This window comes from Rhipicephalus sanguineus, chromosome 5 (genome assembly GCF_013339695.2).
Source record: "Rhipicephalus sanguineus isolate Rsan-2018 chromosome 5, BIME_Rsan_1.4, whole genome shotgun sequence".
Lineage (NCBI taxonomy): Eukaryota > Metazoa > Arthropoda > Arachnida > Ixodida > Ixodidae > Rhipicephalus > Rhipicephalus sanguineus.
Genome location: NC_051180.1, coordinates 81,168,963 through 81,380,036, shown reverse-complemented (window position 1 = coordinate 81,380,036; position 211,074 = coordinate 81,168,963). Strand labels below are relative to the sequence as shown.

At 45.1% G+C, this 211,074-nt stretch overlaps 5 protein-coding genes across 7 annotated transcripts; 1 reads left to right on the top strand and 4 right to left on the bottom strand.

Moving 5' to 3' along the window:
- Nucleotides 1-15,596: 15,596 nt before the first annotated feature.
- On the bottom strand, nt 15,597-49,552 carry LOC119393851 (ras-related protein Rab-11A). Its single transcript, XM_037661031.2, has 5 exons — nt 49,268-49,552; nt 45,666-45,861; nt 42,714-42,907; nt 27,005-27,085; nt 15,597-17,072 (listed from the first exon to the last, which is right to left on the bottom strand). The coding sequence occupies exons 1-5, from the start codon at nt 49,305-49,307 to the stop codon at nt 16,930-16,932; spliced, it is 654 nt and encodes a 217-aa protein (XP_037516959.1). The 5' UTR covers nt 49,308-49,552; the 3' UTR covers nt 15,597-16,929.
- Nucleotides 49,553-49,724: 172 nt separating this feature from the next.
- LOC119393845 (centrosomal protein of 152 kDa) lies at nt 49,725-92,200 on the bottom strand. Its single transcript, XM_037661025.2, has 21 exons — nt 91,974-92,200; nt 90,559-90,665; nt 88,790-88,869; nt 88,287-88,353; nt 87,545-87,806; nt 85,888-86,025; nt 84,284-84,423; nt 82,946-83,146; nt 82,187-82,334; nt 81,479-81,570; nt 81,296-81,372; nt 78,226-78,406; nt 72,871-72,972; nt 71,522-71,652; nt 70,224-70,352; nt 69,322-69,500; nt 59,221-59,381; nt 56,208-56,276; nt 54,781-55,038; nt 53,758-53,824; nt 49,725-52,009 (listed from the first exon to the last, which is right to left on the bottom strand). Coding segments are annotated over exons 1-21 (2,955 nt in total). The 5' UTR covers nt 91,975-92,200; the 3' UTR covers nt 49,725-51,644.
- A 2,505-nt stretch (nt 92,201-94,705) lies between these two features.
- LOC119393846 (hypoxia up-regulated protein 1) lies at nt 94,706-159,784 on the bottom strand. Of its 2 annotated transcripts, XM_049416394.1 has the most exons (22): nt 159,627-159,784; nt 159,265-159,361; nt 158,695-158,759; nt 158,234-158,265; nt 158,045-158,123; nt 156,814-157,045; nt 155,208-155,336; nt 153,835-154,012; nt 152,225-152,411; nt 151,634-151,768; nt 150,655-150,873; nt 142,814-142,998; nt 132,097-132,238; nt 126,046-126,135; nt 123,696-123,818; nt 122,922-123,008; nt 120,347-120,498; nt 117,567-117,777; nt 116,460-116,672; nt 112,199-112,379; nt 97,179-97,262; nt 94,706-96,243 (listed from the first exon to the last, which is right to left on the bottom strand). In XM_049416394.1, the coding sequence occupies exons 2-22, from the start codon at nt 159,338-159,340 to the stop codon at nt 96,164-96,166; spliced, it is 2,880 nt and encodes a 959-aa protein (XP_049272351.1). In that variant the 5' UTR covers nt 159,341-159,361; nt 159,627-159,784; the 3' UTR covers nt 94,706-96,163. The 2 variants fall into 2 exon arrangements, with proteins under 2 accessions (XP_049272351.1, XP_037516954.1); XM_037661026.2 differs by lacking the exon at nt 126,046-126,135 and having other exon boundaries at nt 159,627-159,783.
- On the top strand, nt 106,146-107,330 carry LOC125758747 (uncharacterized). Its single transcript, XM_049416395.1, has one exon. It carries the CDS (start codon nt 106,257-106,259, stop codon nt 107,298-107,300), a length of 1,044 nt encoding a protein of 347 aa, XP_049272352.1. The 5' UTR covers nt 106,146-106,256; the 3' UTR covers nt 107,301-107,330.
- A 7,006-nt stretch (nt 159,785-166,790) lies between the features above and the next one.
- On the bottom strand, nt 166,791-193,267 carry LOC119393848 (kinesin-like protein KIF20B). 2 transcript variants are annotated; one of them, XM_037661028.2, is made up of 10 exons: nt 193,138-193,267; nt 191,079-191,230; nt 189,418-189,624; nt 183,336-183,557; nt 180,400-180,933; nt 179,063-179,433; nt 176,972-177,140; nt 175,701-175,825; nt 169,471-169,762; nt 166,791-166,906 (listed from the first exon to the last, which is right to left on the bottom strand). In XM_037661028.2, exons 1-10 carry the CDS (start codon nt 193,253-193,255, stop codon nt 166,817-166,819), a joined length of 2,280 nt encoding a protein of 759 aa, XP_037516956.1. In that variant the 5' UTR covers nt 193,256-193,267; the 3' UTR covers nt 166,791-166,816. The 2 variants fall into 2 exon arrangements, with proteins under 2 accessions (XP_037516956.1, XP_037516957.1); XM_037661029.2 differs by having other exon boundaries at nt 166,791-166,900.
- Nucleotides 193,268-211,074: the final 17,807 nt, after the last annotated feature.

Here is a 211,074-nt window from a genome sequence, read left to right as displayed (position 1 = left end):
TGATATCCACCTGCTCATTGCTATGTCTACCTACAACTACTACAAGCATGTACTTAGCCTTTCAGCCTGCGAAGCAGCTCTGGAATTACGTGTACCTTATACAAATCTACCATTAGATTTTTAAATGTTTGAAATGCATTGTCATCATACTGCACTGTTGTGCAGCAGAATTCCCTCTCACTGCAAAAAACAAAAAAATGGGCCTCTGGAGTCTTACAAATGCCCATCTGCACATTGAGCTGGGTTAAATATTCCAACTTGGGCCTTAACTGCTCAAAGTTACTGTATGAATTCTGAAGTCTTAGAGGACATTTGATCTCTAACAAAAGTTCCTTTCTTTGACAACAACAACATAAAAATAAAACTCGTGCATCAGGCGAACACCCAATGAATGGAAATTGCTCATACAGGATGAGCCCTGTCTGCTCAACTTTCACTTGATGCCCGAGAGCCTCTTGGTACCTTACGTACATCAGGCGAGCACTATTCTCCTTTGAAATGCCCATCCGCATTGCTGCTGTGGCTACATTGCGGGGCCTAAGAATTTGGGCCATGAAAGGCTCAATGTCAACAGGGCCTTTCATTTTCAAAAGTGCTCTAGCCTTATTCATGCACAAATGTGCGATACTGGCAGTAACTAAGCCTTTGCGGTATTTGTGCCAGAATGGAGAATCTGCCTGCTTACGTGTGAGTGCTTCTATTTTGTTTCTGGAACTCTCTGCACTGTATGCACTGCATATAAACACGAGCACATCTTCTGGTGCTTGGGTTTCAAGATCTCTGATCTTCTTCCTGAGCAGCTCCAGGAGTGGTGGAGGAACGCTTGAACTGCAGTTTTTTGCTGGAAAATCAAAGTAGGTTCTGTCAAAGCTCAATAGAACTTTCACTGTGGCTGAAGGCCACAAATGAACAGGCGATAAGCCCGATAAAAATTACATGGCAAACAGCACCGCACAACCACATGACAGAGGCACAACTGACGACAATAGAGGCAAAACAGTCATCATGTGCCCAATTACATTTACAAGATGAATGCAGGCCATGAAAAAATTCTTACGTTACCTGCACTTCCACCAAGCATCGCGCTGCTGTAGAGACAAAGCATTATTCAACCTGAATTTTATATTTTGCACAGTATTCCATTTACATTACGACAACATTCTTCCAGTGTGCAGATGCGAACTATTTTATGATAACAGCTCAAAAAGCACTTTGCCACTTGCTCTATGCATGACATTTTCAATTTCTTTTTATTACTCGGTCAAGCCAATTAATTCAGATGCGAAATGTTTAAGCAAGAGTACTATTTTTGTCCAGTCAAAAAGTGAATGACATTTTAGAGTGAATTAAATTAAGGGCACACAGGTAACTCAAATCTGAATAACCAATGGTTCAAATGCAATTTGATAAGCCTCATGAGAGCACAGAGTTTTGCCTATGATTTCTTAAGCATTAGCTAAAGGGACCAAATTTTTTCATTTCTATGGACACTCAAGCGAAAGCTTGTCAAAATCGTTGCCATGGTGTTCCATACAAGGTCTAAGTGTGACAAGCATGTAACAGCGTGTCGTCTTTAAAAGGACCGACAATCAATTTTTATGGTGCCCATTTTCTTTAGTGCAATGGAAAGCTTACCGGTGAGAGTGACTCATCACAGAACGGTAACATGGAAAATGCCGTGAAACATTTGTAATCAGAATTTTTTAATCTGCGGCGAATATGAAGTCGTTAACACAAGTGACAACCCATGCTGCAAACAGTGAGCTTGAGAGCGGTTCGCGTTGGAGCATGGTGGTTTGCTGCGCATGCGCCGAGGCTGGACATGTTCCACCGGTTACCACGAAGGCAGCGCTGCTTCTCACCATGCAACTCCTTTTACCTCGTAAGCAGTGCAAAATAGAGCAGGGATAGATAATAATATACACACTCTCATTTTCAGGACTTATTGTGGCGCGCATGACAGCATGAGACTACGTGACTACGTACAGCAAAAAGTGATCGACTCCATAATCCAGCTTCAAGGCTCTTCCGCTAGGCTGTGCAACATACCGGTTTTCGTTACTTTTAAACACGATTTAAAAATATAAATCCTACTGACAACGCGAAAAGAATGCTGGAATCTGTAACTATATTTTACTGTCTTTTCATTTTTACCAGGATCTAATCACACGTTGTGACCAGTTGTCGGTCCCTTTAAAGGGACTGACAACCAATCTCTGTGGTACCTGTTTTCTTTAGCGCAACTGAAAGCTCATCAGTCAGACTGTGTAATCATTAAATGGTGCCGCGGAAAACGCTGTGAAGCAGTCAGAATCAACTTTTTTTGGTCTGTGGCAACTATGAAGTCGCAAACACAACACATGCCGCAAACAGTGTGGGGTGAGCACGAGAATGGTTCGTGTTTGCGCAGAGGCTTGCTGCGTGTGCGTGCACTCTGCGCCACGGCTCTGCATGTTCCAATGTTCCACGAGTTGCCATGAAGGCAGAGCCACTTCTTAGAATTGAACTCCTTTTTACCTCATAATGAGTACAGAATAGAGGGGAGATGAATAATAATAATAATTTTGAGCATTAATTACGGTGCACATTAAAGCATGAAACTACGTACAGCAAAGTGAACAACTCCACAATCAAGCTTCAAGGCTCTTCCACCAGGCTGTGCAACATACCTGCTTTGTTGACTTTTAAACCTGATTTAAAAACATAAACCTACTGAGATTGCAGAAAGAATGCTTGACTCTGTCACTAGAATTCACGGTCTTTTCATTTCCACCAAGATCTGATCACATGTTCTGACCAGTTGTCTGTCCCTTTAAGCATACACACAGCGAGGGAAGGGGGGCATCATCGAGATGTTTGTTGATAAAGCTTGCGCCTCTTGTCGTCAGTCAGGCTGTTCAAATGGCAGCACATGCAAATTACCCAATCTTGCAGGTAATCTGCTGGTCGTTGCTTCGTGTGGTAGTCTGCGCTGACATCACAGATCTCCATATGGCAATGTTGCTGCTGCACATCCCGTCATCTTAAAGAAGCTTGAAGTGACCCAGCACATTTGCACACTTTTCCTTGCAATGCCCATCATGCTAGCATTGTCAAAGTCTGCGTTCACAGTCGTCAAGTGGGATGCATTCCCCAGTGTGTGCATACATCATGCTTGCTAATTTAACAAGTACAGGAACTGCAACTATGGCATAAAAGGGTGAATAAAACTGTAAATCTTTTTATAGTTGTTAAGTGGTTGGTATTGTGTACAGAGCTTTTTATTTGGATAAAACTGATTTTTTTAGGCGAAACCTTTAAGTGTCTCACCAACTGCTGGTCTTGAAAAACGCGTGCAGTACAAGAACCCACATGACCTTCATAAAGGGCAGATAAAAAAAAAGCCGGCAGATCCCACGCATTGTGGGAATCGATGTAATGCGAAGCAGCCAGCAAAGAGCTGCATACATCGTCTTGTATGTCATTGAGGAAAATGCGTGTCATGGTTTTCATGTTAACTCCTATTATTTATGTTCGTCACACAGTAACGTCGCGCAATACCAACTTCGGGGTCGATCAAGCTAGAGAAACGGCCGCCAGCGCCCCATGAGCGTGGCACGCAAGTCATGCTGTACATGACATACGTGTCATGACTTTCATGTTAACTCGTGTTATTTATGTTCCTCACACGGTCACGTCGCAAGATACCAATTTTGGTGTATATCAAGCTAGCGAAATGGCCGCCAGCACCCCATGAGCGTGGCACGTAAGTCATGCTGTACATGACATGCGTGTCATGATTTTCATGTTAACTCGACTTTTTATGTTCGTCACACAGTCACGTCGCGCAAAACCAATTCCCGGGTAGATCAAGCTAGCGAAGCTGCCGCCAGCGCCCCATGAGCGTGGCACGTAAGTCATGCTGTGCATAACATGCGAGTCATGATTGTCATGTTAACTCGTGTTTTTATGTTCGTCACACAGTCACGTCACAAGATACCAATTTCGGGGTAGATCAAGCTAGCGAAGCCGCCGCCAGCGCCCCATGAGCGTGGCACGTAAGTCATGCTGTGCATAACATGCGAGTCATGATTGTCATGTTAACTCGCGTTTTTATGTTCGTCACACAGTCACGTCGCGCAATACCAATTTCGTGGTAGATCAAGCTAGCGAAACGGCCGCCAGCGCTCCATGAGCGTGGCACGGAAGTCATGCTGTACATGACATGCGTGTCATGATTTTCATGTTAACTCGAGTTTTTATGTTCGTCACACAGTCACGTAGCGCAATACCAATTTCGGGGTAGATCAAGCTAGCGAAACTGCCGCCAGCGCTCCATGAGCGTGGCACGTAAGTCATGCTGTACATGACATGCGTGTCATGATTTTCATGTTAACTTGTGTTATTTATGTTCACTACACAGTCACGTCACAAGATACCAATTTTTGTGTATATCAAGCTAGCGAAACTGCCGCCAGCGCTCCATGAGCGTGGCACGTAAGTCATGCTGTACATGACATGCGTGTCATGATTTTCATGTTAACTCAAGTTTTTATGTTCGTCATACAGTCACGTCGCGCAATACCAATTTTGGGGTAGATCAAGCTAGCGAAACTGCCGCCAGCGCTCCATGAGCGTGCCACGTAAGTCATGCTGTACATGACATGCGTGTCATGATTTTCATGTTATCTCGTGTTATTTATGTTCGTTACACGGTCACGTCGCAAGATACCAATTTTGGTGTATATAAAGCTAGCGAAACGGCAGCCAGCGCACCATGAGCGTGGCACGTAAGTCATGCTGTGCATGACATGCGTGTCATGATTTTCATGTTAACTCGTGTTATTTATGTTCGTCACACAGTCACGTCGCAAGATACCAATTTTTGGTGTATATCAAACTAGCGAAACGGCCGCCAGCGCACCATGAGCGTAGCATGTAAATCATGCTGTACATGACATGCGTGTCATGATTTTCATGTTATGACTTGTCATTTATGTTCGTCATACAGTCATGTTACGCCATACCAATTTTGGTGCACATTCGATGAACCAAGCGACCAGGAGAGCACGAAGTCGTAGGCGGCTAGATAGATAGATAGATACGCTCAAAGTCGCAGAAGTTCGCTAAGAAATGCTTCGCATTTAAAAATCAAGGTTAGAGTTGAAATCCAACCCAGGTATTTACATTTGGCACCGCTCTCCAAGACAATCACGCATCACTACGAAGTCTGTGCCACGTACTTGGGTATAGTACTAGTAGTTCAGCACCTGCCATGTGCCTAAGCTTGACGTTCGGTAACTTGTTACAGTGCTTAAAAAGATACATTTCATAGAGATATTAGCAATACTCACCACTCTTAGCAGCTGATGGAATTGAAGAATGGTCTGTCCCTTGCTTGCACTTCCTGGCACTGCATGCATCGAGTAAAAAAGTAATTTTAGAAACGAAAAGTTTCAGAAGTCACTATAATGAGCTCTTGAGTAAAAAGAAGCTTGCACATACAACATCTAATGCATTGCAAAGCACCAATCTCACGTGCGCTGCTTATGAAGTGCACAGATCATACAGTGTGTACGCTGCTAGCCAGATACATTCTGACACGATTTGCATGCCTGTGTGTGAACATGCTGGTTACTTTTGCATTCTAAGGGACACGTTTTGCGGTGCAGAGCGGTGAATCAGTCGCTGTGTACCATCCAACAGGAACATGTTGTGCATTTGCATTCTACAGTGCGAGTCAAATACGCCTGAAGTCCTTTCATCAGTTTCCAAGTGATGCAAAACTGGTCGTTAAGTGGCCAAAAAACATTTCAAGCCAAAATTTGGTTGTCAAAAACAAGTTTTAACATTGCAGATATTCACGTGGGGGCAGACTAACATTCTGCATGCAGTCTTTATGTTCACTGTAAAGAAAAGTTTGTTTTCTTCAAATGTGTAACACCATTCCTTATTCGTTTTCAATGCCCATGTTATGCAAACAAAAATTCCAGCCCATCTGTTTCGGAGCTATGACGTGAATTATGCCTGCCATTTCATTCCTTACCATGCAAATGCTGCGCATCCCTCTAGAGTTTGAAGGTGAGCGTGCGCTCACCTTTGCTTTGCATGGATGGCGGAGGCTAACACAGCAACACTATGGGGGTGCGGTGGGAGGTGGAAACAGCCGCATTGCAAAGGCCATAAAAAGGAACGACCATGCATCTCTTTAGTCCAGCCATTTTTAGCATTCCTTCCAAGCCAACTACAAATATGACACTGCAATGTGTCCGTGTGGTACTGTAACAAACTTGTGTGCCACACACGCACACACACACACGCACAAAATATTTGCCACCACCTGTCTGTCTTAGTTGGCCACACTCAGAATTCAGCATGCGGCCTAGCAGCTTGAGGAGGTCAGCAATCACCGTAGTGAGCTCCTTCTACAGCACTGAAATCAGAAAGCAATGGCAGCGGTTTACAAAGAAACTATGCAACACGTGCTTCACAGAGACAAGCACATGTGCATCCTTGACTTGTCCTGTATTCTCATTGTGAGCTGCTACCAATATATACGTTTCAACTTGTCAAGCTTGTCGTAATGTTACTAATTAGCAACCACTGTAACGTGTATAAAGCGACTACTTGGCAACTACAACATCTCCAGTAAATAATTTTTTCTGCTAAAAATTGGCAGAAGCATTTCGTATTTATGAAAGTGTTATTGCTGTACAACACTTTCATAGAAAAAAGATATTTAGTAAGAGAAATGAGTCAGCAGCTCTGATCCTATGATTGGTGTTTTCGCCATGTATCAAAGCAAGACCAAGTGGTCAAAGCAAAAGTATGAGTACTTAAGTAATTGTAATGAGGTTTCTGAAAAATCCTGAAGACAGTATCAATACGATTAGTTCAATGGGTCTTCCAAATATTAGACAAATCGCTTGGTCATTGGAATTGCATTATAAGCAACACCCAAAAATCTTCACAAACTCTAAGCTGGAAGTGTAGGTAAGCAATAAATAAGTCAGTACCTGTAGATTGCAAGGGCAGATCTCGGTGCACTGTTACGCAGAACTTCTGCCATGCTTTGAAGTTCTACTGCGGGGATACAAGGTGCAGGAGGTGGTGGTTTGATATGGCAGAACTTGCTCAGTGGTGATGGTGCATACATGTCCTGCACCACCTTTTTCTTCACATTCCATGCACACTGCACATCTGTGCAGCTAAGCACCGGCAGAGACCCAATGCCAGCCCTAGAAGAATGAGGTAAAAAATAATATGCAGTGACTTCCTTATGTGACCAGGCCATCATAACATAACCAAAGTGATGTGGAACAATAGGTGCAGCATCTCTATACGCAAACGAGTTGAAACACCTGCACATGGAAAGACATTCTCACCATTGCCAAGTCATGCACTATCACCACCAATTTATATATCACTTTGACATGCATAGAAAGATGAATTAAACAAAAATATTTCCCAATAATAAAGGAACACACAAACATCCTTTAAATTTAGAATGTCTACACGACAAGATAATTAAATAGCTGACAAAGTTTTGTCGGAGAAAAACTATGCATGCGCATACTTGTGAATGAAAAAACAAAATCAGCTACACACAAGCTAAAACAATGCTTTATTACATCAGACTTGCAAGCATGTAAGCTAGTCATCAGTATATATAAACAGTACTGCCTGCTCTCGTCATGCGATCAGTGAGTGCGAAGTGTGGCGTGCATCTGCAGCAGTGTACCTCGCCAAGTGTGAGAAGAGAAAAAGACTGGCCCTTTTGTAGCCTTCATGTATGCCATCATCTTCTGGGCCTCTGAAAAATTGCTTCGGTAACTGAAACACGAATTTCGGGCGGTTATTAAAAATGACAAGCGGTTATTAGAAAAGAAAAATAAAACTGAAAAAAAAGTAAGCTCATCGGAATTCCATAAGGCTTCAAAGAATTCGTCCCCCGACAGGGTGTTAGCTCAGGAAAAAAAAAAGAATGCGGTGCGTGTGCAGTGGCTTGCACGTGCACTGTGGATGTCGTAAAGATAAGATATGCTTGCTCCATTAGGCCGAACAGTGGGCTTGGGCCTCGCCCTTCAATTAATGCATGATCGACTTTCTTGACTTGTGGGCTAATGTGGGATAACCGTGACTTACACTCAGCGACAAGTGCGGGTAAGCAACAAAATTTGATGGCCCCGCAATTCCACTCACGCTCGTGGATAAGCTCAGACACACATACACGCACTAATTAATGAGGGTTTCCGCATTACAAAAAACTGGGAGCAAGATTTCTACCTTCATTCCCTTACCAGTTAGTGGTCATGGTTCCTTTCCGCTCTCATCTTGGAGCTGCACTGAATTTGTTACATGAAACCTTAAACCGTGCAATTTACCATCGCTGACTCTTCTTTTTTTAGTTTTGAACACTGCAAAACTCCCTGCGCTGCTAGGCAATCAGCATTTGGTAAAATATGCCCACTGCCGAAGGATGACTGCGCGTCTGACAGCGCAGCAGCACTTACCTGTAGCAGTGGATAAGAACGGCTGACACGTGCTTGCACTTCTCTGAAAGGCCTGCAGCACAGGAGCACTGGCCATCGGCGACTTCAGGCTCCGTAAAAACACTTCGCAGCCGCACCACTATTTCGTGTGGGTCCAAATTTACGCCGGACGTCTGGACGCACAGCGCAACAACATCCATTTCATTGTCGACTTTGTCCTTCGCGCCAACCAAAATAAGGTGCTCAGCGCCAAGGACTCGCTCACCTTCGACAAAACATCGCGAAGTAACGTCGCAATCCAAGAAACGCAGTATTTCTCCCAGCGACAATCGGCGCGCTGACCTCTTTGCAACATCCATCTCTGCCAGTGTTGCCTAACTTCGCAGCGCCCCCTGGATTTCGTTTTAGGTGCGAATACGTGATCAGTAAGAACAGGGTACGGAAAGTGCATTTTAGCCGGGTCCAGCATGCCATCGAAGCATCTGCAAGTCGAAAAGAAGTGAAATGAAACGTTTCTATACTCGCGAACTTTTCTTGGCAACGAAGGAAAGGCTACAGAGGCGGAAATACTGCACATATACTTCCGCGAAATAGTCCGGTTCGGCACGCGTTTCGAACTTATAGTTTTGGTTTTTGAACCTTCCGCATCTCCTGTGACGGCCGTTTGATTATTCGAGCGGCCGTCACCGTCTTAGACAGCCAATTCCTACTGAAATTCGTCACAAACTCCTTCGGCGAGTTGTCGGAAAAGCTGGAGGGTGACGAGAGCTCACCTGAAGATGAAGATGCCATTTTGACTGTGAGGTGCACGTAAAAGGTGCGACGTTTTCACACACACAAAAACGCGAAATGAAACTGCACAAAGTAAAACAAATATAAATATCTCCTTGGTGCGCGCTGACCCTCTTTTCAAACAGCGTCCTGTAGAACATAAAGTAATGTTGTTGTTTTTATTCTCACGCAGAAAACACGAAAGCAATTGTAGGACTATATTCTTCAGCGGTAGCACACGCGTAGTTCGGCTCTGTAGCCTTCCTTTCATTGCCGAGAAAAGTTGTCCGCGAGTATAACGTCACTGTACTTCTACAGGAAGTGCCGCAGTCTTGGGGGCCACGGACACAGGCGTGCGCAGGGTAATTAGGGCGGGCGGGGGGGGGGGGGGGGGTGCAAGTTAGGGGAAGGTACAAGTTCTACGGCACCCCCCCCCCTCGTTGTTCGAGTCCGAAAGAGAATGAGCACCGCAATGGATGCAAAAATGAAAATGAAGCGATGACGTGCTTCCCACAAAGGCCTGCCATTGGTCTCCGGCTTTCCGGATTAAAAGTAGGAAGTAAACAATTATTTGAATGTAACATATCAGGGGTCCTTGGTCGCCATTATCGTCAAAAACATACGTTTCCATAACCCTGTGCATTAAAAAATGACCCCCCACCCGTGTGCACGCCTATGGCCATGGATATACGTAACGCCGAGAGCAAGTTGATGACGAAATCACAACTTTTGAATATTAGAGTTTCATTCCTTTTCTCAAGTCCCGGGTCATTGTCTTAACATTCAGCAGGCAACTTTCTGCACGAAATGCTAATTCTAATCTTAATCTGTAGGTACGGTATATAACAGACTTCACACATACCGCGGTAAAGAATTTAAATAGTCCTACATTTTATTACACTTGACTTCGAATGACGTAGCGCATGTGCGGTGCCGAGCCGCTTGAAAAGCATCTCCTACAGTGATAGCCACAGGCGTGCGCACCGGGGAAAGGGAGAAGGAGGCATTCCTCCTAATCATCTAAAAGGGGAGCGCCAATTCTGCTCCGTACCTTCACTGAGTCGGGCCTTTCACGTCACTTTTTAGATGCGAAGCAGCTCTTTGACTAGCCTGTGTAACGCTGTCCCTCCGTGCGTCCGTACGAACGAGCCGCAACGCGCTCCCCTCGCCGCAGGTGTTGGAGCGGTGCCAAGTAGGTCACGCCGCAGCTGCGCGTTGACGTCACGCTCCCCTCGCAGTGCGCGCTGACGTCACTCTCTCCCTCGCCTGCCGCCTCGACCGTTCGCCCGCAACAGCTGCCGTACCGCCGCTCGCTACACCGCCGACTCGTCGGTTCACGCACAAAAAATTAACACCATCTTCCCAAAGGGAACCCTGATGGGATGCGAAGCAGCAGCGTTGCGCACGGGTGGCGTCACGGGTTGAACGGCGCTAACGCGCCAGCTCCGGTCCAGCGCCCGTGTCCACTCTGAAGAAATGACAAGACCTACGCCAGCCATCGCTTCAAACGCATCTTCCAGCGCTCACCGCAGCGCCCGCGTTAGCGCCGTTCAACCCGTGACGCCACCCGTGAGCAACGCTGCTGCTTCGCATCCCATCAGGGTTCCCTTTGGGAAGATGGTGTTAATTTTTAATGCGCAGGAATGTGGCTACGTACCGAGGACCTCTGATGTTCCAATAACGAACTGTTCGCTTCTCGCCTTTACCCCGGAAAGCCGGGTACCAATGGCGAGCTGTTGTGAGAAGCACATCATCGCTTCATTTTCAGTTTTGCATTCATTGCGGATCTTGTTTTCATTCGACTCGAGGAGCGGGGGTGGGAGGGGGGGGAAGCGGCTGAGAAACTTGCCCCCCCCCCCCCTAATGAAGTACCCTGCGCACGCCTACGGTAACAGCCCAATAACCTGAGAATGCTCGCCTGCTTCAAATGCAAACGTAAGTTAAACATGAGTTACTTTACCGAATACGATCGCACCGTGCGGCGATACAGCAACCTTAGCGAGTCACGCAAACCTAGAGAAAATTATCGCCCGAAAATAACAGCACTGCTGCAGTGCTAAAGCCCCTGTATTTTTCAAAGGTAGCGCGAACCATTGTACAGAAAGGAAAGGGAGAATCTCGGCCCCGCCTTCTACGTCTCTCCTCACTTCTTGCATTACTGTGAAAAGCATCCATGCTTTTTTATGCCGTCCTCAAAAAGAAGAAAATGTGAAAAAACAGAAACTTGAAAACAATGTCAAATATAGAAAAGAGCTTTTGCAACATTTATACTGAAGATCATTTTCCTACAGGCAGCGCAAAAAAAGAAAAAAATAGTTAAAGAAGCGAGCTTTTTCAAAAAAGTATTTTCAAAAAATAAAATAAAAAAACTCCGGTCTCAATTTTGACAATTTTTATCGAAGAGCGCTTATGTCAGTGAACACACGGTTTTAATATCATATGTCCTCATTTGCTTTGTTTACGAGATATAACTGGCCAAAATGTCCCTTGCTGTGTATGCTCACTTCAGTGCGACTGGTGGTTTTTATTAGCTTGCATTGCGCGTAAATCTCAGTTTTAATTATTCTGCTGCAGCAAAACCTTGCTCTGGTGGCTTTTCGTCAAGAAAAATGTGTTCTCAGATTTTATTTGCTTCTAGCGTGTGCGAAAGTGGGCTGCTGCCGCCCTCTAAAGGGTGATTCCACGAGAGATCGAACATGCCTGTCCGGTCAATATTCTTGTTTTGCCTGGGTTTTTTATATGTTATGTGGGCACATTCAAAGTGCACGGAACCGAAAATTTGATTTCCAATAAACACTCCCAGCGTGCCAAAAAAATTTGAAGGTGGCGGCGCGGACCTCCTGTTTTTGTTCACTGCAATGTTTTCGGATTTCACGGCCGAATTTAGCGCGAACTATAAATTATGTGTCGAAATTTTTTTGTTGGTTTTAATACGCATTACTGTGAATTACATCCATGCTTTTTTTATGCCGTCCTCAAAAAGAAGAAAATGTGAAAAAATGGCAAACACGGTCGAAATCAAAAAAGGGTCGTAAGTTTGATGCGCCTTGGCGCCTTTGCTATTTCACACAGAAACTTCAAAACAGTGTCAAGTATTTCAAGGAGCCTTTGCAACATTTATGCGGAAGATCGTTTTCCTACAGCCAGCGCAAAATAAGAAGAAAATAGTTAAAGAAGCGATTTTTTTTTTCAAAAAAGTACATTTTCAAAAAATAAAAACCTCAGGCCTCAATTTTGACATTTTTTTGTCGAAGAGCGCTTATGTGAGTGAAAACACCGTGTTAATATGTATGTCCTCATTTGCTTTGTTCACGAGATTTAACGGGCCAAAATTACCCTTGCTGTTTGTGCTCACTTCAGTGCGATTGATAGTTGTCATCAGTTTGCATTGCACGTAAATCTAGTTTTAATTATTTTCCTGCAGTAAAACTTTGCTCAAGTGTCTTGTCGTCAAGAAAAATGTATTCTCCAACTTTAATTGTGTCTAGCGTGTGCGGGGGTGGGCTGCTGCCGCTCTCTAAAGGCCTAACGCGTACGCTGTTTGCAGCTTTCAACCTCAACTTACCCCGCCAGTATTCGCTAATCAGAAGCACGCGAGACACCGCGAACACATGGTTTATGTCACTTTGTCAAAACTCTCCTTGCACACAGAATAAAGCACGAAGCGAAGGCCAACTTAATCTAACTAAATGCCACAATCAGCAGGCGCGCTGTTATGCAGTTGTTATCTCACTGCCTGCTTGCTTCCCTTCCATTACGTTCATTGTACGCTCTAACCATCTTCCCCATTCGACGCACACTATGCCTAAACAACACTTGTAAAAAGTTAGCTCAATGATTTCCGAGCAGTTGATTTCACTTCCCGCTATCACGTGTTTTCGGCGTCGCAGATATTCCTGTATCATCTCGACCTTTACTTCAGCGTTTCAACAGCCAGAAAACGTGCGGTGCGGCATGATTAAGCCATGAGTGGCCGAAGCTGCCCAATTTATGATGTTTTGTTGCCACTTTACTAAAGTGCTTTCCCACGTCGCGGACAGCAGAGGCCATTGGTGGCGTCAGACGGATATTACCCTTAGTTTTGCCAATGAGTGCGGCCTAGCGCTTAGACACCATTAATCATAAAATGTTGAACCGTGAGCAGTTCTGGAAAGGCATTCATGACAGCTGCGCAGATGTGAGATAATTTGTGCGGCGCCGTTCAGTATAAACGTTTCGACTTGCTATAGGTCTAGCTGTTACACTACACGCGATGCGCGCGGCCCATGGCTACGTCCGATTGTTCTGCGCCGATTATTTACGCGTTCACAAAAAGAAGATTGCTGAGGAAAGCGTTTTCGTTGCGCAATTTTTAGATGTGAAGCATCTTATAGCGGAGTTCAATCCGGTGGTGGTGTGCGGCGTGACCACCCTTACTGCGCATGCGCAAACCTTCTCCACTACCCCTCTCCCTTTCCCCCTCTCATTTCCCTGTCCCATCCCCTCTCCCCTTTCCCCCTCACCACTCCACCTCTGAAACGCAGGCTCTACATGCCGAAACACTGCTTCGCATCGCCTCATGGTCCCCTTTCGCGGGAGATGGTGTGATTTTTTTTCTTTGCTCTTTTTGTTGTTGCCTACCTCCAGAAGCTACTGTCATAGGCTGAGGATATTCGCGACACCTGCGAAGTCTGCTTGCATTGCTTTACGCTCATCAAGGAAAACCTGTCTACATCTTAACCGCGATGAGGTAGACCAGGCATTTCTTCAGGAAGAAGAAGCGATTGATATCTTGAACAGGCGCGCCCATCTTTCCTCTGATGACTGTAGGCGAGGTTGTAGGCTGCAAACTCTTTACACGTTAGCCATTTAGAGGGCGGCAGCAGCCCACTTTTGCACACGCTAGACAAGATCTGAGAACACATTTTTCATGACAAAAAGCCACCAGAGCAACGTTTTGCTGCAGCAGAATAATTAAAACTGTGATTTATGCACAATGCAAGCTAACAACAACCATCAGTCGCACTGAAGTGAGCACACACAGCAAGGGTCATTTTGGCCAGTTATATCTCGTAAACAAAGCAAATGAGGACATACGACATTAAAACTGTGTGTGCACTGACATAAGTGCTCTTCGATAAAAAATTGTCGTCAAAATTGAGACCGGAGTTCTTTCATTTGTTGAAAATGTACTTTTTGAAAAAACTCTCTCCTTTTATTTTTTTTGCACTGCCCATAGGAAAATGATGTTCCGTATAAATGTTGCAAAGGCTCTTTTCTATAGTTGATATTGTTTTCAAGCTTCTGTTTTAAATAGCAAAGGCGCCAAGGCGCCTCAGACTTAGGACCCTTTTTTGATTTCGGCCGTGTTTGCAATTTTTTCACATTTTCTTCTTTTTGAGGACTGCATAAAAAGGCATGGATGTAATTCACAGTAATGCGTATTAAAACCAGCAAAAAAAAAAATTAGACACATCATTTATAGTTCGCGCTAAATTCGGCCGTGAAATCCGAAAACATTGCAGTGCACAAAAACAGGAGGCCCGCGCCGCCACCTTCAAATATTTTTTTGGCGCGCTGGGAGCGTTTCGTGGAAATAAATTTTCAGTTCCGTGCACATTGAATGTGCCCACATAACATATAAAAAAACCCAGGTAAAACAAAAATTGCGACCGGACAGGCATGTTCGATCTCTCGTGGAATCGCCCCTATGCGCTTTCTTCCTCCTCTTCGGGTCATGACTATTCATCTACGGTCCTACCCAGCAGCGGCTGCAGGTAGTTGCTGCCACAGTTGGCGCCAGCATCAGTCACGGTGGGAGAGGTCACGTGCTCTCTGGACCCTAATTTTGCAGACGCCAGCTGGGAGCGCTTTTACCGGTTTAACCATGACACGATTTCGAGTTGAAGCAATATGGAAATTAGGATTGCAAGCTCTGTCCTGAAAAACGATTGCCGAGGTGTGAAAGCACGGCAAACATCTGCTCAGCAAGGCGATATGCAACTACAGCGTTATGCAGTCTCTCGCACTTGCACTCATCTTGGCTACTACATGTAGCGCTGTCATGTATTAACCGAAGATACTCCCCATAAAGCCACTTATCACAAATTAATAAAATTCTATCATAAAACAGTGTAACCACTTGATGTACGATTATGCCAAACAGCTACCCTTGCGGCACAGTTTAGGGCGAGTTCTCATTCTGGCCATCAATCAAATGTGCAAAAAGCAAGCTAGTGAACCCACAGTACTGAAAGCTCATCACTAAGCCATAGATATAAGCAACAAAAGCGTGCAGCCGCGTGGCCCAAGGCTATCACGAGACTCCCAAATACCACAGCATAACAATGCCACAGAAAAAGAAAGCAGCAGCGCTATAAGCGAAGACATTGGGGACTTTATTGGTAATTATATATATATACACGGGATGACAGGGCCTCTACGCGCACCAGCGCTCACTGCCACGCCACTTCTTGTGGGGCGACATGCGCAAAACAGGGACTGTCGGCGGGGGCAGCCAGTGCTGGTGCACCGCAGATGCATAGCAGACTCCTCTCTCTCGCACGCGCTCGTATGGCATCCAAGAAATCGTCCACGCAATCAACGACGTCATCCATTGTACAATCATTGAAATACAAATTGATCATTTCCACAAAAACTTTTTCTCGCTCTCAATCTGTCGCAGCAACGGCTGAATACAGAACACCTATGACAACCGAGTGAAAATTACAAAAAAAAATGGAGGGGGGGGGGAGGGAAGAGGAGGGGACTACCCAAGCGAGGAGCCTCCAGCAAATTCTTGGTGTAGGTATGCACCAAATGGAGAGATTGCTTGGACCAAGCCGCAGTTAGGGACCAGTGACAGCAGGACGCCTTCACAACAAAACACCCGGCATTTTTAAATCACTTCGAGGCTAAATTACAGGAAGGAGAGCAGCTTAAAGTGCCGCCCTACATCCACAAACATGTTAGGGTTAAATTTTGTGCCCCACGCTCATATCCCTCCTCAAAGGCAACAAAACATGGAAATCTGAATGCAAGCCACTGAAATCTAGCCAGTACACGTGTAGTGTAATAGCACAACTTTATCGCGACAGAAGCGCAGCTGCGTTAAATAAACAAGTGTCCTCTTTATTCTTACAGCATACAGCAGCATCAGGAATGGCATAAAAAAAAAAAGCCAAGGTTGGTCTTCCAAAGAAAGAAGTTAGCTTGTACCTTTCACTAGACGATCTGACAGTTCCCTTCAGGCAGTAACCGAAGGGCCACACTGAGCAGGTGACTCAAATGCACCAGTACGCTCGGCCCGCTGTAGCACAGTTCACGAGCAATGCTGCTTCAGTTCAACGCTGAGGATGTCTAAACAAGAGCAACACTGGTGCTAAACATAGCAATGCTACAAAAATGAGCCATTCCTTGATAAAAAAAAAAAGGAAGTAAAGGGAAGGGCAATAGCTGGGGGTCATCTGAACAAGGAAGAAAAAAAAAAGTCGAGAAATAGGGCACTGTTAAAAAAAGTAAGAGGGCAGAGGGCAACGTAGGGGCAGTTTTTTTTTTTTTTTTTCGTTTTGGAAAGAACAAAAGTGGAAAAAGAAAAAGGCCACAGTGCAGGAGTGCTCTTGTGCCCTCCTCGTTTCTTTTTTTCTCTTGTCCCTCCTACTTTACAGGGGCCCTGCACAGCCAAGTGTTGTATCCAGCAACCAGCATGCTACTGCTGGCAGGCACACGACTTCTTGCGGTTGTCCGTTGGGTCCGTGGGGGCAATCGTGATGGGGATGTTGTCTCGAGACGGAGACGGATCATTGTCCCCTTCACTCCGTATCTGCTTTTGTGACACGATGTGGTAGATGTCTGCACAAGAAATGGAGTAGTGGTGAATGCCTTGAGAACTAAGACAATCTTCGCCAAAGGACTAGCACACATCAAAAGCCTAAAGGCCTGTGGAAGTACGAACAGACCTTCCGTGGTCATGGCATTTGAAAACGACATGCCACAAGTAAATTATGGCTTCACATCAGCATCCCTTCACAATCACAAAGGAAAGCATCGCCATAGCCAACCATGGCAAAGCATGAGTCTTCAAAACAATGGGTAGAACAACACAATTTACTGCTCTTAGAATACTGTTAGAGCAACCAAGAGTAGCACCAAAGCAGCAATGAACAAGAGTTGACTGGACAAGACTGGACACATTTTGGTGGTCATATTTTAAACGTCGTTGCCTGGCTTGAACCTAACTAGTAAATACACCTTCACGTACAACCTTTCAAAATTTTTGCAATTAAACATGAATTATTCTCAGCAGGGTGTCTACCAATTTTCCCAATTCCCTGACTTTTGAAGGTTTTCCATGATGATTCTAAGCGAATTCCATGACTGGTAAGTCTGCGTCGAAAACTCTGCACACTGGAAACAAACCCTTGAGTGGTTGAAAACAAGAAAAAAAAGATGGAGCACTCTTGTAAACTGCAAGCCATGCCACTTTATCACATTCCCTTGGCTGAAAGCATCCTTTACAGTAGATAAAATATTTTTAAAAAAACACATTAACTGTGCATCTACACACAGAAAAGCTGGTTTATTTGCATAGGCAACGGTTTTATAGTTTCAGAGATTCAATCTCTTGCTGCACTTTAGAGACCTGAAGCTGTGTGTCTTCGATCGGCTTTTGCTTCTTATGATTCAAGCTCTTTCACAAGAGCCAGTTACCTTTCAATATCAGGTAAGTCTAACGATCCCTTCTATTTCCTCTCCAAGTCTTCTTTCCATCTGATGCTGGTACTTCAAACCATGTCTATCATGTCTGTTAGTCAACTTCAGCAACACCACCTTGTGTGGACTCATCGTACACTAACGTTTATGCTACAAGCAGGGTGCCTGAACGGAATGACAACGAAAAACGAAAAAAAAAAAAAAACGATATTTTTGACCGGAATGAAAATGTAACCGAAACTTTATCTATTATTTCGTTCCAGAGTGAAACCAAAATTTTTTCAATCGTTTTTCAGTTCACAAGAAAACTTGGCTATCCGGAACAACTGAGCTCACGCACCGCGAGCAGTTATGCATATAACAGGGTATTAGTAGCGCGTACCTAAGGCAGGAATTCCAAAGCAAAGATATGTTAATATTGATATCTGGGGTTTAACGTCCCAAAACCACGATATGATTATGAGAGACGCCGTAGTGGAGGGCTCCGGTAATGTCGACCACCTGGGGTTCTTTAACGTTCACCTAAATTCAAGTACACAGGCCTCAGACATTTTCGCCTCCATCGAAAAATGCAGCCGCCGCGGCCGGGATTCGATCCCGCGACCTTGTGCGAAAACGAAAACAGTGGCAACCAGAGACGTTTATATTAATGCAAGTGGACTTTCGCATGCCTGTCACGCAGGCCAAAGTGGAGAGGGCATTGTTGGCGCTGAAGTTTGTTACAGCGAAAGCTGTTATGAGATCACAACAGCCGACTTTGGCACCATAGTTGTCCGCTGCCGCCGGTGTCCGTGACCACGCGTGATATAAGAAAAAATTAAATGAGAAATAAATTTCTAGGATCGGATGGGATTTTAACCCGCACCCTCTGTGCAGCAGTCTGGTCTTCCACCAGAGTGCCACGCTGGTGCTTGTAACTCCTTCACAAAAACACCCTACAGAGGCATCATGTCGGGCAAGGGGTCGCGTTAAAATATGTAATATAGCGTGGCAGAAGAGGAAAATAACATGCAGTCATCAGACAATGCTAATAGCGCAAAGAGTGTGCTTTATTGCTTCCCACCAGTGTCACAGAGTTGCCCCACCAGAACTGGAATGACTCCGGAATCATTCCACATTTTCGCGACCCCGGAATGGAATGGGAACAAAGCTTGGAGGAATGGAATGAGAATAGAATTAAGTGCCTTTTGCACGTAATGGAATGGGAATAGAATTAAGTCTTTTTCTGAAAATAGAGCATGCTTTCGTCTATGTCCTGTTTTTCAAACTTCAAACATTAGCAAGTCAGAACCTCGAAATTAACAACAAAGCAGTGTTTTTAAAATGGCTTGGCTAATTACAAGCACGGTACATTTATAAGCAATGCACCTACCACAAACCGAGGCATAATTTAGTATACAAACAAATGCATTATCCCAGCAGATACAGAAGGGAGAAAAGAAATTATTTCTGAGCGTTGGTTCCCATTGATACCCCCACACGAAAGTGGCGAATACTCTATGTACAGAGTGATCTTTATCTCACGGGCAGTTTAGTACCTGACACACGTAAATAACCTCTGCGACAAGGAAGACATTTCATACCTGCGCACAGGTGAACACAATGTTCTCACCCCATCCATGCTTGCGAGGCGCTCTTGACAAGCGTGAGTGCTGACGAGCAGTGCAGCCCGGTGTTCCGTATTCGATGCAAAGGCACAAGGTGCCCGGGCGATGCACTGTTTCAACTAATACCAGCAGATCTAGAGGGCTTTCTTCCCCATTAACCAAATCTTAGTTTTCTCCATATTCCTGACCGCTCCAGATGCATGGCAAACCTGCTTAGTCTTTAGCATTAGCATATTTAAGCTTAAAGAATATTAAAACATCACCATTCGTTCAAACACACTGACCATGCAAATACTATAGGTAGCGGGAAAACTGCCCCTATGGGAATTAGTAGGGTGGTTGTACTGCACGAGATAAGTCACCAAGCTACTATCCCTCGGCCTTGGTAATGTGCTTTGCGTACTTTTGCAGTTCTTAATGCATCTGATGACATAAGCTTTATGGGGCATTCATTCTTAACTCGTTAAAACTAACAAGATGCCTTTCCTACGTTGAAGAATTGCAGGAATGGAATAGAGCTGCCCAGCCTATTCCCAGAGTCCGAACTGGCTAAGTTCTTTTCATTCCGAGGAATTGAAAGGAATGGAATTGCAGCAAGTTCTAATTCCCCGGAATGGAATTGGTATGGAATGGAGGCACCCATTCCGCAACACTGCTTCCCACCCACTGCAAAGTGCCCAGCCACAATACTTCATCATCATCAGCCACACCACAAAGTGCACATAATGCCTTACAGATGTGTAGCGGGTACCACGATTCTTCGAAGAATGACGAAAAATGGCATAGTGGGAACTTCGCTACTTCAGAAAAATTGCAATGATTTATGGCGCAGTATTCCGCACAGGCCTGGCTATCTTTTTATCAGAACAGCGGTCTCGCACATCAGAGAGTACACTCAATGACGTGCTGCTTCAGGGATCTCGCTCACTCCCTTGACACAAAGCATTGAGCCCATTAAAAAAATTTGTATTTGTCTTTTGAGAAAATAAATACCAGAAATTAATACTGGTTTGTGCTAGTTGGTAGGAATTCGTGGTACAGTTACTTCTACTCCTCTGAAGAACGTGTTTTACCGTTGTCCCACTTTCTTAAGACGAGGGCAAGTAACTATATCACAAATCCAATGTTTTATATGATTACCTTTACTTCTAATTTCTTCATACAAAAAAAAAAAAAGTTACGAACCGTTACAGAACAAATTTTTTTTGATCCGGAACAGAAACGGAACGATACTTTTTGCGGTGGAACGAAACTAAAACCGAAACGAAAAACATTTCGTTCCGACACCTTGGCTACAAGCAACTCTTCCTTAATATTTTCCGGAAGACATTCGTTGCTTACTTTACATTCCCATTCCACAGAAGAATTTCCATGTGAAAGGCAAAGTGCCATCTTCACAAACAGCATTAGTGCATTATGAGAACTTTACCAGAGTTACACCCACAGTGCCTCTAAGCGCTCTCTCATGCAATCAAACTTTCCCAAACATGCTTTTGCAGTGCTGGTCAAGCACACTTGCATATATGACCGAGCTCTGTGTAGTTTAGATTAACTTGTTAGGCAAGTTTGTGCATCTTCACAAAAAGGAAAACCCTGCACAACCTGACAATCACAAACCAGACACACACAAGCGCAGTGTGTGTGTCTGGTCTGTGTGTGTGTTTTTTCCATGTGGCAGCACAGAGGAATGCGTCAGGCTGCAACAGAAGAGGGGGCAGCACCACTGGCGTATCAGGAGGCAACAGTTTCCTCGATTCCGTGGAGGAATCACGGAGGCCGGCATATTCGCTTCGTTTACATACTCTTCAATGGACGCAACGCTCAAAAATAATCACAGATTTAATAATATGATCTCAAGAAACCGAAATGAGACATTTAGCTGCAGTTACGCCATGCTACCCTTGAAACCTGAGCTACCAGCAATAAGTGTATAGCTGAGGACGTTTGCGGTTTCACTGCCACTGAACAAGCTTGACATGGCCTGGCGAGCCTCTGCTGATGGTACTTCTAGCCTAACCAGCATGCTTTCAAGCCGAGCAGAGATTGTGACCAAGACCAACATGCACAAATTTATCGGCGTGAGTAATGTCGTGCTTGGGATTTGAGATATGCTGCGTTATCTGCAGAAGCAACAGTTATGCACTGCCTCTTCTCGTTTTTTACGCTTCTACTTGGGTGTTCACTGTGGTTGCTGCCAAAGGAGTGACTTTTCAAGCTCTGATCAAAGGTGAACATTATTTCCGTGAAGGCCGCACAGACTGCTGTCAGTTTCCATGACCTGGCCAGGTTTTTCAGAAATTCCCATAAATATTCCCTGACTTTTCCAGACTTGTCCAAGTTCACCCCCCCCCCCCCCCCCGACTTTTCCAGATTTTCCAGGTTGGTAGACGCCCTACTCAGTTAGCTAAACTGATGGGACCAACAGATTGACTTATACAGTGCAAAATTAGAGCAAAAACTTGCCCGACCTTTGTCTCAAGAGTAGAACGTGATAGCACAATCGAACTGCGTGCACATCGCCTTCTCAATCTCTAGCCTGGCTTCACTTCGTGGACACCTCAACCTAACCACAAGAAAAGGAATGTCTGTGTGTGTAACATTGGCACAACTATTCTAGAGTATATACTGTGAGTTCGGTACGCACAGCTTCACATTTTTATGCCGGTGCCGATAATGATGATTAATTATGCCTGAGTGCCTTGTAATGGGTGGGCAGCTTTAAACTACCCAATCCTTGTGCAATTCATATGTCTTGATACCTGGTGCGATTCTAAGATACAGCCACGTGTTATTACATGCGTTAAGGAGACTCCTTCCACTACTACATGACATTCGTATAGGGTTTTTTCCGAAGCTGTTTCAAGCACTGGCATTGCTCTGTGGTAATGTTTGCCCCGCAGAAGGCCCGAGTTTGATTCTTACTCAAACTGAAGATTTTGATTATCATTTATTTATTTGCATCTATCTCGAATTTTTGGTCACGGTCAACACCAATTTTTCGCTTACAACAAACGCCGCTAACACCAACACTGGAATTTTAGCTAAACGAGCTCTTTAATGTTATCGCGTTAATATGACTGCTTCATACAGCAACATTTCGGACTCCAAAAATTCGGACTTCATAAACGCACAGTCAAGGTTCCCATAGAACTAATGCATTGTCGCGATCAATTTTTCGGATGAATTTACGCCCTAAAGTTCAATTTTTCCGACTAAATCACTCGTTTCGAGCCATGCCGCTCGATTTTGGAAGCTGCCATGTTGGTTTTTCCGCTGGCTTGGTCAAGTTTGGCTTCCAGGGGCCTGTTCCGTAGCCTCCAAGACTGACAGGGCGTACAATCTCAAGTTTCGGAGGCCATGCCCGCTCTTCCATTGCTGACAAAACACTTTAGGGGATGCTTTTTCTTTTTCAATCAGCCTTATCGCCATCGTTACTGTGCAGGTACAGTAAAAGCTCGTTAATTTGACTCTCGTTAATTCGGAAAATCGGTTAATTCGGACACGTCATCTGGTCCCTGTAAATATATGCATCACTCTATGAGACTGGGCGCTCGTTATTTCGGACAGATTTGACCACAAATCGGATAATTCGGCGACTTTCGGGCCGCTGGCGAGGCTCGAAAACGAAAAAAGAACCATTCGGAACAAAGTGAAGCTCAAACGCAGCATCGCCATGGACATCAATTATCGGCTTGGCTTGACTTGAAACTGGCTGAATGCCTTTTCTTCGCGTGTGGGTTTGGCGCGGTGTTATTTTTGTTGCTTTGTTCCCGTTGGTGTGCTGCATCGTTGAACGCCGTTTTATCAAGGAACGATTTCAGTACGGCTCCTTTAGCTTGATCGTTGCTGGTGCTTTTGTGCTGACTTCTCAAGTGAACGCACTCTCTGCCGATGGCAACGCCGGCGAAGCGGCCCAAGTACGAGGCCAAGGACTTCACCACCAAAGTAGAAATTTTGCGTGCCCTGAAAAATGGGCTCTCCCGACAAGAAGTTGCTCCTGTGCCATGACGTCAGCAAACAATACGACGTGAGTCTCCTGAGCGCAGTTAGCATTCTTCGTGTATGTGTGGCAGAACACGCCTGCGCACGCCATTGCCAACTGTTTCAAGCACAGTGGCTTTGTTGTACCCGACTCCAGCGATGCCACAGTGACTGAAGTGTCGCCGAACGACTGTGCCGATGACGGGTAGGATATCGGAAGTGTTATGCCTGATGCAGTGACACTCGACGATTATATCGGCATTGATGGCGTTGCTACTGCCGGCTCTCTGACTGATGAGCAAATCGTCAAGGAAGTGATGCATGGCGACTAATCCGAGAACGAAGAGCCTGAAGAGGAGCAGCCACACTATGAGCCACACAGGCCCCCTCGTACTGTGAAGGAAGCCGCGGAGGCCCTTGTCGTCCTTAAAGAATTTTGTTTTGGCACTGCAGACAGCATGCGAGCTGCTGAGCACCTTGAAGGGCTCAGAAAAATTGTGTCAGCGCGAATTTCTGCTCGAAAACAGAGACGCGTCCGCGATTACCTTGTAAAGTACAGGTATGTTGAAAAAACTCTTGCATTTAATGTGTTCATTTCGACCATTCGATAATTCGGACATTCGGTTAATTCGGACATTTTTTCCGGTCCCTAGAAATCCGAATTAACGAGCTTGTACTGTAGTATTCTTTTTAACTTTTTTAGCGTTTGTTTTCTTGGCTGTCATTACACACGTTCACGTGTTGGTGACATGTCAAGTGCGTTTTTAAGATGTTGTGCACGTCAGATTTTCTCTGCTGTTGCAGTTGCTCAGTGTTCACGGTGCTTGGCTGCTGAACTGAAGCACGAAGGTTCGATCGCGGCCGTGGCAGTCGCATTTCGATGGAGACTAAATGCTGGAGGCCCGTGTACTGTGCGTGCAGGTTAAAGAACCCCTGCCTTCCACTGCCGCGTTGTTAAATCCAACAAACCTACCAACCTAGACGTTGTGCGCATCTTTTTGTGTTCGGCTTCGAATTTTGTGTGCTTGGTGCCATGGGGCCATTTCCTGTGCCGCCCGCAACGGTCGACAGCAGCGTTTACCAACATGCCGATGACGTCACTGTAGCCCAAATACAACCAAATCTGCTTGTCCCCAAACGCAGCATGAAGCAGGGCATTATTGGAAATGTTTTTAGGCTGCTCTAATCCAAATAAACTTAATTTTCATGTCCCAAGACCTTTTTCGGACTGTTCGATTTTTCGGACTATTTTTGCAGTCCTCGCGATGTATGGAAAATCGGTCGGCGACTGTACACCATTATAACGTCCCACCCATACATGAAGAAACCAGTTCATATGCTAAAGAAATGAGCCGGTCAATCACAATATTGTACAATGAACTTCGACAGTATAGAAAATCTACTGAGGTTAACCGGAGTTCGAACTAGCATGGGTCTCTGATTAGCGGTATGGTGCACAATACAGTGGAATCCTACTAAGTAGCACCCGTTGCATTCCGTGCTATGGTTTCCAATCTGCAAATAGTTTTCAGCCAGTGCCAGAATAGCTCCCATTGGATCCAATGCACTGGGAACCCCAATGTTACGTCGCAACTGTGCACCACCAACTAGGCTGGCTAAGGGTACAGCCATGCTAGCACCAAAAATGCACACATCATGCCGCGTGCAGCACGAGGCGCAAGTCAAACGCAGCAGACATTGGAAGTTTCACGGCATGACCTGTGAAATGGGTCGAGACCCATTTCTGAGGCAAATGACGCGTGCCACGAGGCAAACGACCAATCAGGAGCGACGAGGGTGGCATCATGAAGCAATGGTGAAAAGAGAGCCACCGCTGCGCGCCAAGTTTTCAATCTAGACATCCCGCAGTACAACAAAAGCGTGCAGAAAACAGTGATCACTCTCGATGTTGCTCGCGCATTCCAGGAACACACGAGATATCGTCACGCTGCCCTGCTTGCCAGGGTGGCCTTGGCAGGAAGACACTGACATGCGCGTTTTTCGCCACTAGTATGGCCATATCCTTAAAGGGGTCGTGAAACGTGTTCCGAAAAATTTTAACTACGTGTGTACACGGAATCCTGGCCGTCCATTCAATACTATACCTCGACTCGTTTCATTGCCTGGGTTCATTTAATAACTAGTATCACAATTACAATTTCCCAGCTCACGTTCCCCTCAACTGTACAGCTGACGTCATTTTAAGTCAGCCAATGAAAAGTCTCTGTCGTCGACAAAACATGGCGACGCAGTGATGTTTGCTGAGCCATAGTTGGCCGAGATTCGTAGCATCATACCGCTTCGATTGTGATGCCAGCAGCTTGTGAAAGCGAACGTTGTTACTGCTTTGATAAGTTGTACGGCACTGTCTGACGATGCACACGGTTGGCATAGCGAGGACTAAGCCACCCAAAACATGCCATAACACACAACCTAACGCAACCAGAAAAACAAAACTGGGATGCTGCACCGTGCAAGTGAAGGCAAGAATACACATGTGACGGAGCCCGGATGTACTTGAAAGCGGAAGCAAGCAGATCAAGTGTTGTACTTGCACAGTATACAACTAAGAGCGCTAAAGTTGCTGTGTTTTGTTCCTTTTCTAGGTTTCTATAAATGTGTCATTTTAGAGCGAAAGAAAGCTAACTTCCCTTAGCGTGACGTCACACATTAGTACCTATGGCGGCCCATAGTGCCGCATAGTCGTTTAGGAGCCCAAGAAAACTGCAATTTCAAACAGGAGTCGTTAATTATAGACTGAACATAGCGCCAAAATATTTCGGAATCGGCATGTCTAATCCTTGTTGAAGCAGAGAAAATTACACCCGGGCAGCTTCATTTTCTTTTCACAACCCCTTTAAAACTCCCAGGTCTACCTGCGCAGAAATACCCGATAAAGTGGACAGGACGACGACCACCATTGTAGTTCAATTGGTAGAGCATCGGACACATCATCCAAAGGCTGCAGGTTCAGTCCCTGCTGACAGCAAGTTGTCTTTTCGTCAGCTTTAATTTTTTCACATTTATATAATTACTACAGTACAGTTAAAAAAACTACAAATAACATCCCCTATGTCTTCTTTGGCTTCATTTCTGTTCGTTTTCATTAAGGTTGTGTAAAAACAATCTCTCAGCATGTGTTCTCCAATGAGACTGCGCACAAGCAGTACTTGGCAAAGCTTCACATACAGTAGCCAGCCTTACAGTGGGTAATAGAAAATGAAACTTTGGCGTTTGAGTTGAGTTTGAGCAAGAGACAGTCCAATTTGTTTTCCCCCTATAACCATTGTGTGGTTTGAATTTTAAGTATTCTTTCCCTGTTCAAAGTGTGCCACATTGCTGGGATCAACTAAGCAGAACCATTTACCTGGGCATTTGAACTAGGTCACAATACAAATGATTACATAGTGCAGGCACTGCTGAAGCAACACAGAGGACCAGCATAAACAACAGCTTCACATGAAAAATAAGCAGTTTTCTCACCTGTTAATATTTGATGGAACGCTGCTTCTACATTCGTGGAGTCTAACGCCGATGTTTCAATAAACGAGAGCTTGTTTTTCTCTGCATAGAAGGCAAGAAAAAGACCAGGGTAAGCTAAAAACAATAAAACAGTTGATGGAAATAAGAGGACCTGTTTAGTTTTTCACGCAGATTTCAAATTACAATAATTTTTCTTGTACGTCAATTAGTTCAGCAGGCAGACAGAGCTTCCTACTCTATTGTTTCCAAAGACAGGGAAAGAAAGCAGAAAGTGATTATTGGACAGCTAGATACTACAGTTAAACCTGCCTATAACGAACCTCCATACAACCAATTCCTCAATAATATGAAGTTTTCCTATTCCGTGCCGTTACTCCATAGAAGCACATGTATTTGCAACCTCTATGTAACAAGGTAGCACTGGGAGACACCCTTGATACAGTCGATCTCGGTTATATTGAACTCGGATATATCGAATTATTGGCTATATCGAACAGTTGAGAAATCCCCTTGAATTTCCCATGCAAAAGTATGGGGCTGGTGCGCACGTATATCGAACTCCCGCACAGCGAAACATCCGCTATATCGAACGCTGCCCCGCGCCGAAGCCCAGAAAGTGCATTTTCCCTAACAACTATTGATCATTTTTCGGCCGCGTTCTTATAAGTTCCGATCCCTCGTCGCGCGCAGGTGACGAAATTGTGTTGCTCTAGTTCGTTACGCAGCGCTTGTCAGTTCACCGGTATATTTGACGCGCGGTACGCAGGTTTTAACGCATGGGCTAGTGTTTTTCAAAGAGGCTGATTGCCGAGGCTACCAAAATGAGAATTCGAAGTGACTTCGCAGTCTTGTTGTAATGTTTGCATTCCCTTCCTTGTCTCTTCGCGCACGATGGCATGCGGGCCCGCAAAGCATGGCCTTTGAGATCCGCAACCTCATGACATATTTTTAGTGTTTTCGGTTTTAAAACGCCGATCTCAGAGGCTACGCTTTTTTTCGCATTTCTCGTCAAAGTATTGGCTGCCTTCTGCAAAGCGACAAGTGCCATCGGTATCACCAACATGTCAACGGTGGAGAAATGTTTTTCGTGCAGCGTGTACTTCACGCTTTGTTCTTGATAAATAGTCATTCGAGAGTCGAACTAAACATTGTCCTGCTCGTAGCGATAAGCATGATGACCGGTGCTTGAAACGACGTCACGTAAAGCACCGTCGTGCACTGTTTCCTTACGGGCCTTGGTGCCAGGTGACTACTTCGGGCGCGTCATGACCGCCGACTACGGCGTACGGTGCGTCAGTGAATTTTGCGACTAGCATTTCCGGGCGCCGTATCGGACAGGAGCACAGCGAGTGACTTCATCGGTGCAGATAACGACGTAGCTGTTTCTGACTGCATCGATGCCGAGATCATAGATGACGTTGCCGGTGCTGCGAAAATGGACCCATGCGATTGAAGAAGCCAGCCGCCGCTGCCACCGCTAAACCCTTTATGGTGCTACAGAGCTCGCATCAGCGTTCAGCGTCGATCACCGCTGTTGTGGCGGAAGGTGCTGAATTTACTCATTTGGAAAGCTTATATAATATTGACGATGACTTGATGAATTCACGGCGCGCAAGAAGCAAGACAAGGTGACGGACTTTATTCATGCAAAATAAAGTGCGCTAACTTACAAAAGAAGTTCTCGCCTTGTTCTTTAGCATATGTGAGCGAATCATCATGTTCGCCCTTTTTACGATTTCAGAAAACTGTGTCGAGGCCTGCAGTGCTTTAATTAAAGCCTTAAATAAGCATATTTCGCATTTCAAATTATCGATATATCGAACTATTTCGCGATCCCATTCGAGTTCGATATATCCGGGATCAACTGTATAATGAATTTTTTGCCGCCGACAACCTAGGGATTCTGCCCCGAATTTTGTCATTTGGCACAAGCAGGAGCCGTATGCATCTTCTGCGGTTGCCCTACCGACGAAAGTGCGAAGCGGCAGCGGCGTGCATGGCACGCTCGAAGCCCCGGCGACTGCGAGGGCTCGGTTGTGTGTGAAGGTGACCACACGAGGCAGGCAAGCGAGGCCTGCGCTCGAACTGGCTTTCTTGCCGGCGTGGGCACGTGCGCAGGCATGCCCCTACCCTCTCCCATCCTTCAAACCTCATCAGCTGCTCGTGGGTGCCCCCACACTTACCGCGCCGGCTTTCTTAAAAAAAAAAAGGAAGAAAGAAAATCGGCTTTTGCATTGGCAGCGCCACTCTTCAGTTGTTGCAGTAGTCTCTGAACTGCGCTTTGTTAACATGACACCAGGTGATGCCCCTAAAAAAATCCTAGCTCCATGTTGTTACGCTTCACATTCACGCCGCATATGGAGTTCGCTCTTCGTTTTCGAGCCGTGCGCGTGTGGTTTCACTATGCGCGCATGGAGCAGCCCCTGACAACATGCAGCTTTTGCCATTTTTTTTAAATGCCAACAACTGTGTTGTCACTACCGAAGAGATGTCAGCTTAGGCGCTGGTGAAAACCGTCCACAACCACGGTGACGATGGATCTTCGGAGGTCAACTCGTCACTGTCGTCACGCGCTTTGCCATCTTGCGCCGCGAGCTCGCGAGACTGTGGCCCCTGAAATTGGCTCCCGCAACACGATAGCACATTGCCGGAGCCAATCTCAGAGGCCACGGCCAGACAATGACAGAGCAGCGTTGTATTGATGTCCGATGAATGTTCAGTATTGCCATCCTTCACAAACAAGCAATAGAGCAAAATAACGCACTTTTGTGCTGCTAAATAAATGTTTTGGGTGAGCTTTGCCTTCATTTCTACTTGTGTTTAATTTGTGCGTTTCTTTTCCGATTTTACTCGCTGAAGCTGGATATAACGAAAACCTCTTTGTAACGAATTTTTTTCAGGAATTTATCAATTTCGTTCTATCCAGGTTTAACTGTACATGCATTATGTGCAATACTGAAAACAGCTCTTAAATCAAATGCTACATTCTACAGATTATAATCATGGGTACAGTGAAGAAAAAACAAAACCTATATATATATATATATATATGCAGGAAATGCACTACACGATACTCTAAAGATTGTGCTTTATGTAAAAAGTGACCAAAAAACACTGATAACGGTTAATACATACCTACATTAGAATAACAGAGCTGAGCTAGTTAAGTATTCATTCTAAAAAGACAGGGCGTGCAAACATGGACACAAGAAAGAAGTCACTGAAGAGACGCACAACAGCAGAAAAGAAAGAAGGCACGAAAACTTATCCGCACATGCCCATGCAACAGGCGAACCGATCAATCTGGCACGCGTGGGGGTCTACGTGGAAGATAACTGTTAAGGCACTTGATTTCATCTTTATGCAAGTTAATCGATGGTTGGCTCACGCATGCGCTTCCACTATTCTTGATATGCCATGCCTCACTCATCAGGCGAATTTCTTTATTCCTATGCAATACAAAACTGCACATTCACCAAATTTGGGCGTGCACTTACACTCAACAATGTAAAGATAGATTAGAAGGTGAGCCACCGGTTAGCACTCTCTTATGTTCCAATAATCTCTGGTTAGTGCAGCGGTCCGTCTATCCTATGTAGAAGCAGCCGCAGCTGAAAAAGACCTCATACACCACACTTGTAAGGCAATTAGTGAATTTGTAGGCGTGTGTTACAAAACAAATATCGGTTCACTTGTCTTACTCGCTCATTCTTCCTCTGCACAGCGGCACAAATCTTACCTAGCTTACTGACTGTCATGAAAACAACATTAACACCATATCTACTTCCTACTTTCTTTAGCCTGTGAGATAAGCAATGAATGCACAGTATACCTACGACACTTTTCTTCCTATTGCTATCTGCAACCATGCTTGGACTTAACATAATGGACTTCTTTACACGTTTAGCGAAGGTGCCCACTGCATCACGAGGATAACCTACATCTAAAAGACGCGTAACCTTTGTGTTAAAGCTATCACTCATTTTGTGCTCACACGACTTGGTGAGGGCAGACTTAAAGGGGTCGTGAAGCACCCCTTGGGCTTGCTGAAAAAAACACATCCTGCGGAAAGCTGACACGGCTATGAAATGCTCTGCAAAATATTACAGTCATGCGCGCCGCATAAAGGCCACAAGCGGAGCGCGAAGTTACCGTTTCCTCAGGCGCCCTCTTTTCAAACAGAGGCCGGTTCTCACTCTCGTCGCGGATCTGCCAGTCTACGTTGCAAGAGATATAGCATGCTTATTGGCCAATAGCTGGATGAGATGCGCTTCTTGCCACAGGGTGCCGTCACTTGCCCGCGCCGCACTCCTCAGTCTGCTAAATTTACACGGTAGCCGCACTCGCGCATGCGAATCACAGCGGGAGAGCGATCGCGTTTCATGACGCGCGCTGACGTAACTTCTTACCCCCGTGCCATCCCTCCCTGTCTAGCTTCCAGTGCGCTCGTCGGCACAAGAAAAGAGACAAAGCGCTGAGAGCGTTCGCCAAACCCCCGTAACTCTGCTCGTTCTTGACGGATTCGAGAAGTTTTTGCGGCAATCGATTCGGGAGGCAGTAAACTCCGATACCGAGGTCATTAGATCATTACTTGGAAAAGTGGTTCATGACCCCTTTGAGGCAAGACAAGGCTATACCGTTTTTTACAACCTTCGAGTGCGGAGCCACAGCGAGTAGGCAAGCCACGTGCACGCAGTAATTGACGGACAAAGAAATTCAGGAGCTCTTGATGAACTCTGATTCCAAAGAAAGTGACACCGATGAAGAAGCTCATCTAAATGATTTGTCGAGCGAAGACAATGACAAAGAGCCCCTGCCTCCTCGGAATCTGAGCGAATGAATTAAGTGCGACGAGCGGGATTAGCCTCAAGAGCATGCTTTCGACCCATCTTCTGCAGGAATTTGCAATGGCACCTCAGCGGCGTCCAGTGAGCTCGAGGTTTTCCAAAGCTTGTTTACACCGGACATTGTTGACACAATTGTAGGGCAAACCAACATTTTTCAGCGCCACAGTGTGTGCTGTGCTGACTTCGACGGCCAGATCCCGCATATGCCAATGGAAAAATGCGACTTCATGCTACTTATATGTATTTCTTGCTGTAGTAATGCTGATGGCTCTTTCGAGAAAGGCACCATTGTCGAATATTCCCCCTCTTAAGGCCACCTGCATTCTCGAAGTTGAAGAGTCTCAACCGCCTCCTCCTCATTTTGAGGTTTCATTTCTCTGACAATAAAGAACAGATTCGTGACGACAGGCAACACAAGGTGTGCTCACTCAGTTTGACGCTTTGTAAAAGCTTTCAAGGGGCCCTGTCTCTCTTCCAGGATCTCTGCATTGATGAAAGCAAAGCCTGCTGCTTTTCAAAGGGCGATTGGCATTCAAGCAATGTAGTGCATATAAACCAAGCAGGTTTGGCCTGAAATTATTTGTACTTTACGCCTATCGATTAACTTTGAAAGCTCTGCCAGTACTATTTTGTCCGTTATGTTTCCGGCTTTTATGCTTTGACATTTCTCAATGAGGTTTTTCGTCTCGTGGGAGCATAGGTCGGCAAAAAATGTGGAGCTCACTCAGACTCACTCATGAAATATACTTTAGCCCTTCAGACTCAGACTCTCCAAACTTTTCCTCAACGTGACTCACTTGGACTCAGACTCACTCAAGTTTTTCTCAACCGGACTCACTCGGACTCACCAAAATATTACTCACTCGGACTCAGGCTCACGGCTCAATCAGAGTGAGTGAGTTGACTCACGAGTCCGTTAGCATATATAATTAGCTTTATCAACCATAGTGTCAATGCTCTTTAACACCAATATCTCGTACCTTTATATACGAGTCACCAGTGGTTCCGATCCAGTAAGGACATTTTTATTGAAAGAGACGAGTCACACAAGAAATTTTTATGAAGAACTTCCCATGAAAGAGTTCACACGTGGAGGTCAAGGTACCTCCCTCCCTCTTTAGTTAAAGGGACCGAAAACTTGATTTTTCTCGACCCAGTTTTTTACGGAGCGACAGGAAGCTCACCCTTCGTAGCATTTGTAGCTGCAGTGGTTTATCCGAAAAGCACATAGTTATTTTATAAGCAGTATTTTTCGACCTGAAAGGATCCAAACACACATGGAGGCTTGCTCCAGCAACGCTGAGAATTGATAGCGATGCCGCTAGCCCTTGTGAAAGCTGTCGTTCTGCTTTCGCAGGAGTTACTGTAACTACCGTATTTACTCGATTCTACCGCGCCCTCGATTGTAACGCGCACCCGTTTTCCGCGACAAAAAAAAAAAAAGTAATACATCGATTGTAACGCGCACCCACTTTTCGTGAGAAAAGAGAACAAAAAAGTCCGTAGGAGTCAAACTTCACACATTCAGAAGAACAAGTATTTGGCTTTTAAAGAACTAAAGTTTCAAAAAAGTAAAACACAAAGTCAAAAAGCGGGCCTTGCAGCTTAAACTGTCACCACTACGGCGGCGATATGAGTCGCGTAATGGATCAGTCCTCGTCGCTGTCGGACAACTCCTTGTCGCCGTCAACGCTCTTCGATTTCGGGAAACCGGCCCTGCTTTGGTCCACTGAAACCTTTTCGTGAAGCTTTGCTGTAAAAAAAATCTGCTTCTGTTTGCGTCAATCTCGCACGCACGTTTCGGGAACTCCGAACAACCGCGATGCGGCCCGATTTCCGTACGTCTCTGCACATGTAATAACTATTCTTTTAAATGCGGCATCGTGGTGCACTCGTCGAGTATTTGGAGTCGGCACTTCTATGCCGTCGATGCGAACGCAGAACAGGATGACAATCTCCTCAGCGCACGTACGAACTGAAACAATAGTAATGGGGTAATGGCAGAAATGGCGGCAGTGGCCAAGGAGGCGGCCATTTTGAAATGCCGATGGCGATACGATGACCGAGTTTTTTTTTTTCGGTACTCGATTCTACCGCGCATGCGATTTTTGGACTCGTTTTACCGGAAAAAATGTGCGCGTTAGATTCGAGTAAATACGGTATGCTCAACCACCTTTATTTTGAGCTTTCCAACCATTTTTGAAAATAGCAAGCTGTTACAATGAGATGTGTGCGCCTGCGCCCAAGGTTGCCTGCGCCTGTGTCATGGATGGCTTGTCCCGGCGTCGTTACTCTCTATACACGAGCCAAGCCAAGTAATCGAAAACGTAACTGTGCATATGCACGGCCGCACCGAGTAGCAGCGCGCGTCATTTCTGAGACGAAGTGTAGGTAGCAAAACTATGTCGCTCCAAAATCTTAGCGACCTGGAAACTGCGTGCACGGTTGCATGAGCACGCTGAAAGGTTGCCCAAGACGCGCTGACGAGCATGGGATCATTACGTCACGCGAAGGCAGCGCCACTTTAAAGGGACACTAAAGAGAAACAATGAATCGGTTTAGATCGATAAATTGTGCTCTGAGAACTCTCATGCCGTTAATATCGCCATCATAGGTTTATTAGTAGAGGAGAAAATCAAGTCCAAAGTTTCATTTTTAAATTTCGCGCCGAAATCTCCCCGCAGTGACGTCATTGATTCCAAAGTGTATTTATCGTATTTTGGCGCCATTGGCTCGACAAAATTACCCCAAACTTTGTATGTTAAGTCTATGGCCCCCTCAGAGGACAATGTACTTCATTTTTACCGAATACGAACTACGTAGTCCCTAGTAGGCGCCTTCAAAACATGTGACGTCACGGCAAATAGTGCGGAAACTTCAAGGTGGCGTCGCCACCCACATTTTGTTTTTCGCTATTTTCTCGCTTACGAAAGCTCTGCTTGCCGTAACAATGGTACCGTTATAATCGTAATAAGATAATCTACCATCGAAGATCAACTTCCGGTTTCTCTTTAGTGTCCCTTTAATGCATACTCTAAAGCCAGGCCTATATGTACATTATTATTGAGTAATACCTATTAATATAAAGAAACGAACAATATTTCAATACTAACAAAAGAATCATCGACCGCGTACAGCAATCAATGGTCATGTGGCCGTCTTCATCGGATCATTCATGTTTTTGCCGCCAGAGGCGCCACAGTCATTTTTCGCGACTTTCAATTAAGAAATAAAAATATAAATCCATCTCTCACGAAAAAAACAGGGTTGGTTTGAGTCAGTGCAACGAACAATCTTTACATCAGTGGCATCAACTCATTTCATATTCTGGGCAGTCGTCGGTCCCTTTAATGACAAATTGCGCTGACACACACTGCTTGAATGATTAGCAGCTGACTGACATGTAAGGGTGCATTCACAATGGTGACTAACAGAGGTTGGGTGACCAAGTTGGTCACAAATGGTCGCTTTCGTCGAAAAGTGAGTTTCCCAGCTCCATGACTGGAGTCTCAAAGCTGCTGAACTGATCAGTAGCACAGAAGCATGACATCTGAATGCTTGTGGCAATGCACTGAAGATTACTTTACATGGTCAAGGTTTTGCAAGGAAGGAAACAGACGCAAAGAGAAGCAATCGCAGGTTCGATGAAAAGCATGTCGCGTTCATCAGTGTAAACATCTGTCGCCGTGAGTAGCACCTTGGTTGCCAGTCATGGACTTCTGTCTGTCACTGGTGTCAATTCTCGCTTATGGTCACCGTGGCAGCTAATGTGGCCACTAGGCCAACAATCATAGCATCAACAGCCTTGCCATCAGAAACAAAGGGTGCAATGTTCCAAGCATTTTGCAATTCTGAGCAGAGAGTTTTGAAATTTCCTATCAGCATCCGTGGCACTTTTTTTTTTTACCTAACTATTGCTGCGTGTGAAATTTGTGCTCCAGTTTCCAAATCGTGGTACGCTTCCTCACTGACACTGGGGCACGGAGGAAGAAACATTTGGGAGGTGCAACTCCACTACTTGAGGCGACCAGATAACGTCACACTGCCCGAGAGCCACTTCATGCTGGCGGCGTCTAGCGGCACGCAAGGGAGATGCCGCCGTTTCAGTTTCCAAGGGATCCGGCCAGGTGCGTTGCTCCCGCTCCACCACAGTCACGGAACATGGACGCGAGGCGCATTCGGCCATGGTCGTTTCTTGCTCAACCTTTTCCCTGCAAGACCTGTGCCCGCATTTGCAGGGTTCAACAAAATACCTGCGTCCCATCTTAGACTAGCAAATGCCGAAGAAGAGCAGCAGCGTTATTACAGCCACAGCCGCTACATAAAAAGAAAGGTTACCAAGAAGGCAATCCACAAAGAATATTTGCGTGGCCGCTGAAGCAAACGCCGCTGTCGTCTGCTCACAAAGCTGCTAAAGAGAACGTGCGCTGGCGTGCTCGCTCGGCCAGTAGCGCTTCTTTTTCTGGCAGTTGCGGCTGCACGCCACAAGGCGCCGCCAATTAAAGTGTCTCCGTCGGCGCATGTTATTTCTGTATTTTTTGTGACGTTATCTGGACGGCCGCCGACACCCGTTCTAACGAGTTTCGCCTCCTAAATATTTCTTCTTCCGTGGACTGGGGCAAGATGGTGAGCGTCACTGTGCAGCCTAAAAAGCAGGATGAACAGCCACAACATTCCACCAATCAGATGACATGCTCAAGGCATGTGTGCTATGCGACAAATAGGAGGGCCCACTGATATCTCTTTGTAACCACCCATTCTTTCAAGCCCGACGATGGCCGAATGGGCCCAATCTGGCGGGAATTTGGAGGAACCAAATCTTTCAAGTGAGACCAAGATGTCCGCACTACCACAAATGAAACAAAAGGCACACATTTAGAAGATCTGCCGACCACAGTCAACTTAGTCTCAGATTCAGATCAATGTGTCACATTTTATGTGCTCTGTATACTTGAGTTACAAGATTACAATTGGAGATTGTAGTTTACAAAGCATACTTTGCTTTTGTGCGTTCATGAGGGGGTCTGCTCATCCTTGAAGCCCATAAACAACTTTTTACTGGCTACAGAATGCTTCACGGTGGTAAATCGGGATTGGATCACAATAGTGTTCAATGACATTCTTATTCCACTCCCTCCCTTGAAGCTGGTAAACATGACAATGATCTGGCTCTTAAAATCAGTCTTGCAAAATAAAATAATCTTACAGTTAAGCTGAAGCACTCTGAAAGGACTAGAGATACCATACAAACACCTTGAAGAAATATACAGAAGTGCACAAAATTCCACCCAAACAAGTCAAATATTGGCAAGCGGAGAGACTCAAGTCACTCCATCCTACCACTTAGTCTAAGACATAATCCAAAAGGTGGCACTACAGCCAAAATAAACAATACAATTACATAATTACACGTCTGCTTGCAAGTAAAGCTTCACCTCAAGCACTGACTCACTCCAAGGCCACTGATAACAACACAGGTGCAGTCGAAATCGGCAAGCAAATGATAGTCTTCTCCTAGAAAGCTCCATCCTCTGTGGTTACCAAACAAGCATAATTCATATTCCGTAAGGGGTTCTTCAGCAAAGTGGTTGACATGCAAGCAAGTAGCAAAAATGACCATAGGAAAAACACCTACAAATGGCACCTTCAAGCAAGGCAGATGTTAGGTTTTGTACAAGCTCAACACATCTAAAAGAACACTATGCCAGTCCTACAGAGAGATGCTCAAACTATACTACGAGTGTTGAAATTACAATCTCCTTGACTTTTCTCACAACACATGCAACATTTGACAGAGCTTACTTGCCACAAATGAACATAGCAAGACTTTTACCTGGGAGTTATAACATCGCGAAATTTCCTTTTCACACGAAAACACTGCGGACCATTAAATGACACTTCTCAGTGCCACTTAATGCAAACTTGCTAGGGTTGCCAGGTTTGGCTTATTTGCACCAATTTGGCTACTTGTTTTAGGCCAGTGGTGGCAGAGAAATCTTGGCTATTTTTTGGCTAGTTTCTTGTTGCCTCGATTTGAACGAAGTTATCAATATCTTGTGATCTAGTCGCTGGCGTTCCGAGTATGCGATGTCAAAACATGGCAACCAAGGAGTGCTTCCAGCTCCCAGAATTTAATGTGGCGCTTGCATTACACAAAAGGAGAACTTTTGGATACATGACTAAGACTCAGGGGAAAACAGTTGCACGAGGCCTGATTTTGCAGACTGCCTATTGCTGAACGCCACCTCTATGTGTAATTGGAGGTGAACACGACAATCAAAAGCGCTCCGCATGCATGACGCATACATGACGCATACATGACTCATCGACATTAGAAATCACATATGCGACAAACTGTGTGTTAATTATTAGAATTAGGCAGGAACTGCGACTCGGGAATATTGACTGCTCTGTCTTCGTCATTACGCGAGAAAATATTGTGAAAGTGACTACAATTCATGCTTCAATCCCAGGAACTAATTTCGAGAACACTCATGCAGTGCTCATTTTTTATTGTTGCCACAAGGCTGGTTTTTCTAGTGCTTTTAAGAAAAGTCACGCAGTGCACGTGAAGAGTCATTTCTGCAGCAGTGCAAGAAACTGTCATCCTGAACGAAGCAATTGCTAAAGTCTACAATTTATGCTTTAATCTCGGCGATTACGATTTTAAATGGTTCTAGCTGTATTCACATTTCCACCAAAAGGCTCTTGCATTTAGTAATTTATATGAAAATGTCGCAGTTGTTTTCCTATAAGCATCGCTACTTTTGGCTACTTTTACTGCCCTTGGCTACTTTTTGGCTAGTTTTCCAAATTTCATGGCTATTTTTTAACTTTTTGAACTGGCAACCCTGCTTCCCACTTTATAAAGAGCAGTCATACAGTTAAACCTGGATATTACGAAATTGACAAAATCACGAAAAAATTCGTTACAAACAGGTTTTCATTACACGATTTAAATACTGCGCTACAGATACTGGGACAAAAGAAGTTAGGGAGGACACGCGTTACTAAGTGGACACGACAAGAGCAAAACCAACTAGCCCAATACCTCACTTTGCTTTTCATTACATGCAGTTCTGCGCTAAAATTCGGAAATGAAATGCAAAAGTTAAACAAAAGGGGAACTGAAGGCAGAGTTCACCCAAAACGTTTATTGAGCGGCAATAAACTGCATTATTTTGCAATACTGAACGTTCATAGGACATCAGTACAATACTGCTCCGTCGTCTAGCCGTGGCCTCCGAGATTAGCTCCGGCAACGCGCCGAGGCGTTGCCAGAGCTAATCTCTGAGGCCACGGTCTAGTGAACCTGAGGCATGGCACAAGACTGCAAAGTGCGTGAGAAGTCGTCTGAAGATTCGTAGTCACCGTGGTGTTGGACAGTTTCCACCAGCGCCTAATCTGACATCTCCTCGGTAGTGACCCCCCCCCCCCCGACGCAGTTGTCCGGAAAAAAAAAACTCTCAAAGCTGCAAGTTGTCAGGGGCTGCTCCATGCTCCATGTGCATGCAGCGAAACCTCGCACTTGCACACTTTTTTTTTTCAGTCAAAAACGAAGAGCAAACACAGATACCACGCAATATTTGGACAAGCGCTCTCCATATGCAGTGCAAACTGGAGGTGCAACGACACGGAGCAAGATTTTTTTTAGTGGCGTCACCTGGTGTCACGCTAACAAAGTGCAGTTCAGAGACTTCTGCAACAACCGAAGAGTGCCATGTTATGACTGGCAGTAGGTGGCGACGCTGCGCTGACCATGAGAATGGACAAGCGATGCGTTCTCACACTGCTAGAACACCTGCATCCATCCTAGGACCAACAATGGGAAGAATACCGTATAAACGCGTGTAAGGGCCGCACTTTTTTTTCAAGAAATGAGGGCCAATTTTCAGGGTGCGGCCCATACACGCGACATTTTTTTTTTTTTTTTTAAGTAAAAACGCACCAGTTAGCGAACGAAAAGCGTTTATTGCAGTATACGACATTTCTTGCGACATACGTGCTCAATCGTCGTCACTCGGCGAGTCCTCAGACTTGGGAGTCCGAGATGAGATGGTGTGCTGCGAAGCGCCGTCACCCCACATGCAGTCATCTTCCGTGCCATCCAAGCTGTTAGATATCCCGGCGACTTTAAAACTTCGGGACACAATGTCCGTCGACACCGAGCTCCACGCAGATGGGATCCACCCAAGTACAGTCGCCAAGGCTAGTCCCTTCACACGCAGCATGTCCGTTGTGAGTGCAAGACCATCATTCCGCACTTCAGTCACATAGCGGAGCAAGTCTTCTTCCAAATCGGGAAACTTGCACTGCTCTCCTCGGAAAGCGCGCTTAGTGCTATTGGTGTTTCGCAAGGCTTCTTTTTGAGCACACCAACGTCGAACACACTTCTCGTCAACGTCGAATTTTCTGCCGGCGGCACGTTTCCCATGCTCGAGAGCATACTCGATCACCTTCAACTTATAGCCAGCAGTGTAGCTATTCAGGTACTTGCCCATCTTGCCAAAACGTGAACGGCGAGTAGAAAACAAGCTAGCACGAAGGTCATCAAACAGTGCAGAAAACTACAGCAGACGGCTGGCTGAACTGCAAAAACCGAACGCGAATGACGCGAACGCCATGCCAAAGTTGGTGATGCTAATGCCGATATGGATAGCGCCGATAGCGCGTTTGTATAGAGATGTGAGAAGCTAAAGATAAAATCCTGCTTTAACCTTTAGTTGGCCGGTCTATGAATACTAATAAAAAGTTAAAATTTTTAGCCCACTTCACGAACATCTTAACACGAATAAAATCCAAAAATATATATCTATATACTCTGGTGAAGATGATGATCGTTGCGTTTCCTTGCGCCATCTATCGACTACGCCTAGAAGCTTACGCGCGCGCGCATTTTGAATACGTATTGGTTGAGGAAAGTGTGGGTGCGGCTCTTACGCGGATATTTTTTTTTTTTAGAATATGCACTTCAAAAAAACGGGGTGCGGCCCTTACACGGGTGCGGCCCTTACACGCGTTTATACGGTATCTGCCTAACATAGGGACATCCATGTTGGGGACGTTTCCACAATGGGCCACCTGGACTTGGATTGGTGTGCTGCCGGGACGACCTGACCTGTATGTTTTGACAGGAGTCGCTGCAGACCCTTTTCTGCCCTTGGGGAAGAGTCCGAGGAACAAGCCCAAAGAACTTGTTGCCCCTCTAACCCCACAGGTGTGCCGTCGACCACCGGACCCTTGCTGTTTCAAGAGTGCAACGACCACACAGCGACAGTGAAATGGACTGTGCCATGGTGGGTGGTTTCATGTGTGTGATTGGTGGTCATGAAGAAGGAGGAGCCAGCCTGAGGGGTTAAAATGACGGTGCTAAGTGAAAAATGGGGCTATGAGCCCTCGGTAATAGGCTCATCCAGTTCGCTCGTCACGGAACTCTTACCTTGTAACTATTCAATTGTTGTACAGAAGTGCCAGTAAACATGCTTGTTATTGTTTTCCCAACTTGCTAGCATCAGTTCCTCAACCCGGGGACTCGACTACGCTACCAAACGGAGTCCGGGTACGAGGCTGCCCTATCGTAGCAACAACCTGGTTGCCGAGGAGGGACGGATCTAAATACAGGTCGCAACACTGGTTGCAGCGGTGGGATGGATCCAAATACCCAGTCGCAAAAGCCACTGCAAATGCAAAAGCCGTTTTTTTAAAGAAAGCCGGCACAGTTAGCGTGGTGGCATCTGCATGCAGCTGGATGAGGCCTCGCACACACCCCCATGCAAAAACGAGCGCTTGCTCTAGGCTCGCAGCTTCCGGGGCTCCGAGAGCACCATGCGCGATGCTGCCGCTTTGCGCTTCGGCGGGGCAACTGCGGAAGATGTGTGCGGCCCCTGCTGGTGTCAAAATGACAACATTCGGGGCGAAATCTCTAGTCTGTCGGGAACGAAAATTCGTTATATCAAGGGTGTTTCCCGCTGCCACTTTATTACATAGAGGTCGCAAATACATGTGCCTCTATGGAGCAACGACGGGGAATCAAAAAACTTTGAAATATTGAGGAATTCATTGTATGGAGGTTCATTATAGGCAGGTTTAACTAATACACACGCACATGCTTGCACAAACACAATGTGAGAACGGCAGACGGCAGGTTTTCTGTTATTGTGGAGACCGACAACCTGTCACACCACCTTCCATGGTCATTGTTCAGGCTTTTTTACTCGAGTTTGCGTGTGCAAGGCCCATATCCTAATGTGCACACAGCAGGAAGCATGGACATGATGCACGTAAATCACTGTTCATCCACTCACTAAATTCCAATAAATACTGTGCCTTTCACTAACAGCTCATTAACAGTCAGTTTGCAAGCAAATAAACATAACCTTTCCTTGCATACCTGAACCAGAAACAATTCTGTTTCTGGCTACGAGTGAAAAACAGAGCTAAAAAGACTGGACAAGAAAGGACACAAGCGCTTTTTTTCACTCGTAATCATGAACCAACCAGCCCAAATGCGCACCCTACTACTGTTTCTGGCTATTTTGAGCATCGTTACATTTATGGTTGCTGTTCACTACAGCTTATCTGATTTGTTACTGTGGCTAATGAATTCCTCGCTCGAACATTGCAGAACCCGACATGCCCATTTCTCTTTAACTGGATCTTAATGTATGCGTTGCTTAAGTCCTAAGCAGAAAGGAAGATAAGGACCATAGATGATCCTACTGATGGGTTTTACATGAATCTCCTACATTTCAATCTGTTGAAATCAATCCAAGCGCTAATGAGTCTTTATGCAGCTTCAGAGTAATTTCTGGCTTAGTGACCGACTCAGGCTGCCAGATGCGATAGTACTGCAATGCACTGACCAGCAAAGGCCTTCGCTTCGTCAGTAGGTACAGCCCGAAGGTGTCTGAGGTCGTTCTTGTTGCCCACAAGCATGATGACTATGTTCTGGTCAGCGTGGTCCTTCAGCTCCTTGAGCCAGCGCTCCACATTCTCGTAGGTCAGATGCTTCGCGATGTCGTACACCAACAGTGCACCCACGGCTCCCCTGTAGTACCTGCACAGCACACATCCAACCATGAAGCAATGCAACAGGCATTCATATGCGCTGGAGTACTCAGCTGCATTGAAATAGCTGACTTCCAAGACCGCACCAAAAGTAGATCGGGTAACAAGAAAACTCGTATGAAAAGGCACATAGGTGATGCAAGTGCAGAAGAAACAAACGACCCATTTCGCATGTAGCGCTGCCGTGACATCTGGCAACAACGGTGCACCTCTTGCCCACGCAGTAATAGACCTCCATGTAACAATGACAATACATTCAACAAGCGCTGCACGACAAAAGCAGAGATATGCACCTCCGAGATCCGCACTGTGAAGCAATTAAGCACCGTCCCTCATTATCATGTTATAAGTAGGGGTGTGTGAATATTCAAAATTTCTAATACGGATGAAATATTTTCCTCTTTTAAAGCGTATTGGATTCGAAAAATGACCATTCGAATTTTCCAAACATTCAGCTACAGCCGAACATACGGTTGAACAGGCCAATAGTAGGACAAATTCAAATATTCGAACAAGAAACGACTTACTAATGCTACACAGAGACATCCCCGATACATACCCGTTAGGTTACGCTGTACTTCGCAGTTACTGCATGCTACCATCAAGTGCATATTTATGCCGCATTCACGACAATAGGTGATGTTTTACTGCAATACAGTAGACTTGCAGCAAATGGAAAAGCTCATAAACAGAATTTCTGCTTAAACAGAGCAAGTGCCTCCGATATGATAGGTTTCGTACTTGTATTCCACAGCTGTATTCACCTCTCAGTAAATGGAACTGCTGTTAAATGGAACATTTTCCTGGTCCTTTGGGGTTCCATTTAAGAAGAGTCTACTGCAATTGAGAAATATGCTGGCGTGCGCATGACCTTCGCAAGCTGTTTCAGCCTGTCTGGCACCCCCAGACAACAGGTCATTGGGAGACACCTTTGTCATGCTGTGGACGTAAGCTAGCGTGATGATAATTGTGATGATGACATATTTGCAGGGCAGGTATGATGTTTTCAAATGTGGCAGCACATGTCATGTACTATGTTTGCACACATTTCCCATTTATGAAACCTGTCTGTGATGCCTCAAACTTTATGAAGCAATAGCACTTATTTTTGCTTTAAATGTTTTCCTTCAGAGTCCCTTTGACTTCAATGTATCACGCAAAAAAGAAAAAAAAAAACTGTTGTGAACTTTTTCTTTCTTCAAGACTTAAAAGAAAAAAACACTGCATCAAAACCTCTGCTATATGATGCTGCCGACACCTAATGGGCTTTATGGGTGCTGCCTTGAAAAAAATGTCAGTGCAATGCACATTCTTGCTTGCTCAAATTACTGCTCTTGCATGCTCCGCTGCAACAATATGTGAGCCACGCAAAGTAAACAACAAGACTTATCAGCAAAAACAGCTTTGCTTCTCACTTTATGCCAACATTATCTTGCCTATGACTGCTGCACTGCCATAAAAGAGTAAATTACCCCCTGCCGCTGCTGCGATGAACATTATGGAGTGCAGCCCTCGAGGTCAGAATTACCACCACCTCACCCCAAAGAGATTGGCACAAATGGGCCCGGAGTACCAAATCTCATTATGAAATAAAAATCTGCTTAAAGAAGGGTGAAGCAAAAAGGAAATATATGCATACTTTACCAACATCATGGTGACACAAAGTGAGAAAAAAATAGGAGACAAGCAGATGAGTCTTTGATACTTTTATTGGACAAGTATGATTTAGTCTGTAGTCCCAATGATTGCTGGTTTTTATTATTCGCCATAAGGATATTGGCACACTGTTCCGCCAGTCTGTACATGAATGTTCTTTTTTTCTTCTATACACGTGGTTATTGCAAAAAACTTCCAGCTGTGAGGTGGCACTTGTGTTGAGTTTTCCCTTCTTTGTACTTTTAAGTCCACGGTGTTAGATATACACTCAAACCTCATTATAACAAAGTCGCATCTGCCACGAAAATAACTTCGTTATATCCGAAAATTCGTTATAAACGTTTATTTGTAACACTGTAGCTATTACAAGACTATTCTTCATTTACTTCGTTATAACCGATAATTCGTTATATCCGTGTTCGTTATAACGAGGTTTGAGTGTATACTTCTTAGGTGGGGACACTTCTCTGCTTGGTTGCAAGGTGCACCCGACCGCAACAGATGTCTACTGGCAGGAACTGAAGACAAAATGCTTTATGTATTGTTGCTATAGCAACAGACATTTTCGGCTGTTACACCACTGACCACGTACACACGTCTCTTTTCGCATTTTCCGGACGTTTTTTCCACTCGCAAAAAACGTGGCATGCGTTTCCAGCTTTAGTAGCTAGCGTACCGTAGCCGCATTCATTGACTAGGAAATTCACGTTTCCTGTGAAGTGCTGGTTGCTACGACAATGCATTTTTGCCTTGAGGTTGCGTCATCTTGCTGATCGCTGCGATTACTGGACAGAAGGGTACGCGGTGTTGCTTTATCTGGTCATTCGAATCTCGCAAGTGTCCTCACCTAACAAGTAGATCTTACACTATATTTAAGTCCTTGCTCTGTTGGTTAAGTATGCATACTGTATCAACTCCCCCAATCACCAAGAGTTCTCCGGTGAGAGGAGAAAAATAACAGCTCACAGGCGACAGGAAGCTTGTGGTTCACTCTTTAGCAGCAGATGATTGCAACTGCTACCAGCCTGAACAGAACAGGTACACAAGAACATATAAATCGAAGCAGTTTTAGGTGCAAGCAAAAGGCTCACGCGCTAGTGATGGCACGGTAGCGTTCCTGGCCTGCTGTGTCCCAGATCTGAGCTTTGACCGTCTTGTTGTCCACCTGGATCGAGCGCGTGGCAAACTCCACCCCGATGGTGCTCTTGCTCTCCAAGTTGAACTCATTCCTCGTGAACCTTGAAAGAAGGTTACTCTTGCCAACACCAGAATCCCCTATCAGGACCACTGCAAGGGAGGATTAGACAGTCAATGCACAGTGCCTACACTCACATCAGCGAAGTAAAACAGCAATAAAGAGAAAAAGACATGATCCGCATAAAATGAGACAATTTATGTGGAAGTAATGTCACAGAAAACATGTGTGCACTGAAAGCTCGAAAAGTACCATGTTTATTATGGAAACACTTAAGTAAAACTAATTACAAACGTACACAAACGTCTGACATATAACAGGATTAAGATAGATCTGAACAAAAATGGCTTGTTATTGTTTCAATTTTAGTAAGTCTGCAATGACTCTCTGCAGTGGGTCTGCAATACCCTCTGCAATGATCAATTTGGGTAAGCTGCTCCATTCCTCACTGGCTAAAGAATGAAATGATTTCTCAAATGCTGTGGTTCTACCAAAATGCGACTGTTTGCTCATAGGCGAAGTGAACAGCGGGGCGGGAGGTAGTAGAAAGGAACCTTGCAAGTTAGTAAAGCAGTAATACAATTTATGAAAGCAGAGTTGAGACAGCTTGAGTATGATGTCTAGACATTGCAGTTCACGCAACTTAATACTATTAATGCTGGAATGGTAGTTAGACATTATGAATCAAGCAGCATGATTTCGCATGGATTCCTGCAGCTTAATTACTGGAATTGCTGTTAACATGTTTTAAGCCAACATGGAATGGCACTTTAAACGCAAATTTCTTTGTAATGCCTAAGTAGAAGGGAGAGGGATTTGCACTGCTCGAGGAACGGTGAATGCCGACGTTGGTATTCTGGAAAATGACACATGAATATATTTTCCGGAAATGACACTTTCGCAAATGTCCCTGCCTCATGCCATCCTTCACATTGGTGTGAAACAACGGTGTGTGCAATAAAATGGCTGGTCACATTGTCTCTTAACGTTTCACTACGCATGCAAATTCCGTTTTCTTGTTCTAGCAAAAGATTTTAATATATCAATATGCATGTAACAAGCCCAATCACAAATATTACATTCGATATATGCAACTGTTGCTGCAGTGTTCACCCAAAAAAGAAAACTGTTAGCAGCTACACTGGCAGCTTTACAGCATTTTCGCACAGTCATTACCACAGGATACCAAACCCAAGCTTACACGTCATGCAACGAGAGCTGGAGTTTCAAGGTGAAGTACAAATCTTGATAAAAGCAAGGCCTCATTTCATCCTACGCCACATCGCTGTTCCAATACTCCGATTGTTGGTACGCAGTTGGCACTCTTCAGAACAAATATGAGACCACTCGCAGCATCACATCACCGCTCTACATCCAACCATGCAGATACTGCCAAGCACCGGCAGCAGTCGAAATAAGGAGCAAACAGTTAAATGCAACAAAAACATGAGCAAGGTTCTTTAGGTTAAAAGCAATGATGTCAATGATTGAAGGACTCGTTGACAAAATCCAGTTTCGAATGCAGCCACTTTTTCTGCAGCTTTAGTGCAAGAGCACACGAAAAACAATCCTCTCCATTAACTTTAATATATGCCTCAACTGTACATGGGCCTTTGATCAGAATTTTACAAACTAACAGTTACAGCTATTTCACAGTTTTAGATGTTCCAAGAGTGTGCTTTTTTTTTTTTGATAAGATAGGATTGTCGTGAAAGTATAAAAGTCCAGTGTTGCTGCTGTTAGCAGGTGGTGGTCCCCATATGTTGCATTCGTTTTTTCAGTCATCGCTCAGATTTCAGGACAGCATCTCAGAAGAACAAAACGGCATGTTCTTTGTTTTCTTGGTGAGAAAGCCTTGGCTTTTGCTATGGACTGCATAGAATTTTCTACACGAGCAATACATTTTTAGTGGTTGACAGATCCTGAGAATGTGGGAGCTATTGGAGCTACAAGCACCGACTGACAGATGTCAACTTGGGCATGTCATCTGCACTGTGCAAGAGCGAACAAGGTTTACAGGCAACATCAACAGCTGTTGCTCTTCAGAGCTTTTCACAGGCGCAGAAGTTACGCAATCTGCCAACGAGTACTGCTAGAGTACAAAAGCAGCTACGTCATCCTTTAGAGAGGCGTTCTGTGCGCTATTTGACACATCGCCTATGAATTACATATAAGGTTCAAATGAAAGGTTTCCAATTTGATAGGATTGTGTGAACTTTATTCAAATGCCAAGCATTTCAACAAAAGGGCACGATGCTGAAATGCCATCGTGCATCAGTTATGAAGTTTACGTTATCGCAGGTGATTAAATTATGATACCACACCAGCGATGTATGTGCTGAATCGTATCTCCCTATTTTACAGGGCGATTTTCGGGTCAGCCGGTCAGTATCGGCCTGTACTGTGCCACGAACACCGGCTGATAAAACGGTAATGTGACAGGAGCGAATGCTGGAGTTGAGGTGACGTAGGACGCGTTATCAAGAGCGATACAGCTGGAATTCCGGCACTACTTTTGTGGGAGTAAACCTCAGCTCTCGAACCGCATCGTAAGCTCGACAGTAGAGTAGGCAATGTATGAAAAGACATATCTGACGGCCGAACTGACACGTCTCACATCGGTTGCGCCTAGTACGCGGATACTGCATATGAACCTCACAATGCGCGGTGGGCGGCAACGCCAGCAGATCTTCCTTCCGATACGAACCCTGCCATCGCGACTTACTACCGTCTGGACGCGGAGCGAAACCGACAAACGATGTTTTCCTCCAGTCGTGTCCTTGAATGAGCACAGCGAATGATGCGGTTTCCCGGTCGACAGCACTGGGCCAATATTTCACGGGCGCGGTAGATCAAGTTCAGCACAAGAAAAAGGGGAGCTGCCAACGGCCACGCACACGCAGCTACCGTATGTACAGTCATCTTCCGCACAGGATGACATAAACTGGCAGAATCGCGACACGCACCCACTCAACGTCAAAGCGAGCTGACTGAACTAGGCTTATGGACAAGTAGGCGTTGCACATCGCCGCTACACGGAGAATCGGAGCGTTTATGACGATCGTTGCTGTAAGGGACGCGAAACGAACGTTGCAACTGTGCTTCTGTTTAAGAGGCAGTTGCCACTGTAGCCGAAAAAAGCCGTGACACAGTCAAACAGTGCCTACTACAAACGTCACTGTCTACTGTCCGCCCCACTCATAACACAGAGAAACCGCGGAGCTAAATTAAGTTCTCCGAAACGGGAAAGCCGAGAGGTGAAGTCAGGGACGACTGGTCAATTAACCAACACAACAAAGCTCTCGGTAAGTTGAGGAAATAAAAGTTGGGCCGCGAAATTAAGCCTATGGAAGCCTCACCCAGTTGAAAACGGACTCGGGGGCAGATCCGGCAAACAGGGACAGGTACGAAAGTAGCAATTAGAAAGCGTGGCAGAAGGACACAAGTAACGCGCTGCTGCTAACTAGCAGCGGTAAGCAGAGCAGAAAATTGGCTTACCTTTGAAAAGATAATCGTATTCATCATCTTTATTGGCCATCCTAAGCCGCCGACTCCTGTGCCCCACTGGCGACGAGTGAACAATGAGGCTGAAATCAGCTGCAATAAATATCTCGCGACGACGAGGGGCTTCTCAAATCATAAAATACACTCTGGACGAACGCACAGCGCTTCGCTGCCGGCCGATTATCACAGATATAATACCCTACAACAACACCCAAAACACCAAGATGGCTACGCGTTCGACGCCCCCAGATTCTGCGCACTCTCCGAACGGAACGGATGTACACGACCGGAAGTTGATTTCAAAGTGCCCGTATGTAAATAGTGGCACGTGAGTTTCCGTCACCCAGCTGATGCCGGCCTCCCGTCGATAGCCTACCGAACGAAAGCGTCTATATTTTGTTGCAATCCGAGCTTCCGTTTCAGTCGGGCGGGGAAGAGAAATGACGCTTGGCAAGGTTCGTAACAATAGTTTATTCAAATGCATCGAGATGCCGCAAACACACGCAGGTAAATTGAAAATGAATCCGCGAAGTCAATTCACTTTTGTTTTCCTTAGCTGTCAACACGAAAGTAAGCTATTTCAAGATTCCCACGGAACGCGGTAATAAAAGATCGTCATTAAGAAAAAGTATTAATAAAGCGCTGCATTCCGCAGCCTAAACGTGTGAAATTTGGCACATAGGATGATCCAAGCAGTGTATGTTGAGAAAAAAAGCTGTTTTAATGCTGCAACTTTCCGGATTTCTAGTAATAATAAAAATTGCTGGAATTTTACGTTCCAAAACCACGATATGATTATGAGGACCGCCGTTGTGGAAGGCTCCGCAAAATTTTGACCATCTGGTGTTTTTTAATGTGTACCTAAATGGGGATCTTCGATTTTCGAACTTTACACGGGGCCTCAACCATCTTCGCCTCCATCGAAATGCGGCCGCCGAGGCCGGGATTCGATCATAGTCACTAGACCACCGTGGCGGGTATTCTGGATTTATAAATTAGCAAAACAGTGTATGTATTCAAGCATGAAATCCCACAATAATGCATTATATCCTGTGAAAGCATGAAAAAAAAAAACATTCAGGTCTACTGACCTAGTCCCATTTTAAAAATTAAAACATTTTCATAATGCTGTTTTATTCACCTGCATTCCCACAGGTAAAATTGCATTAAAAGCCTAAAGAAAAACAGGAAAGGTTGTAAAGTAAAAATTAAAACTCCCAACAGATTAAACAACAAAACCGAAACCATTCAAAGTACAGATAGTGGAAGAAGGTATGTACAGCATATGGTTTAGACATAAAGCACTAGAATAACAGGATTTCCCTTGGCACCAAAGTGGTAAATGCATTCAATACTGAGCTTAAAATACGCATGATAAATAAGAAAACGTGAGAATATGTCTTACACATAAAGTGCACAAGTATAGCTAGTTCAATTCACCACCGAGATACCATAAAATAAGAAAATTTGTAAGTACAATGTGAAAACAGGGCCATGTATATGGCCTTGTCAACATCCCTGCATGTGCTAGGAGCCCCCATGAGTATGTTTTATAAAATATATGCAAGGATACGACACAGGAGTAAGAATGAGTGAATGTTACTGATGAGGATGACGTGAACTACACAAAATGAGTAAATGGCACATCACCAGGTTTGCACACAATTTGCAACACAGTTTCCATAATACGGTAATACAGTCATAAAATGGGAGTGCTCGATGTTCCATGCCAAACAGTAAATGACGGAGGTGTTTTAACGTCGGTGTATTTACAACCACAAGTGCAATGCAACTGGAACCTAACTACCACACAGTGCAGCATACAACGGGAAATAGGAACAGCTTCAATGAAACATTTCAGGCTTACTTTTTTTTCATAAACAGTCACGAAAATACAGTCTGCCTGTATACACAGTGCTTGGCAACCAACACAGAAACCATGGGACAAGGGTAAAATTATGCAGTGGCTGTACAAACTTTTTACACATGCTAGCCACACACAACAAACAACCTGCTCAAAAGGCAGTACCAACGCATTTGTACTTTCCCGACTTACATCAGATTTCATGGCACTTGTTTACAGGGTACTATCGCCTCCGTTGGCACCATGGTAAGCACTCATCATTCCGAATGAAATGGAACTGCACACATTGTCGTAACTGCATATTTCTAGCATTTCTTGTATGGAAATCGCACAAAATTCCACATCTGCAACCTGCGCAAGCTGCAATTAGGCAGATTTTCGGGTACCTACGCCTTTGGATTTAAATGTACACGAAAAAGAGAGAAATGAAGTCGGGATTCTGTGCTTCCCACACATGCACGCACTTCACACATTTGCAGGAATTCGAGCTGGCACTCTCACGCTGAACTATGACGTTTTGATGGGAGAAGGCGGTGGCAGAAACACACTTCCGTCCGAAACACCAGAAAGGTCCAAGTCCACCGGCTTGGAGTGCGACTTCGCCGCAGAGTCCTTCACACTCCTGGAGGCGAGACGAGAGGGAAACATCGAGCGCGCGTGCTCAGACTTCCCGGTGAAAAGTCTCTCTGGAGGCGTAGTTCGTGGTTGTGGTTGCAGCCGTTGCAACGGAGGTGTGGCCGCTGGTCTTGGTGGAATGTTCTCGTCACTCTGCAGCTGTTGCGTGAGGAGGTACTGATGGTAGCCGTGAAGAAGCTGACGCATCTCGGAACTCTTCGCTTTTTCCGCTTGCTCTGTGTAAGTGCAGATGTCCTCTGTAAGCAGAGGACACAAGGCGTTGGACGTTACAGTGTATGTATTTTCCCACTAGCTAGAATTATTTGTTGACTTGGATTTTACCATGTTGAAGGGACACTAAAGGCAAATAACAATTTATGTCAGAGTGAAAGCTCAATGTATGACAACTTGTAAAACGGCAATATTATCAACAGCAGTGCCATACTTACTGAGAAATTAAGCTAAATGTATCACATGATGAGCGCCACGAGTGGGCCATTTTCGAAGTGATCCCGATGGCGCACGAGAGTCTGCCTATAATAAATCACTAGTAATCAAACATCAAACCAGCAGCAATAAAAAACGAACCTTCCGTGCATCAAAAGACGTAATAAAATGCTGTTTGTTCGTTTTCGTTTGATTCATGGAAAAAAGAAGAACCTCTGTGGCATTGCCATGGGGAACGGCGCGCATGGTTCAAAGGTTCATACTTCAGATATCAGCGCACCAACAAAACGAGCACACTAAAGGGGAGGAAACGACCCCTTTAGTGTGCTCAATTTGTTGGTGCGCTGATATCTGAAGTATGAACCGATACCAACTCGCCCAAGTTGCCATTTTACTCCAGTTCAAAGGTTCCGTTTTTCGCCGGACTGCGCTTCGCCCGGCGCCCTGCTTCGCTCACGCGGTCGTGTCTCAGTGGTAGTTTCGGGATCGCGTACTGCCGCGTATGTTTTGCGCGCTCGTGAAAGTCGCTCTGACAGAAAGTTCGACGAAATGCCGCATGCATGTGATATCGCCGGATGCCCGAATGGTGCACAACGCCAGTGCTGCAGCAAGGAAACCGATGTGTCTTTTCACTGGGTGCCGCGGAATGAACTCTTACGCTCAAAGTCTCGTTGTCAAGTTCTCCGTCCACATCCATTGCGGCGATTGCGGCAAGCTTTGATGGCTTCGATGGCCGTTGTCGCTGCTGTGGGTCCCGCTACTTTCGTTCTGCTGCTACTAGTGTCAGCGGCCGCGCAGTAAAGGCGGACAACATTGGGCACGGCAGCAGTGACGTATGAAAGTCCGATTTCAGGCGGGTGATATGAAGTGCGCTAACGCGATGTGGACCACTAAAACGTGATTTTATTTCAAAATAAGCACTTCCTTAGCATAAAAGTAGCACTACGAGGTTTCTGGACCGCTATTTCAACTAATCAACGTCGACTTAATATTTGCCTTTAGTGTCCCTTTAAGCAATGCAGCAGCTATGAGAAGCGTCATAGTGAGAGTGCTCCAAATGAGTTCTGACCACCTGGGATTTCATACGTACCCAGTGATTTTTGCCATTATGTTAGCATTAACACCATGACACGGAAATCCAGAAACTGAACCTACAGCCTGATGTTGGATGACACCACGCCGTCTTAAATAGTACTGTGACTATTTCTACTACTAATCTACTATCAACCGCTTCAAGTGGCTAAATAGAAATGAAAGGGCAGACATTGCAAGAGAAGTGTTGTGTACATTTTTCTCTTGTGTCCGTGTTTGCACGTCCATTAACATCAATGCAAGAACTAGTCAATTAAAACCTGTTTAACTGTCTAAACATGAAAAAAAAAAAAGAAAACAAGAAAACATATTTTAAAAAAACTTCTAATGAAAAGAAGAAAAAAAAACCTTCACTTTTGGTAAACCCACTTAGACCTTGTCATTGAGCCAGAAAAAGAAATAAATTATAGAGAGCAAAAAGTGGAGGGTAGAGAAAGAAAGTACAGTGAAAAATTCTTGAACTCACTGTAAACCTTGTCCAGGCACTCTATAAACCAGGCACTCCATTTATCCATCATTTCCACCATGCTCTTCTGTAACACAGAAAAGTGACATTACCGATACTGAGCAGAAATTTCAGCTATGTATAATATAATGCTTCATTCATTCAAAGTACAGTTTAGACACACACAGACGAAAAAAAAGGACTAACTGAAACATTATTTTTCTGTGAAAACGGAAATGACGCGAAGGTGTAACACCACAGGAAAGAGCAATGTTTTCAGTCTTTCCCTCATCTTTCAAACTATAATTAGCAGGAACTTCCCAACCAACCTCAGATGTCGAGAAAAGAGGTTCACTCGCGCAGCATTCAATTTTGACGTTTCTTTTGTTGTTGAAAGATGGTGCTGCATGTGAAAGCATTTATACGTCGCTCTTTTGTCACGTGTCAAATGCACTATGCCTTTGTTCACTGAACAAGAATACTCTGTAGGCAAAACAGCACTTGCTTGAGCAATGAAGTCACGGAACCTGGCATAGTGTTGTTACCACACGCTTTGTTGTGAGTCAGCTTGCAAAAACAGCAAAGAAAACTTTCCATAGAGTCTCAATAATTCGGTACTATTTAATCGGCGGACGTTCTCTGCTCTGGGATCGTTGCTACTAGCTCAGCAGGTCACTTAGGGTGATAATTATTCATAACTGCCAATAAAATGTCCTTCACGTTTCTTGACATTACCGAATGAAATCTGGGGAAAAGATACAATATACGAGAGACAATATAGCAACTGTTATGCGCAGTATCCACAGAAGAGCACTGTCAACAACTGGAACACACCAAACGCACGATCTGGCCGTGCAGTGATGAAACCTAAACATCTTCCTTGTCCTGCCATGATGCTATCGTGCCGTCTGTGCATGCTGTTGCAAACTAACAGATTTTTCTCCTCAATTACTTTTTGCTTTGTGCATTTTGTTCACAACTTTAGGCACTTCAACAAGCCACCATCGTTTCCAAGGCCTGAATGAAGGAGCAGGCAGACAGTACCTGATTGCTACTCGTGAGGCCATCGTGCGGATGGATGTGGAGCTGCTGCAGCTGCGTGGTGAGCGTCGCCAGTTTGTCGGCATGCTGCTTCTCCTGAGCAAGCAGTTGCTCCTTGCCCTCGCGCTTCACCTCCTGAACCTTCTTATGGAACTTCACCAGCTTCTGCTTCAGCTGTGACTCCCTCTCTGCCGATGCAGCCAGCGCTTGTTGCAGCTCGCAGTCTTTTTCTTCAACCAGTGTTTGCAGCTTAGACACCGTCTGTTTGAAAACCAGGAGGTTCCATGGATGGTAAACTTTACTGCACAGCTGCAGCGAAGAAAAGACTGGCACAAGTGACCAACGACCAGAGCGGCAAAACTGTGACAAGTGGCACACTTGTTCCCGGGAACACTGATTACGAGAGTGGCTGGGCAGTCACGTTATCAGTGCAGAGGAATATGTGTGTCAATTTTGCCATTACGCTAATCAGTCACTTGTGCCAGTCATTTTCCATAGCAGATATGCATAGTATCACGAAAACATCTTGAGGTGTCTCTGCCTCATAAATTAGAACTGTAAACAAAAATAAGATACCCTACATTTGAAAATGGAATCAACATGCATAAGACAGGGTCAATTGGAGATCATCAGTAGAGGCCTTTGTCCTGCAAAGGATATTTAAAATAGGCTGATGGTCATGACTTACAATTATGAGTAAGCTGTCGAATCTTTTTTAAAGCAATGTTTTTGTCTCGAATAGAAAAAATGAACACAGTCCAGAAACTGAGTTTAAAAAAATAATCTGTTTTAGTGCAAGGTTGTTGACTACCTGGTTGACACTTGGTGCCTGCTGCTAATGATAACGAGTGACGTGATCACAGGATCACAAGGCAATGGCTAATCAGGGCCGCAACTCGCACAATAGAGGCATTGTCAATACTGACTCAATTTACTGTTGAGGTGAATTGAGCGAGTTTGGCACTTGCTGTCGTACAAAACTCATTTGAGAAAAAAGGTCATGATGCAGTAATAACAACTAAGAGAAAGGAATAAGATGTAATTTAAGAATAGCATCTTTCTCACTTTGAAATGTGGTTGTTCGGTAACATTATTCAGGTGAACTAACTTGCGAAACCCAAGTGCCATTTGCCTCGCCGACATTTTCCTGCCTTATTACGATCTGCCAAGCAATGGATGGCTAAACTAATGCACGCTTCTACAAGAGACAGCATTGTGTCGAGTATCAATTCTTCAACAAGACCGCCCATCAATGAGTTGGCCAATTATCAACACCAGCAGTGTTGCCTAGGCGTGGAAGTACATACATTTATTCATTTTTCAACATGTATTAGCATGGAATGCATTAAGTAAGATATTGCGTGTTACTATTGTGGCATTTTACTGCGAGTTGTAGGAACATAAGCTGTGCATATGACGCACGGGCGTACCTCTTTCCAGTGGTGAATCTCTCTCTGTTGAACCAAGGCTTCCTTTTGCTCCTGGACATCTTTTTCAGCCTGGAAATTAGCACACAGTGACGGGTTAGAAAAGACATACAGTACCATCCACATGTGGCTAAGTTTCAATTAACCCGTCTCAGAGTTCTTAACATAAAACGATCAGCAGAGTTACTCTCGGAAACAAATAGTTATGACTCAATGACAGATGTCACAGACGGAACCAAAACTTCCCAAGAGGCCCTTCCTTGCAAAGCTTTGTGATTTCCTGATGCAGCAACAAGTCACGTGACATCGGATGACCCTGGGCGTTACGGCACAGTTTCAATGTTGATAAGTGATGAATCTATCACGAGGCTGTAGCATGCATTGCTTCTTTCTTGCCGTATTGTACCAATTGCATATAGTATTTAAAAAATCATGAAACATAGTGGCCTTAGTCACCACACACAAGTAGCATACATGCGTCACGCCACACCATAAGAACATGTCTTTCTGCTCAGCAATCTTGTAAGCTGTGAAACACTGTATCTGAATATGGTAAATCAGTTTTGTGGAAGCCTGCAAGGCAGACAGCAAGGTATAGTATTCATGTAATGCAAATTCTCGGCCAATTCATGTGAATCTACCAGAAACATCTTGTTTGCTCTTTCATTCACCTCAGCAACTGTTACAAGTACCGTATTTTCCGGTGTATAAGTCGCACCTTTGTATAAGACGCACCCCCTACTTTTTACGACTTTCGAAAGAAAAAATGATATATAAGACGCACCTTTGTATAAGACGCATCTATTTTTAACTCAGTCGACATGATAAAACACAATAACCCACGCAGAGTACATTGATTGCGAAATGCGTAGTCACGTACGGCACTGAATGTCTGTAAGCAGCAGTTTTATTAAGGCGCAGAAAACCACTATTTATTCTACTGGATTTGAAGCCACATCCTCCGGCGCACTGTCAAAAGTTCTTCTGCCTCGGTTGGCAGCATCGCTGGGTTGCCGTCGTCAGCCTCTGAGTAACTTTTACGCAGCATTGTAAGCACCTTGAAGCACATCCTTGGCACTGCCTGTACTATGGTGGCTACCATACCTTTAGGGCATTACCAGACTTGGCGAGAACACATAAACAACGAACGCGCCGCATGGTTATCACACGATCGTCGGATACCACCTACACACGCATACAAAACGTAAATGGCGACCGGAAGCCGGAAGCTGCGACTACTGCTAGACTGCAGCGACGTCTCACACGAAAACTGATGATGATGATAATGAAGTGGTACTTTCGCTTTTGTAACTGATATTGTGGGCGCTACAACGTTACAATAGACCGTTGTGGTGCTCTTTTTTATTTATTGCCTCAGTTCTGTGGGTTTAATTTTTCATTTAAGAACAAACAATTCAAACAGTACAATGGGGCACGCGACAGTGGTGGCTTTTATTGCGGCCGTAATCTCCGTGGTCGCCGCGCTGCTTGAACAGCAAGTCGCTGACATCTAAGATCGCAGCCGCTTCATTGTTACAACAAAATTAGATATATTTTTACGAATGCTCTCGAGCTCTGTTTATCGTACTCATAAATTAAATATAAACAAATTAGTCTCGCAGAATCACATGACTTTTTGCGTATATAAGACGCACCGTTGTATAAGACGCACCAGCGAAAATCTAGGAAAAAAGGTGCGTCTTATACACCGGAAAATACGGTAGGCTAGTGCGAATAGTAAACTTTAGGTTCGAAGCGAATTCGAAGCGAATAGTGATTTGGTCGAATAATTTCGAATCGAATTTTAAGGCTATATATCACATATTAGAAAAGAAAAATTAGCATATTTGTCGTGACCCAACTAACCTGCACAATATTTTTTTTTAATTGAAACAAGGCATGTGCAAATGTCATTCTTCTTGGTTCAAAGGAAGTGGAAGCAACTTTGAATAGTAGCAGGATTTCACTTTCGGTAGAATGCTAGTGATAACCTGTAGAATACGTTACGTTTTAAAATTTACTATACTTAAGGGCATATAAGCCGGTATAACAAGCTTTTAAACTTCAAAAATGATGAATCGATGTTTATGTTCATTTAACCTTGAAGTAAGGCTTCGCGCCAAAGCGGATTTCTCCTGGAAAGGTGTATCCACGGCATAGCACCCCTCCACCGCAGTGAAACCACCTTTACAGGGGAGTTACATGCGGACTAATATACACCTATTAGTTCATTTCGAATACTTTGAAATTTCCAAAAAATTAAATTCAAATCGAAGCGAATTTGAATACTGTAATATTCGTTCCAATATTGGAAGTGCTCGCATATTCGCACAATCCTAGTTAAAAACATTAGATGGCCAGAACAGCAAGCCTATGGGTCCACCACACCATAGAAAGGTTAATTAACATGTTAAACAGTGTAGTATTTACTAGGAGTTTGGAATGGCTGATGCGACAGTTGAGAACACAACACAATGTCCAAACACGTGCAGCAAACGACTGCCTAATGCTGATGATGACGCTTGTAGTCAGCTTCTGTCGTCTTCACTACAAACTGCGCAAACATGCTTGCTTCCACTTGAGGAGCATATGAAACAGAGGGGCAAAAATAATGCCATGGCTGAACATGGTTAAACTAAGCTTGTCGAGCGATAGCAGCGACTACCACAGAAAGCATTCCGTGGCAGTGTCCCTGCGTCAGCACCCCTGCGCGGCAAGCAGTGCCACGCTGTCCACATTTTTCTTTGTATTGCCGGAACGAGAGTCATGTGACAGGAGTTGAGGTCCCGAGCTGCGCGCGCCCGTCGGTTCGCAGCTTTGGCCAACTGATGGAGAGGACAACAAACTGACACTGCGCATGTCCATTGCTATGGCAACACACTTGCAAGTAGGAAGAGGAGGAAATCGACCTTGTTTGAGCTTCAAGGTCAAAAGCACATGCAAGATTGTTTTCTGGTTTTGCAGCAGGAGCGGTAGAGATATTGCTCTAAAAAATGAAGCGTTACAACAATCGTACCTTTTGAGAATGGCGCTGCTCACACTCCCGGGCAAGCCGCTCCGTCAGTTCTGCCAGGGCAGCCTGTTTTTCGGTGTCAAAGCCCTTCCGCCACTTCTGTTTCTCCTGCTCAAGCTGCTGCTTGAAGTCCTTCATCATCTCTTCCTCCCACACTGGCCGAGCTAGAAAAACGCAGCAAGCAGGTAGTGGAATACACGTTGCTTGGGTTATCATATTGGCTGATGGTTAATAAAACCAGCTCGTGGAGATATTGTGCAAAGAGCAGAGCCATTACGTCATAAACGTATGTCTTCCATGTCATGTACATTCTCAAAACACTTCAGGACATGCAACTCAGCAAAGTCTACCTGTCTTGTTTGTGTGAAAGAAATAAATACAGTAGAACCCCGCTGATAGGTTTTGGAAGGGACCGTAGGAAATAAACGTAAGAGACGGGAAACGTAAGAGCCGAAAAACAGGAAAAACGGCAAAATATTTAGTGGTACAGAATTTTATTTCAATTCTTACGAGCAGCACGAAAATTGGCGCGCTCAGCCGCGATCTAGTCGATGGATAGAAACGCGGAGCTTAGGACGGCCTTATCCACAGAAATGTAATCAACGTATGTGATTTTTTTAACACCAACAGCTGTAGGCATGAAAGAACTAAGCACACGCAATCACGACCGGCGCGGCGAGTCCGACCGCGAACCGCACGCACGACCATGCGAGCTCCAACCAGCTCGAACTCCTCCCGTTCTCCGACAAATAACGATGATGACGAGTCTCCGCCAACGCGATGGCAGAAGTGAATGGCAATATCGAAGGCCTTGCTTTCGCAAGCAATTACGTCATACACGCCATGTTTGTGCAATGCAAATCTCAAAGGCTATGCTTTTGTCAGTAGTAAATGCCAATCTCGAAGGCCTTGCTTTCGCGAGCAGTTACGTCATAGACGCCATCTTTGCAATTTGAATCTCGAAGGCCATGCTTTTGTTTGCATCAATTGAAAGATTCTGTTGCTTGCGCCTCTCATGCGGCTAATATTACGGTCAAAACGAGGCCAAGCTGCGTGAAAATGCACCATGGCCGCTCTCTTTGGTAGTCACTCGGTCGGCTCCGGGCGCACTTCGCGACGTATCATACGGGAACGGTCCGACAGTTACGACGTAACAGCGGGGTTCCCAATACATTGTATCCTATGGGAGCTATGCCGGGACCGGCGGAAAACGACGTAACAGCCGGGAAAACACAGCAGTGAGGAACGTAACAGCGGGGTTCTACTGTACTGTGGTCTCAAGATCGGTATGTGTGCCTCCACCAATAATAGGAGCAAAAATAAACTGCTAGTCGTCGTAATTCTAGCAGAGCAAGACATACTGCAAGATTGATAGCTCAATAACCTTTGCCTTCAGATGCAAGTGCCTTGTTAAATATCAATTATCTTTCTATTAATGTTACAGAACACAGTTAACTCCTGTTAATTCAATTTCCGGACAACCCCTTCTTTCCCGCTACTCCTCGCGCTAATCCTCGCATCCCGGCTCGCGGGAAAGGGAACTCGCCCTGCGAGGGAATCAACCCTCGCGGTGGGGAGGGACACGGGAGGTGAACAAAAACTGCCGACCAGGCAGGGAGACGGCCTCTCGTGCCCTGCTGACCTACGAAGGAACATCTCACCGCCCCGAGACCCGCGAGCCGATCATCGACCGAAGGTGTAAGCCATACCCTTTGTTTTTCTACGAGAGCGGACTATCCCTCTACGCGACATTTACGCGTTATTGCTAACGTAGCAATAAAGTGTTGTTTGTTGTTCTAGCCTGTTGCCTTATTCGCCCGAACCCGTCGTAGCTGCGATGACGCGCGCTACGGGAAGGGGACGTTGACACGGTACGACTATTTGCGGCTGGGACCGGAGCTAGGCTTCTGCACCAGCCGTACATAGAGCGGACCCCCTCATCTGGCGCCCAACGTTAACGAATTTGGCAACGCGGCTAGTTTTGTGGACGCGAGCGACTACCGACGCTCCGTCAACGTAGGACAACGGGCATGTCTGAATTCCAGGATTTGTTCATGTTGTCTGATGTCGCGTCGCAGAATGTCGATCCTATGGCTAACGCGGGGGCATTGTTTGGGCTTTCCGACAGCGTAAATTTTGGTTGTGTCACGCGGGACAACCAAGGTGTTGCAGCGACCGCGTTAGGAGAGATTAGGCCTACGACGGAGAGCGCCACGCCGGGCACCCCGTCACCTCGCGACGCGAACAGCGAGATGCCGCCACATGTTGCTTCGGCACAAGCCGCAGATGTGGTCGCGTCTTCGGGCAATAGTGTGCCCTCGAGCGAGGTACTCTTGCAGAATGCGCTGTCAGTTATGCAGAGCTTAGCCAGCGCATTGCAAAACACAGCGCAGCCTCCTTCGCAAAGTGCGGGACCACGTGTCAAGGTAGACATGCCTACCTACAGTGGCTACCACGACTGCAGGAGCGCGAATGAGTATCTCGACCGACTGCTCTACTATCAGCAAGCAATGGGGCTTCCCGACGCCGAACTTCTCGCGCGTGTGGTCCCGGTGTCGCTGACAGAGCAAGCGGCTCGATGGTTCCGACTGACCGGACATCGCGCCAGCACGGTAGAAGAGTTCCGCGAGAGCTTCCGCGACGAATTCCTTCCGGCGAATTACGAGTGGCGTTTGAGGAGGGAGTTGGAGCTACGCACCCAGCATCCGGACGAATCCTTGCTGGAGTACGTACGGGCGATGGACGAACTTTATCGCCTCGCCAACCCTCTCGCCACCAACGCGGAGAAAGTCGAGCGCGTTACACGGCAAGCGCACCCGACTTTTGCGGCGCACTTTAGGGGATGCAAGTTCGCAGACCTAGAAGAGCTCGCCGCCGAAGCGAAGCGCATACAAGGGGACATCCTCGCGGCGCGAGCGTACCGCCCGCCTCCACCCGCAGCGCAGTCACTCGAGCCTCGCTGCGCGTGGAACGGTGGCGCGGTCGGTTCAGAGGCGTTTAGGGGTAACGCGTCAGCATCGTTCGCTGATGAGCACGTACCGCGCGGTTGGGAACTGTCAGACCGCGCTTTGGACCCCTACGCTTACGCGCTTCGTACGGCCCGTGCTGCGCCTGCACGTGACGTTCCGCGGCAGGAGCACGTGGTCGAGACGAGCCCAGACGAGCGGCGCAACGCGGAGCGAGGCCCGCCGGATCGTGGCGACGAGCGCCCGGCACGGAGTGGTTTCCGCGGTCCTTGCTACCGGTGCGGCGCACCGGGGCACATCGCCCGCGAATGCGGCCGCACGCCGGTTCAGGAGCGAACACGCGGTTCGGGAAACGGACGACGCCGCCGGTGAACCACGTCGGGCACCGCGCGGCGATCAGTAGTCCTACCGATGCGCTCGGATCACTAGCACCTACAGTCTGTCGCGCAGGTGATGCCGTAGACTCGCCCGCACCGTTAATCGAGTTAACAATAGCTCGAAAGAAGTTTGTAGCACTTTTGGATACTGGGGCAAGCGCTTCTTTATTTGGGGACGAGGTGTTGCACCATCTCTGCGAGAACAATATCCGCTTGAGACAAAGCAACACCACCTTCCGCCTTGCTTCAGGCACAGCGCAATCGAGCGGTGCGGCTAGACTTGTGATCCGCTGGGAAAGACGCGTGAGGCGACAACGCTTTGTCCATCTTCCCGGGTTGTCAATGCCTCTAATCCTGGGTCGAGACTTTCTCGCCAAGTCAGGGATTGTCATTGACATTGCAAGAGGAGATTACCGAGAGCGCGACGGAGACGCGCTAAAGCTTTTCTCGAAAGCACCCGCATTGACAACGGCATGCCAATCGCAGGGAGCAGCGCGAGTGAGAGAGGAGGAAAGCGCGCGGAGTAAGCGAGTAACCCCGCCAGAGCAATGTGCCGTGGTACAGGGAAGGTCAGTGCACCCGCTTTTGGCAGAAGCACACAGCATGCCAGAAAGGGAAAAGGTGCAGCTGTCGTCGCTGTTGTACGAGTACGACGCGATTTTCACTGACCGCCCGGGCCGCACTACGCTGGTCAAGCACACAATCGACACGGGTGACGCACGACCTTGGAAATGCAATCCCCGACCGATTAGCTTGGCTAAGCGGAAAGCACTTGACGCCGCCTTGGACGAACTCATCGACACAGGCGTGGTCGAAAGGTCAAACAGCCCATGGGGTTTCCCGGTGGTTCTAGTTCCAAAGAAGGATGATACATATCGCCTTTGTGTAAACTACCGCAGGCTGAATGAGGTTACGAAGAAGGACGCATACCCTCTTCCATCCATTTCATCGTTAGTATCCAACCTAGGCGGGGCGAAGTACTTTACGACGCTCGACGCTAGTCGCGGATATTTTCAGGTCGAAATGGACGAGCGGGACAGAGAGAAGTCAGCTTTCACATGCCACAGGGGACTTTTTCAATTCAGGAGAATGTCTTTTGGCTTGGTGGGGGCTCCCGCTACTTATCAGAGGCTAATGGACCAAGTTCTGGGAGATGCAAAGTGGCAGCACGCCCTCGCATATCTAGACGACATAGTGGTTTACTCGAAAACATTCGATGAGCACTTGCGCCACTTAAGAGACGTTCTAGAAAGGCTGAGGTCTGCGGGCATCACTCTGAACCCGAACAAAGCTCAGATAGCGGCGACCCGAATAACATTGTTGGGATTCACGCTTGACGAGGGTCGCATTTTGCCGAATAAGGGTAAGCTTGAAGCGATAGTCAGCTATCCGTCGCCGAAAGACATCGGCGAGCTGAGGCGCTTTCTGGGGATGGCGAACTTCTATCGCCAATTCATTCCAGACTGCGCGACAGTGCAGGCGCCTTTGACAAAGCTCTTGAGGAAAGGCGAGCGTTGGGCTTGGGGTCAAGAGCAGGAGGCCGCACTGCGTCGCCTCACTAAGTTGCTGGCTAACACGGCTGAACTGCAGCTACCCGATTTGAACAGGGAGTTTGTGATTCAAACAGACGCAAGCGACCTGGGCTTAGGAGCAATTTTGCTTCAGGAGCATGGAGGTGCCCTCCGACCGATTGCGTTCGCGAGCCGTTCGTTAACGCCGGCGGAGAGGAACTACTCGGTAACAGAGAAAGAGTGTCTCGCGATAGTTTTCGCTCTCCGTAAGTTTGACTATTACATCGACGGAGTGGCGTTTGTTATTGAGACGGACCACATGGCGCTCACGTGGTTGAGGCGCTTGAACGAACCAAGCGGCCGCCTGGCTCGTTGGGCATTGCTTCTGCAGCGTTACGACTTCCCCGTACGCTACCGCAAGGGCAAGAACAATGCCGCGGCCGACGCACTATCGCGTGCTCCAGTCCGTCACGAGACTGACCCGGAACGGACTGTGAGCGAGACACTCGAAGTAGCGCTAACGGAAACAGTAGAACAAACGTCAGTTCAAGGCACGAGCGTGAACCACGTAGAGGCTGTTGTTAGCGCGGGGATTGTTTTCAGCAGAAGGGAGCTGTTAGAAGCTCAGCAGAAAGATCCGTTTTGTCGAAAGGTGTTCGACGGGCTCCGGGAGCCGGGTGTCGAGGCCACCGCGCACACGGGGGCAGTCGGTGCGGAGCGCTCGGCAACAGCTGGTAATGCTGTGAGCGCGCTGGATTCGTATCTGCTGGATTCTGACGGCGTCCTGCTGAGGTACATCCCATCCGACGATGACACAAGTGAGTCATTCAAGGTCGTGATACCGCGCAAGTTGAGAGGAGCACTGCTTCGCTACTTTCATGACTCGTGCATTGCTGGGCATGTGAGCGGCCCTAAGACTTATGCTAAGTTGTGTCGCCTCGCTACCTGGCCAGGCATGAAGCGGGATGTGATTCGTTACGCCCGTTCATGCCACGTGTGCCAAAGCGTCAAGCCCCGAGGCGGACGACCGCCCGGCCTCATGCAGCCGATCAACAGCCAGACTCCCTGGCAAATCGCGGCATGTGACGTAATGGGACCGTACCCCACAACTCCTAGCAGAAACAAATTCTTGCTGGTGGTCACGGATCACTTCACTAAATGGGTAGAACTTTTCCCTCTTAGAAAGCTGACGGCTCGTGTGATCTTGGATAAGTTGATGGAGGTTTTCACCAGGTTTGGTCTCCCTGAGCAGTTGATAACAGACAACGCGTCTTATTTTACTGCGAAGGTGTTTGTTGACACGTGCGCCGCGCTTGGCATTAAGCACAAGAAAACAACCACCTACCATGCTCAGTCGAACCCCACGGAACGAGTTAATCGCAACATCAAGCACATGCTTGTCGCGTTCTCTGAAAGGCACAAGGACTGGGATACCTACCTTCCAGAGATCGGGTTTGCGTTGCGATCGACTGTGAACCGCTCGACTGGGTATGCGCCTTCTTTTCTAAACCTGGGAAGAGAACTGCCGAATCCGATGGAGACTGTACTCGCGGATCGCAGTGGAGTGCCAGTGGCGTCATCAGCACGAGCTGAATACGCAGCGCAGTTGCGCGAGAAGCTAGCGAAAGTTTTACGTAAAGCACGCAGTAATCTCGGCACTGCTAGGGCACAACAGAAGGCGCAGTACGACCGCTCGCATCGGAACGTACACTACGAAGTGGGCGATCTGGTGCTGCGACGCCATCATGTTCTTAGCGACGCCAGCAAACAATTTGCAGCCTCGCTGGCACCGAAATGGTCCGGGCCGTACCGAGTGCGAGAGAAGGTTTCCTCGCTTGTTTATCGGCTCGCGAACATGAAAGGCAAACCGAGCGGCGGACCAGTGCACGTATGCGACTTGAAACGCTACGTGTCACGGGAGGAGCATGGGGACGACTATCAGTCCCCCTCCGAGCCGCAGGCGGCGGCTCAGAACGCTCGACACCGAGTGAAAAGCCCTGAGCCGCGGTACTTCTTGCGAAACAGGCGGAGACAACTCTGCATGTTGGATAAGCAAAAGGGAAATAGGTGCCGCCGGGACGGCTCGGAGAGGAGACCGCCTCCTCACGGCGAGCCCACACTCACATTCAGTCGTCGCAGCCCCACCACCACCGGCAAACATCGCCATGGACGCCTGACTGGAGGTCAACTGGTACATCCCACTGCCACTTCCACGCTACCCCATCGCCTCACCGCCCGGCCTCCACACAAGAGGACCGAAGACCAATGCCAACTCAACTGGGAGAGCCAGCTGCCTGGGGGCCGCAGCCACCAGGACGTGCCAGGGTTGTGTGGACACCCCGATGGCCTATGCTCCCTCAAGGCCACGGCGCAGCACGCCAAAAACCCCGAGCCCCGCCAGACCGGAGGAGCCCGAACCATGCTGGAGAGGCCGCCTGGAATGAAACGCTTCGCTGACTCGCTCCTCTCAATCACCACCAACGACCAGAGAGGCGGGGCCCAAGGAGGCGCGGTCCGGACCACGGGGCGGGAGGAGCAGGCCAGACCTACCGCAGCAGTGACGGCGGAGGCGACGACTGGGGAAGCCATGACGCAAGTGGACACGGCAGCGAAGACTGCAACGCGGCCGGTGGTGGCTACTTCGGAGGCAGCGGCGACGCCAGTGGGGGCACCGGCGACACCCACGGCAGAGGGCCGACCGCAGGAGGGCACGGACCTGGACCGATCCATCCTAGCCTTTCTCGATGAGGAATAACAAAATATTACCTCATGGTGCAGTCTCTGTCGTCCGAGGGCTTTCTTAAGGGGAGGAGGATGTGGGAGAGCACGCGCGCCCATTTCCTTTCCTTAAGGCAGGCGCGATCGGGAACTGACAGCGGGAGCGAAGGAACCACTAGGAGAGGAGCACAGTCGCCCTTTCCGGACAACCCCTTCTTTCCCGCTACTCCTCGCGCTAATCCTCGCATCCCGGCTCGCGGGAAAGGGAACTCGCCCTGCGAGGGAATCAACCCTCGCGGTGGGGAGGGACACGGGAGGTGAACAAAAACTGCCGACCAGGCAGGGAGACGGCCTCTCGTGCCCTGCTGACCTACGAAGGAACATCTCACCGCCCCGAGACCCGCGAGCCGATCATCGACCGAAGGTGTAAGCCATACCCTTTGTTTTTCTACGAGAGCGGACTATCCCTCTACGCGACATTTACGCGTTATTGCTAACGTAGCAATAAAGTGTTGTTTGTTGTTCTAGCCTGTTGCCTTATTCGCCCGAACCCGTCGTAGCTGCGATGACGCGCGCTACGGGAAGGGGACGTTGACACGGTACGACTATTTGCGGCTGGGACCGGAGCTAGGCTTCTGCACCAGCCGTGCGTAGAGCGGACCCCCTCAATATATACACCCATGACTAAGTTCAAGAGTGCCAGAGTATAACTGCACAGTTAAACAATCACTTTTTCGTACATTCATACTTGACGATCCATGAATGATGAAATTTGTAAAACTCTGCAGTAGTAACAATGAAGGGGAAGGGGGAGAGCATGCATTAAAAACAATTGTCCCAGTACACCAATTTCGTGTGATACATACACATTTTGTTAACTGTAGTTTACCATAAGACATAATGCGTAAGTGGAAATTCGGAACAGCACAGAACAGCAAAAAACGCACTTTTTTTTAGAATGACAGAAAGTAGACATATGATTCACCACTGAAAAAACTTGGGTGTGCAGACATGGACACAGAGTCACAGTTCTTTCTGCGTGCTCTTTACATCACATTGACATTACTGCTATCGATTTTTACTAGGGGTGTGCGAATATTCGAAATTTCGAATATTTTTCGAATAGTGTTTGCTATTCGATTCGATTCGCACTGAAATTTTACTATTCGAACTATTCGAACTTCCCAAAGACAAATGCAGTCAACGTCCGGTTGAAAGTGACCCCTTCAGATTTTCAATATGCTTCACCTCATTACACTCTCGTATTGCGGCAAAGCTGCCTTTCAAGCTCCGTTACGGTCGAACTTAGCCAAGAGACAGCGAACGTCTGATTGGAAGTGGTCCCTAGATTTTCAATATGCTTCACCTCCTCACACCCCCGTATCGCGGCAAAGCTGCCTTTCAAGGTCCGTTACGGTCGAACTTAGCCAAGAGACAGTCAACGTCCGTTTAGAAGTGGTTCCTAGATTTTCAATATGCTTCACCTCATCACACCCCCGTATTGCGGCAAAGCTGTCTTTCAAGCTCCGCCACGGTCGCAAATGTATTAACTCAAGAAAACGCTGGTTCCAATATGGAGATGAAAGATGTGGCAGAGTTGGGGGCTCAATTAATGCTGTTTTGGACCTGAAATTTGGGCAGGATGTCCAAAAAATCGGACACCGAAGCTTTTTAGCATCCAAAATTTCAGATGTTCTTATATATTGACGTCTACGAGGCAGATTTGGAACTCCGGACTTGAAGGGAGCACACCCTTGTCCGCCGCATCAGTTGGGCTTCCACAGAAGTTGAAAGAGGAGGAGAGGCTGAGGAAATGGCATCTTTGCCTATCATGTGTAAAGTGTTGTCGGCAACACTTTGGTTGCGCAAAATCCTGTACATAAATACAATTCGGCCTCTACATTGCCTCATTGTTGATAAGAAAACTATGAAACACCACCCCACCAGCGCTTCATCAACCTAGCGAAAAGAAACACTTTCATGCTGCTATCTCACAAGAACATACTTAGGGATTCTCTGCAACTTTTTCTGTAATTTCACTTCGAATTATTCGAAAAATGTTTGAGAAATATTCGAAAATTATTCGAAATTATTCGATTCGATTCGCACTCAATCTTTATTATTCGAATTCACTTCGCACTCAGAATTTTGCTATTCGCACAGCTCTAATTTTTACTTTTAGGGAACTTGCCTGCATAAACTTGCTCAAGGCAGGTACCCATGCTACATTCTTTTACCATAATGTGCCTCCCAACTAAATATTCGGAGACCAATGACCGGGACATTTCCAAGGTCAGATGTTTCATTAAACACAATGAGACATTGATAAGTTTGTAAAATAAGCCCCTGTTCGTAAACATTGCGGACAATTTGTCAGTGTTGGTGGTAATGCATACTAATTATAAACATCCAATTTTAAATACTCCATGGAAGCCAACAGTACAGCAATTAACTTAGACATGGTGAAAAGTGTCCACCAACTTTTGGTTCAGGTCAAGTTCCTCGGATAAAACTCTGAGATCGGGGAATCACCTTTCTGCAGGACTTCTTTGAACTCCTTGTGAAGCCTCTCTTCAATGTCCTGCTTAATAATTTCCTCTCTGCTAGTCAGCTCTTGGATCTGGGACTCAAGAAAACGTTTTTCTTCACAACTCCTTATGTAGAGCTCTTTCACGTCATTGATGGTCTGCTGCAAGGTGCTGTAATTGGAGCTGGAAATGGAAAAAAAAAGAGAGTTGTAATTAATGACCCCCATAGCTGCAAGCATAAGTGCGGATGCCAATAGTGCCGCAACTTTTTTTTCTTTTTTCTTTTCAAGTTGGTCATGCTCACGGAAAGAAAGTGATGAAGCACACATGCGTGCGTTCAACCAATGCAATACACGGCATTAGTTGTAGAGCTGTCCTAAAATGAATTTTAATCTTTTTATTGATGCCGTGGTCTTAAAAGCTTTCCTTATAACTCTACATAGTATCTGCAACATTGCTTGGCTGTTGTACAGTCCCTGATACTTTCGGAAAGCCTAGGAACCGTACAGGTTAAATTTTTTTTCACAACTATCAATGTCCAGAGAACCAATTTCGGGTAACTTAAATTATCACAAGAACCGAACAACAAAAGGATAATATCTTCCTTTAGCATCACCTATAATGATATAATGTAGTCCTTTAACATTGCCTTTAAGCAAAATAAAGTTCCTTTAGCATTGCCTTAAAGGCTCATACCTTCCTTTAACATTGCCTTTAAGCACATCTGATATTGGGTATCTAAACCTGTAAAGAGATAAAATATCCTTGAACAGGGAGTGTCGCTGGAGCCAATGTTTTAAAAAGTGGACTTGCAGCTCAAGGATTTTTCATCTCTTCAAACTCTGATCTTCCCCTGAATTGCTCTCTTGTTTGGATTTAAACCCGTGAAGAGAAGACAAAACTTACTTCAACTCCTGTATTCTTGCCTCGTATTCTCGGATGACCTGCTCCTTTTCACGTTCCGACAAGGACAGCAGCTCTTCCCTCAGCCTCTTCATCGCACCATGATGCATTTCCAGGATCGAGTTCTTGCACCTGAAGATCAACGTCGAAACATGCAGTATAGCAGTACAGCAGTGCTGCAGCCATTCAACAGCTGCGAATGATCCTTACAAGCAGGCCCAACTAAACTTGTCCACGAGAAAGTTCTCAGAATCTCTGCCTCACTCTGGTGCACAGAGTTTCACTCGATGAGAACAGAATAAAACGTTCGTGTGCTGACAAACAAGGCATGCTCGGTAGTGCAGACTGATATATCACACTGCTGGTGCAGACAGGAGCAGAATATACTTATTGATGTTGTGAAGCAAATTGCTTTATCTTTTCTTTTGTGCTCGGTAAACATTTAAATGTGAACATATTCGACAGAGATCTGTCTGGCTGGGTGAAAAATTTATGCGAAAAATAATAAACTCTCCAGCCACTTTGCTAAAGTTAAACTTTAGAAGCTCTAAAACTGACCCGACGTTTCGGGACCGATTCGGTCCCTTCCTCAGGGGTGACTGTTCGGCCGGCTCCGAAGCTAGCGAGTTTCTTTGGTGGTGTCCCCCTCTCCATTGTCCTTCTTCCCGCCGTTCTTGTTGCCGCGGTGTTTCTTCCACTGGTGCCATAGACCGTGCACGTACACACTCGGCAAGGTTCCAGTTGAGCGGTTGACATTTCCCGGTGTTGTTTGGATATGCCAGGATTCCAAGAGCTGCCTTTTTGTGTGGTTGCCTTCTGTGTCAATGACCCGGGCGTCGTCAAAATTGATCGACACGGAAGGCAACCACACAAAAAGGCAGCTCTTGGAATCCTGGCATATCCAAACAACACCGGGAAATGTCAACCGCTCAACTGGAACCTTGCCGAGTGTGTACGTGCACGGTCTATGGAACCAGTGGAAGAAACACTGCGGCAACAAGAACGGCGGGAAGAAGGACAATGGAGAGGGGGACACCACCAAAGAAACTCGCTAGCTTCGGAGCCGGCCGAACAGTCACCCCTGAGGAAGGGACCGAATCGGTCCCGAAACGTCGGGTCAGTTTTAGAGCTTCTAAAGTTTAACTTTAGCAAAGTGGCTGGAGAGTTTATTATTTTTCGGTAAACATTTTCTTTCAAGGGCACCTCTTGAACAAAATGGTGGGATTCAGGACTGTGAAAGTGTAGCGAAACAAGTTTTACAACAGCTGAGCTGTAAAAAGAGCTAGTGCAAGCTTGCTTACGTTTCAATTGCCTGAGCCTTGTCTTCGGCACAGGACCTTAGGAAAGACTCTCTTTCAAGCAGGAGCTGACGTTCTTGCTGTTTCAGCTGCTCACAGGCAGCCTCAGCCTGACACAGCTTGGCCTCCAAGGTCTGCATGGAAGGAACCGAGTCCATCAACGAACTTCAGGCAACAGTTTCAACAACAAACTTCGTTGGTATACTCCTGAGTAGGTGATCTTAAATAGGTGTCAAAGCCATCGCTCTAGGGCAGACTGTCAATTTATGACTCTAATTCGTGGATGACAAAGCCTCATTAATCTATACTAATTAGCTTAAGGCAATGCATGCCTGCTGTTTCGTGGCAACCAAAATCAATTTGTGCAGCATTCTGTTGTCTTTATGACCCTCTTCTTGCCTCTGGTTACTGAGACGTTCACCCCAAACTAGGTATGTGCGAATATTTGAGCACTTCGGATATTCGAACGAATATTACAGTATTCGAATTCGCTTCGAAACGAATTTAAATTCTTCTAAATTTCAAAGTATTCAAAGTGCACGAATAGACATACATAAACCGCATGTAACCCCCCCTGTAAAGGTGGTTTCACTGCAGTGGAGGGGTGCTATACCGTGAGTACACCTATCCTGGGGAAAGCCGCACTGCCACGAAGCCCCACTTCAAGGTCAAATGAACATATTACCCTCGTATCAATTCATCATTTTTTTTTTAAGTTTAAAAGCTTTTATACTGGCTCATACGCTCCAAGTATAGTAAATTTTAAAACATAACATATTTTACAGGTTCTCACTAGCATTCTACCGAAAGTCAAATCTTGCAACTATTCAAAGTTGCTTCCACTTCCCTTTGAACCAAAAAGAATGACATTTTCACATGCCTTGTTTCTATTTTAAAAAATATTGTGCAGGTTAGTGGGCTCATGACAAATATGCTCATTTTTCATTACAATATTTTATATATACTATTCGAATTCGATTAGAAATTATTCGACCAAATCACTATTTGCACCGAACCTAAAATGCACTATTTGCACATGCCTACTTGAAACACAACAGCCTAAAAGTACTACGATTTAATCTATGGTTGTTTCACAGGAAGCATACCCCTAGTTTCACGCCATCACTGTTTTCAATTCTTCACAGTGAATTATGAACGGCCCCCATCCACCTCTTGGACGCGGTATTACTGGCCATTTGAAGAAACCATGTTCTTACATTTTTTTTAAGAGGCATGGGAATGGTTGGTTACATCTGTGCAGAAAGACCTGACTAACCTTTGATTGTGGGTATATGCACACTATATGCATTCCAACTTAGTATGTACACTTGAAATTAAACCAACATCCTTACCTGGACCTTCCTTGTCAGTTCGTCCTTCATGTCTTGAAACTGGGACTCTGTTTCCGAACCATCTCTGCCCTGAAGCTTTTCCTGTAACCTCGCTACTTCATTCTGAAGAAAGAAAAGAATGAAAGGGGTTATAGAATACAATTTACAAACAATGAGCACCTTAGCACACTTTTACATTGATTAATTTAACCAATTCTTGGTTATGCTGTACTGGAATGGGACAGCGTGTCGTGTGGCGCCAAAAACGAGGCTCTTTTCATGATGACAACCAGCAGAGCCAGAGCACACTGTACTACTGTGTCGCCACCTGTTGCCACACGTTGAAGTAATTTATGGAAAGCGGAGATGCAAAACCTCCGAGATCAGTATAGTTGTAGCTGCTGTGATGGTCGTGCGTGTACATGGGAAACTCGTCAATTGCTCCCTTCTGTTTCTCATGATGCGTTAGTGAATTTTGCGTGTGCACGGCAGACTTGGTGTTTGTGGAAGCCTGATGCAATATAGTTCCTGCAGACCAGTTGGGATTAGAGCACTGCACGGGCTCGGGCCTACCCGAAAACCCGAGCCCGGCCCGGCCCGTGGGCCGGGCCGGGCCGGGTAAAGTAGTTCTCACGGCGGGCCCGGGCCGGGCTCGGGCCTGAAGCTCCGGGCTTAGGGCCGGGCCCGGGTTTGTGGTGGCGGGCTCGGGTCGGGCCGGGCTTGGACTTTCCTGGGTTCATAAATGGACGCTATAGTGAAGTACTGAATCGGTTTAGACTGATAAAGTGAACTCTAAGAACTCGAATGTCATTCATTTCACCATCATAAGTTTATTATCAGACAAGAAAATCAAGGTCAAAATTCCATTTTTTAAATTTCGCGTCGAAATCTCCGAGCCTGACGTCACGGATTTCAAACTGTATTTGTCGTATTTGGGGACATTGGCTCAATAAAATTTCCTTAAACTTGGTATGTTAAGTCTGTGGCCCCCTCAAAGGTCAGTGTACTTCATTTCTGTGATTAGGAACTACGTAGGCCCCATTAGACGCCGTCAGAATCTAAGGTGTCACGGTGTCTGCTGCGCGAATTTAAAGGGGCCGTCGCCACCCGCATTTACCTTTTTGCACATTTTCTCACTTACCAAGAGTCTTGTCCCGGCGAGCGTGGTGTTTTAGGAATCGCAAAAGAGTAATTTACTGATAACAGAGAAATTGTTTTTCTTTCTAGTGTCTCGTCAAGTCTGTTCCACATACGTTGCGCATACATACAGATGTTTCACATTTTGTCCCGAAAAAAAAAACGCTTTTTTATGTGGGGCAAGCTTTATGGAGAAATTTTATTAGAGTCAGGGGCGTAGCCAGAAATTTGTTTCGGGGGGGGGGGGGGGGGGGGGGGGGGGGGGGGGGGCGTGGTCCGACCATGATTTATGTACGTTCGTGTGTGCGTTTGTATGTGTGCGTGTATTATACACATGCAAAAATGAAAAAAAATCTCGGGGGGCGTTTGAACCCCCCCATCCTCCCCCCACCTTCTGGCTACGCCCCTGTTTAGAGACAAGTACTGATCTTCTTTCGCTCCTTGCATATGGGGCTACTTGAATTATCTGGAATGGCCGAACTAAAGGTAGATATACCAGACGCTTATATAGTTAACATGTCGTTATTCAGTGCTTTATTTATATTCATCACCATCTTATATCCCAAATGTTATCCTGTAATGGCAGTAATAAATGTATTATAAAAAATATATACCTGTAACTTATCGCAAGAGCGATCACAGAGCTCCAAAGCGGGGAAGCGTTTTTTGAAATTTCCAGGCTTCCACTAAAACGAAAGGAGTGCACGGAGTCTCGTTACATAAAATTCCTATACAGACACATTCTTTTTCCGTGGCTTCGTAACGGCCCCCAGTGGTCATGTGGCGCGAGATGGACGCGCGCAGCCAACTTGGTGTGCCCAATTTTTTAACATTTTCACTTTCGCCTTTTTTCGTTATATCAGGGGTCGAAACCCACCTCTACTAGCAGGCCGCATTCACAAAAATTTACTCCCGCAAGAGCCAGCACAGTAACGCAGCTAAAAGCGCGCGTGGAGGGAGGGGGGGGGGGGGGGAAGGGGGATAGGTCATACCAAATGTCAGCTAACGTTGCCATTTAAAAGAACAGCTTTCCCATATATCACATGTGTGTTGTTTCTGAAGGGTATTTCGCGGCAGGATTCCAACAACATATCGATACCTATCTTCAACATGACTGATATCTGGACGCCGATTTTTGAAATATAGAGTTTTGTTTCACGGTTAGGTATCAACACATGGTGGCCGCAGGGGATGCCTCACGACAAAAAAGCTTTAGACCTGTCATGCCTGTGTAGCTTAAGAACATAGTTATAAAGAAAATGAAAAAAAAATGGGACGAAGACAGTCCTGTGCGGCCCGCGGGCCTTTAGGGAGAGGCGTACAGGCCGCGCGTTTGGGTCCCCTGCGCTATACAGGTATAGTGTGAGAGCTACATGACACTGCCGCAACACCGTTGGAATGTGCAGGAATAGCATAGGTTCAAACAGCATAAGGCGTCAGGCAAAATATATTCATTTGACGAAATATTAGGCTTGAAAAAAGGCAATTACGAATTCCGTGCCGGGTGATGTCCCTTTACCTCGAACCATAGGCATCCAATGAGTAAGCGCCGGGAAGCTTATTCGCGCCTTTATTACCAAACTGTAACGAACACCAAAAGCAGATCGAAATCGCTTCGTCCACCTCCTGCCAGTCCTACCCACGTAGTGCAGTGGTCACCTTTTACCAGTACAACATCGTTAGGAAGGCACAGAGCATTATTATACGAAAAAAAAGAGCGTGGTGCAAGCCGTGCATAACATACACTGCTGAAAACTGCAAGCAGAAGCCCTCAAAGAGGAGTTTTATAGGTGATACTGAATAGTGCCACGACGTTCGGGAACGATAGAAATGAAGGGATAAGCTGCACAGCTACGTTCATTCTGTAGAGGTCCACAAAGACATCCTAAATTTGCTCCAGTGGTGGATGTTAAGAACAACGACTGCCGACACCTTCACAATTCGTAAGGCAGATGTGCACCCCTGCGGCTAGCGTATGCAGTGCGAGAAACTTTAGCGCGGCAGGATATGTGATGCAACGGTGGATGGCGTGCTTAAAGCCGGAATCTCTAGATACTTGAAAAGAATGCTACAACAAATACTTTTTTCGTCCTTTCGGCTGCCTATACGTATTTCTAAAAGTACACGTGGTGCGCACGGTTCGTTATAATTTTTATCTAGGTTAGTGTATTTACAACAAGGTAATAAACTTGGCTTTCTTCCTCTATCTTGCTGCGGCAAGGTGTTAAAATGTTGAAGACACGTGTTACATATCCAGAAGCCGGGTGCACGATTGCCTTTGTCGTTAGAGCATGTTTTAAGTTTCACTAAAGAGCGCAATAAAAACAAATTGAAGAGAACGTTTTGTTCTCTGTCTCCTCTGTTTTTATTGTACTTCCTATCGAAACTAAACCCATGCTGCAAATCACTTTCCTTGCTGCAATATCTGCTACAAAACGCTCTTGATGATCCCCATTGCATTAGCAAAAAAAAGTTATAGTATACCATAACTATAGTACTAGACCAGTGATAGTAGGCCAAACGTTCATTGTAACCAGTATGTCCACTCAACTGTTTCCACCGTGAACCCCTTTTTACACGAAATTACCGTTGGTTAAAGTAGAATTGTTAGCGAAATATTCGCCAACAAAGCGTAGATATTTGCTACTTAAAACAGTTTGCTGTAGATTCTGTGTTCTGGACCTATATTATTGGCTCGGGCCTCTGTCGGGCCTGATATGCCGTCGGGCCGGGCCGGGCCGGGTAGGCGAAACTTTTTGTCGGGTTCGGGCCGGGCCCGGGTCGCGTATTGAATCACCGGGCCGGGCTCGGGCGGGTAAACTCGAACGAGTTCCGGGCCCGGGCCGGGCCCGGGCCGGAAATCACGGCCCGTGCAGTGCTCTAGTTGGGATTCCGCGCTTCTTCACATAGGATACATCCAACATCCCGAATACATTGCGGAGCATTTATCTGTATTCCTGCACTTTGGTCCCCCTTTGAGCGAAATGTCTAAAGAAATGAAGCAGCATTCGCCATTGAGCTTTATATTTTTGTACATCGAGAACCTTGTGAACATTCTCCTGGTTAATGCAGGCGATGGGTGGTCGTGGAGCTCACCTGATGCTAGCTGTTAATGTTATGCTTTTGGACCTCTTCGTGTGTTTTGTTGCACAGCTTCAAATTAGTGTGATAGCTAGACAGGCGTCCATATACATGGAATAAACAGCGAAGTGCTTTTTTATGTCCCCTTCCATCAGAACAGTGAGCATGCAGACTATCCGGAACATTGTTCTGCGACAGTAACTGTGCCAGCTCAGACGACGCAGAAGCAGCTTTATTTATTGCAATAATGCATCCAAATGTGTTATAGTGTTTCAATCGTGCAAATAACTTTAGTTTCAATTGTGTTATGTGACCATTTTACTCAATAACTGCAGATAGTTTTGCACCGCACATTTAAATTTCGTGCGCCAGGCACACTGTTCAATCGTGCACCCTTCTGGTGGCATCATCGCAAGAGTGACCACTGCTCACCAACAGGTTTGCTGCGAAGACGACACACTGCCCCACTCTAGTACACCATATCTTGGTGCCAGGTAAAGTGGTTTTAGGCATGGTGGAAGCGAAACCTTCGAATAGCATAGATAAACCTACGAGTCTTTAATGTGCCCAGGTGGCCTTTCATTAAAGAACTCTTCGTGGTAACTGCATTGCAGGCTGAACACTTTCAAGAAGTCTCACGCTCTGTTATTTAAGCAAGTTCATGGGTTCCAGTTCGACATGCGTTTTAGAATTTTTATATTTTCGTTTAAAGGCGTACACATAATATTATCATTTAAAGGCCTACAGGCCATCACATTAAGAAGCATGCGGTTATGCTGTATACCAGCATTTAGAAATAAAACAATCAAAAAGAGCCCTTTCCAAGCAGCCATTTACTTAATGTTCCGGTTTCACCTGGTCGCACCCGCTGCTAGAGGTTATGGGGCTCGGCTGCTGACCGCAAAGTCGCGGGATCAAATCCCGGCCACGACGGCCAGATTTTGATAGAAGCGATAATGCTAGAGGCCTGTGTACTTAGATTTAGGTGCAAGTTCAAGACGACGCAGAACTCCATGTGGTAGAAATTTCCAGAGGCCTCTATTATGGCGTCTCTTATAATCATATCGTAGTTTTGAGACATAAAACACCAACAATTATTGTTATTATATTACACCTGGTCACCTGTTAACAACAAATAAAAACAAACAAAGAACATACCTCTGCCATTTCCAGCTTTCTCCTGAGTGCGTCAAGCTCTTTGTCAGCGAGCGAGAGCCCGTCCCTTGCCCTTAGGACCTCAGAGCGAAGGTGGCCAACCTCACGGCAGCACAGGCGCACCTTCCACATAGGATCCTCAGAGGATGGCTTACTGAGCGACCGAGCCGCTAGGTTGTCGTCACTGCAAAAAAATGCGCAAAGAAATTATACAATACCAGTGAGTGATCAATCAACCTGGAGCAACATACGGGCAGTGGGTTGCAGTGTTGTGTGAAGCGTTAGGTCAACCTCAACCACACTTACGGTCATTTCACTTCCCTTCGTCTACCTGTCGTGCTGATACGTTGTAAATGACAACTAAATTGGTGGCAGAATCCTTTGACAATAAAGAGCACATCCCAATGCGATGTTTAGTTGTCAACAACGAAACATCAGGGTGTTGACATCTTCTGAAGACAGCGACCACTTCAAGAAAACTACACAGCTGTTTTCACCCACGTGGACAATGTTTATGGCTCGCCTCCAAGACACAAGATGTTTGAGAAGATTGTGCACGCACACAAACGTTTTCTTTTTTCTCTTTTAATAGCAGAGCTGTTTATGCCAGCCGTTGGTTGCAATCCATCCCCAGAAAATTATCATCGTAATGAACCAGCATGCACTATGTTCATCATCTTCTTCCTGTTCATCCTCTTCTTCATCTTCTGCTTCGTTCACAGAACATGTACACCGATTTGTCCAGTGCACGATTCTGATAACTGTGATGGGTGAGAGAACATGTACAGAGAGAGCGAAAGAAGGGGAGAAAGAGATAGATAGAGGGAAATCTTTGGCGAAAAAATTTCTTGACGAGGCGGGATTTGAACCCGCATACCCACGATCCAAAGGCCAGCATCATAACCACTGGGCTATCCAGGCATGCTAGCAGAGCATAACAGAGTGTTGCATAGTATAGTATAGCAAGCGGGTTGGAAAGGGAAGTGAGGCTGAGGAGGAGGGAAAGAAGGAGTGGATAGAGTAAAGCACATAGCAGAAAGAAAGAGAGAAAGATAAGGAAGAAAGACAGAAAGAGAAAGAAATAGAGACAGATAGAAAGAAATAGGAAGCAAGAAATATATATAGAGAAGAAAGGGAACAGAGAAAGAATGAGAGAAAGTCAGAGAATCAAAGAAAGAGAGAGAAAAAGAAATTTAATTTTATTTCCCTCTTTTTTTTTTTTTCTACGCAGAGTTTGCAAACACTGGGTGGACCCATAGCCACAGGCTACTGTGTGTCCAAAAAGTAACATTTTATAATGGCACTTCGGAAAAGTGCAACTAAGTAAAGTTATATAATGTCGAATATCGAACAAAGAATCAGTAAACAAACAATATAGAACTTGAAATAACCACATAAAAGAATAAAAAAAAAGTGTTACAACACAGGAAAGAACAAAAGGAAAGAAAACCCTATGTACATACTAAAAAAAATGACTAAGCTTGCACTAAGTCGCACAAGGCTTGAAACAATGAAGCTGGACGATTCTGAAATCTAATCCGGTTGCTTCTAGGTTGTTGCCAGGCTTTAGCTAGGGGACACTAGGCTGTTTCTAGGTTGCTTCCCAGCGCAGCGAGGTTTGAGTTAAACCACAGACAGTCATAGACACAACATGGATGTCCGAACTCCAGAGACTGAAACTCACACTGAAACCGAGTGTTCTCACCTCCCATAGATCTATGGGCACGTCATCGTTAGCATAGGGCTTCCATCGCTTCGGGGCCTTCTCGCAGCCACCGTTGCCTTCACCATTCCCTGGTATTCTCTCGTACGTAATGCCGAAGCACTCAGTACAGATGCTCCAGCGAAGCTGACATGTGCGGCCAGATGGCATTTATCACTGGGTTAATCCCGACGGTTTATTAAAGCTTTTCTCCATTGCTGGTCTAGAAATCTTAATTGGTATTCGCCGGCCATCTGTTGCCTTCCTCATTTTTAAAGGGCCAGCAGTGAGTTGTGGGATTTACCCAATTTCTGTGGCATATACCCACTCGTGACGATGATAGTTTTTAGTGCACATTTGTGCAATACACACCAAAGCTTTTATGGCCTGCCTGAACAGCTTCGCTGTTAAAATGAGAATCAGTCGTCAGACTAAACATGACGTTACGTTCACAGATAAATTAATTGTTTTAAGTAGTGTTCTTCTAGTGCTTTAGTAAAATTAGAAGACATTTTTATTTCAAAAGGAATAGCATTCCAGATCTTAATACCAATGAACTATAAAAGACATTCACCACATACGTTGTTAGTCCGTGGAATATTCCAATTACCAAAGTTTAGTTGTCTAGTAAAACGACAAGGTGTGCAAAACAGATGGCACATTAAAAGGGTGGTCGTAATTGACAACAGTGTATACATGTTTGGCTAGTTTTAATTTCTGGAGCAGGTCAAAGGGCAAAATAAGTAACTGCGAAACCAAAGGTTTGCTGGGGTCATTACACTTAGAATAAGTAATGATTCCCACAGCACATTTTTAAGTCGTCTAAACGGGTCCAGGCAAGTTCAGTACGTGCCGCCCCAAGACTCAATACAAAATGAGAGGTCACAATAAAGGGAGAGAGAGAGAGAAAGAAAGAAAGGGAAGAAAGACAAAAGAGATATAAAAAGTGAAGATAGACAAAAAGAGAAATAGAAAGAAAAAGAGACAAAAAAGAGATAGAAAAAAACAGAGAGAAACAGAAAGAAAGAGAGGAAGAAAAAAGGAGAAAAATAAACAAAAACAAGGAAGACCGCCCAGTTCCGCTGTCCTTTTAGGCTTGGCATCACTTGTGCGAAGCTGTCAATTTTTTTCTCTCTCTCTTTTTCACTTGAGGTCTATTTCTGTGACAAGTTTACACACATTACATCAGCCAATGACAGCTGCAAATAGAGGTGTCTGTACAACTAAAGACACAACACATGCCCTTAAGTGCAATTCAGGTATTTCTTTTCAGATTAAAAAAAAAATAATAAGATGACAAATGACATTAGGAAGGGCTCTAATGTTTCGAGTACATCAAACACTGGACCAAAGTTCATTTTTTTTCCTCACCTCTTTGACAGTTCAGGATTGCAGAGCGCCATGTTTGCCTTGGGTACAAGAAGCTGGTAGAGGTCGTCGACTCCCTCCTGAAATAGTTACGGAAAAGTTTCGATGTCCAACAACCTCAAATGTACGTATTGGAAGATGCAGCGGCAAAGGTATTGGCAGGCACGATGAAGACTGATGACCAACCTCTAGTCGTTTTAATCTCTGTCTCTCCTTGCCCCTTTCTTCTTGGAGGACCTGGAACTGCTCAAGGAGCTGTCTCGATTCGTGGGGTGTCCCTTGATACAAGAAAATTGACGATTACGTATATACAAGGCAAACGGAAAACATGTAGCTAATTTTGGATGATCGGATTCAAAGAGAGTAAAGATTTTATTGCAATCAGCCAAGTTACTGCATTTACTCAATTCCAACATGCACTTGATTGCTCATGGTCAGCAATGAAAGATGCAACATCTTTGATCATAATGTGCATTCCAGTTATAAATGCAATGCTGTTACTTTTCAACTTTTCATAGTAAGAGAGAGATAAATGGCAATTACTTCAAACCTTGAAACACAAAACTTACAGTATCTTTGCTACAGTTGACGAAGCACTGCTGTCCATTACTGCTGCAGGCTTACACATTGCTGTTAATTGTCCAAAGCATCTAATTTTAAGCGGCGCCTGTGGCGTTTGAGATATCAGATTCCTAAACGCATTGAGCAATATGGCTTGAATACGGCTATATTACTACATTTTTAACGAAAGTACGAAATGAGTACAAGGCTACCGCAGCTCTTGTTATGCTCAGGGGGATCTCGACCATTAATCCACTTTTGAACTGCTGAAAAGAAGCTAATCCAGCCAAGCCTCTGGAAGCACAAAAGCCCTCCTATTGCCATCACACTCACGGTTTTCCAAGAACTCTTGGCACTGCTTCTGGCTGCTGCTCAGCGACTGCGTGAGCTGGTTGATGGTGTCAGCTTTCTCCAAAAGCCTCGCTTCAAACTGCCTCTCGCGCTCCTCGAAACGAGCCTTGCACATCCGTAGTTCATCACCCTGAAGCCATGAGCAATGCAAGGATTTGTAACCAAGGCAAAGAAAGCGGAACGTCACACGAGAGCTTTAGAATTGTGCTGTGGTGCTGATGGAAATATGTAAGGAAGATGATAAGTGAACACATTTGGTTGCTGACACTACTACAAGCGGATGCGAGGTACAACTTCAGAAAGCAACGGCTGTAATGAAGAGCAACAACAATGTGACTTCACTGGCTGTAAGCACATACAGTTAAACCTCGATGAGATGAACTTCAATACAAAGCATGTCACTGCCTGTTTCGGGACATCACAGAGTTCACTCTCTGTGATATCCAAGTCAAAATAAGCTATTTTAGACTCTCTGAAGAACATAATAAATACCCAGCAAAAGTGACGAAATGAGAAAATGTGAGGGCCAGCAAAAGGGTTTAATGGATAAGGACAAGCGTTATTAAGAGAGTTCTGGGAAAAAGCCAAATTCTTGGTAGTGGGGTTGAAATAAGCTGGTGTTAATGATGATAAATAAAGCACTGCAGCCAAAGTCGCAAGTAAATGCAGAATATGAACCTAAAAGCGTTCATCACAGTCTACAAGAAGGCGTCAAAAAAGAGATAGGGAAAGAAAGCTCACTTTTGCGGCCAAGCTTCGGCTCAGTTCGTCAATTTTCTCGTTCAAGTTGTACACTTCGTCCTGGTGTTTCTGCTTCCGTGTTTGCAACAAGTTATCATAGTCTCTCTTCAGGTGCACGAGGGCATCTGAGCTGCTCAACTCTGAAACCTGCTCTTGCAGCATTTTGATGGTGGCCTCCGCCACTTTCATCTTCTCAATGTGCTGCAAATGAATGCATCGACAAAAAGCTGCTTTAAACATCAACAGCAAAAATTAAAATGAAAACATTTCCTTAACACTACAAGCACATCTCAAAAGTTTAACACAAATGTCAGTACTTCTGATTATTATATCGTTCCAATGACAGCTGAAATGAATGGCTTGCTTTGACATGCCTTAATTTGTTTTCAGCACTTTCACTCTCACATTAAACTGATTCATTCATTCATTCAACTAAGACTTTTGGTTAGTTCTGACTATCCAAGATTCCTTAATGTGTGCCTAGTTCTAACTATGCATGTGTATTTTCATCTAAATTCCATCAAAAAGTAACCGTCATGGTCAGGAATGATCCCGTGCCACAACTGTACTGCAACTGTCAAAGTGCTAACATTAATCCAAGCATAAAGTTGATAATATTGCAAGACTATGTAAAATGTGCGTTTACAGAACCACATTGGCAAATAAGTAATCATTGGTCCAATCTCTCATTTCACTGTTGTGCCTTTTTAATCCTCACGTCCATATTGAGAAATACAAGTGTAAATGAGGCATTAGCACGAATCACCTGACCCTATATAAGTGACCTAATTTTGAGTACCAAGATTATATACTACACTTTCAGCACCAAAATTCACACATGCTGAGTGGTGATTATTTTAAGCCATTTCAACAGTGCCAGTGTGAAAACAGTTCTCTGTGTGAAAGCCGGCACACAGGGTGCACTGATGAGAAATATTGCCAACACATTGAGAAAGCAGAGGACAAACTCGGAACAATTTGTGACAAACGTAGTGGCTGCAAATTTGAAAATTTGCACGATGCTCTCAAGCCAGTTCAGATACACGCATAATGTAGATAAGCTGCATGATGTCTTGGTTGCCTACTGTTGTCATCAAATACAGTCAAATACTTTTAAATTTCTGTACTGTCATCTAACCATCAGTGTTGCTGCATCTAGGCAACTAACACAATGGTTTTTCCAGTAATGCCAACAGTGACAAGCTACTATACATAATGACCCCCTTTTTTTTTCCGGAAAGCACCGACTAAGTGAGAACTCATTGACAGGTCTTCTGTTGATGTTCTACTGTGCCAAAGCAAAAGATCAGTTCTCCAAACTTCACAACTGAAACTAACCTCCTCTCTGCACTTAGTTTCAATTTCCAGCTGGTTCTGGAGTGTGGAAAGCTTGACAGACAGCTCGGCATTCTCGGTGGTCTTGTTTGCTAAGGCCTGGTTTGCTTGGTTCCAGTTCTCCATGTACATCTTTGCACTGGCTGTACAAAGAGCAGCAGAAAAATGAGGCACGTGACAAAATATTTTCCAATAACACTGCAGTCAATACAACACTGCTCCCAACTCCATCAGATATGAATGCAGAAGCGGCACAACAGGAAACAGCAAAAAAAAAAGTAGCAGTGAAAAGTAAGCGAGTAGGCAAGCTGAAAATTCCTAAAATAGCGTACTTTGAAAAACGTAATTATACTGCGTTGAGAAAGACTGAACCTGCCAAAACACTTGAATTAACCAAGTTAACCTAAAGCAGTGGTCAAAATGGGAGGCTTCAAAGTTATCTAGAAACGTAACAGTCTTGGGGATAATAGACCCTTTTAAATTACATGGTAATATGCCACAACAAAACAAGTAATGTCTACCATTCTCCCATTAAGAAAATACACACAGAATTACATGACTGCTACGCAGTGGTGTCACAGCTATGTTTCAGTTTCGAAAAGTTGTACAACTGAGCTAACCAGGAGGCTTACATATTTCAAGCATGAGAGCAAATTATTCAATAAATTTAGCCCGGGTGCAATGCCTTAGTGAAACAAAGTCGATAAACACGCCTTTTTTTGGGCAAGCTGACGTGAGTTACATAAGCCAGCCTCAATAAAACGGAAATAGGTACAAAGCTGACAACACATTGCACTTAAAAAGAAAATGTTTGGAAGAGTGTACCGTGTTGTCATCTATCTTGCGCTGAAGCCAGCACGTAAAGGTAAACTAGCTGGTATTCACAAAATTTACTTTGCTATACAACTATGGAGTGCATCAAGATATGATAAAGCGTAGCTTTAAAAGGAAAATGCATTTAGTATTCTGCCATTGATTACTGTACAGATATGACAAAGGCGTCCAGACAAATCTTATGTATGAAAGTAAGTCCAACTGATTACATCAGTCACCTACTTTCAATAAGGATGAAGAAATGTACTACATTTACTTGGTTGTAACGCAAGCACAATTGTAACGCGAAGCATGACTTTTCATTGCATCCAAGAAGAAAAATATAGAAGTTCACTATTCTATTGTAACGCGAGGGTCGACTTCAGGTAGCAAAAATCTGGAAAAAAAATCTCTCGTTACATTCGAGTAAACATGGTACGAGTTCTGTTAGATTTATTACTAATTCGGTGTTTTACAGTGGAGTGCGCTGTGCACAGGCTCTCCTCCTTCTGCTAGCCAATTTACCAAATTGGTTGTTGTACTTGGTAAAACACACCCTGTAAACTCGTGTAAGGGCGACACTTCTTTTTAATTGATCTTGACAAGGTTCGGGCCCTTTCATGGGCCTATACAATAAATGCTCAGACACTCATGCAAGTGAGCTGCAAAGACAGGACCACTTAAAGGTGTTCCTGTGCATTTCACCTTCACATCCTGCATGTACTGTTATTGATGCACACTCACAATCACTAAAATTTCTTGAATGTAAGGGAAACACATAAGTTGCCACAGACCTTGCAAGGTAGTCACCTTGTCCTGCAATGATGTGATCTCCGCTCTAGACGACTCTCGCACATTTTCCAGCTCAAACTTGAGTCGTTCGACTTCTCTCGTTCGTGCCTTGTACATCACTTCGAGCTGAACATAGTCATCTGGTAAAGACAGTACATTGTCAGCTTTCGCCGTTCCTTATGCCTGGAATGAGCACATGGTTCTGTCGAGAAAACTACCACGTAACACGAACGGAGAGTAAAGTCAAGTACTCTATCAGTAAGAACAATAATTAAGAATAGTTGGTTCTTGTTAATACATGTATGTCACATTAACACTTTTAACCCTCTGAGCGTCAAAGACAAAGAGTTGTACGTCATCCGCTAACAGCCACAGGATGGTCAAAGACGTACATGTATGTCATTGCCTGTATGTTTAAAGCGCACCTTTTTCAATAATTCCTCTTGCTCAGCATGTGCTGCCACACAGCGAGAATACGTGGAATTTTTTTCTTGCGCCGACGTCTCTCCATTTTTTTTCATGCTTTACTACAGCAGTGTGCCGGCTAGCTTCGGTTTCGTTGTTCAGCCAGTTCCTGCTTGTTGGGCTCGCAAAACTGATGGCTTTCCGGTTTAGAATCTTTCAAAAGGTGACCGATTTGTAACTCCCTCGTTTATTGGACCCTGATACCCGATTACGCCTGTTTCCGTGCAGGCGCTGACTGACACAAACGATGCCGCTGTGGTTGCATTTCCTGTTTCGGGGACTCACAAGAACCACTTCCATCTCGTTGGCGATAAGACGAATGATTATTATAGGTTTCGGACTTGTTTTTGCTTTTCGGATGTGCTCACAACTACATTCAGTGCGGTCACCCGCACAGTTTGCTTGTGCTATGGAAGTGCGCGCTGGTTTCTCTGGCGCAAGTGAGTCTAGTGGCGATTCCTCCGAATCGCCGCTCTGATTCAGTAAATGTCAGCCCGTCGTACAAGGAGTTACTTACGAATTAAGACTCAGATATTGATGAGTGAGCGACATCTCAAAAGTGTGCGCGGCGAGACGATGCTGACTAGATCAAAAGTGGCTTTTCTCCCCCCGTGTTTCCACCTAACGCCACTTCATGCACTTATTTTTGTACATCTGTAAACTACGCAGACATTTATTTCAACACATGGTTTTTTAACAGCCGTATAGTTTTTTTTTTTTTTTTAGAATTTATCTTGCTGTTACTAATAAACCATGTGTATGTAACAACACAAATAATTTTTTTGTCACTTTGCGATCACCCAAAAAAGTTTTAGACAATTTTTTTTCTTAAACAGATTCGTCTGAAGAATTTAATTCAGCACTAAAAAAAATACACCCTCAAAGTGTTAAAAACTATAGGAACGTGTAGAACAGGCAAAAAAATAAATGCTAGACCTCGGCTGTTGATTTTCACTTCATGAATGAAACTGCGGTTCATGGCAGGGTGCAAACCTTCTGGAAGTGAGCACGATCAATGGCTTGAATGCCTCTGCTAAAAAATTCGGTGGTTGTTTAGCAGAACATGTGAGAGAAATGAGTTAGCGTTATTTTAATTACCTCTATTTACCTAGAACTGCCTTGACACACAACACTAGCCAACGTTAGCCAACAAAAGCCAGCAGTTAGCCACATTAAGACCTGGACTGTGCTCACCTGACTGATTTGTCAAGGCAGTCCCGTGGGAATGAGTAGGCTGCTGACCGTTCAGGGGTGCAGAAGGATTTTGGTGCATGCCGTTGCTTCCTCCATTCAAGCCGTCACCCATGCCGTAGCCCTGCAGCATAGGACTCCCAAGATCCAGGCCATTGGTGTAGTTGTCGGAATACGTGTTGAACTCGGGGACGTGAGTTCCAGGCACGTTCTGGTGGGCGGCCACGCCATAGTGTGGCGTGGAAAAAGGCTTCCTCGCGTAGTTCTGGGGGAAAGTTCATTGCAAGCAGCTGCATTGGCTATGATAAACAGCATAATGGCACAGAATGAAGGAAGTAGCGCATTAGACAAGTTCAAATATGATACACTGCTGAACCACAGAAATTATGTATTTGACCACGAAATCTTCTGCTAGTGTCTGTAGTGCCTGGCATAATTTGTTGTCATGAGCTTAAGGCGTGATTAGGCAGTTACCATTTCTTTCATAACTTTATTTTCCCTCACATACAGTAGACTCTCAGTAAACAGAAATCTCTTAAATGGAATTGCTGCTTAATTAGAACAACTACCTCTAATATGATTTGTTTCGTAGTTGAATTCTGCTCCTCCGTTTATTTCTCTGTAAATTGTACTCCTGTTAAACAGAACATACTTTCCCGACCCCTTCGGGTTCCGTTTAATGAGGGTGTACTGCAATTAATTGGCAAATGATATACTATTAAATATGCCGAAGTCAAGAACTTACCTGCCCGTCCTGATTTGGAGTAGAAGTTGTTGCACCATAACCAATAACTCCAGGGGGTTTGAAGTACCTGAAAATACAGGACACTGGTAAACAAACAGAAGCTAGTACTTTCAATCTACATGTGTACTAATGAGATCACGAGAAACATTACAACAAGGGGCACGAACAAGCCGTAGCTGCACAAGGTGCACTGAGAAAACCATAGTGAGCATTACAAAAACAATGCCGTGAAGTGTGCCCACTAAGACCACAACACATAACAAAGCAGACTATGTACATGATTTATATCAATGAATAAATGTGCCCCCTGGGGATGCAAGAGCACAAGCAAAGCCAAAACTGAATACAACACTGTCCAATGCATGTGCAATCTCGAGTTCTTCACTTGGCTCAAAAAAAGAATAGTAACATTTCCATCAACTTTCTATCACATCAAACAAATGTAAATCTTGTTTCTCTGTCGTTGGTAATGTTGGTTGGGAAGAAAAGCCAAGACAACTCACTGGTCAGCAGAAAGGTCTTCATCATCGTCATCTGACAGTCCCTCCAGGTCATCAAAGCCATTTGCAACTGCTTGTTGCAGCTATAACGAGAATGAAATTCAGTTATCAGTAAGGGTGCGCAAATATTCTCCTTATTCAAATCACATTCGATTCGAAAAATGCATATTCTGATTTCCCTGGATATGCAGCCACGGTCAAACCGGCAGTTAAAGAGGCAATGATTTGCACAAATTCAAATATTCAAACAAGCAACAAATGACAAGTGCTATGCATCGTTATTTTTACAGTAAAACATCGCTAATGTACCCATTTCACACCTACAACAGTGAAAATGCAACTGTAATGAATTTCTGACCGAGGCTCTGAAAAGGCTAATGTATTCACTATCGTAGCAGATCATTCTATGCCTGATGGTCAGCGCATATCGCTATCACAATTTGTCGCATAAAGATTAACTGCACCCTTGGATTCTGTGCAAGCGTTACAGTGTGCCCTGCTACCTCAATGCTAAGTGAGAGAATCTTTCCCACTTACGGATGTGTTCTAACAATGTGTGGAGAGTGAGTGCTTACTTCAGAACATCTCGAGCAGTTAGGTTTTCAACGTGATAATTTGTAATGAGTGCATTACCAGAAGTCTCTTCAGCATGCTGCTACCTAGTGAAATGCAGTTTCATTAATTTATTTTAAAAGAGTAAGAAAAGCTATTGTTACTTGATGTTTTGCTACCTCTTAATGACAAACATATATTTGATATTCGAAGGCAGTTGTCTCATTCATATTCGATGCATAACTGAAAACTTCAAATTCACACACTCCTAGTTATCAGTGTTGTACTGTTTGCTAACAGTGCCTGCCGCATCGGTAGTGAACTGCTACACAATTTCTTGAAAGTTTAGCAACACCAGAACAGCACCTTTATATTTTATATGTATTCATATAAGAAATTCTTGTGCTAGTCAAGAAAGTTGACACAGAGAACGCCTTAATGTCTACTGAGCATCAATTTTATCAATTTTCACGTACCAGATAATTCCTGTTATCTTTTCTTTTAGCCAGGCAGCTTATGTAACATCACAGTAAGGCGAATAGAGCATGTACAAATGCTGCAATGTCTACTACATTGGAGCGGTGCTGAAAAGCAGCAATAAACCAGTTTGTAGTGCTAAAGAAATCTTACAAAACTGTGCTCTTTCTGTCATGTGGCTTTTTTGCCGCTACAAAAAAAAATGCCAGAGTTGAATGTATTCTTTTGTACATAAACTGCTTTGGTGGAGGAACAGCTCTCAAACAGATTGGTATTTAGTTCATCTCAAAGAGCGTAGCTTATACCGACTATGCTTATACTGAGTATACGCTGCTAAAATATATGATCGGAAGTTGGTGACAATGCCGAATATCTTTAATTTTTTCTTATTTTCTGGCATGCTAAACCTACTCACACAGCAACAGTCTCTCTTTTGCTATTCCAGCCCAATTTACAAGAATTTCCTAATAAATCTTTGTGATTTAACTGTGTAAACAGTGTTCACAGGAATAAAATGTAGCCACAACATTGGCACCTTTAGTGCTAATCTTGCATCTGAACAGGTGTGTAATGTGATAGTTTTGCAAGATGCTGTGCATCTTGGACAGCGGTACAAGTCTTTTGCGATTTATAACCCTTTACTCTTTTTCTAATGGTGTATTAACTAAGCGCTGCACATTTATGATACAGCAGCTGCGCCATACATATTCTGTTCCTTACGCTACCAAAATAAATAGACAGACCTCTTCTGCTTTTCTCCTAACTTCTGCAGAAGCCTCGTCTTCTTCATCGTGGTCGATGTCGAACTTCAGTTCATCAGCGGCACCAAGCAAGCTCATGCCCGGCTCCACTAAAAGTGAACATCAAACAACAGGTAAGTACTCATGCGTGAAAATGTAGTTTCGACAAATGGCAAGGTTTACCACGTTGGCAAGTAAAAGGAGCGGATGCATTGATAACAGTGACGGTTCCAATATTATGATAAGAGGCTCATATGTACTCATTTTAGCTGGGCAATATATGGCATTGTATTGTTGCAACAGACCTGATGACTAGTACAAGAAAGTAGGTCTTGGTGTGCAGTTTTAGTGCAATACAATGCCAGTGCTTTGTGAAGGTGATTTTATTTCTTTTTTTTTTTTTTGAAGTCATGGAACACAACTGTCAGAAAGTATACACAAGTCATAATTACAGGATGATCATTGTTTTTTGTTTAAAGGGAGAGGGTACTACAGTGCAAAGATTTATGTCCAAACTGCAACACATTTTGAATTATCTGCTTATATTTTAACAATGCAGAAAAGCATAATATGAAAACGGGATACCACGCTAAACTAACCTACTTCCACGTAAAATTTGCCAGCCGAGTTTTTTTTTTTTACATTTGGATGAAGAAGTTTTGGTTTGTCTTTTTAATAATTATGTTCCTAGACCGCGGCAGGAACAGTTTGTGAAGCATCGATAAATTACTTGCATAGGTGCCTCGTTTTCAAAAGCGAGTTTCTGATTACAAATTAGATATCTTCACTAATGTATTTCTTCGACGCACAGTCACCAAGTAAAACCTACCGACCTTTACGTGAAAACGCATGCGAAGCACGAGTATCATAGCACGGGGTAAGCTGTTGCTTACGGTCACTCGGCATCGTTACAAATTTCACCGTTGTGCAGCTGATCATGTTTCACATAGGCGCTGCTGAAAAACGCATTCAGCTGTCGATGCCAGGCATCTAAAGGCGCAGCCCTCCATTTCTGAATATGATCGCTGTATGCCCGCCTGCAACAGCAGTTGTTTTCTCTGCACAACAGCTGATTCGGATAACTCGCCCCATATGTTCGCGGGGTTTGTTTTAACGCGAGGATCCCCGACTCTGCAGAAAAGAAAAGAGTTACGGACGCGACGAACGTTACCGAAAATTTCTCACAACGTAGTGAAATTAAGGTACGAAGGGTTCATTCACGTCTTGCAGTGATGCCAACGCTAGGTATGCGCTAGCATGTTTGGGATGAATTCCCCTAGATCGCTGCATCTAGCAGACTCCTCGTCGATGTATCACGCAAGAAGTATCGTCGACGGTCAGGCAACGCTCAAGAAGCACGCTTGAAACGCGAAAAGATGTGCGACAAAATCGGTTACAATTAGGCAATGCGCGCTTACTTGAAGCAGCCGGTCAGCCCGATGGCGGGCACACACCGTTCGCAGAGCCTAGAGAGCAGGCTTGCAGTCTCGAGGAACTCGTGCCATCTGTGGAGAGCACAAACGGGGACAACCGGGCAAGATGAAAAACGTAACAGCGTCGAGGAGCTGGCTGCGCGGTAGCCGGATCAACTTAGTAAACAAAAATGTGAACCAGCCTGCCGCTCGTACAAAACAAAACAGACGCCGAGATGCGGTGAAGCCGCGAAGTCACCAGCACTTCTGCGAAAGTTGCGTAAACATGATTGTACTGTATTTTTCTTTTGAATTTTATTTCTTATGCTTATCAACGTTATTGTTCATTCAGTTACCAAATATATCTGATTTTAATTGTTTTTGTTAAAACGCGAAATCAGCAGCTAGCAAAATTCTGCCTCCGAGCACGGTCTCATTCATAGAGTTTCATACAATATGGTCTCATTGACAAGGTATCGAATTAAAAATGTCGCTGAATGTAAAGTTTTAACAACTTCTTGTTATACTTCACGGCTCAAATTTCTCATTATTTTTACTATTATTGTCATGCTCATGGTGATCTCGGGCGCCACGGCATGACGCATAAAATAGCAGACGAATGCATGGACACTTCTCCTTTGCTAGATGAACTTTTCGAATTGTCTCGTGGGTGTTGCACACACATGTGTGCACGAGGAAAACACGTTCAAAGCGGCACGCAGCGTCCCTTTATTCCCACCTCGCAGTGTTACATTCGCATAAAATACGCAGTGCAGTGGCCCTGCAACACTTTTTCAGCATGCTCAGAAAGGAAGCCGCTCAGAAAACGCTGCCAAACGGTAGTCGAGGCTCCCGAGAACACGCGAGCAAAACATTATATCGCAGCACGCGGCCTGGGATTTACAATCAATTGTCAAAGTCAGCTAAAAATAGCTTCTTCCCTCGACAAATGACGCTATTTACTCAAAACCACTGTGTCATTGATTGGCACGTTGATTGGTCATTGACTCAATTTTCCACGTCATTGGCTGATTTGAACATGGCGCGCTCGGTAGTTACTGCGGCCGCCGCGGGAGGCTGCGCGCGATCGCAGTGAAATAGTGTGCCTCGATGTGTGCGACAAAACGCGCATCAAGGCACCCTAGCACTGAAAGTACGCCGCGCGTTCGAAGAAAAAAAAAAGTGTTTAGGGTCACGAGGCGTGCGTGACGTACCTTCTTTCCCCGTGCCATCCCTTCCTGCTTAGCTTCCAGCGCTTTCGTCGGGGCGAGAAAAGAGAGAAAGAAATTACAGCGTGCGACAAAACTCCGCTCGTACTGGACGGATTGTAAAAAATTTTGCGGCGGTCGATTCGTGAGGCAATAAACTCCTATAGTGAAGCCATTCCATGGCTACTTGGAGAAGTGTTGCAGGGCCCCTTTAGGTAAAGCGATGCGTCGAGTTTCAGCAGTAAGCCTCACTTATTTCAGATTTTAGGGGCGAAGCTCCTCTTAGTCTAACCTTGTCATGTCTCCGTTGTCCGGCGTAACCACCTTTGCAAACTGCCCACTACTTCGTCTTTGCAGACATCCCACTACGACCCATCACCGATCCATCACTTCACCGATCATAAAGCCGTTATAATGAAGGGGGAACGGAGGCCACGTCTAGCTACCACTTACGATTAATAAGATTTCTTGTATAAATATATACAGCGTTTGTCACGTCTTTGATGATGTACTGGGCTATCGCTTTGATTACTGCTGGGCGAAACCACTGAAGATTTCACGGTGTAACCACGATTGCTTCAGGAGCTTCGCCCAAGCTCATCATCATTCACCCGTGGATATGCTGTGAACTTTTTTAGTTATGCAAACACGTATGAATAACACACATATATATCACACGGAAAGAGGAGCTGGCTGGCAATATCCTCATGGAAGGGGCACCATGCACACCCGTTAAAAAAAATAAGAATGTCGGGGGGGGAAAAGAGGGGGGGGGGTGCAGGATGAAGAGAAGAGGAAGGCACATGATGCGACATCCACGCATTTAAACCTCCTTGGTGACATCACACACAGTCGGCATAGTAGCTAATCTAGCAGCGAAAGCAGGTTAACCATTACTGGTTGAATTTTCGTCCTCTGCACAACAGTGCATACCCTGTCCCTGCCCGATTTGTTTCTAAATCGCCAAGTCCTAAGCCTCCGTGTTTCCTAATATCGGTACAGATGCGCCCATGGTTGCACCATTTGCGATCACCAATTCTGTATGTATATTTCAGTGGCATAGCCAATGATTTTTAAAGAATGCCTAATCCATAAAACCCACTCAGTTAACCTTTCATTCATATGATCAACACCAATAGATGACCATATCCAAATAAACAAGCATGTTAAACAAGCCTTGCAATTTTGTTTCGATCTTACCCCTATTCCTACATTCACCGCAGCCCTCCAAGAGCACAAATGTGAATAAAGACTTGTCATCAACAACAACAACAACCAAATACTCTTCTGTCCTTCGTTTCCCTTTCATGTTGCCTATCTAAAGAAAAATACTGTCTTAGTTACCAAAGCACTGTACTAGAATTTCACTATATATACTATTCCACCAACTGATGCACAAGTCTTAGGCTCCTCAAATTATTTTGTCATCCTTCACATTTCGGAACCACACTTTCTGAAACAGACCTTTTTAGAAAGGCCTTCAGTTCACACCACACACAGCATGAATACATAAAAAAATGTCACGGATACGACGAGACCACAAGCCTTTATTTGCAAACAGGACATTTGTTTTTCGATATGTACATGGTGTAGAGAACCAACATACAAGAAAATACACTGCAGCCAGCATTCTGCATCTGGTCAGGGAAAAGGGGGAGGGGGGAGGGTCATTCACTCAGTCTTGCCCACGGTCTCTCTCACTTGACTTCACACACTGCTGTGGCCACCGCACTTTTCGTGCACGAATGGAATTTTCCAAGACACGCTTTGTACTTGCACATGTGAAAGGAATTCATTCCTAGGACTGCACTCTTCTTCAATATCTCACACAAGAGGCGATGTGCAATGAAATGTGCAATAAAAAAAAAAAAACAAAGGACTTCCACATATCACAAACTGAGGCTGCCTAATCAAATACCTGCCTGAAACCAGAGATAATAAATAAAAAAAAAGTTGTAGTAGTAGTTACCAGCCCGTACACAAAGTGCAAGATTTAAAGGCTCGGAAAATATTTTTTTCGCCTCTAAACACTGAGAAGGCAACCAAACAACACCTAAAAAAATGTGCACATAAAGACACAGTTTCGTCTACGCCCCTATACAATGTCCAGCAAGCACACCCAACATAACAAGTGGTCCAATACACCATAGCTTAAATGAGCATGAAAAATGAACTTTTCTGTGGCAATATTCACGCCACCATATTGAGTACTAGTCCGTTGGTCTTTTGCAAATTGCGACTGTATCAGTAGGGCCCAATTTAAAAGTTTGTGCCTATAAAATATCAATGATTACACTAGCTCACCGGCTGCTGCTGGTTAAGATAACCAGAAAACACCTTTACCAGGTTCTGCAAATTACGCTTCAATGTGTGCTAGTCCACCAGCTTCATTTCCATTGTCAATCATCTATTCGAACAGTAGCCTACACACAGAAGCATCAAAAACATTTTTCACAACTCTGTCCACCAATTCCACTCTAATACAGAACTGGGACAACACTACAAAACACAGCACAGCTCATCATTTTACAAGCTAGATGCAGTGTCGTGGGAGCTCCCGGCAAATCGATTTCTGCACAAAGCGCTAACGAAAGTGTGATAAATATCAATTTGCTGGTGGCTGCTATCACTAACACCACAAATGAAGAGGAAAAAAAAAAAAGTGAAATTTTCACATTCTTAACGCTCCTATCTCATTGTCTAATGTGATGTTTCCAAGCGCTCTGAACAATATGCCTCTGAAGAAGCTAGCGCACAGACTGTTTCATGGAAACATTCTCCTGCTGCTGCACTTTTCAATGAGCACACGGCTAACCTTACACCCCGTTGTCATTAAATAACTCCGGCTATATATGTACAAAACAACTTCCACAAGGGAGGAGAAAAAAAAAGGAACCCTCTCAAACAGTTTTGTCTAGGCTGCCAACGAGCTGTAGACAGTGAGGTGAGTGACGAGTCCATTAAATTAGAGTGCGGTGTTGTGATCCATCAAAGTTCAGTGTGTTGGCCGTCTTCAGGTTGTTCAGGTGTTGGCTCAACAGGTTCCAAGGGAATGGCACCTTCGGCTTCTGCATTATTCGAAAGAGAGAGGGAATTTCAATGCACATACAAGTACGGTCAGCTTCAAAAGTTTATGGACCATCAGGCACAAGGAAAAGCTCAATATTCCCGCTGCTTTGGCAGGCAGCCTTAATTATGGATTGCTTCTAAAACACACCAATGACATGTACTTTGCAGTTCGATTGGATAAAGTCACAAATTGCTGGAAAATTCAAAGTTTTGCGCCTAGTGGTCTCTAAACTTTTGATGCCGATTGTACAACCTGATCAGTAACAGAAATGCCATAAAGACTTGTGGGTGTGACCACAGAGAAATACAGCAGATTGGAGTGGGTTTCATATCCTTCACTGGAAAAACTAGATCAAATAGACCTATCTTGTGGGATGACCGCATTAAGTCAAACTTAAGGGACCCCTGACAACGAAAGTTTTGTTCGCAACTTTTTTTACTGTAATTTGCATCTTTGGCTGGTAATCCCAAAATTGAATCGTAAATGCTCTAAATCATCGTATAATTAATGCTAGCATTGTTAATTAAGAACAAATTTGTGTCAGTTCAAAATGCCCACCTAAATAGTACCATAAGAAACTAGCGCCCCACAGCAGGGCAGCATCCAAGATCACGTGCACTCAAGCTTTGGTGTTGTTGAAAGCGCATTTCTCAAATCGGGGCCCCGTGCGTGGTAAAGAATGAAACAATGAAACGATGCAGGTGCTTCGTTATGTTACTTTGAACTTTGGTATGTTACGCCTCCATTGAAATGTGGCCACTGTGGCCAGAAATATAACTCTCATCCTCGTGCTTAGCCATTACTGCGGATCTGTGCCCGGGTGAAAAAAAGCTGAAATCTATTCCACTTTTAAAATGACTGGCGCGTTCCACTAGCTCAAGCGCATCCATAAACATTAATGTGGCCGATCTTCAACCATTCTGGAGGTCTCACCTGTTGCTGGCTGTTCCACTGGCACTGGTCCCTCGGCCATCTCCACGTCGGCCACAACCTCCTCCTCAGCCTCTTTCGCAGGTTCTAAACGAGGCAAAAATAAGATAACCTGATGAACAATGTGGAAGCTACGCAGCAGTTATGTCACAGGAACAATACACTAAGTACTAAGCCTCAAAAGTGTGCACCACATATCACAGATTTAAACATGTCATGAACAGCGATGTTTACAACAGAGGTCATGATATTAGTAGTTTTCTGTTCTTTTCAAAATTTTGTCAGTGCAAGCTGTTAAAGGGGTAGTGGCACCTTTTTTCAGAGGCGAGTTTAATCTGCCATACAAATCTCCTGTATACAGAGACAGCTCTGAGCAAATGTGAAGCTCAGCAAATGCTGATAAGATATTTTAATTTGATATTAAAGTCAATTTTTCCATGGCGCACCTACTGACATCAACACTAGCTTGACATCAGGCTACAGTACAAATTCTGGTGACTTCACGCAGCAGTCTGGCTAGTTGCGATGACGTTAGGTACCAAAACTTCCAAGATGGCCGCTTGTGCATCATCAAAACTTCCAAAATGGCCGCTTGTGCGTCAGCAACGGAGCCACCGGTGTGGAGCTGCTGTGGAAACGTCACTATATATTGTGCGAGCACGTGACGAGAAGTTGTTTATTGTGTAGTCCTCTTTACAACATGTTTCAACTGCTCCTCACAAACGAACTTCCTTCTGCTTTCGCTGCCCAACAGTATGTGCACTGCCATCTCTATGAGGCACAGCAAAGCACCGAGGCAAAGCCAGTTTGTCTAAGGCATTGTGAGAAAAGGTAAAGTGCCACCAAGGAGCCAAGCTCGTCGATGGTACTTCACCAGAAACATGTGCACAAGCTGGACTCGCCTATCGCACCAAAGTAATTACATAATTACCATCAACATTAAGTATATACGTCCAAATGCAAATTAAAGATGCCTCCTAATAAACTTGCACAGCTGGGGCATCACTGCTTCTGAAAAAGGCTTGCTGAACCATAGATACACTGAGTAATTTCATAACTTGTGTATTACACACAGAAAAATACTTTAGGCGTTGACGCTCTGCCTCATGGTGCAACCGCATTGTGTTTGGTGCTTCTGCTCAGAAGCTGCCAGGGGCGCTACGACAAGGGGTCCCACCAGTCCCACAAAGTCTCAGTGTATCGTTCGGTGCCATGTTGCGCATTAGCGTATATTTAAGTACGTTTAATCACTGAAGTGCTGCATTTGCGGTCGGCGCCCAGATGTTTCAATTTCCCCAACGTTATATTCAGCATTCACTTTAGAAGAATGCTGCTTTCGCATCTCACGAAGCTCACATTCGCAGGGCAATTTACAACAGCTTTTTTCCCACATGTCTTTTTCTTACAATGTGAGTGAAACCATGGTGTAAGATATACAGTTAAACCTGGATATAAAGAAATTGACAAATTCCAGAAAAGTAATTGCTACAAACAGGTTTTCGTTATATGCAGTGTTAGCACGAAAATTCGGAAAAGAAACACACAAATTAAACAAAAGGGGAACTGAAGGCTCAGCTCGCCCAAAACATTTATTTAGCGGCAAAAAACTTATTTTGCTCTATTACTTGTTCGTGAGGGATGGCAATACTGAACGTTTATAGGACATCAACGCAATGCTGCTCTGTCAGCGTCCAGCTGTGGCCTCCTAGATTGGCTCCGGCAACGTGCTGTCGTGTTGCCGGAGCCAATCTCCGAGGACACGGTCTAGCAAACGGTGCAGCGCAAGACGGCAAAGCGTGTGACGAGTCGACCTCCGAAGATACGTCTTTGTCACCGTGGTCTGTGACATATTCTACCAGCGCTTAATCTGACATCTCATCGGTAGTGACAACACAGTTGTCCGCATAAAAAAAAAATTGCAAAGCTGTACGTCGTCAGGGGCTGCTCCATGTGCGTGCAGTGAAACCACGCACGTGCACACGGCGTCGAAAATCAAGAGCGAATGACACTGATACCACGGAATATTTAGGAAAGCGCTCTCCATATGCAGCATGGCTCCACATACGCGGCGCGAACTCGAATCGTCACTCGTGTAACAACAAGGAGCAAAAATTTCTTATTTAGTGGCTTCATCTGATGTCACGCTGACGAAGTACAATTCAAAGACTTCGGTAACCACCAAAGGTGGCACTGCCAACGCAAAAGCCGTGTTTTTTAAAAGAAAGTCAAGCGGTTACAGTGGTGGCACCCGTGAGCGGCTGAATGTAGCTGGATGAGGTTTGAAGGGAGGGGGAAAGGGCACGCCCACGCATGCACCCGCGGGGGCAAGAATGCAAGAACGATGGCTCGAGGGGTGTAGGCCCACCCCATGCCCACCCGCACGCACTAATGAGCGCTCATTCTCACCTTGCAGTTGCCGGGGTTTCGAGCGCGCCATGCGTGACGATGCCGCTTAGCGCTCCGTCGTTGGCGGGGCAACCACATAAGATCTATGCGGCTCCTGCTCATGCCAAAATGACAAAATTCGGGGCAAAATCCCTAGGTTGTCAGCGGTGAAAATTCGTTCTATCAAGGGTGTCTCCCGCTACCACTTCGTTGCACAGAGGTCGCAAATAGATGTGCTTCTATGGAGTAACGGCGGGGAATAGAAAAACTTCGTAATACAGTGAAACCTCGGTGATACGATCACAGTTCATACGAATTTCGGGGTGATACGAATTTTTCGTTGGTCCCGGCCAAGGCCCATTAGCCTGCAATGTAATGGAGTACGGTTGTTGCGAACCGATTTTCACCCAGCGGCGTTTGATACGAACGTACGCTACCACCAGGTACAAAGAGGTGCTGTCCGCGCTGTAGCGGAAGTCGCGCCAAGCACGTGCTAGCGCGGGAACGCAAGGGCATGCGCGCCGTACCGCCAAATAGTCAGAATCATGGTGTAAGAATAACACTTTTCTTACGGTCAGAATAAACCTTCAGAGATGCGTCACGGCCTCCGAGATTGTGTGCGCGAATCTTTGAGGCTCTTATATGCCTCCGTGATGTGCCTTCGCGTTTAGATTACAGAGGACATTAGCGCCATGCTTCTTTTTCTAGCACATCGACGTGGGCTGCTGTAGTTTTACTGTGTTTACACGTGCCTGCCTCGTGCATCAGACATCCCATGAAAGGTGGACGAGGACCGAAAGAAGGCGAGGACGGTCTTGGCGAAGGAGTCAGGCCTCACAACATCAACATGAGGGACCGTTGAGGTCGCACTTGTGCGGGCACGGCCGTAAATCTCCCAAGAAACATCCCCAACGCTTCCGCAACAACGAAATCATAACGCAGGACCATGGTGCTGCAATTTTGTGGTCTTGATCCATTGCGTCAAAGCGCTTCTTTTGTTACTTTCGCTGCAGTACTTCGGTGTCATGCAAAAAAAAGCATACTAAAATTTCGAAGGGGCTACTGCTGTCGTGGGTCACAATACACCTGGTTCATTAATTAAGTACGCGCGTACGGGCCGTATATTTACGAGTGCTGGTATGATTGCCGACAGCTAAGAACTTAACTGACACTCATTCAGGGTTCTTCCCGACGTTGCTGCGGCCCTGAAAAACAATATCTGAAAATGTACGCCAGCTTTCTTTTGTGGAATGCTAATTTTCCATGCTTTCTGGTGATACGAATTCCGGATGATACGAATATTTTTGGTGGTCCCGTGAGATTCATATCACCGAGGTTTCACTGTATCGAGGAATTCGTAGTATAGAGGTTTGTTAAAGGCAGGTTTAACTGTATACTCTAGGTGGGGACACTTCTTGGCTTATATGCAAGGCGCGTTCGACCAGATAAGAAAAGAACGGCACATGTCCGTTGGTCTGGTGAAAGCAGCAGGTATCTATCAGCGGGACGATGCACTTAAAGACAGAAAATTCTTCCTGCACCAATGTTTCAACATCTGACGTTGTTGGAAGTGCAGCGTTCGCCACGCGTCATGTTTTTCGTCTGAAAAAAACGCAGCATGCGTTTCCAGCTCTAGCTGCTAGCGTGTCAAGGCTGCGTTCGCGGTTTTGGAAATTCACATTTTCCGCGTAGCGCTGGTTGACACAGCAATGGCATTTTGTCTTGAAATCGCGTCGTCCCGCCATTAGGTAGCCGCCAGGAAGTATTTTTCTTACACCGTGGTATCCACTGCCATCATTAGACTGACGGGTGTGCAGCGTTGTTACTTTATCTGGTTGATCGCATCTTACAAGTGTCGTCACCTAAAGAGCATATATCTTGCACTGTGAGCGCGACAAAACACGGACAACAGCTCGAAACGCCACTGACAGACACTTCAGTAACACCGCTTCATTAGCCAGGGAGAAAAAAAAAAAGAAAAATGTGCCTCGGCATCGTCCTGCTCGGTCCTTCTCGGCCCCCAGGGTGCTTCGATGCTCCTCCTATCTTGCAACGAGCGGCGAGGGAGGAGGAGTATCGAGGCACCCTACTATAGTCGGATACAGCTTTAGAAGTCTGCAGCATTTCCACCTCAAAGGTGGATGCACACATCTTCATCATCACCATCATCAGCCTGACTACACCCACTGCAAGGCAAAGGCCTCTCCCATGTTCTGCCAATCAACAAAGTCCTGTGCTTGCTGCTGCCACAATATAGTATACCTGCAAACTTCTTAATCTCATCTACCCGGCTAATTTTCTGTCTCCCCCTCACGCGTTTGCCATCTCTTGGAATCCAGTCAGTTACCCTTAATGACCACCGGTTATCCTGCCGACGTGCTACGTGCCCGGCCCATATCCATTTCTTCTTCTTGATTTCAACTATGATGTCCTTAACCCCCATTTGTTCCCTGACCCACTCTGCTCTCTTCCTGTCTCTTATGGTTACACCTATCATTTTCCTTTCCATTGCTCGCTGCGCCATCCTCAGTTTCAGTTGAACCCTCTTTGTAAGCCTCCAGGTTTCTGCTCCGTAGGTAAGTACAGGTAAGATGCAGCTGTTATATACCTTCCTCTTGAGGGATAGTGGTAGACTACCATTCACGATTTGAGAGTGCTTGCCGAAAGTGCTCCATCCCATCCTCATTCTCCTAGTTACTTCGGTCTCGTGGTTCGGCTCCGTGGTTACTACCTGTCCTACCCCAATGGGCGAGTGCTCCAGAGTGAAGTCATGAATTGGACGGCTGGTAACCCCACCTTCAGAGAACACTGCAGAGTGTATGAGTGGCATGGGTCGGCAAACTTGAACTCATGAGACGACCCACTCAGACTCTGATCGAGCCGTGAGTCTGAGTGAGTCCGGGTGAGTAATATTTTGGTTAGTCTGAGCCCGAGTGAGTTCGGTTGAGACAAATATTTTTGCTGACCTAAGGTGATAACTACTCAACTTCAGCATTGCTATCAGCCTATGACGGCTCACATTGATGCTCACTTCTACTCACAGATACTTCAACGCACTAGCATTCATACGCCAGCTCAATATTTATTGATCAGAGGTGTGCCTTGACACCCCCCGTAACATTTTTTCAAAGGAAGTTCTTGATAAAAATATCTCGTGTGAGTCATATCTTTCAATAAAAAATGTCCTTACTGGATTGCAATTGCTGATAACTCGTATGTGAAGGTACGAAATCAAAATGCATATTGTAGAGCACAGATTATGCGAGATATTGGTGTTTAAGTGCTTTGACATCCTGATAGAAAAAGCTAATTATATGCTGACGAACTCATGAGTTGACTCACACCGACTCACTGAGGCTCAGATCAAGCGACGAGTATGAGTCTGAGTGTGACTGAGTAATATTTAGGTGAGTTTGAGTCCCAGTAAGCCTTAAGGGCAAAATATATTGCAAGAGTAAGTCCTAGTGAGCTCCAAATTTTTTGCCGACCTATGATGAGCGGGACTATTTCTTTAGTCGCTGAGGCGATCGGCTGCCACGCTTCGGTCGTCTGGGCGGGGCCTCTCCGGACTTCTTAAGGGGGGACGTGGGTCCTAAAATTTTTTCTTTATTTTTGAGTCGATATGAACCAAACTTCACTGTCTTGACCAGTTTTTTATGCCGATTTCAAATATTTAATTAGTTTTTTAATAGCTGCACTAGTTCAAAAAATCTCGAGGTTCGAAAAAATAATTAGTGCCTGCTTCTTACGGGGTTTTTAGGCAATTTCGACCTACTAAAACCAATATGTAAGTGCAACGGCCCAATGCCCAGATCATGCTGTAGGGGGTGATGCTATTTTTATTCCCTTGAGAGCACTGTGAAGGTCAGAAAACAGATGAACATTCACTGGTGGTTATTTTTTCTGATTCACTCTCATTAGTATCTTTAATTAAAATTTGTAAAATGGTGCTAGAGTAATGCAAATAGCATCACCCCCCAGATCGTTTCAATACGAGTAAAATGATACCAAATTTGTGATTTTTACTCAGCAACAACATGGAAAAAAACCCCGTAAGGCTGAGTGCGTTGAGCAAAAATATCAAACTGAGAAAAACGCATTTGAAGTTTCAGACAACTGTAACTTTTGTGGAAGTGCAGCCACAGCACTAGTGGTTATACCATTTGATAGGTTTCTTCTTCACGAGAACAGCCATACCAAATATGTGACCATGACCTGCCAATGTACTGGCAAAATCTTATAAAGCCACATAGTGTACCCAGTACCAGAGTGATAAACTCCACCTTTAGCAATTCATAGGCCTGTACCAATTCCTTGCAAGCTAAAGAAATACAAAATTTGTCTATGAATGTGGCTTTGCAACAGGCAAATAAAATAGACAGAGAGATTAAGTCTAAAAAGCATGTGGGTTATTTATTAAACCAAAAATCAGTTATTATTGTCCAGCAATAGCACTTGGCTCAACAGCAGGCAAGGGCTGTACTCGGGGTCCCCTGCTGGTTTGTGTAATTTTGAAAGTCTGTGCTTGGTGTCACTACTGTATAAGTGCTCCTTTTGCAACTTCCAATGTCAGTTTTTAACCTTCTCAAGGCTGTGGAGCACAAATCAATTTCCCAAAGTATAACACGGCGTCTCTGCAATTTCGGTGTTGCTCTGTCAGGTCGTGGTTGAAGCGACTACCGTTGCACCCTTGTCGACAGTATTTGTGACCCTAATTTAATTCATTTCACTTCAAATTACATTATCTTTAGCACCACTATCACCAGCTACCTTCTACGAGAAACGCTTCTCGCGCGAGTCGCACCTATGATAATGAAGCACAGGCTTTGAAAGCAGCCTATTCGCAACTTTCACGGCCTATAGGTGGCGCGACTGTACATCCAACATGGCGGTCGTTGAGATTATCGGCCCGCTGCAGACGATTTAGGAACGTACATGTTTGGCGAAGAGTTCAGTTCTTTGCGCTTCGGCTGCACTCCGATTTATGTTTTAGTGAAAGCAGGGTTGCGGTGACATATTATAATAAGTAAACGAATGTCGGGTATGTGATGGGAACCTCATTAGGAAGATAAGTATGCACACAATTGTAAATAAAGCAAACATACTAGTCGCGTTGCTTGCGGCGCTTAATCGCACGTTGCAACCCCCGCTGTGTTGTTAGCACGATATGGTAGTAGGAGATTCAGTAAAGATGTCTCAGTAATATCAGAGACATTCTCGGAGACATGCTTTATCTCATTTCTGCTTGCATTGCATTCTGCCGCGTAGCTAGCTCAGCTCCCTTCAAAGCACGAAGTAATGTAAGTAAACGAAAAAAAAAAGATGTGTTGCCCTTCGAGACCGAAGCACAAGAACCACTTGAGGGATGTGCGATTATCGGAAATACAATTTTATTGCTCTTTCTTGGTAAAAAAGAGAAAAAATAAACAGCGGAATGCCACAATAGGTCGACAAGCAGCGAATGAAATCAGCGCAAGACGAAATTTTCACGTTTAAGATGTGACGTTCCTGTTATCATCCTACGCTTTCGGTGTTTATGAGAAGTGCAATAAGTAACATCGTACGGGACAGGGACGAAAAAACAGCGCCATCAGCAAGTAATACCGAACAAAAAGAGCTGGAGATGTGAAGGTCACGGAGGCACTTCACAGCCACTTCAGACGTGGAATGGTGCGATGGACGCTTTGAAAGCGGACTTTTGATTATATTCTAGAGGCGTAACGCATTCCTTATCAGTTCTGGTACTGTCTGCACAGCGACTGTGTCGAGCGGAGGAACGAAGCGCGAGAAAGGCGATATGATGTAGTAGACATATACTCAAACACAAAATGGGATTCTACATACATTCGTGGGCCTTGGTTATTTGCTTGCGAAGTTTAACCCGCTTAACCACTCACGGGTTTTCGAGGCGCTAATCTGAAGGGGAGGCTTTTGCTCTGCCTCCCGCTGTACGCTGTGAGCACCGAGGCCCGCAGTAAAATCAGTTGCCTTTTTCTTTTATTTTCCGTTCACATTGAGGAACCAAAAGTGTCACGTATCGAGACCGTGCACACCGTCGCAAAACGACCCCAAACGAGACAAAACAAGTGGCAACATTCGCTGACTCAAGCGGGTCCAACATTTCAATAATCTCAACAGAGCTTCCGGCGGCCACCACTCGGCGGCGCTACGGTACCTGGAAGTGTACCAGTACCTTCCACCTGAGTGCAGGAGCAGCGTACAAAGAGATAAGTTTTTTTTTCTTCTATTTTTTTCTTTTTTTCATTTTATTTGTTCTCTATATTGCTCGTTGTGTTGTTGGGGTTGTAGAGATAACCGATGTAAGAACTATTATTTTGCGGTTTAGTGCATCTTTGGTAACACGCGAGTACCGTGCGCCACGGGCAACGATGCGGTAACGTTGACCACGTGGTGAACGGGGTAGGCGGCAGTTTTAAACCCGTAGTAGGGTGTTTGGGTGCGCCTGTTTAATTATATTAACGGTGTTAGACTGAACTTTGTGTGTTCTGTTCGATGGTCGGGCGGGCGATGGTTAAGCGGACTGAAAAAACCACGGGCGCCAGTGACCTCGTGCAGTGCGGGGAATGCACGCGCTGGTGCTACCTAGATGAGACGGCCTTCACAAGTCTAGCCGACGCTGAGGAGGCGAGCTTCGTGTGCAAGCTGTGCGAGAAAGTGAAGGCGGCCGTGCAGCGCATGGAATCTTGCATTGAGGAGCTAAAGGGGGAGCTGAAGGTGGAGCGAGTAAAGAGAATTGAGCTCCAAGCGCAGCTCGGAGAGGCACGTGAGCGTGGGGAGGCTACCGCCAGCCTAGTAGAACAAATGGAGGCCGATCTAAGGAAGGAACGGGAAAGGCGGGCCGAGCTCGAAGAGCGAGTAAAGGTGCTTATGGCGCTTGACTCCGGTCCCGAGCAGTGGGAGGCGAAAGGCAAGGGAATCACGGAATTCCAGGCAGAAACAGGCAAGAAAGGGGACCTAGGGGCTGCAGTGGCACATGTAGGAACAGGCGACAGCAGGAGAAAAAGCTACAGCGATGTGGCGCGACAGGCTTCCGGCGGGGCAAAGCAAGGAGCACCGGCAGCGGGCTCGTTATCGCGAGTCGGGGACACTCAGCGAACAGGGGATCAGCGGGGGAGAACAGGATCACAGCAATCGCAAGCCGGAAGCGAACGACTGGACCGTAGAAGGGTCCTAGTGGTGGGGGACTCCAATGTAGCCAGAGTCAAGCAGGGAGCCCTTACGACAGTGAAGGCAGACAGGAGGGTAAAAGTGGAGGCCCAGTCAGGAAAGTGCATGACGGATGCACTGGCCAAAGCACAGGAAGTGGTAGGGGACAGCATGGAGGGTGAAAACCTCGTCATCATCCATGCTGGTCTCAACGATGTCCTGAAGGGAAAGAGCCAGAACCTTCAGAGACAGTTAGAGGATGGGGTGCGTAAGCTTCGAGAAGCTTCTGAGGGTGTGCATGTGACAATATGCACCATCCCAGAAGTCTGGGGGCAATCTGGCGGTATGGAAAGGAGGGTGATAGAGGCTAACTGTGTCATCAGAGCTATGAGCCGGCAGCTCAGCTACAGCGTAATGGAGGTAAACAAAGACGTGTACGAACCCGGCCTCCGCCCTTTTGCACAAGATGGCATTCATTACAGTGGTGCCACGGGCAGGAGGGTAGGTAATAGGATGGGTCGCCAAGCCACAGCTTTTTTAGGGGGACCCAGTGCCCTGAGGCCACCAGTGTAGACAGATACGATTTCAAAGTGGCACCAATATCCAAGACACGTAGAGTCCGAGGGAGAAGAAATCGACGTAGGCAGGGCCGAGCAAATTCAGATGTAGGTTATATTAACATGCAGGGTGGCAGGAATAGGTTGAAGTGGGGAGAGATAGAAGAACAACTAAGGGAGGAGAAGCTGATGGTATTGGGTTTGTAGAAACACATCTTAGGGACATGGAACAACCACCTAGCAATCCGGACTACGCATGGGAATATTGCAATAGAACAGAAGGCAGCAGAAAGGGGGGTGGTATCGGGGCATTTATTCATAAAAGTACAGACTGGCAAAGGGTCAAGCAGGAGTGCAGGGAACATTTATGGCTAAAAGGGAAAGTGGCAGGGCAGATGACACTCCTGGGTTTTGTATACTTGTGGACAGGAGCAAAAGCCAGAGAGGAAAACCAAGAAATGGTGCAGTGCATAGAAAAGGACATTGATGAACTAGGAGAAGAGTGCGAGATAATTATATTAGGAGATATGAATGCGCACATAGAAGATATGGATGGATATACTGACTCAACCGGCAGAATGCTGCTGGATATGTGTGAAAGGCATGATTTAATCATTTGCAACAGTACCAAGAAGTGCGAAGGGCAGATAACATGGGAGGTGGGAAGGCTGCAGTCGACGATAGATTACGCACTGATGTCACATAGGATGTATGATAGGCTAAGGGTGATGAACATAGATGAATATGGTTCCAGAAGCTTGGGTAGTGATCACAAACGTATCAAGCTGAGTTTTGGAAGAGAAATGAAAATAGGAAGGAGGCAATATGAGCAACCACAGGGTAATATTTATTCAGAAAGGCAAATAGAAATAGCAACTAAAGAGATTGAGAAAGTAATCACCGAGGATACTAAAACAGTGTGGACGTACACAAATCTAACTAGACTGTTTGAGTTGGAGCTTGCTAAGGTACGAGCCAAATCAACCGGGAAAAGGAGACACAAACCCAAGAGCTGGTGGGATGAGGAAGTTAAGAGAGCCATAGTAAGACGTCAGGAAGCCTCCAGAGAACACAGGCATGCTAAACAGAGGGGTGAACCGGAAGATGATGTCGAAAGAAAATGGGGCAACTTTTTGAGCTGCAGAAGGGAAGCTTCCAATCTGATCAATGAAAAGATTAGAAGAAAGGGGGCCCAATGGATGGCGGAAGTAAACAAAAAGGATAGAAAGGCAGCTGCAAAGTTTTGGAACCATCTCAATTCTCTGAGTAATAAGACAAGCATGGAACAGAGGTTTATAACTACAGTTCAAGGGGTTAGGCTAGAAGGGGATGAGGCAATGGAATTTATAAGAACAATGATGACAGAAAAATTTAAACAAGGAAGCGATGCATGCACCCTAACGGATGAGGATAGACCAATTAGCGCAGTGGCTCCACTGGGACAACGAGAGTGGGAAAGGGCAGAGAAGAGGGTTCCTAATAGCACATCAACAGGCCCTGACGGCATCCCAATTATGCTAATAAAGAAATTAGGTCCAAACTCTAAGCAAACATTAAGAGAAGCAACGAGCAAAGCAATAATGGATGGTGAAGCCCCCCATGGGTGGAAACTAAGCCGGATGAGCATGATCTATAAAGGAAAGGGGGACAAGGCTGATATAAACAACTACCGTCCTATAACAGTGACATCAGTAGTTTACAGGCTGGTGATGCAGATCGTAAAGGAAAGACTACAGACATGGGTGGAGAATGAGGGGGTGCTGGGGGAACTACAAAATGGGTTCCGTAAACGAAGGAGGTTGGAGGATAATCTGTTCTCATTGACGCAGTGTATTGAAATAGCGGAAAAAGAACACAGGCCCCTGGGGCTGGCATTTCTAGATATCAAGGGAGCTTACGATAGTGTGATTCAGGAAGACTTGTGGAGAATACTGGACACACTTGATGTGGAAGATGGAATAACTAATCTTTTAAAGGACATCTATAAAAGTAACAGGGTAGTTATAAAATGAGAACAACAGGTATCCGAACCTATAGAGATACAACGCGGGCTTCGACAGGGGTGTCCCTTGTCACCTCTGTTATTTATGCTGTATCTACAAGGATTAGAAGCTAAATTAGAGGGGAGTGGACTCGGCTTCAGCCTCTCTTTTGCCAAGCAAGGAAAACACGTTGAACAGTCATTACCGGCATTGATGTATGCAGATGATATAGTATTAATGGCCGACAACAAGGAAGATCTGCAGGGATTGATAGACATCTGCGGTAATGAAGGAGATAGGTTAAATTTGAAGTTCAGTAGGGAAAAATCGGCAATCATGATTCTTAATGATAATGAAGGCAGTGAGCATAAGATACAGGAAGTCACGCTGGAGATAGTGGATAAATACAAATATCTGGGCGTATGGATAAACAACGGGGATGAGTACCTAAGGGAGCACGAAAGATACGTAATGACTAAGGGCAACAGGAATGCAGCTGTAATGAAAAATAGGGCACTGTGGAACTACAATAGGTATGACGTTGTGAGAGGGATTTGGAAAGGGGTAATGGTCCCAGGTTTGACGTTCGGCAATGCGGTCTTGTGCATGAGATCAGAGGTTCAAGCAAGATTGGAAATTAAACAACGTGGCATAGGTAGGCTTGCTTTGGGAGCACACGGGAATACCCCAAATCAGGGGGTACAGGGTGACATGGGATGGACATCGTTCGAGGGCAGGGAGGCTAGCAGCAAGATAGAATTTGAGGAGCGATTGAGAAAAATGGGAGAGGAGCGTTGGGCTAGGAAAGTTTTCAGCTACTTGTACATGAAGAATGTTGATACTAAATGGAGGAAGCGAACTCGAAAATTGTCAAGCAAGTATTTAGACAACAGCAGAATACCAAGCCAAAAGGAAACATCGGTTAAGAAGAAGGTGAAGGAAACAGAGAGGGACATGTGGAAAATGGGGATGCTTACGAAATCATCACTGGAGACCTACCGAACTTTCAAGCAGGAAATTGCAAAAGAAAAGATCTACGATAATTCTCGGGGTAGTTCTCTGCTGTTTGAGGCCAGGACGGGAGTATTGCGGACCAAGACGTACCGAGCCAAATACGAAGGCACAGACACGTTATGTAGTGCGTGTGGAGAGGAGGAGGAAACAGCTGAACATTTGATAATGTTCTGTAAAGGGCTTCACCCTACAGTCCAAGATAATGGCGCGGAATATTTCAAAGCATTGGGGTTTAGGGACAGTGAAGGCAAAATAGACTTTAAACGAGTAGAAATAACCAGGAGGAGGCTAACCGATTGGTGGCTACAATCAAGGCACGAGTGAATTACAATCCTTCAACACATAGTGATAGTACTTAACTTTATGGCTAGGTGGCGTGAGCCGCCGCCCGATCTAAAGGGCACAGCCGTATACATCCATCCATCCATCCATCCATCCATCCGTTGCGAATACCCTCTGCCTTGAAAAAGGTCACTGCTTGAGCCGAACTCGGAACGAAGCACAAGCCCAAAGAACGTTTTTATCACGGATAAGTCCACGCGGATAAATTCTGTGCCATTTTCCTTGCCGCCGTTCACCAACATCCAACGGCTTGAACTTCCGCTGCTTCGTTGCGCGCTGCGATGCCAAGCACTCCTCCCGTCGCCGTATTTCCCGCGCACTCGGCAGTCCCGCATAGTATGCCATACGAACGCGGTTTCGAATGCCACTGAAGCGTTGCCTAATGATCCGATGGCTCCAGCTTGACCAAGGGGAACCGGGCGGTTCTCGTAGACTCGACGCTCCGGTAGCGACAAGTAGTTTCGGCATCGCGCCCTCGTACGCTTGGCGCGTCTTCTTTACACGAGAATCTCCGGATGTGCCAGCACAAAATAAGGTAACTAAGTGTCGGCGGGCCGCACGAACGCGAGCGTAAGCAGAGGAAGATGACACTTGTAACAACACACGAGCACACGACACCGGCAACACGGCAGCCGTGAGCGCAGAACAAAAATACAAAAACAAAATGGCCGCCTCGGGTTGCGCCAGCCAATGGGAGGCGCGAGAGAAGGGGCTCGCCTCGCGCGCGCTAGCTCTGGCCAATGAGCGTTCTGCAACCACCCTTCGGAAAAGTGCCGATAGCGGCCGTTCTGTTGCAGTGACGCCATTTTGAAACGCCGCAAAATGTACACAAAGAAAACAGCTTCAAAACAAGCCAAAGATGGCGGCGATCAGCCAGCTGCTGCGCCCGCGGCGCGCGCGGGAAGTTTGAACAAATTTTGCCTGTTAAGATGCATTTTGCGGCTCCCGTGGCGTCTTAAAAATAAGTTTTAACCCATTTCCCGGGCGAAATTGGCGATAATATTTTGAGAGCAGCTGCTTAGGGGTGCAAACATGCCTAAAATGCGTTTTTCTCAAAACTGATTTTCTGTCCATTTTTTACTATTCTAAGACCCGCGTCCCCCTTTAAGCTGTGTCTGACTATAGGCCCCCACGTCACAGCGCCCCTAACGCAACTGTGGCCGCCACACTTACTATAGCCAAACATCATCTGGTCACATTCTCAGTCGTGGCGGGCAGAGTGTGTCAGAACCTAAAGTATTTTACCTACACCGTTCACACAGTCAAACCTCGATAGAAGAAAGATATGTCCTTAGGTAGTATGCTTCACTGCACAATTGGTCCTTTCCGCCAGTATATTAGTATGCTTCACCCCACTACACCTATGCATTGTAGTCAGGCTTGCTGAAGAATTCAAGGTAGTGGCGTGCAAATACAGCCCTTGCTGTAAGAGTTACATTTCATGAAGCACATCTTGCTCCTTTTTGCACCAGCATGTAACCAAGACAGTGATTTCAATTGACACAAGGTGTTTCGGTACAGTTCCTCAATTCTGCCAAACAGATGATGCGAGCTATCAAAGTCGTACAAGACTCACCTGGTGTTTCGGGCTTCTTGGTCGTCGGCTTTGGCGGTGGTGCACGCTGGGCCTTGTTCAACAGGTATTTGGTTTCGCGGTCCAAAACCTGGATCTTGTCGAAGATCATGCGCAAGGTCAGCTTGGGTGCCTCGTGCAGCGGAGTCTGTTCCTGTAGTGTCACATGCTCTGCTTGCCAGTCCTGACATTGAAAGAAGCGAACAGAAAACCCAAATCAAGAATTGCTGCAAACCGTGAGAGCCGTGACACCACTCCCCCTCTCCCGAGCAACCTTGATTGACACCACGACGAATATACAACATCGCATAGAGCAGTTGGCAGCAAAGGGGATCGGTTGCTGCATAGAGGCACTGCCATATCGCAAGAAAGTGTGAGCAGATCAGCACTGCGGAAAGGTGACCAGCGATATCACAATTTTCCCAACGCTTATTAAATGGGTCTTGGAAGCCATCTTGCCAAATGCTACCAGTCAAGGAGGCATGTACAATAAAGTGGCCAATTCGTGTGTGTACAAGTAAAATCTCATTACAAGAGACACTTGCGTATAATAGACATTTGAAAGTGGTTTGGTTGGTTTTTCTATGTTCAGCATGTTAACAACATTGCATACAAGAGACATAGTTACAAGAGACACTCAGTTACTAAGGGCAACTTTATTATGCCCCTAGAGTAATTTCTTTACCATTTAGAAGAGACACAACCCAGACACGCTCACGCAATGTGGCTGGCTTCGTACCAACCGGTACATGGTGCAATTTTCATTCCCTTGGCTAAATTTTTTTTCGTTCCGCAGCCAGATGTCATTCATCGCATAGTTGCGACTACAAATTGCACCAAACTTTATGTCATTATGCATTATGATAAGGACACTGCAAGGCAGAAAGTGCCAGCAGTTGAGGCTTACGAACATCTAAGAGCACTTCAAAGATATTGTGAGCAACAGGAAGGCTTGTAAAGTGAAGCGCTTCACCTCCAGAAGTTTGGAAGGAAGCTAACACAATCTGCAGTCATTAAAGTACACGCTACTATGAATGACTAAGCCATCCTGAGCAAATTCCTTTAGACACTCTTTTACGCTTATGTGTTTTTAGATTTTTGGTTGCAAGAGACCTTGGTTGCACGAGACACGTTTCCCGGATACTCTTAGTGCCTCTTTTAACGAGGTTTTACTGTATTACCTTTAGTGGCCAATTGGTAGAGACATGACACACTTATCTTAAGCTAGACACACAATTAATGAGAACTAACTAGGCTTGTGCGAATAGTAAATTTTAGGTCCGAAGTGAATTCGAAGCGAATTTTGAAGCGAATTCGAATAGTTTATATCATATATTATAAAGAAAAATGAGCATATCTGTCATGACCCAACTAACCAGCACAATATTTTTAAAGTTGAAACAACGCATATGCATATGCCATTCTTTTTGGTTCGAAGGGAACTAGAGGCAACTTTGAATAATAGCAGGATTTGACTTCCGGTAGAATGCAAGTGATAACCTGTAAAATATGTTACGTTCTAAAATTTACTATACTTAGAGTATATAAGCCTGTGTAACAAGCTTATAAATTTAAAAAATGATGAATCGATGTGAGGGTAATACAGTAAAGCCTCGTTAATTTGCACTGTTATTTTGAAATCCTGCATAATTAGAAGGATTTCTGCAGCCCCATATTTATCAATGTAAATGTGAGTGGATAATTTGAAGCGGCGGTCAGTACCAGCTCTTAATTCGAAATCTTTGGGTGCCATGTGCCAATTCCCAGATCCCGATTTAGCCGCAAATCTGCAAAAACGATGGCTCTTAGGAGCCACAAGGCAATGCAGTGTAGCGATACTAATGAGTGACAAATGAAGCATCCCAGCCTTGCTGCTGCCAGCGCAAGGAAAGAAACTAAACGAACGGCGGTCTCGTGATCAGCTGAAATGTGTGCCTGCGGAAAAGACATGCTTCACTGCAACGCAGCGGTGACACGCGGGCAGCATGACGCATGCTTCCCTCAACATCAGCGCATCATGATTTACCCATTCTTTCAGGACAAATAGAGAAATTAATGAAGGGCGGTATGACAAAATTCGCGATGTATGCGAACCTCCGATTGGCGGTTGTTCCGGAAATTTGCGCACTTGCACTGCTGGCGGAGTACTTGCCTACAGTGCCCTACTTCGAAAACTCAGTTCGAAAACTTCAATAATCATCTTTTCTACCCAGAGCACATCGCGAATTCCGTCACACTGGTCATTATTAAATTCTTTATTTTACCAGAAAGAATGGGCAAGTGGTCGCATCAAGACGCACTGACGCTGCGAGGAGCAGGTGACATGCTGCTTGCGTGTCACTACTGTGCTGCAGTGAAGCACATCTTTTCCACAGGCGCGCATTTCAGTTGATTAAGAGACTTTTTTTTTTCTTTTTTAGGGGCGAAGCTCCTAAAGCCGTGGGTCTGTGTGCGCTTGCGAGGAACCCACTACGCTATACTTCCTAAAGCCGTGGGTCTGTACATGCATGTCTTTATTGGTACGTGACTGCCTAGTTCTATGAAGTGCACTTGCGAGTCTTATGAGTTGCGAGTTCTTTGAAGTGCACTTGCAAGTCTTACGTCTTTCTTAATGATGTAATGGGCGAACTTTCACAGCCTGTCGAGCTTCGCCCCACTTATCATTCATTCCGTGAATATGGCGTGATTTTTAAATTTTTTTCTTGCGCTGGCAGCAACGAGGCCCGCCGTTTCCCAGGTTTAGCGGCAAAATTGGGACCAGGTATTGCTGGAAGACATAACCCTTGTAGCCGCAAACTAGCAGGCACAGCAAATGACCACCTCTGATTACTTCCAGTACTTGAAAGTTCCTTGCATTCCGCTTTTTGTATGTTTAGTTCATTCAAAAACCCGCTTAATTAGATTTGTCAGTCCCAGTGACTTTGAATTAACGAGGTTTTACTGTATGTTCATTTAACCTTGAAGCGGAACTTCGCGGCAGTGCGGATTTCTCCTGGAAAGATGTATTCACGGCATAGCACACCTCCACTACAGTGAAACCACCTTTACAGGGGGTTACGTGCGGTTTATACATGTCTATTCGTTCATTTCGAATACTTCGAAATTTCCTAGAATTTAAATTCGTTTCGAAGCGAATTCGAATACTGTAATATTCGTTCGAATATTCGAAAAGCTCGAATATTCGCACAAGCCTAGAACTAACAGACAATAATGCCAAGAAAAGTATAGGGGGTGTTATTTGCAATAATTGGGATATAACTGTCAAGAAAGTAAAGTGGACGAAAAGATAACCTGCCGTCGGCAGGGACCGAACCTGCGACAGGTTATCTTTTCGTCCACTTTACTTTCTTGACATTTATGTCCCAATTATTACAAATAACACCCCCTATACTTTTCTTGGCATTATTGTCTGTTAGTTCTCATTAATTGTGTGTCTAACAAAGAAAACGAGCCCTTAAAAGTAATCTTGTTTCCTTTACTTATCTTAAGCTATTGCACATACCATTTCTTAAAGGGGTATGGACACACGATTTCGCGGCTGAGACAGCCTGCAGGATCGATTCTCGTGAACATGAGTATAACATCTACCAAATCTGAACAGCAAATACAGCTTGGAAGCTAACTTCTGTGAATTTTGAAGTTTGTGTGCCCGATCCAGTGCTATACGCCACACCTCGTGACATTGACATCATATAAAGTGACCTGAAGGTGAGCCCAAACATCCGTGGTGTCACTGCAGTCGAGCTCAGAGATGACCAGCTAAATCATGTCATAGTCACCATTGCGTTTCTGCTGGCAAGCCTGTCCCCGCGGAGAACATGCGGAAGCCTCAAGAAAGTCTTTGCCACCAGCTGACGATGATGGCAACGACATCGCGCTGCACTTGCCGCATGCAAAAGAATGCAAGCAGATGATGCAGGCAGCGTGGAAGTGCCTCCCAGTTGTGTGCTATTACACACGCTAGATGGCATTAGTTGCACCCGGTGAGTTGTTCTCGGAGCTCTCCCAAACCGAAACTGGGATTGGTCGGTAATGAACAGGCTGTAATTAATTATCTGTCACGTGCTGCAGCAAGCAATGGGCCGTGTTATGACTATAGGCATCCAGCAACATACTGCAGCAAAAAAGCGCAACACCAAAATTTGTGTCATTACCCCTGTCAGTATTGACATTGGGTTTCATTCTGCGGGCACTGTACGCATTACACAAGTTGACGGCATGACCAAATGCCACAACAATACATGCAAGTACAGAATATCTTCACCTTGGTTTCATTGATGATTCTGGACAGGGTCTCAATCTCCACAACTGTGAAGACCTGGTCCTGGAGGCCAGTGATGGCAGACAGGTAAACCTCGCTGGCATTCAACATGTTGTTCAGAGCAACAAGGGCTCCTGGTCGCTCCCTGTGTTCTTGTACACGATCGAACAGGTCCTTGACAAGTCGTGTCAAACCAGACAGCCTTTCCTTGAAGGCCTATATAAAAAATAAACAATATCTTGCTTATGTTTAGCCAAGCATCCACAACACACACATTCGAATAAATTTTTACACCACATTCTACGAATGGCACTCTGTGACAAAAGTTGTATGCAAAATGCATGAAATATTATAAGCTCAAATGTGTATCAAAGGCACTGCAACTCCGAGTGTTGCTCAGGAGTCAAAACAAGAACAGACTAGTACAATTGAAAGTTGGATACTATCTGTCACTTGGCAAACCATAAAGCTTGGCACAAAATGGATAAAAGCTATGCAGCATCACAGATAGGTGGGCGAGTTGGTTTGGGTTCATAATGAAGGGACAAGGGGGCAGCGCTAGGACGAATACAAAGGACGAGGTGAAGACAGGACATGCGCTGTACTCGCAACTGGTGTTGAGAGTACAGCGCATGTCGCAACACAACTGGTGTTGCGAGTACAGTGCATGTCCCGTCTTCATCTCGTCCTTTGTATTCGTTCTAGCACTGCCCCCTTGTCCCTTCATTATGGATAAAAGCTAGCTCCATAATTGCTTGCCCTATTCTGCAACACCGCCTCTCATTAAAATTATTGCACCTTTTGTCGAGCCACAGAGATGGCCCATGTCGAAATTAGAGGTAGTATCACTAAAACTCCAGTCAGATTACACGTTCTAAACACACACTCAAGTTGATAGATAACTCCCGCACAATGTTTTCCTCAAATGCATAGTAATCTTTCATTAAATAGGTGCACGCATGGTGGATGAGCAGGAACATTCAAGCTTCATTATTCTAGGGCACAACTAGCATCGCCTTTCTTCATGCTTGCAGCGCTTCAACACGACGGGTACCACAATAGACTTCAGATTACTTCAACAACCAAGTTGTGACGTAAGTGAATTCTTGCCTTGGTCTCGGCATTGTCCGATTCATACTCGAGCCAGTCTGAACCCTCCGTGAGCTTGGCAATGATGTTCTGACGCTCCACTTCAGTGGAGGCCTTCTCGTACTCCTCGCTGTACATCTTGTCCTTGGTCTCGTGCAGGAACGACTCCAAGGCATTCCTAGCGTGGTCCCTTGCAAGCTTTGCTTTATCTTTGTTGTCCAGTTCAGAGAGCCTGCAAAGCAACGCACGTCCGATAAAGCTTTCGAAAACTCGGCATTTCCTTTCTTTCTTGACGTACACACATTTGGGCACTTTTTACGGCAAAGCTCTTAACACCTTAACCGTTTTTGGTTTTTGAGAGTTTTTCTGTCTGAAAAGTTCATTTTTTCTGTCTAAAAGTTTATTTTTTCAACTTGATATATTGAATATTTTGCTTCTGAAAAGCATGTCTTGATCGAACGGGTCCTTGACAAGTCGTGTCAAACCAGACAGCCTTTCCTTGAAAAAAAAAAAAAAAAAAGAAATTGAAAAAGAAATTGAAGCATATAGTATTAAGTCAAATTAGCTTAATGAAGTTTATTGTCCCATGGCCTTTTAGTGTCATGATTCATGAAATAATGCCATCGTCGGAAAACTGGCGAATATAACACATCAAATCATCAAAGTAAACTTCGGTATCTGAATAATGAGCGCCTGACGAGATGACAAAAGGAGTCTTTTCTGCGACGACGCACGAGCAATGCACACGTCGCCATCACTGGACAACATTTTCTAAACACAAGTCGCGAAAAAATCTGAAATGGTGGTTAAAAGAACAGAAATTACCAAGCAAGTGCTGCCATCTGTGAAGCGAAACAAGAACTAGCTTGGAAACAAGCGAGTTTTGTTCAGAATGTTCGTGTGTAGATATTTATCTCAAGTGGACGAGCCACACTCATCCAAAATGGTTAGGGCACAGTTTGGCAAGGACGAGTCAAAAACGGTTAAGGGGAGCGTACCAGCCATTTTAGTCAGGGGTGAAGGCCAGTTTACGGTGGCACGACCAGGATCAATCAGCAGTGCAGTGTCCAAGTCCTGAATTTCACTTTGAAACAGTCACCAATTATAAAATATAAGTTATGTTGCATAAAGTTCACACAGACGGACCGTACTTTCTCTGCATGGTTTGTTTAGCCACTTCATCACAATTCTTACTTCTCACATTGTGTTTTAGCAGCTCAACATTGGACATTGGTTAAGAGAGGAGCAGCCAGCACTGCAGTGTACGTGGGAGCCTCTAAGTGGCTGTCTGATCAAGGCACAGGCGAGAATGCACACACAGTGTTGGTTTCGAATCCACATCAATATGTAACATATTGAATTAAGTTAGACTGCTTCCAAGTCACTCTATTCACAGCAGAGAGGCTTCCGTCCACTACAGATATTCATGATAAATAGACTCTTGATAAGAAAAGCAGACTCTCGATAATTCGAACTCGAGGAGATCTCAGAATGTTGTTTAAATTATCAGAAGTTCCCACAAATATGACTTAGGGCAACATACCAACTAGTGTTGTGACGTTTATTGTTTCTCACTGCTGCAGCAACATCATAGCTCTGCATGATTGCCAGACAAGTTTTTAGACGTCAGAGATCATATTGGTATTTATTGTACAATGGGTGCACGCATGTGTACATAAATGACAAAATGTGTTGCTTCCCGTGACAATTGATAGCCCCTTCCTATTCTTAGGACGATTTCCTGCATAACAACCGTGCACTGCAGCGAAAGTAACTAAGAAGCATTCAACACGCGACAAACCAAGGCCAGACATATTTTTCTTTTTCCTTGGTCACCATGCGATTGTTGGTGCACGCGGTTTGGCTAGTTTGGCCGCTTTGTAGGCAGGCAATCGGCATTATCTGTGACTGTTAGTGACATAAAAACGCAAATGTTCAGCTAGAAGCAACAAAGAGCGCAGATATTTCTAGGCATGGACAAGCAAAAAGTTTGAATTTACCGAATTTGCGCAGTGGGGAGTTTGAATTAAGTGGCTTTATAATACATTGAAAAAATAGCGGGCCAACCAGAAATTTCAGATTTGTTTGAATTAAGTGAAAGTTTGAATTATTAAGAATCTACTGTACGTATTTGCACTGAATTGTAACCTGATAAAGACTTGCATTGAGCAGGACAAAATCATCTTTATTAGTACTCCGCAATTATCTACACGCAAGGCCAACAAGATTCTTTCTTTTGTTTCTCTTAATTCCAACAACAATTATTTTGCATGAACCTACGGGAGGACTCGCCACGACGTGGTGCCATTAGCCCAGACTTTGTTGGCATAGACAAGGATATCATTTTGCAGTGAAACGTCTGAGAACTATGCATTGCGAGTTCAAATTTTTGCCTAAAACTCTTTCTGTACCGCACATTGCTGCCATTGCAACAGGGTGGCGGGGCTAGTCAAGCTGCAGATACTATTGTAGCTTTTAGCCTGCTATCCTCACCACAAACTGTACTTTTTTTTCTCGTTCTTCATCTTTGTTACACATGTATTGATTGTGGTGAAAATAAAACAAATCCCAAAAGCGTTCACGATCAGCCAGTTTTCAATACACTACCACCGCTGCACGAAAGGATCCCCGGAACATCTTGCTTAACCACACTAATGCCATGTCTTGCATTGTTGTTGTGGTTACTGCAGAACCACATCATTTTGATCTCTACACCCCATACCCTGCCTTCACAGGTGTCCATTCGTACCTTGCCTATCGCTTCCCTGTTTGTTCAAGTAGGATAGGTTCTGCACACTTACTTCTTGACGGATTCGGCAAGCTGCTCGGCATTGATTTCCGTCCGGTCAACAAGGGTCAAACGAATGGTCACCGGCTCCTTGATTGTGACCAATTTCGTAGTCTTGACAGTTTCATTGCTGGCCGCGTCCCCATCCACGCTCCTCTGCTCAGCCTGTAGTCATGTTCAAAAAATACGTACATTAAACATTTAAACAAAAGCTTTGCAAGCTTTTGTACTATGCAGAACAATGGTACAAATTCGAAAGAAAATCAGTCAGATTAATCAAAATGGCTATGCCACTTTACTTCATGCATCCTATTGTGTATTTCACAATTTTTTTCCAGAACTGCATTTTTGCTACAAGTTTCTGAACTTGCATACATTATTCCCTTTTCTTCACTCTTTCAGACGATGCTATATAATAAGCTAGTTACCAATCCAAGTGTTCTGGTGTTTGACAAACTCAGGAGCGTAGACAGGCACTGTTCCATGAATAAAAAAATTACCACTTAAAGGAGTGGTGACACAAAAATTCGGACACAATTTGACTGTTGAATCACACTAATGGGTGCATATAGGTGCCATCTGTACAATATCAGCCACAAATACAGCCTAAAAGGTATTTTAATTGAGTTTTGAAGTTCGTGAAAGTGACGGATCGGAAATAGAAGCAAAAGACGATGAGGTCACCAAGTGGATACCACGTATGTCACGACTTCTGGCCGGGTTACCGGAGGCGTCTACGAGACCGACAAAGCTGGTAGCGACACCTGATGATGCGTAGTCTAACTAGAGAACTACAATATAACATCGCAGCGACTTACCCGCTTACTGATTCTCTGTAAAGCATTTGCAATGAGATAATTAGCAACTCACAGTATTCTCATTGCTTTTTTTCCCGACAAGAACTACAATGCGACGGAAAAAATTGAAAAAAAAAATTACTGTAGTTGGACAAAACGCCACAAGATGTCGCTACGGGCTCCGCAGTTGTACGCAGTTGCTGCTGCCGCTGCAGCCGTCAACAGCTCCGGTAACCAGGTACCCGCAAACGAAAGGAAGTCTACAGACGAACTAAAGCTCTCTGCTGCCGGGATCATATTGCGTAGTGGACAAATAACTGCTTCGACCCTCCGACGTGCGTACGTGGGATTGGTATGCCTTGAGAACGCGGCGTTGCCTGATATAAATACAAGTCAGTAAAGCGTACATCACGTCATTTGCATGTTACGCATAAACACTGTTACAGAGTGCCAACGTTGTGATTTCAATGCTTCCTTCGTCACTTCTCATCCTGCTACTTTACGAATGATCGGAGTGAAAATGTTTCAGCACGTCTAATGCTGCGGCTACTCCAAGCCTGGCGGAAAACGTCGCCTCAGTTGGACAACGACTACAAGAACAAAATCGCAGCTACCGGCGAGATTCGCAAAGTGAATCGAGCTTTTCTTACTGATTTTTACACTCCTGCCAGCTCTTTCGTCCATCGCCGCACTAGATAAGCAACGTAGTTTGACAATCGAGGAAACAAGCACTCGCAACGCACAACACCTGCTCAACACAGCAACCGAAACAGCAGCACTGACAACACAGCAGAAGCATGGCAGAAGCTGGCCATTGACGTCACTGGTTCTTGCGGTCTTGTTTACCAAGTAGACCATCTACGTCACGGGGCTACCGAGTGCTCTTCGAAATCGAAACTGCCTCCGGTCGTAACATACGAGCATATAATTAAACATTATTCTCGCGCTGGGGCAAATGAGTTTCGTTGCCGCTATTATCGAGTCAGTAGCCATTGATTAAGAGCAAAAAACAGAGGTTCACAAATTTTCTGTCACCACTCCTTTAAGACATAATCCTCAGCAAGAAGACTGCTGAAGCCTAGCAAGAATTCAAACACCAGTTCCAACATTAATTCAAACGAATTTCAAAATAGGATTTGCTTCTCAACACATTTCAAAGCTTATTAGCTGAAGTCAAACAGTCAACGGTCAAACAAAGGTTTCAGTTATTTCTAACTTTTTGGCTTTCCAGGGACAGATGAACGTTATTTATTAATTGAATGCATAGGCTCATCAAATGAATGTGAAGAGAGAAGCCAACAGACGCTCACGCCTTTATAATTCATGCTGCTTTTGTGCATGTGTGCTCTGATAGGACTAACTATTATGTTTATGACCATGTTTTTTTTCAACTCTGGATATCTCAAACTTTCGCCAAGTCGTAAAATTAAGGAAAGCAGACTGTATACGAGAATTCAAAAATATTTGTCACAGTGAAATTTAAAGGACTCAACTCCTTAATCACTAGTCCATGGTGGCAAAAAGGTTAACTTGACAAGGGGCACCACCAATTCCCTCAAATTTGCATCTCTAGAAATCTTGGCCATCAGTGAAATGACACCACGATCTAATTTTTTTCCCAACATCTTCCTAAAGAACACATCATCAGTCTTTGCAATGTACAGCGACAAAGATAAAACAATTACTCTTAAGATGTGCGTCGCACTGCATAGATCCAGCACCAAATGGACTAGGCACTGCCCACAAAATCCGAACAAGTCAGAGGCAAACCCGATGCACCAAGTACTTTACCTGTGTTCTGTTCTCGCTATCATGGTTGGCAGTGGTGTTCTCATGGGCCTGTGCAGTACTGTTGTCTGCTTCCTGGCCAACCTCCTCCTGCACAGAACAAAATTTCCGCATGCATGAGACAAAGATAGAAGCCACGTCACAGATACAAGCGTCTACTCACTGACACAGAGTTAAATTCAATTCTTCAGCTTTACGTGCCAAAACCAAGGTATAGTTAGGATGCACACAGAGGAAAAATTGGCTGAAGTTTTAGTATAACAAAACCTAGTTATCACAAGCAAAAGGTATGTTTAGCTTGATTTCACAATGACTATGCACACAGTGTTTTATTGAAGTTAAGCTTCTTGTTGTAGTTCGAATTGCTGAATGACGGTGGCTGCAGTAGCTTTGATCTTGGCACGCTTCCGAGCTTGGCAAACTTCTCTACAACGCACCAATCTGGCCTCCCTTTGCTCCGGTGTTTCAGCAGGCAACTTTGCCTTTGCTGGAGATATCGCAGCCTGCCGTCTAGCTGTATCTACTGGATGATCAGATTCAGCTTGTCGTTTGCGCTAAAGCACACGCACAGGTAGCCCAGCCGGCGGACTAACCATGGTAAGACTGAGCGACCAAGTGCCAGTACACAGGCCTTTTCACATTTCATTCCCATAAAAATGCAGCCACCATGGCTGGAACTCAAACCCGTGCCCTCATGCTCTTCTTTTTTATAGCAACACAATGCTATGGCCACTGGGCTGCCACAGCAGGTGACAGCAGCATTTTACAATTGCTCACCTTTGCAGGCTCGTCTGAACTTCCAGAAAACAGTTTTCCCAGGGTGCTTCCTAGTCGTGACAGTGTCGACTCCTCGGCAGGAGGAACCACTTCCTCCACAGTCTTCTCAAAGGTTGCCTCGGCCTGTAAACCCCACAGCAAAGTGAACCAATGAGTAACTGATGGAGTGGGGGAAAGAAGTCTACTCATTTGGTGGTGTCACTTAATAGACAAACAAATTCAGAAAGTTACTCTTAAAACAAAATGGCAATAAAGCCACAATTAACAGCATGGTCTAGTGATTAAGAGCATAAACGCTACTTGATGCAATGAGCGACCTACATTATTCCAAAGAAGTTTTAAAAAATTCACATATCAGACTGCCTCTTACAAGTCGCCCCTGATGAAGGAGCCGAAGGAAAAGTGTCAGTTAAAGTTTGATAAACCTATGTAATTAGGGTTTAGGTAGACTAATTACAAATGTTTTTTTCAAGTAGACTGGTTTCGGTATATGTTGAAGAAGTAGAGACGATTTTAAGGCACCCCAAGAGGGACATTTTTCGTTTCCATGATATGCACTATCAATGATCTCCACACACCGGAGCCAGACAACACTTATAAAATATTTTACTCCAAAATCAAGTTTTCGTCACCCGGCATTTGCAAGCCAGCCCCACCACAATGGACATTATCACGACGAGTCAACACAACTCACTGGGTTTGCGAAGTCTGCATCCTGCTTGCAGCCTAAATCGCAGAAATCGCTGTCGCAGTCACTGAACGACAATTCACTCATCGTTGTTTATGTGAACCAAGTGCTACTGACAGCAAGTGACAGAGTTGGTGCTAGTATTTCGCAAGTTGCAGTCTTCCTGTGACATCAGACGTGTTGACACGTCACTGCAAAGCTGCCCTCCTTGATAACGAAACCAAACATGCTTTTCTTCAGGTAGTGGTATTAAAAATATATTCAGTGCATTCCCAGGCACTATGGCACTCTTCTTAGGGTTCTCGACACCCATGTTTTTATTTATAGCCACCAGCTGAAAAAATTTATATTTCGTGTCAGCACTCCTTTAATACTATAATAGCACACAACCTTCCATAAATATTTATTTATGCCTCATTTAGCCAAACCTTCTCCGCCTAAAACAGATGTGTCAAGAGGTTATGTGAGAAATACACGAAGCCAACAGATTAAGATATGTCGAGAAAAAAATTGTTGCATCGTGAAGATGAAAAAATTAACGCACTTATAAAGAAAAGAACACAAGCACACATATGCACTCATGCCTTTCGCACAATTTTTGGCATGGTGTTGCAAGGCTTGCGCTGCAAGAATTATTTCTGGTCTACTGTGCTATGGTAACACCAACGAGGCAAATGTCACATTCACCGAGAGATTTCTTGCCCCATAATTATAATGCCATTAATTCCATGGAGGACAGAACTACGCCACGAATGCGCAACAATCCAGTGTAACATATTCATTGCAAGCATCATCACACCTGTGCTGTTACTAGTTGCAGGTAACGCGCAACAATACCAGGCAAATGGCAAGCGTGAGAAGACTGTACTGGAATAGATACGAGTAGTAAAGTGTACAAGAAAATATGGCATGCAACAGAATCTTCTCAGACCTACAGCACAGAGCACTGAATGTTCAGTTTAGTGGCAGGTGCACCTCGTATTATAACAATTTTCTAAAACAAAAATTAGCACGGTTTCTTATACCTTGAAATGCCAGAGGACCAAGTGGAATTTAAGTGTAACTAGATTGATCATACGTGCAATTAAGGAGTACTACACAAAGAACCGGAGGAACGCTGAGAAGCAGTAGTGGTGGAATTCTAGCAAACTGCCACTGCCTTCACACAAGTTAACCATGAGCAATGCAGAGAGAGCTTGTTGGCAACAGACACTTGCAAGCATGCTAGCCTTGCACGAAGCATTGTTTCATTTGCAATTCCCGACTGAAGTAGATTTAATTGACGATGCTATAAGGGTACTCTGAAGTGACGCCTTCCAATCACACCCAATACAGGCATCAGAGATGGTAGTGATAAAAAAAACAATAAAACTGCCTTACGTTCCTAGCTCGCAAAAACTGACAGTGTTGTGAACTCTGATTTGAGTATTCATTTTATGTAAATTTAGCTGCAATGGCAGCAAAAATGTTGTGTAACTTATGTGTACTAAGACATATTCATTTTCCGCCCCAATAGAAATGGAACTGTTACTTCCAAGACAATCACACCTGCAACTTTGTCTTCAATGTACGAAAATGCACTTGACGTCTTCATCACCGAGCGGTAAGCATGTCCCTAAAGATTGCGCTGCCTCTTCACACACACACACGCAAACAATTTACCGGCTTGGGAGCAGGCGGTGGGTCTTTCTTAACAACCTTTTGCTTCGAAGCTCCAGGAATCGGAATCTTTTTGTCGAAAAGGTAACTGACCTGTGCATGAAGAAATGGTGAAAGCGTAAGCAGCGAAGGTACCGCGTGCTCGCGGGTAGTGCCAAGTGTGGCGAAACTTTATCCGCTTCGTTTGCATACCTTCAATGCGTCCTCCTCATTGTTTGCTCCTTGCCCTATCATCCCCAAAGCATTTCTTTCTAGTTTTTATATTTCATGCAAACCAGCCAACAGATGATCTTAACTTGTATGTAAGAATGCTCGAGGAAGCACAGAAGGCAAGCAAAGCAGACAAGCAAAGCAGGCAAACGTGACATGGGCATGCAAAATATGCGTTGACCTGTGTGTTTATCTGAATACCCCCATTGAAAAATAGATCGAATCCCGGCCATCGCAGCCGTATTTCAATGGAGGCGAAATGCTCGAGGCCTGTGCACTTAGATTTGGGTGCACGTCAAAGGGATACTGAACAAAATTTTCGCCGCCAAGATAAATGGCCCAATTGAAAGATTGGGTGCTGAAATTTGTTGAAACAACCTTCATTTCAGCCAGAGACTAGCAGAAAATAATGAATTTAATGTATTTTTCGTAAATTGGCGCGTCTAGCGGCTGCGCCGCGAACTGGGGAGGAAGTGACGCGAAACTCGGCGGATACTGACTCGCCAACCGTGCTCGCTGCAAAATCGCTTACCAATCAACATCGCAAGCCGCCACCCGCTGCCGCGCGTCTCTCTCAAAACGTGTTCTCACGGTCGGGAAGGTGTTCTTGAGTGGAGAGGTGGAGAAAGGGAAGTGGCAGGGCAGGAGAGAGCGTGCCGGTTGCCCCCCTCTAGCTGGAGCATTCGACGTCACGGCCGTCAACAAGCGCACTGGTGTGCAGCCGCCGCGCTCTCACAATCCACTAAAAATGCGGCCAACTGCTCGAAATTATGCGAAATAAACGCTGTTTATAGGAACAGTCGTGTCGTCCGAGTCGAATGCAAGTGTTTTCGTAGCTTTTTCAAATTTTTGTTCAGTATCCCTTTAAAGAACACCAAATGATCAAACTTTCCAATGCCCTTCACTTCGGCGTCCCTAAAATCGTATCGTGATTTTGGGACGTAAAAGCCTAATAATTATTATTATTATTAATATTGAAAAATACAGTATTGCACTTACTGCCTCTCTGTTGGCATTGAAACTCCACGATGACATTACATACTCCATAAACATTTACTAACAGTATTTTCTTGCGTCATTGGTACAAACTAAAAGCTGATGTTATGCAATCACACAGTCTGCTAGACAATCCAAGCAAGTGCGTATCAACACATGATGTCCTTAACGAGTTGAACTACAAAACAAGATCTTGGCAAAACTTCAGAAGATCAACACAGCTATGATATGAACTTAACTTTGTTATATAAACACATAGGTCACCGCACGATGATCGCACACAAACACCAAGAGGGAGGACAAGGTGCAAGGAAACAAAACCTAAAGCATTGCTAATGTGTGCTCCATTTCATGAAATTGAGGGTGCAGCTGAGCATGACAGCAAGCAAAGATGCAACACAATAAATCAAGTGCAAGAAAAGTTAGCAATCCTAATGTCCCCCCTTGCTAAATGCCTGCAGAATCACAAGAAGTAAGCATCGTCAAGCAGAGCAATAGCTCCTTCAGAACAGCATATCTTCATAAACAGGGACGTTGAAATAGTTAAATTTTCTAATACAGTAGAACCCCGCTGATACGTTTTTGAAGGGACCGTAGGAAATAAACGTAAGAGACGGGAAACGTAACAGCCGAAAAACAGGAAAAACGGCAAAATATTTAGTGGTACAGAATTTTATTTCAATTCTTATGAGCAGCACGAAAATTGGCGCGCTCAGCCGCGATCTAGTCGATGGATAGAAACGCGGAGCTTAGGACGGCCTTATCCACAGAAATGTAATCAACGTATGTGATTTTTTTAACACCAACAGCTGTAGGCATGAAAGAACTAAGCACACGCAATCACGACCGGCGCGGCGAGTCCGACCGCGAACCGCACGCACGACCATGCGAGCTCCAACCAGCTCGAACTCCTCCCGTTCTCCGGCAAATAACGATGATGATGAGTCTACGCCAACGCGATGGCAGAAGTGAATGCCAATCTCGAAGGCCTTGCTTTCGCAAGCAATTACGTCATACACGCCATGTTTGTGCAATGCAAATCTCAGAGGCTATGCTTTTGTCAATAGTAAATGCCAATCTCGAAGGCCTTGCTTTCGCGAGCAGTTACGTCATAGACGCCATCTTTGCAATTTGAATCTCGAAGGCCATGCTTTTGTTTGCATCAATTGAAAGATTCTGTTGCTTGCGCCTCTCATGCGGCTAATATTACAGTCAAACGAGGCCAAGCTGCGTGAAAATGCGCCATGGCCGCTCTCTTTGGTAGTCACTCGGTCGGCTCCGGGCGCACTTCGCGACGTATCATACGGGAACGGTCCGACAGTTACGACGTAACAGCGGGGTTCCCAATACATTGTATCCTATGGGAGCTATGCCGGGACCGGCGGAAAACGACGTAACAGCCGGGAAAACGTAACAGCCGGGAACGTAACAGCGGGGTTCTACTGTATCGAACATGAATATTAGCAAAAAAAAAAAAAAAAAAAGAGAGATGGCCTCAAAGGTCAAATAGTATATCTAGTGGTTGTCCTGTGTCTTTCTGTGTAGTCCTTGTGTGTGTTCGCTAGTATTATGAAAGCATTCAATACAGTAGAACCCCGGTGATACGATCACCGCTCGTACGAATTTCGGGGTGATACGAATTTTTCTGTAGTCCTGGCCAAGACCCTTTAGCTTGCAATGTAATGGAGTACGGTTGTTACGAATCAATTTTCACCCCGTGACATTTGATACGAACGTACGTTACCGCGCAGGTACGAACAGGTGCTGCCCGCACTGTCGTGGAAGACGCGCCAATTGCGCGGCCGCAGGAACCCAAGCGCGGGCAGCACGCCGCGCCATCAATTTGGCCATCAGTGGCGCGTCGTAGCCTCTGAGATTGTGCACGAGAATCTCGAAAGCCTTAATGCGCGTTTGTGTGCCTTCGTGGTTAGATTACAGATGACGTTGGCGTCGCATTTTTTTTTTAACGCGCTGACGGGTGCTGCTGTGCTTGAGGCAGCATCGTTGTACAGTGTTTGCACATGCCTGCCCCGCCGATGCAAGCCATGTCCTCGCAATCAGACACCCGTTAAAGGTGGACGAGGGCCGAAAGAGGACGGTCTTGGCGAAGGAGCTGCGCCTCGCAACGTCAACATGCACGGTTGTTGAGGGCGCGCACACCTGTCAACTCTCCAATTCGCACCGGAGACTCGAGATTTTTTAGCAAACCTCCCGATTGTGCGGGCACGGCCGTAGATATCCCGAAAAACATCCCCAACACCAACGCGATAACAAAAGAGTCAAAACAAAGGACAGCGGTTGACAAATTTTCTGGCCTTCATATATCGCGTGCAAAGTGCTCCTTAAGTCACTTTCGTCGCAGTACTCAGTTGTCATGCGGAAAAGCATACTAAGACTAAGAAGGGGCTAGTAGCTGTCACGGGTCACATCACACCTTGTTCATCACACGCACAAGCAGCGTATGTTTACGAGTACGAGTATGATCATTCACGTTTCAAAACTTTACTGGAATTTCTTCAGAGCGCTTCATGACGTTGTCACGGCCATGAGAAACAATAAATGAAAACTGATGCCAGCTTTCTTTTGTCGCAGAGTGATTTTGCATGTTTTCTGGTGATACAAATTTCGGATGATACGAATATTTTTGGCAACCCCGCGAGATTCGTATCACCGAGGTTTTACTGTATACCTCACTTCTAAAAGTAAGAAATAATAAAAAAAAAGAAATATGACTATAATTCCTTCGGTTCTTTCAACTCTAATTGAATTCCCCTTCAACATTTTTTTTTCTTCAACTGTTCGGATGAAAACCACCTAAATCCCAGAGGGTTAGCAACAGGCATGTGAAGCTGCCACTGGACCGTATGCACAGGTTATTGTTCATGGCAGAAGTTACAAGGCATGCCTCAATATAGATGCATTTTTTTTTAATAATAAGTGTACACACACTTCCTGACAAACTAAAAAAGGCCATTAAAATGTGTTCGTCTTATCACAAATGTCTCTCAAAAAGAAACAACAATATGCCAGCTATATCGAAACATCAGCTACTTGAAAATAGAGAATGAAATACGTTTACAATGGGAAGGCAATTACAAAGAGAGAATTTATTTGGCCCTGCACAATTGAAAATGGTGGTTTCAGGCACTCTCGCTCTACTTGACTGAACCTGCCATGGGTGCTTGCCACAGTTGCATAAAACGTTGTGCCATCACACATGAGGACGACTTCGTTTTTACTTGGACGCCAGGACAGTTCTGACAGGGCAATTTTGTCCTGGCAGAGCCTCCTGGATTTCGTCATGGCCACATGTACTGACACGATGTTTTCTACCTCCTATAAGGACCAGAACTAGCCAGATAACAGAATTAAGAAATTCAGAGAGGCCAAATACTGGCGGCCACGTGGCACTTTGTATTGAGCATGATGCAATTCGCACCAAGCTTTCTTTTTTTCTTTCTTTTTTATCGACATCTATGGAAAACCAACAAAATTTTTGTACAGCCACGGCCACGTCTGTATAGAGCGCGCGAGCAGCTGGTTTTTGCTCTGCGGGGCGACACCTTGAGGCAGTTTCGGGCTCTGACGTGGTCAGCCTGACCACTAGGCTGCGCATGCTCCTGACACACCCCGTCAGAGCCCAAAACTGCCCAGCAGAGCAAAAACTGGCTGCTCACACGCTCTACACAGACGTGGCCATGACTGTACATTGTTGATAATATCTAAGAGTTCAGCTCGACAGAGTTCATCGTCACAGGAGTTTGCTGTAAACACAGCCAGGAGTTTTTTATTATTATTATTATTATTATTATTATTATTATTATTATTATTATTATTATTATTATTATTATTATTATGTTGTTGTTGTTGTTGTTGTTTAGGAGATGTTAGCGCTTTTATATGGCGTCAGTTATTCCTTTTCACAGATAACAGAGTTCATGAAAATCCCAGCAATGAAAAAAAAATTACATAAAAGACCACCTAGGGAGAGCTGGTGCAAATCAGTGAAGCCATAAAGATTACCACATATTCACGAAGTCCGTTCACATAGCAGTACGAAAAACAACACAAAATACACTCTAGTTACACAACACCATAGCTCACATAAAATGCTGTCACACGAACACCGTATATGCTGAAAATAAGACTATACTCGCAGACAACTTTTCCTGGCAATGAAGGGAAGGCTAGAGAGCCGAACTACGCGTGTGCTACCGCTGAAGATTGTAGTCCCACAGTTGCATCTGTGTTTTCTGCGCGAGAATAAAAAGAAAACAACATCACTTATTTTCTACGGGGCGCTGTTTGAAAAGAGGGTCAGCGTGCACCAAGGAGATATTCATATTTGTTTTGCTTGATGCGGTGTCATTTTGCGTTTTTGAACCTGTGAAAACATCGCACCTTTTACGTGCACCTCACAGTCAAAATGGCGTCTTTGTCTTCGGGCGAGTTCTCGTCACCCTCCAGCTTTTCCAACGGCTCGTTGAGGGAGCTTGCGATGAATTTCACTAACAAATGGCTGTTTAAGCCTGTGACGACCGCTCAAATAATCAAATGGCCGTCGCAGGAGATACGGAAGGTTCAGAAACCAAAACTAAATTCAAAACGCGCGCCGAACCAGACTACTTGGTGGAGCAGCACATGTGCAGTAGCTCCGCCCCCGTAGCCTTTCCTTCATTGCCAAGAAAAGTTGTCCGCGAGTATACACAACATCCAGTCACGTAACACCATTTAAATTAGCAAAGGAGTTAAAAACCGCAGTTACTAGAGATTCACAAAAGGGGTTCCTATACCCTTTGCTACAGGAAATCACAGCTCCGTTCTGTGTGAAAGCAAAAAAGCACTTACAGAGTCTAGGTGAAGCAGGCCACTCTCATCTAGCCTAAAGTGAGCTTTGATGCCCTTGGGCTCAGCACTGTCGGCATGCTTCTGAATCGCTTCTGCCACTCCAGTCAGCGACACTTTGCTGATGTTCAGCGATCCAAAGTTGCTGTGAGAGAAAAGGAGGGGAACAGGCTCTTGACGTTTACGAGTACTCCTACACAAAACTCTCGCAGCATACAGCACAGCATGTACCAAACCAGAATGAAACTAGAAATAACCAGGAAACAAAGATCATGCTTTAGTGTCTTGTCTGTTTTTTAAAATCTCAGGCAGATCACAAGAAAGTATCTTCCACACCAAGAAATTACACTGCAGTCATTATAGCTACATGCACCTGCTACATTACCGCTAACACATTAACAGTCAAGCGACAAGATGGAAAAATGAATGTTTCATAGCCATGGCGATACTACTGTATAAGACATTAATAGGCTTGTGCGAATATTCGAGCACTTCGAATATTCTAATGAATATTACGGTATTCGAATTCACTTCGATTAGAATTTAAATTTTTGGAAATTGTTGTTCAGTTGAGTTTTATGGCGCAAGAGCGACTAAGGCTATGCTGCGCCAGACACATGGTGGGGAGAGAACAAAAACACTATAGTGAACAACACTATGGCCCTGACTATGAAATGTGTGCTAGGCGGTGACACATGGGATATAATGAATGGTGTAGTCTGGCTGTAGAGAGGCCTAAGAGAGCTAGTTGCGTAAGAGCGTAAGATGTATATATATATATACATATATATATATATATATATATATATATATATATATATATATATATATATACACACATACTCTAAAATTGTGAACCTGATGCGTGGGGTGGTCACTGTGTATGGTTGCTGCGCGTGACTATCTTGTTAAAACCGTGAAGGAGTTCACCTAGCACTACTGCCCTGCCAGCGCCCTTATACCCAAGGGCCGGGAGGCAAGTGCCTTAGTTTAAATTCCTGCTGCAGCAAGGGTCTCTCCGGAGAGGCCGTGCTACAGTTCGCATGAGTTTTGCTGGTCTGGTAGAGGTGGCATAGTTTGTCGTAATTAAAGTTTATTTAGCAATTTTGCTTCATCTAAAAAGCTGAATACATTAGCCAGGGGTATTAACGGGTTATCTCCTAAGATTAACATTGGATGAAATGGAATTTTCAACTTATAAAAGATTTGAAAATGTTTTTGTCTTAACGGTTCCATATGTGGGCATGCTATTAAAATGTGTACAACTGTTAGTTGCTCATTGCATTTATCACATGCTGCTGGTTCGTTATCTGCAAGTAGATAATTATGTGTGACGTGTGTATGGCCTATTCGAAGTCGGCACAGTACTACTTCGATAAAACGCTCTTGATGAAAGCAAGTCTTCCACTCATCAAGGACAGGTTTTATTAGGCGAAGTTTGTTGTTTTGTTGCGATTTCCATTCTTGCTGCCAATGAGAGGTGATGGCCCGGCGAACTGCTTTAATTCCATCCCTAACTGGTACATTGATTTTTGAAACACGTAGCTCTTTTGCCGTTGCTGCGAGTTGGTCCGCCCTTTCATTGCCTGGGATCCCAACGTGACTCGGGACCCAACAGAAGTGTATGGTATGGTCGTCGGTGAGATGAGATAACATGTTTAAAATATCACCAATAAAGGGCTCATACTGAGATATTGAATTTAAGGCTCTGAGAGCACTTAAAGAGTCTGCAAAAATGACTGCTTTCTTGTGTTTTGAGCTTATGATATTCCGTACTGCCATCCATAAGGCATGGCACTCTGCGGTGTAGATGGAGACAAAATGTGGTAGCCTTGCTACCTGCTCGCATGTTCCTCCTATCACGCTGCTTCCAACATACGCAGACGTCTTCGAACCATCAGTATAAAATTCTTTGTAAGTGTGGTACTTTTCTTGTAGCGTGCGGAATTCCTGCAGTATATGTTCACGTGGGGTATGTTGTTTTTTAAGATGTGTTAGTGAGAAATCAAGATATTTGGAGAAGTCACTCCAGGGAGCTAATCTGGCTGGTCTTCTTGCGACGGAGAGAGCTTCATCAGGAACATTCAGGGCGCGAAGTTTTTCTTCAAATCTAAGTGCTAGTGGTCTAATGGCGTTTGGCTTGTTTATGTAGTGTAGTCGTTGGTCAGAGCGTGTGATAATGTTGTAACATATATGGTCTGGTGAAGAACGAACTTTGAGGGCGTATGTAAACATCAGTTGCGTTCTTCTGTATTCCAACGACGGTTCGTTGCTTTCGCAGTACAAGCTGGGAATGGGCGAGGTCCGGTAGGCACCTGTTGCTAAGCGTAGCCCTTTGTTGTGGTCAGGATCTAGGCGCTTGAGGTACGAGCCTCTTGCTGAGCCATAGATAATACTACCGTAGTCTAGTTTACTACGTATCAACGAGCGATAGATGTGTAGGAGGCATTTCCGGTCGGAACCCCACCGCTTCCGAGACAAGACTTTGAGGACATTGAGGGCCTTATTGGCTTTAACTTTCAGATTATTAATGTGTGAGAGAAAGTTGAGCTTCTTATCGAATACGACCCCCAGAAACTTTTGTTCCTGTTTTACTGGCAATGATGTTTCGTTTAATTTAAGGACGGGGTCTGGTTGCAAGCCTCGTTTGTGAGAGAACACCACGGCGACAGTCTTTTCTTCTGAAAAGCGGAAGCCGTTTTTGTTAGCCCATTGGATTAGCCTGTTTAGTGCGATTTGAGTCTGCCGTTCGCACGTCGCCATGTTAGGTGACCTGCATGCTATTTGGAGGTCATCAACATAAAGTGAGTGCATAAGAGTGGAGGGTATGACCTGGTTCACAGAGTTCATTTTGACGACAAAGAGGGTTGTGCTTAAGACACAGCCCTGAGGCACACCGTTTTCTTGAGTAAATGGACGTGAAAGCGTTGAGCCTAAACGAACTTGAAACGTTCGGTCTGATAGAAAGTCGGACAAGCAGTTGAGCATCCTTCCGCGGATTCCTAGATCCGCCAGGTCTCGTAAGATTCCATACTTCCAAGTTGTGTCATATGCCTTTTCAAGATCGAAAAATACAGCTAGGCAGTGCTGCTTGTACAAAAAGGCTTCTCTTACAATGTCTTCCAGGCGGACGAGGTGGTCGGTAGTCGAACATCCTTTCTTGTAACCACACTGATGGACATTTAATAAGCTATCGGTTTCGAGGACGTATGTTAGCCTAACGTTAATGATGCTCTCGTAGGATTTTGCTATGCAACTTGTGAGTGCTATGGGCCTGTAGCTGGTTGGTAGTGTAGGATCTTTTCCAGCTTTCAGAAATGGAATGATATTAGCTTTTTTCCAATTTTTTGGCATTCTTCCAGTCTCCCAGATAGCGTTGAAGAAGTACAACAGTGTCTTCACCGCTTCCTGGGACAAATGAGCGAGCATGTGGTAATGTATTCTGTCTGGACCAGGTGCTGTTTTCTTGCCCTGAGAAAGTACACTGTTCGTTTCCTGAAGGGTTAAGGGGGCGTTGTATGATTTGTCCTTAAAACCTGTTGTGGGAAGTTTTTGTTTTTCCATAGACTGTTTATGTTTTAGGAGGGCTGTCGAATAGTTGGCTGAGCTCGAAATAGTGCAAAAGTGCTGCGCCAATAGGTCTGCCTGTTCTTCTAAAGTTGTCTGGATGCTCGGAGTTGAGAGAATGGGGATGGTATATGAACTATAGTTGCCGTTAAACTTGTGCACCTCATCCCACATTCTTTTAGATGTGATGGAGCTGTTTATAGATGAGACGTATTTTTTCAGCCTGCCTGCGGATAAATCTGGCCTTTGCCCTTGCCTTTTTAAATGATAGGAGGTTGTCCTGTGTAGGGTATCTACGAAAAGTACCCCAGGCTTTGTTTTGCACTTTCTTAGCCTGTGTGCACTCCTTTGTCCACCAGGGTTTAAGTTTTTTATTTAAGACGCCGGAGGATTGTGGGATAGTTTGTTCGGCTGCTGCGAGTATGCAGGTGGTGATTGTCTCATTCATCTCATCTATGCTTAACCCGTGAAGCACCTCTATTTCTAGGGCTGCTTTTTCTGTGAATAGTGCCCAGTCTGCCAGATGTAGTTTCCACCGAGGTGGTCTAGATGTGGTAGTAGGGAGAGTTTGCGTTAATTTTATGATAGCGGGCATGTGGTCACTGCCGTAAACATTATCGATTACGCTCCATTTACAGTCACAAAATAAAGACGGCGAGCACAGTGCTGTATCCAAGCAACTCGTAGCTCCTATGCTTGGGGAGCAGTAGGTGACGCTACCAGTATTTAAAAGACATATGTCATTGCTGAGGATAAAATCTTCGAGGATTTGTCCTCTGATGTCGGTTGCACTGCTTCCCCAGAGCGTTCCGTGCGAATTAAAATCCCCTGCTATAACAAATGGTTCAGGCAGTTGGTCCAGAATGTGCTCTAAATCCTTAACAGTAAAATGCGTATGTGGAGGAATGTAAACGGAACATATGGTGACAGTTTTGTGAGCTAAAATAGTGACAGCCACGACCTCAATGTGACTGTTGACTGTGACCTCTCGTGCTGCAATACCACTTTTGACAATGACTGCCACACCGCCAGACAACCGGCTAGCGTGAACGCGGTCGCGCCGCACTACAGTGAAAGTTTTAAGAAAGTTTGTGTGTTTTTCTCCCAGGTTCGTCTCCTGCAAACACATGGCCATTGGAGAAAATCTATTTAGCGAATCTTTTACGTCACCTATGTTATGGAGGAGTCCCCTACAATTCCAATGCATAATAAAAGCCATCTTGAAAATAAGAGTTGACAAAAAGGAAGTTAGAAGCGAATGAAAGATGCGGAAGCTTGAGGTGACATGTCTGAAGATATTCTGGTTGTAACGAAAGGAACCATAACCTTTGAGGTTATGGAGAAGCAAATTCGTTTATTTTACAGGGCCTTTTTGAGGCCCTGTAATTAGGGTTTTCTCTTTTTTGGAGCGGTCGAGCGAGGCTCGCCGCTCCTTAGGTATTGCCTGTAGCGACTGGCTTGCGGTGGTGTCCATTGCCTCCGAGGAGGCGTCGGACAGTCGCTCTAACGAGCGATCCGTGCGCCTTCTGGGCTTCGTCTCAGAGGACGAAGCCTTCGGCGCAACTGTAGCCGAGGTCGACGAGGCCCCCACCGTCTGCCTTCTGCACTGGCTCATGCCAGTGCATGTCGAGGCCTCTAGCGGGGCCGTGTTGAGTGGGGGCAGGGCAGCCTTGGCTGCTCCCGCCCTGGGGGCGAGTGACGGTCGCTCCAGCACGCTGCACGTACCTTGGGCGGCCGCCTGATGCCGTCGCGGTGCTGCCCCCTGTTGCACCACTTCGGCAAAAGATTTCCTTGGGAAGTAGGGAGAGACACGATGCCTAGCTTCTCGGAAACTGATGTTGTGTTTGACTTTGATAGTGATAATTTCTTTTTCTTTTTTCCATGCTGTGCATGATCGGGAATACGCCGGGTGTTCCCCATCGCAGTTAGCGCAGTGGAATTCGGCTTTGCAGTCATCGTCTGTGGAATGTCCCGTTGTACCACATCGTGCACAGGTAAGTTGCCCACGGCAACTCTGTGAAGCATGTCCGAATCTTTGGCACTTGAAGCAGCACCGTGGATTCGGAATGTAGGGTCTGACAGGGAGTTTGAGATAGCCGGTTACTATTTCTTCTGGTAGTGTGCAAGAGCCGAAGGTGACTATTATGTGCTTGGTAGGAGTTTCTTTGTTTTCTCTTCGGATTTTGATGCGCTGTACTTGTATGACATTCTCGTCTTTCCAGCCCGCCAAGAGGTCACTGTCGGTGAGATCCATTAGGTCGTCGTCCGAGACGACACCTTTCACTGTGTTCATGGTTCTGTGGGCGGTGACGGTGATGGGTTTGTCCCCAAACGCTACAAGTTTTGTCAGTTTTTGGAATTGCGACTTGTCTTTTACCTCGACTAGAAGGTCCCCACTTGCCATCTTGGTGGCCTTGTAGCCACTTCCGATGGTGTCAGTGAGGCACTTCGAAACAAGAAACGGTGAAATGTTTCGCGCTTTCTTCTCTGTGCTTTCATAGTGTATCACATGGTACTTTGGAAAGGAGTCTTCTTTCTTCGAAAGGAACTGTACGGTTGCCTCGTTGCGCCCCCTTTTATGGGGACGATCTGTTGAGAAAGTGTTAGGTGAGCCCATGAATAAGTTGTGTGTTCGGTAACAATGCCAGCCACCCACCATCGAGCCCAACGAGGGGACACGACAGAGGCTGTGGTGTAGCACGCCCTGCCCTGCCAGCTGTACATTATTACTATAACCGAATATGGTAACCCAAGGTTGGAGGACCACACAGGGTTAACCCTCGCCGCCAGGAAGAATCAGAAGTAACCAGAAAAGAGAAGTAGACAGGAAAGAATAAATGTGGCAGAGAAAGACGAAGAAGAGGGCAGAGAGAGACAGGAAAAGGCGACTGCCGATTTCCCCTGGGTGGGTCAGCCCAGGGGTGCCGTCTACGTGAAGCCGGGGCCAAAGGGGTGTGTTGCCTCTGCCGGGGGGCCTTAAAGGTCCAATCACCCGGCGTCGGCTCAACCCCCAGGATCCCCTTTTCCCCGGACACGGCAAAGCCACGCACGGCGAGGCGTGGGAGGGATCGAAACCCCCCGTTAGCTCGGGTCCGTGGTGTCGCTACACACCAAACGCCTGCTTGCGCAGACGCCCCTGCGGGGAAATTTTTGGAAATTAAATGAACGAATAGGTGTATATTAATCCGCATGTAACACACCTGTAAAGGTTGTTTCACTGCAGTGTAAGGGTGCTATAGACCCTTTTCGAAAAAGGGCGCCCCTAGCGCCGCGCACGCAAACTACAGTCTGCCGCCATTGTGAGGGCACCGCAGCAGACGACGCAGGCTTCGGCAACGTACCTGTGCGTGACATTTCAGCACCGCCTAATCGTGAACAGTCGTCAACGTTTTTCGTAGAGAAGGCGTGCTGCAATGGTGCAGACGTGCTGCGTTCCCATGTGCCACCATCGAGGATATCGCGACGAGAACAACGATAAGGTACGCGATAAAACTTGAACAACGAGCGCACGTGCTCTCTCTCCGTACGTCACGTCAAACGGACGTGCGGAAGGGCGCTTTTTTGTAAACGCGCTACAGAAACGACCGTGCTTATTTCACAGCGCCATGTGTAGCCTTGCTTTTACGAATGAATAGTCTTCTACCGAGTGCCTGCATGCGCTGAATTGCGATAGATTGTTTGTGCCGAAATACTGCGAGGGTTCGTAAGGCCAGCCATAAAAATAAAAATGAAGTTGCGTACCGTTAATTTAGTAGCGACAGTACTCGCATATCGTAAGCCACGTGTCAACATTTTTTTAGTACAAACAGGGGCGTAGCAGAAAATTGTATCGGGGAGGGGGGGGGTGGCACCACCTTGATCACAAGTGGGGGCCGAGCAAGCAGATGTGGTCGAGTGTCATTTTGTGCTCTGTGTGCCATGGCAAAAAAAAAATTTCGGGAGGGGGGGGGGCACGGGCCCGGTGTGCCCCCTGGCTACACCACAGCATACAAATATACCCAACCCGTGGCGTCCGGAAAATAATTGCGTGGTGAGGCTTGCGGCAGACAGGATTTTCACAGTGACGTCCTTCCTTTCCTTCGGTGAGAAGTTTGTAGCTTTCGGTGAAAAGTTTGCAGCTTCGGCGAGCGTTTTTTTTTTCCCGGTCCGGGCGCGTACGCGAGTTGGCTGTGGTCACGGTCCCGCAACCGCGGAAATCGAGCCAATCTGCTCGTCCAACCCGTTGAAGGGTACAAAATGTTGCTCATTGTGCAGCGGAAGCGCCTCAGAAAGACCAACGGAGAGTACTAAGAGCTCGTTCAAGCACGTAAACGGTGAGATTTCAGCGGGTCACACGAAGAACTAGCCGCCAACACAAACATCACAGCACCCACGCATTTGACGGCTCGCTTTCCATGCCCTCACGATGGCGCTGGCTATCCCACGCTCCTTTGCGAAGCGAAACTGACGAAAAGCCCACCGTCAGGTGGCGTATTTATGAAAAGGGTCTATACCGTGAATGCACCATTCCAGGGAATATCCACACTGCCACGAAGTCCCACTTCAAGGTTAAATGAAGATATTACCCTCACATCGATTCATAATTTCTAGGGGTGTGCGAATATTCGAAATTTCGAATATTTTTCGAATAGTGTTTGCTATTCGATTCGATTCGCACTGAAATTTTACTATTCGAACTACCCAAAGACAAATGCAGTCAACGTCCAATTAAAAGTGACCCCTTCAGATTTTTAATATGCTTCACCTCATAACACTCTCGTACTGCGGCAAAGCTGCCTTTCAAGCTCCGTTACGGTCGAACTTAGCCAAGAGACAAAGTTTGAAAGTGGTCCCTAGATTTTCAACATGCTTCACCTCATCACACCCCCGTATTGCGGCAAAGCTGCCTTTCAAGCTCCGTTACAGTCGAACTCACAAGAACACACTTAGGGATTCTTTGCAACTTTTTCTGTAATTTCACTTCAAATTATTCGAAAAATGTTTGTGAAATATTCGAAAATTATTCGAAAATTATTCGATTCGATTCGCACTCAATCTTTATTATTCGAATTCGCTTCGCACCCAAAATTTTGCTATTCGCACAGCTCTAATAATTTCTCAAGTTTAAAAGCTTGTTATAACGGCTTATGTGCTCCAAGTATAGTAAATTTTAAAACGTAACATATTTTACACGTTATCGCTTGCATTCTACCGAAAGTCATATGCTGCTACTATTCAAAGTTGCTTCCACTTCCTTTGAACCAAAAAGAATTACATTTGCACATGCCTTGTTTCAATATTAAAAAAATATTGTGCAGGTTAGTTAGGTCATGGCAAATATGCTCATATTTTTTTATATATGTGACATATACTATTCGAATTTGATTCGAAGTTATTCTACTAAATCACTATTCGCTTCGAATTCACTTCGTGCCTAAAATTTCCTATTCGCACAAGCCTAGACATGAAGTCTTTCATCAGAATGCCTTTTGTCTGTGGCCCCAGTATTGTGCAATAATTTTGAATAAAATGAATTCACTATGCAAGAGCCAAAGAAAATGCCAAAAATGAAGAAAGGACATAGAAATCCATATGTAGCAGAACCTTAGTATAGCAAACACTGATAGTAAAACAAAGTAACTGAAATTGCCACGTCACTCTTACCGTGTAACTAATACAGTATAGACCGCTTATATAACGTAAGTTGCCGGAGTCGCGAATATCCGCACTATAAGCGGTACCGCACTATAACCAAAACAACCTTCTTCAAAGGCTGCACTTGCGCAACACATGTTGAGCATGTAGCCTCGCGTGTCCGATAATCGACATATGCGATTTGGGGCGCTTACAACCACTTAAATCTCCGAATGTTCAAAAATTAACCGCCAAAGACGTACCCGCATTGCCAACGAAATGAACAAGGGGAAAAAAAGCAAACAAAACAAAGTGCCATCGCGGAAATTCGCCGACTACGTTTCAGGCCACCTCGAGGTATGCGCATTACACAGAAACCATGTCGAATCGCGACCGAAATTTGCTGAGCGCGGTACCGATCGTTCGATTTCACGGGCGCGCACGCGATGTCCAAGACATCGCAATCGAATCCGAAACCACCATTCGAGAGTTGCTTGTGCCAACCATACCTTCGTTTTCATTAACGATATGATTCCCTTCCCTTCAAGTGCAGCCATCGGAAAAAATTTTCGTTGATTTTGCCCCAAACCGCAACTTTTATCGCCCGCGACTGCTACCGAAAAGCAACCAACGCTGATTAGGCCTAGCCTGCGGTTCGGCATGTTGTCGCGGGAAGTTTGACCACGACAACATGAAGGTCGGACGTCGAAAAAATCGCACTCAGGCACTAACACAAGAACAGCGCGCGTGATATGAAGTTAGTGTTAGCGGCCGGGAGATCAACGGCGACAAAAGCTCGCCAAGCTCGTTTAAGTCCGCGCACTGGCAGAAAAGGCGAAAGCTCGCGTCATGAAGCCGCATAACTTTTCAATTTGCGGACGAGGTACCAAACGCGATATCTCTAGCAAGTGTGATAACGACGACGCTTTTCCCGACAGGAAAAGCGCACTTGGTGAGGACGCGATCGTACGTTCCACGCGGAACGCGCTTGACACGGGGCCTTGCCGCCGCCGGTGCAAAGGCTACTCCGTCGCCTAGGCAACCACCATCCTTCCCCACTCGGCGAGCCCGCACAGCGCTGCCGCGGTCTTTTTCCTCCCTCCGCCCCTCGTTCGTTCACTGTGCGTGCCCTCGCCCTTCGTAACGACCTCGTCGCTCCCTCCCCAGCGGCGTACCTCCTTTGAGAACCGCACTCGCTACTGCGTTTTTCAGAAATATTTTCCCGCAACCGCATTATAAACGGTATTTCATCTTGGGGGACTGCACAATAAGCGGTATGCGTATACATGCGGTTCTATGGGAGGGTAAACGGGAGTCTAAAAAGACCGCATTATAACCGGTCCTGCACTATATGCGGTTACGTTATAAGTGGTCTGCACTGTAGATGGTTATAATGAACATTTCATAAAACAAAGCTATCATGGTGTTGAGACTTCGCTATAACATGGTTCTGCTGTACACACCCTGGCTTCAGGCAACAGCCATCAGCTCAAAACAGCAGTTCAAACAAAAGCAGCAAAAGCAGACAGAAGAGCCTTACCCCAGCTCTTCGTTGGGCAGGAAGCTAAGGTCTCCGTAGTTGACGTCGAAGTCGAAGTCCGTCGTGTAGCGGGAGAAAGTCATGACCTTCTTTTGCGGATAAGGGTTGTTCCTGTTGAACAACACACGTCGCACCACCTTTGTGCTCTTGACGCCATCCGTGTCAACATCTCGGCTGAAGTCCACCTGCAGCCATCCAGCATGTAAAAAAAGTTTAAGAAGGCTATTCAAATATAAGGAGTAACTACGCCAGTTGCAACTCCGTGGACCCTGCAAACAGAAAAATCCTACCACTGGTATGTGCCACAGAAATTGCGGCAAAACCCAGCACCCACCACTGGTCCACGGAAATGTCACGAAATGAATGTGGCAAAAAGACGCATGCTGCTCAAATACCAAACCTAAAGGAGCACATGCTAAATTCAAAAGCGACTTTCTGTACCTTTCTGTACATTTAATGAAAATTCTGTGTTGCCTCTGTGCCCTGTGCTACACAGCTTCAACGGTCGTTCACATTCACAGACTGGAATGAATTCTTTTTTTTCCATCTCTAACCAAAGTAATTCTCGAGTAGTACGTGGATAAAATCTGTGGAGCCACAAAATCAATGCAGTTTTTACATTATTTTTTTTAAACACGCATGCAGTGCCATTTTAAATTTGAAGTCAGGTTAGCCAAGGAGGTTGTAACAATAACTGCTACGTTTCTGTGATTTGGTACACCATGGCTTTGCGTGTCAACTCGGGAACCGGCGCCACTGTGCAACGACCACAGCTCTCCTGCGGCAAAATGATTCGGAACAGTTTTTGCCCACATCAGTGTTTCTCTGAAGAATATTAGTACAGTAGAACCCCGCTGTTACGTTCCTCACTGCTGCGTTTTCCCGGCTGTTACGTCGTTTTCCGCCGGTCCCGGCATAGCTCCCATAGGATACAATGTATTGGGAACCCCGCTGTTACGTCGTAACTGTCGGACCGTTCCCGTATGATACGTCGCGAAGTGCACTCGGAGCCGACCGAGTGACTACCAAAGAGAGCCGCCATGGTGCATTTTCACGCAGCTTGGCCTCGTTTGACCGTAATATTAGCCGCATGAGAGGCGCAAGCAACAGAATCTTTCAATTGATGCAAACAAAAGCATGGCCTTCGAGATTCAAATTGCAAAGATGGCGTCTATGACGTAACTGCTCGCGAAAGCAAGGCCTTCGAGATTGGCATTTACTATTGACAAAAGCATAGCCTTTGAGATTTGTATTGCACAAACATGGCGTGTATGACGTAATTGCATGCGAAAGCAAGGCCTTCGAGATTGGCATTCACTTCTGCCATCGCGTTGGCGTAGACTCATCATCATCGTTATTTGTCGGAGAGCGGGAGGAGTTCGAGCTGGTTGGAGCTCGCACGGTCGTGCGTGCGGTTCGCGGTCGGACTCGCCGCGCCGGTCGTGATTGCGTGTGCTTAGTTCTTTCATGCCTACAGCTGTTGGTGTTAAAAGAATCACATACGTTGATTACATTTCTATGGATGAGGCCGTCCTAAGCTCCACGTTTCTATCCATCAACTAGATTGCGGCTGAGCACGCCAATTTTCGTGCTGCTCGTAAGAATTGAAATAAAATTCTGTACCACTAAATATTTCGCCGTTTTTCCTGTTTTTCGGCTCTTACGTTTCCCGTCTCTTACGTTTATTTCCTACGGTCCCTTCAAAAACGTATCAGCGGGGTTCTACTGTATACGCATATGCATTATTATCCTTCATATTTTGAGAGAAGTTAACCTTTCAGAGTATTTAATTGCAAATTCTCGAATAGAATAGCACCAGTCTTTTTTAGATTCATATTCCAAGTCAAGGGTATGAGACATACCCCAGATAGGGCTTCATAAAGCCTGCACTAGTTTCTGCCTCCAAAGAACAAAAAGATGAGCTTGAAGTACAACTGTTTTCAAGCATGGAAAGCTTTAAGGGGCAATTAAAGCTTTGAAGTGCTCATAATTTTTTTAACATAGCTAGGATGCTAGCGAGAAGAATATTGGTCTAGTTGGCTAGCATTAGACATGGTGAACAATGCAAACAAGAATAGGGAGATAATCAGGACATGCAGAAAGTATCAACGAATGAGTTCCTTTTCCAAGTGGCAAGATGTACAGTACAATCTCGGTGATGCTAACCCAGCCCATACGAAATTCGGTCCAATACGAATTCGTGAAATTCCCCGTCCGAATTTCATTGTGTCCAATGGGCCAAAAATTGGAATGTTCCGAACACTTTCCTGCTTTGCGACGGGTGATACGAACTTGGGGTACCGAAACAGTCATGCAGCAGACAGCATGACTGCTCTGGAAGCTCCGTAAGTACACGCGGCCAGTGCACACCAAGTTGAAATTGTGCTTATAGTTTGCCACAGCCGCTGTGGATGAACCTGCAGTCGCTTTCAACGCAATTATGTACGGTGACAACGAAGCTGAAAAGTACAGGTGCATCCAACGCTGACCGAGTCAATGCAATGCTGCTTGCCGCAACCGCTGCAGACAAAACCGTGGTAGACGCGATCACAGCAACGACGCAGTTCCGAAGGCACGTGTGCGGCCAGCATAACTAACGCATACAGATTGAAAAAAACTACTATTTGCCGCAACCATTGCGCACGAAACCACAATCACCATCGATGTGATCATCGATAGCGACTACACAGCTCAAAAGGTATGCAGCTATCGCAGCACTAGATTCAATAAAGTCGTAAAAATGCACGAAGCGTTTCAGCATACCTGTCATTCGCTTATGACTATGGTGGAGCGACTTTGGCACTTAATTTTCAGTTGCCTCAAGCGAAGCTTTAATGCATGCGTTCGCGGCAGTCGCCATCTTTTAGTGGTTCGTTCGCGTGTGTTTCAGAAAGACACATGGTCGATTCCACGAATGATCAAAAAACGGTTTATACTTGATGTTTCCGATTTTCCTGATAATTTTGTATGTTGTGCACATATGACTGCACAGCATGAAATCGGCTGTCGTCTGCTCAGGCAGGCGTCTATGGAGCTGCCCTTTGCACCCGTCCGTGTAACGCATGCTACTCTGTTTACACGAGTGCTTGTAGCGCGGGCACTCGATCCGCCACACGATCCGCACGGTGCGGATCCAGAGACCGGGCGGGAGAGCGACGAGCGGTGAAAAATGTATCGTGTAACCAATGTAATCGACACCCCAGCATTTTCTCGTGCAGAGCGACAAAGCCTGGCAAACCATGTGTGGCTGCTGTGCTTATGTTGCACTGCAGTACTCGCCGTTCACCACTGTCGCCATTTGCGATTTCTCACATTCTTACAATGCATGATCGACTCAGCTACACAAATATCGCGTTTAGCTTTGTTGCTTTTATATAAGCGCATTTACTCAAAAAAAAAAAAATTATCCAGAGGAATGAAAATGTCCGTGCTGCCGTCGACGAGGAAATAAGTGTGTCGCAATGCATTTAATTCGAACGATCTTTTTCTTTGCAGAACAGTTCCCACTTTCCGACAATAGATAAATACTGTTGTTTAGCGAAGCTTAGAGAAGAAAAAAGACGTGTTACTGTATTTTCTTGTTACTAGAGATGTCCTTTATGCAGTAGCTGCCACGCTCTGGAAACACAATGTTTGACATTTTCTGCTGTTGTTCTAATAAAAATGATGCAACATGTTTTTTCATGATATAATTCTGCAGTCCTTTGAGAACATTTTGGGGGACTTTGAACAAAATTGAGATTGGGGTTTTTTTATTATAGATTTTTGAATCGAGGAGCACTTTTGTCTTTTTGGTGTTTCGAGCATGAAAATTTAATACAGTCGACTCCCGATAATTCGAAGTCGCTTAATTGGAATTATCGGTTAATTGGAAGTGGAGTGGGGGTCCCGTCAGTTTTGCATGCAGTTCAACAGGAAGAAATTCTCGGTAATTGGAAGCTAGAGGTCTGAAATTTCGGTTAATTCGAATTTATTTTCAATCGAATTCCCGGAGGAAATCGTAATGTTTGTTAAATTTCCTATTTTTGAAGTGCTAAGCAACAATGCGTGTGCGACGGGCACCCAAGGGCATCGCAGTTGACCACAGCGCCGCAGCTCAAAGCGTCAGCTGATGGCATCGCAGTTGCATGCAGCGCCCCAGATCACGGAGCGGCTGCTCCGGCGGTTCCGGTTCCGGGCCTCATTGTTGATCTCGTTACGGTCGTGTGCGGACTCAGCGTTTCCACGTGCGACGAAGCTCCACGTGCATTTACTATGGCAACTCGCGGGCCTTATCGGACGCCTGACTTGGCGACGAAAGTCAAAATTTGAAAGAAGTTGAACAAGGAGGCACCGCCAAGCAAGATATTGCGCGGAAATACGGCATCAAGCCTAATACCCTGTCTAACATCCTGAAGAACAAGCGCTCGGTACTGGACGCATTCCAGTTCAAGATGTCCTCGCAAGAGAATGCGCACCGGCGCCCACCCGGAGTTAGAGCAAGCGCTGCTCATGTGGATTCGGGAGGCTCGAAGCAACAGACTTCCTCTCAGCGGCGATATCGTTGCAGCGAAAGCGCCATCGCTTGCGATTATGCTAGGCATCGAGAACTTTGCTTCGTCCGATGGGTGGCTCACACGGTTCAAGCAACGCCACGACATGGTGTTTAAAAGCGTGAACGGGGAAAGGGCTGCCGTCAACGCTGCAACTGTGCTACGTGGAGGGAAAATCAGCTTCGCAAATACTTGGGAGAATATCGGCCGGAAGATATCTTCAATGCCGACGAGACAGCACTTTTTTACAGAATGTTGCCCGAGAAGACGCTGACCTTTAAGGACGATGACTGTGCTGGAGGGAAGCGTAGCAAAGAAAGAGTGTCGGTGCTTATAGCGGCGAACATGACGGGCACTGAGCGATGTCGCCTGCTCGTGATAGGCAAAGCTGCTAAGCCTAGATGTTTCAAGGGCGTGAAAACGCTGCCTGTCGACTACGCGTCTAACAGGAAAGCGTGGATGACCGCAGACCTATTCAAGGATTGACTGACAAAATTGGATCGCAAGTTCGCGTTATCTAAACGCAATGTAGTGCTCCTTGTGGACCATGCAGTGCACACATGAATGTGCCGCCCTTGAGTGCAATACGTGTCGCCTACCTGCCAGCGAACACCATCGGTGTTACAACCACTGGACCAGGGGATCATCAAAAACGTGAAAGTACTGTACAGGAAGCATCTTCTTGAGCGGATGCTGTTGTGTATGGACAATGCATGTCAGTATGAGGTGAGCCTTCTCAGTGCTATCCATATGCTGGCGCGAGCGTGGGGTCGCGTAAAGGATGAAACCATTGCGAACTGCTTTAGGGCGTGCGGCTTCATTCCAAGTGGTGCAGATGATGACGCGTCTTGTACAGTGGGGGAAGAAGACACAATTGAGCTTGACGTCGACGGTCTCCTGCCAGCTCTCGGCGACGTCCCTTTCGAGGAGTACGTTGCCACTGACAGTTCGGTAGAAACGTGCGGTGCACTGTCGGACGCTGAGATCGTGGAGATGGTTCGGCCCAGCGAGCCTAGTCACGAAACTGAGGTTGACGACGACGACGCCGCAAGTGAGCCACTGCCGCGGGCTGCTGATGTAGCCGCAGGCCTTGCCCTCGCGCAGCGGTTTTTCACTGCTGAGAGCAACGCCGAGGAAGCACTCAGGCACATATACAGCCTGCAGGTCTTGCTTTCTGCTGCAAGATTCAGCAAACAGAAGCAAACGGCAATCACAGATTTTTTCTCATAAACTGCTTTGAAATAAATGTATTTTTCGTTCATTGTGGTTAATTGGAATTCCGCTTAATTCGAAGTTTTTCGCGGTCCCCGTGAACTTCGTATTAACGAGAGTCGACTGTACTTTGAAAATTATTAGAGAAATACAAATGCAGAGGTTCATTATTCACATAAAGGCCTATTCATACTGCAAATATGAACAAGCTAAGGTGTTCAACAGAAGTAGCCATAGCATCCCAAATTTGACTGATTTTCAAAAACGCAGCGTCTTTCGTGAATTTTTAAAAATACTTAATTTGCTCAGAATTCCATGAAATGATAAGAGCTATTTCCTCTTTACTTCTACTTCCGCTAAAAAGAAAGATATTTGTAATATATGGCTTCAGTAGCTGCCAGCATGGTTCCGAATTTACGAAAACGCACTCTTCGTAAAATGGTCGTCGTCAACCGGCGACGCTTGCAGAATTTTCCTGTGTTGAAAAAATTTTTTATTTGAAAACGAACTGCGATTTCGTGCTGTGCGGTCATGTGTGCACAACATACAAAATTATCAGGAAAATCGGGAACATCAAGTATACACCATTTTTTGATCTTTCGTGGAATCGACCATATGCAAGTTCTTTCGATGGAAATAAATGTTTGTGCATACTATATCGCGATTTGAAAACAATTTCGCGATTGGGCTAGTTTTTTGACGATACGAAATTTCGGGCGATGCGAATATTTTTGCTCCTCCTTAAGATTCGTATCACAAAGATTCTACTGTATCCAACGTGAACAAACACAGCATTCTTTAAGGATGGCACAAGAGTAATGACAACACATGCAAGCAGAGACTGCCAGCCAAATTGCCAAGCATCGCCTGTCGAGCAACTGCAAAAGTTGGTGGCCCAAATGTACCAGAGGGCCTAGGGCCTTCTAGTTTGAATAAGAAATCAAACGGTTTTTTTGCATTCATTTGCAGAGCTTGTTCTCATCTCCGCTTCAGGTGACGTCATATGAAAAATGGCAGCGCATGTGACCTTTCCATCAATCAGTGCAGCCCCATCTGGAATTATCAATGTACTATGTCAACAAGCCAGAACATATGGCCATGCATCTGCAACAGAAGGTCAAAAGGCTACTCTTGCAAATCTTATGACTGTACCTCCCGTGATATTCGGTTTATAAACAGTACCTAGAAGGGAAGCGGTTTAACGCAGGCTTGTATTTTCAGGATATTTTTGGCTTTCGAATGCACCAGAAACCCTTGACTGAGTCGAAAAGGTACCAAAGGCTTTCCACCTTTAGATTTGCCACTATCGAATTGTTTAGATCATGCCCATTATTCTGGATCTGTATACAACATACTATATATCGTATCTACGCCTTGAAGGACCACCCCACTTTAAAGTGCGAAAAACAATAAAAAATAAATCTTCACAAAGCACCATGTGCATACCTGCATGCTAGATAATTCCACAAAGCGTTACTACAGAGCACCAGTTAGCATACCCCACAAGATTGCAAGGCATGCACCTGGCAAAGTTTTACAAAATATGGGCCTTATATTGCAAATATTCAGCATTTTTGGATACAACAGACCACACTTCTCTGTTGGCTTCACCTATAATTGGATACAACATAAAAAGAGCAGCAGATGATTGCGTCGACCTCTAGAAATAGCGGGTTCAACGACCACCCACTTTATGATGTCAGCCTAGAGCATGCGCTCATTGGTGCAGGCTTGTATGCATCCTTAAGGTTGAAATACCGGTGCCTTCTCAAGTTGTACCCAATTATAAGTGCAAGAATACTCCAAGTTCCACCTTTAAAAGGACCAGCTGTATCAAACTATAAGTCTGAACAGATTGAACTCGAGAGGCAAATTTTCGTACAGGTGAGGCACATACACCTTATTTTGCTGTGGCAATGCCTGCACACGGCATTGCATTGCGTGCATGCACTGTTATACGTGTGAATACGGAGTAAAATGCACATTACGAGTCAACACAGGTTACAGGTTTCCTGCTCTCAATGATATTCTGCACTTTTACATTTATGCAAGTGTCGTCCAAAACAAGCCCCTCATCACTAGACAGGCCAGGCATACCTGAATGGGGAACAGGCTGGCCTCCTTGACCTGGAAGAGCTTAACCTTGAAACCTTTGCTGAGGTAGGCGGCCTGATAGGCCGCGCCGAGCGCTGCTGCCTCATCTGCGTTGATGCTCTTGCCCAGTTCCCGGTTGCTTCCCAGAGCAGCGTGCAACTCTTGCTGCACACGCGGAATGCGGGTGCTGCCACCCACCACTATCACTTGGTCGATTTCACCCTGGAGAAAATGAGTAAATCATTCTAAAACCGACAGAAGTATTGGCTCAACACTATTTTCTTTAATATCGCTACCTGGAAATAAATGCAGAAAAGCTATTCACATGCTGCATATATTTACAAGCGCAGAAAGCAGTGGGCAAAATGGAAGCCAGCCCACATAAAAACAAACAAAGTAATACGTTGTATTCAGTTCTTCCACACACTGCTACGACATTTACATTTTTTAATGTCAAATAGCAATATTGTGGTAAAGAGTTGAATACTAGAGAACAAAGTAAAGGTGAAAGTTCCATAATTCTATTTTCAAGATCCAAGCACCAGCAATACTACAGATCTCACTATTCCTTTTTTTTTTGCATATGGGCCATTGTTTCCTGGTAATTAGTTCTTGAAACATGCTAAGCGTTTGGCTCTTTTAGAATATGTGCACAAATTAGTTTTTGCCAATAAACATCTATCGATCCCAAGCAAACAGCATAAAAATAAACATCACAGCAAGAGGCTGCGAAAACTTGGAAGCGTTGCCATATGCTTTAAATTTTCTACGCCTTCTCCATATTACCAGGCTTCTTTTTTACAGCGAAAGTTGCTTCCTTGGTATTATACCATGATAATCCACGAGCACAGCGCAAATTACTTTTTTTTTTATGGCTGCATAGAGTAGCAAACAGCCGAGTCTTTTTCAAGCAAGTTCAATATTTTCATACTGTTCGAACTATGGGGACAATCATGCACAGGCATTAAAACCTACTGCTCACCAATGTCATGCCAGCAGATGACAGAGCCATGTGGATAGGTGCAGACACACGCTTGAACAGGTCATCGCAGATCTCCTCAAACTCAGGCCTGGTGATGGGGTGCTTGAAGTCCACATCTTCCATGACATTCTCAACCTGCAGAGAGAGAAAACCGTGGCTTTCTTCTCAAAGGAGTGTGTGTGGATTTCAAACAGATTGTATGCGCAAGGAAATCTGCATGCATCAGTTGTTAAAAAGGGCAATAATTGACAAGAATAACATGCATTTGGGAAAAAGGCTGCACAGAGCCCAAAAACATCAGGTTCGTTTCCACAAAAACCTACACCTCTGTTAATTAATGCTAACTACGCATGTTCTGAATGTCAATGGCCTTTTTTGTTGTCAGCAGTAGCATACGAGGCTTTTTGCTAGGCTCAGGTCTCCAGCTCTGTTTAGTAACCTAACTGAGTCTCTATGCTTTGAGGCCTCAAATGCACCTCTGGATCAGCCAGCTATTAAGGTTCTTACTGCTATTTCCCCTGCCAGTATTCTTCACTTTTATAGTAGAAGCAAACTCTAGCCCACAAAAAGGAAAAGGCTTGATGATCGCACCTGGGCCACGTGTTCAGTGTTGGCACTTAGGACTTTCTTGACACGATCGGCCTCCTTGAAGAGCTTGGCCAGGCCACGCTTGTTGTCAAACACATCCTGCTTCGTCTTCTTGAGCGCGCTGAATTCCCGAGCGAACCGTTCGCCCAATCGCAGCTTGAACTCCAGGCCACCCAGGAAACGATCATACCTGTCTCAAACAGAACAGCCAACTCTTCAGTGCTCATCGCTTCAGTGCCCCATCATCAATGAAGTATACATCATGCTCATTAACCATGAGTAGTATACCTTCTTTATTTAGCCAACTGCAGTATAAAGGCCGTGCTACAGAACAACTAGCATATTATGTGACTTGTGCTCATTGCGCACTAGCAAGTTTCATATTCACAAATGAGCAGTATGAGAAGCTTGAAGAAAACTGAGGGCAAGTTGATGCAGTTCCTTAAACATATGCTACTTACTCAGCTGTTGGAGATGCTGAACGTTAACAGAATAACGATTACATGACTTACAAAAATACAACGTGCAAAACAAAAACCCTAAAGAACATGTATGTATAGACCATTAGGCATTCCTAAGTTCACTTCAAAGAAGGTTCTTTCATAAAGTTAGGTCATGCAAAAGAGAAAGTTCAAAAAACAGGAGTCACGTGAAGAAAATAAATTTATACAATGGCACTATCTCTGTTTGTTGTTCAAGCCACTTACAAATACTATAGTACCAAGTTTTATGGTCAAGATTCTGCCACATTTATTGTGCAAGTATGCACTTCACAATTCAAATAAAAGCCCATCCACCTGACATTCACCAATATATACAGACGGTCCTTCGTACTGGCCACTCTTAGATGTCAGTCATGAAACAGGCAGATTTATCGCTCTGGCAGACATTTTATACCTGCACATATTAGCCAGCCTCAAATTTCAGAACCATGCTTTCTAGAAATACTTGCTTCTATTGGTGCTTATCTTTATCACACAACAATAATCATTGTACACTTTGCATCTTTGCATGCTTTCCTTTGCTTTAATGTTGCATGCCTGGTACTTGCATATCATGAATAGCAAGCACGCTTTTTATTTATATTTATATATGAAAAAAAAAAACATGGGAAGGGGCGAGCATGCTATTAGTGCAAAATGGGATTCCTGATAAAAAAGTAGCAAGTGTAGAGTTCTCGGGAAATGAAACTCAGGCAAGCCAGACAACAGTCATTACTGCTTGACAAAAAGGTGTTGCAAATGGTAATAACTACAATTTCTGGGGTTTTCCATGCCAAAACCACCATATGATTATGAGGCACGCCATACTGAATTTCTGGATTGAATTTCGACCACCTGGGGTTCTTTAATATGCACCTAAATCTAAGTACGTGGGCGTTCTTTGCATTTCACACCGACCAAAATGCGGCTGCCGTGGCCGGGAATTGAACCCGCACCCTCGAGCTTAGCAACGCAACACCCTACGTGCTTGGCTACCACGTGGGTCTGTCCCAGATGGTGCAACTGTTTTTAGAATGCATGCATTAAACATAAAGGACGCCCCCTAGTAGGCACTAGTACTCATCAGCATTAGCTGCCATAATCTACTAGAGCAACTCAAAGGAGCCTCACCCGACACCCTTGATGGAAAGCTGAGGCACGTGCTCGGCAAGAATCTTGTCCTTGGTCTTGACAGTCTGGTAGGCCACAATGGTGGCCGTGGTGCTGCCAGTACCCATGTCATAAAACAGAATGTGCACCGGCGTGTCGTTGAACTCCTTGCGGCGGAAAACACCGTAGTTCAGCGCAGCTGCACAAAGGTTACGAGAAAGAGAAAGTACGCAGGTTAGCTAGCACACATTGCTGCACTTATTTTATCTTTCATTTGAGTTTTAAACAAGACCAAGGTGAAGTTCAAAAGCCTGAATTTCAGGAACCCTGATCTGCCTACAAGAATAACGCATTAGTTGTCTGATTAAGCAGCAAATGAAGCTGCACATGACAAGTAGTTGTAAAGCATCGTGTTACAACCCTCGTTGATGCCACGAGTAGGCGAGTGAGATCAGGTTACTACATGCTGTTCAAAAGGGTATTGACACAAAAACTTTCAGTTGTCTTTTTGTGTCACGTGATAGGCCAAGTCCTTAAGTTGCTAGAAAATGTACTGGCAAGCGTGAGTGCACCCTGAAAAATTAGTTACGACATGTTTTTAAAAGCTAGTTTCAGTTCCTACTGTACCCTGACGTCACGACACGGTACGGGCTTCTTGTTACGTGCTCACGCAAGATATCGCGACATTTCCACGGCTGCTCCACTGCATGGCTCCAATGGTGATGCACAAATTGCCAATTTGCACGTTTTGGTACCCGATGTCATCACAACTAGCCATACTGGTGCGTGAAGTCATCAGAATTGACACTGTAGCCTGATGTCACACTAGTGTTGATGTCAGTAGGTGCGCCATGTGAGTATTGACTTTAATATCAAAATAAAATGCCTTATCACCATTTTCTGAGCTTCACACTTGCTCAGAACTGTTTCTGTATACGGGAGATTTGTATGGCAGAGTGAGCTCAGCTTCGAAAAGTGGTGTCAGTATGCCTTTAAGCTCACCTGGACATTATCTCATGGTCAGAAGAGTACGATCTAACCATCTCATGCACAGGTCAGCTCATTTTCCTTTACAATCCACTTTGTCTAGCATCAATTTTTGCATTGCAATTTTGCAATGAAGCAATGTTCCCCCACGACATGAGCAAAGTAAGAATGATTTAGGTAGTTTTTAGGGACCTTTGCTTCAGAAGAACATTCACGACTGGTCTCCCTTACGACTCTGCATCAGGATGCCAAAGCCACCCAGACAGCATGGTAGTTATCAGGCGAGCATGAGATGTTCAAACACACTGGCTTAACTTTACAAGTGACCTTGGCAAAACACAACTGCTAGTATACAATCATGACACATGAACATTGTATATAACCCCCAAAATAAGCAGAAGTCTTACCAGCAGTGTTGGCTCCAATGAGCTGAAGCAGCTTGAGGCCCCCAAGGTTAGCAGCCTGAGCAAGTGCTCTCCTTTCTGCTTGGTTGAAGAATGCAGGAACTGTGATCACCACATCCTTGATTGTCTGCCCTGGAAAGCAATGCAAAAAGAACTCAACCACCGTGCACTGAACATTGCCGGCAAATGCTAGCAATGTGGCCACACGTCAGCATATAACTGGACAAACCGTAAAAATAAATGAAAAAGCTCTGGAGCATACACACAACTGAAGAAAAACGAAAGACTATTTCTCCTGTAACATCACAGGAAGGTGGCAAGAGCAAAAGGCACCAAGGCCTGACAGGGGCTCCGGCTCCATTCACAGATTTGGCTGCAGCGAACAGTGTACACGATAAAAGGGTGTGGAACATTGCCATCTTGGAATATAATGCATCTCATCGCATTATTACAAGCTTAACACTGCTGCTCCCACATATTACAGAAAGTGCAAAGTTATAGATTTCAGTTTTTTTTCGAAACAGTAAGTCCCATCGAGGTCTATGAAGGGACACTAAAATGAAACACTCAGTTGAAACTAAGTTAGCCTTTGAGAACTGTGTTGTCATTAATTTCACAATACTAGATTCATTTTCTTAAGAAAAAATGAAGGTCAGTCAAAACTTAATTATTTAATTTTGTGCCAAACACTCTGCACTTGAATGTAAGCATGGCATCGCGAATTTCAGTCCTTTTTCGTATTTTAGCCGCATTGCTTCAACAAAAATGTCTTGAAACTTGTCATGTTAAGTCTCTGGCTCATTTAGAACACAATGCAATTAATTTAGGCCCTAGCAGATGCTCTCAGTCACAGCAAATGGATGAGGAAATTTCAAGGCAGCATCATCACTCCTTCTTGCCTGTTTTCTGTCTTCCCAGGCATTCTGTCGCTTTCTTGGTATTATCGGAAATTAATTCACCGATACAAATGAAATCGCTGTTCTCTTTAAAGAAAAAGTCCATAAGTTTTTAGAAGCCAACCCATTCTTACTTTTTGTGGCTTACCAGACAACAGGTGTCTCAAACCCGGGGCCCTGACCACACATGACTGTCTTCATCCCCTCCCCCCTTTTTAAAATTTTCTTAAGTACGTTCATAAACATTCAACTCTACTAAATTGTACTCACAATATCTCCTCCCCAACTGCGATTAATAACACTTTGTTCGGATAGGCTAAACAGGCATAATTGGTCTCAAGCATTTTTTTTGCGAGTCACCCCATGTGGTCACCACGTATTGAAACATAACCGTAGCACAACAACTGTATATTTCAAAATCAGCGTCCAGATTTCAGTAATTTTGGAGATCGGTATAGATATCTCTCGAGTCTTTACGCCAAATCCCCTTAAGAAATAACCCATATATGAGATACAGAAAAGGTCTGCTTTGCTGACATTTCATTCAAACTCCCTCCCCCAATTCCTGCTCCAACCTTCTTCACTCTATCAGCCCTTGTGAATTAAATTTAGCGACCGCGGCCCGCTGGCTGAGGAGAGTTTGAGACCCCTGCCTACAAGTTTTTATATGCTCATAGAATTATAGGTACTGACAGAATTTCGGCAAATCTCACCAGCAGCATTTGAAGCAAACTCCCTCGCGTGGGCCAGAATCATGCCTAGCAGTTCTTCAGGGGTGAAGGTCATGTTCTCTGGGTGCCTGAACAAGACACCGCCAGTCTTGGGGTCGGCCTCTAACTGGTAGTATGGGAAGCGACGCTCAAATTCCTTCACCACAGGGCTGTTCCTCTCCTTCCCCAACAGGTCGAGGAAGTGAGAGTAGCTCTTGTCCGGAAACCTGACACCCTGCACAACATAGTCAAAGACGTCAAAGTTGTGCCATGCCACATTGCGAGCACGGCGCAATGTGGTAATCGACGATGGCAAAGACAGAGCCACCATTCCTTTCCTGAAAGTGGACGCTTTCAGTGCTCAGCATTGTTGCACACAACATGCACATTGGCACCTAAATTGAGTGGGTATACATGAAGTGTAGAAGTGGTTGGTGCTGGCACCCATTTACACCTCTTTGCAGTGCTGCGAGTGCAGTGCTTCGAGATGGCATTTGCATCCGAGATGTCACCAATGTCGGCCGCATTACCAAGCGTTCCACTAAACAGAGACCTGTAATGCAAGTCTTTCTCTGGACAAGGTATGCACATTATGCATGGAAACTGCTAGAAAACATACACAGCAAAGTGAAACTTCAATTTGAATTTAACCATGATCAGGTCAGCCATTGAGTATCTGAATAAAAAATTTGGCTTTTACTACCTCTTATGTTGAATGGACAACATGGGATGCGATTTGAAATTAACTATTGTTAGCACAGATGTCACTGCAGTTAGCAAATACCACGGTTGACAATCATCAGTGATACAGGGAAGAGCATATGCAAAAATGCTAACTAAAATAGCTCCCATTTGTTTAAGGTGCACTGTAACGAAGAGACAGCTCAGGAAGCAATCGTTGGAGGTTTATTACGCTGTGCTGACGATTTTCTGCGAGACTCAGTCACAAAAAAGCGACCTGTACACTACTGTATTTTTTTTTTTTTGCTCTTGTTCTGCTAGTTTCAAGACCTATTGCAAATGCTGCAACAGCATCATAGAATCCCTAATCATGTGGCAGTACCGGATTTCAAAGAAAAAAAGAAATGCTTCTAAATTCGGGACAACAAGAAAACTTAACTATACAATGCATCCTTAAAGCAACTATGTTACAACAGTGTGCAAGAACAAGTAATAACAAAAATAAAAGTAACTATGAAATGTGACCTAGATATAGATAGCACGGAACACTTACAGTAGAGACAGCTTGTTCACCAAAATGCCGTTCCCCATCTCTGAATGCAATGGCGACTGGCGTTTTTCTTTGTGAATCTCTAAAGCAAAGGTAAAATAATTGTGTAAGCATAAAGTTCAATTCATAATCTCGCAGCATACAACGAATCTACAGGGACAATTATAGAGAAACGATGAAGAAGGAACTCACTTGTTTAAGGCAATTTCCATAGGAACTCCAGGCTGAAAAATATTACATACACAGTTTGGTAAGCAATCATTACAGTATCATTACAATATAGTATGGAACTAATCCAAGAGCATTTGCATGCAACAAGTGTCTAATTGCAATGCTTAGTCAATTCAGCTGCCTATGCTGCAAACCTTGCAGTCAAAGGTGACAGTAAATACAGATGAGTAGCAGTAGCAGTGTTTTCCATCAAGCAAGTTCTACAACTTGCACCTCTCATTCCATGGCACTTTCTATTTAAAAGTACGGTGAGGACTAATTGTCTTGTTCAGTACAGTTTAGTTTCTAGTAAGCCACATGCCTGAACAAAATTAGTCATGCTTCCCATGTACTACAATGCCCTATTTTATGAAGAGTTACCAAAGGAGTGTTACATTGCTGCAAGATAAATAAAAAACAGAGTAGTCAAATGATAAACTCACAGAAACAATGGCAACTTTCATCCATTCGACACCAAGGTCCACAGACATGACTGCGATACATTCAACTGGAAAAAAAAAAAAGTTAGATATTTATACAACATACATACAGACAACTTGCTAGCCTATTACAATCACTGGTGTCGTGAATCTGTTATGCACACATTACCGCAAGCCCCAAGACGTAGCATAAACAAAACAGTTTCTTTGTTTCGTGTATTAGAAAAAAAAATTTAAAAAAACGTTTAGAACACGTATCGCTTAATGTGCACGAAGTATGACGAAACATTGTCGAACATATGTCCGCGGCGAGCGCGATACAACGTGGGTGACAGGTGTCCACAAACTCGGGCACACTGTGGCAATACATTCAAGGCAATTGTGCGCTTAAGATTGCATGCAGACACAATGAGGTTTTGGTAAACTGAACAGGGTTTCGTTCTACGCATGAGCAAGTGCCGATCGACTCGCGTAAACATAGCAGGTAGTGCACCAGCGTGTACGCTTGGCTGTCGTGGAAAACTAAATATTTAAAACAACCGAAGCAACAGAATAGGCAATGTTTGTACTTACCTTTGTACAAGCTAATTATTGACAACGCGACGACGCACCAGGAGAGGTGCAGCCGCGAGATTGACGAAAGGGCCATTACTATTGATTAGAGTGGAACCTGAAACGAGTCCATGGAGGAAAAACGTGTCCATAAATTCGGGCTCAGACTGGAACGGCCAAGAATTGTTTCGGCGCGAACAGTATTAAAGTAATCCACGGGAGCTACGGTTGCTGGTCTGCTATAAGCGCAACCATCAACTGCGAACCGCACGCACCTTTCATTCATTGGTAAAACACCGGCATTAGAGAACACGCTATCGCCGCCGAAGATGCGAGCTGCGCGCACGCAAGAAGCACGGAAAATAGTAACGCGGAATACTTACCTAGCTACTCTATGTGTACGGCTGAAATTAAACAATTCGATTCATCACTATGCACATGACCCGAAGCACCGGCGAACGATTTTCGGAGTATTTAATGATGGCCGGGGAATGTGGCGCTGGGTGATTGGGCTCTCGCCACCGGATATCCGGTAGAATGACACGTGGACTCGGTGTTTGAATGGTTTGAATGCATTTTCCAACAACATGCCAACAAACGATCTACAACATTTGTCCCTTGCTTTAAGAACTGATAAGCGTACGCCGCGACTACACTAACTTAAAATGTCTTGGCGTTTGTTCTTCTTGGTACCAAGATTGTAGAACATCAAAAAGCAAGCAAAAATAAAGCGACGTAAATAAACAGCATCAACAGTCATAGCACAGAACGAGCTCTTGTGCCTTTGAAGAGAGAGCAGCGGAGCTTCAGTGTCATGCAGGAGAGGGTAATCTAATGTAACTTTTCCACGTACCGCAAGTTAAATAAACTGAGCACTTCGCTTTGCCCGTTGATAAGCGATAAGCGCGCCGTGCCTATGAGGGTTCTGCGCGGGAATTTTGAATTTACACGTAGCGTCGGAGTTCGTTACATTAGCGTCTCAGGGGTACCTGGATCTATTTCTTTCTTTTTGGATTGTAAGGGAAAATATAGCTTTCTCAGTGAAACTAAAATTGCCAGGAAGCTATGAAAGCGATCGCCACACAGCTTCCGGAGACGATGGGGAAGTGCGCCGATTCTACTGCAGAGCACCTATCTCTACCACACCGGGCCCCCTCCACCATGAAGTATAAAAATCGTGCTTTTATTTCTTCAGCTTCACGAGGACGATAAATATTTCCCTGGTAACAATGTTACGTCAAACAAAATTCTCAGTTTTATATCCAGACAGGCCCGTGGCCAGGAATTTTTTTCGGGAAGCACTTGCTGGAGGCCTTAAATATTTCAGAAAAACACCTATTTTCATTATTTATTTTCGGTAAAACACCCCCCTCCATCAAAATGTCGAGGGGGGGGGGAGGCTAGGCCCCTCCGCCCGGCTACGGGCCTGTGACCTCCTTGTTTGTGAGATGGGTGTAGTTGTGTACTAGAAGAAAGGCAGACACGGATATAGGCAGCTTGTGCAAATTCTTGTTTAAATTCTTTACAGTTTGTCTGTGACCTCATAGCACCGTTACCACCGGAATATGGACTAGCCATGCTTTCATGAAAAAAATGCGGGAAGTTAGGCACTGAGTCGCGCAAGGCATGGCACAGCGAAGCTAGTCGATTCTCAAGTCTTCATGGCTAACGCCGGTTACCAGGGGCGTAGCCAGAATTTTTTTTCGGGGGGGGGGGGGGTTCAACCATACTTTATGTATGTTCGTGCGTGCGTTTGTATGTGTGCGTGTATATATACGCAAGCAAAATTGAAAGACTTCGGGGGGGGGGGGGGAGGGTTTAACCCCCCCCCCTTGGCTACGCCCCTGCCGGGGTTACTTCCTTTCCATCTCTTTCATTAGTTCTTTCTTTTTTTCCTTTATCTTTGTTTTTCTTCCTTTGATTCTCTGTCTTTCTTCCGTTCCTCTCTTTCTATTTATGCGTTTATTTGCCTTCTTCATTTTTAGTGGACCATATGTGGTGAGTAGTGGGATTTGCCCAATATCTGTGGCACGATGATGATGTGGCATGATGCCCTTTCATGATGATGACAGTTTTTTGTGGTCATCCATTTTACCTCGAGCTTCAACAGCTTCGCTGTTAAAAGGCGTTTGTTGTCGAAGTGCAGGAAGTGTGATTGAAGGGGACAGGTACGTGAACATAAAGAGATGTCTAAATATCATTCACACACATGGCAAAATGCTAACCAAGTCTTATGTTAGATCGTACTCAACTATGCCTGGCCGAAAACGTAAGAAAGTAGCCAACTTTGACCACAGGTTGACGATCGGATCCATGCGGCAGCATGTAGTACCGCTCCTAATTAAACGGCACCTGTTTTCGCTCATCGCAAATCGCGCTGTACCTACACATGCGCATCAGGGTTAGCCAAACGAGTCTTCCGTCGGGTCGGATCATAGTTTCGAAATGTTCCTTGGCGTTGCCATCGCACAGGAGTGCGAGAGAGCAGTGATTTAACCGGCACTTTAGTAAAATGAAAGCAAAAGGCTTGAAGGGTATATATAGCCAATATTTACTATGGCATTACATTCCTTTCTTTAGTGCGCAGGTCACGAGGTGCAAATTTGTGCTTCGTGCCTGCATACTACCATTCAGTGGATATAGTACTGCGTGCCCCGTAATCGGCCGTGTTTTTCTGCAATTACCGAGAAATACTCACGACGTACGCACACATTAACTTCGTGCTCAGCTCCAGCACCGTCTCTTTTTGTACGCCCCTGGGACAAGGGCGGTTTCGTTTAAGCACGAAATGATTTTAGTTCCCGTTGGCTAAGCCACCACATCCGGGCACTCAAACTAGAATATCCGGGCAACCAGTCAAAAGTTAGGAAATGCGGTCTCTGGCCCCAAACCCTTTGTACAGGATCGCATTACATACGCTACTGCCCGATCAAGATACAAAAATTATGGTAGTTTCGCACTAGTGGTGCCAAGCCTGAAGGAAGTGTGGAGCTGGCCAGCATTCCTTGTTTATTTTTTTTTCTCATTCTTCCTGTTTATTGCATGTTGCTTCCCATTTCTTCCACTTTGTCGCTCTTACTTTATCTTGCCTTTCTTTTTCCCTCTATCACTCTTTATTTCTCTCTCTCTCTCCATTTCTTTCTAAGCTTTATTTTTTCTCTTTCTCTTTGTTTATTGCATCGTTTCTATTTTTCTTCCCTTTCTCTCTATCAACTCCTGTCTTCATTCCCTTTATTTCTCTATTTTTCTCTTCCCCTTTCTTTCTCTCCCTCCTCCATTTTATTTTCTCTTTTTCACATGTTGGTTTTTGTTTGACACTTGCACCTGCTGTGCACAGTAGTGGGGCTTGCCCAATTCCTGTGGCGCATACCCACCTGAGGAGTTTTGCAGGACTGAGCACAAGTTACCGATAGCTTCACTGTAAAATAAAGAAAATGAAGAGAGCGCGTGCGGGTTCATGATGAGAGTTTTCATGACGAGCACAAGTTACCAAGAGCTTAAATAGCTTCGCTGTAAAAAATATTGCGTCGGAGTTCCTAATGTTAGTTCCCATCACTGAAGCTGTACCTCATTATACGCTGAAGCTTTACTTGTCATTACAAATAGCAACGTTCCAAAGGCACATACAGGGCCCCCTTTATTTGATTATATTTTGGCACTGAGACAGGGTTGCCTATGATCATTTGAACGCCAGCAATTCGAGAGTTTTGCGCCACCTCCATCGCCTCCATCGATGGATGAAGCCATGCTGAGTGACCACGCCCACAGCGTCTGGCACAGCGTGGATGGAGCTTAGCCAAGACGAAACTTGCAACGAAGTTGTTAAGAACGGGCTCATTCCAACTTGGTAAAGCTTTCAGGCCTGCGTGACGCCGTGGCCGCATATGCTAGGCAAAGCCCTAGATTTATCCCACGCAATGACCAGAAACAATTGCGTCCACGCGGACCTGCGCACAGTATGGCGCCATGCGCCTTGTGAATGTGCACTACAGCTCAAGCCTCGTTATAACTAACACTGCCATAGCGAATTAACGGTTACAACAAATACAATGAAGCCTGTATATTTTTATATAGCCTGCACAAGTGTAAATCGAATGCATGCATAGGTGTAGCTTGTGAACTGCATACAAAAGCAGTTCACAAACCACATAGTAAGCAACAGAGCATAGGCTATTATGTAAAAATTTATTTTGAAATTCTTCAAGTCAATGTGAACAATGAGAGCACAAAAATATCGCAGTTCAAGAATAAAGGCTCACGCAATACACTAGCTGAACACAATGGTAGCATAAGCATAATATGCTGGAAACATAATGAGAAGTTTGACACAATGTTCATCACAAATTGAGTATTACTAAAACTGGGCCAGCAAATGGGCTTTAAAAAAAAATCATTGTGAAACATGTTACGGGTAGCTTAGCAACGATTTATTAAATAGTTAAAACAGTGCAGGGTGGACAAGATGGCGGCAGTCCAGCAACAACCAGAGAAGCGATATCGTCTTCCTCGTGTTTCATGCAGCCACGCTGCAGCGGCTGTGCGGTATCAATATCATTAGTAAATGGGACTAGCACTCACTCTAAAACAACCACGCCCTACGAGTCCCTCACCACAGTATGCCCCATTAACATACTGCAGTTCTGGCTAGTAAAATCCCAGAAATTAACAGTAATGCGCAGTAACCCTGTTATTTAAGAATTGGTCTACAACTTCAACCCCGCCCTGAAGAGCTCCATTTCAAAAAGCTGTCAATAATTCTATTTTGATGTAGGAATCTTTTAATAAGAGAAAGAGAACATGTAAATATGTCTGCAGATATATAGTGGAACATGTAGTAGAGTATGACAAGTGTACCAATGAAGGTGCGCTTGTCATAGCCCGAACTAATAAGACAAGAAGAGAGACTACTTGCAGGGCTGAAAAACATGCAAATAAGCTCACATTCGTTATTAATTGCTTATTTACATGCGCTTTCAGAGCTGCGAATGTGTTCCAAGTTCTTGAATAGAGAAATACAAGGTAATAAAGCTACTTGAACAGCATCTATCTGTCCATTCACATGATATTTATTGCAAAAGAATTTCTCACTACTGGATAAGCACCTAAATTCTGTCCACTTCAAGAAGTGTTTGGGACCTGTACTCTGAACAAGAAAAGGTTGGATGAACAGATGTGCAATAGCACATAAAGTGACAGATTTGCAAGAAACTGTTTTGGTATATATATTTATTACAACTGCACATGTAATATCCTCATGTGTACGCTGCAAGACTATGTGCTCTAGACGAGTTGAGCAGAGTGCAATAAAAGTATTGAGTTTGAAAAGAGTGCAAATTTTACAGGCTGAGATAATCTTGCTTTTGTCCTCACCGCTTGCGCCGTTTACATACCCTGCAAAGATTAACCAACCTGCAGCCCAAATCAAGGCCTTGTTGAACATTCCCTGCTCCGGCAACGTACTGGACTAAACATTCATCCTAGCTCAAGCATGTGTTCTCAATGTACAACTTTTCCGAGGAGTCGCCATTGGAGCTTTGTGCAACACAAGATTTTTTTCCAAATCCATGTACTGCTATACCAGAGAAAAAGCTTTACACACTTCATTCAGGCTTAAACACAATCTGATAGGGTCGGAACAGCATATCTTGTTCCCGAAGTCACCAAAGCTTGCAAAAGTCCCGGTTGGCTGGCTATCGTACACACATTCACGTTAAGAAATTGGGTTTGCTAGACCGAAAGCATGATGGAACATATGAAATGCACAAGAACGGAGTAACAACAAGGCTAGCACAGGCAGGAGTGTAGAGAGAGCACTGCGCAACCATTATGAGCGAGCTTCTGGTGGGTAATTGTGCTTGAAATATAGACAAATGTAACACACAGACAGCACATGCAAGTTGCAGCACTTCGTACGTATATTATGTTAAGGCTTTGCAGGTGGCAGTTTTGTCAAGCTAAAACAAAATAAAAAGGGAAGCTACAAGAAAGAGGATCGAGTGAGCTGCCAAGATTAGCATGCCTGTATACTAGTGTAGAGTTTTCGTAATTGCTGGTGTACCATCATGCTGTAGCAGTGCACAAGAATGACCCAGAACTTTGTCCAGCACCAAAGCACATTCTTTCCGTAAAATGGTACACAGGCATGCATTTCCTTGCAGTTACAGTCATTGAGGAACTGGCAAATAGTGAAGAATATTAGGTTACACATTGCTAAAAACAGCTTTAAAAGTTCAACGACAGTATACTCATATACAATATGAGGCCTATTTACAATAAAACAACCTGGCTGGCTGAAAATATAGGTCACCAGCAGGCACTCATATGGTGTGTAAAATGGCGCACCATTGTAGTCTGATAAGTATGGCACAATAAATATATTAACATGCATGTCACAATTAAGGTTCACTTGGTACGAGTAAAAACAAGCAGTGCGCACCATTTTTTATCTTACAAGTATCCCGCAATATATACATATAATATGAACATGCACTTAAAACAGGGTTTGTTTACTAAAAAGCAGCGGTGTGCACCTTTGTTATGTTACAAGTGTTATGCAATATACATATTAACATGCATGTCAATTAAAATTCATTTAATATGACCAAAGACATGGGGTCACTGCTTGGCCTTTCTGCACACAGTTGTCCGAATAGCAGATGGTGGCTGTTCATGGAGCTCCACAAAGTCTGTCATTGGGAATCCGTTGATGTCAACTGTGTGCTTGCTGTCATACTGCATGTGAGCAATGTTTGTTGCTGGTTATTTGAAAAAAGGAATAATACAAAAATGAACTGCCAGCAATAAAGGTGATAAAGTGAGCTTAAGCGTCAAAATGCTGCAATGTGCTACTACTACCGAGCGATCACCTGTCACAATGTCAAGGTGCAGTATGAACTAGAATCGAAACCAACTGCCTGTAGAAAGACTAGTACATATTGAATTATTCAAGGCGCTCCAAGAGTTGACTATCTTTTGAAGGTTGTCAGTGCGGAAAAAAAAACGTCTGGCACTCATCTGCAGCACAAACCTATGAAAGAAATCCATATGGACTTTTCCCAAAGCAAAGCTTCAAAACTGAAAAAAAAAAACATTGTTTTACATTCTGCAAATAAAACACTGGTCTACCTTTCTGGAGCACTCGTGCTACCATTTTACCTAACCAGGAGGCTAGTGGACAGCTTTGCTAGGTTGAATTAAACAAGTTCAAGTTTCGCACAGGTTTCCACATAAGCAATTGCAAAAAAAAAAAGCAGTGACTAACTGCCTTGGCAAGTGGCCACTCAACTTTGGAAGGGCCTTTGTGGATACGATGTTGAGTTATCACTGTCGTTGTAATCCATGGAGAATCAGATGCAAAAACAAAATTGGAAAGATATTGCTCTATTTTCTTCTGTCACCCCTGTATGTAACGTTTTTATTAGAAGTAGATACGAACACATTGTGTCTTTCACAGTTCTAGTCGAATGCCTCCAACGTGTACCAGTATAGATAGTGTTGCTCCTTTAAGAAAATACTTGAAAAGTAACTTGCAAGAGTTCTCACCTGCTACTCGTGCCCATAGACTGCATGCCAGCTATGAAGTTGCAAGGCGTTTAAGCGGTGATGACTCGGCATTGCCATCAGCGAGGACAGCACGGTGATCATGCTGCTGTTCCTCCTCCTCCTGGGTAGGAAGAATTGAATGCGCATAAAATATTAGTGTATGGTTCTTGAATACTAAAAGACACCCCAGTGTCTGCTGTCTGTGCCAGTTGAGCTTTAGAACATGGCCAGGCAATGCTTGGGGCTCAAACATCTTTGCATGTGCGAAGTTACGTAGGAGGCAAGATTTTACAGCGCAGCTGTTTGAACCTTGCTAGGTTTCTCATGTCGTCATGCGCAGTTTTCGCCGAGCTAAAAATAGCATCACAAATCATAGCGAAGTGGAGATGAGAGCAGCGCGGTGGCACAACACCCCCTAGACAAGAGAAGGCCCAAGTGCTCCGCAGCGATGTCATTACTGTGTCACACGGAGAGGGCCACTGCGAGCGGCAGTGAGGCTTGTACCATGGGTGCGCAAGGAGCGTTCTTGCAAAAACACATACGCCTGTGACGCCACTGCTATGCTGTGCTAGCGCTGTAGCATGGTCATTGCGTGGGGGCATGTTCAGATGCGTTTCTGGGCTTGTGTTTGCTTAGCAATTCCTCGCAGTGAATAAAAAACTAAGCGTGGCTCTGCTATCACAAACACCAAAGACCAGTGGCGCTGGGGGAAGTCCAGCAAAAAATCAGATTATGCAAGAGCGTCTTCCCCCAGCTCCGCTGGACTCTGGAGTTTGCGATAGCGGATCCATGCTTATTCAAAATAGGATGCTAAGCTTGAATTTGCCTCTTGTGTACTACAGTGGCTGAAAAGGAGAGCTACGATGAGCAAGAAATATGCTGATATATGTTTTAGCCTTCAGTATATGCATGTATGCTTTCGAAATATTGTTACGAAGTTTACTGGTAATAAGTTCACTGGGAATGGCCATAAATTCTGCGAGCCTAACTTACATCGACAGTGGAGACACTACAACAGAGTATGCCAGCCACTTTGTGCCTAGGAGCTCACAAGTCAACAACCAACCTTAAAGGAGCAGTGACATCAACTTTACGCATGTCTCGTTTTCTGTGTCCACGTGTAGCTATTGAGCCCCTAGTAACTATTCACCACTGATAATGGCACGGGGATGAATAAATATCTGTAATATTGATTAGTATGATCAGTAACGAGTGCGGTTCAAAACGGGTGCAAAGCCCACCATATTGTAGCACTGGTAGTGCTGCCGCGCGGTCACCCCCTGCAGTCATGCCCCAAAAGGGCCCCATCTGATCTCGTGACCACACAAAATTGTGCCGCGAGTTTCAGCTGACATTTCATCTGCTGGGCGCGCATGTGCACTCATGTCTGTCGCCACCATCGCCATCGTCATCAGTGTCTACAAGTGTCTATATTTCATCTGCTGGGCGCGCATGTGCACTCATGTCTGTCGCCACCATCGCCATCGTCATCAGTGTCTACAAGTGATGAAGAAAATACAGAGGTATTGGAATATGCTGTGATTCGCTTCAGTTCTATTCAAAGCAGCGATTCTGAAATCGATGCCGGTTTGAGCAATGATGAAGAGGCACCTAGAGACTCACGCTTGGGCCCTGCTGGCTGCTAAGAACAAAGAACAGGAAGAAATGTTGTGGACAGGACAGGCACTCCTATTCTGTCCACAAAAATAAGCAGTCTGGTGGCTAACTACAACAAACAATTTATTCAATGCAAATGGTCGGTCAACTTAAAGGTGAAGTACATCCGCACTGCTCAGAATTCCATTCACATCTGCCAATTCTTCCATTACACCGAGTTCACCTTCTTTCACCACCCACACACACACACAAAAATAATTCGCTTCCGTTCTATTCAAAGCAGCGATTCTGAAATCGATGCTGGTTTGAGCAATGACGAAGAGGCACCTAGAGACTCGCGCTTGGGCCCTGCTGTCCACGACTATAGAGATATTGCTTCGACGGGAACTGCCATTTTGTGTTGACACAAAGCTTTCGCACTTTGGGGGCTTCCCACTAAACTTGAGCAATCGGTGTTCATTTTTGCCTACAGCCATAGCACAATCTAATTACTGCCCAGTTTAATCATCACTAAATAGGTTCCACAAAAATTTGAGGCATTTTAGAAACGTAATTTATGTAATAATCAGAGCTCGCCCTTGTTGTTTGATGATGCTACAGTAAATTTTGAAGTTATAAAACCATACACCAGCTTCTGATAGTACTAAATATAGCAAGCTTGGCGCTACATTTTTACACTGTATTCAATTAGAGGCATGATGGAAAGGTCCCAAATTATTGTTTTCAGTATGGAAATGAAAAAAAAAAGACCCAGTGCAGCTAGCATGCACGGAATTTCATGCACTAAATGGGGCAAATTTTGTAGCACATTCGCTTCAATTAGAGTACCAAATCAAGCAGAATTACAGTATATATTCAATTTGTCATTCAAAATTTTCTAGCACAATATGTACAACTTTATGTCAGTATGTACACCTTTGTGTCCTGTCTGTCTCTGTTTAAACTAAATCTAGTTCTTATTAACAATAAATTTAGCATAAGTGAAATTCTCTTGCAAGGGGCCTTCAGTTCAGCTAGCCTTGAGCTTTTTCAAAGCCAGCGATGAACTGAAAAGGGGCAGCTGCTTACCAGTGCGTCATCTGGGGGTGAAGCTGACTTCTCTGTGCAAAGTGCAGTGCGGCGCAGAGTCCTGAAGTGGCCAACGCTGTCCGATAGCTCGCATGGTACCACAGACTTTGCTTTTGACCGGGTGGCTCGAATGGTACGCCGAGTGTTCCGCGTTGTGCGGCGCGGGCAGTTTTCATCGGCAGTCTCTTCTAAGATGTGCTCTTCGAGGGCAGACTTCGAAGCCTGTTGCAGGTGGCCCGGCTCTTCCTCCTTTGCTTCGACAGGGGCCATGGCAGACTGTTGCGGCTGCTCACTGGAACAGAAGAAGTACAACAGTTTACAAAAGCACACGGGGTTGTTTCTCTCGGTCTATCTCTCAGTAAAAAGCTGTTTGCTTCTATACTTGCAGTCTCAACACTAAGTAGAAGTGCTTGTCAACAGTGTACTTGTGGAATCTCTCTCCATTAATCCTTTCTCTCAAGGAAGACATGTACCATCAATGAGGAAGAGAACGGCAAGTTCCCTTTTGCGAACGTGCTTTTAAAAACCCTACATGGAAGCTTCGACCTTTTGCATGAATACAAGGTCGACACACAGGCCACTATCTGGACTTTAATTCAGTGCACCCGGCGAGGCAGAAGAAATTAATGGTCATTCTCTTGGGCACAGAACCAGGTGAATAAGGACAGTACCAGGAGAGAATGCCAATCACCTTTAAGAGGTGCACTGCGACATCACGGCTAACTGTCAATTAAGAATATTAACTCCGTATAACAACAGCCGTCCCATTCAAGAAGATCTGCTTGTGTTCTCACAAGAAAATGGGCTGCTATATCGTTCATGCCCTGCATGAGCCTGGCTCGCATCTTTTTGCATTTACGACATCCAAGTGCTTAGAATAACAGAGAGCTGAGCTAGCTGGTAAGTATTCATTCTAAAGAGACTGGGCGTACAAATATGGAAACAAGAAAGATTAGAAGGTGAGCCTCCGGTTAGCGATTTCCTGACTTTTGTCTTTACATTGTCGAGAGTAGGTGCATGCCAAAATTTGATGAATGCGCAGCGTTGTACCGGCATAGAAATGAAGAAACGCGCCTGATGATTGAGGCATGGCATATCGAGAATAGAGGTAGCGAATGTGTGAGCCAACCGTCAATTAACTTGCCTAAAGATGAAATCAAATGCCTTAACAGTTATCTTCCACGTAGACCCCCACGTGTGCCGGATTGATAGGTTCACCTATTGCATGGGCATGCGCAGGTATGTTTCCGTGCCTTCCTTCTTTTCCGCCATTGTGAGTCTCTTCAGTTGTTAGTCGGCGTCTGTGGTGTCTTGACTTCTTCCTTGTGTCCGTGTTTGCACGCCCTGTCCCTTTAGAATGAATCAAGTGCTAGGACAGAAATTAAGCCATCTTCTGGTAAACATGAAGGGCAGCCACAGACACAGGCTCTTCCGAGAAGAATGGCAGTCTTGTTCGAATCGGGAAGTGTTCCTCCCTTCACAACCTGCAAACACACACACACACGTGCACGCACACTGACACACACACACGCACATGTGCGCACAGAATCAACCATCACCGCATGATCTGTGCATCATGCTTATTTGAAATACATAAACCTGGTGAGGGGTGCTTTACACTGACTTTCTCGTATGCGGAGACTGTCACAGCGCATACTGTGAAGGACAGAAAAATTTTTTGCTCGAACAATATGGCTTTCATTATTTTCAAAACTGCACAAGCAGGAGGTCACCACAATACGCCATGCACATTATCCAGCGACTATGCATATGTACCAGTTTATGATGCAAATGTCCTTCAGCAGCCAATCAGACTTTCCTGCCAAAGTAAGCTGTAAAAAGTGAACTTAGGTCAATACTAGGCTTGTGCGAATATTCGAGCACTTCGAATATTCGAACGAACATTACAGTATTCGAATTCGCTTCGAAACTAATTTAAATTCTAGAAAATTTCGAAGTATTCGAAATGAACGAATAGACATATATAAACCGCATGTAACCCCCTGTAAAGAGGGTTTCACTGCCGTGGAGGTGTGCTATACCGTGAATACACCTTTCCAGGAGAAATCCGCACTGCCACGAAGCCCCACTTCAAGTTTAAATGAACATACAGTAAAACCTCGTTAATTCAAAGTCACTGGGACTGTGAAAAATCTAAGCGGGTTTTCAAGTTCACCAAACATATAAAAAGCGGGATGCAAGGAACTTTAAATTACTGGAAATAATCAGAGGTAGTCGTTTGCTGTTCCTGCTAGTTTGCGGCAGCAATACCTGGTCCCAATTTTGCCGCTAAACCGTGGAAACGGCGGGCCTCGCTGCTGCCAGCGCAAGAAAAAAAAAGAAAGAGGGAAAAAAGATACACAGCATATCCACGGGTGAATGATGAAGAGCTTGGGCGAAGCTCCTGAAGAAATCATGGTTACACCGTGAAATCTTCAGTGGTTTCGCCCAGCAGTAATCAAAGCGATAGCCCAGTACATCATCAAAGACGTGACAAACACTGTATATATTTATACAAGAAATTTTATTAATCGTAAGTGGTAGCTTCCGTTCCCCCTTCATTATAACGCTTTATGGTCGGTGAAGTGATGGATCGGTGATGAATCGTAGTGGGATGTTTGCAAAGACGAAGTAGTGGGCAGTTTGCAAAGGTGGCTTCCGTTCCCCCTTCATTATAACGGCTTTATGGTCGGTCAAGTAATGGATCGGTGATGGATCGTAGTGGGAAGTTTGCAAAGACGAAGTAGTGGGCAGTTTGCAAAGGATCGGTGATGGGTCGTAGTGGGATGTTTGCAAAGACGAAGGAGTGGGCAGTTTGCAAAGGTGGATACGCCGGACAACGGAGACGTGACAAGGTTAGACTAAGAGGAGCTTCGCCTCTAAAAAACGGTCTCGTGGTCAACTGAAATGCGCGCCTGCGGAAAAGGAGAAGTGTTTCACTGCAACACAGTGGTGACACGCGGGCAGCATGTCACCTGCTCCTCGCAGCGTGAGCGCGTCATGATGCGACCATTCGCCCATTCTTTCTGGTAAAATAAAGAATTTAATAATGACCACTGTGACTGAATTCGCGATGTCTTCTGGGTGGAAAAGATGATCATTGAAGTTTTCGAACAGAGTTTTCGAAGTAGGCGTTGCAGGAAAGTACTCCGCCAGCAGTGCAAGTGCGCAAATTACCGTAGCAACCACCATTCGGAGGTTCACATGCATCGCAAATTCCATCAGACCCATCCTTTATTAGATGTGAAGCATCTTCAGGCAGAGTTCAAACGGGTGGTGGTGGTGGTGCGCGGCGTGACCACCCTTACTGCGCATGCGCAAACCCTCTCCACTCCCCTCTCCCACTTCCCTCTTCCTTTCCCCTCTCCCCTCCCCCTCTCCACATCACCTCTCCCCTTCCCTTTCTCCTCCCCCTCTCCTTTCCCCCTCACCATTCCACCTCTAGAACGCGAGCTCTACATGCCGAAACACTGCTTCGCATCGCCTCATGGTCCCCTTTAGCGGGAGATGGTGCGATTTTAATTTCTCTATTTTCCCAGAAAGAATGGGTAAATCATGACGCGCTGACGTTGGGAGAAGCATGCGTCACGCTGCCCGCGTGTCACCACTGTGTTGCAGTGAAGCACGTCTTTTCCGCAGGCGCACATTTCAGGTGACCACAAGACCGCCTTTGTTCTTGCGCTGGCAGCAGCGAGGCTGGAATGCTTCACTTGTCACTCATTAGTATCGCTACATTGCATTGCCTTGTGACACCTAAGGGCCATTGTTTCTGCGGATTTGTGGCTAAATCGGGATCTGGGAATTGGCACATGGCACCCAAAGTTTTCTAATTAACCGGGCTGGTACTGACCGCCGCTTGAAATTATCCACTCAAATTTACATTGCAAAATACGGGGCCAAGGAAATCCTAATTATGCGGGATTTCGAAATAACAGAGTTCAAATTAATGAGGTTTTATTACCCTCACATCGATTCAGTTTTAAAGCTTGTTATACCGGCTTATAGGCTCAAAGTATAGTAAATTTTAAAACTTAACATATTTTACAGGTTATCACTTGCATTCTACCGAAAGTCAAATCCTGCTATTACTCAAAGTTGCTTCCACTTCCCTTTGAACCAAAAAGAATGACATATGAATACCTCTTTTCAACTTTAAAAATATTGCGCTGGTTAGTTTCATCATGACAAATATGCTCATTTTTCTTTATAATATGCGATATAAACTATTCGAATTCGCTTCGAAATTCGCTTTGACCAAATCACTATTCGCTTCGAATTCGCCTCGGACCTAAAATTTACTATTCGCACAAGCCTAGTCAATACAAGTGCGCAGTGTGCTATATTAGCTCGCCTGTTTATTACACTTTTGCTTTTGCACCATGTGTCAACAAAAATCACTTTGTGGCCCACATTCATGTGGCACATTAAAATTCTAAGTGCACTGACCACAATCTGTGCAGAACTGAAAGCAAGGGAGGCATACCGTAAAATGCCAGGCAAGCAGCCCCTCCCGTCCCCTACGGGGGAGGATAATGTGATCAGATTTGGGTGGGGGGCGCATGCTCGGTCCCAGTACAGTGTAGTCCCGGACCAAAATTCAAGATGGCAGCGGGAGAATCGCTAAAAACAAAAAATGCCCATCCATGTTTCTAATGAAATTCTTTATTTATTGCTTTTATTCCCCCTCGTCACTATCAAACTCGTCAAACGACTCCTCAGACTTGGACGCAAAAGTTAAGTCCGCACACTTGGCCTGCAGAGACCTGCGATATTAAATGGCCGACACCGGAGAGCCTGGTGTGCAGCGCACCATCCTCCAAACCACCTGGTGCATTAGATATGCCACACCTGGTGAACGATGACCAATATACAACCAGCCACATGACAACGGAATTTCATAAACATTAGATATGCATTCAGTGTACTCATTCTTGTGGTTCTCTTTACACAAGCAATGCTCATCTTCAAAAAAAGTGGCCGCACGGGAAGAGGGTTAGGGGGGCGCTTGCTCTGTCATTGGCGCTTATTTCAAATCTCCAATAAAAGAGAGGGGGGCACTTGCTCGGCATTTTACGGTAGCACATGGACTATTTAAGGATTGTGCATTTTCTGGTTACAGTTTGAACGAGATCTCGGTGCTTGCATTGGCTGTGGACAAGGGCGCCCGTCTTCCTACTACATAGCGAAATGCGGGACATGCTGATCGGGGTGGGAATTGACAAAGCATGATGAGAAATCAACTGCAATAATTTATTTTTTAACTTGTGGTGCAATATTTTGTCATCTTTAATAACGGGGAAATAGAGTACCGATACGAGTCGAAGTTCAATAACACATCTGTGCAAACCCTATATGTCACTAATATACTCCAACACTAGTTATTAGTATATTAGCATAAAAATTTGCCAACTAACACATATATAGGCAACAACAAAGCAGCTGTGGCTTAGTCTGCAGATGTTACTGATGAAGAGCCTTGGAAATACTCGACGCTGCTTGTTTTACTTAATGCCACTTCTATAGCTGGCACCAAAAGCACTTTCTGCCAAGATGAAACACACAGCTAGCCGACTTTTTCGAAAGCTTGGAGTGCTTGCACCTAACTAAACAAAGTGGCCACACACAGCTAAACTTACGGCACTGCTGAAATATAATAAATTTAAAAATGTTGGACATTTTAAGATTTTCGTATGTCTTGTGGAATGCAGGACAATAGCCCTCAATGCGGAACAGACCTGCGAGTCGTGGAACGTGTGGTCACATTAGCTGTGGATGAGGTGTCTGCAAGCTTTGCCATGCACAACTTCGAGTATATCCGCACTAACAAAAACAGTATGTTTTGGAAGTCCTAAGCATTTCAAAGGTATTTGTATTGGCAGCAGCAACTGCCACTCTCAAGCATTGATTTCCATTATGCCACTTTCCGAAATTGTTACCATAAGTGGCTGCACGTATGAAGGTTATGAACAGCACATGTGCTTTACAAACAGAATGCCGAGCCCTTGCGCTATTTCAAGTTTCTGTACTGCATAGTACTTTGTTAGAACAGGTTGTAACCAGGTGACAAACAGTAGTACCAAACACCATTCAGTATTAGGGCCTTTCTATTCAGCTGGAAAAAAGAAAAAGACCAGCTCCTGCTATGAAAGCCAACCCTACTGAACAAAAGCTTAACCTTTCCCAGTAAACAACCAGAATGGAGGTCCAAATGGTGGGAATGTCGCACTTACCGGCAATCTTCAGCCATTGAGTCATCCTGAACAGTTCGTTCAGCGAGCTCCTCCTCGAGTTCAGCAATCCGGTGCTTCGCTTCGTCAAGGTGTCCAAGAAGTTCCATAATAGAGCCTCGCTCAGCCTATGAAAAAAAATTGGAGAACTCAATTCAGTTGACGGACACTTAACTGGTTCAGCGGTAAGAACAAAATGAATTATTGCTTAGAATATTAGGAAGGACAGTCGAAGGAAGATTTTTCTAAAAAAAAATCCAAAGTCAACTTTGATTACGCTGGTGATCAAAGAACCAGGCCACTTGTCCCAACAGTGAAGGGGCTTAATTATTTAGGTTAAATTTACACTAGAAAAGAACAAAACTGTTCACACAACCCACAAATGAATATACAGTAGCATTTGTAAAACTGCCATGGAAGAGCTGTTCACAGGCCACCTGGCTGACCCTCAGCAGCAACGAGTAATCAAGCCGCTCATGTGCACAATCTTTCAGCAATAAGCCTCCCTCTTGCTGCACACTCAGCATATTAGTTCTTCTGTAAAGCGTTAGTAGCTACCATTGTGCGAAATTGCAATGCTCCGCAGAGAGCAAAGCCTAATAAAAGTAAGTATGAAAAAAAAATAATAAAAAGTACTAAACACAATTTGAAACTAATTTTGAGCTCCAATGCAACCTGCATCTACCTTCAAAATACTTTGCAAATTTTATAGCCATAGCTTTTATTACCACTGCTATGCAACAAAATTTTGAAACTCACTTTTAAAGTCTCACCTACCTTAATTCACTTTCAAATTAAAAACATGGCTCAGTAGAATCGCGATTCAAATGTCGATAAGATCACAATATTGACACTAGTTTATTTGTGAAATATACAACAATATGAAGACCTTTCCAGTTAGTGTTAATAACCTGCAGTCCCACCTATGCAATACATAGTGCATCTACCACATGACAAACGACTTCAAGCAGAAACAACAGATTTCAGGCTATAAACTTCAGGCTGGCATTATTTTACGGTTAAGATGCTCACCACTCATACAACAGGAAAGAGTGGCAGCTAAACATTGCAAAACAATCATGACAACCACAAATCAACAGCAACAACGACTGTCGACAATGTAATTGCTTGCAGACAAAAAATTGGGCTAATAAAAAGTACTGGAAGTGTAAGCTTATGACGTAAACTGCTACAGTGCACTGGACTGACCATTCAAGCTGTGTGCGGCATTTGGATAACGCGAAGAGCTGCGCAAAAAAACGAGGCATGATCACCTTGCGGTACATCTCGAGTCGTGTGATTTCGCAGGCATTTTCGACACGTATGGCCATCTCGCGATCGGAGCGTTCACGTTGCAAGCGAAGCGACCGCTCCAAGTCTTTCACCAGGCCCTCGTAATCATTGACCTCAGCCTTATGTGCAGCAGCCATCTTCTGTGCCCAGCTGCAAGATAATGGCACACTATGCACACGAGATGTTGCTGATTTGTCCGACCAACTAGTACACTGAAACCTCATTATAACAAGGTTGCATCTGACACGAAAATAAGTGTTATATCAGAAAATTCATTATAAACATATATTTGTAGCACTATATATATATACATATATATATGACAAGACTACTTTTCATCTACTTTGTTATAACCGATAATTCGTAATATCCGTGTTCGTTATATTGAGGTTTGAGTGTACATGCTTGCAGCATTTGCAGTCTACTAACTTGATGTCTGTATAACAACACCACATGAGCTTGCATTATGCAGAATCTCGTGGACATGTTATTAAGAGGTCCTGAACCTACCCTATAACTTGTTGAAAAAATATTCTATGAACAGCAAACACTGCTGTGAAGTTCAGCCAGATTTTGTAGTTGTGCGCAGCACACAGAGCTTACAAGTGGAGCACAAAGTCAACATTTCGTCAAGTGCCCTCTCTTCATACAAAAGACTCATCCTCACATCGGTGGGCGGGGCGCCAGCTGTATGTTGTCAAACAGTAGATTGCCGATATTGGCTGATGACATACCGTATTTATTCGAATCTAAGCCGATGTTTGTTTCCGAAAAAACGATGTGCGAAAGTGGGGGCTCTGTTTAGATTCAAGTATAGATTTGAGTACAATGATTAATTTTTTTTTTTGTCCTTGCGAATTTCGGGGGTTGGCTTAGAATTGGGGCCGGCCTAGATTCGAGTAAATACGGTATCAGAGCAGCGTGCTTCTTGCTACAGGGTATCGCCATGTGCCGGCACCGCACTGTGGTGTGCTAAAATTACACTGTGGCAACACTAGTGCAGACCGGAACCACAATGGGAGAAAGGAATAGCGTTGAATGAAGTGGCACATGTGCACTTCATTGACAGCGATTTACATTTTGTAATAGTAGAGCAACAGTATAGTATAATAATAGTAAGCAACATTGTCTCTGGATATTAAAAGTTACCGAGTTTACTTGTTTCAAGCAACTTTCTGAAGACATGCTCTTGAATCTGACACTCTCCTGGCATCCATTCACCATCAAAACACTTGCAATAGAAGGTTCAGGGACCAGTAATGCAAATCTTGTATGACAGACTTAAAAATATATATTGATGCAGCATTTATTAGAATAAGCTCAGTATTATAATCTTCATGAAAAATCAAGAGCTGAGATTTCACACAAGGAATCACGGAAAGCACCAATAGGTGCAAACATGAGTGCATGTAGAGAAATTGAGGAGAGCTGATAATAGTGTCCTAGAAGAACCAGAAATGCGAGGATACAACCGATTATTATGAATAGAACCGATTATCGTTGCAAGGACTGCCTAGCAAGAATGATTAATGGGACACTAAAGAAAAAAAAAATCTTGTTTGTATTCGTAAATTACTGTTTTGTAATACTAAAAACACCGCGCCTGTTGCGAGAACACACTTGGTAACCAAGATAACATGCAAGACGAAAGTGCGGGAAGCGACACCACATTGAAGTTCCCATACCAGCCGACAAGATTCCATAGATTTTGACGGCGTCTGCCAAGACCTACGTAGTTCCTAATCAGTAAAAATGATGTACATTGTCTCCTTAGGAAGCCAGAGACTTTAAATACTACGTTACAGAACATTTCGTAGAGCCAATGCAGCCAATTATGAACAAACATTGAATTACATGACATCACCATAGGAGATTTTGGCAGGAAATTTGAAAGTGAAACTTTCCAACAGATTTTCTCGTCTGATAATAAACCCATGGTGGCAAAAGTAACGACGCTAGAGTTTTTTCAGCGTATAATTCGTCAGTCTTGGTAAGTTATTGATTCACTTTAGTGTCACAACAATGGCCCAAGCGATAAGACCCACAGCAGAATGAATCAAACTAATACTCACGCAAGTTGGCCCCGCACGTTGCTGAGCTCCTCTTCAAGGGCTTCCAGGTCACGTCGTTGTGCCTCGATGATGTCGAAGAGCTCCTCGGCCTCGTCTGCATTCAAGGCTCCAGCTGCTGCCACGTCCTTGCCTGGAATTGGTGAAAGCGGGGTGGCATGAAACCTGCCGCTAGCACGATTCCAACGCTCAGTCAGCCGGCGGACTGCCTCTTTGCAGCGAGTGTGCCGCAGTTCCAGCTGCTGTGGCACAACTTCAATGGCAACAGCCGCGAACTTCAGTGCATTCAGCGACTCCTCCAGCATGGACATGGCTGGGCAGATGTTCACTATCAGAGAGACTTGACCACCCGTTGTGAAGTAGGCTTGCATCACCTACGTGAACCCAGGAAAAAAAATTCTGATCCAAGGCACATCCTGGAATATAGTATTCATACATATACGAAACGACACTGTTGTAATGTAGCTCATGAACTTCTGTATGTAGTAATAATAAATGTTGGAGTTTCACATACCAAAACTGCGATACGATTATGATGGACACCGTAGGGGAGGGCTCTGGAAATTGACCACCTGGGTTTCTTTAACATGCATTTAAATTAAGTGCACAGGCCACTAGCTTTCTGCCTCCATCGAAATGTGGTCGCCGCGGTTGGAATTCGATCCCGTCACCTTCGGGTCAGCAGTCGAGCACCATAACCACTAGACCACTGTGGCACGTGAATTTCTGTCCATACAAATGCTGGCCGTCCAATTCTCAATTTCGGCCCTAAGCAATGTGTAATGTCTTGCAGCGTTTATAAGGACACTGAAGAGAAAGACTATCACTTGCTAGTATTGTGGAAAAGTACTTTACTAATACAACAGTTTTTACTGCGCGACTTGGTAAGCTAGAAAAAGTGTGAGAACAAAGTACATTTGGTGACGGACACCCGGGTGATCAATGGCAGCGAGACTGATAGAGACTTAAGTGGCCACAGCGACCACACCTCTGTAGCAGATTTTTTGTCCCATTGTGTGGCTACTGCTGCAAAAAAAAAAAAAAAAAATCCAGACTCCATTTTCTGTAAAGCAGAGAAACCTTGAAAATTGCAAGCAATACAGCCGTCACCCCGAAAACCGCAAATAGTATGCAGCACATGCTGCTGCGCCTTTGACGAGCTGATGTGTTGAGCGTCTCTCCTTAATCATTCCAGCAAGCACGAATACACTTGAAAATCATTGCAACTGAAATGCAAGCAATGTGGCAATGAGAATTGCAAACCAAAACATGCAACACTTGTGCACACAAACAAGCAATGAGATAGAACAAGCACGCTACCGACGCAAATATGACTGCACCTTGGTCAGCTTGCTTTCTCTGAAGGGCACGCAAGCCTTCTTCGGTGCGTCCTGGTTGTTACGTAGGCCCTCCAGGCAGCGGCCGAGAACCATGAGAGAGGTGTTGATGCGGCCAGCTTCGCGAAGCCGCGGCCCATCTGTTCCCGCTTTGGATGGTCTCTCCGAACCCGCCAAGTCGCACAGCATCAACGTATTGACGTGCCAGCTTTTGCTGCCGTCACGGCTGCTCACAGTGGGACTCAAGAGCCGCACGGTGAAGACACAGTGGCTGCGGCTCGAGCGGCAGTTCAGCTGTGTCTCGGCAAAGCTCTGGTTGTGGCGGGCAAGGCAGAGCAGACGATGCGCTTCGTCAGCAGAGTGCACGGGCACCTCAACGAGCCCGCGCACGAATGCGCGTTTAGCCCGGTCTTCGCCCAGTTTGAGAATGGTACGTCGCTGGCCGCCTTTCTTCTTTGTGGCTGTCTCAAGCGACGGGAGGAGCAAGTCGTATATACCCTCGTTGTAAATTTCGTAGATTGAGAGCCACAGCCACACCTGCCGAAGGCAAAGAAAAGAATACAAAGTAACCATCAGTACGAAACTTCACAAGTAGGGGTGTGCGAATATTCGAAATTTCGAATATTTTTCGAATAGTGTTTGCGATTCGATTCGCACTGGAATTTTACTATTCGAACTATTAGAACTTCCCAAAAACAAATACAGTCACCGTCCGATTGAAAGTGACCCCTTCAGATTTTCAATATGCTTCACCTCATTACACTCTCGTATTGCGGCAAAGCTGCCTTTCAAGCTCCGTTACGGTCGAACTTAGCCAAGACGCAACGTCCGATTGAAAGTGGTCCCTAAATTTTCAATATGCTTCACCTCATTACACTCTCGTATTGCAGCAAAGCTGCCTTTCAAGCACCGTTACGGTCGAACTTGGCCAAGAGATAGTCAACGTCCGATTGGAAGTGGTCCCTAGATTTTCAATATGCTTCACCTCATCACACCCCGGTATTGCGGCAAAGCTACCTTTCAAGCTCCGCTACGGTCGCCAATGTATTAGCTCAAGAAAACGCTGGTTCCAACTTGGAGATGAAAGATGTGGCAGAGGTGGGGGCTCAATTAATACTGTTTGGGACCTGAAATTTGGGCAGGAAGTCCGAAAAACCGGAAGCCGAACCTTTTTAGCATCCAAAATTTTAGATGTTCTTATATATCGACGTCTACGAGGTAGATTTGGAACTCTGGACTTGAAGGGAGCACACCTTTGTCGCCACGTCAGTTGGGCTTCCACAGAAGTTGACAGAGGAGGAGAGGCTGAGGAAATGGCATCTTTGCCTATGACGTGTAAAGTGTTGTCGGCAACACTTTGGTTGCACCAAATCATGTACATAAATACAATTCGGCCTCTACATTGCCTCATTCTTGATAAGACAACTATGAAGCACCACCCCGCAAGCGCTTCATCAACCTAGCGAAAAGAAACACTTTAATGTTCCTATCTCATAAGAATATGCTTAGGAATCCTCGAACTTTTTTCTGCAATTTCGCTTCGAAGTATTCGAAAAATATACTACAAATATTCGAGAAATATTTGAAAAATATTCGATTCGATTCGCACTCTTACTTCAATATTCGAATTCGCTTCGCACCCAAAATTTTGCTATTCGCACAGCTCTATTCATAAGTTTTTTTTTTTATGTCAATGACGAAAACGATGAAGATAAAGTTGTCAAAAAATAGTTTATCAGTCTCAAACAATTTTACTTAGTATAGCTTGTACCATAATTATTCAAATGCACGCTAATAGTGTGATTTTCTGAAAAAAAAACAAGCTAACAAACTTCAGAGTCAACTTAGATTTGATGAAGATGCAAATGTGTGATCGAGTGAAAAAAAGAATGGCATACAGCGAGTGACATCTAGAAAAGACAGTGCGGTAGCCACTGTCAGCCGTGCTGGTAGCCAACTGAAATACAGGAGGAGGAAAAGTTGCAGGGAACCTTATGCATTCATGAGAGACAACTTGAAGCCGAGAGCCATCATCTTATTCTTCTCAGTCTATTTCAAATGATCCTTTACTGCTTTTCAGGTAACCGGTGTCCATTTTCACTCAATAGCAGAGTGTTGTATGAATGTATGAAAAGCTGGACAAATTGTCTCCACTGCCGCTGTGTTCCCTGTCAAAATGCTTCTTTGTGTTCCCATCCTGCGCTCTTGCATGGTCAAGGAAGAGAGCCAAAATTTGTTACATGCAGTGAAAAAAAAATATTAATGAAAGCCTTGTAGCAGGCATCTTGGGTAACATTGACAATGATATTGCATTTATTTCTTCATTGGTAGCGGTAGCAGACGTCAGCATGTTCAAATATGTTTGACCTGTACCCATGCCCATGGTGCGTAGTTATGCAGTGTTTTTAGAAGTTGAGTACTATGGAGGTTTTTTTTACAGCAATATAATACCAGAGAGAACAGATGAAGAAGACTAATTGCCATACACTGAAGCGACCACTTACAGTAGTCATTGCTGAAAGGCCTGCCATGCCATTTCAACAACACGAAAGGTGTGTCTGACAAGCGCATAGCACAAGGCATGGATGAAAAACGTAATTACTTTTAGGCATACGACGTGGCCCTAGAGAAGTAATCCTGTAAATTCCCATGTTTAATTATCTCAGAGAATGAGACATCCGACATTCTTAATACCTGCTTCAGTCAGGCATATTTTACATTTGGAATTAAACTATTTCGAGATTTCCATTGCAGCTCCATATATCCAGGCTTGACCGTAAATGCTGTTCGTGTTCGCGAGAGCTGCAGTTGCTTTTTTCAGCCTACATTCGAGATACGATATTTTTCTACATTAGAACTTTAAGGGATCGCCCGAGAATTGGGGATAGCCTGGATTAGGGCACCTACATTAATATTGAGGCCACTGTAGCACAACACACCTGTGCTCTGTCACCGCAGCTGTAGTTCCTGCTGCATGACAGGGACAGCGAACCATCGCTGTCACTTGCTGGCAGACTGAAGGTGCTGAAATCTGCAGCACTACGGGCTCCCTTCTCACCCAGCAATTTGTTCTTCTGCAACAGCACAGAGGCCTCCTGTTCTGCGCTGAGTAGGGCAACGTCGTTGAAACAATCTGGACGCGCTGGTGCCCCCTTGCCCATCTGAGTTGAGAGAAGGAAAAAGCAAGAGCCATTTAGATGATCACATACTGAATGAACAACCAATGGGGAGTTTGTAAAAATGCAAGATGTTTGTGGGACCCAGCAGCAAAGAGCCACAAATTAATTTTGACCAGCTAGAGTTCTTTGCAACCAGTGTTTCCACTTATGGGGCTGACCTCCGCAGAGGAAGTTCCTTTAGTGCATCTTTAGCTTTGATGCAACAAAAAATGCACCAACTATTACAATACTGCCTAATGTGAATTCTGAGTGTAGCTTCGTGTTGGCCAACTGTGTTTGAAGTTTTGGCTTTCCGCAAGGTATTGACTATGGCATAAATCGTAACTTTTGTTAGTAGGACAGCACCCACTATGCCATTATTAGTCTTTCTGCGAATAAGCGAGGTACCCGCTACAGATATGTAAGGTGTGTGCACTTTGATGCCGCATGCGGCTAATAACCAGACATCACACAATTAGCATTGTGTGATGTCTGGTAATTTTACTCTTCTGCCCCGCTATATTGCATAGGTTAATGAGATTCCTTGCCCGACATGACGCTTGTATTCGCCGCGAGATCAGGCTATAGGTGGCAGCGCTGTCGCCGCGTTTATGTGAATAGGCGGTCGGCAGCGCGTATACAAATGTACGCAGCGACGCTTCGCCGTATGCGGTTTGAGTTGATTGTTGGCGAGTAAAGTGCGTTGACTGTAGCCTAATGGTGATGTATGTGCCCTCCATTGCCACATCAATGCACGCAACTGTCCTAACGTACCTATTAATTGCGAGAGAAGTGCAATCTGCCAATCAATAAGGTACTGGCCTTCAGTCACATTTGTGTTTTGCCCCGTGCTCGATGTTTTTTCTTGCTTTATTTGCACTTGTTTAAATTGTGTTTTGCCTATACCACAATACAGTATGAACTGCGTTGCGCGACTGAGCCATTGAAGTATGTATTTACTTCTTGCTCTAGCGGCTACAAAGAAAGAGAACCTGTATTCCTGCGTAATTAGATGAAGTAGAACTTTGTGCACTCTGCTTTTCTGTTTGCATGAATATGCGTATTGCTGTAGAAATGCGTGGCTTCAGGTCTTTTGTACCAGTTACCATCCTCTGCAGACGACAGTTCATGCTTTGCGGTATCACAAGGATTTCCAAATTGCCAACACTTCACGAGATGGTGTCACTAGAATTCTGCATTCACACCACGACATTTAGTACTTTTTTTTTCGTTTAGGACGCCGCTGAATGAACTATGCGACGTGCTTGAACGAGAAACGGTACCCACATTGAAATGATTTGGCAAATGGACGGTACGACGGTTAGAGCTAGTGCCATACCGACACAGGCGTGTACTCACTCATTAGAGTGCATACAAGTCTCGTGAGGCGAAATGCTTATGAATATCGTGTAGGCATACGTACAAGCATTTGATACTGTGCTAGCACAACGGAATAAGCTGCAATCTGAGGACGCGCATGACGTACGCACACATGCGAACACGGTATGGCTAGCAGACGACGCAAGGAGCCATCCACACTGCGGGGTTTCGTCCGCTCGCCGCTAGGTGCAGACTCTGCTTGATCTCGCCGCCAATAGGGTCATCTATCAGTTACTTTTTCATGTCTATCAGATGGCGACTTCACTCAACGTAGAAACAGGCGCCGAAGACCTGCGCTCTAAAAATCCTGTATCTGCTGTAACTGCCAATTGGAAGCGCGATGATCATGATATGCATGGTTTCACGGCACAAGGGCCAAGGTTGGGGAAAGAGTGCGAAGCAATGGCACTACAAAGTATTAGGTGGTATAAATGACAAAGCGCAAGTGTGAAGAGGCTGTAATAGAGACCTTGACATCCCCCGTGACATGAATGGTAATTTTATGTGCAGCCTGTTCTGGTGGTTGCTGACTAAGGACATTTAGGGCAGGTGTCAGACTGTGGTCAAAGAAGCAGCACTGCAACAGCCAATGTTTTGCCAAGGAGAGTTGACTTCAAGAAGCCTTTGACAAGTCAACATGTAAAGACACGATCTCCAGGAACACTACTCAATCACATTAAGCCATCATACCCTGTGATGCTCTCTTCTGTAATTCAGAGTGTGAGAAGCTAAATAGCCTAACATGTGATTATACTTCATTTTCTTCTGGTTATTCTACAAGGCAACAACATCCTTTTTCATTAGGTCCATTTCAATCTAAAAACGTTACTATAGCCGAGTTGAATTATCTCGATGTACACAGTCAATAATAGTGTGCTTTTGTTATAAGCTTTGTACCACCCTGCTAGAACCCCTATCACTGGGGTGAGCAGTATTGTAGGCTTGTGTAATTAGTAAATTTAAGTTCGAAATGAATTTGAATAGTATAAACAAAGATGAGCCTATTTGTCATGACCCAACTAACCTGCACATTGTTTTAAATGTGTTCAAAATTAAATGTGTTCGCAAAACGCAAAATTAAATGTGTTCAGGAGACTTTTCGCACGATATCACATTCGTATAGGGTTTATTTTCGAAACAGTTTGAAGTACTGGCATGGCTCTGTGGTAGAACACCTGCTTGCCAAACAGAAGACCTTAGTTTGATTCCCACTCGAGCCAAAGATTGTTTTTTTATTTGTATCTTTCTAGATTTTTTGCTCACAACCAATAGAGTTTCAATGGAGTTTCAACACACCGGAATTTCTGCGAAACGAGGTCTTTAAAGGGGACACTGAAGGAAAAATACAACTCAGCGTGGACTTTTGAAATACCATTCCAGAAACCTCGTAGTGGTTGTTTCGTGCCTAGGCAATGCTTAGTTTGAAAGAAAATCATGCTTTAGCGGTCCGCATACTGTTGGCTCAATTCAAACCGACCGCCTCTCTAGGCCTTATGACGTAAGCACTCCCCAGAGCCACCTTTAGTGGGCGCTGCACCAGCACCCTCCATTATCTTGCAACATTGCCCCTCCGCTGGGAACGCACGCAAGAATACTTGTTTGCTTGTTTTGCTGGCCACTGCTGCTTGCATTGTAATGCGATGTATTCCGCGGAAGTGTGTGATACTCTGACACTGCTGTGTAGTGTCTGGAAGCTGCATGCGATCCGGCCGTCAGTGCGTGAATACAGCCGTCTAACGTGTGTGTATTTGTGCCAAGGAGGATACATAGAACTTGCTGGAGTGGAAGCCGCCTATGTGCCCCTATTGGGGAGAGTGAAGCCGCGCCAAGCACGCAGCGGCCATCTTGCCATTGGCAGAAAGGAGCCAAGCGCTGCCGCACGCATGCTTCTTCGCGCTGCCGATGAAGTTGCTCGCGTTTGTAGAGCACTGCAATCAAGTAGTTCTGCTTGCAAACATTTATTTCCGACTTGTAAGCAGCCAAGTGACATCTATAGAAGTGAATTCATCTGCACAGGCATTAGGTAGAGGCGCTTAAATCAGACGCACGGTGAAAAACATGACAACCGGTCCCCTATGGAACATAACCGCCCTTGACAGAGGTGGTCTCACCTTATTATTGATCCATTCTCGATTTTGTTCCTTCGTGATGTGGCGTATACTCACTTTTACGTATTCTTCAGCGATTTGCTTGCACAAATTGTAAACGTTCAAGCGGGTCGAAGTCAAGGATGTGCTGCTCCAGTTTATGGAACCACTTTTTCTCAGAGGAAGCTACCAGGACTTCCAAGATGAGGTGTTTCGCCCTTCTTCGCCGTTATGACGGCATAACATTCAGCCTGTAGCTACCAGTCTTTTCTCTACTTCTTCACGCATGCCAGTGACGTCTTGCGACGGTGAAATAATTCCACCTCGGCTCTTCCATTTAATTAAAGGTGCAACTTACCTGAGCGTAGGGCTGTGATGCACTGCTCACATGTAGTTGTACGAACTTTTCAAGCATTGAAACCTGCTATTTATGGCTCCACGAAACAGGCAAAAGCAGAGGGGCTTTCAGGTCAGTATTGGCCTGCAGGGCTGATCAGCGCATGTCAATGAGCGTGCTTTTTGCATCTGCGATGGCAGCAGAAGTGGCTGCATTCAAGATGGAGACAATGTCTTGGGAGTAGTTTCTTGAACTATAAATTCCCTCTGAACCGACAGGTGCTTGTATACAGCCATAGGCTGTGCAGCTGTTGCATTGTTATGTCCGCCTCATCCACGTATTAACCCAAAGAGATTTTCGGCATGGTATTGACTGAGTTTGTGTGTCAGCAAGTACTTCAGCTGATCCTGGCGGACAACCTCGTCAAGTGTTCTTTCGGTGCTTGCCATATGCATATCCAGTAGCCAACAAATCCAGTTTTTTTTTCAGTTCTGTCACTGCACTTCCTGCCGGGTCTCTCAGCCCATTTTCGTATTCTCGAGTCTCAGAAAAAACGGCTTCTGGCAAGCACTCAAAGCAATCCGGCGTGAAGTGCACGGAGCATATAGGTGATCGTCTTTCGCATTCCACGGTGAACGGCCCTCTCCCACAGGCTCCGCATTGTGGGATCTTTAGGAAACCTGTCAAGAATATCACTGCTATTTATTGCACGCTCATACCTGCTCATACAGCGTCAATTAGCACCACCCAGTAACGGGTGCGAAATGGCTCAATCAGACGTTTTTGCCTACTTACGGGCAGAATGTGAAGCCACGACCTTTCTTCAGCCTGTTTGCACATCCATAAGCGACACAAGAGGCAACCATCATCAAACCATTGGCGTTCAGATAGCCATAGCGTCAAATAACGCACGCAAGCAGCAGCGCGCGACGGCGTGGAGCGCGCTTTCTGCTTCTGGCAAAATGGCGGCGGCCGGCTTCACTCGACGAGCGCCCCCTCCACTCCAGCAAATTCTATGTATCCTCCTTGATTTGTGCTGGTGCCGTTGAGTGAGCCTCTGTTTAAGCCACTGGTGCGCCGTGCCTTCGAAATGCGACATGATCAACCAATGTATACCGTCAAATCTACGTGAGCAGCCTTCCCTTGTGTGATCCACGTCGGGCTAATGTTCATCCCCTCCGAGGTGTCGTGCAGAAGGCGCCTGACTACTCATTTGGCTTTGAGGTGCGGAGAGGGACAGTTCACGAAAGCCGCCACGAGAATGATGTGTAGCCCTTCCTATTAATACAGTTTTGCTTTTTTAAAACCTTGAAACCATTTCTTTATGGTTAAATTTTCCTTACATAGGCATGCAGCATCCCGACAAGAAACAGCGCTGCAAGGAAACAGTACTTTGAAGGGAGGGCTACACGACTTGCTTAGGTTACGGTTCATTTCGTAATCCTCTGCATGAAAAGACAGTGAGCACATGAGCAGACTGTTGTTATTCTTCCAATGTTAGTAGAGGTGCAGCACTTAGACACTGAGCGTAGGAGTTTTCTCCGTGGCACCCACTGGAAAATAGTCTTTGTTGCTGTACCAGACATTACATGGGATGTGGCATTTTCTCTAAATTGCAGTCAGAGCGAGTTTCACGAGCCAGCAAAGCCCGCGCAGCAATATGACCACGCAAGCGACAACTACCATTGAGATGCGACCGCGTGAGCGGAGCGCAGCTCTGCAAATACCGAACTTTTGAGAACCCGCGCCGTCCACCATAGTAACGTCAAGTTCTGTTTTCCATGATTCAAACAGAAACGCACAAGCAGTATGTTATTACGTGTTGTAATGCAAGGTAATTGTACTTTGGACTTTTGACGCCATTGGGATCATTCCAAAATGTCCCACTGGTGGCACATATGTCCTACGTTCAATGTCTTGATTATCAGAGAACTGCTGTTGATAATATTGACGTTTTAGACATTCTTAAACACTGACAAATTTTTGCCTTTGATGCCCCTTTAAAGCAATCGTGCTCATAACTAAACCATAAATAAAAATAAAATGAGCAGCCCCGAACCTGAGGCCCAAGGGCTTTGAACAGTCTGTCAAGTGTGCGAGGCACAACTCCTGGGTCTTCGGGAGGACCCTGCATGGTGTACGTCTTGCCTCCAGCGGTTGGACCATATGTGAAGAGCAGCACATTGGCCCCATTGATGAAGGCATCAACGGGTTCCTGCACTGCCTCCTGAAACAGCAGCTGCTGGCTGCTGCCCTCTGGGAACACCTGGGAACAGACAGAGACAATGAACAAACAATGCCATTACTGGAGGCCTATGCGTGAAAGTGGCACTGGGGAACAACTTAATTCTAAAAAAATACTGCAATGCAGCACATGCCCCCAATTGTAAAAAAAAAATAAAAGAGGAAAAAAAAGAAACGATGGGACAGAAGACACACGAACACACACGGCTACATTTGCACCCAGCCTCACCAATTTCACTACTAAACCATAACCAAGCTTTCCATACTAATGGCATAAATTCGGTGTGCACTAAAATGGCATAAGAAGACATGGCCACATAGAAGGCAAGAGGAAGTGAAACCCATCCATTTCTCTGCATGTCACGCTCTCCCCCTTGCTAGATTTATAGTTCAGGGAAATTCAGACAGTTTTTTTTCCCAGATTTAGTACAAAACTTCCCATCTTGCAGACTGTTATGTGCCAATTTAAAAGATGCGACTTTTTCTAATACAGCACGTAGTTGTTAAATGATCAGAAAGTATATTTATCAAATAAAATTATCAAATATCAAATAAGAGCAAGATTTTCTTCTAATTAGTTCCAAAACATCAATTTAAATGAGAACTATATGCAATGAAACAATAGTAGATGTCATAAATCAATTTCAACAAAATTTATAAGCCCATTTGTTATAAATCCACATGAATGAAAATGCTTAACACATCACATGTTTTGTCCAAATGCGCTTCGAATATCCACTGTGACTGCATACCGCAGTCCTTTCAGATTATTGCGATATGCTTATTTGCTTTGTAACTCACAATTTAGGAAAAACTTTTGCTGCTAACAAGGCACATTAAATGTTTGAAAAACTGCATAGTGTTCTAGAAAAATAATTGCATATTTAAAATCTGGACATAAGTGTACATAAGCTGCAAAACTTTAATAAAAATTTAGTCTAAAACAAGTTTCTAAAGCAAGGTCCTCCTTAAGCAAGACCACACCAGTGGTATTAAGAAAACAGCCCAGCTTGATGTGGAATAATGACAATTTTACCAAGCTCACAATGAAGCATTGTCGACCTTAATCTCCCAAGATATGAAGTTACCTCGTGCTTTTGAAAATTCACAGTAGCAGCATTAGGTGCACTTACTAAGGCAATGAATAGTGATAAAAAGCGCCGCCACCTTAGTGACAAAGGTGTTACACAACACGGACACTACAAATTTTAGACAGCTCAGCACACTGCGGAAAAGTGTTGCACTTGCACAGTTTTGCACAATCTGTGTTAAGTGCTACTAGCAGTGTCAGACAGCAATATCCAAGTCTTAGTTCAAATCGGTACCTCAGGCCAAAAAGAGTTGAATTTGCATTCAAGTTCCCAGGCAAGGACAAGCCCACCAACCAAACCATACCACTAAAAATAAAGATCATATTACATAATTTACAATATACAAAATATTGTGTGCTCTGTTGATACTGGCTGTGAAACCCACCTTTGTGAAGCTAAATCGCCTTTGATGTTGATGTTCCAGCGTGGCTGTCGTGGACTCCACAGTTTTCTCGTTGCAAGGATGGAATGCAGGGTTTGTGAAAGTTCGGCCTCCTACTTGAGGTCGAATGCGCAGGTAGACCTTAAGCACCGTACCTGAAAATAAAAGGCAATTTTTACACTACACACAAAAATCAGCTTAAGCTTTGTTACCAGGGCAAACAAAGTGTTTAATAGTGTCCTTTCCTAAATAAATTATAGGCCTCTTCATATAGATAACTTTCTGAATCAGTTCTGAAGAGATTCATGCACAGTACTGCACATTACCTGCATGCGTCATGGCCCTATCTGAAACCGAGGAGAAAAGTGCAGCCACAAACAAGCCAACATATCTTCTGTGAGCAACAGGTAAATCCATATCTGACAAAGGTGACAGTATTCACATCCATTGCAGTAACCGCAGTTATACAAGTGATAACAAGATGCTTACTGTGGACGGTATGTATTATAAAATGAGTCTCGCTATAAAGATGTTCGTGTAAAAGCAATTTAGCGCACTAGAAAAATTTGTCAATTACCTACCCCAATGACAACATAAGCATGAAGTTTTCATTTGATGTTACTTTTTATGCTAGCCAGGGGAACTATTTCAAGCAAAACTGGAAACAGTGAAAACTGCCAACCACAAAATGAACTATTACTACTACAAGTCATCGGATATCAAGACCTTGCAATAAAAAGCTTTTTTTTAGCTTTACCTGTCGAAACGACTGCCTGAATGTATTGTACCAAAACTAAACTTTCTAACTGGTGAATTGGATAAATTATTAATCGTGCCAAAATAAAAGATCTAGACATGGGCCCAGAAGGAATTTGAACAAGTGAGCAGTTTTAAGCTTGTGATTAAAAAAAATAATTACGGGATATGCATGTGATGAAATTCAATTGAAATGGTGCTCCTGTTCATGCTAATTATCTTGCGAACTTTGATTTTTTAGCTTAGATATATCACTGCTGTGTCTGCAAGCAAGTATTTGTGCAGCATGGCTGAGAGTGTATGGTGCTCATTAAAGGGACACTGAAGAGCAAAACGATTTTTCTAATATTAGTAAAGTACTCTTTCACGATACCAAAAACCACGCTTGCTGCAAGACTACGCTTAGTAAGCGAGAAAACACGCAAAAACAAATTGTGGGTGGCGACGCCACCTCGAAGTTTCCACACCATTCACCGTACCGTCACTGTTTTGACTGTGCCCACTAGGGACTACGTACAGTTCCTAATCGGTAAAAATGAAGTACATTGCATAGACTTAACATATCAAGTTTGGGGTAATTTTGTTGAGCCAATGGCACCAAAACACAATAAATACACTTTGAAATCCGTGACGTCACGTGGGGAGATTTGGCGCGAAATTTAAAAATGATACTTTGAACTTGATTTTATCCTCTATTAATAAACCTACAATGGCGAAATTAACGACATTAGAGTTCTCAGAGCACAAATTATCGATCTAAACCGATTAATTGTTTCTCTTTAGTGTCCCTTTAAGTGCCAGCCACAAACTTTCCAATAACAAGCATTGCATCCTCTACCCACCTACATAACAAAAGGACACAGTGCCAAGTGCTGCAGTGTCGCGCTGGTTTACTATTGTAAAAAGCTGGACCTCTTCGATTACCCATTCCCGACAGTCGACCTGACCAAGACTACGTATTGAATGCTCATCGGCTAAAGACACTGGATGAATAATATGAAGAGGGCCATGGCGCAAAATGAACTTTGAGTGCTTTTGACTTGGCAATATTCAGTACTGAATGAGCTGTTTCATCGTCCCTATGCAACATCATTCAGTACCTGCAGACTTATAGGTGCAATATATATTGTCAAAGTTACCATTCACAGAGGCATGGGGGTTTTTTTCATTTGCTTGAGAGAAAGGGGCAAGGTCACCTCTGACCATTTACACCCATATTTAGGCTCAGAATGATGGCAAGCATCGCAAGGTGCGGATGTTCGAGGCTCACACATATCATGTTTCGGCAGCAAAAGTGAAAACACACTTGCAACAAGGTTGCCATCCAGTTGCTTACAAACAGTCTCCATTGGTGGCAGCTCATCATTCTGTGCAGACTCTGCCGAATCCTTGTAGCGCCTTGCTTTTCTGTCCATGTTGTGCATAAGTATGTAGTACAAGCTGCAAGGGAGAATTCAAAGTATGTGAGCAGAAAGACTATGCTACACTGGTCAGTCTCAATCCTTGTGTGTGCATATCTTGAGAGGAAACAATCCGAAACATATATTTACGAGGAAGCAGACCGAGAAAAAAAAAGCAAGTATGTAATAGAAATTGGGAACTTATTCGAAGTAAAGCTTTCTTTGCCTATCTGCCAAGCATTATGGGCATCGAATACGAGGGTACACTTGCTAGTAAATGTGAAGCTACAAAGGGTCGACATGCAGTTATAAAAAACAAACAAATAAAAGAAAAATAAGTTGACCCTCGCCTGTCGTACGAGCATGAGCAAGTATTTTCAAGAAGACTGCGAGAAGGAAGCATTTGCTTCGGTGGGTAGATTATGCGATTACTCTGGTTGAGGGATTTCCCCAGAAATTGTAGTTATAGGGGTGTGGGGGATGCGTGTTCAAGAAAAGCGTACGTTATACTGAACTTTTCTTTTTTTTATGTGTGTCGGTTGGTTGCGTAGGACTGGCAATATTTGCGACTCTGAGATCATGACAAGGACTGCGAAGAATTAGTGCGCTTTCACTTAATACAGGGATAAAGCGGTGAGTACATATGAACATACAAAGCTGCAGAACATATTTAATGAATTAACGGCTGCTACAAGCAACGATTAGTCGAATATGTACAGTCACAACGGAAAAAACATTTGCGCAAGTGACTGGTGGCCGTAGCGGCAAAATTGCGACACGCGGCTTGTTCCCGACAGAGCCGTAACAAGGGGGGGGGGGTGTTCTGACAACCCCCGAATTTTTTTCATTCGTTAACTTTTCGGGTGACACTAAAATAGCACGCCCTCAAGGCGACCAGCAGTTGCCAAATCGCCGTTCTATACACACAATAAACACACCCCGAAGAAAATTCCTGGGTACGGCCCTGGTTCCCGAGCACGCCGATAGCGAGAGCACCATTTTCCAAAGCAGGGGTGGCCGGCGAGAAGCACTCCAACAAACAGCTTGCATTTGAAATGATATATTAACACTACGGTCCCTAGAATATCCGTATTAACACTATAATGATAGCTAGCTCGCTGCTTATCGCTAAAGTTACTGCCGCACGTTTTTGACAGTGCATCGACCAGAAAATTTTTTCGGGGCAACTGCGATAAAGATACGGTTGCTCGCAACTCCAGCGAAAAAAAACAACCGGCCAATTTTGCCGCTCCGGCCAGCCGTTACTATGTGCTAATCTTTTTCCGTTGCGACTGTACGCAACAGAACAAATATTACAAATTAAGTGGGTGTTTTAGAAACAAGGGGGTGTGTACAGTACACTCCCTTAGGGGGTGTGTCGGAAAATCTCTGCTCTGGTTCCTGCCCCACACGTGTCTGTGGTGTTGGCTATTGGTCAGCCGCGAGCTTCCTCTCCATTGCAAGCGGGTCCAACTTCACGGACTAAAACACTTGAAAATAGATGCTAAACGAACACATCCGTTTCTCGCAAACATCAAAGAAAGCTTCGCGCAAAGTAATCCCCACAAGCCATGGTTTACGAAAACCGAAGGTTGCGAGAACCGGTCAGGGCAACCCGACATGGACGGTTACACATTCGACCACTTGCCTCAAGACGTGGTCGCAGTGTGTCACAGGCAGTCCGTGCAAGCAGCAACAACGGTCGCGGACAAGCACAAAGACAAAAGTGACAAAAGTGGGCCACTGAGCTAGGGCTACACCGCTACTTTTAAATGGTTATCACGGAACACCGAAACCAGCCGAAACCAATTGTTAAATCTCGTGCGCGGAGACGGTATGCCACGTGACCTGCTGCAGTGAATTTGATTGGGCACGTTTTTTTCTTCCATGATTGGTTCCGACGGTGTTAGGCTACACTAGCGACGTGGTGATGAAATGGTCGTCGGTAAATATCAACAAATATTTTAAACATGTTAATTGTGTAAAACAATGTCTGGTTGCAACCTTACAAATTAAGAAAAGTAATGCACACTAGCAACTCTAGCTATAATATTTGTTCCTTCGGATCAGACTATAACCTTGAATCTCAGAGGCCATGCTTTATAGAGGGGAACCCAGCGTTCGTAGATAGCGGCACGGCAGCAAAAAACAGTAGCGAGCTGGGGCGACGTTTGGCGAGAGTGGTCACCCCGAAGAACTCTTGGTTACCCTGTTTAACCAAGTACAGTAGTGGTAGTGTAGCCAGAATTTTGTGTCCATTTACCATTTGTACATGCTTGTGCATGCGTTTATTTTTCCTTTTTTTTATTTGTGAGAGTGCATAAAGACGCATCCATACGCATCCAAACAACACCAACAACCAAAAATATAATAATAATAATAATAATAATAATAATAATAATAATAATAATAATAATAATAATAATAATAATAATAATAATAATAAATTGCACTTGCCCCTCGCACCAGCGAAGACTGCAAATATCTTTGCCGTCGCCATCTAATCAGCGAATCATGATGACCTCCCCCTCCCCTTTTTCCTCCTCCCTCTCCTTTTCTTTTGCCCTCCGGTGACGGAGTGACGGGCTTTCTTCTCTGTCTAGCCGTCTAGCTAGTCTAGCCTCGCACGTCACTGGCGGGTTCACATTTCGTGCGAACAGAAATTATATCAAATCGAAAAAAAATATGGCGGCTTCGCAACAGTGGTGCCAAGCCTGAAGTCAGAGCGCATCTGGGTGCCCTTCTTTAATTGTTTTCTTTCTTCTCTTTCTTTATCTTTCTCTCTGTTTCTTGTATCGGTTCTGTCTTTATTTCTCTTTCTTCCCTTTCTTTCTCTCTCTCTGCTTCGTGCCCTCTTTTTCTTTGTTTCTCTTAATTTCTCTATCTTTCTTTATGTCTTTTTTGTGTCTGTTTCTTTCCATGCATTTCTCTCTCTTGTCGCTTTCTTTCTGTCTCTCTCTTTTTTTCTCTCTTTCCTTCTCTCTCTTTCACGTATTTCACGTGCTCCACTTCGCCGAGCAATGTTTTCCGTTCACCGCTCGCACCTGCTGTACTCGTTAGTGGGGCTTGTTTGCTTCCTGTGGCGCATACCCACCTGCGGAGTTTTTTTTTTTTTTTTTTTTTTTTTTTTTTTTTGCAACACCACAAACTACGGCGACCTTAGTTAAAATTTACCCGCCACGGACGGTGGTCTAGTGGTTATGGTGCTCGACTGCTGACCCGCGGGTCGCGCGATCAAATCCCGGCCGCGGCGGCCGCATTTTCGATGGAGGCGAAAATGCTCGATGCCCGCGAGATTTAGGTGCACGTTAAGGAACCCCAGGTGGTCGAAATTTCCGGAGCCCTCCCCTACGGCCTCTCGTAATCATATCGTGGTCTTGGGACGTTACACCGCATTAAAATAAAACCAGCTCCGCACAACAGCTCCGCTTTTAAAAATAAAAAGACCCGCAAAATATTCTTAGGGAGTTGTCTAAGTGCTGTGTAAGTGCAGAGTTTTATTGTATGGTTTGTTGGGTCATCGGCACGGCACCTAGCTTTCATCTTTCTAGCGTCCGGAACGGCGCCCCATGGCGCGCGTCCTGCAACCACCGAAATGCGAGTTTGGCATTAGATTTTCCTGAAGTCTAAATTTTGCTGATATGTGCAGCATCTTCCATGTCGGCTTAACGTCACTACCTTTTAATAAGGTTTATTATTATTATTATTATCATTATTCTTTTTGCCCACTTCTTTGCCGACTTTCGTTTCACGCCTTTTAGGCCAACCTCTCGATAGCAGCTAGCGCCATTAAAAAATAAAAGTAAAATAAATTATGGCAGATTCGCACTAGTGGCGCCATTAAGCCTGAAGGAAGAGCGGAGCTGGGCGGCCTTCCTTGTTTCTCATTACATTTTCTTTTTAATGCGAAGCATTTCTTAGCGAACTTCTGCGACTTTGAGCGTATCTATCTATCTATCTATCTATCTATCTATCTATCTATCTATCTATCTATCTATCTATCTATCTATCTATCTATCTATCTATCTATCTATCTATCTATCTATCTATCTATCTAGCCGCCTACGACTTTGTGCTCTCCTGGCCGTTTCGTTAATCGGATGTATACCAAAATTGGTGTGTCATAACATGGCCTTATTACGAACATAAATGACAGGTCATATCATGAAAATCATGACACGCACGTCATGAACAGCATGATTTACATTCCACGGCCTTTGGGCTCTTGCGGCCGTTCCGTTAATTTCATATATACCAAAATTGGTACGGTGTGACAAGATTTCATGGCGAACATAATGACAGGTCCTAACATGCAAATCATGACGCGCATGTCATGTGCAGCATGATTTAGATGACATGGTCTCGGGGCGCTCGCGGCCGTTTAAATGAAGGGATACATACGAAAACTGGTATGACAAGATATTTCTGTATGACGAACATAACTGACACGTGGTAACATGAAAATCATGGTATGCATGTCATGTATGACATGATTTACGTGCCACGCTCATGGCGCACTCGCGGCTGTTTTGCTAGATTGATATACACCAAAATTGGTACTGTGCGATGTGACTTTATGAAGATCATGAATAACAGGTGGTAGCATGAAAACCATGACATCCATGACATGTATGTCATGATTTATATGCCACGCTCATGGTGCATTCGCGTTCGTTTCGCTTGCGTGATATACACCAAAATTGGTGTTACGCGACACGACAGTATGACGAACGTAAGTGAGACGTGGTAGCATGAAAATCATGACATGCAAGTCATGTAAGACCTGATTTACATGCCACGCTCATGATGCGCTAGCGGCAGTTTCAGTAGATTGATATACACCAAAATTGGTATTGCGCGATGTGACTGTATGAAGAACATGAATGACAGTTGGTAAGATAAAAACCATGATATGCATGTCATGATTTAATTGCCACGCTCATGATGCATTCGCGGCCGCTTCGCTAGCTCGATGTACACCAAAATTGGTATTGCGCGAAGTGACTGTATGACGAAGGTAAATGAGACGTGGTAACATGAAAATCATGACATGCACGACATGATTTACATACCATGCTCATGACGCACTCGTGCCGTTTCGCTTGCTTGACATACACCAAAATTGGTATTGCGCGACGCGACTGCATGACGAACGTAAATGAGAGGTGGTAACATGGAAATCATGACATGCAGGTTATGTATGTCATGATTTACATGCCGCGCTCATTCTGCATTCCCGGCCGTTTCGCTATAGCTTGGTATACACCAAAATTGGTATAGCGCGACGCCACTGTATGACGAACATAAATGAAAGGTGGTAACATGATAATCATGACATGCATGAAATGTACGAGATGATTTACATGCCATGTTCATGCCGCACTCGTGGCCGTATCGCTAGATTGATATGCACCAAAATTGGTACTGCGCGATGCGACTGTATGAATAACATGAATAACAGGTGGTAACATGAAAACTATGACATGCATGCCATGTATGCCATGACTTACATGCCACGCTCATGGTGCATTCGCGGCCGTTTCGATAGCTTGATATACATCATTGTATTGCGCGATGAGACTGTATGATGAACATTAGTGACAGGTGGTAACATGATAAACCATAATGGCATGATTTACATGCTCTACTCATGGTGCACTCGCGGCTATTTCGCTCCTTTGATATACACCAAAATTGGTATTGCGCGATGTGACTGTATGACGAACATAAATGAGAGGTCTTAACATGCGAATCATGTTATGCATGTCATGTACGGTATGATTTACATGCCACTGTCATGGTGCGCTTCCGGCCTTTTGTTAACGTGATATATACCAAAATTGGTATGGCACGACACGAGTGCGTGATGAACATAAACGACAGCTCATGCATTTATATACCAGAATATGCGTTTCATTGGCATGGTGTACACTAGATTGAGCATGGATGCGTGCATGGCAAACATGCGATATATGGTGGACTAGATGCCATGGCATGAATGATTTCATTTGGCTCAAAGACAAACAAGGCGATGTATGCAGCTCTTTGCTGGCTGCTTCGCATTACGTCGATTCCCACAGTGCGTGGGATCTGCCGAATTTTTCTTTATTTCTTCTTCTTCTTTTTCTTCCTCTTTCATACTCTGTTCCTTCTATCTCTTTCTCGTATCTGTTTTTCTTTTTCTTTCTTTCGCACTATCTATTTCTCTCTCGCTCTTTGTATATTTCTCTTTTTTTTTCTTCCCTTTCTCTGTCTATCACTTCCTCTTTCTTCCTATCTTGCTGTCTCTGTTTCTTTCTCTCTCTCTCTGTTTTTCTGTGTTTTTATCTTTTTATGTCTTTATTGCCCTTATTTCTGCCTATTTTTCTCTTCCTATTTCTTTCTCTCTCTTTTTTTCACGTTTTGGTTTGACACTCGCACCTGCTGTATACATGGTAGTGGAGCTTGGCCAATTCCTGTGGTGCATACCATCTGAGGGGTTTTGCACGAAGGAGCACAAGTTACACCTGATAGCTTAAACGGCTCCACCATAAAGACAATGAAGAGAGCGCGTGCCGGTTCATGATGATGATAGTTTTTTACGACGAAGCACAAGTTACCGACAACTTCGCCGATGCCAGAGGCGTAGCCAGAATTTTTTTTTTTTTTGTAGCGTTAGCTACACTGGCCTAGCCGAGCCAGTTTCGCGTGGCTCCTCAAGAGCCGTGCTGCGCATGCGCGAGGATCAGTGATGTCACACAGCAGGCGCATCGGAGCCGGCACCTCCCGCGCACTCCGCCGCTGCCGCGCGCGACTCGCCGCCGCTGGTCTGCGCTTTCCAGAGGAGTGACGACGTAGCCTTGGCAGACGCATTGGCGCCGCGGCGCGCGCGCAGCTATTCGCCTTCACTGTGCAGTCGCCGTCTGACACTGCGCTGGAGCCGCTTGATAGCGCCTCTGACTGGCGTTTGCCAGTGTGGTATAGCCATGAAGAAGGAGAGCGCAAATGCTGCTCAACGGCGCAGAAGAGCGGAGAAGCTTAACTCATTGGATTCCGAAGTAGTTGCCTGGCAAAATAAATATACATGTGCCACATAATATGTATACCATATGTGTGTCATTGGAGCAGCAGTAAGCATGATAATCAAGCTAATCCTAGACACTCAGGAAAGCTAAGAACAATCAGCTGAATCTTTGCTAACGCTACGTTATCCTGGCATAGTTGAGCTAAGCCACTGCAACATTTTTAGGGGCGAAGCTCCTTAAGGCGGCACCCGTTCGTCCCTCGTAGTCGTAGTAGTAGTTGTAGTGCGTAACCAGTCTTACGCTTTGACCTCCAAGGTGGTGCCGGTGGGAGATTTTTCCTGTGCGTTGTTGAACAATAAAAAATTCGCAGCGTGCGCGTTAACTAAAAGCCGAATTCTTCTGTCTCTCATTCCCCATTAGCAGCCATTGGCATGTTCCAGTAGGAAACGTTAGTAGAAGTAGAAGTGTAAGTGTTAGCTAAAAGCCGACTTCTTCTGTCTCTCATTCCCATTAGCAGCCATTGTTTATTTCCAAGGTAGTGCCTGGTGAGATTTCTCCTGTGCGTGATTAAACAATAAAAATTTTGTTCAAAACGCCGTTGATTGATGAAATAAACCAACGAAAGACGCCAGATGTTTTGTAAAAGCAAAACGAAAGAACGCCAGATGTTTCTAAAGCAAAACGAAAAGACGCCAGCTGCTTAACGAAAGACGCCAGATGTTTTCTAAAGCAATGGTTTTCTAAACAATGAAAATTCACAGCGTACATGTAAAATTAAAGTGAGCTGCAAGTCGTCATAACTCATCGAACCTTTAGTATAAACGCGCCCGATCTCACGTCGGTGATGATGTATTGGGCAGAATTCACGGAATATTCACGGTTTACCGATGAACCTCCGCAGCTTCGCCCACTCATCATCATTCACTCCGTGGATATGCTGTGATTTTTTTTTTGAGGGAGGGAGGGGGCAGCCATACTTTATGTATGTTCGTGCTTGCGTTTGCGTGTGTGCGTGTGTATATACACACGCAAAACTGAAACATTTCGGGGGGATGGGGTTGAATTAGCCTTTTTGGCTACGCCAGTGCTGAGATTCTCGGGTGATGATATTTTCCGCCTCTCTCTTGGGAAGTACATATAACTTCTTTATGAACAGTAATCACAGCCGTGCACGCAGGGGAAGGAGTGCAGGGGGGAGGGGGGGCAAGTCTGCCTATACCATCATCATTATGAACCGGCACGCGCTTACTTCGTCCTCTTCTTCATCTTCTGATTCGCTCCCAGAACACGTGCGCCAATTTGTGCTTCGTGATATGCTGTATAACGCTAATGGGCGACATAACGAGTACAGAGAAAGAAAGGAGAGGGAAAATAAAGAGATAGAAAGGAAAAGAGAAATTCAGGGCAAAAAGTTTTTTTTTGGGCGAGGCGGGATTCGAACCCGCGTACCCACAATCCGAAGGCGAGCGTCGTAACCACTCGGCTATCCAGGCACGCTAGCACAGTTAGCGGGGGGGTGGGAAAGACAGGTGAGGGTGAGGAGTAGGGGAGAGGGCGATACATAGAAGAGCATAGATAGGGGGTGGGAAAGGGAATTGAGGGTAAGGAGGAAAGGAGAGGGAGAAACATAGCATATCCATGTATAGTATAGTACAACAAGGGGTGGAAAGGGAAATGAGGAGGGGAACGCCATCAGCCCCGCTGTTTCCTCAGTCTTCGCAGCAGCGTAGCTGCCACAATTTTTTTGACGATAAATCGTGGCCGAGGATCCCCGATGTTGCATTTCCAAGAAAAAGCCGGAGACCAACGGCACTCCTTTGTGAGAAGCACGTGCGTCGTCGTTTCTTGTCATTTTTTCATTCAATTGCGAATCTTGACTTCTTTTCACTCGACCAAATGTTTGTGTGATGTAGGGGGGCAGCGGTGAGACTAGCTTTTTCCTTAGCCGAGAATCCTGCGCGTTAGCAGATGAGGGACAAGGCGAGGAGTGCGCAGGACATGCGCTTTATGTCATGTGCACCGCTCTTCTTGTCCCTCGTCTACTAAAGCGCTGTTTCAGTGAAATAAACTACAACCACCTCGCCAACTTACCATCTTGATTCGAGAACCTTGCGCACGCGCCACAATATAACGGTCAGGTTACGCGCGATCTTGTCACCTGCTAATTTAACGTCGCGCCGCTTCTAAGTGTTCCAAGATTCCCGCCAGCACGACAGGTTCGTGAACTTCGTGACGTGACCCGGGCACCGCCAGCGAAGCGAGCGCACTGTGAGCTTCCGATGGCGTCAGCGCTGTGCTAATGCCCGGTACCCGTATCGCCGGATTCGCAGCGAGGAAGTCTTGACGGGAATGAATCACGCTGTCGCGCGTCATCGATTCCTTGTCGCGAAGAATTACACAGTCTGATGCGGCTGACGAGACAAAAGTGTCCTGTCGTGAGGCACGTGCGCGTGCATGCACCTTGCTCCTGAAACAAGACTTCTAAGTTTGCTTCGAGATCACTGCATTAATGTGGCACTTAAGTATTGTGGTATATTATTAGCGTAGCTATATGGTGTTCTTTTGTTAATCTGTCTTTCTTAGACAGCATACATTTAAAATATTACCAGGGTTGCCACCTTCCCCCGAAAAAAAATCAGCCCTTCGAAGGGGGGGAGGGGGTTAACAAGATACCATTGACATTTGGAATGGTCTTGACGGCCCCCTGCGCGAGTTTATTTGTGGAACAATTGCCCAACTTCGTTCACTGATGAACTGTGTATGCTTTCCTGATGTAGTTCCCTTTTTTTTCAATATATACATTTTTTTCGTATTGTATTTCTAGTTCATGTATATATACTCACCCCTGCAATATCTTGCTATGCAAGATGGCAGTATATGTTAATAATAAATACAATAATAAATTGATGTTCAACAACAGATGCCATGTTAATCTTTGGCATGCAGTGTCATTTAATGTAACATTAATCGCTTTCCTTGAGCGAGATAGTTAATTTACGTGTGCGCAAAAGCGCAACACTGAGCTAACATACTAATGGCTGGCATAAAAATACACGTGACTGGAATGACGCTTGTACTCAAAGTAAATGAGGTCTTCGTCATTGCTCTGAATGTGCTACATTGAAAAGGAATCGTACATACTTCGTCCATAAAGAGCTCTTCTTAACGTCTGAATACATCAGGCCATAAAAATATAGGATATTCATATACACCTACACGCGCAATAATAAGCTATATTCCAGTGATTGCTACACTTGAAGAGATACAAAAAAGAACTGGTTGACTAATAACTTAATGGATTTGATGATTCACGATAAATATTTGCTGTCGTAGTTGTTGAACTGAGGCTTATAAAACGCCTCAGAAAATAAAGAAATGCAATATTATGACAAGAAAAGCAGCCGATGGTGGCCGGTTTTAGGTGCGGACCGGCAACAGGCCCGCTGTCTAAAAAACCGGCTGGGCTGGTCTAAAACCGGACAGGTGGCAACCCTAAATTATATGACTTGTAACAAGCAGCTCAATTCCATTTCCTTACATTTGATTACCCGATGAGGCGGACATAATTACATGCACCAGAAACCAAAATACGTAATATATAATTAAACAAAATCACGAAGAGTTCGTTAATTTCACTACATATACTGCCGTTTAAGAATTTCAGCCGGCAAGTGTGCTAAGCATACATGCTCGTACATAACGCTGAAGTCGAGGGCGTACTGATACGTGCCTGAAATAAAAAAAAAATTAAAAAAAAACTTGGCGGACGATTTTACGATTCTGCCACGCAATACTTGGAGACCGCATCCCCTACATGACATTATTATAGCGTTTTCTTTAGCACTGACGTGGCTCCATGGTAGAACACTTTCTTGCAGTGCAGATGGCCTGGGTTCGATCGATTCTCACCCGTACCGAACATTTTTATTATTTATTTGCATCTATATCGAATTTGAGCTCACGGACAACGCTGATTTTTCGCTCACAACCAACGATGCCGACACCTAAATTTTTGTGAAACGAGCTATTTAACGCTGTCGCGAGAAAAGCAAAGCCTATAGGCGTCTCTATAAAGCCTGTGTAGTGGAGCAGATGGACGACCGAGTATGCGCCTGTGAAGGAGGACGAGAAACGACCCGCGTTCTGATTGCGCGAGAGCGTGTGCCGCCGTTTGCCAGCCTTGCACTGTGTCAGCGTACGATCCCTTTTCGTCGCGACTTCATTACACCAATAAACCTCATCACATTTGGTGGAGGTGCTGGGTAGTGACTGCGTCAGTCATGTTGTCCGGTGGTCGCTCGGCCAACTTGCGAGAGCGGAGCTCCAGGTCTGGTTGGGAATCTCAGACACCGGCTCCCACTCACCCCTGCGACAGCGGCCTTACCGCGTTTCCGCCGAAGAGCGCCGCGTCATTACGGAGCAAGTGGATGACATGCTTCAACGTGGAGTCATATAGCCTTCTCAAAGTCCTTGGTCATCACCTGTGGTATTGGTCAAGAAAAAAGATGGCACCATTCGATTTTGCGTCGACTATCGCCGCTTAAACAAGATTACAAAAAAGGACGTCTACCCGCTACCGCGAATAGACGATGCTCTTGACTGTTTGCAAGGCGCCGAGTACTTTACATCCTTGGATCTGCGTTCTGGGTATTGGCAGCTGCCAATGGCTGAGTGTGATCGCCCTAAAACAGCCTTTGTAACGCCCGATGGCCTATATGAGTTCAACGTCATGCCATTTGGGCTCTGCAACGCGCCTGCAACATTTGAGCGCATGATCGATACCATCCTTCGCGGCCACAAGTGGAAGACTTGCTTGTGTTACCTGGACGACATAGTAGTCTTCTCAGCAGATTTCCCGACACACCTTGCTCGTCTGCACGAAATTCTCACGTGCCTAACTTCTGCGCGCCTACAACTTAACACCAAGAAGTGCCACTTCGCAGCACGGAAGCTAACCATCTTGGGACATGTCATCTCCAAAGACGGCGTTCTTCCGGATCCCGATAAGCTTCGAGCTGTCGCCGAATTCCCAAAGCCCACATCGATGAAAGCCCTCAGAAGTTTTGTCGGCCTCTGCTCCTATTTTCGCCGCTTCGTGCGTAACTTCGCGTCCATCATCGCACCTTTGACGAGTCTGCTTGCCACCAGCAAAGGTATATCTGCATGGTCACCTGCATGTGATGACGCATTTCGCCAGTTGCGCCGCCTGCTGACCTCACCACCTATCCTTCGTCACTACGACCCCACTGCTCCCACAGAAATTCACACCGATGCAAGTGGCGTCGGTCTTGGCGCTGTTTTGGCACAACGCAAAGGCACCCAAGGTGAATACGTTGTCGCTTATGCAAGTCGTGCTCTAAAGAAGGCTGAATTAAACTATTCCGTGACAGAGAAGGAGTGCTTGGCGATCATCTGGGCATTGACGAAGTTTCGCCCGTATCTTCACGGTCGTCCTTTCGACGTGGTTACAGACCACCACGCCCTATGTTGGCTTTCCACCTTGAAAGACCCGTCGGGACGCCTGGGCCGTTGGGCACTTCGGTTGCAGGAATACGATATTCGTGTCGTATGTCGTTCCGGCCGCAAGCATGCGGATGCTGATGCACTCTCCCGCTCGCCAGTAACACCAGATGTGGCTTCTCTGTCACCCCACGTTACCACCTTGTCACCATTCAGCACCAATGACATGCTTTCGGAGCAGCGTAAAGACCCACACCTTGCCTTGTTGCTCGACTACCTTACCCATCCGTCTGCTGTCCCTTCGACGAGAGCGCTACGCCGTCAAGCAGTCCACTTTTCCGTGCGAGACAACATTCTGTACCGCCGCAACTACATGCCAGATGGTCGGAAGTGGCTCCTTGCTGTCCCTAGCCATATGCGCTCTGACATCTGCTTGAATTTCCACGCGGATCCCCAAAGTGCTCACAACGGCGCCCTGAAAACCTACGAAAGGCTGCGTCAGCGATGGCGAGGAATGTATCGCTTTGTGCAGAAATACGTTCAGTCTTGCCCTACATGCCAACAAAGCAAGACACCTCCGCGACACCTTACTGGCACGTTGCAGCCGCTCCCGTGCCCGGCTTGCCCATTTGACCGCGTGGGTATCGACCTCTACGGCCCCCTCCCGTATAGTGGCTCTGGAAACCGGTGGATTATTGTCGGCGTCGATCATCTGACGCGCTACGCTGAGACTGCAGCTCTCCCGGCAGCGACCGCCCGCGAAGTTGCACTCTTCATTCTTCGCAGCTTCATTCTACGCCACGGTGCTCCGCGGGAACTACTCAGTGATAGGGGTCGCGTGTTCCTGTCGGAGGTCATCGAAGCCCTCCTCGCTGAATGCAACATCATTCACCGGAAATCCACCGCCTACCATCCACAGACAAATGGTCTCACCGAACGGCTCAACCGCACACTCGGCGACATGTTGAGGATGTATACATCCTCAGACCATACCAACTGGGACACTGTACTACCTTTTGTTACGTTCGCTTACAACACCGCGACGCAAGCGACTACCGGCTTTTCCCCGTTCTTTCTCTTGTACGGCCGCGAACCTTCCCACCCACTGGACACCATACTCCCGTATCGACCTGATGCCTCTGAGTGCACTCCAGTTTCTGAAGTCGCCAGATACGCCGAAGACTGCCGTCAGTTGGCTCGTTCCCTGACAGGTGAAGCACAAGGTCGACAAAAGACGCGACATGACGACGTTCATCACCCAGCCCCTACGTTTTCTCCTGGCTCCCTTGTTTGGCTTTGGGTACCCCCCCACGTCCCTGGCCTTTCCTCTAAACTTCTGGCGCGGTACCATGGTCCCTACCGTATCATCCGTGCCACCTCGCCGGTGAACTACCTCGTCGAGCCCCTCACACAATCGCCAGATTTGCGCTGTCGAGGACGCGAGACCGTACACGTCGACCGTCTCAAGCCCTACTACGACCCCCTCATTTTACGTACTCCCTGAGTCGCCAGGATGGCTACGCTTCACCCCGGGGGTATTGTAGTGGAGCAGATGGACGACCGAGTATGCGCCTGTGAAGGAGGACGAGAAACGACCCGCGTTCTGATTGCGCGAGAGCCTGTGCCGCCGTTTGCCAGCCTTGCACTGTGTCAGCGTACGATCCCTTTTCGTCGCGACTTCATTACACCAATAAACCTCATCACACCTGTTTCACATGCGAGCGATTTTGCTCCAAGAGCGGAGCGGCTGCCGTCGCGGGAGCCCAAAAACAGGTTTTAAGAGCGACCAGTGGACGCTCGTAACGCCAGCGATCGAGATCGCCGGAGTTGGAAAAATTCGCTCGCGGCAGAGCGTCTGCCCAAGGTCACCCAATGGGAGAGCAGTGACGTGGGGAGCACGTGATTGCAGGGGCGGAGTCGAGGAGCGGGCGCGTGCTCCAGGAGGAACTCGGTTTCTTAGCAGACGACATTCGCTGTAACGAGCTGGCAGTGCAGAAACGCCGTTCTTTTCCTTTTGTTGTTCTTTACTGCGCTTCCATCAAAGCAGACAAATCGTTTGCACGTGTCATTTTGTTCTTTTGTATCTTTATCGAATCGTGGCACCAACACAGGTCCGTACAGGGTCCGTACGGCACTGCGCACTTGTTGGTCGCAGGACATGTTTCAATTTTTTCAATATGTTTCAATGTGTTTTCAATATGTTTCAATATATGTTTCAATATCGAACAAACCGGCAGGTGCCTGAACTTCGTGAGCAATTTAACAGTTCTCGGGATGTTGCAGCTGGTCATCTGAGTCAGCATTGCAGGAGCTGTGGTTCTGTACCTTCACTTGATAATTGTATCGTCATCCGCGCTGGCTACAATAAGACAACATGCGAGATTATTGAGGCAGTGGAAATCGTGAGCGCGGGAGCTTCTTGCGTCAGCACAGTATCTATTGACCCAACGGAATAAGAATTTGCATTCTTAAACAAAACGCAGTGACACTGCTCTTGACAAGTCAGTGTGTAGAAGTTCAAGTGTTTTAATCAATCTGCTCTAGCCCCCTTACAGTTATCATTGTATTTTATTTGGCATTGTCGGCCCAGTCAGGACTTTCGGCGCCTGCACGCAACTGGTCAACATATATGCTTCACCTCTATTCAATAAACATTCTGTTGGAAGTACGCGCATCGTCCTGTCGTCACTTTCTTTGTCCGTGTCTTTTTTGTGCACTGCAAGTTTGTTATTTTTCCTCTCTGAAGTGTCATAGACTGTGGTTTCGTTCATTAGTGTCCACGATGTGAGAGCACCACATGTTTACATTTAGGGAGGCGTCTCGCGGTCAGAAATGTGTCAAACTTTATCGCGTACTGTACTTGTAGGCTTTTTAGATGCGAAGCAGCTCTTTTACTAGCCTGTGTAACGCTGTCCCTCCGTGCGTCCGTGCGAACGCGCCGCAACGCGCTCCCCTCGCCGCAGGTGTTGTAGCGGTGCCAAGTAGGTCACGCCGCACTTGCGCGTTGACGTCAAGCTCCCCTCGCAGTGCACGCATACGTCACTCTCTACCTCGCCTGCCGCGCGCTCGCCGTAGCGCCCGCAGCTGCCGTCTCGTCCGTTCGCCCGCAACACCTGCCGCTACCGCCGCTCGCTCCGCTACCGCGACCGCCGCTCGCTACACCGCCGACTCGTTGGTTCACGCGCAAACGTTGAAACATGTCTGTACGTGTCACCTCTCTCTCGCTTCAACTTCGACGTCGAATGTCTTCAGGAACCTCTCAGCGTGCACTTCACCGATCACAAGGCCGTGGTAGTCAAGGCGAAACGCGCGCCAGCTCCGGTCCAGCGCCCGTGTCTACTCTGAAGAAACGACAAGAGCTACGCCAGCCATCGCTTCAAACGAATCTTCCAGCGCTCACCGCAGCACCCGCGTTAGCGCCGTTCAACCCGTGACGCCACCCGTGCGCAACGCTGCTGCTTCGCGTCCCATCAGGGTTCCCTTTGGGAAGATGGTGTTAATTTTTTTAATCAACAAGAGCGGTACTGCTAAGAAATGCGAAATATTTCGTTAAGTAAATTGCGATAATGTGTGGCGTGCACGTAATTTTTTTTAATCTGCTTTAATGTGTGGCCTACCGACATGAGAAAATCATAAGATTTTCCTTGCTCCTCTCTGTCATAGTGTTTTTCTCTACTGCTCCTCTCTGTTACAGACCCCACAACACGAATTCCATGCATTTCTCTTCGTCATCTCTTTGCTCAATTTGAATTTTTCATATTTATGGGGGTTGAGCACTTACATTGTCGTGCTCCGATCTTTTTTTTTTTCTGAAGTAACAACAGTGCGTGTAACCCAGTGAAGCCAACAGACAGCAAAGCCAAGGAAAGCATAGGGTTTTTTAAAGGGTTTTTTAGCTCTAGTGGGGTAATCATGACATAAATGGCAATGAATGAAAGGGGACGCAAAAAAGCAACTTGCCGTCAATGGGGACCGAACCCAAAACCTTTGATACACATTGCAGTAGTAGTTTCAGTCCTCAATAATGTCCGCTATGCACTGTCCCCTATGTAAATCATCAGGCACACAAAAGGATGCACACAGAGCACACATACCCGTACAAAAGCAAGAGCCTACAGCATTGTTTGGGGTTTTGCAAACCCCAAGACATTTGTGTTCTCTATTTCTGCAAGAATGTTCTTGAGCATGCTTTTCTTTCTTTCTCTCTTTTGTTACGCACTTTGTGAAAACTGTAATTGATGTAGTCAGCATCATCATAAAATAATGAACATAATGCTGTAGCTATTATCTATGTACTTCTTTTGTAAAACTCTTCAAGTTTTATCAGTGCTCCTCAAGTTGCTTTCACAGACATAAAATGCTTAACTGTGTGGATGTGTATGGACTTATGGTTTAACGATTTCATTTTCTCCAAGCCCACTGCACACTTTACAGCACTTGCAAGCTTTCTCGAGCCATTGTTCCAAAGCATTTGACTTCTTGCTTTGGAATTGATTGATCGATTGTGTGTGCGAATGATGGACGTGGTTGTTTCTCCCCTCACTTCACATGCATGTGTCTTCCATACTTGGTGTATATAGTGAAATAGATATCAAGTCTACATTATAATGTGATCCCAATGCTCAAAATACAGATTATTTCGTTTCAGCATCTCCTGACCACGACTCGGTCTTTCTGAACTTGACTGCAAGTGGGAAACAAACAGCAAAAATGAAAAAATAAAATTCCAGTCAGAAGAGATTCATGAAATGAGTGTGTTGGGCAGGCCCACACTTACGTTATACACATTTCAGCAAGAAATGCAAGAACGTACGTATGCGCACGAGGCTTTGAGGCACGAGTAAAGACGTAACTCTGAAAACCTTGAAATGTGATCCATATTTAAACGGCTGCACACAGGTCAGCATAAAGACTGCAACAGACCACAGATAAACATTGCATGATTTGTGCGAGAAGTCCTCCCCTTTTCAGTAGAAGGTATTCACGATCCGCAAATTACTGTGATCTGCGAACTCTACTAACAGCTCCCCTCTGCTATGCCTAGAACCCATGCCATATTGCCCCTCTCAGTGCTTGCTCTCCGGCCTGCTTCTTGCCTATCACGTACATACACCAGTGAAGTCTCGCATCTGTATGCTGTGGTTTTACCTTATATTCATTACCGATTCGACGACTTCATAAGAGCTTTCAACGAAGTGGTCTTCATGGCTTGATATAGGCGCGTAGGCATCTACAACCTTCAATTTGAGCCTTTGATGAAGTTTAATTACGATACCTGCCATGGTACATTCTAGTTCAGTGGTGTAGGCACAGGGCGAATGTGAGGTGCCGAAGGTGCCGCGCTTCCTTTTGTCCGCTTTATGTACGCCGCCCACGTAA

Excerpts from the sequence above, each read along its gene's own strand:
- LOC119393851 (XM_037661031.2), bottom strand. The coding sequence starts at position 49,307 with ATGGCCAATAAAGATGATGAATACGATTATCTTTTCAAAG. Across the intron at positions 27,086-42,713 it reads CGAAGCGAAGGCCTTTGCTG|AGAAAAACAAGCTCTCGTTT; the intron begins GTCAGTGCATTG and ends CCTTCTATGCAG. Across the intron at positions 17,073-27,004 it reads GTTCCATCAAATATTAACAG|ACATCTACCACATCGTGTCA; the intron begins GTGAGAAAACTG and ends TTTCTTGTGCAG.
- LOC119393845 (XM_037661025.2), bottom strand. Across the intron at positions 86,026-87,544 it reads TGCCTTGACAAATCAGTCAG|ATGACTATGTTCAGCTCGAA; the intron begins GTGAGCACAGTC and ends TGTCTTTACCAG. Across the intron at positions 69,501-70,223 it reads GCAAGAATACAGGAGTTGAA|CTCCAATTACAGCACCTTGC; the intron begins GTAAGTTTTGTC and ends TTCCATTTCCAG.
- LOC125758747 (XM_049416395.1), top strand. The coding sequence starts at position 106,257 with ATGGAATCTTGCATTGAGGAGCTAAAGGGGGAGCTGAAGGTGGAGCGA.
- LOC119393846 (XM_049416394.1), bottom strand. The coding sequence starts at position 159,340 with ATGGCCCTTTCGTCAATCTCGCGGCTGCACCTCTCCTGGTGCGTCGTC. Across the intron at positions 158,124-158,233 it reads ATGGAAATTGCCTTAAACAA|AGATTCACAAAGAAAAACGC; the intron begins GTGAGTTCCTTC and ends CCTTTGCTTTAG. Across the intron at positions 151,769-152,224 it reads ACACTGAACACGTGGCCCAG|GTTGAGAATGTCATGGAAGA; the intron begins GTGCGATCATCA and ends CTCTCTCTGCAG.
- LOC119393848 (XM_037661028.2), bottom strand. The coding sequence starts at position 193,255 with ATGCACAACATGGACAGAAAAGCAAGGCGCTACAAGGATTCGGCAGAG. Across the intron at positions 191,231-193,137 it reads GGATGGCAACCTTGTTGCAA|GTACGGTGCTTAAGGTCTAC; the intron begins GTGTGTTTTCAC and ends TTTTATTTTCAG. Across the intron at positions 189,625-191,078 it reads GGCGATTTAGCTTCACAAAG|GTGTTCCCAGAGGGCAGCAG; the intron begins GTGGGTTTCACA and ends GTCTGTTCCCAG.